General features: G+C 42.1%; 2 protein-coding genes across 13 annotated transcripts; one reads left to right on the top strand and one right to left on the bottom strand.

Moving 5' to 3' along the window:
• Nucleotides 1-4,273: 4,273 nt before the first annotated feature.
• On the bottom strand, nt 4,274-17,706 carry DCAF4 (DDB1 and CUL4 associated factor 4). Of its 5 annotated transcripts, none has more exons than XM_061376382.1 (14): nt 17,677-17,706; nt 16,937-17,021; nt 15,694-15,791; nt 14,086-14,243; nt 12,513-12,595; nt 11,758-11,860; nt 10,664-10,807; nt 9,940-9,989; nt 8,624-8,703; nt 6,954-7,049; nt 6,745-6,842; nt 5,886-6,062; nt 5,551-5,665; nt 4,274-4,600 (listed from the first exon to the last, which is right to left on the bottom strand). In XM_061376382.1, the coding sequence occupies exons 2-14, from the start codon at nt 17,017-17,019 to the stop codon at nt 4,407-4,409; spliced, it is 1,479 nt and encodes a 492-aa protein (XP_061232366.1). In that variant the 5' UTR covers nt 17,020-17,021; nt 17,677-17,706; the 3' UTR covers nt 4,274-4,406. The 5 variants fall into 5 exon arrangements, with proteins under 5 accessions (XP_061232366.1, XP_061232365.1, XP_061232363.1 ...); XM_061376381.1 differs by lacking the exon at nt 17,677-17,706 and adding an exon at nt 17,437-17,654; XM_061376379.1 differs by lacking the exon at nt 17,677-17,706 and having other exon boundaries at nt 16,937-17,654.
• Nucleotides 17,707-41,241: 23,535 nt separating this feature from the next.
• Nucleotides 41,242-212,968, top strand: DPF3 (double PHD fingers 3). 8 transcript variants are annotated; one of them, XM_061376391.1, is made up of 12 exons: nt 41,242-41,416; nt 111,126-111,286; nt 116,296-116,403; nt 140,628-140,755; nt 144,625-144,720; nt 149,381-149,459; nt 149,777-149,818; nt 161,458-161,595; nt 174,531-174,659; nt 201,767-201,879; nt 203,191-203,272; nt 204,317-212,968. In XM_061376391.1, exons 1-12 carry the CDS (start codon nt 41,301-41,303, stop codon nt 204,385-204,387), a joined length of 1,263 nt encoding a protein of 420 aa, XP_061232375.1. In that variant the 5' UTR covers nt 41,242-41,300; the 3' UTR covers nt 204,388-212,968. The 8 variants fall into 8 exon arrangements, 5 of the variants coding, with proteins under 5 accessions (XP_061232375.1, XP_061232371.1, XP_061232370.1 ...); XM_061376386.1 differs by lacking the exon at nt 149,777-149,818 and adding an exon at nt 145,744-145,782 and having other exon boundaries at nt 41,260-41,416; XR_009728923.1 differs by lacking the exons at nt 149,777-149,818; nt 203,191-203,272; nt 204,317-212,968 and adding exons at nt 145,744-145,782; nt 177,535-178,894; nt 184,689-185,289 and having other exon boundaries at nt 41,307-41,416; nt 201,767-201,880.
• Nucleotides 212,969-239,892: the final 26,924 nt, after the last annotated feature.

The following is a 239,892-nucleotide window of genomic DNA, read 5'->3' as shown; positions in this document are numbered from 1 at the left end:
TCCTAACTGTTCTATGATTCTATGATTATTTGGGTTGTTTTCCAAAATGAAAAGCTATCTGTAAGGTGTAAGTTCACTCCTGTTTTCTGTACACAAGAGCTAGTATTTGCTGTGTGAGTATGCAGAGTATAGAATGTGGTTATTAAAATGGATTAGCTATTTAAAGGTGTTGTTAGATTTATATTTTAGCAGAGCTCAGTGCTCTTTGGTATTAACACATTAGGATTCAATAGCAAAAGGACCTGAAGGCAAGGGAGTGTAAATCCTAGCAGTAGAAACCTGTGAATAGTTTTATTCCTAAACTGGTCCCCTGTCATTTTTCCTGCTCATTCATCTTCCTGCCCAGTTCCTCACAGGGGGAGTACCATTCACTGAAGTCGGCCAGCATATCTTATGTTCCTGCCTGCGTCACTTGTGAGTTGGGCCTTTGGTTGTGTTCCTGAAAACATGACAACCCTGGCTGGCTTTTGATGTCAAGAGTTTATTTGGTGAATAAACTCCATCACTGTATTGGATGTGCCTTGCATTTATGTTAGGTGTCTACCTGCTGTGGCTGTGCTGGAGCATTCACCCATGTCCCTGTGGCTTTGGGTAGCCTGGGCTTTAACGCTGCAGGACTCTGGCTTCCCACCTGCTCATACAGACACTGCTATTCATCTTCTTCCTTTCAGCATAACCAGCCCAATGAGGCTAAAGTTCTACTATCACACTATTTTGCAGCCTCTCATGTTCATGTTTCATTGTCAGCTGATGTCAGTTACTGTAACTCCATGTATTCTGGCATTGTCCTTGCATTAGGTTTATTACTGATTGCTGTAATATAATTTGGCACCAATAGATACGTCTTTGCCTGTCAGTAATTTGAGAACAGAGTTATTTGGACAAGCGATAGAACTGTCTGGTTTTTGTACTCCTGCTTTAGCTGAGCACTCTTGGTAAAGCAGTGTTGATGTGTATATTCTGTCAGTTACAGCAAATGTATGTCATAACTGTTCATAGTGTGGGCACATCAACAATGAAATCATGGCAGTGTCAAAATAAACAACTAATTAGGAGGGCTTTCAAATTCAAAAGTGTAACGTGACAAAGACAAAACAAGACTAGAATGGCAGCTAGAGAGTTATCTTAAGCCAAGACTAAAGTGTATTCCACTTTCTTACTTCATTTTTATTGGCTATAACTCAGGCAAATAATAAAGCAACGTAGATGTTATATTAATAAGTTATATATATGAAAAAAAGTCTTCATGTAGGAAATGTCTCAATTGTGGCATTACAAAAATTCTGATGTCAAGAATGCCTGGAGATGTTGAAGCACCCTCATTTCTGATACTTTGGAAACCTGGCTAAATCTGGTTCTGCTTAAAAGGCAGTATTACAGCAGCTCTGGAGAAGCAGTAGTGGATATATGACAATGTACAGATGATGACTTGTCAGGAAGGCACCAGAGTGCTTCACAGCTACTGTGGTATTAAAGGAACTGCAGACAGGGAAGAAGTTGTTTGAACAAGAAAAGCCAGGTGACCTTTATTGTAGTTTCAGACATTACCTAAAATGGTTTATCAACTTTGAGCCTTGGCTTCCATTTTTGAAACATGAAACTAATTAAGTGCTTTAAACACTCAAGTGGAGCATCTTTCACCCAGAACCCCTGTCTAGAAAGTACGTTGGGTTGGTGTTGATTGCTTGAGTCAGCTCACAGTATATGTAGCGTACATCGTATATGCAAGCAGGTATGTGCAGCTGAAGGTTTGTGCACCAAAGCTGAACTGTCCACTGCCAGGTTGTAACTTTTCTGAAAGCAGCTCCTGTAAGGAGACAGCTGGAGACTATGTGCACATTTGGGTTTGAATTCTCAGAACTTTCTGAGAAGCTGAGGCAAATAGGGAATTCTGATGTTTAGCAGAGGGGAAGGGTGCTGCAGTTCTGTACTTTTTAACAGCCTCAGGGGTCCAGCTATTGCAGCATAATGAAATAGTTTAACATACTTCAGCCACTGCCTGTGGGCTGCTCACTGTTTGTCACTGAAGCCAAATTGCTTCTCTTGCCCTGCTTGCCCTCGTCTTTCGTACTGCTCTTGCAGGCTTAATTAGAAGTGTTGGCTGTAAAAGCAGTAGTTGTGTGAATGGGTTTGCAGGGACACATGTGTGAGTTTAGCTCCTGGAAACAACAGGGAGCAAATGAGTATCTTCTATGAGGTTTGCCTAAAAGGGAACACAGAAAAGAAGCTATCTTCCATTATGTAAGATGCCTTTCTGCCACAATTCCCAGTTGGTGCTTCCCACAGTAACTGGGCACAGTTGTTGCATGCTCTTGTTCTTGCAGAACAGGCATTACTGGAGGTAAGAGCACTGAAAGGAGTTTAAATGCTAATTTAATTTTGAAATCAATTCTGATTTAAGGGAGTTCATGATCTTTGTGGTTTGCTAGCTGCAAATGTTTGAACCACACATATTTACTAGGAGGAATATCAATATGAAGTATGTTCCAACTTGAGCTGATAATCAGATGTAACATGGAGTTTGCAGGGGGAGATAGGGTTAGCTACATTTCAATTTCCTGGACAGATGCTTAGTTGCAGTATGCATTATTAACTAAGCCAATGCTAATGCCTTTGAAAGTTGTGCTGTATGCACTGATCACTGTGCATGCAACAGAAAATGTACCATATTAACATAACCAGTCAAGGCAAGTTGCAGAGTATTTTCTCAAATCAAAAAGCAATCCAGGGATCAAGGTCTCTTGGTTACCCAAGGGCAGTAGAGGAAAGGGGAAGGGAAGAATAGGGGACCCTTGCTCTTGTAAACAAGACCTGTAGGAAGAAGAGGCAGCACAGAGCATGCTGTGAGCAGCATCCACTCTGCTTTGTGTGAGCAAGGAGGCTCTACAGAGGCAGGATAGAGCCAGAGGTGTCAGAGGAGCCACGGCTGTAAGGAATTCACAGCTCCACCTGCCAGTGGGCGAAACAGGAGTTTGCAGTTAATGGATACAGGACAGACTTGGGGGGTGGGGGAGCGTGTGTCTAAGTTGACGAAGACACAGATGGTATCCCCGGCATGACCACTACGCTGGGTACTCTGAACTACAGGCCACACCTACAGTCACCAGCAATGCTTACCTTTGCGTGTGCAGCCTGTACCTCATTTCAAAGCACTTGGCATGCTGGTGCCCAGCCTAGCTCTGTCATGGCCATCTCACTGAGCAGCTGGATGCAGCCTCCAGCTTAACATGCTGCACAGTGAGGGTGGGGTTAGGACTTGTTGGTATGCTCACCTGATGACCTGGCAGAACCCCATCAGAAGCAGCACCTCTGATGACACAGTTGTACAGCTGAATGCTCCAAGTGGATCCCAGGGTGGAAAAGTGGTTCCTGCATTCCTTTTCTATGTATTCTGGAAAACTTGAGTGCAGTGTGTCTTTCCTGTGAAGCCTGGCAGTAGCCCCACCTAGTTCACAGGGGCTTTTATCCCCTGTGGGCTCCTGATAGTGTTTCCTACATACATTAGCTGCAGCCTAGTTACTGGGAAGGTGCTGGAGGTAACAAGGTTCCATGGGGTGATAACTGTTCTCAAATACAGATACAGTGTCCTCCAATTACTGTGAGCTCGTGCTACAGCTTCACAGCTGAGGGCCCAGTTGTACCTCTGTATGCAAGAACATCTACTCTGCACAGGTGATCTACTATCCCAAAGAAAATGCAGTATGCCCAGACAGGGCTTGGCTCCTGCTGCAGCTGCATGAGCAACCCTGCCATTCCGGACTGCTGATCGAAGTCCAGGTTAGGGTTGTGGACCTGGTTAGGAAACACTATGATGAATTAACAGGAATGTTCAGCCTGGCTACTGGACCAGAAAAGGAGCTTTCTTCTATACATGTTGCCTACCGCCATCTGAAAGGGACAAGGTTTAGCATAGCCCAGCCCAAAGGACCAACGAGTGAGTGGGGAAACAACTGTTGGACTGCTCCAAACACAGATGTAGCGGACACACAATGAGTGGACCCAGACCAAAGATACTCCAAGCAAAGCCCAAGAACACTTAATGTCAGCTTCTCCACACCAGCTACTTCACTGTGCTAATCCAGTCTGTTGCATCAGCCTACTTCCTAATGTAGACACAGTCACAGCTAAGTAGTTATATGAACAAACTAGGATTAAGTTAGAGCAGCCTTTTGGCAGCAAATTCAGCTAGCATGGAGACAGGCCCTTACTGAAAGGTACCAGCTTTACAAAGCTTACAGCTAGGTTTCAAAGAGGCTGAGGATTGCCCAAGAAGTTAATCAGCATTCAGCTTTTATTTACAATATACATACAGCAAGATTTGCTGAACCTGCTGAAGAAGGTGCAGAAATTGTGAAGTCATGTATAGGCTGGCAGCTTTGTAGAAGAGGTGTGAAGAGAATATTGTATCAGTCATAGGAGAAGTGGTAGAGATCCTGTTTGACAGCCATGAGTAAGCCAGGAACTCCTCGGCGACCCCCAAGTCTTGAAGAAAACACCACACTGGGAATAGCATCTTTGGAGGATGGGTGGGGAGAAGGGATGGTTCTAAGCAGATGGGCATCCTGGAGACTCCAGATTCTGGTGTAGCAATCCTGACCAACTGGATAGGACAACAGAATGCAGCATTACATAAAAAGTACTTTACATGGCTCTGTGAGATTATCACACAGAAGCAGAAGGTCTATGGGGAAAAAGCCCTGACGATTTCTACACACACTAGAGCCAAAGTGCTTATCAATACTTTGCAAAACAGATATTCCACACTGAATACTGAAAAAGTGGGGAAAATGTGTATTTCCTATTAGGCAATAAAAGGTATAATAAATCAGTATTTAGAGCACTTTCCTCATTAGCAAGGTCCTAAGCCAAAAAAGGGGAGGAAAAACTCACTGTCAAATTGACAAGAATTCTTCTCACCTATTGACAAATCCAAGAAGAGGAGGTTACTGTGTTTACAGTGACACCGTGAAACTTGGCTATACAATGAGGATTTAGGGGCTTTCCTTCATTTACTGTTACTTTTCCTCCTCCCAACCCCAATAAAAAAAAATAACCTCAGACTGTAGCCAAGTGTACTCAAAATGAACCTGCATGGTACAGTTTACAAGGAGGTTGGCTTACATGCCAGTGCTTCAGTACATCACCACATGACCCAACCTATACACGGACTTTAGTCTCTATATAAAGTTATCAAACTTAAGCAGTCAAACCAACCTATACACGGACTTTAGTCCCTGTATAAAGTTATCACCAAGTCTCCTGTTTACATTCTCTGCTCTACTCTCGAGACACACTGTGGAAAGGATAACACAGGACACAGCAGTAAACCACTACATGCTACACAGAAGTGATTACTGCATGTGTGCATCCATAACATTAGTTCTTAATTTTCATAGACATTACAGTATATCTAAGGCTACATTTCTTCAGAATTTTAAAGGTTTAACAGTTTTCCAGCTTCCAACAGCTGTAGCTAAGAAACACTCCTCAGGCATCAGAAAATCACTGCCATGCACTCTCTGAGTAGAGGGGAACAAAAAGTCAACCCACCTGCTGTTAGAAGTCCTTCCTCCTCATTTACATGCAGAGGGAGAATAGCATATTCATTGTGATGACCCTTATACTGCTTCACACACTTTGCTGTTCTCAGGTCCCACAGTTTTATCTGCAAGTTGAAGTAATTGTTTGAAAGATCATATTAAGAAAGCAGAGAGCACTTTATGGTTGACAAATAAGTAGATCTGGAAGAGGACACATATATGGAACTACCACCAGTTACGTACTATTCCAAAAGAACATGCATGCACCCTCAGGACTTGGATAAGTGCCTGTCAGTGGCCAGATACTAAAACGAATGGAATATCCCAAATGTGACAAACCCATACCTTGCCAGCCATGTCTGCTGCCATAAGGTAATGTTCAGCCTTCAGAAGGCGAATGGATGTGACTGCTGAGTCATGGAAGAGCTGAATCGCCTTCCAGCTCTGGCCCTTTCGGTTGCGCTGACGCACATCGATGCTGAAAATCTCCCCTGAGCGGCAGCCATTGTACAGCACTGGTGTCTGGAAGAGCCCAAGAGAAAGCCATGTACTATATAGCATCTAAAAAGGATCTTACAGGTTACATAGACAGCATCTACGTCAAGTTATTGAGCTCTCTGGTGCCGGCCGTCGAAAGTATGTTATTAACATGGACATTAAAACCTACATTTATTTTTCTTTTAACACACTGCAACATTTTTCAGCCAACCCGTTAGTTCCATTCAAACCTGAACTGTTTACTTTAGCTGTGAAAGTTCAGCTAGGGAAGTAGAAACTTAGCCTAACATAACAGCAGAACAGGAAGTGGAATTCTCACATTCCAGTTTCACCCTTCTCACTAAATGTTTGTGAACACTTCCAGGAGTATTTAATAGGGGCTTTCTCCTTCTTGATGGAGACAATCAAGAGTGTTAACAAAATGAGGTCATTCGCCAAAGATAGAACAATTTTAAAACACATTATCACTGTGCTCTTTGTGCTTCCTTTGTTTCCTTTTTACCTCAATACAGTTAACAAAAGTTACCCGTTGCCAGAGTTTGAAATCAGTTAATCTTTGCTATTCAATTGCACACAACTATCAGACCACATCAGCTGTACTGTGAAGTATCTACCCAACAGTAATTGTAATCACAACCTTAGGTATGGTGCGATGAGTTCAATCACAGAACATAAAGCTCTGGAAAAAGGGCATGGTGGTTCTTACCTGTGTGGCAAACTGTTGTGCCAGTACATCACTACTGGTTCTAAATGACTGTTGACGCCCTGTCACTACATTGGCCACAAGAACTCGTCGTGTCAGGCCTAAGGAAGACAGATTATGCTCGTTTAGCTGTAATTTGGGTAGCAGCTTGGCGATTAACGCAAGAAGTCTTTCCCATTGAGACAGAAGCAGTTGCTAGCCTTGTGGATCACCTGTGCTGAAGCAGGCATTTATTTGAGGATTCAGGCACCAAGCACAGGACCAGGCAGTCGATATCTTGAAGCTGCACAGCATACCAGGTCGATCTCCTAGGAGAGAGGAGCAACACATGAGGCATCCATAAAATGTTAGGACAGGGTGATATTCTAGAAAGCTTCTCTGGATTTCCATAATTCTTTCAGCATTTCCATCTGAAGCAGAGAAAGTGTTACCCAGTTACTGTCCCTGTGCTACTTGAGACAGGATACAAAAGTGAGGCTTTATGACTGTAAGCTGAAGACTTGTAGTCTACATAGACAGATGATTGTGAGAGATTGTGAAATTTACTCAGCAGTTAGAGTGCTGACAACAGCAGGAAAGAAAAGCTAACACCTGTCTTATAGCACTAAGAAAGCCATTTTTTAAAGACAAGTGGGCTAGAAACACAAAACATTTACTTCATAAGCTATAGATTAGCCAAAGCCTAACAATACCCTTGATTTGACCCTTACGTCTGTAGCTCCAGCACAAAGTCTACTAATTGATGTAAATTTTAAGTCCTCAGTTTTCACTTACTTCATGCACATGCACCATGATCATGTGTATGTCAGCCAGCACGGGACATGTCTAACACACAGTTTTAGACATGAAATTCTACTTTACTACCAGCATCTGCTTAGCAAGGCTCCCTCAAACCAACAGTTTAGGAGACTGAAGTCAGTCTAACTTGGAAATACCTGAAAACGTTAATAGGACATACTAGACAGAAGGACATGGGTAGAACTCAGGGCTTCTGCTTTTGGTGAAGGGCTTCAAATGTTCTAGAAAACAACCGAGCATGCTGGCCTTGTAGCCAGCATGAGCCACTGATGGGTCAGTGAAGAATCAGTGACTCTTCAAGTTCATGCTAAACCTACACATTTATTTTTTTTTTTAATGGCAGCATGGCATTAAGGATTTTTAATAGGCCCATAACTCTTTATCTGTCCCAGATTTTCTCTCAAACTTCACTGACTATGTCTGAATGGAAACCGGGTCAGAGGACAGTATTGTGTGACTCAAAGAAGCATGGTTCTGATATCCATCAAGAAAGTCCTACCCTCCAAAACATTAAACAAAGATAAAGACACAGCCACAGCCATCAGACTTAAGACACAGGATTCTCCAAATCAATCACATTTACACACAACTGAGCATGAGTTTGTACAAGCAGCTACGGGCTAAGAAATTTACCAGCTTTCCACCTTTGATTAATCCAGTGAGCATACCTGAGTAGCTACTATGAGAAGGGATTCTGCAATGATTCTGGACTGTCTCTACGGAAATTTGGGTAATTCTTGCATGCAGCTTCTAAGTAGCAGTTACAGGGCAAGATACTCCTGAAAAATCTTAAGTGTTTAATTTACAAGTCAGGTGTTCTCCTGCCAAACTCAAGTACTATGTCAGCAGCAGCTAAAAATAAACAAGTGCTTGGAATACTGCTTGTTAATTAATTCTTAGGCAAGTTCTCTCATTTGTTCACTTCTTAAACTGTTTCAGACTTTCTAAGTTTGCAAGATTACAGAAGTCTCACCAGCTACTGAAGACAAGCGTAGCACTGAGCTTTCTTTTATGCTCTTTTCATGCCATAACTGCTATCAAAAATTGGAGAGAAAAAAAAAAATAAATAACAGAAACATCTTACCTGAGTTACTGCTGCTGAACAACGATGCTGGAAGCAGACTGGCACAGCCTGGTGTTTCTGCAATTCCCATGAGACACAGCTTGCTGAAGTGAGTTAAGGAAAACAAAAATCTCCCCCTGCAATGGGAGAGACTACCTAACATTTATAGCTGGGAAAAGCAAGATGATCTAACACAACCACAGCTCACAATACCTTCCCTTTGAGACTTCTGATGTGCCTTACAGTTTCTAATTAAGTCTTGACTTCTCATTTCTTTCATAGGAAAAGGCTAGAAAGATCTTATCCTGGTAACGAAAATACACACGCAAGAAAGGCAACAGAATACTGAAGCATCTCTCTAGTGATAGAAAAAAAATGCATAGCCTCCATAGATCATTCTTCTCATTTTTACATTCTGATAACACTGCATTAATATAGATCCGTTTTCCATGGAGATGAGTTGGAAAGAGGCACACATATTGAGAGGCAAGGAAGACTCACTTTAGATTACGCTAAAATACTTTCTAAAGTTTATATCAGGTATAAATAGGATTTGAAAGATGCATTTCTAGTTCAGTGCTGTAAATTTGTGACATGACTAGAGGAAAGCACAAGACGACCCCCCAACTCCCAGCCAGCTGTGAGCAAGCCTGATGCACTCCTGCCACCTTCTGGAGTAGTCCTGAATTGCTTGGCTTTTCCCATCACATGTAATTTCCTGTCTTTTGGCACTTTAACATCACAACTGTTGCCTGACATCTCCCACTTTAAAATCCTTTTCTTCCTCTCTACTGGGCTCTGCACTGTCCATTATTGCTGCTTCTGCTGCATCAACCTTCCTCCTCTTCCGAGACAGATCTGTAGAACATGCCTTGAAATTATAAGAGCAAGAATTACATCCACTCTCCTCTCATCCCAACCAGTATGGGGATGGTTAACAACAGAAACCAACTCACTTTCAAAGAGGTCCACTTTAAGGAGAAAGGTAGTTCCTTTAACCCCCCCCCCCTCTCTCTCTCACTCTTTTGCCCCAGCTAATTTCTAAACATCAGATAATTTTGGATATGGCTTTTACATCATTAACAAAATGGGAAGTCTCCAGGGGAGGAAACATGCTCTCTCACCTACTATTACACTGGAACAATTCTACATATAACAGAACTGTACAACTGTCTCAGTATCTTCAACATCTCCCAGTTTTTATAACTTTCATCTGTTTTCCATAAAACAATTTCTGGGACAGCTACATGAGAGGCCTTTCCTGGAAGTTAGTTCTCTGCAGCATGATGCAGACTTGTGAAGGCTGAACTGAAATTCTGCTTTTTTAAAAAGGATATAAAACATGAGAATCTGGATGAGTCAGTGATGCCCAGCACATAGAATTCACCTTCAGACACAAGAAGACATACTGGTTTTGTGATCTGTTATTCAATTCATGAAATGGTATTCTCATGCACCAATGACAAAATTATGTACCGGGCACACTTCCTTAACCCAATAAACAGCGCAATAATGGGACATTAGCATTTTAGCCTCATACTTTTAAACGTAGAGGACAGAGAGGAATTGAGGAGCCTATCCTAACACAGACTGAGGTATCAAGCACATCCTATTATTTAAGAGATCATCTGATTATTATCTGATTATTTAAGAGAATCTGAGGATGGAGAGATTATGAAAGCTGGTTTTAAATCTGCTTCATGATAGAGAATAAACACATTTTTTCCCAAATTATTTTTTAAGGAAGAAGCATGCAAATCTTAGTAGTTTCTGGCCTTCAACATCAGTTTTGACAGGTACGGCCAAGTGCAACCTTGGAAGCTGATACTTCTACATAGTCTTCAACTGTAGCATAACATTCCTGAGAACTAACACTGGTACTGAGGACTTTCAGAGAAGAGTTTACTGAGAATCTGCATTTATCCAAGCTTCACATTGCTGGATTCTTCCACTCTCTCCTCCTAACCCCTTCCCCAACTCTCATGCATTTCTACCTGTGATTCCCAAGAGCAGCATTCTGAGAAAGCAACAAGGGAAGGAAGCAGGAACAGAACACAGTACTTTGCGATTTGTGAAGTAGAGGTTGTCATACATCTCCACAGTGGGAGACTCCTTCCCCAAACCACTGAGGTTGATGATACCGTATTTACATCCTCCATGCTCTACATCATTCACAGTGAATATCCGTTCACAAGCAACATCTGCCTGTAAAAGAAAAGTTTACTGGTCACACTTCCTGCAAACTTCCAGGAAAAAAACAGTTTGAAGGAGCTGCATTAGGTCTGAAATGAAACAACACATTAATTCTCATCCCTTTAACATCATACACTTTCCATTCATCTCCAAAAGGAAGTGGTTAACTCCTTTTTATATGCATGCACAGAAACATGAGTAAGGAAAGCATTTACTTCTTAAGTAACAGTAAGTACTCTTTCCAATCATAGCCGTTCTAGACTTTCTCTGGCGGATTAATAAGCACAAACTGATACAGGTAGGGGATTCGAAACAAAAATTTAAACCTTATCAAAGTGGAATTCTGCTGCTGCTGGATCACAGCAAATGCTACATTTCAACTTTCTGACACTAAGTTTCTGACACTTCCAGCTTCAGCTACCTACTCAGTGCTGTGTTTACAAAGCCAGGAGCTGGTCTTGCAGGGCTTCCTGCATAGACTACGAAAGATACTTGCCCCAGAGACTTCTCCTGCACATGCAGTACCATCAACTTCAGTAGAAACTGCCTTCAGATCATGAGCTGTAAAATGATTACTGATGTTTAAATAGGTTCTCTGGACCACAGACTTTGCCACTCTCAAAATTCTCTTCAAGTTTCTTCTTCCTGTTAATCCTCTGTACTCTCCCTTCCAATCCACTCAACTCCTGCTTATTTCCAAGACAACAGGCTGATCAGCTTCCAAAAAAACACCCCCAAAAATATCACTTTCATATTCAACTTTTTCATTATTTTCTTTCTAGGAAAGTCATAGACTCTTCCTACCTGTTCAATTACCAAGCACAGATCTTGAGAACTGACACAACAGGAATAATGCATTTTTGAAAGCAAAATTTGACCTATGGGGTTTAATTACAAGATCCTGAATTTTCACTGAAGATGGGCTTTCTTTATCCTAAGGGCGTAAGTTCTCATCAACGTACCACAATTATTTTAAAATTGTTGGTTCCAGCAACTGAAGAATCTGGACTGTGAATTTCAATCTTCCTCCTGTGCATGCAGTTTACTTTCAGCTCATGAACCAGCCTGTAAAAGTAGGTGGGGAGAAAGAATTCACGTAAGCCTAGGTTTAATGCCAATCAAAGAATTCTGGAGAAGATACCCAGAACTGCTTCTCAATCACAGGATATAAAATGTCAGATCAACTAGCATGCTGCAATTTAACTTATATGAGCCATGCACATGTGCATCTTCCATATTAAGGGAATGTCATTCTATTATTTTGAACACCAACACATCTTCAGTAGCAGAAACAACATCATAGCAAGTCACTAACTTGCTTTCTGTGCTGTTACTGAATCTGGGCTACCTGAGCCATTCTACTGGGATGGGGGAATGCTCATGTCAGTTGAAGAGCATTCAGTCATCCAAAGAAAAGATGCACTGTTCTCATAAACCACAATGTGGCAAACCAGCATATACTGGGGAGGGAGGGGAGAGAGGCAGGGGAAATGAAGTTTTAAACTCCATTTCTCCAAAATTGGGAAACCTATTCTGTTTGATTCCTCATCACTTCAGTAATCCGAGTATAAAAGAACGTACCTAATTTCTTATTGTAAGTACTATATTCCTCTTTATCTTAAGTGGAACAGTGGAAATACAAAAAAAACTGACAGGAACAGTTGTACTAACAGCAGAACTTTGTATTATGAACAAAAAACAAATCACACCATTGTACCTGCAGTAACTTGTGGAGCTGAGCAAACCCAACTGCCTTTTCTGTAACAGCATAGATGAATTCAGTCCAGCCCTTGTTGTTTTCTGGAAGAGAGTAACATAAAAGTGCATTCAGTTATTTGCTTGTTCACAATTCAAACACATCTGTGCATCTTAGATGTTTGGGTAACTTTTCCCTTAAGCCTATATACATGAAAATTTTAAGAACCTCTATAAAACACATTCCAGCACCAGCTCCCTGGTCTCCTACAATAAACAGACAATATATTCCTGTGAAATTATGTGGGGTGCTTCTATAAATAGAAAAACTGGCGGGGAAAATCCCAGAGAAACATAAAAACAACTAAACAACAAAGCCCATCAGCCACTAGCTTTAAATTCTTATTATAGAGCAAAATTTTCTATCACAACATTGATATTAACTACGCAGCCTTACTGCTGCACTACTTTACAATACTTCTCAATTCCTCATTTTTTAAAGTTTCATGCAAACACTTTCTGGGGAGACAAAAAGCAAGTATTTAAGAATGTTTTTATCTGGGAGCCTAATTCAGATGTCTGATTCAATAGCCAGACTTTGAGATGTATATCCACAGACTCATAGAATCAGAGAATCAACTAGGTTGGAAAAGACCTTTAAGATCGTAAGTCCAGCCTTTACCCAAAGGCTGTCAAGTCCATGGGGTGAAGGACTAAACCGTGTCACCAAGGGCCTCATCTACAGCACTGTGGCCAGCAGCTCTTTGGTATCTATGAAACCTAAACTGCTCACATAAACAGCTGGAACAACAGCAACAAAAAAGCCAAAACCAAATCAACTGTAGCATTTTCACAGTGAGGACTGAAAAAGCAGAACACCAGCTGAAGCAAGAACTTTATTACCCAAGGAGGAAAATACTGCTTGCTTCTTCCAACTGACAGCAGATTTAGGCTGTGCTGTGATTTATAAAGTTGCAAGATACAGCTTTCAGGTAATTAAAACATCCACGTTGGGCATTTTACCTAGATTACAGATAGGCAGTATCAGCATTAACTCTGCTGTAACACTTTATGATGAAAAGCACACAGGCTTTCCAGGCATAAACACACAACCTGCCTTGATCTTACCTGTAAAAAAAACAAAACCTAAATCTTCATGAAAAAGCTGTTTCCACAAAATATAATTAGTATGGTTCCTACAGGGTCCAAGAATATGATAAATACATTTATTAAATATGTGGAAACTAAATATGTGGAAAACTGAAAATCTAGATCCCACTTTGCCAGTTCAAGGCAGGGATTTGAAACCTGGCATCCAATGTCCTGACTCAACTGTAACTGTTGGACAATCTGCAATTCTAAGCACAGTTCTTGTCTCTTTATAGGTTTTCGTTTGCAATGACATGCTTTCATTCCTGTGTGGAACAGCCAAACAAAAGGCTACAAGGACTATAAACTCTCTGCAGAAAGATATTTTCCTTTCTTCAGACAGCTTAGGGAACTGTACCACAGTCAGAACTGAAAAGCTTTAGTTTATCATCTGTCCTGGGCCAGAGAATAATAAAGCCTAATTGCAATCTTTTTTCAGAATGTACCTTCTTTTGTTTTTCTTCCTCTTCTAAGAGCTTCAGCCTTTCGCATTCCATGGCCTTGTACTGAATGCTCTCCTTGGTGAGTGGGTTGTAATTATTATGTCCAGGCAGTAGGCGAAAATAGCGGTTCTTGTCTGCGTCATAGTAAAATCCTGGCAGTTCTTAGGGTTAAAAAAAAAAATAAAGTGGCAAACCCCAGGCAAAATCAGATAGATAACTAAGTTTGTTTACTGCTCTTTGACATCCCACATCTTCATGGGAATGTCAGTCATAAGGTTCAATGCTTTTGCTCTCAGCAGTTCCCAAGCATGATACGCAGACTAGGAATAGATAACTGTCGCTTAAAGGATAAAAATATTTATAGTTTTTAAATGCAGTGCCCTTATACAAGTAGAGAAGGGATGTCATCAATGATCAAGATGAAATCCAGACAGATCAGAGAAGCAGAGAGGAAAGATTTAAAAGTGACCTTTCTTCATAAATCAATCATGAGGTGACACTCTTGGTCAGAAGTCTAGGTAAGGCAGTCACAAACAAAATGACAAGAAGGTATCACCCAAACCAACATAAAGTGACTCACTTCCCAGAACAAGCCACTTTTTTTTCAACACATAGGAGAAATATAGATACAATCAAGAGTATATTTGGACAATACACAGAGGCTCATTTCAAAGATAAACAGGGATGAGAGAAACATTCAGTTTTAGCGCTTCACTGTCCAGGTAAATTCAGAGAGGGAGACAGGTAAAATATTAGATTCATAATGGGACAATGTCTCAAGACAAAGGATTTTGTTCAGAAAGGTGAGTGTTAACACTTCAAGAGTTTTTATTTAAACCTTTATTTGCTACAAGAAACTGCATTTGAAGTAACCTCTTTTTCCTGCTGCTTATAATTGAGTTCATTGTCAGCATCTTTTAGGTTTCAGCTTAGCAACAAGTAACCCAAGACTTATTCAGGTCAACAAAAACACAGGGTGAGTGAATCAGTAAGGTTCATAACAGCACACTGCAGTTAGTATACATAATCTAATTATACTGCAACAAATGTTTTGCAGGATACATCTAACATGCTCACAGTCTCTTAAACACAAAAGGGTGATATAAAAAAAATGTGTCCTTAAATGCTGTCTTTGTCACTAAGAGGTTATACAGTCAGTGGTGTTGCAGGACTCTCCTGTTGTGGAGAAAGAAATGTTCCCACAGGCTTAGCTTTTGCTAGAGTGGCTTAATGAGTCAGGAAACTGGAATGCAAATGTAACATCTTCCTCAATAGCACTGCTACTGCATCAGGTATGGTTTCACCAGTCAACTCCCTGATAATGAACAAACATTTAGCCACTATTTTTTTTTTTTTCAGTTTATATCAGTTTGGCTAAGCACACAAGTTTTCAAATATGAGAAGCACTTAGGGGTGTGAAAGTACATTTGGCCCTCCTCTCTCATTCCTCACTTACTGATCTTCTTATATCACCCAATGTTACTTTCCTCCACAAACTTTACTGCTTATATCCTTCCTGTAACACCATACTATTAACACAGCTACTACTACTTTATTTGTGTAGTCAGCATATAGGCAGTGATTTTTGACACATAAGACATGGTCTCTTACCTGGTACTACAGAGTTCTGGGTTAAACTGGATGAAGAAGGATCCTCGCTGCTGCTAGGGCCTGCATGCACTGGGGTCTGTGGTTCTTCCTGTTCCAGCCTTAAAAAAAAACAGCACTGCCTTCACAACAAGCTCACTACTGTCCTACACATCTTTCCCACAGAGAATCTAGAAAGAGACTTGCTATTTACATCAATGGAGTACAGTTTTGCAGGGCTGTGATAAAATTACATGGGCATGTTTTCTGAATTGCCTGTACAATTCTCACTTTTGGCCTTATTACATGTCCTCTTAAAAGCATTAGGCCAAAATGTTTTCCAAGAGTCATAATTTATTGAAAACAAAATGACAAATTCTAATTCCAATACCAGCTCTATTACTGTTTGATTATACAACTTTGAAAAGTTAAAGAACATAACATTGACAGAAGGAAAAATACCTCACACCAAATGCAAGCATTTCATTTCAAAGCTTTTTAATAAGATCATTTTAATTCTGTGTTCATTGAATTAGGGTCCATTTGCATTTTTAACTTTCCTTACACAAAAACAACTAATGAGGCAAACTCATGTATATGTGTCTCTTTCTCTAAACATATATTTGCTAGAAAACACTAACTAAACACTAATTAAAGCAAAGGATTGGCCTCTTTTATTCCTGGAAGAGGAACTAAAGAAAGAACACAGGAAAGAAAAAGAGGCACAAAAATAGCTCAAACACAGGCAAGTGTAAGTTCAAGTTTTAAGTGTACTTTTCTGAAGGAATCAGTTTTCAAGGCAGTGGATTATTCCTGAGACCTTGTTTTAGCTCCCTGATCTGCTATATGTGGTATTATTACCATATTACTTAACATGCTTTTAAACTTTCAGCAAGATCCTTTAATGCTAGTTTTTACACTAGTAGGCATAAAATAAACGGGCAGGTGGAATGAAATACAAACATTTTTTGTTCCCTGAACTATCTCTGCATATTGATGAAAAGTTTATGGATGACCAGGTGCACCTGAAAGGACTAGCCCATGAAACCACATCTCACTTTAAACCCAATATGCAGTTGTGCACATATGATACACTTCCAGAAATCAATGCAATTCTAGTCCAAGTAGGGATGATAGATGTACTATACTTTGCACTAGACTTTTAGATGGCATACTCTCAGTTCTAGATAGCCACTATTCTGCAAATTTAATCAGGCATAACATCTAACTGCTTAACGCATGGTAAACACAAGCTGCATATACTTGCCTCACAGTACGGTTATTGTGATTGGGAGCAATAGCTGCGCGCCGTCCACGCTTTCCTTTGCCTCTCCGGTAACATCTCTTCATTTCTACTTGTAAAACAAACACACACACAGACATCAATGCTACTTGCCTGGAACAGTCACAATAGTATCTTAACACAGCCTCTTTTCAATCAGATTCAAATAGCTTTGCAAAGGCCTAGAGACCAAAACCATTTAACAGAATAATTTACTTGAAAGCGTTTCTTTCAAGCAAAAGAAAGTCCAAGCGGCACCATATCTTAAAGAAAGACCATGACTATTGGCTGTTCGAAGGGAGGCTGAAGTAAACAGCGTGCGGGGCTGACCACCTTTCCCATGCAGCACAAGTAAACGGGCTCTTGCCAAGTCCCGCCATGCGCAGCACGGAGAAGAGCGTGTTTACAACCGCCAGCTTCCTCCCAAGCAGAGGAGCTTCCACGACACGGGGACAAGCCAAAGCGACCAACAGCGATCTCCCTACTTGCCGCGCCGGGCGCAGGTGCCGGACGAGACCTCCCCCCTATAGCAGTCAGGCTGGACAGACGGGCCAAGTCCCCCAGCCACGGGTTTGTAAACGACCAGGCCCACTGACGGCTCGCACTACGAGCACTTCCTCACGCCTGTCAACTTCCCCGTTGGGCCGAGACCAGCCCCGCGGCTCGCCCCCCCACGCTAAAGCTAAAACCCCTAACACAAAGGCCAAACGGCAACCACACCTTACCGGCACCGTACCCGGACCGTGAGGGCTCCCCGCTGCCGTCAAGACTCTGCCCACTCGACGATGGACGCTGCTGATTGGTCAGTATCAGCGCCCGCCTCTTGATCGACAGCTAGATCACCCAACAGGAGGCGGCTAAGTTGGCGCGTGCGCCCTGCGGCAGGGGTGGGCCACGGCTGCGGTCTGGCGGGCAGGGCCTAGTAGGTGTACATGGGTAGGTGTGTGTGGAGGTGTCATTTACCACGGTAGGGAGGTAATACAGAGTAGGGGAGTGATGGCTTTCAAGGGGTGGCAGTGTGTAAGGGGACCCGCGATCAGGGCTTCGGAGCGTTTAGTGTGAGGAGCAGCGCTGGGCCGAGGGGCGAGCTGGTGAATTCTTGCTGCTGCTGGTCAGTGTGTTTGGGGACAAGGGCTGGGAGAGGCTGCTGGGGTGGGTTCATGGGCAGCACGGGTAGGGCAAAGGGTGCAGGAGAGTCAGTAGTTGAGTTTTGTGAGGGGGAATGCTTATTTTTCATGAATTGGGGTTGAAGGCGGTACATTTGTAGGATGTGGTAGGGGAAGGAGGCAGAAATGTGTGTTTCTGAGCAATGGGGTCCCTGAAAGGGTCCCACTGCTTCCTTCGGTGGGTCACTCATTGGTTAAAGGCTATTGCTTGGCTTTGGGGAGCCAGAACTTGGTACAACCTCTCTAAATTACTCAAGAATTTAGGAGAGAGAGTGCTGGTTCTAAAGTGGCCCTCTCAGCTGAGGAGTCTTAATGCTTAAAATATTCTTTGAGCCTTCTTCTGGGTAGCAAGCAGATAGATGGGTGATAATGAGGCAATAGATCTAGGGCAGCTTTGGGAAGCATGCAGCAAAAGGAAAAGTTAAGAGAAAAAAGTTGGGGCTGCAGCAATCAGTAGCAGCTCCTCAGGTGGTCAAAAAAAGCTGAAAGAGCTATAAAAGGATGTAGTGGTAACTACCATCATTTTATAGTCCTTGTAAGAAACCTCTTCTTTTACTAAAGGTGGCCTTCAGCTGATAGTGTACAGTGGCCTTCTTCCTCCTCTTCCTGCTTGTACAACATTTAATTAAGAAATTAAAACCAGTGTGGTAAAAATACTCATTTTGTGGATGATGAAGGTTACAGCAAAACATGAGCTGTAGTTCACACGTGCACGCACACACACAAACACACACAAAAATGGAAAAACAGGTTTACTCTTTTTTTCTTCCAAAGGCTTGAGTTTGGTTTGTTTTTGTCACTTTAAGAATTTTAAATAATAAAATGCCAGTATTGGGAAAATAGGCAATAGGTTTTTACTTGTTTCTTTAAATATTTGGACCTTGCACAAGTTTGCTATGGGTATGTGGCAGGAGGGTAATTCTTGGGAGATAGTAATTTATTCTGCTTCCTACTTGCTTGGTCTGTGTTTAAAGTTCAAAATGCAGAGTTAGAAATAGCCAGGAACATGTGCCATTAAGCATATAAACAGCTGGAGAATTCACCTGCAGTTTGTATAACTTGTGAGCTCTATGTCTTTACGAGGCAGACTACCTGCATGATCTAATTCTAAGGCATTTTTTTGTTGATGATTAGGCCTCTTTTTCATAGTGATTTAGTGATATTAATCTTTAGCTCCCAGAAGATATTTCTGGATTTTAATACAGTAACAGGAGAAGAATGAAAGTGCTGATAGAAAGCTGCCTCAGCAGTCCTTTCCATGACCTGTTCAGTTGTTGATACTGTCACTGGTGTAGACTGGGTTCAGAACAATGGTTATACTTGATTTCTGTGTAAATGTGGTGCTGGTACAGCAATGGACAGGATTCTAGGGAATGTTTGGGTTTTTCCCTGCTGTTTGTTGGCTCAGGGGCAGTAGTAATTCAGCATGTCTAATGTTTTACAAGTGATGGTATACTCTCCTTCTCTTGGCTTTGTTTCATCGTGTTAATTTCAATGGCAGTGAGCCAGTTTCAGGTTCTGTGATGCTGTTTGTAAGCTGTTGGTTTGACTCCACTGAAATAGAATTACTATCAGAGAAGAAGTGTGTTAAATGATCTGTTTTCACACTTGTATTGCATATACTTACTATGGGAATCCATAGACAAGAATAGACTGGTAGATAATTCAGAGCTCGCTGTTTTTTTCATTTATGCATTTAAATAAAATATATAAATAAAATACATCACCCTTATGGTTGTTCCTTAGCAATTGTTTGTCTAACCTTTTCTTAAAGTCTTTTGATTTTGTTTGTTCTGATGATTTTGTTGTATCTCTCACTGAAAGATTTTTCTGATGTTTTACCTCAATGCTTATTGCTGTAATTCAAAACCATTACTGCTATTCCTTCTGCGGATATAAAAAATAATTTAAAACAATTTATTACCTTGCTTCCTGCAACCATATTCCATATTTTAAAATTGGTAATGCTGTCCCAGTTGCCTTTTTCTCTAGATTAAAGAGTGGCTAAAGAATGCCAATTCACCGTGATGTTACATATGGCAACTTTTAGCTTTGATCAGTCCTTCTTCCTTTTTGGACCCTTTTCATGGGGAGCACATATTTCCTTGAAGTGTGCTCCCCAAAACTGGATATACCACTGCTCAGCTGAAGCCTTCCTGGTGCTGAGTGTGTTTTGCAGGATGTACTCACCTTTGAGAGTCGTGTGATGTTGTACACCTGCACAACAGTGTTCGTGTTGAGGAAGCTTATGGTCAAAAGGGATGGGGAGTTCCACTTTGGGAACAGCTATGTGATCAGCTTTTTTTCAGTCTGGCTTTGTGGAACTGGCTGTGCTTGGGCTGGTTACAGTTGAATGCTGCTCTGCTCAAGCTGGTTCTTGGACTGCTGGAGGCCATTCTGACCTGCAAAATGCACTGTGCCATCAAACTGTGCCCTTCATTTACTCTGACTCTTGTATGAGGGACTGGTTTTATACCTGTTTAGTCCATTAAATAGATATGTCCAAGCTGGATTTGCTTAGTGTAGTAAGTTTGAAATATAATTCTAAATTTCATTAAAATATTCGGTAAATACCAAACTTTGGAAATAACATTAGAATTTATGGTTTGGACGTAGGCTGAGGGTTGTTGCAGTTTAGTGAGTTGCCTTTCAGCTGAGCTGCAGTACCTGTGTTCATTCTTGTCAATCACATATGATAACTAAAATTAATTTGCCTAAACTCCTTGTAAGCTTAAACTGTGCATTTTCTCATGCTTGTTAGGGGCTAAACTTGCAATTTTAAGCTTAACTTACATAAGGCAACTCATTAAACTGTGGTAAATGGGAGATGTACTTGGGCCCATGAGTTACCCTGGGCTTGCGCAGGGTAATCAAAAGCAGGATTTTATCTAACCGTAAAATTTACCCTTGTTCTAGTGCCACTGAAATCAAAGCAATTGCAGTAAGACCCTATGTAACTTTGTATGCTTGCACTTTGCATTGTGAATTGTCAAAGCTTTCAGGTGTGTTTGAATGTGAAAGTTGCTGTTTGACTTTTTATCTTAGCTTTCTGAATATTCTGCTGTCCAGTGGTGTGCTCTGCTGTTCATGATGAAAATCGCTTTTGGGTTCTGCATCAGGTGGTGCAGGAAGGAACAAAGTGCTGTAGCATTTAACTATTTCAAGTGATGAATTGTCACAGTACATATAACGATCAGTAACTTGCTGTGTTTATGGGGCATGTGGTTTACTTTTAAAGTAATTTTTTTGTTGGTTTGTTTTAAATCTCGAGATTCCCAGACGTTCCTGATGGCCCTGGAAGGTGGAACTCCTTCGTGGCCTGCCGGGTGGTGGAAACACGGGAACTAGCAGGTCTGAGCTGCCCCAGGAGGGGGCACTAGCGCACTTGCACAAAGCTGCTGTCTATCGGCTCAATTGGCTGTTTCTTTTTGATCTCTTTTGTCCCAAGTATCGAATTCCTATAAGAAGCAATTTAAAAAGCAGAAGTACACAAACGGGTCTCTTTGAAACACCACTTAAAGTGTATTTGTTTTGTATTTATAGCTCTAAGGTCCAGCAGCACTGATGTTACATATTTTAACTAGACTTCTGGGGAGGAAGACAACAAATAGAATCCCCAACTCACAACAACAGGACAAAAAACCCAAACCCTATTCGATCCGTGTAGCAAGAAACTAGTGAATGCAGAATGGCAGGTCTGGTGGCTGCTGTTGCCAGTTTGTTAGAGAAGTGCATTTATCACATTATCTGCTGTAGCCTCTATTGGTATTAGAACGCATGAATCACTAGGCTGCTATACTTGTGTATAAAATCTGTTATTGCAGGGGAGGCATGGTCTTGGATACAAAGAAAAGATGTACCTGTACTTGCTAATGTCAACAGATTGCCTCTGTTGTGTATAGTCAGAGTCAAGTGACTGAACTGATATGTCTACCAAGTTACTTTCCAGAGTGAAAACCAAACCAGCCTAAAATTGGGAATTTGAAAGATCAGGAGCTATACTGTGCAGTAGCTCACTTTGGTTGTGCATATGTGGATTTATGTTTGAAATCTTTTTCACTAGACAGACAAGCTGAAATCCAGACTCTGGTGCTAAATTTTACACAGTAACCTGCATGTATCTTAAAGTAGCTCTTCTTGACTCTGATTCTGAAGGGATGTTAAAAATATTCTGACTTTTGCTGTAAAAAGAAGGGTTTACTTTGTTGCTTTGGTTCAGACTTGCTGCTCCTGTGATGTAGGGCAGGCTTGTGTGCACCAGCTAGTTTTTTAAAGTCTGTTCCAGAAATGGCTGTGCTTTAATACTATATCTGTCTTTCAAAATAGCATACAGTCTTCTCAGCGAACTGCTAGATATCTGCAAAGCCCTTTTGAACGATTTTGATGTTTTAGCTAAATGTCTTAAATGTGATTTATGTGCAGTATTGTTATAAGAATTTCGTCTTGACCATGATCTGATTTAATTAATTTTTTATTACAATTGATTAATATTGAGAGGCAATAAGCAAGCAGCGCTGGGTGCGCCAGGGAGTCTCCGCTCCACCCAAGACGCACACCGAGATTTCTGGGGTACAGTCTCTTATACTCCTCGTCTTCGGTTTCAGCCAATCCTGTCGTCTCCTTCACCCGAATATCGACGTGGTTCCTTTTCATTGTTCTCATCCTGTTGCTGGGGTCTTATCTTTGGGTGATGAAACTTCTTAAAAAGTTGTTGAATTCCTTGGCAATACATTAACAGGGGATGTCTGTCACAAGCTTAACCACCATCTTAGCACCCTAAATTCCATTTCTTATATAGTTACTTATTCAATACACAAGTTTCACCTCATCCTGTAACAGAATGTATCCCTTGATTACCTAACCCCCTTAAGGCATTCAAGCAGTTAAACAAAGCACCTTCTGTAATTAGCAAAGCATTTGAGACATTCAAGTAGTTAAACAAAGTACCCCTTAAAGTAACAAAGACTTTGATTAGGAAGGATTATTCCTTTGTTCCTTCTTTTCTTTCATCATTGTATTGACAGGAACATCTATCTTAATCTGATCATTCATATACTTTCTACACATGATTTTCGATTCCACCCAAAGTACAATGATAAGGACTCCTAAGTTTCTGACACAAATCATTCCTATATACCTCACAGTATGAACAGTTACCTAACACTTGAAAATGTCTTTTGTAGTTTTTTGACTTCTGCCATTATGACTTCTGGGCTCAATCTACGAATTAGTAAATAAAGTAATGATATTTGCCTCTCCTGCTGGTGGTGTAGGTATATGTAAATTGTATGGGTGTATACACATAGATGAACGTATCTCAGTCTACAAACCCAGGACTTCATTACCCCATATTTATGTGTATGGGTGGAGGGAATGCTAATTTGAAGGCATGAGATTTACAAATGATTTTGACACAGAGGCGTCTGTGCTCTGACATGTTTCCTGTGGTGCTACATATCTGATGTTTGTCAGTTCAAAATCATAGAGTAGTTAGTGTTGGAAAGGACCTTAAGATCATCTAGTTCCAACAGCCCTGCCATGGGCAGGGACACCACGCACTAAACCATGTCGCCCAAGACTCCATCCAACCTGGCCTTGAACACTGCCAGGGATGGAGCATTCACAACTTCCTTGAGCAACCCATTCCAGTGCGTCACCACCCTCACAGTAAAGAACTTCTTCCTTATATCTAGCCGGAACTTCCCCTGTTTAAGTTTGAACCCATTACCCCTTGTCCAGTCACTACAGTCCCTAATGACCAATCTAAGAAAATAAAAGCTGTCCCCTTTATTAGTAATTTAGTGCTGTTGTGAAGCTTTTTTTTTTTTTTTTTTAACAAATGCCAGTGATAAAATGATCTTTCAAGCAGGAAGCGATGGTAAGGGGCTTTGCACTGGGAGAACATGAAACCGGATCTTATGTTCCTTACAGAGTGGAATATCCTGATGGTGTGCTCTTTGAAGAAACCTGTGTCTAATAATGCTGTTCTGACTCTTCCTAGGGGCAAAACTTAGGATGTTTATCGGACGGTTAAGTTCGTGGTATAAATAATGCTGTCTTTAGAGTAGTGGCAGCTGGCAGCTTTTTCATTCTTCCTCCAGACTTATTTGTTCAGCTTATGGGCCTCTAATACACAAAGTGCTTGCAGTTACAAGATTGATTTCTAGCCTCGTTTTTACAAATTGCCAGTGAAAAGAACTGGTCAGCATCTCCAAGGAAGCATTGTCTTTTAGGGTGAAAATCGTGTATGCTGCTTTATATTCTCCCTTGTCTGCTTTGGATGTAAGTTGTACTTTTATACAGAGAGAAGTGAACTGTTTTGCTTTTACACATCAATAGCAGATGTCAGGAGTCTGACAGCTGATTTCCCACTGGAAGGAAAATTGGTGACACAGACCATAGGAATCATCTTTTTAATAGACTTTTATATTAAATGTTCAAGGCTTTGAACAGATGTAGAAACCAATGGTAATGCAGGTAAAAGAATCCCCTCTCCAGAGATGTCAGTCTGGAAACCAGTGTTTCACTTGCAGAAAGCAACACTTTATTGAAGTTTATAGCGACTTAACTAAAGACACAGTGTCACAGGGCTACTAGCAACTCATTTCTCAAAGTCTATATCCTGCTTACATCCAAAGGAAAGTAATTGGTGAGACTTGTGTGCAGGAAGCATTGTAATTATGTGACTGTAGTTCTCAGAAATGCACAGTAAATGAACACAGTGTTGTCTTAGGGCATGAGCTTCCTCAGTTATTTTGTATGTGTTATGTGCTATAGATGTACTCTTTGTGAAAATACTGTTTGAATGATTCAAGAGCGATTCAACTTGCTTAGTCTTCCCTACCCATTGTCTTTGTAGGTGTGTAGTGGAATTCCTTGTTTTAAGTGTTCTTTGTTTTTCTTTTTAAGGAAAAGGGAATGAAAGTTTTATGAGATAAGAATTCTTTCTTCTGAATCCTCCTTTAGGGAGACTGCAGCAGGAGGAGTAGGAAGAAGCTAAGCCCAGTGTATGCAGAGACTAGTGTGGGAGCCTTCCTGTTATGAAGGTGTAAAAGTACCAAGAGTAAGTTTCTTTGGAGGTCTTTCAGGAGCACACCCTGAAGGAGAAAGTGTGAGAGAAGGGAAGGTTACCATGGGAAAGCAGTCTCCATATTTCAGTATATTCCATAGAGGGTACTTGTGGGTTCCTCGCCTTGTTTGATGGCAGGAGAAAGGGTTTCAAGGGAAGTTAAAGATGCCAACCTGGAGATAAGTAGTCTTGTAATAATACCTCATGTCATCAACTCATGTCTTGGTTACTATTTATATACTGTTTCATATTCTGGATACTTCCAGATGTAATCATTGTGGCCTTAGCCTTAAATTTTACTGTTAGACTACTGGGCTTTTGCATATGTATATTGATATTTATGATAGACCTTGGCATTGCCTGCCACTGGAATGCCTGTTTTACATCTTGTGGATGGCACCATAGACTCTCTGCTTCATGGAGCCTTTCTAGGGCCTGTTATACTCACTGCTTGTTTTCTGTGCACTGAATAGAAGCCAGGACAGTGAACTGTGGACAGTTATAATTACTGGCATAGACATCAGCCTGTAGATTTCAGTTCATGTGCCTAGTGCAAAAGTCCACCTATGGGAATAGCACTACAAGTTCTGTCCTGTATAGAATCATAGGATCCTAGAACAGTTACAGTTGGGAAGTACCTTAAGATCATAAAGTTCCAACCCCACTGCCGTGGGCAGGGACACCTCGTGCTAAACCATGTCACTCAAGGTTCTGTGCAACCTGGCTTTGAACACCACCAGGGATGGAGCATTCACAACTTCCTTGGCCAACTCATTTCAGTGCCTCATCACCCTCAAAGTAAAGAACTTCGTCCTTATATCCAAACTAAACTTCCCCTGCTTGAGTTTTAACCTGTTATCCCTTGTCCTATCACTACAGTCCCTAATGAAGAGTATCTCCCCAGCGTCCTTATAAGCCCCCTTCAGATACTGGAAGGCTGTATCTACAAATTAATAAAATTAACTTTCTGCACAGTTTATGATCTGTCATTTCTTTGTACCTGTGGAAAAAAGCTGTAATAAAAAGGTATTTTAGACCAAGACATAGAACACTCGCATACAAAACAGTTAACTCTTTCTGGAAAGAAATATTAGATAAATCACTAAATTAAAACAAAACTGCAGATACGGTAGTCTTATTCTTATCAGTATTTTGTAAGGTCTTCAAAAGTCTAAAGACAACTGTAACTGCTCATGTACTTTGTGGAACTGAAGCAGTAACTATAGCATATAAAATTTAATATATCCTCAAAACATCCAGCCAATACCAACCAACTGAACTTTAGCTCTCAGCTTAATTGGGTGGATATCAAAAGAAGAGGTAGGATATAGAAGATGGTTTGGGGGCTTGGTTGAGCTATCATTTCCCTGAGCAAAGCCCTTTCTAATCAGGAGCTGGAAAGCTCTGCAGGTCCCAAGGAAAGAAGAATGACTGAAGTAGCTGTCTGTAGGGTAATGCAAATGCTGTACTATAACCTTGTGGGAAATGAGGAAGGGATGAGAGAACTCTGTATGAAATGGTTAACAGCTTCCACAGGCTCTAAGGGGCTACCAGACCATGGGGTTCAAGCACTATTAATTACCCAGCAAGGTGGAATTGTGTGTGCTGTGTAGTTTAATTTTTTTATTCCATCCCTCCCCCACTGAGCGTAAGCCGACTAATAGCATTTACTTGTTTTCTTTTTAAAACATGCCTGCTTTCATAAAGCTAACAGATAGTGCAATTATGTCAGCTGGTAGGAGCATCCTCACCTTCAGTATTGAATGTATTATATCACCTTTGTTCAGAATGTCAAGTGTGAAAGAAAAGGAAAATGCAGATGATCACCAAGTGTGTGTAAGGTCAAGGTCTAGGAGAACTATGACAGAAGTGACATTAAACGGAGGGCATTGTAAAGTGATAAGTCAGTGAAGTAAAATTGCTCCTAGAAGTTCTGGATAAAATTAAAATAGCAGATTAATGTATATACAGTGTAGCTCTGCATGTATTCTGTGTCCAACAGAGAAGTACTTCTGACTTGAGGAGATTGTCCTTGTTCTTGACTGATAATAAGTAGTTCAAAAACTGAAGTTATACGTGCAAAGTTAGGATTGTTTAATGTGTCACTTTGTCACACATTTTACTTGCCATTTAATGTCTTATGAGTCAGTTTCTCAATCTCTCTCTTACTGCTTCCCTTCCCCCTCATCTTCTGAAAACCTCCAAAACAAAAAATGGGCAAGATGACTCCTGCTGAGTTCAGTTATGTGGGAAGAATAAAGTTCAGTTCCCAGGCTTCTCTGCAAGTCAATTGGAAATTGTCACCAAGAGCCACTGCCACCATACAATGACTTTTCAATAGGTGAACTGAAGGGAGCTTGCATCCCTTGGAAAAAATCCATTACTTCAAGGTTCCCATTTCTAGTTCTGATAGAACAACTTGGAATGCTCTAGAAATGTAATATGACTGATACTGCATATCACAGTATCACAGTATGCTAGAGATTGGGAGGGACCTCAAAAGATCATCTAGTCCAATCCCCCTGCTGAAGCAGGAACACCTAGATAAGTTTACACAGGAATGTGTCCAGGCGGGTTTTGAATGTCTCCATAGAATGGCTATGAATCACTATCATTCATCCTCCTGCATCCTCAAATGAGCCTTCTGCAATCTATTCATCATCTAATGTACGTGGCTTCTCACCTGCTCTGAATTACAGTAGTGCACTACAACATTTATTCACTTTTGCACTTTACTGCTCTTCACCAACTACTTCTTGTCTATTCTGCATCAATATTCTCTGCTCTGTTGATTTAGAAACATGACTCACGACTGCCTTCAACTTATCAGTGGTGAAACAGAGTAAGAAGTTCAGTGAGCAAAGGAGCTAAACACCTTAATTGAAGGTAAAAATGCTGCATCACAAGGATTGTACACCACCTCGTATACCGATTACTCTGTATTAGAGTATTTTATCCTTAATCCTGCAAAGGTTAAGAAAAAAAAAGTAAAATCTTCTTTTCTTCATAGTAGTCTACAGCCACAAACAGTTAAAATCTCAAATATTTATAAGAGTCAAATCCTACTTGCAAAATCAGTGTGAAAACACTGATTAGCTGGTATATTCTTTTGGCAAGTTAATTCTATCAAATTACCCTCATTCTTTCATTACACGGAAATCTTTTTTACCTGGGAGGTTGACATGCGGGAGGTATCTTGTCTGCCTGTTAAGTCAGATGACGAGATTTTGACTGGGGCACCACGATGCAATCTCATACTCACTTTCCTTTCTTGTTCCATACCAGATACTGGCCGAGGAGAGGTGTTGGCAGCATGTGAAGTTGGTTGCAGGCTTTCTGAATCAATGACAAATGGTTTGATGAAAAGAAAAAGTTTCACTGGAAAGACATGTCCCTGATTTCTTTCTGACTGTTGCTGGTAGTGGCAAGCAGTGCTACAGGAACTGGAGATGTTATTAAAAGTTTTGCATGCAGCACATCCACAAAGAATGTGGCTGTCCCTTAAGAGGATAAGAACTTGTCACTTGCAGGTAAAAATAAGGTATTCAGGCTTAGCTAATGCTGCAGAATGTGGGGTTCGTTATGCTGCTGGCCTGTGGTGAGCTGCAGGCTGCAAGGTGTGGTGCAGGAGAAATTTCCGATTGCTTGCTGACTGTGTGCCATAAATACATTCTATTAGTTGTGTCACAGTAGATATAATCTAAGGATATAACCAGTGACATAAAGATACTGTTTTATCTAAACTATACTAGTCTTAACACGTTGGTTGTATCCTACACATTAAGAGGAATGAACTAATGTTCCAATTTAAAGTCACCTCCATAGTATTTCTTTAAACATTAATCAGTTTGTGCTATCTTGTGAAATCAACTGTTTCCTCATTCATTTTCTAAGTTCATACACCTGACTGGCATTTATGTTGTGTTTGCATGGCAGCTTTGAGATGATGGCACCAGGGTAGCTAAGGAAGGGGTAGCTAAGTCATCATCAGCTTCTGGCTGCATAACTGGCATGGCCATATCTGCATGGAACGCTGTCAGAGACAATAAATCCTGTTTGATAGCTAAGGAGCTCCTTTCTTGTGCCATGTTATTTGCAGCTTTGTTCACCTGTCATGTTTATAGTGAGCATGATGCTTGGCCAGTGGAGTTTGTTGTGGTAACTTGCCCAGCTTGCTCTGGTGGCCAAGCAAACAAGCTGTAGACAGCTCCAGATTAGACGTGCGTCATGGTGTAGCTAAAGAGTAGGCAAGATTGGCTGTACAGGAGGAAGACACACCCTGATAGATCTGATGCAAAGCCTATTTAATTCTCTAGAATTATTTTTATGGAATGGGGATTAGGTGCTAAATCCTCAAATGGCATTTAAAGGTTTCTTAGATAAGAGCATTTAAATCTCCCAAGACATACAAAGTGTGCCTTTTCAGCTTGTTTTGCTGAACCAAAACAAACTTATTGACTTTAAAGTATCAAAATAATATGCATGGTAGAGTTTTTGGTAATTTATAGGTACTCTGGGTCAGACTTGTGACTACCTAAATTAATCTGGGGGATGAATCAGGCACTGTCTTGTTATTTTGGGGCGTAGTAACTTGACTGTCCTTTAATATTCCTGATGATGAGCAAATTACATTTATTTGTCTTTTTCACTGCATTTTGTTTCAACCTGCCACACCACAAAGGGGAGACTCTTTGCATGTCCATTCTTTTCCATGGATGGTGGTATGGGTTGGTTACAGCCACCATCGGTGGCTGGTTCTGCTGTCAAGGACTGGGAAGGCATTTGCCCTGTATCCTTGAACAGCAGAAGTGTCCAGCCTAGCTTCTAAAATGCTTGAGAGCAGTGTCAGGTGTCTTAATGCCAAAGCCAGTGATAAACTTTCACCAGGTTATCCTTTCTGCAGGGCAGTCCTTCAGGTTGTGTCCACCTCGGTAGAAGCTGGTCTAAGTGGAAGGATTTGAGATGTTGAGCTTGCTAAAGAAGTTGGTGGGGTTCTTGTTTGTTTGTGTTTGTTTTTTTCCTGAAGGCAATTGGTCGGGCTGTTTTGTTTACCCTTTGTTATTAGAAGAAGAGGTTTTTATAGTCTGGGGGTTAGTGGGGAAGGCAGCATTAACTGATGATGTTCTTTTTTTTCTGCTTTAAGGAAAAATCTATCCATAGTAAGCTTGAAGCTACTTTGATGGCTGGAAACAGTGCCTTAAAACATGGAATCTTAAAATAAGAAGTATCGGATCTTGAAACCACAAGTTTGCATTTGTCAAGGGTTTCTGCTCGCTGATATTGTGTTTTTTTGGCTTTTTTTTTTGGGGGGGAGGGGAGTGTTACAAACTGAGTAACACTTTCTATATTTATGAAAGAAATTGGTTTAAATACTGTAACTGTCTGCTTTGCGATACAAGACTTTGACTAAGTAAGTGTCTTGTAAGCTGCTTTGGCTCTATGGGCTGTGACTAGCAAGTCCCATGGTATTTGAGAGACATACATAGTAAATCCTCAGTGACCCTGTCTACAGGTTGTAAATCTTTCTTTACAGATCATTGTATGGTGAAAAAAATCAACCTTTACAGAGACGTGTATGGTTTTTCATCATTCTCTACCTGATTTGTCCTGATTAAAAATTTTGGCATGAAAATGCTACTTTCTGTGTAGGTGTTCCTCTGATCCTTCTGTTTTGTTCTTCACTTGAAGCATCATCATCAGCCCTATAAAATCAGAGTTGGCTGCTGTATGAATAATTAGTGTTACAAACAGCACTATGATTTCAAGTGAACAGAGCTGGAACAGATAAAATACTTCAAAAACTGGCTTTCAAAGGAGTATCTCTACAGTAGTAAAGCAAAGTGGAAATTAAAACTAATAATGCTGTGTCTATAACACTGATTATTTTGGTTTTTAAATTGTTTACAGCTCTAGTTTTGAGATTGTCCCAAGGCTTCCAGCCTGACTTCAAAGGTTAAATGATACTCTGCAGTCTGTGTTCATGCTTGCATGTGCATGCCCAAATGCTGGAGAGGGGCTCTGTGTGTGTGTACATGCATACAAAGAATGGTCAAAACAGAAGTCTTGAGGTGTAACCTCTTTGTCCTAGTACTTGTAGTTGGTGTTCTGGGGAAAAGCTATATAGTGATAGAAGGCTATGTATATGATATGTTAAAAAATAAAAGTGGCATTAAGGTTGCAAAGTCAAGCCTTCAAAAAAAAAAAAAATTAGATAATGCCAGAAGAAAGGTTTTCCTCAGAGGTTTAATTCGGCTCCTTTACATGCACTGCATTAAGAAACAGCTTTCAGTTGCAGGGCTGCGTCCATTTTCTCTCCCCTCTGCCCAGTGTACATCAGCAGAGGAAAACCAGAGGCTGGCAGAGTGCTGGTGGTCCCCTCCCTGCTACCTGGTGCAACAGTAACTTCTGGATGAGGAGCAAATAGGCAAGAATACAGATGGAAACTGGGGCATTTCATTGCTGCATTCCAGCAGGTTTCTGATGGTATCTTTCATGGCTTGAGAAGTTGTGGATGTTTTTTTACACAGAAAATTTGTAAAGCTACGCACTTGACACCAAATTCACTGAGTGGTTTGGATTTCAAAGTTATAGGTATGCAGTCACTCAACTGTATTATTGTTAAATGTAAGGTACCTTGTTTGCTCTCACTGTTGGAAATGCTTAAGTTGTTCAAATGCCAAAGTTTTACCAACTCCTTTACCTCATTTCTCTACCAGCCCTGTTTAAAACCAAACCACCTGCCCTAAACCCCACCAGCCTTCTCTCAGTAAAGCCTTTGGGCTGGAAGGCCCAGGGTGGAAAGACATGTGCCTGCCACTGATGGCCAGCTGGGTGAGGCTCCCACCCGTGTCACACCACACGGAAGGTGATGGATGCCCAACCCTGGGGATGTTTCCCATATATGGGAGAGCTTGGGAAGACAATTTGCTGTGGGCAAACACCTGAATGCAGAGCAATGGAGAATTATATTATTCTGAAGATATATAATGTTCTTTTGAAGTTTACAGCGTTCTTCTAAAGAATATTATACCTGGTACAGCTGAGAGGGAGCGTTGTTGTGCGGGTGTGAGGGTTTTCTACTCATTTATTTGGTTTTAACTCTGATGAAGAGCTTTAGTCGTTCATGCAGGGCCGCGGCCTACCGGCAGGGGGCGACGCAGCGCCAGGCCCCGCCACAGGTGAGCCGGGTCGGTGGAGGCTTGTGGGGGAGTGTGAAGCCGGAGGGGTTTCTGTGGCCTTAAACCATCGTCCCCATAGGTGGTCACTGTGCATAAAACACATGGAGTTCAGTTCTGACAAGCGCACTGGTGGTGTATATGTGGGGAGCCAGCACATATATGAAGCAGTTGCTGTGTAGTAGACAGAAGGATTATGTGTGTGTTACTCTTCAGGTTATCTTTTTTTATTAAGACCAGCTTTCATAAAGAAATACCACATATACAGGTGAAATTCTGCACTTATGGGTATAAAGAAATGCTAGTCCTTTTCAGGTCAGAACTTATTAACTTTTAACCCTGAGTTTAGATATTACCAGTTTATCTGCTGGGTTGGTCTTGTGAGAACAGTACATGAAAATGTGCACGGAAGATTTCAGTGGCAGCATGCATGTGTTTTAAAACCTCTGTATAAACGTAGATGATGTTTACACCGCTATAAATGCAGAATAAGTCTTACTGGAAGTATAAACTGGATTTGATTGTGACGATGTTGGACAGCCCTTTTCCCTGTTAAAGCCAGCTTTGGCAGAACCTACCCTTTGGGTTAGAATTGCATATTACAGATGGGCACAGAACCTGACTGGCAGGGTTTTCTTCTGTTTGTTTTTGACATCTGTAGCCCAAACATTCACCTTAAGGACACTAAAGCTAGGCCCCTGAATCCAATAACTCCCAGAGTTACCAGACAGGAAACACTAGACGCAGGGACCCTTATGGAATTTATGCTGTGTGAATCTAGGCTTACACAGCTATATTGCAGCACTCAAAAATATTCTATTTTGCTTTTTTAAAGTCTCTTATAGTTAAGGGCCCTTCGTCCTTAGTGACTCTGCATTAGCTATATAATCCTACTCTGATTCTAGATCCATTCTTTACAGTAACCAAGTCCCAGCATCCATTGCTTCCTAAACTGTTTTCCAGACCTGTCAGATAGCTATGTTGCTTCTCTTCCCAGTCTTGTTTCCACAAAGTATTTAATAGCAGAGCTTGTCTTTAGCAAATGAATGGTATCAATGATTAGGCATAGACAAATATTTTAGTGTCTTGCTGAACTAGGGTCTGCTTTTCTTGATATGATATTTGAAAACAGTGTAGGGTTTCCATAAGCCTTTAAGCAGAGGCGTTAGGGTATTTGTGTGAGAATATGGTCTGGAAATAAAGCTTTGCAGGTGGGTTAGAGTATATATTTGGGGGTAAATGGGGAGGGAATATGCAGGGACTGCAAAATAAATGCCTATTGTCCCAGCATTCTTGATGTTATGCTAACAAGTAGGCCAGACTTGGATGTCCCCAGCAGTCCGGTTTGGAATAGCGCCCAGCTTTGGACTATAACATGCTTACGTTTGTATCTGGAATACAAGTGGGATTCTCATGTTCAATAATCAGAAGGAGGGAGTGTGAGTGAGGGAAACAGCTGCATGTCACTGGCACTGCATGCTGACCCTTGTTGTGTAACCTCCGTGCTCCAGAAGTTTGAATCCATTTCAGGAGGTGGGCGTTTGTTTAGCTGGGAAAAGTGTTAGCTAGTGAATTATTCCAAGTATATAAATAGAGTAAGGGAATCCATCACTTGTCTGATACAGGAGTGATATTAAGCAGTAAGCACCTCTCACCCACAGCAAATGCAAGTACATTTCAAACAATTCTGTGCTATCTTTCCTCTTCCCCCAAGTGGATTTGGCCATTGCCTATGCCTAGAAGAATGGTGCGAGTGGATGGTTGTGATTGCTGGGAGAAATTATTACTGTGTGAGGAGAGAAAAGGTTTTAATAAAAAGAACTTGGAGAAAAACTAGCCAAAGGCTAGGAAAGAGTAAGAAGCTGTTGCAGGGCTAAAGAGGAGTGGAAAAGAACATGGGGCAGTTATGCTTGCTGGTACCATTTCTGAAGAGTTGTAAACTGAGTAAAGATCAATTGTAAGGCTTTATTTTGTGGCCACTGGCTGCATAAAGTTCCTGAATGTTGGCTTCCCACTGCTTCCTTTTATAGTGAGATGCTGATGCTTGCAGGAGCTAGGGAGGGAGGATCTCCCCTAAGAAAATAATTTGTTCAGCTATTCTGTTTTGTGCAAGCTGGAGCATTGCAGCAGCAGCTGCAATACTGTTCTTTGTAGACATTTTTATTCTATCAAAGTTGTTCTTACGCCTTTAAATCATATTTCATAAGGGCTTTAGCCATAGACACCAGATGGGAGGAAGCATTCTGCTGTGTGTGAGATGGGCAAACCTTTTGGGTTTTGCAAGTGAGTGCAGAATTCATCACATACAGTCACCTGTTAAGGACGGTGACTTAACAGGTAACTGGCCTTGCACTCAGTTTTATGAAGCTCTGCTTAGTTTAAAACCTGTAGTACTTGGTCACTACTAAGCATGACAGGTGCCAAAACGTGCTAAATGCTATGAAGTTTCCTCAGGTATCTTTAATGGGAGTTTTTCTGATGTTGAAGATGCCTGTGTCTTCTTTTTTGCATGTCCAGGCTGGCATGGTCCTAGCTGGCTGTTGACCTTTAAGACAAATAAAACCCATCACAAGCAGGCACTGGAAGGAATAGAGAGGTAGGGAACTTGGAATTTCTGCATGTGGCACAGTTGGCATGATGGAAGTGTGAGCTTTATGTGACAGTGTTGCATTTAGACTTGTATTCTGCTCTTGGCTCTTGGGTAGCAATCCTTTCTGTCCTGACAGCCTGAGATCTGAAGATGGGTGGTATGTGGTATGTGGTATATGAGAGTGCTGCCAGTAGCAAGGTACAGGGAAGAGTGTGTAGTTCCTGAGCATACCGACAGGAAGCTTGAGTCTCTGTGGCCTGCTTGAGCCCACTGGTAACAGGTTTTGTGGGGGGTTTGGATAAATCTACTATTTTGAGGTAAAAAACAGCAGTCTTGGGCTAAATAATAGCAGTAGCAGAGCTGAAGTCAGTAGGCTGGTACTAGTAATACACATGAAAGATGTGAATCTCCCCTATGTATATGGCTGTTAAAGACTGCCTAGTGCAGTATAATAATAAGCAGCATCAGTGGTAGTGAAAATACGGGCCTTGCATCAGACAAATTCCCATCAGCCTTTTTCTTTGCTTGGAACTTCATAATAAACTTTGACAAGTTCTTAGTTATTTTCTATTGAGGTAGCACAGTGTCAGGAAAGGCCTGTCAACTCCAGCAAAAGCCTGAGCTTTTGTAGAAGGCTTGACACAAAGGCTTAGATATGAGAAAAAGAATGGCTGGGGCAACAGTTACACAGCAGAGCTTCTTACTGGAGGGGTGGCTTCTTCATTAAAAGGAGGTGTCCTGACAGCAAGGCTGCTCCACCCTTGTTTAAAACAACAAACAAGAACACAAATGGAAACCCCCCAGCAAATAATGCACCACCCTTGGCAACGCTGTGTCTGTATAAGGGATGTTATCAGTGTGGCTACCTCTGTTAAAAAGCATCAGCAACATTATTCTGAAGGGGAGAATTCTGGCCTGAGAGCCTGTTTGGTTTGGGGAAATATGTATCAGATTATGTCCACAGGCACAACTGTTGAGGAGATTTGGGGTAAGTAAATCAGGGCTGGCTCCACTGTGACACTGACTGCAGTAACTTTTTCTAATTCCCAGGATCAATTTTGTGTTATACCAGTACTGCATGTGTCCACTGAAATTTGCAGTTGTCAAGTTTTAAAGTTAGGCTTGACCTAATTTTTTAGGCAGGTCAGTCCATACCTTTCTGTTGTTTTCTTCCTCTACCAAAGTAAAGTTGGATGGCAAATGGAAAAACAATTTCATGACACTTTTAAAACTGTTTGTTTGTTTGTATTTAGCAGGATTCAAAGCACAGCTAAACAAAAGGAGACTTATTTTCCCCTTACTTGCATTTTCCTGTGGTGTTTGGCCAATCAATGCAATAAAATGAGCTAGTGCCTTCTTATCCCCTTACTAATTCCAAACTGCTGTTTATGTGGATGTTTTGCTTTCCACCAAAACCATCTTGTCAGGTTTTATTTTCCTTAATCTGAACTTTTACAAAGTGGAAAATATTTTTAAGTTACAGATTGTTTTGAAAATAACAGAACAAAACAGAGAGAAAAAAATTAATACTAATTCTTTTGTATTTATGGAAGAGGGGGTGAAACCATTGAAGGTGTTAGTAAAATAATAAAATATTGAAAATAAAAATTAAAAATAATATTAAACTACAAAAAAGCAGGTGAGATTTTCTGGCTAAATCAAATTTTCAGTGTGGTGTAAGAAAAAAAAGATTGGTTCTGTTGTAAACTGTATAACTGTTTCGTGAACTACAAAAGTAGTCTACTTACAATAGTGTTTGTTCCAAAGACCAAAATATACTTTATAAACAAGGAAGCTCAAATACTGAAAGAAAACAAATCATTACTCTCAAGCTGTGTCTGGGCAGCTCACTTCTGCATGCTCTATTAAAAAATATTCTCCATAATGGAGTCATCAGATAGTCACAGTGAAATATTCATTTCTTTGAGGTGGTCTCATTGGTAATGAAGGAAAGCTGAAGCTGTTCAAATCCACAGCAAAATTTGAAGTTAGCACTCTCTTTGGATGAATGTGGCAGTTTATGTTTTTCTCAGCTGTTAATTTTCTCGAGTAGAGAGCTATTCATTATGTTCAACCCAAATGTTAAACCTGTCTTAGAATTGTAATTATGGTGTGTGCTTTGTGCTTATTAGAGATAAGATTGATTAGCAAGGTATTACATTCTGTTTTCTACTCATGGGCAAGAGGAAATCATGCTGCAGCACTCTTAGGCCACATTTGAAATCTGTGTTTAAAGGTGGTTAAAACTAGGTAGGGAGAATCCCCAGACTCCATCCACAGTGGTGATGAGGAACTTTTCCAGTGAGTGAAACCTGTCCAGGTAATTATGTCCTAATCTACGCAGTCTCCTCCCTCCAAGATTTAAGGCACTTTTGAAACTCCTTTTCAGGCCCACACTAGGAATAGATGGAGCTGGCACACACAGCCTTATCTCAGATGAATTAGGATACCACTCCTATATTCCATTCATGGATGTAGATGTAGAAATACTTTTTTCCTGTCTTTAATGCAGGGAACAGTGAAAAGGAGTCCTAAAGGGTTCACTTATTTCTTACTTCTTTTCCCAGCTCAGGCAGACCTGTGACTCTGGACATGTAAATCTTGTCCTTCATGATGGGAAAAAAATGTTGCTATAGCTATAGAAGGGAAATTTTGCTTAAAAATGAAACCAACCAAACAAAAACAACTAAATTTGAGGTCAGCTTTTAAGAATGTGATTCCCCAACTTGCAAAGAATGAATCGTTGGTGCCAATTTTTATGCCGTGTAGCTCCATAGTTATCTTTGTTATGCTGATCGTGTAAAATTTTTGGTGATGTGTCTGTTGAGTGGAGTCTGTAACACTGACACTCCGGTATCTTTCCCTCCCCTTTCAGCTCACCAACTATTGGTAAAGATCAAAGAAAGTGAGGAGGAGGGCTGACAAGAAACAGGGTATGAGAGATGTCTGCACAGCTTTAAATAAAAAGGGGTTAAGACTTCAAATCTGTTGCAAGGTATTTGTGCATGTGGGGCCCTGTTTTGCTGTAACAAGCTACATTACAGCACACAGAGCATGCTGTCATTTGTTAGACCTGGTCCTTGGAATAGTAATGTATTTGAAGAAAATGAAGTTGCGTATCAATGGAAATACCTGGGAATAACGAAGCTGAGAAAGACGTGGCTCCTGGTAGACTAACAGCTGTTTGTCCTGTAGGTTTCCCTCCATAGCAGAATTAGATTTGTGGCTTTCAATGTCAGTGTCTAGTTTGTTTCACTTTCCAATTTACAAGAGCTGAGGAATGTGTAAGTAAAACCTAACTTTCCCTCCTTCAAAAGAACAATTCTACATTAAAACTTAGCAATGTAAAAAGGAAAGCAGGAGACAATAAATACGGGGTAAAAAGTCTTTCACAGTGAAGGATTCTCAGCTGTGTGTTTGTAGCTGGGTGTGTTTCAGATGTGTTGGTCTTGTAGGGTGTAAAACAACGGTCACACTCTTGATCAGTGACTTACTGAAATCCGAAGAAAAATTAATCTAAAGATTTGGTTCCTAAATGATTGGTTGATGGTAGACTGGGATATATATGAGAATTGAGGTAACCATGGTGTGGCATAAAGTTTTTACTAACATAGGTTTGTGGTGGTCTTTACTTGCAAACAGTGAATAAGTTATGCAGTTCATTACAAGTGAAGTGCCACTCAGTGCTCCATGCCTCTTTTCCAGCTAAAATGGTAATCTAACTTGTGGAATTCTACATGAAGCACACTATAAGAAACTATATGGATACATGAGCAAAGCCTGGCAGATGTTTTTGTTAACCATGGGCAAGTCTTCCCACAGCTTTGTCCTTGGGCATCCTGGATGCTCCTCTGAGGGAGGCAGTGCTGTTGACTGGTTCTGGCCAGTAACTTGGGGTCTGGCTGGGAAAAGGGCTATCAACCACCCAAGGTCATCTGTGGCTGTTCTCCCTGTTTGTTTCTCTTGCTGGTAGCTGATAAAGGCCCAACGTCTGAAAAACAGGAGCAGCCAGGGAAGCACAAACAGTTTAATCCCATTTTTGCAATACAGTCCCTGCCAAGGAGTGGCAAGAGCTCTTTGCCTGCAGAACAAGAATGGGCCTATATATCCAACAAACAGGACTAGAGGGACTTATTAAACTCCTAAAAATGACCTCAATCAGGTGGGTTTTTTTTTTTTTTTTTAATTCTCCAAAAATGTCACCAGTTTGCATTAGAGTATCTCAGGGCCTTCTAGAACTTGGCTGAATTTTGGTGCCTTCTCTCAGAAGCACAAATCTGTCTCCAGTTCTGCAATGTGGCACAGTCCTAGGCTATTTTTTTTTCTTTTGTGTGGAGCAAAGTTGCTATCCCACAAGTGAATATTGCCTGTCCTAGGGTAAATGCTAAAATTTGGTTGATGTTTGTTTTTAATAGTGTGGCAGTAAGGACAGTCAAACCAGAAAACCTTGTTGTAGCGAGTTATGATACAGGTCGCTAGTTCAGGGTCACCAGTTCAGGTGCATGCAAAGACGTTTCTTTCTTTGCTGCATGAACATCAGCTGCATGCTTGTGAATATGTGGCAGTTTGTGGTTAGCTTTTCCTGTGAACAGTGAGTGAGAGCACTGAGCAAGAGGGTCTTAAGTCACACTCAATGTCACCTGGGCTACTACCATATTAAATAATATAATGTAATATGATAATGGAAACATTCTTGAAGATTGCTTCCCAGAAGCAATGTTTTGGGATAGATCTCAGTATCCTGGCAACTCTCCAGCTGACAGAAAGCTTATTTCTTCTGAGCAGTGCCTTTAACCAAATGGCTTAGATTGCTTTGATGGAAGAGCTCATTCCCTCCAGGGATACATGCTTGGCACAGTACCCACGTTGACCAAGTAGCTGGAGCAGGCAATGTTTTGGAAAGAGGGACCCTAGGCAGATCTTAGAAAGTTTAACTTCTTTCAGACTTCTGATGTATCTTTGTTGAATGGGAAGCTGCTGCATTGCTCTCCCATCTTCACTGTGGGTAATAATTTATCTTTCTGTTCTTTTTGTTTTTCTTCCCCAGTATTAGGAAGTTTTATTTTGTCAAGCAGTTGAGAGAGATGTTTTGGTTGTCTTTGCCTTTGCCTAGTTCAGCCCACTAGCTCAGGAAGACTGCTATTTCTGTTAGCACCTCAATATCTCACAAACATCATTACTTCCATTTTTTGATTCATTAAGTTGTGAATCAAGTTGGTTCTGTAGTCTGTTTTACTGTTTTGATGTCTGTGTATTTTAACTGTGTTTAGCTGATTTCTTCTGATTATATTAATGCAAAGAATGGAGGAGCAAGCTTGGTTTTGGTGATGGTTGGTGATGTGTTTTTTAAAAGGGATAGAGGATGCCTGAAGGGAGGCAAGACCTTTGAGACAGAGAGAGAAGTGTAAGATGACAAAGCTTACAGTAGTATCAGACAAGAAGAAAACTTGGTTTGATTCTGCTCTCATTAGACCTAATTTACACTGGTGTAATTTTGCGAACTTCAGTGGGTTTACTTCTGAGAGTGAGATCAGGATTGACAACCTCTTAGATCACTTGGGTCATGCTCCATAATTAATTTGCAAGTCCTTTAATGAGTTGCAGGTAAGCCTGGGCTTCTGGAGTTTGCTGCCTCCCCAGGCATGGGCTCTGCCTGCACCCTCCGCGCTCTCGGGGTCCAGCCTCCCGCTCTCCGCGGGGCTACACGTCTGGTGGAGTGCGGCTCAGGATTCACTCCTCTCTCCTTGTGCCGCAAGCCGAGGGGCCGGCTCCCGCCGCGCCAGAAGTTGCTGTGTGGCGGATCCGGTCGCTTGCCGGTCCGGCCGCCGCGCGTTATGTAAGGGCGCAGGGGCTGCGGGCAGGGATGACGGACAGGGCGAGGGAAATTCCAGGGGGAGGGGGAGCGGAGCTGCCCTGGAGCCGCTGCCAGCGCCTGCGGCTCCTGAAGACCTGGCGGGGAGCGCAGGCTCTGGAGAAAGGGAAAGCAGACAGGGGAGCACGCTGCCGTGGAGCGTGAGGAGCGAGCGGGGCAGCGTGGCTCGGTTCCTCGCGGGGCACGCCGCCTGGGGAGCCAGGGGCAGCGGTGCGCAGGGGCAAGGAGAGAGCCCGGCTTTGCCTCTCCCGGTGCGTTGCGCTACAGCGGCAGCCGCGGGGCTGCGGGACCGTCTCCCTCTGCCCGCCTTCGTCCCCCCCGGGCTCGGCGGCAGCCCCGGCTACGGGCGCTGCCCCTTTAAGACCTGCTCGCCGCCAGCTCCACGGAGAGGGAGTGACCTCTGGGCTTTGACAGCTCCCCTAATAACTAGAAGAGCCCCGGCCCCGCCCGCGGCGTCGGATTGGTCGGCGGGCCGGTATGCCGCGCTCTGATTGGCTGGCCGCTTCCCCTGAGCGAACCTTTAGAACTCCGAGACACAATATTCTGTTACATTGTAGCAAAATGGCGACTGTCATTCACAACCCCCTGAAAGCGTAAGTACGGATCAAAAATGAACATATTCCGCGTGGTTTAAATATGAAAAAAAGGCGCCTTTCCGGCGGCGGCTGCCAGCCCGAGCCGCCTGCCGCCAGCCTCCCGCGCGGCCCTCCCCCCGCCCTCCTTTCCGCCCCGGCGGCTCGCTCCGCCGCTTTCTGTGCAACACATCCCCGCGGCTCGCGCCGAGATTAACGAGCAGAAATTGTTCGGCTCGAGCCGGTTAATTAGCGCCCGGGCGGGGAGCGGAGCGGAGGGGGGGGAGGCGGCGGCGCGGGGCTGCCCGCCCGGTGCTCCCGGAGCAGCGGCTCCGTGGTGCGCGCACTTGACAGCGTCCTGCCCGCGTTCCGGAGCGGAAGGCGGCGGGGACACATACACGTACCGGGGACCGGCCCGGGGCACGGGTGAACGGTGTCGGTGCGCGGTGACTCCAAGCTCCGGCCGCGGCTTGGAGGAGCCGCCGCCGCCGCTGCTGGAGGAGTTAGGATGTCCTGACGAGCCGGGAGGGAAGCGGCCCCCTCGCTTCTAGGCGGGGAGGGGGGTGGGGGGAGGAGGGGGCACTGCCGGCGCCCCTCGGTGTTTGCAAGGAGAGAGGGAGCGAGAAGGGAGGGAGATGAAACAGACTTGGGCGAAATGAATGACTCGGGACTGCCGGTCGTGGATTTGGGCAGGAAGTCCGGAGATCTGTTTTGCATATGACAGGCTTTCGCTTTTCGAAGTGGCGAAAAGAGTTCATGGTGTTTCCATCCCGAGAGCGGGCACCAGCAGCCACGGGCTGCTCCGACGGGACCTGCCCCGCTGCTACCGAGCCCGTGAGGCGGGAGCCGGGAGTGCGCTGGGGGAAAGGGAGACAGGGGCTTCTGCGGGGGGGTCCTGTCCCGGTCCGAAATGGGGCCGGTCTAAGAGGGGGACCACGGGAGCTGGTTGTCGACTTCTGGATCGCGTCCTTTATTTTCCTTGCGGCCGGCAGCGCACGCCGCTAATCCCTGAAGGCATTAGGGAGAGTGGGATTTGGCACCGCGTGTGGGGAGAGGAGCTGTCTTAACCTTTGTAAAACGACTGCTCTGCTAACGGGGGCAGCGCTCTCGCTATTAAAGTGGGGAAGCAGAGTACCTGGCGGTGTCGCTTCGTCTGCACTTTCTGGCTGCGCTGAGTGGGTGTTTTTATACCTTTGAGTTTTCAGAGATGAAATTAAGGCTGCGAGGGTTTGGGTTTTTCTTTTTATTCTTTTTTTTTTCTTTTTTTTTTTCCTTTTTCTTTTTTTTTTTTACGCCTCGACTGGAGTCTCTCCAGCTGGAGTTGGAAAAACACTTGAAGGTTTTTCCAGGGATTCCTGCCGCTGTCTCAGCGATCCGGAGGGAAAGGAAAGCCTCGAGCTGGGAAGGGGTGCTGACATGTTTATCATTTTTCCTGCTCCATCCTAAGAGAACCTTTGCTTTCATATATCCGTCCTCTCTGTAGCACCTTATGAAAATCCGCGGGGAGAGCGGAGCGCCGTTGTCAGGAGGTTAATCAAAGAAGCCCGAGTATCCTCGGGGGGGGGGGGGGGAGAGAGGCTGAGCACACTTTGGAAGCAGCCCGTTTGACGGCAGGTTTAATACTTGTGCAGACCAGAGCAACTTCTCCCCGTGCCCCTCCCGGGCACTGCGCGGGCTCGGGCTCAGGCAGAGCACCCCGGGGACCGGGCACCGCGCACACAGCGGCCGCCGCGCACCGCTCCTCACCTGGGCCACGTACGGTTGTGCTATCCGCGGGCAATGCCGGCTTCGGGGACCCCGAGCTTGGTGGCCTCTGTGGCCGGCGGGCGGGAGGCGGGAGCGGCGGGCAGGGCACGGCGGAAGACGGGACCTCGTCTCCTCGCCTCGCACTTGGTGGCACCGCGGGGCTCCCGGAGAGGGCGAATCCTGTGGCGAAATGATCCGGGGGCCCGATCCCGCTGCCGCTGAAGTCGGGGGGGGGCGGGGGGGGGTGTGCAGGATTAGGCCATTTATAATTAGCTCCCTTCTCCTCCCCTCGCCCCTGGGGGGTGTGAGAGGAGGAAACAATAGACATCAAGTGCTGGATTCGCTTTTCTCTGCGTACCTTTTAAAGTACTAATGCTATCTGGAGGAAACAGAATTGGTGCTGGCCGTCTGGCACTCAGCATTTTTTTATTGACAACTTGTTTAATAAAACATTTTATAATTTTCACTTATTCTTGAAAGTTGCTGATCGGGAAACAATACACGTGTAAATAAATTATGCATGGGGTAAATTAGGACAAAAGCAGTAGGACACATAATAGGGGAAGGGATGCAGTGCACAGTATTTTATCCTCATGTGTCCTTCCTGACAATGAAAAGGAGCTGAATGACATTTGCATTTCCTCTGTCTGCGTTTTGATTGTATCTCAAAACCCACAAACGCCCCCTACAGAAACTGGCCACACAAAGGTTTTGCTCTGTGATGGGGACAATGTGGAGCCTGAGAAATCCTAGCTCAGGTATCAAGCAGCTCTCTGTGTGTGCTTGTGCATTTAAGTGCATCCAATATTCGGTTTATCTGGCGCTTGGACACATACATGCTAGACTAGTCTCTCGGGATAATGTATTTCAGAGTACCTGAGCATCAGTGGGAATACACTGTATAGAATAGTATATACATACAGTGTATGGAGTCCCCTATTAATGATTGACAGCTCCTCGCACTCAGCATGTGTCTGTCTCCATCTAGTGCACTCTTCTCACATTCTAGTTCTCTTGTGGTGCTTTTATCCCTTTGCTCTTCTACCCTTCTCTGCCTCTGATGAGCAAATCTACCTGGCATGACCGCCCATTATTTCTGCCATTTAATATCTTCTTGTTTACCAAGATGGTGCTACAGGCAGAGATACCAGACCCAAATTTAACAGATCTGCAGGGAGAAGGTGGCAGGTGTCTTGGTAAACACATTCTTCTTCATCTGCAGGAAAGGCAGCATTTGGGTAGCTTTGGTGCGGCAGAGGTGGATTTGAACTGCTGGATTTGTTGGGTTGGGGTTTTTTTTTCCATTAGTCTGTGTATCTATCTCCATACTTTTTTTTTTTTTTTCATGTTCTTCTTTTTTGGATATGTTAATATGGGGACATTTGAGCGGTGCAGCAGAAGAAACAAATGCAGTTAAAAAGTGTTCTGAATTACTTCAAATGTCAGTCAGAAATCTCAGTGGAGTTTGTAAACATTAATTAATTAAACCTCTCAACACCCCTGTGAAGAAACGATTATTGCCTTTGTTTTATGGATGGCTAAACTAGGACAAAGTGGTTCAGAAACTTCTTGATTTGAAGATCAAGTCTAGAATGCAGCCATTCAACTTCCAGTCTTAGGCATCTAGTCCCATTTCCTGCATTTCTGCCTTATTAGGCATGTGCATATGGTACCATAATATATTTAATGTAATTAAGACCTTGCAATTTGCAAAGTCTTGTCTAAAAGCAGAACTGGTTTCCCCTCACCTCTTTGCTGTCTTTACTCCTACAGATGACTTTTATTTCAGGTTGTCAATTAAATGTACTCACAGGCACATATGTTAAGCTATTGCCTTCTCTGCATGTGATATTCCCCCTGCCATATAATGCTCTGCTCTAATGCTCACTGGTGAAGCTGTTGCCTTCCAGTAGTTTGGCCTTGGAGTAGCAGTGCTGGTGCTCTCCCTTTCTTTTGCTCAAGACAACTTCTAGGACAAAAGAGGTTAACTCAGGCCCAGCTCCTAGGCTAAGTCACTTGCATGCAAACTGTATTGTCAGATAACTTTGATGGGCTTGGGGACACTTATTCCCTGCCAGGTGTTTGGGGACCAGATCATTGGAGACTTGCGTGTGCAGTGCTAGAGCTGACTTTATAAACCCTATCAGGCCTGTTTTGTCTCTGCGTTCCCGCTGCAAACACACAGCAGCGGTCGGTTTTCCAATTGCTGCATCTTCTCAGAGAAAATTGCCTTGACAGCCAGCTCCGACCCCTGGGCTGCCAAACGGCCGTCCTTGTACTGATGAATTCTGTGGTATGAGACACCTGTGAAGGAATGATCTGTGCTCACATCCCTGTTTCATGTTGGCAACAGACCAGCATGGGTCTTGGGGTCTTGTGCGGCAAGAGTATTTCATTAGTGATAGCTCTGGCTTGAATTCAGTCTGGGGAATCTTTACGGGAAGGTCCTGTATCACATTACACATCCCTGAAACACCCCTATGTCATGATTAAGTGCTGATGAAGACTCACTTTTTCTAGGGGGATGTTGTTGTGTAAGCATCTGGTTGCTGATTTTTAATATTGAAGTGAAAGTATAGTGTGCAGTGCTGTTTTCAGCAGGTGGAAGCAATAAAATAGACAGTTAGGTTGCCAGTTCAGTGTTTACAAGTGATGTGGAGGTGATTTTAATGTGGCTTTGCAGAAGGGAATTTTCTTCTGCTTGACAGAACAGGGTTGTTGGGCACATTAATTCGTGTACCAAAATCCCTACAGCATTTCCAGAGTGGCTCTGATGTCATTTAGAACCATAAATGAGCCCTAGTGTGGCACATCTCAAACCAAAACTGCTGTCCGCATGAAACCTGTGTTTTCTGTATCTTAGTACCATCTTTCAGAGAAAATGAGGGATGAATGTTACTGTATTTATGCAAGGAAATATAAGCATGAACCGAAGTCACTGGGGGGCAGAGAAGCCAAGTTAAGAAGACCCGGGGATATGCTGGTTTGAATATGGGTGAGTCTGATAAAAGGTACATTACTAGTTACAGTGTTATGCCTGGTTTCATAAGTCTTTTGAGCATGATTAGTTGTCGCAGTGCTTTTCTAGTTCTGTTTTGTTGTTGTTCCAGCCTTTCACAGTGCTTTTGTAGTCTTGTTCTGTTGGTGTTCCAGCCTCTAACAGTTGTCCAGTTGTGTGGATGGATGGATGGAGGTTGTATCACGGAACTGTCGCAGAAGAAAAAAGTTTTTAAAGCTTACTATTTGTGGTGTGTGAAAGCAATATTGAACCATCTGGGTTGTCCCACAAAGGCCCAAAGGTATGATTTGTTTGGAGGCTGTAATAATTTCAAGGTAAGCACATGCCCAACGGGGTGGGTGCATAATGCCTATTAGATAGGATTCTCGGTGTCCAAATGGGAATAGTTTACCCAGACCTTGCAGAAGTGCAGTACACAAAGCAAAATGGGCCTCTGTCTTCAGTCTGAGTCATGGTGAAGGTAATGTGGCTCATCCTTTGTGTAGCCTAATGAAAATTGATTTCCTCTCTGCTTTCTTAAAACTGAAAGTGTAGTATTTGGAACTTGCTCTCAAAAGCAGACTTTGTCCATCTTGCATATCTGTCTTCAGCAATTTATGGCACTTGGCTGTACCTCTGCAGTCCCAAAATGAGGCATTCCAATGCCCCCATTGGCTGTGAATAAACCATCACCATCTTTTAGGATTATAATTTGCTAAGTCTAGTGCTTTCTCACTGTGGTTTTCTTTCATGTCAGAGCTGAATTTCTTTGCTTGGTAGACCAATTTTACAATCCTGGTATTTATTCTGGACTCATCACTGTTGTCTGTATGTGATGTTGCCTTGAGCAAGAACCATCCCTGTATTGTTTATCCCCGAGGACTTGTAGGAGTGGAATGAATCTGTTTCTGGAGTTGACGTTTTTCTCCCTTGGACAGACCGACCTCTGATCTGAGGATTCCCTGTCTGGGGTGACCAAGGCAACATTGCTTAAGGCCTGTTCCAAGGGCTTCATTAGGATTGTACTGCTCTTCCGGCTTTGCCTGGCAGTTTTGCCCAGGATGCAGTGACTGAGGTGTGTTAATCACTTCCTTTGCAGGTCCCAGTTTTAGCACTGGTTTGTTTCTTTTAAGAACAGTTACCAACACAATCTAAAAAACCCTATACTTTTAAAGTCCTTTTTGTTTTTAAAAAATTTCAGATGAAAACGCTTCTTTCTTGTCTTTAACAACTTCTCTACAATTTGTGGAAAAAAATGAAATACATTGGACTAGTGCATGAGAAGCAGAAAGTGGTTTTCCTTTCTTCTTTCTTCTTTCAAAAGAACAGAATTGCCCAATTTATTTTCACTGTCTAAACTGACTGACATGTAACATAAATATCATAAGTGAGTGCTTGAATACTGAATGTTTAAAATTCATATTTATCGTTAACAGTCTAAATTATTAGAAGCATGATACTATTTTTTTAATTGTTATATATGGTTTATTTCCCAGCAGAGCATATTTTAACCACAGATTCCCAGCAGATGTCTCAGAAGAGAATAATGCAGTGTCTCAACGGCTGCTGGCAGATATTGTTCTCACACCCCCGTCCCCTCCAGTATTGGAATAGCAGGAGTATGTCAGCATGTGTCTCAGTTTTCAGGTTACCTGCCTGAGCCGGGTGCGGTCAAAGAGTTGCAATTCCAGCCACAGGGAAGGTTTTACTGGCCCTAGCACTGTCTGAGGGGAGGCTTCAGCGAGAGTCAGTGGAGCAGAGGGAGCAGGGCAGGGACGGGTACTAATAAGTGTGCGCTAGGTAGCTGTGATCAGCAGCGTGTGCTTGCCAAGTCCTGATTCATTGGTTTTGTGTTCTGCTGAGCTGTAGCCAGGAGAGAGTCCCCTGCTCAGGTGTTGATGGGGACACTGACTACATCAGTGTTATTCTTCTGGTGAGAAAGGCTGGAAGTGATATTTAATATTGCAGTCCCTTGTGACAGAACTGATCCAACCTAAGTGAGCATCATCTCTCCATTCGTATGAAACTGTGAGTTGTATTAGTCGTTGACATCTGATAATGCTTTGTTTTCTGATAATTTTAATAAATGAATATAAAATGCTAACTATAAGATGCAGTGCAATCTTAGTATGGAAAAGAAAGGAATCCCACATAACGTAGGTGCTCCCCTGTGTTTCTTCTCAGATTCCCCCTTGTGACACACGATACTTGGCCTTGGTTAAGATGTGCTTAAGTATCTACAAGCACATGGCTAAATGCTTCCTGCCTTTTAGGTCTCAAAAATCTAAATAGGATGAATAGTGCAAAGAAAATCAGGTGCAGTGCAGTGAAATAAGGCCATGCCCTGAGTTGGTTAATTCCAGTCTGCCCTACCGCATCAGCTGGCAGAGCTGATTTGATCTGATCAGATGTGGGCATGCTACTTCTGCCAAAACACAAAGTACAGTGCTTATGCTGCTTTTATGCTTTGACTTGGCTTCATGCTAGCCACAGGAAGATAGATTATGCCTGCTGGAACAGAATTTCCCTTTGAAAATGTTTTGGGTGCTTTTCACGTTTTGGAAGAGTAAGTGAACACCGGTTCAGTGCTTTGTGTCATGGGGCTGTGAAATTTTTGGTCTGGTTCTAGGAATTTTGTAGTTTCTAGTGTGATTAGTCACAAAGTTGGGAGAAAAAAATGAAATGGCTGGAGTTATAGCCCAGATAGTTCACTATCCAGAAACTTAAAATGGAGACACAAGTATTTTGGTCTCAGTATTGTCTCTCGTGAGTTTGTATTTAGTCAATGATGCGGATAAGTATATTTTATGTTTAAAAAACGTATGCAACCTGAGTAAAGAATAAAGGGAACAGCAGTTTAGAAGGCTGTTTTACTGCTAAACTCCTCTTGTCCTGACCACAAATTAAAAACTGCATCATGTTTGAAGCTGCTCTCCTCGTGGGTGTTTGATAAATCACTTACCAGTGTCCAATACTGGAAATTATGACATGAACTCACTTGCATCTACAAGCTTACCCTGATTGATTTTGTAGTTTTCTGTATTTTCTATGGATTCTTTATCCTTGGAGTTTCCAAATCATTAGCATGATGTGATATGTAGACTAAATCAGGAGCACAATTTAATTCAGAGATTAGTACCTTGTGTAGTTGGGGTACTGCAAGTTAAGAGGCATGTGGGGTGTGATGGGTGAGGGCTGGTGATGGAAAGACTCTGCAGTGAGCTCTTTCTTCACAGGTGTGGAGAAGCCCTCTGAACTGCAGCACTGAGATACTACTTCTGCTGCTTCATCCAATCTGACTGACCCTTTAATTTTTAGGAGGTGCTTCTCCGGAACGGTTATGCCCATCTGTTGGTTTTGGTGATGTTAGTCCTTACTGACCAAATGGCATGTGGATGAAAGCGACGTTAATACCTCCCCAGGTAGAATAGGGCCCCAAAGACTTCTCCTTTCTCCTCTCCCATGCTGATACATATGAATGGCAACTTGGTCAGGTTAGTTGGTGTTATGTTGATGGCAAGCAGGCATTCCTAAAGTCGAAATCTAACCAAAATATGTTGATGGTAGAAATATGTGGAAACCCCTTCTCCATTTCCTGTCACCAGATCTGGTTTGTTTTTGTCGATAGTCTCAGCTAAATGTTTTGTCTTCTCCTAGCTTTCCTCTCTCCTGCCTCCCAACCTCTTTCCCCCATTGACCTCTACAAGTGCAGTCCTAGCTGTTGATTTATCAGGGCAGGCTGGCTCAGCACTGTGTGGAGATTGCTTTTAATTAACTCTCTTCATTTTTCCAACCTTCAGGGAGCAGCAACCCTTTAATGATTTTAATATTTTATCTGGATTTATATCCACCTTATGTATTGTTTGTTGCTCTGCTTCCTCACATGTTCTTCCTGAGTCATTTCCCAAAATGAAATATTTGTTTCAGACCCCTCATACAGGATGAGAAGGAGAGATTTTAATGACTTCTGGACTGGGACAGTGGACCAGGATCTACCCTGTGTGTTGAAAGAGGATGGGAAATATGAGGTGGTGCATTTTGGTGTGCTCACTTCGGCATTCTGCCTTCATGCATGGGGAGAGGCAGCTTTGTTTCATGGTTGCAGAGTGGCAGGTCAGAGCCTACTGAATTAAATCTGACCGTTGTTGTATGGTATAGGTAAGTCATGAGCTTATTTTCACAGACAGGTATGACTCTCATGCTAGTCAGGGTCAGTAGAGGAGGCATTAATGTAATTACCTGTTGCTAAAATGTAGTTTACTTTGCACGAATACAGGTCTAAGGGAGAGTCCCTCTTTGCTTGCAGAAGACTACCTTTGTAGTCTTTGTAGCTGAGAGTAGCTCTACCAAGTGAGATTTATTCAGACTGAGCAGAAAGCAGCTATACAAAATTTGTCCCACCTGGAATTTTCCCTTTTCATATCCTTCAGTGAGGATTTTAGGAGTTTCCAGCATGAATCAGGAAAAATATATGTTACGTGTAGTGTAAAGCATGTGGCACTTTCATGCCAGAGCAGGAAAATGCTTTATAATGATGCTTAAAGTAAACATCACAGTTGCTGTCATGGGATTATTTTCTCCATTCTTTTGATGGGAGGGATGGCATGCTGACTGACTGGGTAATGGTCACACTAGGCACACCATCAACCATTGACAAAATTGGAGGTTTAGAAGCCACATTGCTTTGCTTTTTGTGTTTAGTGTTAGCATATGAGTTGTGTGTTGAAAGTTAATGGGAATCCTCCTTGGTAGCACTTTCAGGGCCAAGGTGAAATTAGGGGAACAGAAAAAGAATGGGAAACTGAGTTAAGATTGCCTGGTTCTGATGGAAGCTCACCAATAAATATCACTAAAGCATCCTTAATGGCAGTGATTTATGCCTAGAGCTGATAAAAGCACCATTTGAATGCAAGGATTTTACCACAGAAATTAACCAAGGGGTAAGTAGTTTTGCATTTCAAAACATACGTGCTGCACAAGAGACAGTCTGTCCAGTACAGTTGGTTCATAGGATTCAAAGTCACTGGTGTGAGAACAGTTTGACTTAATTTATTTTACAAGGCTACCTGTATGTGTAAGTGTATTTAAAGTTGCTTTGTTAAAATGGCAGAAGAAAGGAAGTTCGCTGATCTAGTCCCGCCTTACTCAGGAGAGGGACTCTGAGACACTAGCTGAAAGGAACACAGTTGCGGGTGCTACTTGCCAAAATACTGGCAGCAGATCACTGCATAAGATCATCTATGTCATCTGGTCTGTGGTTTCTGTTTGTGTCTTTCCTATCTTCCTCTGCAATCTGCTTTAATTAAAAAAAAAAAAAAAACACCAAACTTGTCCGGGTGTATTTTTTCCATGTTGTTGCCGTGATTCCAGAGTAACTAACTCCTGGCATTCTCATTGACCAGATTGAGACTGTATCTGGTTCAGGTATTCATTCTGCTGAGTAGATATGAAAGCAAATTCCCTCCTCTGCTATTACTAACTTTCTGGTTTTGTTTCCACAACTAACTTATCCACAAAGTCCTATGGTTAGGAGAGGCTGTCTCTCCTGACATGTCTTCCAAGTTCCTCACTGCTAAACACACACCATGCAAAGTTGAAACCTGGCTGGTCCTCAAAGGGCAGTCTATTTCCCAGGTTGCTGTTTCCATCTACCTTCTCCTCCATGCATCCCTTGGAGCGGAAGAGGAGGAACAGATGAGGGATGAGCACTCTGCCTTTGGGAAAGGCTCTGACCTGAAAGTGGATTGCAATTCCAGCCGAATGGTTCCTTCCCTTGGTAACAGAATTGCACGCCTGGGCTCTGAGCTCTTTGCATTAATTCCATCTCTACTAAACTTTCCCAGTCAATTAACCATGTCCATCTCCTGCTCTAGCAGCCACATGTGCCTTTTCTGCCGCAGCAGGGTTTTGGAACAGTGACTCCCTGCAGCCTTTGCTGCAGCAGTTTTCCTCTAGTAGCTTCCCTCAAGCACGGTTATCAATCAGGACCTGTCAGGTTTTTCCCTGCGACACATCTATTTTCAGGGCTGTAGGACTTTGACCTTTTGCTTTTGTCTTTATAAGTACTATTTTTTTCTGATAGGGACCAGTTCAAATGCTGAGCGTTAGGTCTTTACACTGATACAAAAGCAGCATGAAAATTTCAGTCTGTGAGGAGGTTCTGCTAAGCCTGGAGATTTATTTTGGTTTCTGTCATTTTGCCTCCCTTGAGTTTTAATTTTGCTTGTCAAAAAGGCCTCATTAAGCTGGCCAGTAGTTCTTGTGAGGTGTTGCAGGCAGCATCGGCAGTGCAGAGGTCTCTTCTGAGTAGCCAACAGGACTGGATGAAAGAGTAGTGAGTTCTTGGAGGCTGAAATGTCTGGGAGATGCTCACCCATGGGGTTTGATAAAGACTGCCTTTGAAGGGAATTTGCCACACACCTCTGGAAGAACAGTTTGAATGCTGGCACTAGTGGTCCCTTGGCAAAGCCTTGACAATGCCTTGAACATGATTTTTTTGCATGCACTACCATCAGACGTCAGGTTGAGCTAGAGCATCTATTAAAGCAAGAAACTGTGCTTAATATCTTGAGTGTGTGGGTAAGCCTGGTCCTGTTTCTAGTGGGTAAGTACCTGTATCTTAAAGACTGCCATCCCAGTTGGCATTAACTGGTTCCTGTGTGGGTACTTTCAGATGAGATGACAAAGACAAAATTGGCCTCAGAGGCTCAATTAATAAAAGTATAGGTTTAAAAGAGGGCTCCTAGGTCTTATGTCCAGTTCCCTGGTACCATGTCAGATAATCCCTTTCATAAACTGAAAAGTCCTTGTCTTAAATCCCCACTTAGACTGTTTGTTCCCTTTACTCCTCTTGGGAGAGTTCCAGAACCCACTGCTCTGATGGCTGGAAATAGCATTTTAATCCCTAGCCTAGCCTACTTGTGACCAGTTTATACCCATTTGTTCTGGTGCCAGCACGGAGTTGTTAGTTTAAATACTCCTGCTCCCTCCATGTCTTCCTCTCCACTGTCTTGCCTTTGTATGATGCTATTATAAGCCTTCTCAGACTTTGTTTTGATACACTAAACTGTCTGTGCTATCTTCTCCTTTCCTTTGATCGCTGGAGCATTTACTGTCTTTGCCTTCTCTGCTCCAGCTTGGATAACTCACATTCAACTTTCTTGAGTGTGAGTAGACAGAACTGTACACTGTTCCAGGTGAGGTTTTGCCCTCTAAAATAAGTGTATTTTTTACCTCTTTTGGGAGCACCTTGCTTTTGCATTTGCTTGTGGTTGTATTGTGCTGGAAGTTCGTAGTCATCTTGTTACACAATGCTTCTTCTCCCGTCCTTCCAGCTCTTGCTGTTAAGATGATCTCCAGGGTATTAAGTGAAACTTACACCTTATTAATTCCATCTGATTCTTCTTGTGTGATCTTAATTTTTTTTATGTGCCTTCAGCTTTTGTGTCTATTTTATCATCACACATACTGTTGGTGGAAATACCGATGTCAGTCTCCAGACCAATCCTTTCTAGAACTCCAGAGGTAACCTCCCATCAGCCACTTACTGTCTCTGTTAGGAGTTTACCTGTGTCCAACTCTCTTTTATGGTTTTTCAGTCACATAACCATTCTTCTATACATCCTCATTTTCTCCATGTTCACGAATTTCTCATAAAGCACTGTATGAAAGGTCTTCTGAAAGTCCAAATAGCTAACAAGATGTCTGGAATTTCAGTGTCTTATGAAAGCGGAATGACAAGATGCTCTGGCACGAAGTATGGATCTTGCATCTTAGTCTTTCCTTGTTCAAGAGTGTCTGTGATCATTTTGCACTTAAAACTGAGGGTGAGTAAACTCTGACCCAGTTAACCTTACTGCAGTAATTTGCAAGGCTTGTGTTCTAAAACAGCAAAGAGAATTTAATTTTGCTTGCAAATTACTTCAGTAATATGGTAGAAACCATGATTTGCAGTGTCTGTTTAAATAACTTGCTGGTAGATGCATGGTTTCATGTCACAGTTCTTGGGCAGAGATTATTCAGAATTGATGCTGTAACTACACAAATGTCTTTGTGGCTTCCACCTCAGTCATCCCACTGAAGCACAGTATTCTTCTACTTCTTGGCCTGTTCCTGCATTATATTTAATCTATGTACCAATCTAGCTGCAAAACAGCAGAACGAACTTTGATCACTTTATGTTTGAAGAATATTACTGTTTTTTAATAGCTTTTTCAAGTCCCAACTCTTGACTTTGGCAATTCTCCCTATACTTCCTGACCTTTAAGATCTGACTTTTTCTTCTGTTACTGCTGTTCTCTGTTCCTGAAGGGTGTCTGTTTAATTCTGATGTCCCTTTCCAAACTAATTATTCAGCTCATAACTTCTCCAGTCTTTCCATCGAGTTTCAAACAATTCTTTCATTTTAATTTTAAAGAAATTCCCCAAATTCTGTTGTATTCCACTCCTCCCATGCTTAAGGAGCAGGTTTGAAGCACTCAGGCACAGGTTTGAAGTACTTTGTGATGGTGATGGGAATTGTACAGTTTTGTACCTATTCTTGGACAGCAGAAGACTTTGGCCGCGTTGATCTAAGGCAAGCAGGGGTGATTCTGCTTAATGTTGTTTTCCTTAATTAGATCATGCCTAAATGTGGCTTTCAAAGGTTCATCAATGTAAAATAATAGTACATCTTTCACCAGAGTTGCAACCGTTAGCTTAAAGTCCAAATGAGCAACATACATTTTTTCTTAAATCACCTCGTTCTGTTTTTCTCTGATGTTATTAGTTTATTATTACTTAGCGAAAACTGTGTGTATGCACACTATTTGTATATGCATATCTGTGTGTGTGTGGCCAGTATAGGAAAGAAAGAATGTGTTTACAGATGGTGTTTAGGAAAATATGTTATTGTTTGTTAATCAAAGTCTTGCCATTTTAAACATTTCCATGTACTTCTTACTGATTTATAGCAGTATATAATTCAAGTCTTTCCTACTGCTCAGTTTTACAGACTCATATAAATAGGAAAAATACATATATACTTTTAATTTTTTTTTAAATCTTTCTAGGAGACTTTAGTAACTTTTAAAATATAAGAGCAGTCTGTGGATCAATGCATATCCCAGCAATCCCTTGCATAAGTGACCTAAAATCGTGTGATCAAACCTCTTCTCCCCTCCCCATCCCTAGAGAGATATTTGTAATTAGATAAAATGAGGACAGAATATGCATAAGTATCTGTTATGCTGGGATTCCTGCCCAGAAAAGAAACCAATGGCCTGAGCTGGCCATAATGTTTTGCACCCTGTATACTATTGACAAGTACAGAGATATGTACTGTGGCTTGAGATGTTTGGAGTTCAGGAGCAGATTTTTGCTGCTGTCTTATGGTAACCTTTCTAAATTGACTGTTTTCCAAAACAAGTGTAATCGTACAGCCTATATTTTACTCGTCATTTATTGTTGGGGACATTTTGCCTGTAAGAGAGGGCCTGATCCTTCAGTGTCATGCCTAATGCAGTGGAATTGAGTGTAAATTACTGCTTCTGTGGTCTGGAAGTGTTTCACGTTGACTCTGCCCAGATGTAAATGACCACATGAAGTGCAAGACAGTGGAGAACTGGGAGTGGAGTTGTTGGTTATTTTTTTCCATTTCATCTAGCAATTACTGCTTGTCTGGCTCTTCAGAGGAAGGGACAGTGGGGTTCTGTGGGCAGATTCATCTGTCTCTAATTAAAGTAAGAAGCCCCTTTGAAGTCTATGTGACAGGTTATCTAGCACTGCAATACTACACAATGCAAGAGGATCAGATAGGTAGTACTTCAGAAATCTGGAGGCTGTTTTATGTACTGTTGCTGTTTTCTTTCTCCCAATGTGTATAGTAGGTGTCAGCTCACCCCTCACACAACTGTCGATTTTAGTCCTCTGCTAGATTTGTGGGTTTTGTCTTGTGGCTTGGCAACAGTGAAACACAAACTGGGAACTTATGAATCTGTCAGTCTTCCTCAGATATCCCAGTGGTTGATAAATCCACTGATGAAAAGCTTTTCTTAGAGCAGGCGGGCAGCCTGCATGCACGTCTTCCTCTCTTGCTTTGCTTCAATGTCCTTGGAAGTAAATGTCAGTGAAAGTAAGAGAAGTGCTTTGATAAAGGGCGGAGTAAGGTCAGGTAAAAGCATGCCCTCATGCACGTTCCCAGGGGAGGTGTCTATCCATCATTGCCATTGCTCTGCCCAGTGTAGCCAAATCAGGAAGTAAGAGATCCAAAGCCACGCTGAAATGTGATTCTTTTTTTTTGAAATTATGTCCAGTTTGGCATCTTTTTGAGCTGAGAAAGTTTGGCTTGCTTTCCTGCCTCACTCAGTAATTTGTGGAGTGGGACATTTGGGGTGAATCTCTGTTTTCTGTGCTTACAAGGCAGCAGGAGTTTCTATGGCTGGGCTGGAATGTGTTGTTTCAACACACTGAATGTGAAAAAAAAAACTTTAGCTTTATACAGACTGTGGTTTTTGTTTGTACTCAGTCAGTGTGATTTCACTGAAGTCCAAAAAGTTATGCCAGTGTGAGAAACAAACCAAGTCTATGTTATTTCAAGACAACTGTGCTACCAGAGAAAGATTCCTTTTATTCCCCCACTTAACCTTTGAGAATCAACCTCCACCTCAGATGTTCAGTAGCGCCCGATGCCTATAATTTGGCAGCAAGTGTTGACATCAGCAGCCACGTATGAGATCCTCGCCAGAAGTCTACAGCTTAATGTGCAGGAGGGGCAGCAGATGACTTCTTAGCAACAGAGATGGGTCAGAATAAAATCCTGGATCTCAGCACTTCTTGTGAGCTTTGAAGATTGAACCTGGATCTGAAGTTAAATGTCTTTAATGGACAGGATCCAAACACCCACTTGCTTTGGCAGAGCTCAGATCCAAATTTTGTCTACCTAAAGAATCAAGGTTCTGTATTCATGTAGATTCTTTTACTAATGAGAAGCAAGGGAAGGGATAAGACAGAAAATATGACACATTGGCAAAATTGTTTTTCAATACTATGTTTTCCAAAGTTTTTCCATGAGTTGTCAGCAGCTCTTAAAAGTCATAGGGAGAGCTACAGCTGTCAATGAGCCAGAAAGGTTAAATGCTTTTAAATATTTGAGTTGGGTTATTCCTTCACCTTTCTTTCTCACAAACATGTCTGGTAAAAATCCAGTAATGAAAACACTCGCTTGGGGAGAGGGATAAAATCCTTTTCAGCAAATTATGACTGTGACATTTTAATCACATCATAACAACATGGTTAGCAATGGTTTAGGTTTGGCATTGAACATATACACAACGTTTAGTCTTTTATGCATTATTGGTATTACATAGTAAAAATAACACAATTGCAAAACTAATTTCTTACCCTTGTGCCAACTTTGTTCATCTGGCAGTTTCTGTTTGAACTTTTAAAGCAGTGTTTCATCAATATGTTAATAGTGACTGCATGATTAATTCTGTCTGCTTTTCCTGTGTCCTACAGACCTGCACGGCAGCTGCTTCCCAGTTTGAGATGCCTGCAAAACCACTTCTGTCAGATAAACTGTGCTCATCCTCAGTGGTTCCATATTTCAAGCGGGTAAAGAGCAGCCACTGCCTTTAAATTTCCCAGTACTTTCCTGCACAGAAGTTTGTTGTAGGTGCTTCACTTCACTGAGGCATTTCAGGATGGTGCTATTTGGAAATTTTCATCTTTCTAGTGAGAGATTTGGAGCTACTCTGCAGTGTTATGGATGCTGGATATTCTCTGATTAGTTGCTGTCTGTGAAGGATGCATATAATTTCTCGAGTTACTTAAATAACAGGGTTTTGACTTTAGAAATGAAAGAAACAAAAACAAGAGGGCAAAACCAAGGCTAAGAGCACCCGTAAGTGAGCATTACAAGTAGTGTTGTATAATAACAGGTGGGAAGCTGTCATGACGTCTCCACTGGATCACACTTAAACTAGTTTTGGATTAATAAAGTCAAAAAATGGTGGTATATGGGAAGTGGGAAGAACTCTCCCCAGGTGCAATGGTACTCCCTTGGCAAGTTAGTAGCTGGAAACAGGTTGGCATACAGATAGACCTGCTGCGGCATCCTCCTGGAAAGTTAGAATTCAATTGAAGAAGGCACAAGTATATTTGATTTTTAAAACTTTGAATTCTACCTTGTTCCTACTGTTACAGTAAACCCACACTTATTTTAGGAAGGTGGTTGTTGTTTTCTGCATTTACTTAACAGTTTCTTGGTTGGGGAACTTAAAATGGGTAAGAAAGAATCAATATGCAAGAGTTTGGGTGTAGACTAGAATCTGATTCCCAGAGAGGGAAATCAATGGGCTTTCACACTAGGGAGGCATCAGAAGGGGTACATTTAGAGATATCAGAGAGGAGCCAAAAGTGATGTTGGTCCTTAAGAAGTACCCCTTACCTAGGAGTTACGTGGAGAGATTTTGTTTTCTGACATGCCTGCTCAGTTTCACTCAATGTTTCCTTTTACATATTTATAAACATATAAAATGTTTATAAATGACAATGAACTTGACTGTCATGACTGATATTAGACCCAATCTTTATTTTGTTCAAAGATACCACTAAAGACTCCTGGGGCAGGTATACCTTTGCTTAGTTGGGTTGATGGGTGATAAAGGTTACTTCATAATAAAACATTGTTCAAGGCCAGGTTGGATGAGGCCTTGGGTGATATGGTTTAGAGTGAGGTGTCCCTGCCCATGGCAGGGGGATTGGAACTTGATGATCTTAAGGTCCTTTCCAACCCTAACCATTCTATTATTCTATGATTTTAAAACTGTAGCTCCACTGTAGGGAGCAGTGCTTGTGTGAGACATTTGTTTTTCTGCTTTAAGTTGGCAGCACACTTATATAGCAATAATTCTTGCAAAATCACTCTTCAGCATGTTTATGCAAGGTATCACCTCCTCTAGTTGCAGCAGTACTCCCAGGGACTGCAGATGCTTGCACTCTGAAGAGTCTTGGGGCTTCCCGGCAGTGGAGACAAAGCTGCATTTTACCTTTCCAAGGATGAGGGCCAAGGCCAGTGCTACTCCATCTATGAGGAAGGAAGAAGTAGGAAGAGCTGGAATGGAGAACGGGGGAGGACAAGGCCTGCTTCTCCTTTTCTTGATGGAAGGGTAGGAAAGGTGGGAATGGCACCTGCAGCTCTGGAGAGAGCTTTCCTTCAGCAGCAGCAACTCCCACTCAGCAGCCACTGCAACATTCAGCCTGGTTTCCTAATAGCTTTGATAATGTTTTCCTCTAGAAGCTTTTAAAGAAACTAAAGCACTTTGGGAAGTCCTCTGGGGGCACAGTTGGTTAAAAGCCTGGAAACACAGGCTAGGAAGAACTGGTTGGGTCACCTGTGGAGACCCAGTTGGATCAGTAACTGGGCCTGTGACACCTGATATTTGCAAATGATCTAGAAAAGAAAGTTGAGGGAGAGATGGCAAACTTAGCTGATCATGCTAAGTATATTCCAGGTGAGAAAAACACAAGGTTGCTGCAAAGTGTTGAAGAAGGACCTCATGAAACTGAACGATTTGGCTCACTCAAGTGGCTGATTATGTTTGCTTTAATTAAATGTAAATTAGGACATGTGGGGAAAACGGATCCCAAATGAATGTATACAGCAGCAGGGACAGAACTTGTTACTGACACTGAAGAGAGAAGTCTTGGAGTTGTAATAGATCTACCAAAATATGAGCTTTGTGCTCAATAACACTAAAGATAATAATAAAGTAATAATAAGAAGAAAGACAGACAGGAAGAGACATAGGTTGAATGATAGGAGTTGCTATGAAAGGAAAGAAAACATGTCAGTGCTGTGACAGTACATTTGACATGTTATTGATCTTAAAGGTCTTTTCGAACCTAAAGGATTCTATGATTCTGTACAAATCCAAGGTTTGCTGCTTGTTGAATACTGGGAGAAGTTTGGTCTCCTCATGAAAAGGATACAAAAAGCTCAAAGGTGCACTGTGAAGAAAACAAGGATAATCAAAAGGAACAACCTCTAAAAGAGGAATTACTAAATTGATTTGGGTTTTCGAGTCTGTAAGAAGATTTGTGATTCTGCATGAGAGAGGTTCATGAGCTCAGGGCCATCACAGAAGGGGCAAATAGGGGATGAATGTTCATTCTCTCTCTTGAAGCTGGAAGTTAGGACATCAAACAAGATTACCAAGAGGTTAGGTCAAAAGGAACAAAAGGGGATATTTTTTCACTAAATATTAAATAAAGCTGTTGAACTCTACAGTGGGATGTATGAGGTATTAAAGTTTACCTGGGTTCAGAAATCATCAGCTTCACAGAAGGAAAATCCTTCAATGGCTACTGAATACCAAGGCATCAGAACTACAGTTTGCCAGCTGTAGAGAGGATATACCAGTACATTCCCTGCAGAATATCACTTATCATGTCTGTATTTTGTGCACCTCCTTCGGGATTCCTTATTGGCTGAAGTTTGAGACAGAGTCCTGGGTTAGATGGACCTTTGGTCTGACCTGGTATAGCCGTTTTTCTGTTTCAAGGGCCCTGGCAATCACATAGTACTAAGCAGTGTTGCAAGAAAGGCCTCGAAGTTTCAAAATAAGAGACCCAGAAATGCAAGATGGAATTATGATTACTGGCTGGATAACCAGAGCTTTATTTTGTTCTTTGCAACGTTTGCTCCTTCATGTCAACCCTAGGGGGAAATCTGTGTGCCAGTTCACCCAGGTCTTGCAACAACCTGAGACAACCTGTTTATTAAACATACACTTTGGCTGCTATACAGAGGAAATGGCATGATCCAGGCTGGTAATGCAGAGACTTGCATTTAGTTTCTGCCTACACCATTGACTTTCTGTAGATTTCCAGCCAAGTCCTGTACCTTATTGTCCCTCTGTTTCCCTATGCAAAGAATAGATAAAATCCTTTGTATCTCTCCTCAAAGAGCAGTTTGAGATTAATGGTTGTAAAGTGCTAAGTAAGCGCTAAAGGTTGTGAGTAAATGCAAAGTGTTTGATGCTGATTTGTTTAATGGACATTGCAGTTAAGAGACTTGCTTTGCTATCTTCAGTGTCTGTTCATAGGCCTCTCATGCAGAATGACTAAGAAACCTATATTCAGATTCATTCTAGAGGGAAAAAAATCGGAATTACTTGTTTCTATAATTAGTTACTCATTGGTTTGGGGTGTGTATGTCAGAACTGGCAGGGTGAGCCCCTGGGAAATCTGATCTGATGAGGGGAAGCATTATTTTTTTTGTCCTTTCTGTCCTGTTGCAGTTTCTTTTTGTGTTTGTGCTCCCACTAGGTCACTGTTGATGGGATGAAGTTTCTAGTCATGTCTCAGATTCACAACCATACGTGACCTTTGCTCTTCCATGTGGCTCCCTTTCTGCTCCTCTGGTCATTTGCAGCCATGTCTTACAAGTTATTATTTATCATGGAAGGCAGCTGATGGCACTTGCACATAAGATGGTTGTCCTCTGCTCATGCTCTGTAGTAGCATCCTGACTAGAAGACAAAGAGATGCTCTTGTTCAAAATTAGAATTATCAGAGGCCCCAGAACTTGCCTTAGCGTTTGGTGCTGAGCTAGATGGTACCACATTTCACTCAGACCTGCAAAAAATTCTTGTTGTCCAGCTGTTGTGTCCCAGGTACTTGCTGTTTGCTTAAATCAGGTTTCAGCAGGGAGGTAGGTATGTAGCCATGAACATTAACAAATGCTGTTCCTAACCTTCTTTACAGATGTTGCAAAAATGGAATGGATTATTTAAGGCTTTCACCCCTTTGGACTGACTAAAATCTGTCAGGAGAGGTGACTTGAATCTGCTTGATTTCTGAATTTCTGGGGAGTGGTTTCATTCCTGGCTCTCTCTGCTGTTACATCTGATTGTTGTGGTCCTTATGCTGCTCTGGTATAGTTGGGGTATGTGGGTATTTCAGCTCTGCCTTGACTCTTTCCCTACCCACAAGCCCTTGTTTCACTCCCTTTTCTAGGGGAGGAGGCCTTCTAATCTGCTGCATTGCCACACAGGGGTTCGTCCGCGGGAGACCTGTCTTTTCACAGGAGTGGCTGCTGCAGTAGGTTGGCAACTGATAAAGAGTTGCATATGAGACACTTGATCAGGCATCTGTAGATGTTTCTAGGATACTGTACATGCTGGGTAAAAGGCATTAAAAAATCCATCTTTTCCAGTGCACTGGCTAGGTATTAACACATATATCTAGAGTCAGGAGGAAGCTCTGATGTTCTCTTACGTATCAGCATTTGAGTTCTTAGACCTGATGTTTTTGAGAAACCTTTGGAGATGAAACACAGACTTTGGCAGCACGACCCACAAGACCTACACGATTGCCTTTACTACTGGGATTTAAATACTGGGATTGCATCAGTCTTCTCCCTCGGAGCTGTTATGGGTCAGGAAGTATGGGAGAGGACCCAGGTGGTTGTGCAAACCTCCTCTAAGTTTCACTAATAAACTTCCACATACTTTTCACATGAAATAGCTGGGACTTTGACTTTCCTATGAAGAACCTTGTTGCAGCAGCAGGAGTTAGCAGCTCCTGTTATATCTGCTTGGTTCTCATATGTGGAATAGTCCTATTGGGTATGGGGATAGTCACAATGTGAATGTGAATCTCTATTGTAGATATGAAGGTAAAAGATGTGCAATTGCTTCTTGATATTATTGCATGTTTCCAATGCTTGCTAATGGGTTCACAGGGCTACTGAAGACTGCAATAGTAAGCTGTCCAGATTTAATGCAACACCCATCCCCATACATTTTATTTCATTCATGCTGCTCACCCTGGAATTCATTTCCACTTACCCTCTAAGAGACTTGTGTGCCAGTTACAGCTACTTTTTAGCTTGGAAAGAAAATGACTTGTCTCTTTCAATTTTATGTAGTTTCCTGATCCCCGCATGTAAATTCTGTGTGAAGGCCACCATGCCCTCTTGCTCTTTGCATAAGTGTAGAGAGGTTCCTAAACATGACTTAGCAAACAGTTATTCTATGCTCTGCAAACAGGAACTCTGAGCAAAGGGCATTCACCCCAGCCTATGCTGCCACTCATGATGCTCAAAGGGTGGTCTGTCTCAGGTTTTCCTTGTTAAGTTTATGTCTCATGGTCTGTGTCCATTGCACTGCTTCACCATCTGTCCAGAGACCAAAGGCATCCCTTTATGAAGTAGAACAACTGATTTAAAAAACCCAACAAAACAAACACACAAAAAACCAGTCTAGTTTAAGATATGCCGCCTTTTTAGCCAAGTACTAGGGTGTGCATTGAACAGTTGAAATGGCCATGAAAATGGAGTGAAATATATGAAACTAAAATAGAATCATGAACTCTAATTCAATATCAGTATGTCAGTTTATAGGGGTACTGTACCTTAGTTTCACTGTATACCTTTCTCTGTGTGTAATCCCAGTTACAGTTCAACATTTTCTGTACTTTCTGGGTGTCTGAAAACTGTCTTCTGGCAGATTTAAGGTAGTTGATAACACTGTGAACGTGTTAACTTTGAGAGTCCACTCCTGCACTTTAACCCTTCTTTTTGAGGGGCCCAGGAACACTCTTCTTGCTGGTTTTCCAAGATCTATCCTTTTTTTTTTTTTTTTTTTAATTTTTCCTCACCTGCTGTTATTTTTGAAGAAAATAGAAATATTTCTAGGTGCTAGGGCTTTCTATTTCTCTATTTCCTAGAAAGGCCAAAGTGAGATGGGAGAAGCTAAGGAAACCGCCAACAATGGGAAGTGATGAGTTACCGCTGTTGAAGCAGGGCAAGAAGTCAGGATTGAAGGAAGGATTGGAAAGAAAACATATGCATTTGTGTGCATACGTGTCTGTGCTGCTTTGCTTTGAGAACAAGTTTGAGGGAAGGACTGCAGGTATGAAGACATTCCATCCTTCAAAAAGTTTGCAGCATTTGGTTTGAAGAAACTGATATTCCCGTGAACAAAGGGATATGTGCTGCTTTTTCCCATCACTAAACTCTTGGCTTTGCTCTATTTGCAGTAGGGACACTTCCAAAATGTAACTTCATGAGTCAGTGCTCTCCTCATATGCTAACAAAAAGTAAGGTGGTAGTGGTTGGGGCAATCTTTCAGCTTCTGTGGAGGGTGTGAAAGCAGATATAAAGGCTGGCTACAAGGTGTGGTGACACAGTAAGAGAGCCATCGGCTGAGTTCTAAGGAAGAAGTGTTTTACTGCAGGAGGACTGATAGGGAAGGCTCTACATGGGGAAGTGACTGGCAAAAGCACATTGGGGAATAAACAGGAAGCATGGTAAGATAGGAAAAGAGGTTTTGTGGGCCAGCAGGGAAAATGAAGACACAAAAATACAGACTGTAATGCAAAATTAAAGACATTTCTTAAATTAATCCCTTCAAAAATTACTATTAACTAGAAATCAGTATTGTAAGTGGCTCCCACTAGGCTGTCATTTCATTGGACTAATTGAGCAGTTTGTGACCCAAAGAACGTACAGCTGGCAGTTACCATTGCTCCTTGTCCCTGCTAAGTAATGGAGTGGGCATATATTAGCAGATGAACAACATGAGAGCCCTTAGCTATCCACAGTGCTCCTTGGAGATGTTAGCTTGTGGGGCTTGCTGTGATATCCTAGGGTGCAATGTTGGGATTTTGGATTAGAAGGCTGGGATCTGGAAGAACAACAAGACCTCTTTTCCAGGTCCAATGTGAAAAAATGGCAAGGAAGAGTTTGGGAAGGCTTGCAATGGGAACAGTGGGAGGGCATTCTTGGCAAAGGGGAGGAAAACATGGCTTCATCAGTACGTGCCAAAGCTACTGGTTGATAATTGTATTCCTGTTCCTGAGGGGAGATGTGAGGCAGAGACCCTTCTGTGCATTTGGGTTTGAGAGACTACATGGGTACCACAGCTCAAAGAATCTGATCACTCTTCCTTCCACTGGTAATGAAAGGAGATCCCTGTTCCTCCCACTCCTGCCACTGAAGAGCAGAGGCAGGGAATATGGTGGCAGCCTTTCTGGGAAAGGCAAGAGACAGTGGCAGGGATACCTCTGCACCAGTCCATTGCAACATGGAAGAAAAATGGACTACTGTCACATTGAAGCTTTGGGGTTACTGTTCTGGGAGGAAGCAGAAGCAAGGATCCTTTGCTGCAGCTCATAGGCTTAACCCTTGAGTTGCTAAGCAGGATTTGTCATGCCAGATCAGACCTGTTATCTGCCTCATCCAGAATCTTCTTCTGGCAATAGTTTTTTAAGCTGGATTTTTAGTGTCTTCTGGGGGTCTTCAGTGAAAGCTTTATTGTGACAGCCCGATTGCTTAGGCTAAAGAGAAAGTGTATGCTGTCTTCAGAGGTACCATTTGCTTAAACAGATTCCTTCTCTGGTGCTGTTTCCACTCCGTTCTATTGGGAATCTGTGGGAACTGGGATATGTAATCCCATTATTTATATTGCTCATGGGTACAGAACGGGTTCTGTGCCTGCTGAACTTGGCAAGGAGGTCCCGAGGGGAAGCCTGTGAAAGTAACTCCCTTGGGGCCTGCCTGCATGTGGGTGTTAAACTGATCTGACCACCTCTTCTCCCTCTTACTCCTCTTGGACAAATGTTCTCCTAAACCTCCTGCAGCCTTTGTGTGGCCTGAAATCATTTAGTCATAAGTGTCCAACAACAGCTGTCAACATACAGCATCTCCAAATACAACAGAGGCAGTTTCCCACCCTTACCATCAATCTGTGCTAGAGTCATCTGATTTGTTCCCTATTTTGTGCCTTTTTTCCCTCTGACTTGATCAGTATAAATGAGGAATTGTTAAGTGAGTTTCAGCCTCTGTTGTTTTCCTGATATGGTGGTTTGTCCACCAAGGGCATGTAAAATACTTCAGTGTGAAACTTGTCACATTTTGACCAGGTGTCAACAACAATGCAAGGTGTGCCAAGGTGGGTGAGATGGGCCTCAGGCTCTGTTAGTATATAAAATTGGCTTAAGAATCAACTCTCTTCTGTCCCAAATGACTGTTTCACCTTTACAGTCTCATTTTTGAGGCAGTGAGTAGCACACACAAACATATTATTTCCTTTCATATCATAGATATGAGACAAAGGGATACAAAGTCCAGCCCAAGACTCACACATAAAGGTGGAGTGATGGCATCATGCCGTTCATCTTCAGAAGACGAATAAAAACAGTTCAGTGTCAGGGAGGGTTTTCTGGAAGGTTGGCATTTGCAAAAGATGTTGAAGTGGTCCTAAAGACACCCTCTTCCAGTTATGGCTTGGAGTGGTGCTTGTCTATTGCATGGAAAAAAACATGCAAGAAAGTGCTACGTAGTTTCTTGTATAAATTTGGTGGATGTCTTTATTGCCTTCCTTTGTTCTGTCCTCTGTCCAGGACAGGGATTCAAAACTGGCACTGGACATTGTGCTGATGGCCAGGGCAGTTCTACAACAGGAACCTCTCCATCCCGTGCCATGTGCTTCAGAGACTCCTTTCTCTTCCCTAACATACTTCCTTGAGAAAGGAGCCACAACCTGCCCTATATTTGCTTCTGTTTATTACAGACTCAATGGTAGGGAGACACACCTCCTTACACTCACTGCTTAAATGCTACTGGGAGTTGCACTACATGCACTCAGAACTACTGGTGGGATTGTAGTTTCATGTAGTTTCTATTTTCAACAACTGTGCAGCCAGTAAAGATACTTCCCAGGCTTTATACTGAATCCAGTGTGTGCTGGGCAGGATTTTGCATGCTTAATCATTGCTGTGTGACTGTGTGTGTAGTGCAGAAATAGTCTAAAAAGTGTGTAATTATGATACACCTCATTGTCCACTTTTCATGACTTGAATTAAGGAGCTCAGAGTAGCAGATCACACCTTCAAAGCACCGCATCAGTTCTAATACCAGAGATTCCTGTGACTAGGCCAAGTGATGTTATTCCCAATTCTAAAATTAGGGAATTGAAAGAGTAGAGAGGGAAGAGAAGGAGGGGGAGAGAGGTGGAGTCAAAAGCTTGGGACTGTAGAAAGATTTAGTAACATTTAGAAGTTTCTTGCCCCTATGCTTGTCCTGAGCATGACAAAACATGCCTCTGTCTGGATATTATTTATATAATGTTATATGTGTATTACAATTCCTTATGAGTGTCAGTCATCTTGGAGCCATGGCTTCTTAAGTGCCATACTGAAGTGTTCTGATACAGGTTCACCTGCTTGCATCATTTCATCAGACCCTCTCTGTGACCCTTGTCAGAGCTGTCTGCTCTTCCCTTATGTGCAAGCTAGGAAACAAATACAAGAGCGTACTAAATTTTGAAAGGTGACATTATTGATGTTCCATCTCTTCAGTTTCTTTCACATAACAATGCTGAACATGAGAATTAAAATAACTTTTTCTTAATATTCTGAGAAATTGCAATCTAATGTCATTAGATTGGAGAGATGAAGAAGACCTTTTCCTGTGAGGAGTGGCTGAGGGAACTGGGCAAGTTCAGGCTGGAGAAGAGACATCTTTGCGGGAACCTAACAGCAGCCATCCAGTACTCACAGAGAGGTCATCAGGGAGATGGAGCCAGGCTCTTCACAAAGCTGTGTGGTGGGAGGATGAAAAACAATGAGCATAAGTTGAAATAAGCAATTCAGAATGCATGAAAGGAAAAGCTCTTTCACCCTGAGGACAGTCAAGCAGTGAGAGAGGCTGCCCAGAGAGGTTGTGCAACCTCTATCCTTTGAGTTTTTCAAGACTGAACTGGAAAAAGCTCTGAGAAACTTGGTCTGACCTCACTGATGACCCTTGTTTGAGCAGGAGGTTGGAGTGGAGACTTTTGGAGATCAATTCCAACCTGAATAATCCTTAGATTGTTATACAGTACCTTGCTTTGTGTGCTACAAACTAGTGTTCATACCAAATTTCCAGAAGGCTGTGATGGTAGAATAAAATGCTTCCCATTTCTGAAAAGTTTCTGGGTCTCTTTTGTTGTAATGGAGGTACTTGAACACAAGAATTTGATGGAGAGACTTGGTGACAGTCTTGTGCCTTGCAACTAGCAGAGTGAAGAGCTCCTTTAAGCTTTCTGCAGCTATAAAGTAGTAATCTGTTTCAGATGGTGCATATAATTCCTGCAAACATTAAAGGTCTGTAGCTCATTCTTTCCCCTTCTCTCTCCTTCCCACCAGAAGCATTGCCTTGGGGTGACTCTTTTACAGTTGATGGCTGTGAGAAGAGGTGGAGGAAAGTCCTCTCAGCTCTTTTCTCTGGGTGGAGCACAGCAGTGTTTACTTACAACCCCTGTTACCTCCAGTGACCATTGTTTGTGGTGTATGACATACACATTTTCAAGGAATAATTTCTTTCCTAAATTGTATTTTTGACTAGGTAAATGAAGACTGTCTAGGCCACAAGTGTTTGCTTTGGAGAATTTATATATACACTCTGGAGAGAGATTTAATGAAAAAAAAGTAGTTTTTGCAAATACTACATTTTGGGAACAGACTAATATTAATCACTTAATACCCTTTCCTTAGAAAGAAGAACGCAGGCAGTATGTTTAATTTGGTTAGCTTTCCTATGTTCAAAACTGTTGATTTATTTGCACTATACTATGTCAATAGAGCTACTTTAAGTGAGTGCTGGAAGCAGTAGGTTTTGCGTGGGATAGGATGCTGTATTTTTCATTTTTGATCATGTATTCTGAAGTGCCAAGACTTGAGTTCAAAACAGTTATCCTGCATGGTGTGGAGAAATAACAAGTCATCATCAAAGAAGAACATAGTGCCAGACAAAAAAGGTACAGCTATGGAATAATCATTGTTGAGCTGGATACACTGTAGGTAGCAATGCAATGATCATGGCTTCTGCCTGGAGCTCCTGATCTGAAAAGGGCTCTGTGAAGTCTTTGCCACACTTTACCTTTACTGCATTTGGTGCCGCTTTTTAGACATGTTGCCTAACTGTTCCTACTTTCTGTGAAAGCCAGGCTTTTACATTGAAATAGAACCTCTGAGTCTCTCACCTGACACCCGATATAGGTAGATACCATGAGACTCTCCACTTATCATTGAACATCTGAAGCTGTAAGAGGACACCTCTCCTTTGCTACTCTGAGGCTCCAAAAAACTTAGTAACCTGTTTCTCTTTTCTCTTGAACTCTAACAATACCATTAGGATAGGAAAATTGAAGCTAATATAAGTATAAAAAAGAAGAGGCTTATTCCTCCTCTCTCTAGCCAAGTTGGGCAGGAAAATCCCTTTGACAGTTCAGATTATGTGTTTCCTGAAAATGTTAACGAACTCTGCAAGCTGCCTGGAGAAACTAGCATGAGAAGCATGCCTAGCAGTTAGATTTCAAGCACAATGAGTCAGAACACCCAACTTGTGTTTGTTGCATCCTTAGTATCCTTGGACAGGTTGTTTAACTACTCAGCGACTCAGTTTCGCTTCCTTTATAAGGAGAACAATAAACCTCACATGCACTAAAGAAGTGTTTAAGAGTTAGTTGATGCATGCTTGTAAAAAGCCTTAAAAGGGCATATTGAGAGGCAAACTGTAATTATCATGTGCATCATGATTACTTGAGACTGCTTCTATGTGTGTACATGTACATGTAGGCAGACAATTGATTCACGTATACAGTCTGCTGAGGGCACCTGATCAGTAGCAGATTAAAAAAGGGGTTCTTAGCCTTGAAAGGTGGAGAACTCTTCTGCTGAAGTGAAATTACTCGCTTCAGTGGGAGTTGACATTTACTGAAGTATTAAATTTAGGCAAGGAGGGGGTGATGAAGCAGGAAAATAAGTACTCCCTATATTTTGGTGGTTACCGGTTCTTTCCTTTATCTACAGCAGGCTTGCAGGCAAGATCTTACAAGGCTCCTTCATCTTGCCTTAAAAAGATCAAGGGATCCTTCATTCAAAGGAATGAGAAGATATTTTATGCTCCACAACCCTTTTAAGCCTATGGCTTCTCTCCAAGGGAGGTAATTCTAATGGTGTTTCTAGTGATGTGCCTGCTTGTCCACAGGAAATTAAATCGAACTACTTCTCCCCCCCGAGTTCACAAAGCCATGCACACCATACATGTAAGGGTAGGTCACTACCAGAAAGAGATTTGTGGAAAAGGCAAAGATTAATTTTGGTGACTGTGCTTTTATAATAGATGTTATAGAGAAGTGTTGATCTTGGGTGGGAGAGACAAGAAGTACAAAGAAATGAAAGGTGTGGTTGAAGGTGGAGTCTTTTAGTAGGGCAGCTCTTCCTCCTCTTGATTTCCCATGTATTTTTAGTTTTCTTGCTTCTGAGACCTTGAAAAGAAATAGAAGCCTTCAAAGAAATACTGCTTTATTTTTTTAACCAAAATCTTTAGATATTCACAATCAAGGAATGCCTAAGACCCAAATAAGGCAGGACTGGCCCTCCTAGTTGAGGGTGCTACCTGAACTCTCTTTGAGTTGTTGCTCAAGAGCAGAATGCCGTGTGCTCAGCTTGTGATGGGTAGAGAGAGCAGGGAGTTTCTGGAGCAGTACTCTGAAAACTAGAGAAGGCTGGGCAATTTTTTCACTGACTGTTTTGAAGTATGCCAATTCATCAAAACCAGTCTGCTTCACAGACCACAGCTGATTTTTGATTCATTTCCTAAATCAAAGAATTAAAGTTGTTTTTCAGAAAAGTTTTAGAACATGTAGAAACATTTCATTTTGATGTTTTCTGATTTACTTCTTTTAAAGTGGAAATTACTTAATAATTTAAAAGGCCCTAAAGGTTAAAATCAAAGTGAAGCGCTGTAATTGACTTAAAGACTTTTTTAATGTATTGGCAGTTTATGCACTTTTCTGAGATTTTAAATTTTTGTGCTGTTGTTGGAGAGAGCAATAAATCTCCTCCAGACCACCAAAGGTGAGAAAATAATGTCACAATCAGATTTAGCAAATGAGAAGTGAGTCCAAGAACTTCTAATCATAGTACTCTGAATGTCTGTGCTGTGTTGAATGAATTGGTAGCGTACATTAACTGGGACTACTGTTGCTTAGTTCCAATGTGTAGGGTTGCAGTACTGCTAATGTGAAAACTGCGACACAGACAGATGCTTTTCTCTTTATTCCTAAAATTATGGGTTTTGAGTATTTAAGGTGCAAGTCCAAGGTACTCTGTGCAAATCCAAGAGTTGGAAACACTTTTATACCTGTGAAAGCTATGATTGTGTAAATCATATGGTTCTGGAGTTGAACTTTGAGGAACAAAGCCGCATTACACAAAATGTGAAATCAGTCCATGGGAACTGGTAAGAGTTGCTTTATACTTTTTGTGATATTGCAAGTGAGCTGTGAACTGGTGGCAGCTTCTGAGAGCCGAGCTAGGAACTTGACTATTCCTGATCCCTCTTTATGGGCTGACTGACTACAGAGCAGGCATGTGGAAATGAATTCTTGTTTATAAAGTTCCCTGAAGCTGCAAAGAGAATGTGATTTGTGCTGATTTTATTAGCTTTTTTTTTTTTTCCTGTGATGACAAACTATTTCAAACTGGAACAAAGTGAGGCTCTTTCTTGTTTGCCAGAATATATTTAACTTTCCATAACTTATTCACCTGGTTTGGAATCTAGCTTGTTTGTTTTTTCAGGAGAGGTGCCTGCTTTTGCCCCACTATGATGGGTAAACAAAAATGCAAAGAAGATGAGTGGCTGATACAAGGTCACCCACTGAATTATCTGCTTAGCTGATTTTAGCGCTGTAGACCAGTCCGACTCATGGTCAGGCCTGAGGACCAGAAGTATTTATCCTCTTCTTCCTCTGTTTCCAATTCCTCACATGCAAATCAGTCCTCTCCATAGTCAGGGATGGCTTGCTTAGATTTGGATGTTTTGTCCAAAAGGTGCCAGAATGGGGCATTAATTCGTGGGGTGTTTCCTAACATTTGTGGCAGGCTGTTCTGGGTTCAGCAGTAGCAGTCGTTTTTCTCCTTCTTAGTAGCTGGTGCAGTGCTGTGTTTTTGACTTTCAGCCTGGGAACAGCGCTGATAACACCGATGTTTTTAGTTGCTGCTCAGTAATGTTTACTCTGACCAAAGACTTTCTGAGTCTCATGCTCTGCCAGGCAGGAGGGGAAGCCAGGAGGAAGCAGAGACAGGACACCTGACCCAAACTAGCCAAAGAGGTATTCCATACCACAGCATGTCATGCCCACTATATAAACTGGGGCAGTTACCTGGAAGGGTTAGATCACTGCTCGGGTTGGGCTAGGTATCGGCTGGCGGGTGGTGAACAGTTGTATTCTCTTCCCTTGTTATTTCCCTTATCATTATTATGATTGGTGGTAGCAGCAGTGGTTTGTGTTATACCTTAGTTACTGGGCTGTTCTTATCTCAACCTGTGGTAGTTACATTCTTTCGATTCTCCTCCCCAACCCTCCAGGAGCTGGGGGAGGAAGGCGGGGGAGTGAGTGAGCGGCTGAGTTGTTTTCTGGGTTGCCGGCTGGGCTTAAACCACGACACAGGCCTACCTCCAAACTCAAACAGGTTCTTTTTAAAGCATGTATACTCCATTGTGTGCAACTTGGTTTCCAGAGTGGCTGTTAAAGATTAGGCTCGCTATAGAGGCTGAGGTGAGGAACTGCTGTTGATGCAGGGTGAATAATGTCCTTGTGCCCTTTGGAGGAGCAGTTTCAATCTCCTCACTTGGCGCTTTTGCAGTGTGCTGTTGGAATGGCATCTGCCTTGCTGCTGCTGTCCTAGCCTGATCCCTGCTCCTTCAGCTAGGTCACCCTTTCAGCTGGTGTTTTCTGTTGGGCAGATCAAACAGTATCCTGTTTTATCTGCTGTGCTTTATCTCCTGTCATGAAAATCAATTCTCCCATCCCTGTCTGAGAATAGACTATTCCCCTGTGAAATGTCTCATGTCTTTCTCCCTCAAACTCTTACTTTAACTTGTTCATGGTTTGACCAGGTAGTTTTTTATATTACCACATGCGGTTTATACAGCTGGGCCTCTGAGAGGGAAAGAACACCCCTCAAACCTGCAACTTACATCTTTTTCTCCACCTCCTTTTCCTTCTCTCCTCCCTGCCTCCACACCAGAAAAAAAATTCAACTAATCAACCGTTGCATCTATTAAAATATTAGTCTGTGGGATACTACATGCAAGAGCAAATCCTACAGAAACTTCTTGCACCTGCAGGGGAAATGTTCCATATATGGTATGGAGGCTGGCAGACTCTTGATTCAGAATAAAATCTAAATGATTCTGGTCGTTTTGCCACATCCTGTTTCTCTCATTTATGCATGCACTATTTTGATAACCAGCAAATAGTTCTCAGTTTGCTGGAGCTAAAGATAGCCTTGCATCGTAGCAGTAGTATCCTGCTCCTTCAGAAGTGCTTAGGTTCTCTCCCCTTGGGGCCAGCATTAAAAACTGGGGCAAGCCTGAAGTTTCCTTTCTGGCCTTTCTTTAGGTATAGCACAATTTCATAACTGTTTTTGAAGTGTTTCAGAGTAACCCAGAGCTGCAGAGTTTCATTCTCTGGTTAGTCAAATGACCAGTATCATCTCTCTCTTTGTTTCTTGTAATCCTTTGTTTTGTGTGAGATATGAAGTAGCAGGAGAAAAGCAGTTGGTATGCTTCAATTTCCTGACTCTGCCTGAGGGCCTTCCCTTGTTAACTCTGTTTCTAGCAGTAGGGCTTTTTTGGCACGTAAACCGTTCTGTAGATCCCTTGTCTGATTTTGGCACATCTTGTTTTTACATCCTGTTTTATTCCTCTCAGACCATAGGTGTTTTAATACCAGAGAGAAAATTTGATCTTAAGAACACCGTCAAAGGCCACAGGAGAAATCTTGATGTGGACCCCCTGACTAACATGGCAGCTATGCCACTTTAGCAGTTTACTGCTGCTATCCCTTAGTACTGCATCTCCCCTGTAAAAACCCATGGTGGTTCAGGGTGCTCCTTCAGTCTTCAGCTATGTTTGAATGGCCATGTTGTCTCCTCACCTCTTCTGCAGACTCAAACAGTAGTTGGATTTAGAATTCAAAAAGCCAAGCCATGTATGTAGGATTGGATAGATCCACCTACATCTTTCAAATTTGCAATGAAGAAGGGACATGTCAAGAAGACGCATCAAGGCCCATTGCTTGCATGTACTTTTATTTATTTAACTTCCAAAATTGTTTGGCCTATTTTGTATTGAAACCTTTTTCAAAACAAAATAGACCAAAAAATTTTGAAGTTTTTGGAAATCATGCAGTCTTTGGAAAAAGCAATGGTGCTGTTGGAAAGAGTGATGCAGTTTTACCTTCAGTTAGTAAACCCATACAGAGCCCAAATATGAGGGAAAATCTTTATGAAAATGTGTGTTTTTCTAGCCCGTTAGCTGTTCAAGTGAAGCGGAGAGTAGAACTTAGAAAGTACCTTGATCTGTTAATGTGTTTTTAGTGTAAATGCTTTGTCTTGGAATAGTGTTTTCGTAATGAAGAAAAGAGGTAGATTACAGAAGTTAAATATCTGTCAGGGATTAAAGTGGGAATTTGGTAGTTTAATGGTGCCCCCCTGCTGGAAAATCCCAGTATGGGCTCCACACACCATGCAGTTGGTGTGTGTGCTCAGGAGCTTACATGTGCTGTTGGATCCAGCCTTTGTGAATATAGACCTTCCCTTGAAACTGAAATGTAGTCAAAATCAGTATTTGGTTACTCTCAAATCTGAAGGATGAGCAGGCTGATATTCTGTGCAGTTCCATCACACTTTTAGAAAACAAAGTTTGTCCTGATATTTCTCACTTTCTGGACTTTTCACTTAGTGTATGTTAAACTGAATCAGGCTTCTGTGCAGGCTGTTGTGCTTCCTCAGAGAGGTAGAAAAGATGTATATTTTAACCAGGTATTTATGGAAGATTTCAGAGGACAAAAGTGGTAAGCAGCTCCTTCTACAGGCTTATTAACTTCTTCATGTTTCTTTTCCTTGATCTGTTTGGAGATGCTAACTCAATACACTCCAGTCATTTAAAGCTGCATACAAAAATACTTGGCTGTCCAGTGCCCAATAGCGAGAACGCTGCAGCTCCCATGTGGCACGTGGGAGCCAGCACAGGGCACATGAACCATTGTCATCAGTTATTTGCTATTTGTAGGTAAGTAGCATCCAATATAAGGATGAAGTCAGTGAGACCTCTCAGGTGAGCAAGACTCGTATTTTGAGGTGCCTCATGCTCATCAGCAACCCTGGAACTACTCAGCTGTGCGAGGCTAGTAACATTTCACCGTATGTGCAGGGAGTTGTATTCTTTCCATTAAAAAAAACGTGACCTCTACAGGTTCTCCTTTTCTGGTGTAAACATGATGTCTACACCATCTGGGGAACCTCTGTACTAGTGCTGCAGATTCCAAATAAAGTAATGGTGACAGGACCCTACCCAGAAACTTACTCTGCCAAATTCATAATGCAGCAGTACAAGAGGATGAACTCATTGGACCAGATCCTTACAACTGTGTAAATCTCAGTCACCTTATGGACTTTGCTGGAAGTGTGCCAGTGTGCACAAGGAAACAAATGGGATCATTCTCCTTAAGAGAATTCCCTACCACCACCATGTATATTTTATTTTACTTTTAATACTTGTATGTGACTGATGCTCTTTCTTGCAGGAAGTCCTTTGCTTGCTTACTGTTTTCTTCAGTGGTACAGATGTGGTTTGTTACCAAGTTTCAGTGTGTGTTGCCCACCGCTTCCCCTTTTGCCTCCTTTGCTGCATTTTGGAGCAGATGGTGCTAATTCCCTTGGTGGCTCTTGGTGCAGCTGAGGTCTCTTTCCTTTTGCCTCTACTGTATCATGGAAACTCCCTATGGTCTTTTTGAAGAAGAGAACACACAGCTGATTGTTGTCTTTTGTTTATGACTTTTAAAATACTATTAGTATATTTCTCTATGCTATTCTCTTCTACCTCGCCTTCCAACCTGTCCTGAAGTTCTTCTGTGTGAAACTCACTACAGCTTGGGGAATATTGCTTTTCATTGCTGTTGTTTGTTATTTTGCATTCTTACAGACACCCATCCACCACATGTGTACCTTTGTAAGCATTTTCCCTTTTTGATTGTATTTACACTTATTTTCAAGCAGAAATGCTGAGTCTTTACATATAACAAAGGTCATTCTAATGTTTTGCGTTTCAATCTAGAGGCTGAAAATCCACTAATTGCCATTTTTAATTAGCCCTTTCTTTAGTGACCCTTTTCTCATCCTTTGGGACTCTCCCTCTCTTGTATTATACAACAGGATGAGTGCTAAAACCCATCTTCTTCTCCACTGGGCTGCCAATGTATTCTGCCCACACATCTTGGACTCCTTGCTATGTTTTTTGGTTTCCTTATCCTATTCTAATACCACATCCCTGTCTTCAGCGCATGGCATTGCTCTCTTCAGACCTTTCTGATTCTTTTAAACTATATTCTTTCTTCTCTGTAATTAAGTCAGTGGTTTTATATTGGTGAAACGAAGAATAGAACTTCACCTTGTGTATCTGATTGCTTTATTTCTTGTGCAGCTTCTCCTAATTCAGCTTGCTGCTGCTCCAGCATTTTCCTGCCATGTCTCTGTGCATTTTCACATATCATATAATAATGCCTCCCTGACTCTGTGCATTGTGCTACTCAACTTTCCTTCAAACCACCTACAGAATCCACTTCGTTTAAGCTGGCCTTCCCTTGCTGTTCTCCACCCTTGCCTTTTATGCCAGATATGAAGCCAAATCCTGACGCTACTGAAGTCATTTGAAATGGTGCCATTTGCTTCACTGAGATGACGACTGAGTTCAGTGTCTGCAGATTTAAATATTATGAATGAGGGGAAGTGGGGAATGAAGTGACACAAGAAAAAGAATCATCAAGTTTGTTACACCCGCTGAACAGATCCTGTGAGCTCTCACTGTGGTGCTATGTGTCCTCCTGTGCTGCTGTTTTTTGTCACCCTTGCTGTGCTATGCTTAGTTTAGACTCTAAATTCCTCGCATCAGACTTTCTGTTCCATTTCTCCTTAATGTGGCATGCCCATCTATGGCACTGTACCAATGTAGTAACACAAGGAGAAGATGGAGTCTGCTGAGAATTTTTCCCACTTTAAGCAATTAAAAAAAAATAAAATAAATCAATCACCTTCTCATAGTACCAAACAGGAAACCTCTGAGCAGTGGTCAGGATCTCAGTGGAAAGTCTAGCTTCACTGTGTGACAGGACATGCAGTGACCACACTAAGGGGCAGGGGAGAGGCCTGTGGTGGAACATTTTGTTCATCAGCTTTGTATCTGTGGCAGGCTGAGCGGTATTAATCCTTAAAATTCTTTGTATGGGCAGACGTACTCTTCTTTTGAAAATACGCTCACAGAAATTACCTTGTTAGAGTCCTCAGCAAGTATTCATTCTGGTGCTACAGTGATACTGTGTTTTCTCTTATGGCACTGTGTATGATCTGCTAAACCCCATCAGCCTTTCAGGTGAATCCTTAAAGGCCTGAGCAGTCCCAGTGACAGAATGTTTTAGAGTAGCTGTTGTATTGTAGAGACCATTGGGTTTGGCCCAGGCGGTGCTAATGATGTGCTGAGTGGAGGTCATGTCCAAAAAGCAGGCAAGAAGTGCTCTGTACAGCTGGAGCTCAGACTGGCAGTGGGGGAGCGAAGCAAACTGTTTTTGGGGAGCTGCATGACTCTGCTGGTCACCCCCTTGTTCATTAGTAAGTGGCCCAAGGCCTTTGTGAGATACAGAGCCATGTATTTCAGTTAGATAGAACTCTGATACTGCCTAATAGCCAATGGCACAATGGATTTGACTTTATTTTGCAGATGTCAAAAGCTAATTTCATTCTTACTGAAGTCACTGGCTAAACAAAGCCAACATTCCTCTCTGATGTGTATGAGATTACTTTCCCCCCCCTCCTTCTTCTTTCTCCGCTTAAAGTACACTTTAAAACACAGAAGACCTGATTCTTCTCTTGCTCCAGGATTTCACTGGTTTAATTCCTACAGCTTGCACTGCTCTTGGTTTACAGAGCTGATAAAAGAAAACCAGAGTATCTTTTATGTCATGTGACAAGCCAGTGGTGGCTTGGTGCACTGGGAGAGCTGCTCTGAGCATCAGCTAACAGTGAGGGTCTGTCTGTCTTGCTGCATCTGTTTCTTTGATGTTTGAATAGGACTCTTTTGAGGCCCTGTCAGTCCTTAATTAACCTGTTACTCTGGGAAGCAGAAAAAACCTCAACAGAAAAAACCTGGGATGGGAATCTAATCTGGCTTTCCTGAATGACAGGGCACAGCACCAAGGCTGGCCAAAGGAATACGTATTTAAACAAAATGCTTCACGTTTACATGTTAAACCTCGAGTGTCTTGAGTTCCTCAAGAATCTACTTTGTAATTGACTAATTTCCCATATTTTGCTAAGGAAAGTGAAAGAGCATATATGGGAGAGTACAATCATTCATCTGTTTCTGCAATTATTCCTTCTATCCTGTCTTTTCTGCGCTAGAAATCCTCCTCTATCCCACTCCCAGACAAGTATCTCAGAGTAGAAACCTTCTGTTCTGACCATTCTTAGTGTCCTGTAGTCTAAGAAGTAATGGTGGGAAATGGTTTCAGGCAGGAATCTCAGAACATCCCCTGTAAGCATAAAGATGCTCATGAGAATAGTGGGGAAGGGAGACTGTGGTCAGAGATCTACAGCAGGAAGACCCTCTGCCTTACACTGTCCTCTAAGGATGATGACAGTGGAAGCTTTGATGACTGATTTGGAATTCACGTTTCTCCATACAATGGGCTCACATGTATCTGAGAAACAGCTTCACTCACTGTCCTTAGGATCTCCACTAGAGCAAAAGATATCACAGGAGTAAGTGAAGATTTTAAACCAGGCTGGGATGTCCTGCTGTGTGCGAGATCAGTTTTAGTGAGAGCCAGTTACAAGCTCCAGAACATGTTTGAGCCAAGGATAAGAAAGGCCGCTGTGGGAGTTACAGTAAATGCAAAACACAGGCTTGCTCATTGTTTCAGTCACTTATGAACAGTGAGTAGTCCATTCATTTAACTCTCTTAACAGGTGTCTCTTTTCTAGCAAGAGATGAGAATTCATGTTTTCAAGTATGTAGCTCTCTTACAGTGCTTTCAGCTAGTATTTTAGCTAATACAAGTACAACTACTCTCATACTCTGCAAAACATGTGATGCAGTCTGGTACCTTGATTTTTTTCCTAAGGTCATCTGCCACTTTAATTTCTCTACAACTTTATTTTTCCTGCTAGAAAAATTACCTAACAGTTTCACTGTGTGAAACCTCTTTGTTTTATTGCTACAAAACGGTATTTTCTCCAAACTGTATTTAACCAGGGTGTTCATCTTCGGCGTAACTCTGACTCCACTGGAATTACATCAGAAACAAATTTTGTCTCTAGAAACCAAATAATGGATCAAAGATTTATAGTTGTATCTTGTACCCTGTGGTCCTGTAAAAGTTTTCCACATCAGAGGCAAGGTCTTCATTAGGATAAATGTGATAATACACTTCAGGCTTGTAGTAGCCATGTAGGCTTTTCTGTCTCCTCATTTAAACACATTTAAGTGAAGTCAGTTCTTGCTGCTGGATTTTCAGATCGTTGACTTAAATCTCCTTCCTGATGAGCCTGTCCAATATTGTCAGTAGGAATGGAAACTTCCCATGGGCTGTCCTGCTAATCTGCACCAATATTAGGCCTTGAACATGTGAGGTAACTGAATCCTTCTTATTCTTTCAGTTAGAAAGTAAAATGGTAAGCAGTTAGCTTAAGGTAAAGCAATGTATTACCTATCTAAAGCAAAATAAAGCCATATAGAATGACACTGTGTTAAACACATACATGTTTTAACCAGTGCAGTTAGTTTAGAAATGGACAACTTTTGATGAGTGACGTTGAAATTACAAGCTGTTTGTGACTTCCTTGCTCCCAGAAATTACTGCTGTCCCAGCCTCCTAGGAGAGCAGTTTGTGTGCAACAGCTTTCATCTTACATGAAAACAGTTGGTTTGGTTCTGACCGCAAATTTAAACTATTTAAGCTAACCTGGTTTCTTTTGCTTGATGCAAATGAGGAACCTCCTTCAACAAAACTGAGTCAGTAACCTCTGATATGGTGGTGCTGTAACCATTGCAGCTGGAGCCAGATGAGGACTTCTGTGCACAGCAGAAATTGGTACAATTTCCTTGGGTAACTTGTTCTTCAGAAATGCTTCAGGCCACATGTGGTCCTGAAGAAATAAGGTCATTGTGGTACAGGTGCTCATAGTATCGTTATCTGACCACTACTAACTGATTCTAGACTCCCGAGACACTATGTGAGGATGCAAGTTTCCCCAAATCCCTTTTATTTCAAAATGTGGCTGATGAACACCACAAATTTTGTTAATCTTCAATACAGATCTAAATATCTCAGAATCTGGGCTTTTCACATGTCACAAGGAGGGTATTACTTGCTAGTAACCCTTTTTGTTGTTGGATCTTTATAGTTATCTATGAACTATATCAAGAAAAATATGATGCTCAGGGTTGACCTGCACCAGCTGATGGTACTCTAGCATCTAACAGATAAAGTGTAACTCTGTGTTCTCTCCTCACTTATCCTGCCATTATAAAGAACAAACATAGAGAGGCAGTTGGGGAAATTATCATTTTTGTACTCTACGTCAGGAGAAGACTTAGTAAGAACAGTGCAAACAAGTTCAGATTTAATAAGAAGCAACTTGAGCTTTTACCAGAATAGACCCATCTTGGATGACAAAATTCTGAAAAGTAAAAATTTCCTCCTCTATTGCTTTCACATTCCAGCTTGCAAAAAGGAGTAGAAAAGCCAAAATAGAGTGAAAGTACTCTGTGGGTTAGTGAGCCTGCCAGGAAGGGAGACATTTCTTCTGTCCCAGAGGAAGGCTGTGCTCAAGTGGAATCTTAGCTCAGTTGTGCCAGACCAGGCAGTTTGTGTCCAAATCACAACTGAACTGGTTTGCTAGTGAGATTCCAAGGTGGTTGGCTAGAGAAATGTAGTAAAGCTTCCCAAAGCAAGGCATCAGTCCTGAAACAATTAACCAGCTTTGTGTGTCTGCCGCAAATGCAGGTGTTTGAGAGGAGGCTGTTTATTTTAGTTCACAGAGGTATCTATAGACTAAAATTTAGTTATGGATATCCTATATAGGGCTTATTCAAGTATGAGTGTATGTACATGATGAAATATTTATAAGGATGGTTACAACATGGAAACATGTTGTCTGTTTCTGTCTGTACAAGTTTTGGAGGAAGATGGAAAACTACTCTGAATTGGAGGAATTAAAGGGACTACTAACATGAAACTCAAATTTAGAAGACTCGGACATTAAATTTGCCTTATACTTGTTTTTAATTGTTTTTCTGTTTTTTATGTACTTTTTTTCTCATCTGCTCTGCATGAGAGATGTGAAAAATGGCGATATCCGTATATAAGCAAGGCATTGTCAAAACTGCAGAGTAGGCAAATGGAGGAGCATTAGCTTTTCTTTTTTTTCCCCTAATATCTTCCTTACAGTGACCTTCAATATGACTTATGTTAACAGGAGGTTAAAAGCCTTCTAGTAGGAATGAGACTTTGAAATTGGCCATGTTCCTTTTACTGAAGTCTTTGTTACAAGAGACCCTCAGCCTTCCTGCCCCACTGTTGAGAGGCCTGGCACTGCTGTGAGGTTTTTCTTGTGGATGGAACAGAAGGTGAGTGCTTTCCCCAGGAGAGTTCACAGCCCATTGTGAGTATTACAAAATCACTACACTAGTCCTCTTCCTTCTCCCCATAGGAATAAATTTGTCTTCTGTGTTCAGAAGGTCAAAGTCACTGCTGAGTTTTAGTGGAGCGTGGTCTGTCTTAGTATGCATTTGACTTCTATGTTAAAGTCTTTAGGATCTCCAGAAATCGTGGTGTGTCAGGATCTACACCCCTGCTGATTTGGGCATCTGCTCAGTGTTCCATTAACATTAAGTTTGGGCTTTGATTCAGTAGTGATTCACTGATTACAGAGCATTGCTTCATGAAGTACCAGCTATGCACTCTGTACTGCCTGAGGTTTCAAACCAACCCATAGAAACACTGCTTTTGTTTGAAATGCGTGCCCAAGCAGTTCATAATACAGTGATGTAAGGAGGGTAAATATTGGGGACCAGTATCCATACTGGTGAGAAATCTTTTATAATTGCAGACCATCCCAGGACATTCTGATTTTTTCTGGAGCCAATATGGCTTCGGCAGTTAGGGGCTAGTTCTGAGAACCCCCTCCTACCAGTGACATACTTGAGACATCACTCGCGGTTCTTTGTGGTTGTATTGGATGTAGTGTGAAATGATCCAGAAGAAGCAAAGGTTCAGTCTATTTGTTTTAATGTATCAGAGAAGATTGTTGAGGCTACCAAGAGCATTGGAGAGGAATATTTATTTATTTATAGACACACTGTTTACATATCATAACTTGATGAAAGGCTGAACTCATTACACTTGAACTGAACATGTGACTGTAGTTATCTGCATCACACCACTGGATGGCTGTAGGCCAAGTCAATACACGTATGTACTATGAGCTGCAGTTGTGCAGCTGTCTTTGCCTCTCTGCTGAAAGTTAACACCCGCTTGGTGTGCCACCTAAGCTTCCCCTTTTAGATATCTCTTTAAAAGATAATTTAGTTTAGCATGAATAATTTAAGCAGTAGATCTGTTTACTTGGGTTTATCTCAACTGGTGAAGGTTAGGGTATGCTTGCACAAGCCGTTTGACTAGCAACAAGGGTGGTAATTTCTGGCTGAGGCCTTGGGGATTAAGTGGGGAGCAGCAGACTCTCCATGTATTATGGTGGCACTTAGAGACATGTGACAAAGGCATTTCCCTTCATAGTTCTTTATTTAAATCCTGCTTTGCCTAAGTAGTCTCCACTGGCAGCAACAGTAATTGAAATGGAATACACTGTTCATAAAGGTTTCTTTCTGAATCACCACTGTGATTTAGTATAATGGCTTTCTGTAGTATGCAGTGGAGGAGAGAGTGGGTAAAAAGACAAAGTAGATGCATTTCTGCTTCTAAGCAGAGTGAAGATCCACCATATTCTGATATGATACATCCAGCTTGAGTAATACCACAGGGGTTATGGCTGCTTCTTATGAACAGGCTTTTTTGAAAGAGAGACACTTTATTGTGGATACATTATGTTGACAAATGCACAAGAGTAACTGTGCTTCCTGTTGACAGGGTAGCTTCTGAGTAGCTCATAGACTACCTATTCGGGAAGAATTTCTGTGCAGTCTCACTAAACACTACCTCTTCCTTCTTTGGAGGCTTTCCTATGGTGTGCCTTCACAATATCATCTAAATGAGCAGGGAACCACATTTGGGCCCGTGTAATCTGTTAATGAGAGGTCTAGCCATGTTTTTTATTATCTTTGCACTTGCATACCAAGCAGAGAAACTGGACAGAGTGGATAGAAAGATATATGGTTGACAGCACAGTATGGGAGAAGAAAGTGGGCTGTAAGAAGAAATAGCACGAAAGTTGAACTTTGCAGTCTCATGGAAAGCCCAAGGTGGCAGGCACAATAATACTGAGTAGCCTGTTCCTCAGAAAACTGTCTTGTCCACTTCAGTGGGTCTGTATGATCACACTTCATTTGCAACATGGATGGCAGAAATTTTGAAGGTGCTAAGAGAGTAAAATGGGACTGAAATAACAAATTCATGACTTCTGAGGGTGAGTGTGAAGATCCTTCAGGTATGCTGAAAGAACAGAGACAATTTCTATAGCCTTCTTGCTCCCATCTTTTTTAAATGTAAAAAAAAATATTACTGGATCAGTAATTTGAAGGATGTGTAAGACTTGCTGACTGAAGGTGTAGGTTCATAATTGGTTTAAGCCAGTGCTGCAGTCTGTCCTTCTGCTGTCCCTGACTATATGTCCCAACCCCAACACTACTTTTTCTTGTATCAGCTGTGGACTAGTTCAAGCCAGAGAATCAATTGCACTTAAAACATATAATTTCTTTTTACATCATTGCTTTGCATTTAGTAATTATGCAAGAGCTTGTGCTGACATAATGGGGAAAGCAGTGGGAACACTGGCAAGAGAAGGGTAGAGGACATTTATTTTGAGGTCAGTGCTAGCTATTGCTGGCTTAAACTGATTGTGGAACTATGGCATAGAGTGGTCATGTAGTAGGCAGGGAAGGAGATAAAGAATGCCTGGTTGATTAAAATAGTGCAGGTGTTAAAGCTAATGTAGCAGGTCCTGTGCTTGGAGACGGTTCATGTCCTCCCTGTGCCTTTAGTTCCTCTATCAGCAAAAGTGCAGATAACTCCCTCAAGGGGCTCCTGTGGGGTTTAATGCACTAAAGCCCTCAGGAAGGGAGGTTTATAGAGATAGGCAGTGTTTGTAGATTGTAACCAGGTGCCTGTGCTGGCCAAGAAAGTTTGCAGCATTTACAGTGTTTTGGGAGCGTGCAAGTTTCTCAGGCCTGGCTGGTGCAGACTTTCCTTCAGAAATGGGGATATCAGCTTCGTAATGCTGATGTTGTGCTGCATATTCTGGCCTACAGCTTTCAGTGGTGAGAAACAGGGCTAAAGCAGTGTATGTTCGCAGGGACAATGCTTGCAGGGAAGGAAGTGCCACCTTGTCCTTGGTGATGTTTGCTGATTGCAAATTTGTCCCTAGGTAAGTAGCAGAGCATTGACTTTCACTGAGACTCTACCCTTAAGCAGGTTATATTGGGTAGCACCTGCATGATAGAGGAAATGGTACAAAGCAATTGAGCTAGCAGCCTCTCAGCTGGGAGAACAAGAGCAGGATATTGTTTGAAAGGTCTTTATTAGTGAAATTTGCTTCCTTTTGATATATTGTCCTAGCTCTGTCTTATCTCCAGACCCTCAAGAAAGGGAAGAATAAGCCACAGTGGCAGCATGGAAAATTTGTTGATGACGCTGAAGAGTATGAAGAGGTGGTGTTTAGTTTTATTTTGAATGGGGACTATTGTAACGCTAATGAAAGTGCACAGAGGTCTGGAGAAGGAGCCTACCTGCTTTTCACTTGATTTCTTGTCACTCTTCTAAGCAGACATCTTTTTGGTTACTCTTGTTTTTCCCCACTAAAAGGTCACATGTGCAATAATTTAGTTTAAATCTGTTTCTGTCAAAGAGGGCAAAGAAAGAGACATCATTAAGTCCCATAGAACCTGCTAGGTTTAGAGCAAAATCTGAGGTCTAGGTTTTACAAGAAGATTGAGTCCTCAGTTTGCTTCTGTGTATTTCCAACACTTCTGCTCATTTATATGTCTCAACTCATATATCATTTACTATTTAACATAGTCTCAGGTCAAACACTGCTTTTGAATGTAATATTGACTGTCATAGAGTCATAGAATCATTTAGGTTGGAAAAGACCTCTAAGAATGAGTCCACCATAAACCTAACACTGCTAAGTCCACCACTAAACTGTATCCCAAAGCATAATGTCTACACGCCTTTTAAATACCTCCAAGGATGGTTACTCAACCACTTCCCTGGGCATCTTGTTCCAGTATTTGACAATTCTTTAAATTCACCTCTTCAGTGAAGAAATTCTTCCTAATATCCAATCTAAACCTCCCCTGGTGCAACTTGAGGTCATTTCCACTTTGCTATTACTTGTTACTTGGGAGAAGAGACCAACACCATAAACTTGCTTCCTCATGGAAGGTTCCTCTTCTCTCCTTTTACCTATCTGTCATATAACAAATGCACTTTTACCTTCCCTTGGTCAAGTAGATGGGCCACAATATTGTAAGCATGAAATTGTGTTACTTTGCCCAAATGTCCTGCTCTCTGCATAACTTGAGGGGGCTCTGGTTTTGTATCTGCAGCTCTTTTGTGCTGGAGATGTTGCCATCTTCCAGCAATACGAATGTATGAGTGGAGGGGATGTCAAATATCATAGTATTTGGTGTACTTTTGTATCTGGCTGTTCACAGTATCACAGTATCACAGTATGTTAGAGATTGGAATGGACCTCAAAAGATCATCTAGACCAATCCCCCTGCCGGAGCAGGAACACCTAGATAAGGTTACACAGGAACGTGTCAAGGTGGGTTTTGAATGTCTCCAAAGAAGGAGACTCCACAACCTCCCGTTCTTTGACTCTACCTTCTACTACCTTTTCCTTAATGTTCTGATTCCTAGAAGAACATCAACTCAAGTCATAATTTGGTCTCAGAACAGTTTGTTACCCCTATTTTAAAGTATCTCCCAAGATGGCCTCAGGAAAAACTATTTTAGTTTTTTTTTCCCCAAAAGTGGTTAATCTAACAGCCCTTAACAGCACTTACTGAGTGTGTGCAAGAACAGCGGGTGAGAAGCAAAGATACAAAAGTTCTTGCAAGAGGCGATGGCATGGAAAGTGTGGAGCATCCTGCATGAGGAGCCTGCCTGGGCTCTGCTGGACTTCCCATGCCTTACTGTGCTTCTCAGCCAAGCCTGCCTGGGCCCCCAGTTCAGTGGGAATGATGAGCAGTTGGTCAGCACTTTCATCCCTCAAGGTTTTCCACATGAGAAAGCCTGTGGTGCTTCTGGGTTGGCTTCCTCCCTGGTTCTCATCTGAGTTAAGTCAAAAAAGGATATAGGGACAGAGTGATTTCTGCTGAAAAAATGGAAAGCATGAGAATTAACCTACCAGACATTGCTTTGGCCAAAGCCAGAATAGGGGAAAGAGGAAGGGAAACGACTACTTCTTCTAGGAAATCAGAAGACATTCATCAAAAGGCAGTCCTGTGTAGCCACCTGGCAGGAACACATAAGTTTATTTTTGTCCTGGGAAGCTGGTTTTGGATCTTTGAAATATAACCCTTGTTATGGCAAGTTTGAGAAGTTTGCAGAGTGTCGGACTGCTGAGGAATTTGCTTTGTTACATTTTTGTCTCCTTCCTTCTGCTCCTCCCCAAGGAAGATAACTTTTCAAGCTTCTGCCCCCTCCCAAATACCGTAGTAACCACCAACTTTGCCAGAAAATGCTTAGCACATTAGCGGGTTTAAGTGTCATAGTTGTAATCATTCAGAAGGCCGCAGAGCTGCATAGATTTCGTTCCAGTATCCTTTCCAGCTTTTTGACAACACCCGGTGGGCAGAGTTACAAACTCATGAAGCCTGTGGTACAGATGAAATACGAGTTGCTGCACTGCACAGGGAGGGTAGTCGTATATGTGTGGATGTGGCAGAGGGAGGAGTGTTATGAGATCAGCTGGGTGTCTGTAAGTGAGAGAAGTGTGAATGGGAAGGGTAAGTTTTCCATTGCAGAGTGTCCAAATAAAAATGGTTGTTATTATTGAGGTTATCTGTTCTAGAGTTAAACAAAAAGGGTCAGCAATGCCCTATCCAGCATTCTCTGTAAACAAGCTGTATTTATGCCCTATTGTTTGAGAGCTCTTTGGCTCTCTTGGATAATCCTTGCCTCCTGTAATTTACTTCTACAATTGCCTTTGTGCCAGATTCTGCTCACAGCTTCAGGAGCATCACATCAGGAACATTTTTTCAGAGTTTTTTTTTTGTTTTGTTTTAACCCGGTGCAACTGAGAGCACTTCTTGGTCACTGTCTGTATTAATACCTGTTAGCAAGAACAGAGAGGGCCCCATGCTGCTGAATGGAGCCAGACAGCTGCTTATCTCTCTTGCAGATGTTCCTCCCTTTTTGTCTGCTCAGTGTGAGAAGGGATGATGGAGCGCAGGAATGTGTCATATCCTTTCCATTCCCCTCCCTGCTGGTTTGGGGCAGCCAAAAATGAGAGGGGACTAGGGATCCATTAGCAAAGTGAGTGAGTGAATGTTTAATAAGTCTATTTTCTTGAACATGGGATTTGACTTTTTGGCTGCAGGCAGGGCTGCAAGTGGGGATATGTACAAAGAGGATGTGTACCTCTACATTCTTTTCCCCACATTAAGATACTGCAGGGTTTTGGTGTGCTTTCAGACTGTCTGCTGGGTTCAGGCAAAGCCCTGCTCTCACATCCCCTGCAGGACCTTGCAGCAGGCTGGCTTAGCATTGCAGAGTGCTGCTGTTCGCACATCTGATGGGCAGAACCTCACTTCTTCAGAGCCAGTGGTCCTGTCCCAAGTTCTTTCCAGCCTGGGAGCTCCTCCCTTGACCAGGGCAAACTGAACTTTTGCTTCCATGCAAAACAGTCTCTTCCAGTTCCCTTTGCCTTTTGAGCTCCGATGGAACCTGGTTTCCTTCTTCCACAAAGGTGAGATATTGCTGATCATTCTTGCACTCAAGAGTGCCACACATTTCTTCCTAAGTTCAGCACTCACCCCAGCCTGTATCAGCTGTTTCTGGGCCTACACAAATTTAGCAACAGCTCTGTACTCTTCCGCAGAGGTCAAATGCTACCAGAGGTGTCCTGCTTTGTGTAAAGCAGAGGCTTCTGGATTCCCTTTCCAACTCTGAAGACTAGATGAGGTCTGAATCCCATTAGGGAACAGAACTCTGAGTGCTAGGCTGCAACAAAATCTGTTCACTACTGGGCCATAAATACCTTTAATAACTTTTCATTTTGGCATTTCATAGCTGCAGAGCACAACCAGCTCAGTACCTCTGACGATGGGTGTCTGGCCTGGCAGGGAAAGCAGAGAAACTTTACTAAGAACACTCAGCTGAACACAAGTGACATGGCAAGGTCCCACAAGGGCTGATCTTTGTTTTGTTAGGAGCTAGGTGCAGTGTTTTGGAGGGAACAGGTCTCAATCTGTCATGTTTGTAGGGAGGAGCAGAGTCCACCTGGAAAGAGCAAAAGAAGAGGTGTTTATCCTAGTCTGCTTTTTTGCATGCTCCTACATGGTCCTACCTGTGGAGCAAGTGATAGAGTTGCTTACACCAGGTTGTCATAGTTACCCACTTTCTATACATTAAAAATAAAAAAAATCAAGGAGGAACATCAAGATTTTTCAGAAATGATAGGCCACTCCAGTTTTTTTCTGTTACTCTGGGACAAGAGCAGTGTCTATCACAATATGCCATCTCTTAAAACAAAGAGCAGAAGCAAAACCCCACAATTCCAAATCTTTCTTCCAGTATTTCCCCAATATTGCATAACACTACAAATGTGTGTGTTAAACAGGTGTAGAGGTGTGCCTCACTGCTTCCTGTATTTCAGTACCTGCTATCTGATTGGAACGAGAGTGCAGGTATAGAATGCCTGTGTGCCCTGTGTCTTGGTAACACTTGATTATGCATTCACTGAATCACCAGCCCCTTGCTTTTCTTTGTCCAGAGCTGGAGTACATTTTGGAGTACATCTCCATCCACCTTTCTCGTCTCCCACTGCTTATACACATGGTGCAGTCATGCATTGGGCAGAGCTCCTGCTTGTGCCAAATCCACCCTGCTGTTGAAGGAGGATGTTACAGTGCTGGAACCAATTGCAGCATAAAGAAGCCAAGAAATGCATGAAAAAGGGAATTGTGTTTAAATCATCACATCAAATAAAAGAAAAACCCAAATAAATGTGAAGAGAACATGAAATTTCCTCTTTGATGTTCTGTGCTGGGAAGGTTTTTAAAGCTCCACCTCCACTCCCTTTCTTCTTATGGGATTGTATCCAATATTCCAATGTTCATGTAATGCCTTGACTTTGCTATCATTCTTCTTGGGATAATTATAGGTTAGTATAATGTACCTATTGTTCTGTTCCACAAAGCAGCACTGTCATACGGATGGCAGGGGTGGGGTGGGGGGGATCTCTGTGTGTTCCCCTGCATCCACACTGTGTCTTTAATTAGTGTTCTTCCTTCTCTTTCCTTTTTTATTTTAAACATTTTTCCTTCCCGTGGTGAATGCCAAGCACTTCCTTTCTCTGCCTGTTGGTCTCATTTTCCAGTTACGCTGGTGCCCTGTTTTTTGGTTTTGGCTGAGTTCATTCTCATCATAACAGGTTTGCCTTTCAGATGAAAATGACATGAAACCCAAGTAATGCGCTATTGATATTTACAGAGAAAGCAGATAAATGATTCTTTCCTAAACCTTATTAGTTGAGTCTCGTATATTATCTTGCTTGATTTTTCCTAAGTTCAGGAAGAAAAAGAAACCTACCTTGTGCCCAAGGGCTCCACTCCGCATTTGGGCCCTGCTGCACAAGGCACTGCATAAACATGTACTAACATAGTCCCTGACTATGAGTGCTCACACGATTTTCTATAACAGCATTTGTCTTTGCCCTCCAGGTGCAGGTGTGGGAGACTGCTGTTGAGTGCTGTAAAGTGTTTCTGGGTGCTGAGGCTTTGCTTGTGTTCACTAGGGAAGGTGCTGAGTATATTACTGGTTGCTTAAGATATATGAAGGCTGAAGAACCCAGTTAAATCTCCGCTGTTGTCCACAGGAGATAAAAGTTGGTTCATAACTGGTGGAGAAGCTGTGTAATCAGTTGCTCGCTTTCTATTGTTGCCACCTCCAAGATAAACAATATCCAGGGCTCGTGCTGTGTTTTAGCCAGTAAGCCCATGTAAGCAAATAAGTTCATCTTGATGAGCTGCTGTTTATTTCACTGTAAACTACTTTTTGCCTTTGAGTCAAACAAGTGGTCTGGAGAGATGGTTCCTGACTAGTTCATCAAAAGAGAGCAGTAGTGGGGTTTTTTTTTAGTTTTCAGGAGTTCACACAACTTCCTCCACTTTGAATGTGGGTTTACCAGAATGATGAAATGGGAAACCTCCAAACCATTGCATTTTTAAAACCTATTGTTTTAAAGGAGGAGTTACAGATTTTGGGAGAATTTGGATTAAAACCTTTCTGCTAGCAATGAACATGCCTCAAGTGCAACTTTTCTGCTACAGAAGTAGACAGAAGTGTGTTCAGAGGTCAGAACTCTGTCTCCTCTTCTCTTGAATATCTCTTGTAAAATGCCCTACATGAATCTTGGAAAGATAGGAAGGTTCATCCAACACTGTCATTGCTAGGCTGTTCTGTCACAAGGAATGACTTCTAGTGTGAAGCCTTTAAATTTGTCAAAGCCTCTGTACACCTTTGCAGATATACAAATCTGAAAAAGTTTAGTGTCCATCTGTGAGTATGTGGAATGGAGAAAAAGGGACTTGGGGGATGGAAGTGAACTTCTTCTTGTGCCCCGAGAATGTGATCTTTCTCAAACAAAAAACTAATCTCTTTCATAATGGTAATTTATAGAATTGTGTCTCCAAAACAAAAGAACCAACACAGATGCACAATTTGGCAAGCTGCAAATATTAAACAGCCGACCTCTTTCTCCCTGGTGTAATTCCATGGACTTCAAGGGAATTACACCAGTGGCAGTGAATCTGGCCTAAAATGCCTTTGACTAAAATTTGTTAGCTGTTTTTCCTGAGTAATGCTGAATGAGATTTGATGTTTTAGAAATGGGTGAAAGCTCATGTGTTCGGTGCAGCATGCTGAGAAGCACACCCCGTGTGAGCACACACATGTCCATGCATGTGTACACATGTGATTGCTTTCTGTGGATGTTCCCAGAACTAGCCAGGACGCACTAGCCAGGTGTGTTTGCAAGTCAGCTCTGGTCCTGTTGCGTGTGTTGGAGATGCACAAGGATGCTCTTTACAACTGCTGCTTGGCTTGTGCTTATTGTATTTCTCCTTTGCATCCTGAAGTGGAAACCGTAGGTTAATCCCAGTCAAATCCTGTAAATGATTGCCCCTGTTGGACCAGACACAGAAAAATTCCTTCTCCTGGCTTAAGCGTATTTACATACCACAGGTCATTACAAGTTGGCGCTCACCTTTGTATTCATTCCCACGTGTCAAAGAACAGATACTGGTTCCTTTTTCTTTTTTCTCTCCAATATATTTTCTATTTTCTAGGTTACCTTTTTTTGAAGGAATAAGAAAGCCCAAGGCGTGATCCCCACGGGTCCTGACATCTGCTGCAGTTCATTCTTACTGACTCAAAGGAGACCTAGGGAAGGAGAGGGAGCAGTCTGGCTGCAGTCTCTTATTGTTTCTCTTTCGTGGGCCCCCACCCTGCACCCTCCTGGGCTTGCAATCCACTAACTAGCTCCTCCTGACTCCAGCTGTCATTTTTCCTTTTTATCTACTCTTCTCTCAAAGAACCAAATGTCATCTCTTGTTGTTCCCTTACTGGGGTCAGAGACTCCTTTATGTGCTTTGCGCTGATCAAGGGTTTTAAACTGGGAATGAGAGCGGTAATCAACTGCATGGCTGGGGAAGGAGAGAGATTAAATCTGAGAATTGCCAGTGATTGCCCCACATGAAAAACAGCAGCTAGCAAAACACATGCTATCATTATGCTCTTATGATTATTTTATTCCCTTAGTGACAGTAAAATGCTATCTGTAGCAGAAAGGTAGGACAAAGTCCATCCTTGCTTAGCCCTGTGGTATTCAGTGGATTTTCAGTGGGGTAGAATTGGCAAAATTTTAGGTTTTACAGTGAGGAGTGACCGTATTTTCAGACCCTCTCCCTGAGAGATTTTAAGAAAGGGAGAATGCAAATCAAAGACATATTTGTGTTCTGAACTGAGGACCCACTTTTGTTGAAAAAAGGGCAGCCATTTTTATTTTCAGTCTTGACTCTACAGCTACAGGGAAGTCACTGGAAGGTGTAGTGGAATGTGACTTCTGCTGTGTCCTGACACTCCCACTTCATCAGCCAGTTTTGGGGCATGCTGGCTTGAATAAATGTGGGGACAGGAAGGGTTCCTGGCACTGCTTCAGTCTCTGCCCACGGTTTATTTTTCTGGTTTATTCAAGACAAAAATCTAGTTCCAGGGACCACAAGAGATTGCAAAATGTAAGTTGCATAGTCAAACCTAGAAAGGCAAAACAGTTAACAAATGGGCAAACTGATGAGAATTATCTTTGGATTGATTAATTGCTTTAATTTTAGTAGCCTAACCTCTTTCACTCAATAGTCTCTTTTTAAAGTCTTGCCAGTCCCTCTAAAATGTCTTCTGTTGTTACAGAGCTATAGGAAGAATAGTACAAAGTGTCCTGATTCTCCTTTTGCACTGATGGAAGTCAAAAGTACTCTGAAGTATGCAGGAACTGAGTCAGCCATCTTCCAGAAAAGCGTTTTCTGCACAAGAGAAAATCAGGCTGTATTTAGAGTTTGTTTAATTAAAGGAGACCTGGCTGGTGGAGGAAGAGGCTTCACTGAACTCAGATTGGCAACTTTTGACAAGAAGTGGTAGGGACTAACACTCTAGTATCATTCTTTGTTTATTCTCTAGGCATTTGACAGTGATTTTTGTTAATGCTTTCAAAATCTGTTACTTTCTTAGCAACACCAGCTCCTAGAACTGATAAAAAATTTCAGTTTTATAGCTGAAATTTCTGGTTCTGCTTGCTGTAGAAATATCTACATCTAAAAAAATCTACCAGTTCAGGAACGGGACCCAGCTCATGATACTTTGAGTGGTTTGATTTGGAAATACCATAAGTACCAGGTGCAGGTGGCAGCTGGAATACAGGGGAAAAAAAGGGAATATCATGGTAAAAAAATGCTTCTTTGCTGGAAGTCCAGAGCTAAGCTTCTTGAACTTGGGCTTCACCCCCTTCCTGTCTGTTTGTCCAGTTAAAACAGGAGATGTGCCTGAATCTCAGGTTTAAGATGGAATCTATTGGTAAAATTTCAGTCAAATGCTACATTTTAAATCTCCCAAATCCAGGCAGATGTGGAGTTGTGTCTGACCTGACTTTTCATCCATCCCTCTACCAAAACGTTTCAGCTATAGCATTTGGAATGGGCCTTTATATATGGTTTTGAGGCCTGATGACTCCTTGTATGCACTGTGATATGAAAAGAAGGATGGATGAGAGGAGTCCACAGCCCTAGAGATGCTTGTCAACTGTATTCTTGGTCTCCTCCTTTGCCTTTCTCTGTAGCATGGGATATGAATCACCTCCTAGAACCTTCTAAGCACATACATCCCATGAATGCCTTGGAATTGTGCATAGCCTAGAACACTAATGATGCCCTTTTTTGTCTTTTTGGGGCAGATTGTAGTACTTGAGAGTGCTGGTCTTTTTTACTATAGACTTTAAGGCTTTTTTAGAATACTTTGAATTTGTACCCAGTTTTTTGTAGGCCTCTCTGTGCCAAATACCTTGCACATTATTTTCTGGAGTTGCTGGAGACTGGTCTCCATCTTTCAGTTTGTAATTTCCAGTCCTTTGTTGTTCAAAGACACACAAGTCCCTGCTGTGTGCTGTTCCATTTACTGCTCCCTTTTCAGTCTTTCCTTGCCATCATTCCTTCCTAATTCAAATTTGTCATTCCCAGTGGTATTGCTGTTTTGTTCAGTGGGAGCCATGATTAACAGTTTCCCCATTGAACGGATTTGGATTGACACCTGTCTTTACAGCCTAGCAGTCTTTGAACAAATCCCTCAGTACACAGGCAAAAGCCAGCACCAAAGCTGCGTCCTCGTTCTTCTATCTTGTGCAGTCTCCTTACCTCAGCAAAGTGGGTATAAAATAATAGGAGAAATAAGGATGGAGAGCTCAGTCTATGCAAGCTTTAATAGCAGCCAAGTGTACAATTGCATGGGGAAATGATGTTTCTGAAGTTCAGATTCAGACCTTGTATCCAGAGTGAGGTTAAAACATAATTTGTTGTAATTTACCTGCAATGTTAAATGTTTTAGAAAGTGAAGTTCTATTCTTTCTGCTTCCATTTTTTTTTTCCCTGTGCTGTTGCTGTACTCAAATGTACTGTCAGTTGTAATCATATGGAAAGATTCTACTATAGTAGCCAAGTTTGGTTCTTCATTGACATATCATAAACATGTTTCTCAAGTGACTACAGGTCATACAACCCTGAAGCAAGCAAGTAACTGCAGAAACAACATACAATATTTTTACCGCCATTCTTTGAACACTAACAACTCTCAAAGAAGTGGATATTGCTAGAATTTGGTCCTCTTCCTTCTGCAGAACCACGTGTTCTGGGATTCTTCTCCAGTATTTTATCAAGATTTTCTCTTTTCTGTAGGTAGAATTAACAGAAAACAGAGAATCAAACAAACCAAAGAAGTGGTAAATGCTCCATCCCTGGCAGTGTTCAAGGCCAGGTTGCCCAGAACCTTGGATGACATGGTCTAGTGTGAGGTGTCCCCGCCTGTGAGAGGGGTTGGGACTTTGGAACTAGATGATCTTAAGGTCTTTTCCAAGCCAAACCATTCTATGATTCTGTGATAAAAGCATGCAGCATAAAGATTCTGAAAAGTGTCCGTTTCTGTATTTAAAAACAATCTCAGAAACAAGCCAGCCTATAGTAAATTATAACCATACGTGCTAACACCTCGAATCCTCTAGGAATTTTTGCCACAGATGCTTGCCAGATGCTGCAGCAGTTTCCATCTGTTTCTCCGCTTTGGATGCACCAGGCAAAACTGGGAAACCTCACCAGCTGATGGACAAACTTATGGAGGGTAAAGTGAAGTAGGAGCTGCTTAGTAGGAACAGACAGAATTTAATCTAAAATGATGCTGACTGAAGACATAAATGCCAGCTGTTTATCAACTGGCTTCATACTAGAAGTTCATTTAACTTTAGCATGCTCTGTACTTGTACTTTCCCTCCTTCCTTCAGTCTTTTGCTTTGCTAAGAGTATAAGAGAGTGAGATATGAAGTTATTCATATAAGTGTATAATTTGCTTATAATTGAACTACTTTCTGTCAAGAAGTCACATGGAAAGCAAGAGAAGAGATGCCTCAGCTCTTCATTACCCCTGCAGCAAGAATGACCTGGAAGGGATTGTATCTAAACACATAAAATCTCAAATAAATCCCAGTTATTCTTTGTATTCAAAAGCCAAGCATAAATTCCTACAGCTCCTTCAGAGTAAAATGTTAAGTCATTCATGGCAGCCTTAAAAGCAAGAATCAGTGTGGCAGTGATTCATTTTTAAGTATATGCAATCTGTCTGTGTATAGGCAACACTATAGATCTGTGATAGTCAAACCTGAAAAGTTTGATTTTTGAATGGACCAAGAGGAAGCACTATAATCAGCAGGGTGTGGTGACCTGACGCTGTGCTTGCTGACTTTGATGATTTGTCATCATTGTTACGTATTGACGGTAACCTGTGAGCAGATGCCTTGGTGCAGTGTCAGATCATCACACCGTGATTAGGTTGTAGAACTCTGCAATTGTGTTTTCTTCCTGATTGTTGGTTAAAAGTGTTGCTTCCCATCTCTCCATCTTCCTGTCTCTCTTTGACTACATCAAAGAGTGAAGAACAATCTCTAGTGCTTTGAAATATTAACCAAGCCTTCTTGTTTGTTGAGCAAAGAGAGGTTCTGATTAAGCTTACAGTTTCCTCCAGAATCCATGTGCGATGGCTTAAGGAATTCAAGTTGAGCATTGTTGATTATATTACATAGATCACAATCTATGTAATACATTAGATTATTTACTGACTTCTGCAAAAATGTCCCATATTTCACTTAGTGACATGGCGCTATGTACTAGTCTTTCTCTTTATCCTGAGAACGATGCAATGTGTAGCTGTTTAGTGTATGTTACACAGAAACTCCAAAGAAAGACTGTCTGCATGGCTTTTCTCGTACCTCTAACCAAACGATGAGAGTTTTTACTATTCAGTGCATATGGCTTGTAGTTCTTTTTGGAGAGAAGTGGGGAGAGTGTACGTTTGGAGAGAGGAGATATTCTGTTGTGCATGTGATAAAGCCATCAATGTTGCTGTCAAATACTAGTGATTCCTAATGTAACTACAATGGAGAACCTCTGGTTGAGGACAGAGGGGACATTATGTCTGCTTTGTGCTCAGTGGCAGTTACACCAAGATGATTTATCTGTGTATGATGGTCCTCAGAAGGAGAAGGCTCCTGTGCCCTCCTTGTGTTGTGACCTTTTTGCAAATCCTTCCATTTTCTTCCCTTCCCAGCTCCTGCCCATGGAGACACTCTTCCCTTCCCCCTTGCATTGCCTTGGAGCTGTTTTGCTTCTCCTGATGAATGTCAAGTGCTTTGGGCTTGCAGCCCTAATGGGTGGGGGTTAAGACTTGGATCTACCCCTGAGACAGAGTGGAGCCAGCAAAGACGGGTTACTTTAAATTGTGTGGTGACAAGCCTTTTTTTTCCCTCCCTTTTTGTTCCCAGAGGATAGCTGGGGAAGTTTGTTGTGCCAAATGCTTGGAATGTGGTTTTTCTCCTCTTCTTCCCCTTCAAAACAGAAAGAGAAAACTTTATGCTGTGAATTGTGTTAATTGGGGAACATAAATCCAAACTGTAGTGCAGCATTGCTGGGCCTAGGCACCTACTGAAATTTAATGAGGGAAGAGCAGCTTTGTCTTGCCCTCTGCTCTTATGCTCTCCCCACATCAAACTCTTTCTTGCTCAGATGGGAGCATGGGAATGCCAGGGACAGCATGTACATTGGTCCAAAGTTCTCACAGGTCTGAATGCAGTATGTGACTCCTTTAAAATAATACAGACAGAGTAAGGCATGGATGTTCTTCCAGGCCAAAGTTAGTTGTGTAGCCAGTGTAGGAAAAAAGAAAGAGAGATTCACCTGGGTGCGTGATTGAAGTGTCTGCAAGCCCATGTAAGGCTCATCCATGCCACAACAGAGATTTGATGCTGTGTGTGCCCTGACCATACATTTCTGGACTGATAACAGGGTCTATGTAGCATGTGACATGACTGATAGTTTCTCAGAATTTTATGTTGAAGTATTTTTCTCATGGTTACTGACTGGCCGAAGAGACATCTCGTTACATCCACAATGGAAAATAAGAATCCTTCTTCCTATCCCAGCCACAGTACTGGGAATAACTTGGTGCCCATCAGCTTATACAGGATGTAATGGAGTCTTATGCAAAAAGCCAGCCTAGAAGGGCCTTGATCAGAGCATGAATTTGAGTATAATTACACAGAGTGTATTAATGTATACTTTAACAGAGATGCACAAGTCCATCTGAAATGGCTCTGGAGCAAATGCCGAAAGAGAAAGTTTCCCTTTGACATCAACGTTTCAAGAAGAAAAACAATTCATAAATGGAAGAAAGGTAGATTGGGAGGGTAACAGAAAGAGAGCTTAAATAGAGAAGAAATAGAAAAGAAACTTCTTCTCAGTGAGGGTTGACAGAACACTGGAATAGGCTGCCCAGGGAGGTTGTGGAGTCTCCTTCTCTGGAGACATTCAAAACCCGCCTGGACATGTTCCTGTGTAACCTTATCTAGGTGTTCCTGCTCCAGCAGGGGAATTGGACTAGATGATCTTTTGAGGTCCCTTCCAATCTCTAACATACTGTGATACTGTGATAGAGGGCCCTGGTAGTCCCAAAATTTAGTAAACCCAATACTGACTGGCTCTGAGGTCTGCTGCAACAAAACAGTAAATTTTGATCTCAGGTAAAAATGCTTCTTATGTTGGTGCAAGACCAGTATTCATCCCTCAATTCTGGATAGTATAATGTTACTGCAGGTGGTATTTTACCTGCTGGTAATATTGTACTGCTTTTGCCCACAAGCTCATCAATGTTTGTGTAGTATTAAGCATTAAAAGTCTTATTTTCATCAGCTTCACCAGCCCTTGCTGATGCAGCACTGGAGGTCTGGGAAGAACTGCTTGCTTTTGCTTTGAGGGATGGGATGAAAGGTTAGAGGGGGTGGATGGTGATTGCATGAGCAATGCAGGTCAGGTTACTGGTGGATTCCTCTTGCAAGATAAGTGAGAGCTCTCTGAAAGGTAATTATTGGAAAGCATAAATTCCTGAGATAACCTGTCCAAGAAGAAATACTGACAGGAGCAGAGGCCATGTGCTAAAGGCTAGCCATTACTCCAGGGCAATGGGCTAACCTCTCTCTCTTGTTTTTTCTGTAACCTCTCCTTGCTCTAACAGTTGACTCCCTCAGTTCTTTTCCTTCGGTTACTTGTCAGTCTTTTCCTGGTCTTTATTATGGACCACTGTGATATTTCTATTCTGTATTAATTGGGGTGCAGACAAGTGAAGCCTCAGTATGCAGTTTAGTTCCAAGTCCAAATTCTTGTTTAGTCATTGTCTTTGCTTGTCATTATCACTGCAGCGTTCAGGTAGCTTTTACAGCATATCTAGAAAAAAAGAAAGGTTGTTTTGTATTTCTTTTTCTGATTTTTGTATAGAAGAGCTTCAACTAGCTTTCAGGGATGACATGGAGTCAGCTTTGCTTCTGAATGAAGAAAATTGCTGGATTGCAGTTGGAGAAAGATGTTTTGAAGACAGAAAAATTTCAGAACAAAAGACAGCAAAACTGGGAAATAAAAAAAGAGCCTTCTCTTTCTCTATGGCTGTGTTATGTAAACTCTCTGTGTTTTGTCTGTAATGTAGAGATAATGATATTTATCCAGCTCCTTTTTCCACTGGTTGATTGATTATTGACTGTCTCATGATCCCTAGATTACACTTTTGTGACCTACAGCTTTAACTAGTGCAGCGTATTAGATCCCAGAAAGAAATGGAAGCAATGCATTAGCTGTGGCTAGTTCCAGCTGGGAAAACATGATAAACTGACCTGAACAGGCTTGCCTACGTGTACCTGCTCCTAAAACCTCATTCTAAAAGTGCACTGAAGCATATGCTGTCTGTTCAGCTGCCATCTCTGTTCAGCAAAGCATTCAAGTATCTGCCTAACTTTGAATTGAAGTGGACCTGCACACTCAGTGAGGTGCTTTGCTAAACTGGGACCTAATGCTTGGTCACAGCCAGGGTTTCATCTTGAGTCTTTGAAGACCTCAGTGAACAAAGAAGACCAAAGATGGATCTGAGATCTCCTCTAACATAATTGGGTTATGCATTAAACAACTGGAGTCCTTAAGAATAGTGACACTTGACAAAAGGGTAAGTTGTCTGAGCAGAAGAGAGGATCTTTATTGTGCAGTGGTAATTGCAGGAACACACTTCTGCAAGCTTTGCTAATCGCTAAGTGAATTACAAGGCTTTTCTATTTTCTTTAATTCTACAGTAATCACTACCTCAATCTGATACTTGAGTTAAGGTGGTGCTGAGAACACGAGGCAAGCTGGAAGAAGAGCATATGCAAGGAAAGTTGGTGTATAGGGGAACAACCATCAGATATTTGACTTTCTGAAAGCTAGTTGTGGCAAGTGCTTTTTCTTGACTTAAATAAAGAGTTCCTCTTATATGCTGCATAAGTATCTAAAGAAACAAAGGCACAGATTTTTGAAACATGCCCCCTCAGAGTTAAAGCAGTGTGTGTATTTGCAATGATAGTTTTCTGTGCTCCAATTGGATGTGCTCCAGGTGCAGAAGATCCTGTACCTAGTCGTTTGACTTAGTTCAAGTGTGCTCTTAAGGCAGGACATTCTTTATTCTGAGGGAACTGTGAGATGATGTGTTGGAAGACACAGTGCATCTGTTTCACCTCTTCTTTCACTGTTCCTTTTTGAGGAGCAATAACAGTAGTTCAGCAGAGGAATGCCCGTAATCTGCCCTACTTGCATTTGTGGGTGGAGCTGGGGGAAGGAGGTGAGAAAAGGAAATCTAATTCACAGTCCTCTTGGGAATTCCCCTATGTAGGATGAGTCAAGTATATCCCTGCTGTACGTCTGCTGAGGTCAGTAGATTTATACAAGTGATTGTTCCTGTGTATTCAAGAGAAATAATAACTCAGAGAAACATAACCTTAATTATGTAGGCTTAAGATGACTTTGGAGAGAACAGAAAGTATGATTTCCCATTGTGTTTTGTGTGGTTAATAATTATTGACTGGGTAGAGTAGACTTCTGTGTTTTCTTACATGTGTATTCTATTTGTCTTACGTATCTTGACCGAGGAACTGAAAGTGCTACCCATTCAAGACTGGTAACTTTAAAGTATTTGTTATAGCTGATCATTTTTTTCCAAGCCTGACCTCAGAGGCAAAGTAAACGCTAATAATTATTATTCTAGATCTATATAAATCTCTGCTTTGCTTGTGTGATCATTTTGACCTGAGCAAAATGGATTGTTTCCTGTAGTGGGATTTCTGTTGCAGCAGGAGATACAAAGTTCCTGCAAAGGAGGAAAATCAGCAGAAAAATGTGAGCTCACTAACTCTTTCTAGTGAAAGGATAAGAATTACATAAGATATTAATGTTAGTACAGTTCTGTGTGATGGGGAAGCTTGTCTGTCATTTAGGAACATTTCTATTGCTCTTCTATTTGCATGTTTATTTTGATCTCTTCTAAATTCTGCCATCTGGATTGAATGGCACTGTGTACTTTTCTACTCAATAACTACACAAGGTACACAGGAAATCCCAGACTGGGAATTTCCAAGAGGGCTAACAGATATCATTTCAGACCAGGACTGTGAGGTAGAGCTTGGACAGTTGTGACTCTGACATGGGTAAAAGCATGCAAAACCCTCATGCTCTCTCCTGGCACCTCACTGCCTGTTGAGATCTGATGGAGATTCATGGCTTCATGAAAGATGAGATACATATCAGCACATGAAAAGGAATGCTCTTGTCAGCTTAGCTGATGTCATTTTGGCCAATGATGTAACTGTGGTGGGAGGGAAAAACTCCTTCCATTTATATATGCTGTGTCTCCCAGGATGGCTGTGCTGAGTGAGTGACATAGCTGTCACCACTGGCAGCATGGACAGTCTTTTTCCCATTACAACCAAACAAGTGTACTACATGAAGACTAACCCTACCTGTACTGCTGGAGACTACCTTTGGTGGCAGAAGGGGGTTTGTGAATTCACCCTCAGCTCCCCCAGGCAATGTCAGCTGGGTTTGCTCAAACAGATCAAATGGCCTTTCCTGAAGTAGATCGGGGAGCACTCATGCAAGTGTTGCTACTGGCAGGAGGTGTGGGAACAGTAAGCTTTAGGAGACCAGCAGTTAAACATGACAGAATAGGAGGAAAGGGGTGACATTTTTAGCCAGCACAACTAGGATTGGGAGAACACATCCGTTTATGATCTGAGCATCTTTTTGCATAGATAGTGCCTAAAGTAATGCACATGGTTTATTAGCGAGGTAAATGTAGGATGTTACATGTTGTCTGCAGGGGAACTGTTAAAGCTACAAAGGAAGTTATGGCAGAGTAATGTGTAGAACTCTGGTTTGCTGGCTTCCCAGTGCCAGCTTGATTAATAAATTAGTTTTTACTAATCTACCTTTCTCCTGGATGTGGGCGTGCAAAAGATAGGTCCACTCTGGGAAATCAGGACTGAGGGAGTTGCATGAATAGGTTTTGTCTTTGACTACATCTGGCCCCTAAGGTAATGGCTGCACTAAACCAAAGACTTCTGGTGGCCCCAAACCCCAGCAGCTTGAGATGCTTCTTTAAAAACACATACAAAAAAAAAATCTCTTGAACGTTGTCCTGTCCAATCTAATATTGTTGCTGAAGTTTTCATTAGTTCATTCCTTTAGTAATTTGAGAGATTTTTTTTGACCTTTTTGTGGAGGTTAGGACCAAGCTGAATTCTGACTGCTGTCTTCAGATGCAGAAGAGGTCTAGGTTATTACCTTTCGCACCTGTTGTTCATTTAATTGGATGATGCTGCATCTCTTTAAAACAGAAACTCTGGCCTGAGAAAAAAGAGGTGCTCTGAGATATCCCCAAGGAGTCTGCCTCTGAGATTAACCTAATTGGTCACTGTGCCGAGTCTAATAGAGATTGTATGCAAGTCTGTCTCTGGAAACAGCTTAGATAGCCCAGTGTATGGCATGGAAACTGCTGCTGTTACTTCTCCATGGAAATGGAAGAAAAGAGGAGAAGTGGACAAATTACTACAAGCACAAGCACTGTAGTATAGTTGTTCACAGTCCACTATATCTGAATGGGCCTGAGCAATTAATCTTCTAAAATACCCCAGCTAAGTACACCTCATCTTGTACTATACAGAGATACCCCTTGTATCTAGCCATTAACTCTGCATATTAACTGCTCAGTAAGATGGGCATACTCAGAAGTTATAAGCAATCCCACTTTTTTGGCTTTGGGAGCTGGGAATGTTGATGCAGACTTTGCGTGAGGCCATGCATAACTGCAGGATCACCTCCAGCTCTGGTCCTTCCTGCACAAAGATGCAGCATCTCTTGACCCTGAAAGCCAGATTCGGCCTGCAGGCTGCTGTCAGCAAAATGCCCTGATGCACAACACTTCTTGGCAGTATTAACTTGTGCTGCTGTTTCTTTTCTTTAAATGGAAGTGCTGGCAGAGCTGTCATACTTTCACAATACTTGTGAGGATGGGGGTAGTCAGATCCATTTTCCCCCAATGTAAGCTGTGCCTACCTTTTGTCGTTTTTCTTCACAGATGGGTTTTCATTCTTTTTGCATGAGATGATACCTGTAGTTTCACACTGGATTAATTTACAGTCTAAGACTGTTTCCAGGGTAGTGAATTTAGCTCATTCTGTATGGTTGGGTTCTGTTATGATTTAGCATCACAACAAAATTCAAGCAATGATAAGCCTGTTGATTCTGCCACAAATAGCCAGTAGGGTTTTACAACCTACTGAGGGAAGTCTGCTGATAAATGCCTGGCAAAAGAGGATCCCTCTGCCCTTCTGCACATAGGGTATAGGATAATACTAGGTGCTCAGAGGAGGGTACTGGAAAATCTCACATTACTCTTTCACTGATGTAGGATTCAACCTAGAATCGTAGCTCAGAGCACCTTCTTGACTGTTGTAAAGTCTGGGCTGTGCCAGCGGTGACCCAGGAACTTGTCATCAGTTCTCTGATGGCTCCTGATCTCTTGCACCACATACAGACTACGCACCTGGCACAGTACTTTTGAACAAGTGCTTGAAAGCTTGTTTGTTTTGACCTGGCTGTATGAGTTCTCCTGAGGAAAGGCATTAAACTCTCCTTGCAAGCCTTTCCTTTCATTTACCCTTCAATCACTGGTGCTCCAGCAACACTTTGTCTGCTTGCAGCTGTGTACTGCTTTGTTGTCTAATATGCGTACTCTGTCTACTACTGAAATAGTTCTAGCCATGTTTTTCCTCCGACTCCCATGGTGGGGAAAGTTGTACAGGCCTCTTTTTTTTGTCCATCAGGTGAAATTATTCAATCTGTATAGAAATGAAATAGATGTCTCAATGATTCTGGCTCTTGAAGAGTCTGGGATAGACATGTGTTTGTGGGTCTTTACAAAGCTGCCAAGTTTATGTTAAAAACCTGAAAGCCCAGAATGTTTGAGTCATCCTGTAGCACATCTGGAAATCCTGTTTTGCCTTCGCTTATATTCACACCCTTTACATCATTAGAAGATGTCATGCAGGGACAGATGCAACTGACCATTATGAGAAAACTGAATCTGCACATTCCTGCACTTTCTGCTTTGCCCTCAGAGTTTGTAGTAGATTCTGAGCAATCTGTTACACTTCACCTAGTATCAGGAAAGTCATTCTGTATTTCTGTTGAGTCTCGGTGTCCTGCCTATCTGTGGTTGCAAAGGGTGCATGATTGTAGCATTCAGGAGCTGTCTACAGGCTAGAAGTTCAGCCAGAGGAGGGGGCAAGCCTGGCTTTGGTGGTCTAATACTCTTGAATATGTCATATTTTCTTTAACTTGAATCTTTTCATGAATGTGGTGTTAGCATCTTGCAATGTAATGTGAGGATGAACAGAGCAGAATACTTCAGCTCTTCTGGGAAGATGCTCTGGACCTGGGGGTCTGCTGTCCAAAAGTGCTGCAGGAGTCTGGTGATACTGGGCTCTACTAAGCACAGGTTTCCAGTTGCAGCTGCTCTTCTGAGTCTAGAAAGAAGAAGCAGCTGTTGAAGCAGTTTGAACTTAGTCCGCTGTGCCCTTTGTGAAAACCAGTGCTCAGAGCATATGAGGAAAATGCATGAGGACAGGCTGGGGACTACTCATCTCTTTGGCCTGCTCTGCGATAGCTTAGGTACCACAGTTTTGCAACTAGCTCTGTCTTCATTGCTTGTCTGCTTTAAGGTAGAGAATCATAGTAGGCCAGCCCAGATGTGAAAAACACACATGAGCATAACCAGACCACTGCATGAAACAGAATTATGCTGACTGGGGGGAAGACCCTTTTAATAATTGTGTCTATTAGATTGTCCACATTAGGGTCTGTCTCTGAATCATAAGCAATGTTAGCTCATAGTTTGTAACATTTCCCACTTCCAGGCAGCCTCACTGGTACCTCTTCTGACTCTGAGAGCTATGCTACCCTTGCTTTCAACACAGAGGAATCTGGGAGACAGCAGTCTGCATGAAGCAGGGGCAAAGATACACAAAACTGTGTGTTATCAACATAATGGCTGGCATTGCTGCCTATATTCTTCATCATAGTCCCTAGAGGTTTTGCATAGATATTAGATAGAAGTGGTGGAAGAATTGGGCCCTGTGGCATTCTTCAAGTTCATGGAGAGGAGGAGCAATCTCCTGTCAGGGGCCTCCTGGGATCTGGTGGAAGGAGCAAGCGTAGCCAGCTCAGCGCAGCTCTATCAGCACTTGCCAAGACGTGTGGTTGGTCAAGTTATCCCTTTTGGTCTGCAGTGTTGCGGGCAGCTGATAGCTCAAGCAGTGTCTGCATGATATCTTAGTCTCTGTCCATCTGTGAGAAGGCCCCATTGGTGCTTCATTTCCAGACTCACTCATGGATGTCTCCAAAAGGAGAGTGCAGAGTACTTTCTGAAGCTGCATTGCATCACTTTTTTCCTACCACTTCTAAGGCCTTGCCCAGTTTGAAACTGAATGGCAGTACTGCTGAAGAACAAAGTCTGATTTAAAATGTCTTTTTCGGTCGTCCTCAGTGTTCCTCACAGTATCACATGATCTAAAATATAAGACTAGAGGCTAAAAGTATAGTAAATGAAAACTACATGGTCTTGAGGAGAGCAAGTCCCATAGTTTTGATCATGGTTGAGGACCATTGCAAACTGTGGAAGGAAAAGTCTGTTGCTTTCTGTTACATGATTAGTCATTTCTTTCTGTGCTATCAGCTTTTTACTTGCCTAGTCATGTAGTGAGCATGGTTTTAGAGGGAAATGACTAGAAAGGGGCCTGGCCTCAGGAACTGGAGACAATCTGGATTCATACTTAAAGAATATGTTGAAAATTTAAGGGCTGCAGTTAAGGAGGACTGCTTCTTTGTTATACAAGTTCTCCGGGGGTGATGTGGGCCAGTAATCATTGCTGAGCTTGGCTGGTTTTATGTCTTCAGTGAGTGCTCTCCTCTGGATCCTAACCTGAAACATGAAACTTGGATAGCTGGGGCTTTGTGGGATAGGCAGGAAAGCAGTGGTGGAGAGCTGCTTTGCTGCTTTCAGGGCCCATCAGGATCCCTTGTCAGCAGAGAAATAAACGTCCTGGAGCAGCTGGAGTGAAGCCAGTCTCTTGGGCCTTGTTGCTCACTTACAGGTTTATAAACCAGGCCAGTTCTTACTGTTTTTTGGGTTTTTTTGTTTAAGGCATGCCTAGACAGAGTACAGGAGGTACTGCACAGAACGGTGGTAAGACAGTTTGATCAGAAAACTTCTTGTCTACTTAGAGCAGGCAGGCAAAGGTCGAGAAGGGAAGGGTTGTTCTTTGCCGACTTTGTTATTAGGTGACCTGATTCCATCACAGAAAACCTCAGTTTCTCAATGCTTAAAAGGACAATGACCTCATGAAAGTCATAGGGGACAACCCTCCATCCTGGTGCATGCTCCCATGCCAGTGATAACCTGTAAGGCTGCATGGAATTGCCCAGTCTCACATCCCTGTCCCAGGACCTTTGGGGATGATGGTGTTTTCAGAGTGCTCACCTGCCTGTACACACTACACTTCTGGTGCTCCAAGCCTGCTGTTTAGTTTCAGTGCCCTCCTTTTTCACATAAAAAGAGCCACTAACTCCTAGTAGACTTATACCTCCCCCATGCAGTCTTGCAGAGATTCTGGGTGTACAGGTTGTTCTTTCCAAGCTAGGGAGCTTTTCATAGTCATCCAGAACCGGGTTATTTTAGTGTCCTTGGGCTGGAATGTCAATGCAAAGCCTGTGTGTGTGCCAGCGGTGTCACCCTCCCACCTGCCTCAAGCATCTGGGATTTCACCTGTGGCCTTGCACTGAAGGGCTCTGTGCTTTTAGCAGTATGCTGATAACTGTACTCTGCATTTCCAGTTGTGCTGCTTTCAGGATGATTTGCCTTCCTAGACCTGCAGTTGTTCATGTCTGCTCCTTCATTTTGTTTTCCTCAGCGTCTTCGAAATCTATGCATATGCTGATGATTTTGTGTCATTAATATAAATCTAGGCAAGTCTGTGTGACCTTTCACTCCCACGTCCAAAAGGAAGGATCGACCCTTGCAGTCAATCACAGCACAGCACTGACTCATACATACTTTTCATAAAAATAATGTGGAAATTCCCCATAGTTTTTAGATATTTTTTTCAGGAGATGAAGTGTAAGTGTTCCATAGCAACACAGCTTGGGAAAACTATGAAGCATATAATGTCAGATAATTAATCTTTCTGACATATCATACACTTTTTTACTATTCATGTTGTCTGTTTATTTTTCTTTTTTGTTTTGCGTATCTTGCTTGCTCAAACTCAGTTGATCTGTTGAGCTCTTGTACTCTCAAGTCTTATTCCCGCCCTTGCTCTCCAGCCCCGTTGTAAGCCTCCTGGGAGGGCACTGGTATTTGTCCCACCTCCAGGAATTCACAATAATGAGCACAATTGGACTGTACTTTCCCTCTTTTAACCCAATTCTAATAATACTTTCTGCTTTTCCTGTGTAAGACCAAATATACTGTGTTTAGATATGTAGCATGGAAAGCGAAGAAAACAAATCTTGAAGTTTAAAGTCCCTTAAAAACAAAACCTAACTGAAATTTGGAATGAGTGAGAGTCACTCCAGTGAAGTCTAATGGTAAAACAAAACAACCAGCCACCCAGAAGTAATTTCAGAGAAGCTGTTTTCCACTGAGGTATGACTGTCATAAGGAAATATTGTTCCTTTATTTTCCTATATTTGAGTATTTGTCACTTTTTAAAAATTCCAGTCAGGGCAAATCCTCAAGGTCACGGTATCTGAATACGTTTCCAGTGAATACTACAGGTCTGGGGGTTTTGATCATGCTTGCTGTACTGGAGCCAAAGCAAGCTTTCTTAAAGTATGGAGATAACTAAATGCTTCTCCTAAACTATTTTTCTTTAAGTTAAAAGATGCATATTTAATATCTTTAACATAAATGTAATGAAACAGCTAGATTACAAGATTGTGTCAAGACTGAATGTGACCTGTTAACTGGACAGTTTCTCTGCCATTAGGGTTAAAAAAAAATCCTTTCTCTCTCTAAAAAAAATCTGAAATTTAATTCTACAGCCCACTTGAGTGTGCCATTTAAAGCCAAATATTTAATATTCTAAGATCTACAGTTATTTTCAGTCTTAGAAGAAGGTGGAAGCTGAGGTCATCTCCAGCCAGATCCTGTATCTGGGCTGCTGAGACATACTGGTTTTGTTAATATGGATGCTTTGTAGAGCAGTTACATTCTGATGAGTGGAGTGAGTTTTAGCATAAAGAACACCTCTGCAGGGGTGGCATTTTATTGTCCCACAGCAGTGCTCATCCTTCCAGTAAACTCCTTGGAGTTAGTGAGCATCTCTGGCCTATTATAGGGTGAATATGACATAGCTCTGTGGAAGCTCAAGTGTTTCTGGAAAGAGCTGTTAATCTTTGATCAACTGGAGTCTCCTTGTTACTGACTTTGATTACACAAGTGTACAACTTTAATTACAGCTTTTAATAAGCTTTCATTTCTTCCTAGTCACATTCTTTGTATAGTAGGGCAGCTTATCTTTTCCTTTCTCCTATACTCCCCTTCCACCCCCCCTGTGTTTTTATGGAAAAAGGGGTTTGAGGTCATTGTGGGGATTCAGTGTCCAGAGGGATCCCACTGTTCTCACCCATGGCTCTGCCCTCTGCATGTTAGACCAGAGAGCTTTTTCCTTCACCTGCCCTGCAAAGATCCCCCCACTGGCTGCTCCCCGGGAGCTGGTGGTCAGTAGCAGGGGGACAAGTCTGTGAGGCACCACATGCACACAGATGTTCACTGCTGCACAAACCCACTGAACAACCCTTAAGTCTCTGTAGCCAAGGGACATACTGACTCCTGAGTGTGATTCCTGCTCCCTTCTCTCCCTTGATGACACTTTGAAATGCAGCGACTGAAGTCAGAGTGGCAGAGGGCAGCAGGATGCTGATGGCTTTTGCATGCAGACATGGTATTTGTTCCACATCCAGAGGCTCAGTGTGTTGGATACCCTCTGCTCATTAGAGAAATGACCTGGTGGAAGCTTTGTGAGAGACTTATGGGCTTGTAATTATAAATAATTGAGATACGGCTTCACATAAGCATAAGAAAGTGGTTTTTTCACATGAATCATTTCAGCTGTGGAACTCATCACCCCACAACATTTTAGGTATGCAAAAGATAAGTGGTTTGAAGAGCTGGTTGGATAAATTCAAGGACAAAAGCATCATCAAAATATTAAACATAATATTCCCACCATTGGGTAACCTGAGACTTCAGGAAGCTAAGTTCTGATCATCAGACATGAGAAGGGGGAACTAGAGGTGCTTCCCTCTGTATTTGCCCTGGTCTTGCACTCTTCCCTGAGCCACTGCTGTTGGCCCCTGTCAGCAAGAGGGTATTGGGCTAGTACAGCCCAAGGGGAAAAGAGGATGGCTTCCACGGAAGTCAAAAGGTGAAACCAAGGAGTGACTTAGAAGGTGTGAGTCAGAAAAAAGACACAGATGGTAAAACAGAGCAAGTTGCTGTGATTTGACATTCAGAGGTGTGCAAAGGGAGTATACTTTTAAAATACCAATTGTGCCTGTGGAAGAGGATAGTGGGGAAAACAACTAATAAGCCAGGAAAGGGAGCCTCTTTTATCTCTGTGCATGCATCCCTTTGGCTCCTTTGCTGTGCATGCTATACTCTTTTTGCACACTAATGAATATCAGAGTCAGAGCAAGTTATGCTATGTATCACTCTACTCCTATTTTCTAATGAACTTGCCCCTAATGGCTACCTTTCCTAGCTATTCATGTCACGACTGAATTTCACCTTGACAATAGATCAAGAATGAGGTTCAGTAGTGTGGCCCACCTACTTTGCAATACTCCAGCATGACAGCTGCTTTGCGTCCTCGGGGTAGCTTTACTTTGATGCTTTTCCCTGTTTAGAAACATTTGGAGGGAGGATTTTGGTAATCTCCAGCAAGCAGAGTTTTTAAACCTTCCTCAAAGGAAGATGAAGATTCTATGGAATTTTTGAACAAATAGTTATTTACGAAATAAGTGACATTGTCTTTAGAACTGTTCCTCCCACTGGGCCTCAGAGGAAAGCAGCAGTTGCCATGCTGGATCTTACTGGTCAGTATTGTAGCCTGCTGCTGCTGGTGCCTCAGGCTTGAGTGTGGCAAACTCTGGAAGGGTTATGACCAAATGTCTAGTCTGACCACTGCAGACATGGCCCTAGTTGTTTTCATACCTCAGAAGCACTCAGTATGAGGACTATGCCCTTTCCTTTTATGGGCTCTCTGACACCAGAAATGCTGGAGTAAAGTTCTAAGCTTGGCTGGCTTTCTGGTAGCTCAAAATATAGTGCAGGAGTTGCTGTAACATAGGGTTGAAATGACTGGTTTGCTGCATTGGCTGGACAAAGCACGGGGGAAGAGAAACAATAGAATGAATTCCCTGTGGTGTATACGTTGCCTGGCCCAGGGTCATGGGCCAGTGTGGTTGCATCATTGGCTCATTTGGTAGCTGTGCCACTTCTGAAAAGATTTGTGTCCAGTTCCAGAGTGTCTGATCTTTTGTTGGCACGTTCTGCATGATCTGCTCCTCCAGTGTCTTGTGTCAGCAAGCTTTGCATGTTATCAGAGAAAGTTTTTCTGCTTGTGCACTTATAAACCAACCTGATGTCCTTTTTTTCGTCTTCTTGTTTGAGGGGACAGTGCAGTCTCTCTTACTCTCTGCCCTATCTCTTTTGGCAGACTCGGGGACCAGTTCTACAAAGAAGCAATTGAGCACTGTCGCAGCTACAACTCTCGGCTGTGTGCTGAGCGTAGCGTCCGCCTTCCCTTCCTGGATTCGCAAACGGGGGTAGCTCAGAACAACTGCTACATCTGGATGGAGAAGAGACACAGGGGACCAGGTCGGTAGCATTGTGTGTGTGTATGCATGTGTGTATGGAGGGCTGGCCACCAAGCCCTCATGGGGTTTAATTAATAGAAGCTCAAACCTGCTGCAGGCCACACAGAAGAGAAGCTGCCTAAACCTCTGTGCCTGCAGGGGATTTCCTTTGGTAACTGCAGAGAGCTCATCCTGATTATTCTCTCTCTACCCAAAGAAGTGCCTGGCATGGTAGTTTCTAAGGCTTCATCGTCACTCTTTTCATGCTATTGATCCCAGTCTGTAGCAGAAGACACAATGCTTTGCTCTAGGTCAGACTGGAATTATCTTCAGGGTGGAGAAATGGAGGTGGGAGTTTCTCAGTGCTGAAAACAAGGAATTATATAGGGAAGGATATAAGGCTGAGGTAAAACAGAGGAGAGTTCAGTTACTGGAATGAATGCTGTTTTGATGGTTACAAACATATCTGTAACTCCTGTTTTATGTATGTCCTTAAAGAGCTTTGGCTAATGCCTGTTCCAAAGCTCAGTGAAGCCCAAGGGAAAAGACCACTGTTAGTTTTAGACTTTGGTCAGTCTTTCCTATGTTAGAGTAAATTCTTCTGAAATCCTTGTTTGAAAGGCAAAGGACAGTCACCAGTTCAAAGGCTGTAGGTGTTACTTAGTCGGAAGTCCTCATGAGCCCCAGGGGAATTTTTGTAGAGTATGGCTCAGTGTCTGACACACCATTAGCTTGAGAAACAGATTTTTTGACAACACCAAACTGGGGTTCTATTTTTTGTTTGGTTTTTTTTTCAGTGCAGACCAGAGAATGCAGGCAGGGAGGGTGGTAGGGTGCATGGGCACTGGAAGTATGCTTGCACATATGCACATATACATATGCCAGTTCCTATAAACCATACTGAAAAAAATCCCGAAACTCCAGATCTGAAATTACGGGAAGGTACAACCTGCTCTTACCTCTTCCACTGGACAGTTTGCAGGAAGTGCAATGTCAGGAATACATAGGATATTTCCCACCCCTCCTGGGGCTCAGAAAGCAATTGCTGCTTCTGAAGAGTGTTTAGCTGAAACTTTCCCTCTCCCTTTCCTAGGACATACTGAGGGAACAATCCTTGCACTGCTTCGATTACTGAAATAGCCAAAGTAGGTTTAGTATTGCCTTGCAGTATTACCAGAAAGCAGCCAGTTCTGGTGCACAAGATAACAGGTGTTTTACCAGTGTTAAAAATACCCGAAACATGTCTCAGCTGCCAAACCAACTGGGGTAATCTGGGACTGCTGAATGTGGTTTACAAACTGGGAGTTGTCTGAGGTTCTGGGCTAACCCTTCATTTGTAGGTTGCTTCATGACCACAGCTGGGTTTTTATTTCAGCTGAAAATTCCCCATTCCTAAGAGGTTATACTTTGGCAAAACTAGCTTTCCTTTTTTTTTTTTTTTTTTTTTAATTTGCTAATCCATTTACTCAGGGAATTTCTGTTCTTTTAGCACCTCATTGAGTAAGGGGCTGCTATTTTTACCCTTTTGAGCACAGTCATAACTAGGTATACATCCACTGTATCCACAAAGTAATGTTTTGGCAAGAGCATCTGCTAAAATGTAGGTGTAGATAGACTTATATGGGTCTCACTGATGTCTCCACACTTACAGAAGAAATCTTCATAACAGCATTATAGCATCACATCACGAACCAAGAGGTCTTAACACTTTGCCTTTCTCAGCCACAAGCTGTCTGGACTACCTTGAGAAAATTCACTGTGCAGAACTTTCATTCCTCACTTCTGATAGTGAGCTATCAGAGTTTACCCTGCAAAAGGGGATCATTGGCATTTCTCCTGCAGGAGACAATGATGGAACACTCTTCACAGAGAGTCAGTGTGAAACATGCCTTCCACATCTGCATTGGCTACCAGATCTGTGCCTCTGTTATTTAGAATTAGAATAATCAGTGCGAAATGAAGCAGCCCTCCTCCCCCATGTACACTTTCCTCTTTCTTGATTTTTATTAGCCCATTTAGTGCTCCCTTGGGTGTCTTTGCATCATCTATTTCTTTCAATATTGTGGTGGGTCAAAGCATCATCCCTCTACAGCTTTAGCATGCCTGTTTCCAGGCTGTACAAAGGCACTTTATACCCATACTGAAGGGCTCTGGAAAGTCTCTGCCAACCACCCTGTATGTACCTGTCTTGTGTATTGTGTTCAATGCCATTTATTATCCCTAACCTGAAAAACTGTACAAAGACAAATGGTAAAACTCCAGGACCTCTTTTCACTTAGGCTTGAAAAACAGAGAGAAGAGTCGGGATCTCAGCATATTAACCTGGGTTCTTGCTGCCCTCTTTGTTAAAGGAGTCAGAAAACTGCATTTCATGATAAAGAGTTCAGGGTTAATTTCACACAATACTGCACATAACTCCCTCCTGTTCCCCTCCTCCCCCAGCCTTTCACACCAGCTTTGAGTTATGACTCTCCTACACTAATGAGATAAACAACATAGCTCACTGCAGGTTCTGCTATTCCGTCTATAAGCAAATGGCTGGAACCTTCTTTGGTTGCCCTATAAGGCACCAGAGGGAGAGACAACTGAACCAGTACTGAAGACAGTAAGACCCGTATATGTGTCATTTCCATATGCACTGCAAGATCAACTGTGGATGGGCTAGATTCAAAGCATTCAGAACTGACCTTTTCCTCGTTGATCCTCCTTTGTGTAAACAATCACAGATCCACACTTCATGTGAGCCAGCACAGTGGAGGTCAAGGTGGAAAAATGAAGGTAGCATTTTATGGGTTTGGATCAAGCAAAAGTCAGATATGTTTTTAAGTCCACTGAGTAGCTGTGTATTAATGAGCAAGGGTATTGTGAATAGAAACAGAGATCTTGCCTCAAGGGGTGCAGAAATGGATGTTGGATCATCCATCTCTTAGTGATCTATCTGCCACCTGGAGTAGGCTGTAGGTCCTCTAGGGAAGAGGCTTTCCCACCTCTGCTTTTTCAAGGCTACTTGCTTTGTTTCTTGTTGGGCTTTCAGCATTTGTGGTTGACTTTCACTGCCCTGGCTGAATCCAAACTGCTCTTTTATGTATGAGCACTCACTCAGTAATTGAACATGAACAGATACTTCCCCAAAACTGCATAGATCCTCGTTCCTTCCTCTCTGGGACTAATGCTCAATGCTGTGGTGCTTATTTCATTCAGATGACTTCTCTGTGGAGGCTTGTGCAATGGAGAGCTGGTTCTCTGTCCTATTCTTTGGTCTAGCAACTGCCATTTCAATGTTGTGAGCAAGTTTTTGCAGAGGACCTGCTGTGAAAGGGTGAGGCTTCTTGCCTCCACCTCTTTAATGACTCACATCAGAGCCAGGCACAGTTCACCTCATCATAATAGCAATTGTTTGCAGTGGTTAATGTTTGCAAAGTGCCATGAAGAAGTGTGTCTAAACACTGCAGAAGTGCTAGTTATCCACAATTTTTATTTCCCAGACCAGTCCTAAGTGCCCTGCTCTGAAATATATCTGTCTTTCTTAGGGTGGACATAATGCCCAGCAAGCTGTGCAGCAATGAAAGAAGGGTGTGAAACCCCACCATTTGGTAGCATTGTGTGTCCTGGAACAGCCAAGGTCTCTGCGAATACTCCATCGTTTGGCCATACCCAGGCAGTGTCCTGTAGATGCTTAGTTTATGCACCGCGGCTTTAGAAGTAGGTGGGAAGTGCTGGGGTCTGAACTGGTATTTCCAACAGTTGAAATAGTTCAAACCAGGAGCTTAGGCTTCACTTGCAGAATTTGATTGGCCCATTCTCTTGAGGTGAATAATTTTGTTGTGTGTTTTCCCCAAGTAACAGGATATTGTTGTTCTCATTATCCTTAATTGGTTTGGTGGGTCAGTTTTGTTCTCAATCTGGTCCACTCTCCTGACTGCTTCAGAAGAATGAGAGAACACTTCAGCCAGCATGCTGCCCTTGAGCTGTTCTACTTCACTGGTACCCAGCTGTTCATTGTTGGTGCAGTTTAGAAACGTAGCACCAATCCTGTCCTTTCTTATGCGATTTTACCTGTTTTCTATGGGCAATGAGTCTGAAATTGCAGTCACACTCTGTAGCCCCTTCAAGACAAACAGCAACAGGAGAAGGACAGAAGAGCCAAAGCAGAATTGGTGGATGGAAAGGGTAGGCGGAGCAGGGAGAGAATTAAATTTTTCCAACTTTTCTGTGTCTTGCTGGGTATTTCTCTGTGTCATGAGTATCTGGGGCAGTTGAGGACACTTTGAAGCACTTGGCAGTGTGCTTCTGTGTCCCTAGTAGCATTCACGAAGCCCTGCTGTGTTCTGAATACAAGAGAGCAAAGCATAGCTTGAATGTTGGCTAAGGGGTGTCTGTCAGGAGAGCCAGGGCAGCTCAGAAGCCAGTGATGCCAAATGTGATTCAATGGAGCATGCAGTAATATAAACATTACTGCTGTATCTCCTCCCACATCCAGGATGTTGGCATGAGGAGGTAATAACTAGAATGAGGAATCTGTCTTCAAACAGAAATCCAGAATTCAAGGAAAAATACAGAGTCCAAATAGCCAGACCTCATGGATATTGATTTGCTCCCACTTGGAAGACGAAAATTTCCTGAGCTGCTCTGTGCATCAGGGCCTTATGATTTGCATGTCAGAACTTCATCTCTTCTTTCCCAAGGGGCTTTCTCTGCCCGTGGAGGAAGCATCGCCCCTGTGACCCAGGAGAGTCTGAAATTCTATTTACCCTCAAGAAATCACAAATTATTTATGTGCAGCTCTGGTTTCAGTGAGCTGAGTGAAGTGTCTAAGTGAGACCTAGATTCTCTGTAGGCCTGATCCCAAGAGGTGCTGAGGAGCCTCAGGAGCACTGGATGCCTTGAGTGTGTAGTTCTGCCTCATGATGTGCAGGATTGAACCCTTCAACAAAGGAGATGCTGGAAGGGCAAAAACAAAGATGCTGGAGACAGTGCTTGTGGTTTGCAAACTGAGATGTGATTATATTTATTTTTTGCTTTTACCTTCAGGCCTGGCCCCAGGTCAGCTCTACACGTACCCGGCACGTTGCTGGCGCAAAAAGAGGCGTTTGCATCCCCCTGAGGATTCCAGGCTGAAGCTGCTGGAAATTAAACCTGGTAAGTATTTGTTTGCCTCTCTCCCTCTCTCTCCTCTGCTGCAGAGCAGCTGGTATACGTGCAAACCTGGCATTTAGACCTTGGACTGTATCTTTTTTGCCCCTCTCCAACCATTTCTCTGTACATCTGTTGCATGTTACTTGATTTGCTGTAACAATATCTACTAAACTCTCTGCATGGAACTCATCCCTTACAGAAATGTGTGCAACTAGTACTGAATGCACTGGGAGCTGAATTTACCTTCCACAGGGGTGAATCCTGGCCTTTATTAGCAAATTCATAAGGATGTAAAGGATCAATGTATTACTAATTATTTCCTCAGTGCGTTATTAATACAAAATCTCAGTCTGGCATCTGCTGCCTCATCTCTGTGAAAAAGACTGCTGTGTGTGTGGAATACTCTGGTAAGATTTTTCATAATGGGGCTGGGGACCAGGGGTGTGACCAGATTATAAACAGAAAACAATAAAAACTATTGAGCATATGCCACATTTGTATATGTGTATGGCTGTATGTGTACCTTAGTCCATTCTTCTTTAATTCTTATTGTTCTTAGTACTCTTCTACAATTAAACTACGTGAAGTGATGAGTCTCAATGCTGAATGAGTGACTGTAAAGCAGATGTGAAGGAGGTGCAGCTGTGTCAGAGCATAGTGTTGTGCATTCTTCCCTGCAGTTAGTAATAAAGGCTTGCTGTCATTGGGGTCAGCTATTACAAGAAAGAGAGAACGCACATACAGCTGTATGTGGTTTTTAAGAGATGAGACACTGCCAGTATGGAAAGTATGGGATAAAAAAAACCCCAAAATACAAATTAAGAATATTTAAAAAAACTGTTTGACAGAAGAAGGTGTCTGGGAATGGAGCAATGCTCAGCAATACTGATGGCTTTGCTTCTATGCAGTAGTTGGTGAAGAGAAAGGAAGGCAAGTTCTAAACCCAGATAGAGGCAAGTACTAAACCCAGTAAAGTTAGAGGCAAAATTCATCTTGATTTTGGCAGAAACAGTGCCAAGGCTTTCTACCTTCAATATAGAAGATGTCAGCAGGGAAATGGACAGGGAAATGGACAGGGAAATGTCATCAGGGAAATGGGCTGCATCAAAAGGAGCGTGACCAGCAGGTCGAAGGAGGTGATCCTGCCCCTTTACTCTGCTCTTGTGAGACGTCACCTGGAGTATTGTGTGCAGTTCTGGTGTCCTCAACATAAAAAGGACATGGAACTGTTGGAACAAGTCCAGAGGAGGGCCACGAGGATTACCAGGGACTGGAGCACCTCCCGTATGAAGATAGGCTGAGAAAGTTGGGGCTCTTTAGCGTGGAGAACAGAAGGCTGCATGGAGACCTCATAGCAGCCTTCCAGTATCTGAAGGGGGCCTATAGGGATGCTGGGGAGAGACTCTTCATTAGGGACTGTAGTGATAGGAAAAGGGGTAATGGGTTAAAACTTCAACAGGGGAAGTTTAGATTGGATATAAGGAGGAAATTATTTCCTGTTAGGGTGGTGAGGCACTGGAATAGGTTGTCCAGGAAGGTTGTGAATGCTTCATCCCTGGCAGTGTTCAAGGCCAGGTTGGACGAGGCCTTGGGTGACATGGTTTAGTGTGAGGTGTCATAGAATCATAGAATAGTTAGGGTTGGAAAGGACCTTAAGATCATCAAGTTCCAACCACCCTGCCATGGGCCTGCCATGGGTGTTGGAACTTGATGATCTTAAGGTCCTTTCCAACCCTAACTATTCCATGATTCTAAGAGGAAGAAATGCCTGTAACTGGCCAGCAGAGCCCCTCAGAAAGAACTGGTGAAATCAGTCAGGTACACTGATGGAAATGGGACTGGACTCTAGGAAGAGGATGATATTGTACCATAGAAATGTCTACCTTGGACTTTGTGATAATGCAAATGCTGCTGTGTCTTGGCAGTTTAGTAAAGGGGTAGTGTAGAGTGTGACTCTTCTTTGTTTGCATTATGCTTCTTTGCTGTATTCACTGAATGCCAAATTAGTGCATCCTACATGCCACGGGCCACGAAAGGCAATTACCACGAAGTTATCAGATAAAGAGACCTCAGCATGTCTGTGTTGTTTTCCCTGCTATAAACATCTCTTCTGCATCTCAGGAGTGCTACTTCTGTTGCAGTGCCAGTGGCAGCAGAATAAGGCAAGTTCTATTGCTCTGCCATTTAAATCTATTTTCCAACCAATTTCTATCTAGTGATTAACTTTCCTTATCAGTTACACCACAAAATAATTTCATTCCATTTGTGCATATCCAGAATAGACTCACTAGCCAAAAAATGTGATTTTTCCGTTCTCTGATTTGAAAGTGTAAAACCTATGGGAAACATTGGATCTCCATTTAAAGATATCTTTTGACAATTTGAGAATAAAATAGTTTAATTTATTTTCAACATGGACAACAGAAATACTATTTGTTTCAGAGGGGGACATTGTGGGAAAACCTAATGGTGAGCTTAGGAAGCTACCTTGTGCTAGCCTCTTTAGTCCTCAGTCAAATGTTAGATGACTGTGGGGCAAAGATTTCACAATTTAAGATCCCCTAAAAAGCACAGAGATGAGAACTGTAGGACATTTAAAATAAATTTGGAAGAAGTCTAATCAAAATGTTCCAGTTTCACTCCTCCTTTGTCTTGGATATCCTAGTCATGGCCTAGAGCTGTTCTCAGCAACTAGAGAGGGCTTGTGCTCGGTTTTGTGTAGGAGGCTGTTGAATTGGTTGCATACTATATGACATACACAAGCAGTGCAATTCTACATCAAACTAGGGCTAAACCTCACTTCTATTATCTTTTACATTTATTAATTGTTTAGTACTTCTCATAAGGCTGCTGCTGTAACAAACACAGAATGGGATCTTAGTTCCAGAAGTTGCCAATCCAGCAGTCAGTGGGGTCAGCACTGGGGGGGTGAACACTTGCTTGGACTGCATCTGGGCTTTTGAAGGAGGCTTATTGTAGTAGTAAGCTGTATCCAGAATGTCAAGACTTCTGCATGCTTCAGGAGATATGTAGACCTAGGTTTTTTGTTTTGATAAGTCATGGCTACTCATCAGCTGGTCAGAAACTAGAAGCAAACCATTATCTTGCTAGCAGCTCAAGGGTATCATATATCACTTATTAATTATATAGTATTTATATTTACAGCTTTTGTAGTCTCGGTACCTTACAGGTTTAGGTAGTACATGAGATAGCTTAGTGAGTGAGAGTTTCATATTTGGTAATACCAAAACCTGAGGAAGAAAATAATCAGGCTCAAATGGTCTCCTGATTTTTTCTAAAATGCAAGTGCACTATAATGTTTTTCTTGGGGTCAGTTGCTACATGCTTCTTAACAGAACATGGTGTTTTTATTGTCCTGGTCAGTTGCTTTTATTTGGTTTCAAGTGGAAGTGTTCGGTTTTAAGAATAGTTAACAGCCAGGTTTGTAAAGATCAGAACACTGGAATAGGTGCTACTGATGCAGCCTTTAGATATCTGTTTTCCTCTGCCACTGTACTCAGAATTACGTGTGTGGATTGCCCTAGTAGAGTTATTTGATCAAATGTCTAGCAATGTTCATGTTAACGCTATTTATAAGGATGATCCATTCCACACAGTAACCTATCCAACAGATAGGCAGTAGAAATAAAGTATTGCCAAAACTTACTTAAGATAACTGCTTCAGTGACAATACAGTCAATATTATTACCAGACCTTTAGGAATTACACAAAGTATTCCTGACATTTACTTTCATATGGGCTGGTCTTCATCTTTCAGTGGTATATTCATATCATCAGAACCAAGTGTTATGGCTCTAATGCAGCCAGGTTTTCGTTGTTGTAATGGATATGATCTGCTATGTTAGTCATTATAGCATAGCAGTCAAGACTCCTATGAACAGTGGTATATATTTGAAACAAATCCCCAGGCATGGCAATATTGACATGCCGCTAATATTGTGATTTTCTAGTAGAGTCCTAAAGTTATTTGATGTTAATACTCTCATAATACTCATGATACTAGATTTCTGTTCAACCAGGTATTAGCAAATCTGATTCTCTGCAGAAAAGGCACTTTCCGATTTCCAGCTTTCTTCCCACCACCTTGAACTGCAAATGCTGTGAAGGCAAATAATAGAGTTCTGGCCCTCATTAATGTCAGAATGGCAAGAAAGATGAGGGTTAGAAATGGAAGAGATCACTAGCTACCCTCAAGGACTCTTGAAATCTTAATTGGTCTTTGTCCTGTATGCTTAATGGTTTTGTGGTGCTGGGTGCTATCACAATTCTGTGTTGGGTTACATACTAATATTGTGGAAGTGGTATTACCTACAGTAAACCCTGCTGACAACCAGGTATTACCCAAGCTTTGCAGCTATGCGGATGACAACAGATAGGGTGTGTATGGCCAAAAACTCTGGTGGAATTTAAATTGGTAGTATCCTACTTCAGTTTTACATGATGGCTAAATATAGATGTGTACATACATGCACAGCAGAGCTTTTATTTTGCATGCTCTGTAAGTGTAAAGAAAGTGACTGGGAAGCTTTTGTCTCAATTCACTGCCATCCTTTGGTTTTGTACTGAAAGCCAACAGTGAGGTCTCACAGCAGGCAGCCTTCCCGCCCACTTGGAGAGTATGGAGTAGAGTTGGTGTGTGTTGCTACCATGGTGAGAATGAGCTGGTGTCCTGTGCTAGTGTCTGTCCTATTACTCATCTCTGGGCAATCTAGTGTTCAGTTGAACTACAGAGATGGCTTTTTTTCATTACCAGCTGTTGAGGAAGTGACAGTAAACAAAAGTATTTTGCATTTGCTATTATGAGCCATGGTAGAGTAGTTTGAGGTGAGTACTGATAAGAGATTTTTAGATGCCACTTAAGCAATACCTGATCTCTTTTTAATCTGACATGGAATATACCTATGTGAGTGTGCTTGTGAACGAATGAATGAATGAATGGAATGCTTACAGATTAGCTATTATCTCTGTCAACCATCTCAATTTACCCTGTAAAGCCTGTGTCTGTTTGCACAAGACACTTCGTTTCTCCTGGGAAGTGATGAGTGCCCTCAACTCTTACGGGAGATGCTCAGCATGTCTGTGGAGGCCCATGCTCTTTAAGATGGAGCACTTCACCAGGACAAAGTTAAGATTAAATAAAAAAGCAAAGGACAGAATTTGCATTACTGTCACTTATGTGATAGTTTTAGAGACTCAAGCAGCGTGTTAGATCATCATCCTGGGAGTTGTCGTAAAACTTCTTATAGTCTTTGCTATAGTCACTTACTAAAGTAGATTTTAGCAAAATACACAAAATTTAGTAAAGGAAGTACTTCGATGAGCAACATCGAAGAGAGATGAGCAACAAAGCCGATAAACTACTTTGAAGATTTAACTTTAGGTTTGTGTCAGAGCTGGAAATCAAACACAGAAAAAGCTCAGCTCTCTTGAGTTCCCCATTCTTTTTTCTTTCCCTGTTTCCTATGTCCACTATCAACAATATTAGAGCCTATAAAAGAATTCAAAACACTAATGAGAATTTCCTCGTATAATTTTTCTCAGATAGGCCAATTAATATTGACTAGTTTCACTTTTAATTTCAGCAATTTGCACACATGTCGGTTCTTGTTCAGTGCTACAAGGCATCAGTGCTGTTTCGCTATGAACACTGTGAGGAGTGGTGCATCCTAACAAAAAGTTTTGCTTCTATTTAATATAGGGGGAAACTTCTCTGGGATTAAAGGTTAGGTTCCTGTTATATTATAAAACTTGCCTGTAGCTCTTCTTTAAATCTATTAAGACTGTGTTAGGATCAAATCTGGCAGAATAATAGTGCTGCCAAATAGAACACATCTGTAAAATTCAGATGAGTTGGATATGCTACTCCTGAAGGGGGCTAATAGTATCAATGTACTTATTGTTCAGACTTCTGACAGGTGTCTGCACATGTGAATTTACCAAAGATACTTTTGTGTAGAGGTTATTTTTTAATTGTTCCAGGCTTTTATAAACACTTGCTGCCATGAAGCCTAAATTTGGGGCAGAGATAATATGATGACAGAGAGAAGCAACTTTTATCCTTTGGTGACTTGGTCTAGGTTCCTCATGTAAGATCGATTATAACAGCCTGTTATCACCTTCTGTGACTTTTGCTGTCTGCCCTCCAAAATCTTGAAATTATATTATTATTATTATTATTATTATTAGGGAAGTTGTGAATGCTCCATCCCTGGTGGTGTTCAAGGCCAGGTTGGACAGAGCCTTGGGTGACATGGTTTAGTGTGAGGTGTCCCTGCCCATGGCAGGGGGGTTGGAACCAGATGATCTTGAGTTCCTTTCCAACCCTAACTATTCTATGATTCTATGATTCTTTGATTCTATGCTTACTAGTTTTAAATATGCTTTTTATTCAATTGCTCCTGCATTCTGAAGTATTTTAAAGGTTTTTAAAATAACTCTCCTCATTCTTTAACAACGTATTCTTCCCTATTTTAAAATATCACTGATTTTAGGATTTTATTTTCCCTTTATCCTCGTTTTTCCCGGTTTTCCCACGCCCGGTTCCAGCGTTTGGCTGCAGTGGGATCGGCGGTGGGCAGCCGGGGAGCTGCGGCCAGCAGAGGGCGCAGCGGACGGCGCGCGCGCGCGCTCGGCGGGGGCAAGGCCCGTCCCCGGGGCACCGCAGCGGGGTCAGTCACGAGTTGCTGCGGGAATGGCGCAGTGGAAGCGGGGATGGGACGGAGCGACCTGGTTAACGCAGCGCCTTCCTATTCCTGCTAGAGCAGGAACAGCCTCCTTTAGAGTTATTATGTGTTAGAGACTGGCCTTGATTTTGGTAGGTGGTGCCAGAGCAGCAATCCTGCAGTGCGTTCAGGTCAAGTGTTTGGTCAGACATCACATCAGTGGACAATGATGAGCTTCATGATTGAAGAATCTGAGTGACCCACGTCAAAGAATCTTACTGAGCAATTCCACATGTATCCTGTACTTTCCGGTTGAGCTAGAGCAGATCTTATTTTCACCCATTCCCAAGAAGCTTTATATTTGGCACCTCACATAGAAGAAAACAAAAGAAATCCTTAGCTTTTTGTGACAGGGAGAGTGGATAATTTTCACTTCTCATTTGGTGATTTGATCATCATTTGATGTGTTCCAGTGCACATCTGCACGCTGTCCGTGCTGAATCCTGACATTGGTCTATCATGTACCTGTGTGTGTGTCACATTTTTGTAGCACTTTGAAATAACGTGAAGCTTTATACTGTGAATCCAAGACTGGGAGCCACAATGCTGGGTGGTGGTTTTGGTTTGGTTTCTTGTTTGTTTGGGGTTTTTTTAGATCTAGATAAGAAATTTCAATGTATGAGAAAAAGGAAACATTCATAATGGCTGCAGGAATTCCTAAGCACCCCAACTGTCTTTTTCCTATTGTTTTGTTAGTAAATTTGGAACCTCTCATGCAGATGGGGGGGGGGGGGGGAATTAATTTTTACCAACTCTAGCTTTTATTTAAACCAAACATAATACTGATTTCTCCTAGGCCTTCTCTTCTGGGCTTCTTATTCAGTGAAGTACCTAAATATTGTCCTAGATTTAGGTAGGTGTTTATTCATCAGCTAAGTCTGCAGCTTACAGATGAGTCCATCAGTGCTACTGAATTAAAACAGTAGGCTCCAATTCCCCACTAATCTTGCCTTTGCAGCAGGATGTGGCACCACAGGCAGGAGCTGCTGCTCTACGGCCCTTATACATCTAGCTATGGCTCGGGTTAGAAAAAGTGACTTTCTGTCACTGAGAGAGAACTCGTAAGTGTGTGACCTCCTTGCAAGGCAGCTTCTTTTTACACATATTTAACCAGACTCCATGCCATCTCATCTGCCACCTTTAAATTCTTCCTACAGTGGGGACCTTTGCTGGCCCAAATCTTTGGCCAGATAAAGTCTGCTTTCCTTACGTGGCACTAAGAATACCAGAGAGCGTGTCTCTGCATGTATTCACTGACACTGAATCATGATGTCGAAGTTCTGCAGTGAAATATCTTTGTCGCATTGCCAGTCTGCAGTAGAGGTGCCAACCTCTGCCTTTAATGTCCTGCCCCACTATCACATGCTTGCATCACCTGCATCCCATACAGGAGTACACAGCACCAGGGACACTGGGGTATCTCTTCTCTCAGCTTCTTGGAGTATAACACGGAGGTGCTGAAACATTGACCTCATTGGTCTATCTCAGAGAAGTGCCTAACAGATAGTTAATAGTTGGGAGGGGTACGGAGAACTTTAAATAAAAAGGAATGTATGAATAAAGCATGCCACTTGCCAAGCCTTTTAAGTGCCAGTGTTAAATGTTTTAACCATCAGCATGAAGCCTTGCAAAACTGGTATGAAAGTGTACCAGCTCTGGTGCAAAACCTGGGCTTCTGTGTACAGGGACGGTGATGAAAAGAGCAATTTGCTACACACCCTTAAATACAAATAAAGAGACTCACCATAGACAAATTGTTGAGTCAGTTTATGCGAGGCTGGCTGTGCAGGGTAAATGTTAGAAAGATACCTCAAGCTTTGCACAGTGTAACTCTTCTTGCTTCAGTTTGGCCACTGATAAACTGGCCTTCTACATGTCACAGCTGACAGGCCTGTGATTACTTCTTCAAATCACGCACTGTTCTTCCTGGGTATTGTTACATGGTAAGCTGCAAATTCTCAGACTAGTTCAGCTCAGTGAGTGTGAGTGAATACGTGTTTTTCCCCAAATGGGATTTCATGATTTTGCAGGTATGGCAATAAAAGACACTCATTTCTAGAAAAGCAAATACTATTCCATAAATAGTTCAGTCAAAAAAACAAAAACATTGTTGCTGCTGCTTAGCTCTACAGTCACGCTGCTAGAATTTACAGGCTTAACTTCGTGTAAATAGTTTCTCTTTCATTTGTGGGATCTGGAACAGGTCACTACAAGTATTTTATATGCACAGTTTTACCAAGAGAACTGTGTTAGCCAGCTAAGATTGCTCATATGAATCACCTGAGATTACTCCCGGTTCTGGTGTGGCTGAGCTGGTTTGCCACACTGCCAGAAAGCTGTGTGAAGGAGCCATTGGGCTTTGGAACCTCTCTGGGCTTTTATCAAAAGCCCATTGAATCCAGACCCCTCTGGCCCTGGTCATCAGGCTAAGGCAGAAGTAGCAACTGAACAAGATAAGGCAATTTTGGAAACTTAAATCTCTGAGTTCTCTGGGTCTCATCTCTGAGAGTGGGAATGTAGGCTGCATGTGCAGCAACCCGCAGACACAAGGCTGTTGTTATTTCAGAAACAGCACAGCCACTTAGCAGTGATTTTCCCACCTGTGTGTAGGCTCAGCTGTATTAGGTGTATTTGTGAAAGTAGAGTTATGATGACTTTGGGGCTAGGCTGTTTTGATCACTACAGTAGGCCATTAAAGCTGAAGGAATGGGTTGTGCTGATGAACTCCTCAGAGCCTCTGCAGTGTGACTGCAGGTCATCTCAGGGCTCAGTGTGTGGAAAGCTTGGACAGCTCAGACAGCTGAGATGGCATTGGCTTGAAATACCTAGGCTGCTTGAGAGGGACCTTACTTGTAGTGCTGCCACCCTTTCTGTGTTATCCAGCCCATTGTTTTGCTTGTTTGCTTTTCTTGGCTACTGTGTGTTTGACCTACATCTGGCTGCTAGCATGCATCTTTGGAAAGAGGTTTTACAGCATGTGCCTCTTGAGCTGCCAAGGCCTGATCGTGAATGCTGTGTCTCTAAGATACATGTTATTCCTCCTGTAGAGGGAAAATGCTGTGGGATTTATCTCCTTACTATGAAGTTAACATTGATGTTTGTTAGTAACTATAAGGATTATTTATTTCTGAAATAAACAGATTTAACCTTAAAAAGAGGGGAGTGCAGTTAGGCTGAGAATGAGATTCTCTTCTTAGATAAAAGGTGGCTTTGGAAGAATGTTTCAGAATTCCCTTGGTAGGGCCTTGGAGTGGGTTGCCCAAGCAGATCCCTAGAGGCTTCTCAGAAGGAAGGGGTGTGGGAATCCCTGGGGAAGCGCCAGGGTATAGCACCTGGGGAGGTGCTGGAACGTGGCAGATTTGTTTCCCTCAGGCTCAAATCATCAGCTCTCCAGCACAGGGGAGGGGTGGCTGGAAAGCCATCTGCCCTGTAGGAGTCTTGCAGCTAAAGCTGAACCTGAACAGCTTTGCTGGCAAACCTCCTTGCCACTGTTCTTAGTACAGCTGATACCAATGCCTGGAAAAGAATAAGTGGCACCTGAAAAAGGATTTTTGTGAAGCAGAGAATAATTTAGATGCACATACTGGACACAAGATCCTAGGCCATGGGTATCTTCTATATAATTCACTGCATCTATTTTATATGTCCTTGTGAGTAATTATAGGAGCTCTCTGGTAATCACATGAAAAAAGGTTTATAGGATCAAGTCCTCTGGGTTTAGTCTTATAAGATGCCAAGTTGTCTAACCCCAGACAAGGGAAGCACCTGAGCTTGGGCTTTAAGAACATGAGTGATCTTTTTGGAATTAATGGCACTTGCCACATGCTTAAAATTAAATCCACATGTAAAGTACCAGGTTGGACCAGACTTGCAGGTTTGGTACTTGGCATCCTGCAAGGCAGAGCCCAGTAAAGGCACTGGGCTACTAGATCAACTGTAAAGTAGCACTTGTGCACTATTCTATTTTATAGAAAAAAATGTTAACAAAAATAACAGAGATATAATGGAATATCATTACATTAAAAATATTATTTAAAAAAATCTTTGATTCAGTTTTATTGTTTTCCTGACACATAGAGAATGAAATTGTTTTATAGTACAAAATATACAATTTATAGCAGGTGGTATTTTTTCTGGTGTGTAATATAAAGGAATGTGCAGTAAATGTTAATGTAAAGTCCAGTTTGAAATCTTACAAGACAAGCTTTAGAGATCTGTTGAGAATACAATAGTGAGTGTGATGGCTTCCCATCCCACATCCCACCACCTCCCTTGGTGTAAGCCTTCAGTCTGTCATTCCATTCTCTGGAGTAAACATTTTGCAACCTCATGATCATCTTGCACCTGAGAGATACTAAGTATGTTTTTATTAAGTTACAATTAATGTCAATATTCCCTACATTTTCTATTTGATTGCCCAATAGTTTATTACAGGTATTTTACGCTTCAGGACTCTGACACCATTGGTGTTTGTCATGGCATCCATTCCCTATAAGGAACTCCATGGGGGAAGGAGGGTTGATGCAATGTATGTTTGGAGAGGAATTAAGAATGGTGTAGATGGATATGGCTTTTCTGTGTAATGTCTTTCAGACCAGAGATCTCACTTAGGATGCACTTTGAACATGGTCCCTCCTAAACAAACAAGGTAATTTAGGGTCAGGACCTTAGCTGTTGTAGGTAGGTACAGTTCTGTTAAAAACTACAGGGAGCAATGATTTTCATCAGCTAAAGCTATGGTTCTTGATGTAGGAGAAAGGAAGAAAACTTTACTCCTCTTGATGGAAATGATGCACTTCTGAATGCATGTGATTACCCTCGGGAAGTATGGGGTTGATGTCTTAGGAACACATATGGTCATGATTAATATCCTGTGCATGTCCTACAGAGCTGTAGTGAAAATCCCTTTGTTGTTGGCCTAAAATAAACAGCATTGCATGATGAGAATAAAGCTGGCTCAGACAGAATGCTAAAGCTACGTTTACACACTTCAAATAAGTGACTCACTTCTTTGGTTTTTTGAGAGATAGTGAATACTTCTATCTTCTTGTGATTTCCTTGGTGCAATGTCTGTCAATGACATGGTTACAGATCCGTGCTACTCTGACAAAGCGAGGTTCATAGCTGTAGGAATTTCTGGAGTGCTGCTGTATTTGTAAGTGATGCTATGGATACATCTGCCATGTAATGCTCATTGCCTATGTGAGGTAGCAGTACGGCAGAACTGGAAACACAGAGGTTGTGTTTGTGAGCAATGCTATACACCAGGACAGTATCAGCAAACAAAGACACTATTAGCTAAATACAAAGGAGTCAGGATTAAGTGCTTTGTGCCTCTGAAGCTGCTATACCAGGATTTGCACTATAAAAATATTTGTAGTATATTCTTCCAGGGAGCTTTTTGTTACTATCTGGATGGTCAAAATAAAAAAAAAAATAACCTCAATCTGCTAAAGATGATGCCCCAAGTATATCTGAACTCAGCAAGTTGTACAGATGGAACCAGAGTGCATCCAACTTTTTTGTTTTGCCTTTCAATCCTGAATCTTAATTAGTTCCCTACTGCTTTAGTACATGCACAACATTTTAATAGTCATAAGGACTTACTCCAATCCACGTTGCCATTTTCACAATTCACTCTTTCATACCAGTAGCAATGCTCCCCCCCTGCCCTGCATTAAGGAATAGTGTAAAGAAAACTAAATAGCCAAGCGCATAGCTGTAGATTGATGAGGTTGTCACACCATTCTCTTCACCGTTTTCTTCCAACCTGCACTGTGCTCTAATAGACGGATGATTGCTGGGGGAGGGAGAGAGTTAGCAAATCCCACAGCCAGATGTTCAGGGATGGACAGAGCGACCTTCTCAAGGAAGCCAGAGGACTGTAACTGTGTCCTTCTGTGGGAGAAGGACACTCAGGTGCCTCCGGCTGCCTGTGTTTATCTCTCTTTTCAAGAGGAGCACAAATGGGCTCAGCATGGCTGCAAGGATGGATGTTTCTCAGTGCATCGCGGGAAATGACCAGTCATCCGTCTCTTCTCTGTGGAGTCTGCCTGCAGCCATCAATCTTGTAGCCCAGCACGGCAGCTCCTTTGGCTTAGTTTGGCTCAACATTAGATGAACAAAGGGAAATGAAAGCTGAGCAGGGGGAAAGGAGAGAAGAGCAACTGTTCTCTATTTCACTTTGTTTTCCCCTTGCATGGCTATCTCTCCCTCTTACCCATTATCATCTATTTTCACTGTGTTTTGTAAGGTGTGGAAAGGGCCCAGAATGTATATTTTCAAGATCAGTTTACAGCTTTCCTCTGATAGCAGAGAGGAGAAAGGGGAGAGATACTGCAAAGGCATAATTCAAGGTCCAGAGCTTTCATTTTTCAGACTTTTCTGTGGCAGTTTTCAGAACAAGCCTGGCATGGTTTAGTTGCAGTAGGCAAGGAGAAGGAATATCGTAGGTTTCCTCCATCTTTCTGTTTTTCCCTCTTGTTCATCCTGATTCCTTCCTCAATGCTTTAGTGTTTTCAGGTGTGTACGTCATCTCTTCATTCCTCTTCTATTCAGGAAACCATCAACAGAGCCACATGATGGGGTTTCCTGGAGAAAGATATGTACTGATGTCCAGAGCCATGATAGCAGCTCCTGTCAGCAATCACAAGCTCACTTGAGCCAAACCTGCTTGATGCAGCAGTGCTGGGGCTGCACAGGCTTTGCACAAGGTGCTTGAACTCATCCAGCACCTGTGATTCCCACTGTGAAAGTGGGTGGTCAGTATCTTCATTGCAGTTGATATGCAGCCCATCAGAATAAAAACTATTTGGATATGTCTGCTCGTACACTTAGCATGGAATTAACTGATTCCAGCATTGAATTCAGATTGGCCAGCTTTTGCCTGAAATACTCAGACTTTATGTACTTTGAGCCAGGCTGGAAGGAAGAGAGCTATGTAAGTTTACTACGTGCTGGACTCCCATAGCTGGGGTCTGCTGTTTTTCATAATGAGCAGCAGTGTGGCTGCTTATTCTATTTTCCCCTAAAATTCTTGCTTCTGGGCATTATAGCAGAACATGTTTGGTTTATTTTGTACAAGGGTTATTTGAAGATAGCATTGCTCCCCTTAGCACTGCCCCACTGTGGTGCTTGACTGATGTATTTAAAAAAATGCATGACTGCAGTTGCTTCTTAATTTTCCTCAATGATCTAAGCATCAAGTCTGAAAGAGCCAGGCTTCCCTGCAGGACTTTTGTAGGAGATTTCTCTCCCCCACGTTTTACTCTAGGCAAAGAACTGAACTTCTGGTCCTTTCCAACCCTAACTATTCTATGATCTCCTAGGCACTTTTTGGGATATTCAAGATCCAACTAAGCACTGAGATGGAGCAAGGGAACTCTGTAAAGGCAGATATTGGACATAGAGATGTCTGAGGAGTCTTCACCTGCTTTCAATCCAAATGTGCCATCTGGAGTGAATAGACTTATGCCAAGATAGGGAAAATTTACACCATCATCAGTTAGAAGAGCTGCTTTGCAGTTTGTGCTGAGTTTGGTTTTTTTCCCCCCTTCTTTTTACCATAAACCTGAAGCATAACCCCGCAACGAAAGCATTTGTTTTCTCTTCCCCCACACGTCGCGTGAGCAGGCTTTACAAGTGGGCACAAGATGGGGATGTTCAGGAAATGTGGGGATGTTCAGGGGATTCTTTCATATTTTCCTTAGTGGGCATGTTCAGGGAATTCTTTCATATTTTCCTTGCAAAATAGGCAGCATGCTTTTCCAGCCTGTGCATTTAGTTGTGCCCCTTTTGCGTGAATGGTCATATTTCCTGCTGCAACCGATATTGCCTCCCTGCAAATTCTGAAGAAGACAAATCTCGTTCATGTTGTCATGAGACAGCCTACCCCAGATGGCACATCTGTGTCTCAGGATGCCCTCTGGCTGGCCTGTTGGCAGGCATTCCCGTGGTTTTGAAGGTCACCTTGTTTACACCTTGCCTTTCCCCCCCCTCCCTATTCAGTGTCTTGCTGAGCCTGCAGGCTGGGCTTCACCATCTGCATTTTCTCTGGTGCCATTAATCTTCCTGTTTACCATTCTGTTATTAATTCTAGAGTTCACCTTTTTGTCTAAACACTTTATAGGCCTCTTGGAGTTTCTTGCCTTTTTGTGGCAGGAGATCTGAGCAACTCAGTAGATGATTTGCTTTGTTCTTTCCCATTTCTGAAAGGATACCTACTAGCATGTCATGCCATTTTTCTATTACAAGTCTTCCTTCTTATAATAACATTTTTCAATTATATAGCTTCATCTGTCAGATGCATCTTGCCATATGAGTAAATATTATCCTCATTCCTTGAAATTTGTGAATTGGCCACTGAAATCTGTTATCTGTGGAAATAGTCTTGTTTTTCAGTGTTGTTCTTGGCTGTTAGAAAAATGTGTTTAAACCTGGCTTTGTGAGAGCCTGTAAGAACACCTTGCATTTTTGGGGCATTTTATTTGAATGCCTATGAATATTAAACAAGCCCTACCAAACCCCAGACGGTGGATGAAGACTATCTCCATTTGACAGATGATGGAAAAGCAGAGGGTACCTTTGTTAGAGTTTGGCCCAAGATCACACGCGGAGGCAGCAGCGATGCCAAGAGCAGCATCTAGTCTGATTGTTCCCTATCCCATCCTAAAATCGTTGCCACTTTGCTGTGGTCTTTCTGTTCTTCAGTGGTTTATGTAGGTTTGGTATTTACTGGGCCAGGGATGCTGAACCAGCTCTTCTTGGCGTGGCTGACTTTTTCAGACAGGGCACCATATGAATGTGGCTGTCCTGCTTCCCAAGCCTGGCTGGCTTGCAGAGCACTGTCTTCCTGCAAGTGAGAGCTCTGCAGGCAAGATGCAGGATCAGGACTGGGAGACCTGTAATCTGGCTAGGTGGTGCTAATAAACTCTGGTGCATCCTTGCTGATGCCTTCAGAGCTGACAGGGTGTCTCTGCCTGCTCCCCAGCACTTCAGGTTTTAGAAGGGCCTCATTAGTGGAGCTGCTGCATCACATGGATATGTGGAGTGAGCCAGAGCCGAGCGCAGTGTTTCCGCAAATAACCCCCTCAGTCCAGAGCATGAAGAGGCGCAGAGCAGGCTCCCCAGGAATCACTGCAGGACTCAGATTGGCTTTGGCAGGTTTATCAGCTCTGGCTTAGTGCCGGCTCTGCTAGGCCCAGACTGAATTAATTGGGATGCTTGTGCACTGCAGTTGAGAGATAACTGCATTACAGAGATTTATCTGTTACTAAAGGTATCCCCTCCACTGTCCTCGATAAGGAAGACGAGAAGCTATTCAACATCTCACAGAATTTGCAGTAAGGTTACAGCATGGCTGGTTTTATGCATGGTTTATGTATGAGTTTACCTACAGCATGAGTGGTTTTATTCAGTGTTGTCACATATGGAATTAGTACAGTTGATTGCAGTGGAGGTCCCCACTCCCTGTTACCATTTGCAGAGTGTGCAGTGTGGGGGCGCCTGGTGTTTGCTGGTAGCTGTGTGGTTACTGGACAATAAACAGATTCTGGTTATTCTGGTGGATCAAAAGGCCAGCCCATCTATCTCTCTGAGTGTATCTATGTGGCCACTTGTAGATAGGTAGGCCAAGTTATTCTGTTACTCCAAACAGGCCAGAAGCCCTATTAGGGTAGGGCAAACCCCAGAGGAATAGAGTTTGTATTCAGGAATTTTCTCTAAATCATAGCAGTTACCTAGCCTCTGTCCCTTGATATTGCCTACAGTGTTGCCTGATGCTGCAAAAGTCCTGGTACAGTGTGAGTCCATCTAGAACGCTAATGCAAGAGTGACCAGAACACAAACGAGTGCTAGAATAATGTTATTGATGGAGATATTTCTTTATGATTTGAGCCCTGAGGGCAGTTACCCAATCCAGCATTTAGCCTGATATTGTAATTTGGCAGTCTTTGAGAAGCAGGTACAGTATATTATATGTGACAATGATTTATATCTATGCTGAGAAATAAATCTTTAAAGAACTTCCAAGAGACAACTGAAAGGAGGGCTGGTATTTTTTTACTGAGAGATTTTATAGAGGCATTCTAGTCTGCCAAAGAAATACAGCTGCTTATAAAGTCCACATTTTGATGGTGGGCTAAACTAAACAATGTATAACCTTATGTTTGAGGGCCTCTGCTGTTTTCTGCAGCCTTATTTCTCCCTCCTGTTGTGTTGTAGCCTCTGGGACATATTTTATCTACAGGCTGATAGCAGCTTTCCATTGGATCCTGGTCTTAAAACTGAAACTTGTATTCTGATTTTTCTGCAGTTGACATCCAGGCTGAAGAGTGAAAGAGTACAATCCCTCCATGTCATAGCTTCCTCTGTCTTCTTCCATCTCTTCACCTTCTCCCCCTGATCCCCCCAGCCTCACTATGAGACTAGCAGCTTTGCAGGAAGAGGTGTTATGGAGAAATGGGGATATTCCAGTCTCCCAGTGCTCCCTAGAGCAAACCTCAGTAGTGCCTAAAACTTGGAACAAGTGTTTACTGAGATTCATTTTTGAGCTTTACAGGGCAGCAAGGCTCCATCCTGCAGAGTTTTCACTTAATGGCAGATCGTCCTTTCAACTATTCTTTCCACATAAAATGGTTTGTTTCTGAGGAAGCAAATGCTCTTTTGTTCACTCTCTTGTCTTGCTTCTAAAACCAGTTTATCATTCTCTTTGACTGAATTCTTGTTCTCGGCATGGCCCTCTTTACCTTGAGAATACTATTGTATGTAGATGAGGTTTGAGGGTGAAATTGGCAGTGGAAAACAAAGAGTTACTGGTGTAACCTTACAATCTCCAGTACAGCCATGGCTTTATTGTGTCTGGCTTGGATTAAAAATAAAGTGAGTTGGATGTTTACTAGTCTCTAGGGGCATTTGTTTGGCTTTATGGACTCATTGTGAGAGTCTGTGTTATCAACAGTCTAATCTCAGGGGAGGCCCAGGGCTGGGCTGGCCAGAGGTCCTATGGACCAGGGTTGGAGAGGATTGTTACGTGTAGAACTGGCACTGGCAAATTTGCTACAGATGGGTGCTGAATTGAAGTAGTGTTGGGAGAGCAGGCTGGGTTAACAGGGACTGAGGAACATCAGGATTAAAACATAACAGTAATAACATGAGCATTTGCTCCTGGGATAGCAGGAGATGGTGCAATGAAAGTAAGGTTTCGGAGATCCAGATCTGCAGGAGCAGTGAAGATCCATGCTGCCCTGGGCTGGCAGAGGCATACTTATGAAAAAAAGCTTACAGAGCCCTGCCTTTAGTACACCTTGTTCTGGTCGCTGCTGTGAGTGCATCAATTCTGAGGATGCTAACCAATCACTGTATTGGTCATGAATGTAACAGGCAAGTGGGCAAAGAAGCGAAGGAGAGTCTGGTTGCACACACACAGCAAAGCTACAAAATCCAGCTATTCACGTAAGGCATTGTCTTGTCTTTCTTTCTTAAGGGATTCCATTCCCCCTGCCCCCACCCTTTGCACTCTAACGCTGTATTTGTGCCTTGGAGATGTGGAGATGAGCGTATGATGGATGGATGGATGCTGCTTGTCTGGGTTTTTCACCACCATTTCCCCTGGGGCACTCTGTCTGCTGGCAGAGAGCACCATCCCAAAAGATGGTATCTTTTGCAAACTCGACAGCTAACAGACAGCTTCTCTCTCTGCATATTTCCCCAAAGAAGAGCAGGCTTAATCTGGTTTTTATATGGCATATTTCATTATAATCTTTTTGACTTCCCATGTTCCCAATACACTATCATAAATAAAACGCTGGGGGTGGGAACAGCAGAGATGCTGAGGCTTCACACTCTTGTGACACTGATAGATTCTCATTTTAAACTGTCATGGGATTTAATTGCTTGCTGAGCCACTGCACTGCACTTTCAGACACATCCTGCCACATCCTCTTAATGAGCTTAGTGGCTGCATTCACTCAGCAGTGGTTCTGTTTGCTGTGAATTAGGTGGCTTTTTCAGACCACCTATACGATTTTAAAGAGGTAGTGGTTATTTAGTTAATATCCTTGGATTTATCAATCTTAAACAGCAGTTCATGGACTTGTAATATATAGTTTCCTCTGACACTTTTTATGTTCCAAAAAACCAGAACCAAGAAACAAAAATGCAAGAATCTATGTGCAAAGTCAGTGTTTGTCTAAAAGGGGTTTTGGAAGCCGGATTGCTTTGGTTTGCATAGTAGCTGTCTCTGGCGTGATAGATCATGCTGGAACTCACCCAATAAGTATCTCTGTTCCCAATTAGAACTGGAAATGGAGCTGCTTACGAGTGCACAGAGATGATGGCTTGGGTGGCAGCTGCTACTGTGGAGATGGAAATGATCCATTGTAAAACAAATACATTGCACTGTATAGAAAAAGAGATGGTTGTTTTTAATTTATGTTTCAAAGAGACACTGAAAAGTTGCTTAGCCCCCAATGCGTTGTAAACCAAATGTAGCATATTTAAGGACAGGATTTTGCAGCTATTTTGGTGAATCAAAACTTGAAAAAGCCACTTTTTGGAGTGGGATTTTGTAGGATTTGAAAATGTGCTTCTTTTGGAGGCAGCAGTTCAATAGAAACCAGATACAGGAATGATGCTGGCATGGGTGCTTGTTCAGATTCTACCACTGCGCTCTAAGGACCTTGATAAATAGAGAGGTTGCTGCTCTGAGCTGGTAAGCAGAAATAACCATGTTAATTTAATCACTATGAAAAGGACTCTGCCAAGTTAAGAAACATAAATTTTAATTATATGCAGAATATGTTTGAATTATAATATACGCACAATATTTAGCTGTGACACCAATAATACTGTGATTTATAAACCCGGAAGAATTCTTAAATTACATTTTATTTTTGTTGATTTGATACTTCCATTCTGTATGGTTTTGACTGTTTCCTGTATCTCCTACACCAACCAGGTGCTACTACATTTGCAATACTAATCAAAAGGAATTTCACCTACAGACCTTCTTAAAATTTTTATACAAAGAGTAGGCTTTGAGTTATAGTGCTTTTACTAGGTGTTATTACTTGTAATAAAGATTATCCTCTCTGAAATTACAATGTCTGAAGAAGAGCTTGTGATACAAACTAGGAGTTCAATAGAAAGAATTTAAAACAATTAGTGGGTAGGAAATGTTATTACCTATATTTAAAAAGGATTTGGATGTGACTCAAGGATTTAAAGACCCATAAATTCTATATGAACATTTGAGAAATTGATTGAAGCAGTAATTAGGTGTAAGCAGTAAAGCACCTGAGAAATTATGATATAAGAGGTTCTGACCAAGGAAAAACACATCACTACTTTCTTAAAATTCTTTGTATGATCTGTAAAGGACTAATCAATAACAGGGTTAACAATTAACTTTGACTTTCTGAACACCTTTGGTACGTTATAGACATCCAAAGAGAAACAAACCATTGGATAAAAACTTTTAGAATAGAATATGAAGCAAAGAACAAAATGAAACTAAGAACTTTCATTATAGAAAACAGCTAACAGCCAGTGCTTGAAGGTTTGGTGTTTGGTCCCGTGCTGTGTAATATAGTAATGATCAAGCCAGAGAGATGGAGTATCTTGTAAACTATAAAGGTTTGCACATAGTACAAAACAATGTAGAGCCGTCATGGCCACAGCAGTCTGCAGGCCTCCTTAGGAGGTCTGAATGTGCTTGGTGAATGGGTGGTGTAATGGACATTTTAACTGATCTGTGTGCTTGAATGTATGACTTATGGGAAGTCATCTCCCTATTACAAGGTTTCTAATTCTGCTTAGTATGCAGCTTGGACACTGCCTGAGGACCAATATAACAAATACTGTAGTGCATTTATTTAAATACAAGATGTGGTTTCATCTGAAAATATTGTGTGCAGTATAGGTCCATGTTGGGAAGATTATTGAGGAATAAGAGGAAGTTCAGAGAACTGTAACAGGACCAAGCCATATGGAAAACTTCCCACAGCAGAGTAATAGAAATGATTGTGGCTGTTTATCCTTGAAAGGAGTGGAATAAAAAGAAATGACAAAAAAGTTTGGTCAGGAACTTCTATTTTACAGAACTCATAGCAAGAACAAGGGGGCAGGAAATAAATAAGGTGAAACACCCCTCTTTTCAAACCATAGTTTAATTAACTGTTGAATGTACTTAGGTAGGAAAATATTTAATATATCAAAATTCAAAAAGGGCTGGGCTATTCTGTGTATTTCCAGAAAAACTAGGTTTAGGATAACAGGAAATGCTGCTGCATTAGTCCTTCAGGATTGACCTGTTAGAGATCAGAATTGGGGTACATGATTTTCTTTGCATTTCTCCCCTGACAGACACTCATACCTTCTTTTGCAGCATCCAATGTGACTGCATAATGTAGCACAACAAATATTAAAGCAAACAGAGGCAAGTGTGGGGTCATGGTTTCTCAAGCGTATAATAGTCCCTCTCTGGCCTTGTTTGAAGCTTCTGACACTGGCTGGTACTTTCATAAGCAGGACAGTGGGTGGAATGGACCCCACATTGCTTCCAAACAGCAGTTCCTAAAGCCTGGGGGAAGCATGTTCTTCCACGTGAAAACTACATTTCAGGTGTTGAGTTGGCTTATCAGTTTTCTTCAGGGCACAAGAATAAGAGACAAATACACTTTTCTAGCTTTTATGAGAAATCATGGAGAGTTAAAAAGAAAGGAGGAAATTAGGGATTTAGTAAAATGGATTTAATGACCCCTAGTAGTGTTTAACTATTTCTCTAGGTTAACTGAACTATCTTTTAGATTTTTTGAAGATTTTTATCTCTGAGGATTCAAAAAGTGGTTTGGAAACATAATTTCCTTCTTCATTACTGTATCCTTTACAGACTAGCCACCTTCGGGGAAGGATCGAATTCTTTACAAAGATTGAATTCATTACTAAGAGGTTGTCTTTGGGCCTGTGAAGATTTTTATACTGTAAACTTCACATTCCAGATAAGATAAAGTCTGCCATTTACCACTTTCAGAGCTCCTTGGGCATGAAAATGGACTCCTAGAAGCTACTAGAGGAGAAGAAAATGGAGTTGAATAGGACTCAGCTTGTTGGGCAGCTGGGAGACAGCTGTCCCGAGTTTCTTTTCACCAGATTTCCTGCTCACTAGGTTAAGATTTTGGTGACTCAATCTGCCCATCAGTGAGATGGGAACAGAAGTATTACCTCACACTGCCTTGCCAGTGGGATGTTAAATTTAATAATTAAAAAATGCTGTAAGAGCACTGGATGAAAAGCCTCCTGGAGTGTTGCTGGTGGGAATTAGTAGCGCCACACAAAACAAACATGCCTATTAAAGACAGCTGCTGGTTTTGACCTTAAAGCCTACCTTTTCCTCTGACTTAATGTTCAGTATCTCTGGAACAAACAGGGGGTAGTTTTACTTTCATATATGTTCTACTTTTCCCTCACTCCTTCCTTACTAATTCCCTTTCCTAATGCATTCATTTGCTGAGTGTATTGGCATCCAGAGGCAGACATAGCGCATCACAGTGCAGACATGTTTGTTTCCGATGCCCTTGAGCTTGCTTAAAGCTTCTCTTGCTGAATGTAGGATGACCCCTTGGCTTTTGCAGTCCCACAGGGTTCTAAATACAGAGCAAATGCCCTTTTGCACCTAAGCATAGGACTTCGAAACCAAGCCAAGCCCACAGCCAGAGATGATTACAGAGGTTCCTCAATGACTTTAGATTCAAGTGTTGGGATTTGCATGTAAATCAATTCTAAAATCCCCTCTTTCTATTGAAATGTCTGGATTTAACATCCAGAGCAAGGAGTTCATACAGGGAAATTCAATCTGTATGACTGTTGATTTTTCTGTCATTTTTATAGCTCAAGTAAGGAAGAAGTTGGGGAAGGTGGCATAATAGGGTGGGTAGGCAGAGTTTAATGCTGAAAACAGAAGCCTGATTGAATAGACCTCCTTGTGATGAGAAAGGGGTTCAATTCACAGTTGACCCCATCCCATTGTGTGGGTTGTCCTGGGAGTTTCCTTTGAAAATCCCAGTGGTCTTGGTTTTCTGCATGGTTTGTACTCAGCTTTTCCCTCCATGAATAGAATAGCTTTTTCTGGAATTCTTGCTGGATTTTCTGTGGTTGTTGGCTGAGCAATGCTCTCTCACTTCAGAAGCAAGCAAGTTATGGAAGCACTGATTAGGGACCCTGAATCATTTGTTGGCTTAGAGTTTTTCATATATACAATAAACATATTCCTGGGACACAATTGGCCTCCGGAAACAAATTATACTTTACTGTCCCAAGTGGAAGTGTTCATTCATTATTTGGATTGCAGGAGTGATTTGGGGCTTCATAAACACATGAATTTCTGCCCTGCAGTGTTTACAGCTCATGGTGGGTGATAGAAACGCGGGGAGCTTCAGGAACGCAACACGATCCTAAAAGATGAGAAGTGAACTGAGCTCTGAAATAAGGACACCAGGTGCTGATTTGTGAGCATCAGTCCTGTACATTACTACTTTATAAATATATTGGCCTAGATGAAAGAATTAATTTCAGAAGGGAGGGAGTGCTTGAACCACTGCACGAGTGGAGTAGAGGCAAGGATCTATGAGGAAAACAATTCTTCCCTAGGTGTATTTTAACATCTTGCTAAAATTAACATGCTGTATTTTCCTGTCTGCACCACCTCATAATCTAGTAGCAGCATTTGGAATGGGAATAGGGCTTTTTTTCCTCCACTTGTGTGGCAAGTTGTATCAAGCTTCCTCATAAACCTGCACTGTTTTTGGAGTTCCATGCCAGCTTTTGACTCTTACTGCAGTGACTGGGGGTTGTCCTGTTTTACGGGCTATATTCTGTACTCATAGCTGTGCTGACTGGTTTCTTTATTGGTATAGACCCATTTAAATGAAACTGAAGATTTTGTCTAGTCAATATTACATAAAAATTCAAGACACATCCCTTTGTTTTTTCAGTTTAAGTTCTCAGCACTGGCCCCACACTTTAGTTTTCTGCTTCCCAACATGTGGAATATGCTCTGGTGTAGGAGAATGCTGCTTGAAGCTGTGCTGTATAAACTATGCCAGATGCTAAATTACATTAAACTACTTTTCTGCTTCAGGAGATCAGATTTTCATATTTGTTATTTCAGTATCTTAGAAAGTGCTGGTTTTATTCTTTATTTGAAGCATAGGGACTTTACATATGAGAAGCAATTTTATTTCCTCTTCATACAATACAGACAGCCTTTTTTTCCTGTAAGCAAACACAGTGATTTAAAAGATACCAGGTTTTCAGTAAGATAGAAATGAATCCTATATGGAGATCCTTAGTGGTTAGAAGAAGATCTTGAAGAACTCTCCTTCGAGAAAGAAACAAACTTGAAGATCTGTCATTCTGCAGCTTGTCATCTCTGTCCTGCTTGTTCGCTGTCTGGGGAGACACATACAGTTGGTGTGTTTTCTTTTTCAGAAGTTGATCTGCCTCTGAAAAAGGATGGGTTCACCTCAGAAAGTACAACTCTGGAAGCCTTGCTGCGTGGAGAGGGAATAGAGAAAAAAACAGACACTAAGGAGGAAGATACTATACAAGAAATCCAGGTAAAGGAGATCCCCATGCCCTGACAGCAGGGCTGGATGTCACAATTTGTCTCTAAGCCTAGCAGATTTTTGTCCTGTGGCAGAACAGTGCATCTGTTGATAGTTGTGTCATTTGACTGTCAAAATGTTATCAAACCTTTTTGCTACACTGTGATGCTCAAAATGAACTCGGGATCTCACACACTTCTCCTGTCACAAGAATCTTGGTCGCTTGGCTGTGTTCTGCCCAGATCCTGTGTTAGAATTTGTTTTGCAGCACTATGAGAGATTATACATAAAACTGGCAAGCAGAGATGGGTCCCAACCATAAATTGAATTTTAGTGCCTCATAGTTAAAGTGAATTTGGACATGGATTTGAATTTGGACTCACAGCTGCTGACTATAGACAAAAATGTGTCATTACCTTGCCTGACTTTTTTTATACTGAGAAGCCTTTACAAAGTATACAAAAGAAGTATATAAGTAAAATAATTAAAAATATTCTAATCTTAATTATCTCAATTATTATTAGTGATGCAGGTATGATAAATATTACTTCACATGTATTATGGTTTGAAAGTTTTCAGAATTCTATTTAATCCTGAAATACATTTAATTTAACAATTAAAAGTAGAAACACATTTGTGGGTCTTCCGTGGAACGAATTCAGCTAGTATGAAGGGTTCTTATAGAAAAGCATATCACTTTATAAAAGCATCTTAAATTGTTAGGAAAGGGGGCCTCTCTTACAGCAGCACATCTTTGGTGATGCTAAAACACCATTGTGCTGTGAGTGTATTAGTGATTTTTAGTGGGAGCCGTAGGCAGCATGTCAAATTTGGTAACTTTGGCTGAGATGCAACATGTTGCATCTATATGTACAGCTAGTAAAACTCTGAGTGGGCAGTCTCATGCCAAATGAAACAGAAGAGTGTGGGCATCAAATCTGTATTACTTGGAGTTCAGTTCTATTTGTCTGCTAGAAATTTCACACGTTAGGGCAGAAAAATTAGGTCTGCTATTCCCAGTTACACAGATAAAGGAGCCCCATCAAAGATGAAGCATCCCATGTTCTTGAAGTGGGGAAAAGCTTGTCATAAGGCCCTATCTGTTCTTCCTTCTTTAGTAGTGTATCTGAGTCTATTAAGCTGAGAACCCTAAAACTTTGTTTATACCTGCTTCCAAAGTCACAAGAAGTTGTGGTGCTGCATCCTTAGGAGATCAACAAGTGCTTTTGGATGTTGCTGTGCAATCTGAGCTCCCAAATTATCCTCATCAGCTGTTCAAGGAGAGAGACTTCAGAGATAATGGAAATGACACAAATCTGGGCATTGCAGAGCAGGGAGGGGGTGCAAAAATATACAGAAATTTTTCAGCTGAACTGCTGTAGCTGTGACCTGTCACCTGGATGCTAGTTTCACTGGAAAAGGCATGTCTTGCTGTTGTTTCTTAAGCAAACACAGCTTATCTGGATTCAGTCTATACAACAATGATTGCTGAAGCCTTTAGTAGTAGCCAGCTTTCAGTGTGTACTTCAGCACCTGGCAGCTAGGCTGTACCAGATCAAAATCTTGATCGGTGCTTTTTATCCCTATGGCAAATAAGAGAATGCAAATCTCTCTTTTGTTCCTTTGCATGCTCCTCTATGTTGTAAGTTGAAAGGGCCCAGCCTCAGTGCAGGGCAGAGTGAGCAGGTGGGATGGTCATAATTGTAATTCCCACCTCAGTCCCAGCCACTTTAACACCCTCCCTAACTCAGAGTATCTGACAGGAAGACAAGACTTGGTGCTTAGCTGCACTGAAATACATCAGGCTGGGAAACTCTTTGAAAGACAGAATATAAAAGAAAAGTTACTTTACTAGAAAGGGTAAGAGTTCCCCCTGCTAAATAGATGCAGTCATTGGGATCTGCTGTACAGCTGGTATTTAACAGGGTTGAGGATTTTGCCCTACAATAAATTGGTATTGAATGTGTGTCAGAGAAGGCTTAGAATAGCCTTTTGATCATGCATCAGAAAGGCTATGCCCCTTCTATCAAGGACTAAAGTCATTACCCTGGCAGTGTCACCAAATTCCCACTTGGTTGCTTATTATCTTTTTTCTAAATTGGTGCTGCAATTTTAAAGGAAGTTGTTTGTATCATTTCTCTTAACTGCTCTTATGTAGTACTATTGCCATAAACTAGCTCCTTTCCCATATATGATATGGTTGCAGCCTTCTCTGTTTTTTGAAGATACATTCAAATACGAAGCAATGTGAAAATATAAACTCATATCAGTAAGTTTGCTTATTTTCTTACATGCCACTAGTATGTAACATTTTCCAAGTGTTTCAGTTTCCTAAGATCAAGTCAATTAATATGCAACTGCATGAATTTTGAGGAAACATTTTACATAAGCAGAACTGGAACTTGCTTAACTTTTACACCCTCTAGTATTGAGTACTCTAGTGTTATGTGAAATTACATTTCATGATGGTCTCACCTCCTTAATAGACTCCTGAGGTTAAAAAATAGAAGGAAAAAGAACCAGATGAAGATTTGATTCTCTACCACATTCTGAAAGTTCTTTGTACTTTTTAAAAGGGACACTGTCCAATATTAGTCTTAAATATTTAGCTGATAAAATAAAAATAAACTTGTGTAGTTCTTCCAAATCCAGGCTGTTTTAAAAGTGAAATTTTTGATGTATTCTTTCCCACAAATTCAGAATTTGGTGCTTGAGGTATGAAGGAAGGAGAGAAACAGCTGTGATTTGCTCCTGTTCTGCGTCTGCTGGCTCTCAGTTAGCTGTTAAATAGAAATTACAGGGAAGAAAAAAATACAGAAAGACTGAAAAACCTTCCCATCAGTTTAATGTCACTGATTTGAATCTGTATCGTGGTTTCATATTGTAATTTAAATGTATGGTGGCATGGCAAACATAAGGTAGTTATTCCAGATTAGCCCCTTGTGAAATGGCACCACCCCATGAATGGCAGGAGAGACTGGAGACCATTTCTGCATTTCTAGCAGACATGCCGAGGGTCGAGGGGACTTCAGGGGGAATTCTTTCCACATCATTGTAGTGATGATTTATCTTACCTTTGTCTGTGCAATGTCCGACTTGTGCATGTTTCCAGGGTGGCCAGCCTGTGTTTGATTCTATAGAGGTTACCTTCCAAAAGATCAATATTAAAGGATTTAAATTCCCTGGCCTGGGAATCTCACAGTTACGTGAGATTATAAATTATTGCTCCTATTAACTGATTGAAGGAACTATTGCTATTTTTCCTATTAACCTCAGTGATATCTGTACTTCCTCAGCATTCTCATGCAGCAAGATCCCTACTTACAGTTTACAGAGTTGTATGCGTGGTGTAAACTCCAAAAGATGTTACTTTCTAGATGCACTTAACATGCTGGAATACATGGAGGAATTCTCTCTATTTTTGCTAAACAAAGAAAACTGTGAGGAGAACCACTGATTTCTGTCATCTTCAAGTGCATTGTCAATATTAGAGGAAAGCAAAACAAGTAAAGGTGCAAGAAACCAAAACAAAAAACATCATGCAAGCAATATCCCAAACATGGCCTGCAGTTGTGCATACTAACACTTGTGTTGTCTTGGGATGTCGGTGCTCAGTGGTGCCACTTTTATTTCTTAGGAACTTTTTTTATAGTTGACTGATATCAGTGGTATTTTTAAAATAAGAACTCCTTGGAGAACCGAGGGTGGAAGGGAAAGCAAATTTTGCTTTAGTGGAATGAAGTAGGGGTTCTGGGATCTGATTTGGCATTAAACCATTAATCAACTGTAATTTAATAACCTGTAGTCTCTGTGGTAAAGAGCAGAAGTTGGTTGATTGTGTCATCTTCTTCTAACCATTCTTGTTTATTGTTCAACCACAGAGGGTTTTAGAAAATGATGAAAATGCAGATGAAGTGAATGAGGAAGAGGATTTGGAAGAAGATATTCCAAAACGAAAGAACAGGCCTAGAGGACGGGTAGGTGGAGAATTTACTGGAAGGAAAGGAAGGAAGCAAACATCTGCTTTCTCATGTATATGTCATGTATATTGTATATGCAAAGTGTATACCCATGGATACATGATAGTAATAACACTATAGGTAATTTTCACTCATATGGTCAAAGATTTGAAATACTTTTTTCAGTTTATTTTTGTGACTATTTGGAGAGTAAAAAGTTGGGATAAATTTATTATAGTCTTGTGTTTACAATTGTAACGTAAAGTCTAATACTTATGATGACATCCTGCTGTTACAATGATCTTATTTTAAAACAACATTTACTAATTACAGGAAAGCAACAAATTCAGTCATGACAGACCAAAAAATATTCACTATTCATAAAAGTAACTTGAACTGTGTTAATACATTTTGCAGCTTTCCCCAAGGTAGCACTTTGTGGCTGACAGTGGCCCTCTTGAGACCCTGGCAAATCTTCCATTTGCTTAAAATGGGCAGTATTTTATCCTTAGGGGAGTCTGTGTCCCTTCTCTTACCTAAGATGTCTTTTCACAATTTCAGCAGGGCACCAGTTAAGTAATAAGGCCAACATTTTAAAACTTGGAATCAACATTTCCAATTGTGGCCCTGCAAGCTAGGCATCTAAATAAGTGTGAGCACAACTCTCACAAGTTTTGAGCATTTTCATCTCTCTTTGGCTCCAGTGGATGCTGCTGGGGCACAGGAGCTCTAGAAGTACTTTTTGACGTGTTTGTAGGAGTCAAGCAAGAAGGGCCACATTTTAGGCCAAATGAGCAGGATATAATAGCTTTTGAATAAGAGAGAGACATGAAACTACATTGAATACTTGCAATGTACTTATGCATCAGACCGTCTCTTTTAGTTTCTTCTGTTATTGTGTTTCAGTTTTCTGCTCCTCTATTTTGGAGCTTAAATCCTTTAATGTAAGATCAAAGCACTTTAATAATTGGATAAGTATTATTTCACCTTCCTTATTCTCAAAATCACCTGAACCAGTTTCTTTCTTTCTTTCTTTCTTAGCCAAAGACCCCCACCTGGAAAAAAATTTTCCAGAAAAATGTAAGTTTCAGAAAATTTGTATGAACCAATAACCAAAACCAGGAGTTAGAGTCGATACATGCACATAGGCTTGACTGTAGCAACCAACTAATATTCCAGGCTAATAACTCTTTTCTAATAAGTTGCTGTCACATAAATTACACATGCTGGTCAGGGTGATTGAAAAGGAGTGAAGAGCTAAAAGAGAAACACTGCTCAGGAGAAGGGGATTTCCTATATTCATATATCCTAGGCCTACATAAAGTCCTGAAGTTACTGTTATGTGTAAAGTTTTACTCCCCTGATCAGGAAACTGTTCCAGAATAACTCTTACTACTTTTTTTCTGCTACTGCAGGGAAAGGAGTTGCAGTACATGTCCCATTCATTTTTAAAGCATAGATTTATGTCATATTTTCTGCCCTAGAACTGGCCCCCTATTAAGTACAGGAGCAGCAGGATCTCTTGCTTTTTTCTGGTAACTAACCCCTGCTCTGCTAGTGCCCTGGCTTCATTCAGTGCAAAAAAAGAGAAGTCTGAAGACTGCCAAATACTTTGAGCAATTTTTGGTTTTATTTGATGGCATCAATAACCAAAGCAAAATGTGGTATAAATTAGGATTTAAAAATTTGGGCCAGATTCTCTTGCTGTTGAAAACTGTTAAGCCTGAATTGTGTCTGGTCATGAGTGTTTTGTTACTGTTCAAGCAGCCCTTTTCTAATGTGAGCCTGATCCAGTGTAGGGAATTGAGGCTAAGGATTTGTAATTAGAGGACATGAAACCTGGGCAGCACTTTTTTTTCTGGGAAGGAATCAGTTAGGGTATTTTTAGAGGACAGAAGAGAGGAAGGACATGCATAGGAAACTAGATCCACCAGAGTGTGGCCTTTGGGGACTCAGAGAAGAAGTGAGAAGGGCTGACAGTCTTGATGCAGGATTAAAGTGACAGAATTACTGCTCTGGACTTTCCAAATTGCACATGCCCCTTCCTTTCCCTACAGCATGGTTTTTTTTAATCCTGGACTCTCCATCTGTCCTTCTGGCTACTCTCTCTGGCTGCTTCAGTGCTGCTTGAAGGCTGCTATGCCTTGGTTTCCAGGCCTCACACATCAAGTCTTATAGACTCTGCTGCATCCCTTCAGGAGAATGAAAGTGGTTGTGAATGACTGAATTCAACAGACCTGAGTGCCAACAGTAAGCATGAGGCACTCAGTTTAGTGCCTCTGGGGCAGCTGTTCAGTTTACTAACCCCTCAAGGCTGGCCCGGAAATTGTGGGAGCATTAGGAAGGACACTGGAGGTCAAAGAGACGGATTGTCTGAAGGAGTTGTGGAATATCTTTGGTGGACAGGGAGAATGTGATAGGATCTGGGAAGGACAGTTTGCTAGGAGATAAGAGAGGAATGAAGCTGCACCTGTACAGATTGTTTGCTCGTCAGCTGGATATCCCGTGGGACAATTTCAAAGGAACTAGACACTTCTAGGAGCTCAACTTCCATTGAAAGTTATTGACTTGAAAAATCTCACCCTGTGTGTTCAGTGTATGAAAAAGTATACCTGACATTTGGTCACGACATGAACGCTGTACCTTTGCGTTTCTGTAGAAAACAGTTTGAAGGGAAACAGCTGGCTGTAAGACTAGTGAAACTCTGAGCAACAGACCTGAAATTACCATCCTCTTCTGAAAGGTGCCTATATAAAAATAGTACCTTCTTACTCAACAGACTCATTCTCAGTGTGCAAAAAGTCAGACCTACTGACTAGTGAAAGGAAAAGAGTTTACAGGTTTTTTTTCACAGCCATGAAAAGCCAATGCAGCTGGGAGGATAGAGAAATTAGGTCCTAATCCAGGTACCAGCAGAAATATTAATGTAGGGCCAATCACTTGTCTCTTTGAGGACTCTCTGATGAGCTGAGGGTTGTATGGGAGCTGCCATGGACTAAAATTCAGATTGCAGCACATTTTGCAGTAGTGAGGGAAGAAAGGAAGTAGCCTGGGATTGATTTCATAGCGCAGAGGGAGTTTACAGAGCTGGCAGTCAGAATGAAGATATTGCAGGCTAGTAAGATGTTTTTATGTGATATGGCCAGTAAAGTAGCTTCCACCAAACAATTGTTGCTGGACCCTTTGCCAGGGTGAAACTGCTCTTCAGTCCACCCTTACAAATCTCACTCTGCACATGTGTGCTGATCTGCACAAGTCTTTGCAGAAGGCAGAGCTATACTTGTCATACCTAATAGTATTTACCCCATCCAGACAGCTGCAAATCCATGTCCTTCAGGACTGTGTTAAGAGTTAGACCTGAGCAATCCCAGGGAAATAATGCGTGAAGGTTTTGCATATCCCTGTTTTGACAGATTTTGACAGGCCAACGTAAAACTGTTCCTTGTTCCTTCTCTTTAGATGTCCCATGGAATGCAGCTTGAATAGTGCTAGTTCAGTCCTAACTCCACAGAAGAGGGGCAGAGGTCCTATGACCCCTTTGTGTCTGGGGTACTAATAATTTCAGATTTTCTACATCTACTTGACAAAGCTCTGTCCATTTCTTATTTTTACATACAAAAGCTTGAAGGACTTGAGTCAGGCAGCCTTGTCTAGTGTGAGAAACATGAATGGTTTAATAAGAGGAGCAGCAGAAACAATTTTGTTGCTTTTACACAGGAATAGAGTAGTTGGCACAACTAATAAAGGACTATCTAGCCATCCACCTGCAGATCACTTCCTCTAATAAAGATCAAGTCTAAAATTATTGTCATCTACACACTGTACATTAGTGAACAGGAAAGAATTGAAAACCTTGGCTCAGTTCCCAGTTACACCTCACAGCCTCTGCTTCTGGACAGATATGAGCTGTCCCCTTGTTGGCATCTCAGCTGAGAAGTGTCAAGACCAAATAGCTTTGATGCTGGAATTCCACTCTTACCACTGGAACTCAGGACAGAGCAGTCTGTGCTGGGGAGAAACAAGAGCTTTTCCATTTCCAGGGCAGCCAACTTGGTATGTTGTAGGAACACAGAACAGCGAGACTTTCTGGGTAATTCCCATTCTCTGTTATTGCAGGTAGCTATGTTTCCTGATCTTCTCCACTAACTGACCAAAGCTCCATTTTAGAATTAGCCATGGTATCTTTGTCACAGAAGGCCATTTCAAAACACTGCTTTTCAGCTAGAAAACAGAACAAAACAAACAACCTCCCATTTGAAAATATTAAAGGAAATAATTTTACCTCTGTTCTATTTGGGGCCTATTTTCTGGCTGATTGAATAGCTGCATTTGTCCTCTAACACCTGTTCATCTATTTATTCATATTCAGTTAAGCAAGGTATTTGAACATCTTCAGAAATGAATGTGTGATGATACTCGACTGAATATGTGCTGGCAATAACCTATTGCTATGGATGAACAATTTGGGTTATCTGTGAAGGGGACCTCCACTGCATTACAAGGTCCACTAACATAGTGCATATCTTAGGAGGTGAAGGGTCAAGCCCACCCTTGACAGCCCTATATGGCAGCTGAGGAATTGTTTAGTTTATATTGCACATTTTTCATAGTAGGGTGAGGGGCACAAGGATACCCGAGGGGCGATGGAATAATGTTAACATTCCTCTTGTCCTTGCAGGCTCGGGGATCTGGAGGAGGCAGGAGACGGAATGATGCTGCCTCCCAGGATGATCATGACAAACCCTATGTTTGTGACAGTAAGTAGCACCAAGACAGCTGATTCTGCTTCCAGCTTGGTCCTACCAGCTTGGTGTACTCAGGGCTTTGTCTTTTCTCTTACAGCAAAATATTCTGCTGCTCTCTGACTTGCATGTTTGCCACCTGCTGCTGCTTCATGCTCTTGGTGTTTTTGCATGAAGGAAATAAAATTAAGTCCTCGGCAAGACTCCAGTTCCCTTTGCCCTGCAATAAATCATCCCTTATGTTTTCTTTCTCTTCTCTTTTTCTGGCTTCTCTGCCTTTTGTCTTCCTTCCCCCATGTAAGATTCACCCTCTATTTCTTTCTCTGTTTCAGATAGTTACAAACAAAAGCATAACTCAAAAATCTCCGACAAAGGTACTTCACCCTTGTTGTATCTCTTCATATATTTGGTGATTCTCTTTCCTTCAAATCTCACTGGGCTGAATTTTGAAGGTCTTATTCTCATCCATCACTCAGAAAGTACTCTTGTGGCATCATCAGAAGTTGAGCCCTCCTAAGAAACAAACACAACCAGAATGCTTTGTTTTGAAACATTCCCTTTGAATATGGCCATGCTGTTTGACATGTTGCAGTGGGACTGCAGGTGAAGTAAGGCTTTATCCTACTGAGAAATTATACCAGAGCCCAAAGCTCAAACTGAAGAAGGATACCAGAGTCCTACTATGAGGGAAGAGTACAATATTTGATACACAATATATTTTTTTATGGCCTAGTCCTTGGTGCTCTCCTTCTTCTTTTGATACTCTTTTTTGCTTCACTATGTCATTTCTGTGAAGGGCAGTTATTTTACCCACATGCTTTTGAGGTCTTCCATCTTAAGGCTTACTGTTGTGTACATGCAATGGTAATTTGTGCTACTGGCTGCTTTTTATCCTATAAACCAACAACCTAACAAAAGTTAATAGGAAGAATAGTGGGAGGTCTTCACTTCTGTGATCCAAAAATGTTTGGTGGCTTTAAGGATGATTACAAACCCCCTTTCTCCACTATTTACCTATCTTGCAATGTTACTGACCTTAAAAGACCAACTGTTCAGATGTCCATCTATGGGATACTTTTAAAAACATAAGAATATATGTTATATATTTTTATATATAATATATATAAGAACTACATTCCATGTGATCAAATATTCTTTTATGGTGAGACCAGGTGACTCTGAACAGTACAGTCATGGACATGTTGAGTATTTTGCTTCAGCAAGGTGAATATTCTAAGGGCAATGAGCAGAAATGGAAAGACTTGCACATGAATGGGACTGTCTGAACACATGATCAAGGAGGAAGAGCTCTTTACTATATGAAGAGTCAGGAGATTTCTACTGTGGTTAAATAGCTGTCCTTGTGTGTTAGAAGAATAGAAATGTGACTTCTAAAACTTCTCTGGGAGCCCAGTATGTATCTTGCTGAAATCCACATCTGTCTTCTATTGGTATATGCATAACTGTCTTTAACCCTTTTCTGGAACATCCTTCTAAATCCAAGAACACTTGTCAGTGCTAGTCATTTTTAACATAATGTCACAAATTGTCTGATACTGCTTTCCTTTTGTATTTTTCAGAGAAATCACAACATGCATAGTAGTGATTTGCACAGAGTAGATAAAACATACAAGATATCAAAGTAGGCAGCAGAAATATGGACTCAAGTCAAGGCTTTAGCACATTGTTGTACTGATGGAATTTTGCCTTGATTTACATTTTGGAGCATAAATTTCCTCTTTGGTTTTGGAAATATAAACTTTCCTATTTCATTTGGCTGATACCTTTCATTTTTAGGAAACTTATAGTTAGAGGCGAGTCATAAGGAATCTTGGAATCCAAAATTTACACAGTGATGACTCTTTTTCCATTGTAGTTAGCTGAGGAAGGGGTTATGTGGCAGCAAAACTCTTTTACCTGACTGTGGAGCAGAAGGAAAGAACTGTCCCAATTGATATTCCATTGTCCTGAAATAATATCCTACCCTTGTTAAACTTCTGTAGAAATATTACATGAAATTCATTGTGAATAATTGGCTTAAATTGAGGCCTCTTTCCTGCTTGGGTGGATTAATTGAATCAGTTTTTTCTCTGAAATATTTGCTAAATATTTTTTATAAATAAACCTCAATCTAGTTGTTGTAGGTTTGAAATTGGTTTGCAGGACTCCACATGCATATGTTTTGGGCAGATAGATTTGTTTTACATGGAAACATGCAAGTCAAAACCAGTGAAGCTGTTTCCCATTTGGGAAAACATGATTCCCACAATCACATTATTGGTATAAATAATAATGGTAAACACTTTACCTTTTCTGTACATTATTGCTTTTTCTGCAAGTGTTCTGGTATTTGAGTTTGGAATATGACCACAAAGAAGAAAGTATAAGCATATCTAAACCAAATTAATTTTCTTCGAATCATAGAATAGTTAGGGTTGGAAAGGACCTTAAGATCATCAAGTTCCAACCCCCCTGCCATGGGCAGGGACACCTCCCACTAAACCATGCCACCCAAGGTTCTGTCCAGCCTGGTCTTGAATCCCCCATGCCAGGGATGGAGCATTTACAACTACCTTGGGCAACCCATTCCAATGCCTCACCTCCCTCACAGTAAAGAACGTCTTCCTTATACCCAATCTAAACTTCCCCTGTTTAAGTTTTAACCCGTTACCCCTTGTCCTATCACTACAGTTCCTAATGAAGAGTCCCTCCCCAGCACCCTTATAAAGCCCCCTTCAGATACTGGAAGGCTGATATGAGGTCTCTACGCAGCCTTCTCTTCTCCAAGCTGAACAGCCCCAACTTTTTCAGCCTGTCTTCATACAGGAGGTACTTCAGTCCCCTGATCATCCTCATGGCCCTTCTCTGGACTTGTTTCAACAGCTCCATGTCCTTTTTATGTTGAGGACACCAGAACTGCACACAATACTCCAACTGAGGTATCACGAGAGCAGAGTAGAGGAGCAGGATCACCTCTTTCAACCTGCTGGTCATGCTTCTTTTGATGCAGCCCAGGATACGGTTGGCTTTCTGGGCTGCGAGTGCACACTGAAGCCGGCTCATGTTACATTTCTCATCGACTAACAACCCCAAGTACTTCTCCACAGGGCTGCTCTGAATCTCTTCTCTGCCCAACCTGTAGCTGTGCCTGGGATTGCTCCAATCCAGGTGTAGGATCTTGCACCTGTCATGGTTAAGCTTCATAAGGTTGGTATCTGCCCACCTCACAAGCGTGTCAAGCTCCCTCTGGATGGCATTCCTTCCCTCCAGCGTATCAACCAAACCACACAGCTTGGTGACATCGGCAAACTTGCTGAGGGTGCACTCAATCACTCCATGTCCATGTCACCGACAAAGATGCTGACAAGACTGGTTCCAACACCGATCCCTGAGGGACACCACTCATTACCGGTCTTCAGCTGGACATTGAACCATTGACCAGAACTCTTTACATGCAGCCATCCAGATAGTTCTTTATCCACCAAGTGGTCCATCCATCAAATTGATGTCTCTCCAATTTAGAGACAAGGATGTCGTGTGGGACAGTGTCAAACGCTTTGCACAGATCCAGGTAGATGACATCAATTGCTCTACCCCTGTCCATCAGTTCTGTAGCCCCATCATAGAAGGTCACCAAATTGGTCAGGCAGGATTTCCCCTTAGTGAAGCCATGCTGGCTGTCACCAACCACCTTGTTGTTTTTCATGTGCCTTAGCATGCCTTCCAGGAGAATATGCTCCGAGATTTTGTCAGGCACAGATGTGAGACTGACTGATCTGTAGTTCTCTGGGTCATCCATTTTCCCCTTCTTGAAAATGGGGGTTATATTTCCCTTTTTCCACTCGTTGGGAATTTCACCTGACTGCCGTGATTTTTCAAATATGATGGACAAAAATATTTTTCAAATATGATGAACTGCATGGATACTACTACTTTGCTCTTTTTTCATAGTTACACATTCATATTTATGGGAAACAAGAATGTATTACCAGCTCTCATCAGTAATAAACATGTTATGGGAGAAAAGTAGTTTGTGAGCCAGTAAGATGAAGTACCCAGCTGTCACTGCCCCTTGTGTTTGGAGGTAGCAATGTTATTGCTGAATAGGCCTGCTTGTTTGGAAGAGACATTCAGCTATACACCAATATTAAAACTGATCATAAATACAGAATTTCTGTCTGAAATGCAGTTTTCAAATCTAAAATATTTCATATTCCCGTGTTTTTAGGTAAAGGTGGTTGGTTGCTTGTTTTGCGGAATGAAATATTCTGAAATACTTGCGTTGACTTTATTGAGCATATACTGGATCAGAAGTTCAGAATGAAAGGTTTGACCATTCTAAGCATCGATAAAATTGCTAACATAATCATGAAATGTCTTGTTTCATCAAATCAGGAAGCTTATCAAATCTGGAAACTTGTATTCTGGCTTAAAAGTTGCCATCAATTGTAGCAACTGAGTCTTATGACTCCTGATTCCCTAGCCAGAGTGATTAATTTGTGCTGAATCTCTGAAGATATTAACTTTCCTGCTGTCCATCCTTATTGGTCTGCTCTCATTCTTTTCATGTTCCCATGGAGACTTACCTGAGTACATACTTCCATCTTTGTTTTCTGTCATTCTATCTATTGAAGATTTCCCTTGCCCGTCTCTAAAAGGAGGTTTTTTTCTTTCTTTTCCTTTTACCAATATGTCCTTGTTTCCTTTTAGTTTAATTCATGTATAAACTGCTATTTTAGCATAACAACTTACGTTTGTATCGTGTCCTTTATTCATAGCCCCATCTAAGGCTGAGATATGCATTCAGATTCATTCCTTGTGCAAAATGAGAATTGACTGAAACCTTCCTATGATCTCTGCTGGATCAGTGGCTAATGCAACCTTGCATGTATCCAGAGACACTGATCCTGTAGTGTTTTGTAGAAGCTGATTCTTTGTCCAAAATGTCATTTACAGGTTTTTTTGTTATTTAACTTGAATTTTCTCTGTTGCAGTCTAAAATCAGCAATCCTTCCTTTGTTCATAGTGGATAACAGTGTCTTTGTTCTGTTTCTGTAAACAGTTATTTGGGCTTCTTTCAGCTGTGTTTTCTTCAGCAATTTAACTAAACTTGTTTCCTTTCTCTGAAAAATCTCTGAAGGGTCTTATTTAAGTAGCAGTGGCCAGAATGAAGTTGAATGTGCTGTTCTGAGGATAGAATTAGTTCAGAAAATGAATGGTTGATGCATTTACATGTAACTTAAATTTACTTCTAGAACTTTGATTTATGCAACTTGCTCTGTTATGTATCTGTGAGAGGTTCAGAGATGGCTGACCTAACAGGTTGCTTAGTAAGCCCTTTTCCAGGGCAAGACACTCCTCTCCAATGCTGCATCATGTTTCAGTGGCAAAGGAGTTCTCATCCTTGTCCACCATGTGAGTTCATATTTAATATAGCATTTTCTATAGCTTCTTGATCCTTCCCTCTTTGACCTGTTTCTACTCAGACATTATCTACCATCTTTAGTTTCTTTATACTGCTTTGTCCTGCTTATACTGTGTTTTATGTATGGATAGTAGATTTCATATTAATATTTACTAATTAGACTATGAAAATAATTCTTACATTCATGAAACTCATATATTTTTATTATTATTCCAATATTTTTGCCAACAATTGGTTCTCTGTATGTTTAACACTTTCACTTTCCATTCCACCCTGCAAAATAATGATAAAAACAGGCGCAAGCACTGGGCCCAGGTGCCTTGTGAAGTTTACAATCAGATTAGGCTCCTAGTCCACACTGATTTCAACTGAAGGTAGGCTCCTAAACTGTAGATTTAGATTAAACATTAGGCAGAAATTCTTTCTATGAGGTGGTGAGGCACTGGCACAGGTCACTCAGAGAAGCTGGGGATGCCCCATTCCTGGCAGTGCTCAAGGCCAAATTAGATGGGGATGGGGCTTGGAGCAACCTGGTCTAGTGGAAGGTGTCCGTTCTATGATTCTGTGAGTATCCCACTAAGTGCGTATCTCTTTGTATTGTTCCCACAGATCATATAAGGCTTGGTCCCTAAGTGGACACTTTGAACTTGATTTTAAACTACCAGTATTTATTCAGAACATGGTATTGTTTTTTAAATTATTTCACCCTACATCCAAATCCTCCTCCTTTTTCTGTAAATTCAGCAGCAGAAGGCTATTGAAATTTCATTATTTTGAGGTTAAATTTTTCCTGCCCTCTTCCCTTTCTTCACTAAACATATTGTAGGTGCTGCCAACAAAAGGCTGGAGGCTTCAGGTAGTTTAAGTGACATAAGACGAACAGATTCCACTGAGTTTCAATGGGTACCAAGGATCTCTGTCTTAGTTTCCTTAGAAAATTCCAGTTAAATGTCATATTTCTCCAGCATGACTTGCCAAATGCAATTCCTTGAGGCCTATTCTTTAGGAAGTATTTGATTGTTCACAAAGTGATGGCTCTAATAATTACCTTACTAACTTCACCTGCCTTCTTTCTCATCTCCTTGAAATGGACCTGTTCCTGTCATACTCGTTTTAACAAACATCTCATTGACTCCCTGGAAGGTTTGCTGTAATGCAAAAAATCTACAAGATAAATCATGATTTAGCTTTATTTTTACCGGTTCTCTGGCACTTTTCTGTTGTCTTAATTCTCACAGATAGTATGGATGGGTCCAGCACTACTAACTGCTGCTTCTCAGGACAGACCTTTGCTTAAATAGCACAGTGACAAGCAGATTTGAAAAAGCTTTGATTATAAGCATTGTTTTTATATGCTTCTCATCAATCTCCATCATGACTTCAGCTTCCCTGTAAAGAATTAGTAGTTCAAGCCCTAAATCATCTTCTGGTATTATCCTTTCTGGTGAATCCTTAAGTAGTTAATAGACAGGAAGATCTAAAATGATTGTTCAGTTGAAGCCAACAAATAACTCTCCCACCATAGCTGCTGTACTGGACATTCATTGACTCATTATTGGCAAAATCCCCAAGATTATAGAGGCAAGGACACTTTTTTTTTTTTTTCTTTAATATTGAATAATATAGGTCTAGAGTAGAACCTGTGGTAAGAGGAGAATAGAGGTGACTCATAGGCTACCTGTTTTCTCCTTTGCCCCCGATAGCAGTTCATTTGTTGAAATGTGGACATATATATTGTTGGTCTGTGCATGTTTTGTGCTGGAGTTCAACATTCTGTGATCTTAATACAGCAGGTAGACTTGTCCTCTGAGGGCACTGGAACAAGAGCAATTTACTATCACAGAAACTCCCCAGTGAAATGGGTTACTAAATAGCTGCTCTAATACTAGACGTGAATAGTATGACAGTACTGATGAGAAGGATGAACGTAATGCCTTCCCACCAGTGGAGGTCAAAATGCATACACTTGTTAGCATGTGAGATCTCTAGATGTGCCAGAGTGTGGACATAACTGTAACAGGGGAGATTATATTACCAAATCAGTGCAAAACAAAGAATGTTTTTTTGGAGTGGAGTGAATGGTGGGACAGGAAGGTAACTTTGAGGAATGACTGCTTGCCAGCAGTTAACTTAAGGTTTAGTGTTTGACAGCCCAGCTGAGAAGAAAAAACAGGAGGCAAGGGAGAAACGCAAAGAAAGATAATGAGGAGGGCAAGATACAGTGACAAAAAAAAAAAAAAAAGGCAAAAAAAAGCATGCATTCCCCCAGTTTCCTGTTTCCACTAAAAACATGGATTGTTTCCTTCTGTCTCATACTGGTGACAGATTGTGCAAAATGTATGTGGAGAACTGGCTGGAACATAGCTCACAGCCTGCCAAGGACCAAATGTGTAACAATTTCAAAATGACAGCAACACAGCCATTAAATATTTGATGAGGAAGTCTTTTAAGTCATAGATTTCAAATTCCCTTTTAAAGCAGGGGAAGTATTTTGTATTAATTTTAGTTATTGAGAAATGTAAACAGGGTGAGAATTTGCTTATCCAAAGAGTTGCAGGCTGCTACAGGTCAGAATTTAGAACTGAGCTCTCTTTTATGAAAATCTTAATGCTTGTGATTAAACTCTCTGCAGATTGTGTTTTTTGCCCATAACTCAGTTGTGTAATGTCTTCATTTCAGTCTTGAAATTGGAGGGAAAGTGAGGTTCATCATAGAGTGTCTAGTGGCCAAATAAAATCTCTCCCTCTTCCCCATTTGTGGCATTTGATCTGCATTGCTGTATTACTGCTTACTTACCCAACCTGTTCCTAAGACGGCATTCACATCAGGGTATAGCAAAAATATATCTTTTGAATGCAGGAGGAATTGGAATGGGTTACAGTCTTCAAACTCCTGCTGTTTTCATTGGGCTTGGCTACCTAATTAAAGATCCAGTCAACTTCCCAGTGTTGAGATTCAGGATGAAATCTACCACATGCAAGGATGATGAGCCTATCCAGCAAGGAAAATTAAAGATGATAAAAGTCAAAGCTGCTGAAAGAAAGGCAAGGCCACCTGGCAAAGTTTATGAAAGGCACACTCTCACTTGCTATGTGTGAGCTGCATAGCTTTAAAAACTAATCAGCAGCATACATTTCAGACTGGGAGAACCAGTTCTCATTATGGTTTTGTCAGCTTGGAGAATGAGAAAGATGTGGTGTAAGCACTGGTGTGGATGCTGGAACTCATGAATTCCAGTCCTGGTAATGACAAAAGATCACCGTGTGGGCAAGTCACTTAACCCCTCTGTGGTTCTCTTTTTTCAGAAGTGAAATGAGAATAGTATTTCCCACTCAGAAATTCAGAGGAAGATTAATTAGTGTTTGAAAAGCCAGTCTTGCGGTGGGAAGAGTTATATAAGAGCTAAGTGTTTATTAATGATCACCCTTTTATAGAAACTACTTCCTAGCACAGTGATATGGTAGATTAATAAAATGTGCTCTGTCTGGAAAATAAGAGATATGGTGAATTCAGGAAGATTCAGTCTGTTGGAGAAACCATGAATTTCTGACTTAGCTTTTATTCTAGCAGTCTCGACTGAAGCCAATGGTTCTTTTGCTCAACTAATATCATGATACCATTTTCCCCCTGCAGAAGTCTGATTTGCTTGGGGAATAGGAAATCTCTGCTGTTTCAACTCATGGTATCACTTCAGACTTTTTCTGTGACACAACATGAATTTGAAAGGCATAGAAGTCTAGACACCAAGAAAAAAAATGCTACTGGAAGCTGCATGTCTTTGGTCCTACAAAGGATCTTCAGGGCCTGTGTAAACTCCTTTGCCTGCACTCTGGTTATAAAGTCCTCCAACTTTCTTTTTAGCTAGGCATGTCTCAGCTTGTTGCCACCCTCAAAGGCCATCTGAAAGTTCTGGCATTGGGAAGGGCTCAGCTGCAGAATTACTACTGCCTCAGCTTATATTGACACGTGCTTCTTTTTTACTGGTGAACTGATTTTTTGCTGCAGAAGGGCAAGTCTGCAGATCCATCTTATGCCATCCTGAACTCTGCAGCTAAAATCCCTGCAGGATCCTGTAGGGAAATGAGGCAAGGCAACTGCCTTGGGACTTCATGCAGGGAATGCAAGCTTTCTACTGTGCACTGAGGGAGAAAGATCCATGGAAGCTACATTCAAGGACATGGTGCTCTTGTATGGTAACAAGAGTAGAGTTAGAACCTTGGATATGTTTTCAGGTAGAGCTTAGTGAAATGAAGTCTGGCAGAATTTCTAGAAATATTTTTATTTTGAAATTTTAAATGCCCTCTAATAGCTAAATGGGACTGGGGTTTAGACTGTATCAGATTTTACATCTAGGTTAGCGCTGACACAAGATCAAGCTATATAAGAGCAAAATAGAGTTGGAATGCAAATCTGTCTCTCTGTTCTAAGAAATGCTGTAATATTTGGGTAATTAGAGGAGTTATCTTTCTGAAATAATTTAAAGAGTGAGTATTTTGTTGGTCTCTCCAGGTTGATGGTTACTTTTGTGTTTTGCTGTTCAAAAAGTGGAGACAAAGTCATACAGAAGTGTGGATATCTTGTTGTTTGATTCTGTCAGCATCTGTTCCACTGCTCGTCCTTTGCTCTGTAGAACTGCAGAGGAGGAGAGGGAGTAGTTTCCGTCTCCAGAACACATTAGAAGAATACATGGTTGGTACTAGGAGAAGAGAGACTGAACTGATGTTCTCTGGAGAGCATGCATGTAGCAGCAGTCTAGTTGTTCAAAATGTTCATCAGAAGACTTAGGTTTACATATGAAACAAAGACAGATGCTTCAAAGAATGGATGTGCATATATATCTGGGCATTTTATTTCTCCCCCTGCTCCCTCCTGCATGAGGTATAATTTCTAAATCAAGAGCATTCAAAGTCCTTAAAAATCTGTCGCTAAGGACACATTACCTTTGGAAAAAACTTTAGTCCTATTATGATGACTCTGTGATCATCACCTTGCAGAATGGAGAAAACTTGGATAAAAGGACCTAATATTCCAAATCACTCACCTTATTCATATCATGAGGTTGTTTTACATGTTTCTAATAAGAAAAAATATTTTCCTTGAGGGAGTTTGCAAATCAGCTGCAAGAGATGCAGAATGGATTAGGTTATCATGCTAGGCTTTGATTTACAATTTTCTGTCATCTGTTCCGGAATGTGGACCATCAATTGGCTCTTTCTGTGAGTAGTACCATTAAAGTATAATAATGGAAATTTTACTTATATGTAAATGAATAATTGGGTGGTGGATCTTTTTTGTTTGTTTTGTCTGATTCATGGAGCCTTGTGACATTCCCAGTTTTAGGTGTCTGGGGAATAGGAATTAAGTATCTATATACATTTCAGGATACATTTTCAGTCTCAGGGCTGAATGAAGTTTTTAAGAGTGAATGCTGACTTCCCCCTTGGAGTGTTTTTCAAGGGGTCTAAAATCAAGACAGAGAACTAGACACTGCTGGGTTCCATTCTCTCTTCTTGCACCACTTCCTTTGCCTTCCTAAGCAATATATGCAGGATAAACTACTAGGCATGACATTTATTCCTCTGTGAAATCCTTAAGGTTAATGAAGCTAATGAAGTGCCTAGAAATGTGGCTGGGAGTAAAAACGTACAAGAAGGGCACTAAGCTTCTTTGCCTTTGTTTCCTAATCTTTGAAAATGGTAGTAGTTGTATTTGGTAGACAAAATAGTTGTATAAAAGAAAATGGACATTCAGAGACTGCTTTAAAGGTGAAAAAAGATAACTTTTAGAGACAATAACATGAACTAAAACCTTTATAGAAGCTGAATTTGTATGTAATGAATCTTACAATGAAGCCTACCCTTGTGGTGAGCTCACTGTGAAAATGTAGACCTTTCAACATCCTGAATTGTTTGATCTTGTTCTCCATATCTATTGACTTTGTCCTAAAATAAAAAAAAAGTTCAGAAGGATCATCCTCTGTCACATGTTGTATTACTTACTGGGATTCTGAATATGAAGTTTACCTGGGAAAATAAGTGTCACTTATATGTGTTCTTCTAGCAAGAAACTGTGGATGATTTCCATGCCCTTGTCTTGACTAGGAACCTGGGAAAGCTGTTTGTTACCCTTTAACACAAAGTCTTCTCTTAAAAAACAAAACAGAAAACTGTTTCCTTTTCTCAGAGATCATTAATGAAGAAAATAATGTCCTTTCTTCCCAGTTCAGTTCTCATTGCTGTGCGTTGTGCAGCACCAATATCAGAATATTTCATTTAATTTTATGTGCAGTCTTCTTAGGAGAGGATTAGAGCTGTATGAGTTGCAGAGCTTCCTACAGCCCAGGCTGTAGGAAGGACCCCTGGCAGCACCATGGGAAGAAATCTTGTCCAGGGACCTGCAGCTTCATGGCTGCCCTTCTGTCACCTTTCAACCTCTTGTTTGGAAGCGTTTTGGGCAGGCGTTGGAGTGTGCAGTGCTGCTCGTGGTGGGGAGAATGGAGCGTTATTTGAGAGGTTGCTGCCCTTGTTGCAGATTACACTGATGTTTCTGTTCTCTCTTCCCCTCCCTTGTTATCTCCTTTCCTTCCAGTCTGTGGCAAGCGTTACAAGAACAGGCCTGGGCTGAGCTACCACTATGCTCACACCCATCTTGCCAGTGAAGAGGGTGATGAAGCCCGTGAGCAGGAGACCCGCTCTTCCCCTGTCCACAGAAATGAAAACCATAAGCGTGAGTAGTTTTTTCCCTTTGCCTTTGAGATCCTCTTCAGGGATGTTGCCTCCACTTTGTCTTTCCCTTGTGGAGGCTGGCATGATTGCCTGGCTCCATTGTGAGTGATTGGGACCTGGATGCTTGGGGCTAATCAGCTACAGCTCACCCGGGTGCTGGCTCAGCTAGTCAGAAATTCATTTCAAACCCAGCATTATCTCTGCAGCAAGTCACTTTTCCATTACTGCTCCTGAGAGGAGGAGGTGGCAAGGAGAGAGGGGGAAAAGAAGAGATACCCAACCTGCCCATCATCAAGCAGCCTCTGTGTGGCTGTTAGCAGGGATGTCAAGGGAATATGCACCCAGTAGTTTGAGCGGGCTGCCTTTGTTTTGCTTTTGAATAAAAGACATTTATTCATGTCTTAATATTTCAGGTATGAAATTCATAGCACCTGCTCCCTCATCCTTGTATCTCCTCCCCAGACAGCTTGCCCTCAACTTTACCAAAAGCCACTTATTAGTTAAAGTTTGGGAAAATCTGTGAAAAGCATCAGTACTGATCTGCAAGCAGGAGAGCTGGAACACGAGAGAAGAGTTATGTGCCTCAATTCCCCACAGTGGAACAGGGCTGACAGAAATCTTAGTGGCATGGATGGCCCTACTTGGCTTCCTCTGATTCTTTCACACAGAACTGCGAGTCAAAGAGACTGTTTTATTGCTGATTGTTTTGATTGCAAGTCTCTGAGCCACTATTTCTCAGTTTTCCAGTGTGCAATACTATGTGGTGTTTGCTTTCACCTTGGGGTTTGTGTTGATAGCTTCGTTCACTTTCAGAAAGTTCTTTCAGATCAATGTAATGAACAATGTGGGCAAAGCGATAAAAATGCTTATGGAGAAAAATATCCAGGCAAACACTTTCTAATACATTAAGAAGAACTGAAAGAAATATGGAAGTAGGAAAACATTGTCTTTCTAAGCAGGATAATTGATACTTGTCCCCAGGGAGTTGTGGGAGGGGGTTTCATTCCTCCAAAGCATCTGTTACTAGCCACTGTCTGAGCTTGAAGGGCCGTTTAGTGTGATCCCATTTGGCAGTCCCTATGTTTCTGTCACTTTTATGCTCTACCTTTTAGTTATTAACATGTTTTGTAGATTCACAGCAAAAGTAGTTTTGACTCCTCCAGCTGTTGATAAACTCGAGCTGTCAATGCACTAAGAGCGACTGCTTGAGTAGGCTGGAGAATGTCAGTGTTAGCCAATAGCTTTTGTTTACTTAGCATTTACATCATCTCTGTTGTTTTTTTTTTTTTCTCTGTGCTTTTACTAGTCAGTAATAGTTGCATATCTGAGAGGTATATTGTAAATCTATTTTGAATTAATATTGATAATGGCCTGGTACAGGTGCCCAAACAAAGAAGGGTAGTGTCCCCTGCCTTTCAGCTTATCACAGAGGCCAAAGACAGTTTCAGTCCTTACGTTTCTGGTGCTTAGGAAATGACACAAGTTAGAAAGAAGGGGAGCTAGAAAAGCTGTGGTAAGGTTAGGAGCAGCCAGCCTTAGCCTATGGAAAGAAAGGTGCATTCTACTCTATGGGAAAAGATAAGAGTGGGAGCTGCTCAGGCTTACGTTCCCGCAGAGTTCCTGTGTGATACTTGTGGCAGAGGGAAGCTGCTGATGCACAGCTCCCCAAACAGGCAGAAGTATAAAACCAGTGGGGTAAACCGCTCTGAGATCCAGATTCCTGAGCAGAAAAAATCTGCTTAACAACCAGTCACCAGCTAGTGAGGTATGGGCAGCAGCCATGTGAATGTGAAGATAACCCCTGGGAAAAGTCCCAGCCACCAGAAGGTAACTCTCCCAAATGGCTTAGCTGTTGCAGTGGCTGTTTGTTCCTGTTTGCCTGTTTGTTTACAGCCTTGAGCTCAGATCTTGCATCTTTGCTCTTTCACTTGGTGATATTTAATTTATGCTGCCATTTATCTTCCATGTGAATGCTAATTGTCCACATTGCTAATGTGCAGTCATTAAATGGTCCCTTTGTACAGGGGATGGTGGGGAGCCAGGGCATCAGATCCTTCCTCTCCCTTAAGAACTGCTAGGCATGTGTTATGAATTAGATTTGACAGGTCTGCAGCATTGCAGGGCTTGGGCTTCAAGAATCCTCTCTGCATGGGCTTGGGGGGCAGGAGGGAGGGATGAATGGAGGGAGGGAGGAAAGGAAGGCAGGGGGGATGTTAATCCAAACAGCTAATCCTCAACCTATTGAACAGGAGGAACAGAGATACGGTATAGAGCAGGGTCTGGTTATTTGCTTAGCAGTGTGTCAGAGAGATATGAGCAGCCTGATTTAGAAAAGGCAAGGAAAATTCAAACCAGCCATTTGGAATTTGCTGTGCTGTGGGAGGTGAGCACTGGGTCAGCAAAGTTCAGGCGGGGGGCTGCAGTATGAACTTCCTTCCTTTGTACCCATGTCTCTGCAGCTTCCACTCCTCACAGTACTTGTGGTAACAGCAGCTGTGCTGATGCAGGAGGGAGCTTTCTGGAGCAGCGCTTCTGCTGGATTCAGCTATTGATGCCCTGGCTGGTGCCAGCTCAGCAGCTGAGGTCCCCTTGTCTTTCTACACACCCAGTCCCCTTTATCTTTACTCATGCACAGAACAATTGGGGTAGTTCAGTAAATTATCCAGGGACTGGAAAATTGCTGTAGATAGGAGGAACCTACCTGAAACCGAGAACCACTGAACAGATGTGTATCAAAGAACAGGGACTGGCCCAAGCCCCAAGCCTCGCCTTCTTGGCACATGTCACTGTCCTTGACTGTCATAGAAAGTTTGTTTACTTACATCTCTCCTTCTGTCCTTCTTCCTCATCTGTACCTTACTTTTTGCGATGTGGAAGATAGTTCAACAGTCTTCCTTGGCCTTTGTCTTTCCTACAGCATCTTAGCCTGTGCTTTGTTCAAGCTTTAGTTGCTTTGTTTGTTATGTCTTATCTAGCCCTTTGACACAGATAAATAGACCTTCCTCAGTGCCTAGTCTTGCCTCTGCCTACACATGCATTTATTTTTGACCTACTCCAATTTTTCTTACGGGAGTATGGAACTGTGAAAAGGATGTTATAGAAAACCCTTACAAAAGTCAATTTCCCCCTTCCCCAGCTCCACTGATAAAAAGAAATGATCCCCCCTCCCCCTCCCCCCCCCCCATCCTCAGTGTTTTTTCTGCTTGCTTTTCCTCCACATGTTGGCACCGAGAACGTGAGATTTGTGAGCCCAGAGTGCATCCAAGCCTGCCACAAAACACCTGCTGTTTTATTCCATCTCACTCCATGGGTACTGGCCAGCTATTGGGGCAGCTGGTGCTCACAAATTTTGAGACACTTCTGATACAGGAATTACGTTAGACTTCCATCTATTGAATGTGTGTGTGAATGAGTGTACTGGTATAAATGCTCTTCCTTAATTCCTGGGAGAATAGGATAGTGTGTCTACATGGAGAAAAAGCTTCCTCTCCTTTAAAGGAGAATACTTTTCAGTGGCATTTTGATGTGTGAAACGTTGGTTACAGGCAGCTGTGCAGTAAACAGCAACTGAACAGATCTTATGCCCACAAGCACTTTGGCCAAAGACAATCCTAAATAAAGGACACTGTGAGGGCTGTCACTGGCCAAGCTACTGTGTGCAGGTTGATCCATGCAATTAACAAGAATGCAGTCCTGTGCCCTCCTGTAACTCTGCTAGCTTACACATCTGACCTGAAACCCCCCCTGTGTATGTTATTTCATGGCATCAGCCAGTTGTGCCCAGTTCCATCACAGATTCTATTATGTGGATAAATCTCTAGTGGAGAGACCAGCCAAATTTGTTTGTGTACTCTAAGCATAATTGGATACCCAGTCTCCAGAGATAAAAAATTAATGTGCTAACCTCAGTGTGCCTCCAAGCTGTCCTCCAGCTCCCCCACACAGTCATCTCTGAAACATTTTTATTTCCATCCAGGCAGGGGGCTGGCCATGAATAAATGACAAGAGTCAGCCCCTCAGTTGGAGACGAGCTGTTTGTTCCTCTCCACAAGCAGCATCAATTTGAAAAGCTACATCAGGCCTACTTTTTCTGTGCCTAGTGCTGATCCTCACTGGGGCCATGATGGGAGCTACTTCTGAATGCAAGGATGCATCAGTGCCCACCTTGCGACAAGATACCCTGCAGCAGGTGCCTTTTCAGTGAAAATATGTACATTACCATGAGTTGACTTCTCATTAGTTTAATCTGGCTGTGTTCTTTTTGTTTTCCAGAGTTTGTTTTCATAAGGAAAAAGAGAACAGTAAAAGAAATAGTAACAAATGCAGAGCTTGGAGCTGTATGATTTCCACTCAAACCCTGTTTGCAGCTGTGAATTCTCAGACTTTTGTGCCTGTGTTTTGGGGTGCTGAGTCAAAAATAGATCAGTTTGAAAAGCTACATCGGGGTAGTTTTGGAATAGCAGAAAATCCCAAGCTCATTTCCTATGTACAGGAACCCCCAGGGGACTTTTTATTGTCTTTGTTTAGAGTTGTGGGTTGGGTTTTTTTTGGTAGTTTGGGGTTTTGTTTTTTCATATTGCCTGGCCAGGACCTGAAATGGTGTTGTCAATATGCAGCTACATTGAAGGGAAGCACCTAATGCTTCTTAGTAGTTTATGGTAAAACATTTCCAATTTAACTAATTGTTTTTTTATAACCCTGTGTTGCTTCAATGTCAGCCATTGACATTATAGTGAGACATTGGGACATCAGAGTGTCATTTATGTATTTGTATTTATTTTTCCTTTCTTGCTATCTCCTTGCTTTTCTTCCCTGTGTAGAATTTGAAGGAAGTAAACCCCAAAGTTTTGCCTGAATTTAAACTTAGATGCTTGCCTTCTCATACTCCTCCAGTGAGTAATTTCCAGACCTGAAGTCTACATACTGCAGAGACCCATTTCATGACACTGGCTGTTCTTACCTGAACACTAAGGGATGTTGCCAGATGAGGCTATATACTGGGCACTATAATCCCTCCATGAGTTCCCTGAGCTGATGGGAATGATGCATTTCAGTGGCTGATGCATTTCAGTGGCCAGATGCCAAGTCCCAGGACAGGTACCTCTCAAAATCAGGAAAAGTGTATGTTAACATGTTTGTTTGCCTTTCTATTTTTTATCTTCTTTTTTTATTGTCACGAGGCACTAGACAGTCACAATGATTTACTGTGGGATTTTGGCTCATGCTTTACATGTTCCTGCAGAAGACTATAAGATCAGCCCACGGACATTTATACGAAGTGCTATCTTATGATGCAAGAATGCTGGCTCTCCAAATCTACAATATCTGATCAGTTAATGCTGTATTTTCCTAGCTGTACCTTCCACTGCCCACCTCCCAGATCATTCATTAGCTGTTAAACCCAAGGGCTGTATTGATTCCTGTAAAAGACATGATCAAATGTTTTTCCTTTCTCTACATTCAAAGGCTTCCTCTGACTAGTACAAATGTATCTCCTTCTCATAGCACTTCCTGTAGCTTGTAGTGCTCCTTGGCCGTGCCTGAGCAGAGCCTGTAAGAAAGGCAGACTTGTCAGACCTGCTAAAAACTGTGCACAGGCAACAACTCCTTCTATCCCCACAGTACCAACTAACTCAGAGAGGAGATAAAATCCAGTTACTAGGGAGAACTGGCAACACTCTGAGTGGGTGGTTTTCAGCACCTTTTGGTAGCATAGCCTGCTTCTCTGGCTGCCAGCAAAGGGCATGGCCATGCTGTGAGGGGGAGTGCAGCATGGAGAGCCTGAGCTAGCAATGGCCCATGGGGCTGCACTGTCTGATTAGGTTGGCTTGGGAATAGAACAGCAGCCGTTTCCCAGTGCTACACCCAAATTCACAGCTTATTTAGTTCAATACTGTGCCACAGCCACACAAATGTGTCGCTACCAACCTAAGCTGTGCTTAGAGCCTGACAGAGGGTTTCTGTATCAAGTGCCTCAACACTTCCCAGTTTGGGGCTAGCCAAGGTGCTTATCTCTGGTGTTAACGACAGAGTAAACATGCCCAGAGAGACCAGCCATTTCCTCTCATTCAGTTTGATTTACATTTCTTCCTGGAAAACTGCAATGAAAAAACCCTGCAGTTAATTCATGGTGAGGGGGCTGCAGAAATGGCTATGCACATCTTTGCCTGGCTGCACATGTGTGAAACACCAAGAACCTTGAATTCATTTCAGCTATACCAGGCCTGTTCCTCACGAGGACCTACAGATATGATGTTCCTTTATTGTTCCTTTCCAGGACAGGGTCTAGCCTGAGCTCTCTGACCCCCCCCCCCCCCACTCATTACACCCAGGCAATGACTGGGGCCCAACCAGGCATCTCCCTCCTCTTCCTTCAAGAAAAGCCATAGTCCTAGTGCTGCTTTTCTCCACAAAGCCATTTTTGCATTTAATTCTCACATTATAATGTCTTGCACGAGCCTGTCTATCCTCCGCTGATGTATTCTGAGTAGCAAATGAAGGAGCTTATTCCTTATTCCTTACACTTGAAAGATGAAGCACTAACAGGTGGCAAGGCCGGAGGCAGCCCCAGCCAGGCACTGTGGTCGCCATGGAGACAGGCCAGGCCTGCCATGGATGAGCGCTGGTGGGGGGATAAGTGAAGGCACATGGGGGAGCTTTGGCTGTAGGTTGGGATTATACATCATCAAGTCCTCCAAGGGGCTTGACAATCCACGATGGGCTCTGGATCTTGGCTGGTGTTTTGCTGCATAGGCAGCCAAATATTGGGCTTGCACTTTAACAGTGAGAAAAAGGGAGGAGTCAGGAAGGAAAACCTGCCCCATGTAACACAAAGAGTCTTGTAGTTTAAAAAAAAAATCCACCCAAACAAAAAAACTCAACAAAAAAGCAAATCCAACCCTTTTCTACCTTGCAAAGTGCATTGACTGTATTCAGATCTACAAGCAGGTTACAGCGATCTCTATTGTGCTCTGCAAATTTTTGTTACAAACAGAGTAAATGGCCTGATTCAAAGCCTTTCAAATTGAATTGAAAACCTTCTGTGGACTTTATTGGTTTTGGACCAAGCTCAGAAGAAACAGGTAGGAGCTGGACAAAATGTGCTCAGAAAAATCCCTTTGGGAGGGCATATATGTCCAACTGTAACCAATTTACTGTAATCATTTAAAGACAAGACGCACCACGCCACAATTCAACCGCAAGGCACGGACTCTACTCCTCGTTCTCTACTGCCTTTCTAGTAGTGTGGATATGACCAACATAGGGATAAAATGCTACCAAACCCAAATGCACAGATTAAATTATGATTAAGTATTATGCTGTATTACCTGCAGGCTGAAGAAATGTATGTGACTGTGATTCGGTACCGAAGAATAGGGGAACCAGTTTTTCTGTTAAGCACCGATTCCAGCTCCAGGTTTTTAAATTATTATATTTATATTTTAAATCATAATCCAAATAATCAAAATAGCTTCATTTAGAAATCAGAAAATTGAGGAACTACAAGGTTCTATTTATTTGATGTTTTGCTTGTATGTATTTAAGGAAAACTATTTAAAATATCTGTATTTTGAATTTTCTGATTAAAACCAGGGACAAGAATTGCTTCTTCTGAACTTGCCTTTCATTCAAGGTGCTCTCTGCAGCTATGAAAGCTAGAAAACTGAGATTCTTGTTGAGTCATGTGGCTTAAGGAAATGTTGTTCAACATCTTTGTTGGTGACATGGACATGGAGGGATTAAGAGCACCCTCAGCAAGTTTGCCGATGACACCAAGCTGTGTGGTTCGGTTGATACGCTGGAGGGAAGGAATGCCATCCAGAGGGACCTTGACACGCTTGTGAGGTGGGCTGATGCCAACCTTGTGAAGTTTAACTATGGCAAGTGCAAGGTGCTACACCTGGGTCGAAGCAATCCTAGGCAGAGTTACAGGCTGGGCAGAGAAGAGATTCAGAGCAGCCCTGTGGAGAAGGACTTGGGGTTGTTGGTCAATGAGAAAATGAACATGAGCCAGCTTCAGTGTGCGCTTGCAGCCCAGAAAGCCAAACGTATTCTGGGCTGCATCAAAAGGAGTGTGAGCAGCAGGTCGAAGGAGGTGATCCTGCCCCTTTACTCTGCTCTCGTGAGACCTCACTTGGAGTATTGTGTGCAGTTCTGGTGTCCTCAACATAAAAAGGACATTTTAGTGTGAGGTGTCCCTGCCCATGGCAGGGGTGTTGGAACTAGATGATCTTAAGGTCCTTTCCAACCGTAACTATTCTGATTCTATGACATGGATCTGTTGGAACAAGTCCAGAGGAGGACACGAGGATGATCAGGGGGCTGGAGCACCTCCCATATGAAGACAGGCTGGAGAAGAGAAGGCTGCATGGAGACCTCATAGCAGCCTTCCAGTATTTGAAGGGGGCCTATAAGGATGCTAGGGAGGGACTAATCATCAGGCACTGCAATGATAGGACAAGGGGTAAAGGCTTCAAACTTAAACAGGGGAAGTTTAGATTTGATATAAGGAGGAAGTTCTTTACTGTAAGGGTGGTGAGGCACTGGAATGGGTTGCCCAAGGAAGTTGTGAATGCTCCATCCCTGGCAGTGTTCAAGGCCAGCTTGGGCAGAGCCTTGGGTGACATGGTTTAGTGTGAGGTGTCCCTGCCCATGACAGGGGGGTTGGAACTAGATGACCTTAAGGTCCTTTCCAACACTAACTATTCTATGAATCTATGATTCTATAAAAAATCTGGAAGTTCTTTTCCTCATGGCTTCAGTTTAATAAGAAAAAAAAAGCTGTTTCTAGAGAAATAACATCAAGACGTGAGGACTTTTTTTTCTACATAGAATCATAGAACAGTTAGGGTTGGAAAGGACCTTAAGATCATCAAATTCTAACTCCCCTGTCATGGGCAGGGACACCTCACATCCTAATAATTGATTACTTGGGGATGGGAGAAGGGAAGGTAGAACTCTCTTTAGAGCCCCTGCCTTCAAAATCAAGAAGGCGTAGAAGTTATTTTAAATCTATAAGCTCAGTCAGTTACAGTTTGTTACAGAACAAAGTTACTGAGTGATATACTACAGAATTTATTTAATATAAAGTACTTTTCAAGTAGACTCTTGTGAATTATGGCACTATATTTTAACTAAGGCTTTATTCTGCTTAGCTTGTTACAGTTAGAAACTAACTTGATTAGGCTAAGAAGAAAACAAATGTCTGAATAAGCGTATATCTAAGTTATTTGGAAATACTGACTTCATTTTCAGTCTGCATCCTGTCTTCACATGAATCAGCTTTCTGGTACAGAGAAATTAGCAATTGAACTGTGCAGATCTGTGGCTCTTCTTAATCTATTTTTAAAAGTATTCTATAAAATTGCATACTCTATTTATTTTGGAGCAGATGTAGATGAATACAGGACCTTTAAAACTAGGAAGCAAGACTGAGTTGACAAGGCAAGAGGGACTGATCTAAATCCACCCCCTCTGAGCACACCTTAGCTCAGGCAGCACTCCTCAAAGCTCCTCAAAGCTTTTGATCTGTTGTTGTAGTTTGTAATGTACAAGAAAATCAGAGAAGTTTTGAGTAAGTTAGGATGAGACCATGGTTGGTTTTCAAGGCTTTGCTTTAGAGCAGTTTCTGATTCTGGGTGAACTTTTTTTAGAAAAAATCCTCAATTGTAGTCACACGATCCAAATGATTGAGCTCACTACTACTGAGTTACTTCTCATTAGCTGAGGTATTGTCTGACTTAAGATAGTGCCTTCTGCTTTGTGATTAACGTGTGCAAAATTGTATACCTAGTTAATTAATATATATATAATAAGCAGCAGCACATTAGTCCCTTGCATTTTAATTGCTTTCACTTGTGCATTCCCATACTTACTTTACTGAATAATTTTATTGATTAAGGGGTGGGATTAGGGTTGGGCTTTTGTTACGTGATACCCTTCTCATGAATATTGCACATTATATTTTGCTATTGTTGCTTTGTTCCTGAATTCCCTCATCATTTGTGGACTACAGTAAAATAGAACTAAAAACTAGAAGGACATCCAGAAAAAAAAAAAAAAAAATCCTTTGAAAGTAAGAACTCTGCTTACTATCATCTGGAAATCTCTTTATTCTCAAACCTTCTGTGTTTTAGCCTGGGGCTTAATTCACTGTACAGTAGTGATCAAGAAAATAAGCTTGAGTCAGGTTTGATTCTAGTTTTTACACCTGTTAGAACAAAAAAAAACATTGATGAGAATAACATTGCCTGGCTGATTTGGCTCTAGAGATGCATCACTTAAGACATCTTTGATGTAACTTCAGGAACGTCTCATCTGTGTATGACTTTTCAGGCCTAATATCTCTATTACACTCAACTGAGCCAGGTACATATTTATGAGTGCCGAGCAATAAATGAGCACATAGGCACTGACATTAAAAATTAAATTAATTTGGAAGCAAAAGAAAAAGAAGAGGAAGAGAGAAGAAAAAGGAGGTGATCAAACCCCATGCTTTTTCCCTTGCTAGTAGTCTAGGAGAATCTCTTTGGCTTTATTGCAGTCAGTAAATACCCTCCATCTGTCTCAGACACCACAGACCAGTTGATCAAGTATACCTATTTTCACAGGGTCCTCCGTCCCATTTCCAGTTTGACAGTGGATCTTACTTAAATGTCATAAGCTGCACTGGAAAAAATTAAGTCAGTATATGCAGAGTATTAAATCAATGATACTGTTCTGAGTGGTTGTAGAAGTGGAGTTCTTTCTTAAGACTGTTGTCTGGCACCTTGAATGCTTGTTTTGATTTGTGGCCTCACCACGGAATTGTTGTGTGTTTGTGAGTAAGCCAGTTCATCACTCTACCATCAAATCTTTCCACTGTAAAATGCAATGTGGCCTCCTTACCATGAGACTTAATCAGGGCCCAGCAACACTCCAGTTAGAGTTGATGGCAGAAGAGGCTTCTGACCTCACTAAAGGCTAATACTAGGATCTTGCTATCTGTAAGGCTCTTTAAGAAACTCAGATGAAAGGTGAAGTATAATAAGGGACAAAAGAAATTAAAAATGACTGAACACTGAGCTTTCTGAGTTTGCATTGTACATGGCCTGTCTGTAGATGCAGCACAATATAAAGAAGTAATTACTTAACTTTTTCAGAATAGGGCCGTAGTGGGAAAATAAATGCTAGGGAGTTCTGCTTTTTATACACAAAATATATACAAGTAGCAACTTTATGATCATTTTGTTACAGCTCTTAAAATGACCCAGTGTGCTAGTCTTCCACCTGGTTCCTGTTCTTTTTTTGCTTATTGTGCAGGCAAGTATTAAATGCCTCACAGTGAAGAGGCAAAATGTTAACCTAACACTGGTTAGGTGTTGACTGGCTGGAAGTTCCTCTCTAGTTTTGGGAAAATGGGGTATCTGCTAACCAGGACCATTTCACAGCAAATTCTATTGTTCAGTAGATACTATCAGGGACTTGGCGACCATGCAGGAAGATACTGATGTATTTGCAGCCTTATGGGTTTTCATTTTTTTTTAATGTCACTTTACTGCAATCTTTCAGTTCCCAATTTCCAAAAAACTCAACTAATCAACAGCTGGAAGTAAATGAATAGCTAGATGCACCCAAACCAGAAAAGCAGATTGAACTCAGAGGAAATTTTAATTTTAAGTGTATGTCTTGGACTGCTACCAGAAGCCCTTTAGAATGTCATTGTTCTTTGGGGAAATTTGGATGTGGACAAAAAGACCATTAATAAAGGCTGTCAAAACATCTGTTAAAAATCTGCAAGTTACAAAATATGCATTAAAAAGATAATTAAATATAGATGGTGCTGTTTAATGGTCTTCATTTTCCGGTTTGTAGACATCTTCATGGGGGAGTCTTAGGTCAGGTATACCACTGGAATTTTTAAGTTAAAAAAGGGTAAACAAAGATGAAGACCAGCTATTCCCTCTCCCTTCTCCCTTTCCCAGTTCGTACTAAGAGTGTACAGGAACAAGAAGTTTCCCTCTCTGGAGAGCAGAGGAGGAAAATGGTAGTTGTGAGTGAGGGAAAAAGAGCACATTGCTCTTCTGCTCAACTAAGAGGAATGCAGAAGACCTCTGCCCTTCTCTTCTTTCTGGGGGAACTGCCTCCTCCTCTGCTGAAGGCCCAGTGTGTGTCTGGTGTGCTTCTGCTTTCCAACTATTCCTGGCTGGAAAATAAGAATGTAATTTCCCTCCTTTTTTCTTGGCTTAAAATAGTTTGTATCTCTGCCGGCTGGGACATCTGTTCCAGGATGTGCACCTGTGCTGGGTGCTCACGTAGACCTGCTTCCCTCCCCAATGCCCCTGGGGACATGCACTTAGCTTAAACAGGGTGAACCACCTACAAATGGCTTTACCTGTGAATATTCATGGCCATTTGTATCAGATTCTTGACTAAGTACACCCTGCCCCTTGACATGTAATTCCCCAAAAAGCTACTTGAAAGAAAACCAGTTAAGTTACCTATCCCTTCCATGTCCCTGCTGCTGGCTTTTGAGTTTTGGGGAATGTATTGTTCCTTACTGAACTTGTGTTTTGTGCTTTTACAACTGTGACTGCTATCTGGAAAAACAGGCTTGGCTTACTGACAGCGTAGGCCAGATTCTGCATTAGGGATTGTTTCTATTTTGGTCTGTGTTACCAAGTCCCTGAACTGTACAAGGATATCTGGCAGCAGCTCCTTGTGAGGGACCAGTCTGGCTGGCTTTATAAAGGAAATGGTGAAGTGCATTTCAAGCAAAATAGATACAATGCAGGGTGTACTTAAAATGGAGTGATTTATACAGTTCACTTTTTGTTCTGATTGACAATATGTTGGGAAGACTGTAGCCTGAGGACTCAGAGCTATCATGTAAGGAGAAGGGGCACATGTCCACACTGAATGCTCTTTAAGTAAATCTGATTTCTAACCCAACTGCAGCCCAGAAAGGACCAGACGGGGTCATCATTCCCAATAACTACTGTGACTTCTGCCTTGGAGGCTCCAATATGAACAAAAAGAGTGGTCGGCCAGAGGAACTTGTATCATGCTCAGACTGTGGGCGCTCTGGTAGGTGGCTCCTTCTTGCATCTTTCTTGTACAAAGGCATTTGTGTGATTTGTTTTTTGCTCCTTCTGAAGATTTTGAAGATAGACATCACATATGGGAGGGGATAGAAGATGAAGTCATACCTCCTGTGTGTGTTTGTGGGAAAGGGTGACTGGGAAATTTTCTATCATAAAACCCATTGTTGGATTCAGATTTTTAAGCTAATGGGGTCTTGCAAGATAATGAAGGTTTAATATATTTATTGGCTTCTGTGAACATTGGTACATGTACTACTTGTTCTTCAAATGGAGGAGAAAATCCTATGACAATGTTAAAAAATGGTCTCTGTCTTCAAATGGTGCAATTACAACTATAAATTACTTACAAGATTTATTAAAGTTGCATGACAAGCATTTCCATTGATTGCACATTTCATGCATTTCTTCATCCAAAAAAGAAAGGAGGAAATTACAGGGTAGGGATGGGGGTAGCTGTCAAGGATTATCCTCTTACAAGATGACTATCATTAATTTTGTTTAAAGAGGTTTTTTATTTCTCCATTTTCTTCCCTTCTCTCTATTTAAATGTAGGCAATTGTGTCTTTCCCATTCTCAGTTGTCTCTATTTCTGGACTTTTGTTTTCTTCCTTCCTTTTTTTTTTTTTTTTTTTTTACTTTTTTCCTTGTTTCTTTTTTTCTTTTTCTTTTTTTTTTTTTGTTTTGTTTTGTTTTCTTAAATTTTATCCCAGCTGAGCAGTTATTTATACCTTACAAGGAAGCTGGTGGTGGGAATGAGACGTTTAACAACTGCATATTCCAGTTTTGCTCTAAGCTTCCAGTTGTGATATTTCTAGGCAATGGTGATATGAGTGGTGGTAAGACCATCAGGTGGAAATCTGAAAAACAAAGAGACCTTGACATTCAGTATTGCTGCTGCTCCTTCTATACTGTAGTCACTGAAAGATGTCTGTTGCTTGATGGCTGAAATGTGATGTGGAGTGTTCTTGTGCCAAGAGAATGACCTTTTTACGCTCCTGCTGAAATTCATAGTAAGCCTCTTACCACATTCAGTGGGAGCAGGGCAAGACTCTCACTGACAAATTGCCTTCTGCAGTTGTTGTGACCTCTGAAGATACTCTGAAACGATACTGACTTGCCACCAGAGGACTGATGGCAACCTCTTTGGTATTCTTCAGGGGGGTCCTTATTAATGGTGTGCAGTCAGGGGCACGAACCTTTTAGTATATATGTGTTTGCTTCTTAATAACTGAAGGGGGATACTCACGGGGTCTGTGGTGCCATCTTGGAAGGTCATTGCCCTTCCTTTTGATTGATATAATTCAATATAACTCATTTCAGCATTGTCCTGATACAGCACTATAAGATGGATCCATTTTACTTTTTTTCTGTTGTTTAAACATTGCCATGGTGATTATATCCAAATGAAACACAAATACATTAATTTCCTTGCTTCCTTAGTGTGATAGAACAAGAAGCATGTAACCTAAATTGTGCAAAACCAGTTCCATTAAATGCTATCCTTGTACAAATTCTGACCTGTCTGGGTCATTCATAGGGGTCTGCAATGATGTGACTGATGTGTGATGAAAGTGATAAAGGTACAACCACACTAATCTCTAAACTAATGCAATGAAACCTTTTTGTTGACTGCCATCTTTCTCTTTCTTGATAATGGAGAACATTTTCATTATACTGAAAGAGAGGTTGTGGAAATATTGTTTCTTCTGTTCACAGTCAGTAAAATCACATCTCTACAAGGTAGTTCATCTGCCGATCATTTTGTTATATCCTTTTTCTTTTTGTAAGCAGGGTTTAATTATTTGTGTCTCAAGCAACGCAGTGTACTTCTTATATGACTGATTCCTGTAGCTGGAGTGGGGACCAAACAGTTGGTTGCTTAATACCATGCTACTGTTTCTGAATGCTAAAATAGCTGTTCCCTAAAATCTCACACTCTCATTTTGCTGGGGTGCAAGAGACATCTTTTTCTCTTCCTTTCCTGAAGAAGGAATTTGAAGGCTGTACTATTAATCACATAACATGTTTGTTTGAGGGAGAAAATAAGCCTCAGTTTCATGTATTTCAGTATATGGCTTCTCTTTTTAATAGTTGTCTTGTTATTGTGTTGTGGGTGCTATGGATGTCCTGTGTGGAGAATTTCCTGTTCCATATTGAAAGTTGGATTGACTCACACACATTTGAACTTTTCAGTGTTCCCCAAGATAGGTCACTTCGCATCTTAGTTGTTCTAGTCGTTGAAATCTATATATTTGTTTCGGGTTTTGTTTTTTATTTTTTAAGGAGATGTCATGAAATTAGAATAAAAGCATTTCTTTAGGTTACTTTCGCTTAGTCTTCAAATTGTATTTCATTTTGTCGATAGAGGATGCTCTTTAGAATCAGGTGAAGGACAGGGACAAAAAATAGTCCTGAGGTTGATGAGCTATCTAATGGGTTACATTTCTATAGCGGCAAATTTGTGATAGTTGATGCCAGTCTGAAGGACAGCCATTGTGCTTAGAGCTAACAGTGTCTAATTACTTTTATGGTGTATAAGTCTTTTAAAATTGATCTAAGTAATCACAAGGAAATATATTAATGTCTATTGAAGAGAGGAAAACATAATTAACCCTTTCGCTGCCATAGCCGTGGGCACCTGTTGTTTGTAGACTTTTTTCCTTTGAAACTGATCCTTTTTTATTTTACTTACTGGAGTTCTACTGAGCTATGTTGTTGAGATGTGTGGGCACAGACAAGCACACATCTATGAGCTCAATAGTCTGTACTGTTTAATAGTAATGATGATTAAAAGAATTATGATGATGATGATGCCTATTGCTTAACCCATGTGCTGATATATTCATCATACATGTCAGCTCATTTGGGAAGAGAAGGCAGGAGGGACGAAGCAGCGCCAGCACGCACTACGGAGGACTTGTTCGGTTCCACGTCAGAAAGCGACACCTCGACCTTTCATGGCTTTGACGAGGATGATGCAGAAGAGCCTCTCTCAAACCGAGGAGGTGGCTGTGGTGGCAGCTCTCCCTCTGCAGACAAAAAGGGCGGCTGCTAAAATAACTAAAAAGACACACAAACTTTGAAAGATTTGCTGTCCTTTTTACTACTAGGATTATTATCACCTTTTATTTTTATTTTAATTTTAGGTCCTTGGTTTTTTTTTTTTTTTTTGTTATTTTTGTTGTTTTCCCTGTGGGGTGTACACTGAAAGCACAAGCGTTTAAAGCTCTTGACAACTACTTTGAAGAGACAGAAGGTTTTGATTTTCCTGTTATGTTTTTCATTTTAATTTGTTTTTCTCCCACCTCCCCCCTTCTCTTTCTCTCTGGAAATGTAAAAGGTGGATTTAATATTTTTTTTTAATAGTGAGCAGAGTTGATTTTCGTGTCTTTTAATATATATATCGGCAAACCACAAAAAATACAGATGGGTTGGGGAGCAGAAAGCAAACCCAAATAGTTTTTTTTAATTATTATTATTATTTATATATTCTATATATTATTAGAAAACCTACTTTTTAAATAAAAATAGAAAAAAACCCACAAAAACAAAAAAGCAATGGATGTCTACTTGATAATAGAACTGTTCCTAGAGAACCAATGTGGGCGGACTCTATCGGGGACAAAGAAACCCTTGATGTGATGGCTTCTGCATTTTGAGATTTTGCACTTACTGTAGCATGTGGAGTTTGGCTACACTTGTCTTTAACAGTCTGAAAACATAAGCAGCACCACTGAAGACCATGACCTTGGGGAACACATTTCCATCCTTCCTTTGGACACCTTTGCACTCAATAGATCTCTTCCTCCCTGCACCCCTTCATGTCTTCCTCACTCCGTTCTACTTTTTACTTTTTCCTTTTCCTCCACCTTTCACTTCATGGACAGCAATTTCCAAGCATAGGGGTGGAATATGAATGGCAAATCGTAAACATCAAAGACAAAACAGATGGAGGAGCAGAATCATGGAAGAAATTACATGGAAAAATACCTCACCTGTACTTTTCTTTCCATTTTTAAATTTCAATTCACGGCATTTTTTCTTGTGTCGCCCAGTTTTTTCTCTCTTGTAGTGTCTTGTGGGACACTTTGCTTTTCAATAGCTTCTTTGAAATAAACCAAAGCAATACTAATTAAAGTTCCAAGGGCAATGGAGAAGAGTGGCTCCCTTCCCAGCGACTTTCCCAGAAAGGAGGAAACATGCAGCAGGATTTGAAAGGTATGTCCAAGCTGAAATGTCTTTCACTGAATTGTGAAATCTCTGTGCCCTGGATTTTCAACAGATCTGTGACTGGGCTTTGTTGTAGGACTAAATCCCACGGATTAAATTGTGTTACGAGTATGTGCCACATTCACACCTCTTGTGAAGTTAATTGAAGTTCTGTGGGAGCAGGATCCAGCCTGATTGTACAGTCAGAAGGGATTCAAAATGGGTTAGTATGCAGGTTGCATTTTGCTGTCCTAATGCAGTCAAAAATCTCCCTGAAGTGGGGGCAAGATTAGGTTCTAAGGATATATTTTTACTAATGTGTAGAATAAAAAACAGGGTGAAATCATGACTTTATTTAAACTGAAGGCATCTATCTGGACAATGCCTAATCCTTTATCTGGAGCTGTGCAGTTTTAATACCAGAATAAAAATCTCAGCCTTGCAATGAAGACTTTGAGTATATATTGTTTTAATGCATGAATGATGCCTATCCAAATGGATTAAATTTCTTCTGTTTCTTTTGCTGGGGTAGCACAATACTGTCTGTGAGAGCTCTTTTAATACTCACCCCCGTAACCTTACAAAAAAGAGAAAGGATCTAGTCTCTTAATTTTTTATTGTTCACTTAGGACATGGAATAAACAGTGGCCAGATTCTGCTTTTAGGTACATGGCTGTAAATCCAGAATACAAGCTAAGTGATGTCTAGATTATGCTAATAATCTGCCTTCAGAATGCTGTTGCAAATGGTTATAAAATACCTCTGTGTGTTTATACCTTAGGACAGGGCAAGCCAAAGCCATGCACACCTGCTGGGAAAAAGCGTTGTTTAAGCTTTCCTCATATTGATAATCCTATTCTGCTGCTATTCTGTTCCCGCTGGTGTATTATAATTGATCAGGTGTCAAATCAATGATATTTTGACCCAATGCTGTCAACGAGAAGTGTACTTTAACTGATAAAAACATTAATTCATTCCACAACCAGTCCTTTTTCCTCAAAAATAACGCAAGATGAATTCATAATATCCTGCCACTCTTCTGTATTTCCTAAAGCTTCAAAGTTAAGATGGTTTCCAGGGTTGAGGCACAGGTATATAGGCATCAGCTTTTGCAAAATCCTTGAAACAGCTAGGGCTTAGTTTGCATATCTGTATCACTTTATATATGTTTGTGTTTGTGTAGGTAACCATATATCAGAAATGTATGTACACAGACACATACACACATATAGGTAATGCACACATTAAAATAAAGAGGAACAGAAGTCAAGATGGAAGACACTTCTGAAACAAGAATGGGTGGAACCAGCTCTTTCATGAGGCACTGTGGGCTCACTTGTTCCATCCTGACCCTACTGTAATTGAAGAGTATCAGTAAAGTCCAGTGGATTTTTCCTTTATTTATGCTAATGTAACTGAGAGCAGAATCTGGCCCAGAATTAGAGTTACTCCCAGATCTGAAAGAAATACCACAAACCTGAAATGTTACAGATTTAAAAAATGCAGTTCAATTTGATCTCTTGCTACTCCTGCCCTGCAATCCCTGCACTTATATTTGTGGCATTAGTATTGTATATTCTCCCTTTAAAAAGAAAAAAAATATGTTTTTTCTTTCACTTGCCACTCTACGACATCTCCATGTGAACAACAGGGAATATAGAATGGGAGCAAGTACCTAGAAATGCTCCAAATCCACAGTAAGCAAATGACATGATTTCATGCACCCATCCTGCATCTACCTCTTCTATCCATATACTGCTCATGTCACATAGATTAGAAGGTTAAGAAAAGAGTTTAAATTTTATCCAGTGGTTTTCAAAATACTCTGAGTATACTTTCAAGGGGAAAGGCTCAGAGGGATAATGGAGGCTTGAATTATCAAGGACTTGAAGAGACCTCAGTTTTCATTTGTCTACCTTTTACTGCCTCACAGGTGTAGGCTTGACACACTGGAAACAGAGATTTGCAACTGGCCATGGTGCAGGGATAGCAGCACACAACTCAGCATTTACTAGGCACTGCTTCTTGCATGCTGCTGCAGCTCATCTTGATCTCCATGCTGCTGTGCTGAGTGTTGTCCTCACAGTACCTGAGCTAGCTAGCTGAAGCCTCCTCAGGTACATCTGGCTGAAGAACTCCACTCACTGCATAAACTGCAAAATAGGCATATTCTTAACTCTATTTTTTTCAAAGTGGAGTTCTTAACTATTGTCTTTAGTGAAACATGTCTAACACATTCTGGGCTCTTCTGGAATACAAACAATAATCAGATGTCCATAATTCATTAAGTCTTGGTTTAGTTTCACAAACGCAGTTACAATAACAATGCATACAGACTTAATCCTTTCGCAACCTAACCACCCATCTTTGTGACAACTGAGTAGCACAGTACCCTCAGAAAAAAGCCACAACAGCTCACAGAGTGCATAAAAGAATTGCCAGCTGACATTTGTTACAGATAGCATAGAAAAATATCCATCGCTGTTATTTATACCATTAATGTGTAATGAACAGTCACTAGTTCAGCCTAGTCCTGAGAGAAGAAGGAAGGTAAAATAAATTCATTGTTTTGGAGATCAGAGTAATTCTTGAATTTCTCAAGATGTCTTAATTAGACTGAGATAACCAACATGAATTTAGTTCAGCAGGCTGAGAAGTATGGTACTGACCATAGGAGGGCATTGATCATAGAGAGGAAATTAAAATGTAGAGGTGGAAGCTAAAAGAATGCTTGTTTAAGATAGGCTGTGAAGTACTGTTGATGGTGAATACTGAATGGAGTGTTGATATGGAAATGAAATATTCTCAGGGCAGGTATTACGAGAGTGAAGGCTGGGAACAGGGAAAGAAGGTTGGTATCTCGTAAGTTAAAGGTGAAAGCAAAGCAAAGGGGCTGCTACATGAGACCCTCTCTGACTGTCAACGGGAAGATTATGATGTCAAAGAGGCAGAAAATATACAGAAGGAGATTTCATCGATTAAAAAAAACCCAAAAAAACAACAAACCCAAACCCAACAGAAAAAGAAAATCCTGGCACTAGCATAGCCAGGTCAAAAATGAGGGAACCACACAGTATCAATTGTATCATCAAAGACACATAAGTCCCGAAGCAAACTAAGAAGGCATGAAGAGAGTTTTCAGTGTGAATTCTGGGTTGTACCTGAAAAACAGAGTCATCTTTGAAATCAGAAAGAAATGTGGTGCTCTGTATTCCTCAGTGATTTCAGCAGTTCAATAAGACCTGCTGTTCTGAGCTTCATAGGAAGATCACTGAAGGTGTAGTCCTTCAACTTATCATAAGCCTAGCTCTTCCAGTCCTCCTCCAAAGATGTCCTTCTTATTAGAGGAAGGTTAGCATAAGGCTGTTCAAAGATGCTCCTGAAACATATGCTCCCACACAAACCATGTACCAAAATGACAGTGTCAATGTGAAATGTGAATAAAGGGATGTTTCATTTCAGGCCCTAAATTCAGACTTTTCTCTGTTTAATCATGGGAGTTGTCTGCTCAGGCACTTTTCTACTGCTCCATACTAAAAGACCTTAGAAAAGACACATAATTTCCTGAGCCATCCTATGCAAGCTCTTATTCACAGATGAGAGCAGGAGAAATAAGGAAGTGATGTGTTGCTTGAGCAGATGATTAGGGAGAGAGAAGAAAGGCTATGTAGAGTGTGCACTGATCCTTACCATATTCCCTTTTGTGGCACTTAATTAGTTGACATTTTAGCAGGGACAGACCTCAGCTCCTGCATGAAAACAGGATAAAATTTTACGCATGATAATATATATTGACAAACTTTGGAGAAAATGTGGGATTTTGGTTAACATTTTAAAAGTAAAAGGAGACCACGAAGCACGTTGCAGAACAGGGATGGAAATGAAGTCTGGTTTGCCTTACTTTGCACCTCTTCCCTCCACCTGGGCACCCCCCTTTTTTCTGGCTTGGGTGTTTATTTCTTTTACATGTAATGGTGCCTGAAATAACATTGTATATATGTGGCAAGGTTATAAATGATGAGCCTAACCTGCTGAAACAAGGGCCAGAGAGAACTTTGCCACTGGCTTCAGAAGGATTAGCTCTGGGCTTTCTTAGCTGTTGCTTTTATTGAATGAAACCTCACTGTTAATACGCTTGCTAGTATGGTGTAGACAAGCTCTGAGATGGCCATTTGTTTCAGCAGAATGTGTTATTAGAATCCCCTCCCCACATTGTTTTGCCTTTGAGCTTTTACATTAGTTATTCATTTTGAGTTTGCCATTTTACAGACCTCAGCTTAGGCTCTTGATTGAAGACAGGGACTCAGTTTGCTGCCTGCTGATGCACGGAGCAAATGAGAACTGCATCCGGGGAGTCACTGAGTCTGGACTGTGCCGGGGCACTGCTGTGTTCTCTCCTGCTTGCTTTGCATTTCTTTGGTTAATTCTTGCATTGATATTTTGAGATGGGCCCTAAAATTATAATTCAAATACCAGCAAACTATGGAGCTTTCAAAGCCTGGCTCCTCATGCAACTTGCCTCTTCCCTGTGGCAAGCAGTTTTACCAAACCAATTCCTCAAGCAAACATTGTATTGACCCCACTGGGAGTTGTCTTATAAAACCGGCAAATTCTGCCCAATGTGCTTTGTGCTGCAACATACGTAGATGTTTCCAATAAACAACCATTTCTTATTCTCTGTGATTTTTTCCTATTTCTATAAAATTTGTAGCTACGAGCATATGTAGAATATGAGGCACATGCATTTGTTCATGCTGGCATGGGGTTGTTTTGACAAACCCTTACAGTGAAGGAATGTACCCAGGCTGAATTTTTCCTGACTGAGCCATTAGAATAAAATCTACCAACCTTTGTTCTGTTTGTTAGATATCTACCAGGGCTGAAAAAAACCCAACCTCTATACATGCCATAGAATACTGAAATTGGGTCAGAACTATTGTCATGTCCCTGTCTGTATTTCCACAAGTATTAAGTTACCAGTTTCAGAGCAGGCACGTTGTAATAACATTTAGGAAAAAAAAACAACCCAGTTGTGATTTCAAGTTCCGGTAGCCCTGTTAAGGGGATGCCACCAGTTCATATCTTTGAGTTATTCTTTTGGGCAATGGCAGCTCCTAAGTTTTTGAACCTTTGTGTCATCCAGAACTGATATGAGAGGTGTGGGGAAGACCTTGCATGTTGTGGAAATAAAGAGATTATTTTATCTCATCCTGCTCAGGACCTTACCAGCATGTAACTTAGTTAGTTAATGGATTAATTGCAATGCAATATGCAGTCTTTTTTTTATTTCCAGAAGTTACCATGTTGCTGCCACCCTATGCATATCATTCAGACTTCTAAAGATGTCTTTTGTGCAGCACTGCATACACTTGCATCTCTATACAAATAATTAGTAATATAGCAAGGTAATTAGAGCAGGATTTCATAAGCAAAGGCCTTAACTTACAGTGAAGAGCCAGTTACCTAAGCTGAATGATGAAGGTTATTTAATGATGTTCACAGTAAAAAACCTGACAGCGTTTGGTGCCTTTCTTTTGGATATACTCCTTCATATCCTGTTGTTTGCTTTGCATTCACTTGTGGCTCCCACAGTCAGTTAAAACTGAGTCTGTCAAGCTATATTTTCAGAGAAGCAGAATGCAAGCAGTGTTGGAAGGTAGTTTTGTGCTGCTTCTGTTTTGTTTTGGTTTGATTTGGTTTTGGGTCATTTTGTTGTTTTGTTTTGTTTTTTTCTGTGAACACTTGCTTTTCTTGTCTGTTTGAGTTTGTTTAGTTTTACTTTGTGTTGCCTTTCCCTCTGCAGTCAGCCGGGCCCTTGTGGACTGCAGCATCCTTCAAGCAAGACATTTCAGAAGAAGGCCGAGAGAAGCCAAGATGCTTTGATACTTCTCCTCTCCTTGCCCTGACCTTCCATACCCGTGTTTCATTTGGCACAGGAGCCTGGACTGTGGGAAGTTGGCTGCAAACAGCTGAGAGAAGTTCTGGGGATGCCCTAAGCTGGTGCAATACAAAGAAGTTTTTTAAAGTCTTGATTTCACTTTCTTTTAAGTGTGTGTATAAACCCAGGTCAAACTGGAATTGATCTACAGTAGAACTGACTGAAAAACAAACAAACTGAAAAAAAGACTTAGCTATTTTATTTATTTCGATATTTAAGAAAGAAAAGAAGTGCTGAAGTTGCACAGTATTTTTGTTTTAAATACATTTTACTTCAAATTTTAGATGCAATTTTGTGAAGACATGAAATTTTAAAAAGCACTTAATGTAAAATAAAGACTGAATATTTACTTTAAGGAAAAAACTTTAAAAAAATGAAAATAAAGATCAACTCTGCTCTCTCTCTTACTTTAAAGAAGCCATTCATACATGTGCTGGGTATCTTTGTTTTTTGCAAATTGGATGTGGTAAGTGATGATTGTTCTGGTTTACTTTCTCCTTAATCATAATATCCTGTTAGATGCTTTAAACTTACTTTCCTGTACTGTGTGAGGCACAAATCTGAAAAAAACACCTGTTGAAATAGCAAAGATCAGGCTCAGTGGCTGGATTTTTTGTTAACAGATTTTGTGCTCCTTTTTAAGGACTGTCTTCTCCCAGTAGGATTGATGTATCTCATTTGCACAGTAAGAGAGGTTTGCTCTTCAGCAACTTTGAAATACTTCTTTTGAAAGTGGGGTTTAAAAAGGGAGAATAACTCTGCTAATTTTAGGTTTGCTTTCTTCTTTTGTGGTAATTCCACAGCTGATTGTGAGTTGGTTATAAGGAAAGTATCTAAATGTTCAGGTGCTCTTGGCATGGATCTTCCTATTGGAGTCAAGGATGATGCCATCTGTAGAAGCTTTTTGTATTTTAGCTCTTTCTGAATTGGTAGTGGACTTCGAAAAGTGTACAGGTGCACCCATATGTCAGCAGTGAGCAACAGGATGACTGTTACTCAGCAGAATGTGAGTTCCCATAGCTACAATCCTAAATTGTCCTGTGAGGAAGTGGTGAGGGATGTTCTCATCCCAGATCCTAAATTGTTAGCCATCTTCTCAGTGAAATAAGGTGTTCTGTTTCTTACAAGACCTGGATTATTTTGTTGGCTGCCAAGTCTTCTCACAGTGGAAAGCACAGGACCGTTCACTGTCATGTGTGATACAGTCTCGTAAGACTGCAGGATAGCCTTGTGTTCTAGGAGAAGGGTATTGTACTTAGCTCTGAGATTAGCTTCTCCTCTGTTAACAGGGGTGCCAGACATACCTACTGGTATACACCCAGGGTATAGGTACAAAAAGTGGTTTTGTTAATGTGGCTTGTGTTGGGGTTTGGAATGAAAAAAAACTGTCTAATAAAAAATGCATCCTGACTAGGTGAAGCTGCCAGAGAACCTCATTCTGCATTGTGTTTCTTGCACACCTGAAATTCATGATCACCTTGAGAGGTTTCCATGTGTCAGTAGCAACAGATTTTGTCCTCTTTTCCCTTCCCCTTCTCCTTCTTCTTCCCAGATTAACACATAGGGCCAGAAATAACTGTGTAAGAAGTTTGGTAGACCAGAGTCCCGCTCCCACTAATTTAAATGACAAAATTTATGTCCTAATCGGGCTCTTTGGCAGGATTATTTTGTTTTGTCATTTGCTGGTTTCTAAACTTGCAGTGGTGAACTGCCTCCAGAGAAAAAAAGAAATCAAATTTTATCTCGTCAAAATATAACAAGACGCACAACTGTAATGAAGACTTGCAAACTGTAGGGTCTTGTGTTCATTTTCTGTAATATTCCTTCCAAATAAAAGTTCTGCTTCCAACGTCCCTACTGTATATTCCTTTGTAAATATTACTTATCAAACCAATTCCACAAGGTCTTTTTTAGTACAAATAATCTTTTTTAAAAAGACATTGTTGAATAACCTACTTGTACATATACTTTTCTAAGGCCTCCATTGTTTATAATACTCTCTTTGAGCATAAAATAAAACTTCCTCCTCTATTGGTTTTGTTTTCCTTTTCCATTTTGTAAATTATGACTTTTATCCCTGGATTTTGTTTTGTATTTCTTAATGAAGCATGACGTTAACCAATAATTCCTTTCTTCTTTCTTTTTTACTTTCTCTTCTCCATTCATTGGACTACAGAAACTGGTCCTGTTGCTTGCTATAGTGGAAGGCAGGCAGGAAATAAAATACCGTTTTTCTGTAGGACTCATTTTAAGAGTGTGATAATAGAGGATGTCCCTAAGCGTGTTTGTATTTTAGTAACTTTTTCCATGAGATTCATAGAGTTGCATTAAGCTAATTTTGATTTAAAGGTGGAGTTTAAATTATGTGAGAGCTTTTTGTATAGATTTTAGTGACATTGCCTTAAATTCTGACCATTTCTAATCCAGTCTCTGGACTAACTGAAAGTGGTGGTTCCTTTGTTGCATTTCACAGTACAGGCACAAACCCTCCCTTTCCCTTTTGTAATCACATTAGCTTAGTAGTGTGGTTGTACAGGATGGAAAGAGAAAATACTCTTGGGATAGATGCCATCTTACTAGGAAACTGCCCTCTTCCCTAATAGACCTGATGTCATTTTTATGAAGCTCTGTTGCCTTTCCTCTGCCTTCCCATTAATTTTTCTGCTAGCAGTAGAGACTATAGATGGCCCTTTTTATTTTGGCAGCTGCATTCAAAAATAGCAGCTGAGGTGTTTTTAGATGATCTTCTGATGTGGGCACAAATATTTTAGATTAGTGAACTGCCCCCTTCCTCCCCCCCCCCCCGCACATTAAATGGCAAAACTGTCCTAAAGAACACATCAGAAAATAATCCAGTCAGACAATATAAGAATTGTACAGAATTGTACAAATGGGCTCCTACCTGCCTAATTTTTAACAGTTGTGTGTCTGTGAGTTTGCAGCAGAGAATGAACTATTCTTGCTCTTCTGTCGTCTTCTTTCTCTATAGTTTTATTTTTCCTTAAAGTTTTATTTTTCACATGTGTATTTTTGATTTCCATTAGTGTTTCGTTTTTCCATTCTTTCTTCAGATGAATATGACTTGACAACTTCGTTGCTTGACTTCAGCCCTTATCTTTACCTGTGCATGGCCTTTGGCCAGTTCATTGGAGGAAGGAGGAAACCAAAAGGCAGTTTCAGCTACCTCTGCTGTCCTCAGTCCCTGTGGCTCTTGGGAGCCTGTTTGGTGTCTGATACAGCAGCTCGTGGAGTCCTTCAGGATTATGTCCTCAGCTGTTCTGTGGCTAAATATTGTCTCTCCTTCCTTTTCACCTGCTGGGCACTGGGGACCAGAGGCAGCTGAAAAGGTGAGGTAAGGTGCTAATTATTTCTGGGCTGTACTGAGAAGGTAGGTATGAAGCTCTCCTTAGAGCACATACTGAGTGACAGGATTGCTGGTTTTAAAGCCCCTCCTACCAACTTCCAACTTCTTTTCTGTGATTTGCTCTCAGATATTCTTACAGCAGTCTGAATTGCAGGGCTGCAAAACCACTTTTCCACAGGGATTTCTCAGGGGGCAAATAATCTTCTTTTCCTGCCCTGTAACAGAGAGGAAGGAGGATATGTGACAACAGATCCAAAGCCCCTGGCCATCACTGCTTTTGTTGTTCTTCTCCTAGCTCCTCTTGAGCTTTCTGCTGTGCTGCATAGCATAGAGACTCAGATAGAGGTTGGACCGAGGGCAAAGCTGAATGCTGACAAATCAAAGAAAGGGAAGTTGAAGAAAGGAAGGAAAGAATCTGCTTGTGGCATCAGTGCACTTTTCTTTTTCAATAGGTCGCCTCCCATTCTAACTCAGTTGTCATTTTCATTGTCCCAGGTGTGATGGATGCAGAGAGCAGAGCTAGACATTTCTGTTAAGGTAACCAGGAGTGAAAGTGTATGTTGAAATTGACCTTTATGGATGTCTGTCAACACCCTGTTTAGATGAAGGGGATCCTTCCTACCACAGCAGAGCTATTGTTACAGTCTGTCAGACTCAAGAGAACAACTCTGCATAAGTCTTCCTTTGAACGTTTTTGTGCCTTTTTTTATTGTTGTTTTGGTTTAGGTTTTTTGCTTGGGTTTGCTTTTGGTTTTGTTTTTTGTTTTCTGTTTTGTTTTTTTTTTGTTTTGTTTTGAGGTTTTTTTTTTTGTGATTTTTTTTTTAGGACATAATAATGTTCTAAAGGAAAGTTTTAATTTTGCAGAAATTATCTAAACAGGAAAAAAATCCCACTGTTTCCTAAGTCCCAGAGCAGATTTCTGTAGGAAGGTGTCTTGTTTTCCTGTCTGGAGAATTGCTCTTGCTTGTGAGAGTTGGACATGGTAGGAGGAGGAAGTACAAACGTCTACCAGCATTGTGGCACCTAACAGGTGCCCCCAAAGCCAGGTTTCCTTAGGCTGAGTCTGAGTTGAACGATGGCAAAGCTGAGGGTTGGAGTAGGACCTCAACTACATAAAGCACCCATAGGAGAGCATATAGGCAGCAACTATCCTCTTAGCTTTGGCTTGGCTTATCCAAATTTGGCTTGGTGTATTTAACATCTCTATTGTCCCTTGGAAATTACTGTAAAATTGTATTTCCTTTGCTGCACCAAAGCTGGACATTTGCCACAGTTTAGTCCTGTCTTTGGCTTTAGTGATTTAAGATGATGTCCATCCATCTGTTTCATTTAATTTCACCACTATGTGTTTTAGGACGTGAATGCATGTTTTGCTGTTTCAACAAATGCTCTTGCTGTGTGAGTTAGAAACTTCTACTGTTCAACTGTCTGTTGTTTGATGACACTTCGTTTTTGCAATGTGTAATTCTTCATGATTCCAAGGTGTGTGCACCATGATGGGAGAAGGATGACATTGACCTTTAAAAAAGCACACATTTCTGGATCATGGTGCTGTGGGTATTATTGCCTTCCAGGATATAATTACAAGCAGTTTTGTTTAATGTTGTCTAGGAGAGCTGTGACACCTCAGAAAGGCCTACAAACCAACTATGGCACTGCTATAGAAAAGGCAATACTCTTTGAATGTTGAAGCTGGGTGGCAGGCTGAAGCTCGTGGAACTACTGCTGTCTGCCTGAGAGAGGCTGCTATTGTGTGGAACTTGGAGAGGGGTATTCCTTCTTTGGATTCACAGCTGATGGATGGAAACTCTTGAGCAGAAACAGATGTAGCCACCCTTCAATGTCTTACTCTGTGTGGGGTTTTTTTTGGAGTAGAGTTTCATTTCTCAGTGCTGATCATCTTCCATAACTGATTCTCAGTAAGACCTTCTAGTTTAGCTCTAGTTTTGCACAGGTATTAAGGGTCATTTTTTGCTTGGACCAAAGTCCCTTCTCATTATGATTTTTGTCTTTGCTGTTAGTGTCCCTGTGTCAGTGGCTTCATTGTGGACTGCAGGAAGAGAACGAATATGATCAAATCTTTCAGATACAGCCTTATTTTCTTGGAGCAGATTAGAGATGTTAAATAATGATGGAGAGAGTTTTGTCAAGTGTTGCTGAAGACTTAGCTTATTAATTTGGATTTCTTTCATTAGCCAACAACCATTAACTTCTTCATATAATGATTTCAGGAGTCAGTATTGAGGCCAGCTCTTCAAGGTGAGAGTAAGTCATTGGATGGAAAATAGTTGAAAGCTGTGCTGTAACTAAAGAGGTAGTTTTATTTTAGTGTCACATAGCCAATTAGACATAGCTTTCATGTTCATGTAGCACTTTGTATGGTAGAGTTTACATGGGGTGGTTTTAAGCCTATGTTTGAGAAATCAGTTCTCCACTATTGGTACAAACGATAGTTGCTTCACATCAGTGCTCTGCTGGGAGTGACTTAAGTGTGTTATACAATGCCAAAGTCTTTCCAGCTCTTTGCTCAGGCTCAACAACTTGATTTATGGTGCAGTGGATCCTGCAGCTGGATCTTGGCTCAGAAGTCTCATCCATTGCTGGGGTATCTGGGTTTGGGCTTTATAAAGAAGGTTACAGCTCTTCTTAGGTCTTTCCACACCAACTGTGTCTCTGAATGTATCCATCAGCCTGGAGGCTTAAGAGAGTTTTTAACTATTCACAAACTCTCTCTAAATTGGATTCATATTTCTATTGTACTTTTCAGACATCCATATGGTCCAGAGCTAGGTATTCCTTCACTTGGAAAAAAGAACCTTCTGCGGGTTAGGGAGTTTCATTTCCCTTGCCAGGCCAAGTCAGCCTCTTCATTAATTTGCTCTCCAAGACCTCTTCCTCATTTCCCAGATACAAGATTTCACATCTGCAACCATTAGATTCCTCTGTGACTGTTTGCATATCTACATGTCTGGCATTATGTGAAGAATAATCAGTCCCCATAAGACTCAGTGCAGCCATCATTGAGAATTGCCAAACGTCTCATGGGTGATGGGATCCCACCTAACAGCAAACATTGCAGGTGATGAATTTCCTCAACAGCTGTTAAAGGTGAGAGAACTTCAAGTGCCCAGAACCTGATCAGACCAGCGTGTAGGGGAGGACTTTCCAAACTCTGCCATTAACAGACCCACTGAGCAACACTCCCACTAACCAGTGTAGAGCCACCTAAGCGCAGGGTCAGAAGACTACAGTTCCCTGTAGTACTGTGGAATATCATTTTCTGGCATTAAATATGATAATATTCTACTTTTGTATAGGTTCTGTTGAGCAATTCCTCTGGTACTGAAAAATAGAAGGACTAGCAAACTGTTCAATGAGGGACGTTGTCCGTTGCTGGGGAACTAGTTAATTTCTTGTTTCATCTGATGTGATGTTTGGCAGCTATGAAGTATTGCTTATGTAGGTTAAAGCATCCAAATTGATAACGCTACTCAACTGTTACAGATTAAAGAATAGCCTGCACTTCGACTTGGGTAATCTTAGGTGAAAGTTCTGGTGAGCTCTGGGAAACTAGATCACAGATTTAAATCTGGTGTTTTTCCAGTGAAAAACGAACAAAAAAATCCTACTGTTATGGTGTCTCTGGCATCATTTTGTTGGACAGTTACTCAGAAAGGCTGTTCAAATAATTGAACTGAAAAATACCATGGTGAAGAGAAAAGATTTGGGTTTGATTTGAAACAAAACACATTCTCTTTTTCTCAATGAAATGACCCTTTCTTACTGCCAAGTGTGTGCAGGCTTGAATGAAAAAATTAATCTGTGAGTATTTCTTCCTTCTCTTAAAAACAATTCCATCAAGCTCACTTCTGAAGCAAGGTACTTCTCCAAACTGAAATTCCAACTTCTTTGTGAAACACTGGCACAAAATGTCTTAATTCTTCCTGAAAAATCAGTTTCTCCCAGAAAGCCACCTCCTAACCCTTTCTCCCTTCCTGCTAGTTTTTAACTGAATGTTTCATTCAAATTTACTCCTTCACTCAGATGCTTAGATCACCCTGAAATTGCATTTTTTTTACAGAGTAAACTGAGCCGTTTCACTCCTCCCTATGGAGCTTGTGCTGATGCTCTGCAGAGTGCAGTTATGGCTCTTACATCCCTCTAGATATTGATGCTGCTGCAGCTTTGATGGAGAAGTGAAAACTGGCTGCCTTATTGATGAAATCTCGATTGGCAGTTAGAAATTCCAAACCAAACAGGGAGTTTAACTAACGGAGAAGGGAAAAAATCGGTAGACAATGGGATTTTTCCAGCTTCTGGCACTGCATTACAAACAATGGAGAGTGTGCATGGAGAACACTGCCCATTCGGCAGCTGAAAAGGGTTTTTTTTAAATCAATGAGGGATTGAAGTTACTTGCTCCAAATTGCTTTTGTTTGTGTTTAGTTGAGAGAGGCACTTCTACTTATGTCTGAATATACAGTCACATTAGCAACAGTGTAAATTATGCTTGCGTGGGAAAGTCAGACCCCTTGCATTTAGAGTGTGTTTGCATCGGTTATCAACCATTTACCCATCATGTGCTGAATTTCTTTATCTCAGGGGCACGTGGTTACCTCATGTAACAGCAATGAGGTCACTGTCTATGCAATAGCATTGTGTCTTCTGCATAGTTCAGTTTATTTAGTATTAAAATGATGACATTTAAATAATTTCTCTGGAGTTTGCCATTTGATTTGAAATTGATGATACCTTGCTTGCAGGGAATTAGTTTAGAGTCATTCCTTAATCTTTCTAGAAAGTAAGTTTGTCCCGAGATTTGTAATACTCTCTCATTTTTCACTTTCCTGTCCCCTAATTCATCAGCGTAACCCCAGCCTACCCTGTTTTCAATTACTTTCATGTTGGCTGTTTCTCGGCTAGTGGGTGAAAACAGCTCTCAAATTCTCCCTGCAGCCCTCAGTGCTTGAGGAGGACCGCAGTGGTGGTTGTCTTGATGCTCACTGAACTGACTGGGTGAACATGGCCTGGTTTTAGTGAAGAGGTGTCCATGTCATGAAGCATCACCTCCGTCACGCTCTCCCATGTAATCCCAATGGAGAAGCCCTGGTCGGAGTGCCCTGGGGAAACAACAGTGCTGTTGTCAGCTTAGGTTAGATGTGAAAACGCTGGAGCTGGTCTTTTTGATCACTACCTTGATAACATGGGTATGCTGGGCAGTGCTGGGTGTCCCTGCAGGCATACTGCCATCTGTCCGGCTATGTTAGTGGGGCTGTTTCACACTAGGAATACGGGGGAAGGGCCAGGTATGCTGACAAGCAGCCATGGATTCAAGCAGGTAGTAGAGCTGTTGTTCAGGTTAAAGGGAAGGAAGGAAGGACAGAACTGGAATCTTGGTTTATAGAGGCTTTTAACAAGGGTAATGCTCCCATGGAAAACTATACAGGCTGCCATTTCCCCAGCATTTTAAATACCACCCCACTCCTCTCATTATAGCTGGGGATTTTGGCTCTCCCAGGGGGGAGGAGATGTTCTAAATGGGCTGCCACGGAGGTGGATTTAATGCACTAGGAAGAACTGGCTTCACCAAGTTAAAAAGCAAAACAAAACCCAATCCTCCATTCCTATTTTTAGTGTTTATGACCAAGTATTTTTGCTTGGTTGCTCATTTTGAAAGGGTTTAGTGAGCCTGCCAGTTGATTGAAAGCTCTGTGGTGTGTGAGCTGGCCTCGCTGGGGAGCCTGCAGTGCATAGCGACGAGGTTGGAGCTGCGCTGGGGGTTTTTTTCCACTGCAGTTTGTTGAAGGGTAACAAAAATGTCCCCCGGGCAAAGGGGATGTTGGCTTTCCAGGTTGTGGTGATTCATCTTGTCTGGATAAGCAGTCTTCCTCCCACTGCCGCATTTTCATCTCTCCCTCACCCCTACTTCACTGTCCAACCAAATGCAAAACCTGCCCTGCACTGCACGGATGGAATTGCTTGGGAGGTTTTTACAGAGCCGACCCCTGTGAGGGGTACCTGATGGGCAGCATTAGCATTCGGTGTCCGTCCTGGCCAGTTCCTGCTCTATAAATGGGTTTATTCTCGTTATTAGGAGCTATGTCCCTGGCATATGGAGTCTGTGTGGTGCCTGCAGGCAGGTTTCCTTCCTGTTGGTGTTGGTAAGCAGCCCAAGTGCCTCCTGGCAATTAGCAGATCGTTACCCATAATGCTATGCACAGGGATGCAGCCTGGTGGGTATTCTCGAGGTCAGTCTGACCTAATTCACCCCCAGGAATTGTACAGTGCTGGCATGGCTCGCCAGTGCATTAACAAGCTGATGCTTTAGTGAGAGGTCATTTGACTGCTTCCACAGTATTTTTCTTAGGCAAGAAATAGCCATTTTGTCTAGCAGCCAACAGCGGCTAACATGGGCTGGTCTGGGAGGGGAGGGAGCAGAGTTCTGGCTGGTTTTGAGATGGGACATCATGGGCATATGGCATTTCCTTGGATTTAAAGCTGGGGGTCATTTCTGATCCCCCAGGTTGCACATGTGCTGAGCTCAGCTTGTCACCTTTGCACTATCACAGCATCTTTGCAGTGAACTGAGTGGCATGTGTCAGGCTTGTGCCTGAATCCCCACTGGTCAGCCTCAGAGGGGGGGACAGAGGAGCAGGACTGTGCCCCAGACCTGCCCTAGCCTAAATGTGTGGGAGATATGAAATGGGGGTACAGGTATCAGCTTGTTCCAGCTAGGTTTGGAGGGGTAGGTGTGCCTGGGCAGAGAGGGACACCCACAGAAGAGTGGGCATCCACAGGCCTTCTCCCTCTGGCAAACCTGAGCCCAGCATCACCAACCCAAATCAGGGTGCTTTCCCAGAGTGGTGATTTGTATGTGCCAAAATTAGTTGTCAGCAGTTTTTAGAGGCTTTTAAGATCTGTAACTTCTGTTTTCCATTTCTCCCTGTTAAGGTATGTGTGGCTGGACTCTGCATGCTGATGAAGGGGGGCTGTGCAGGGAAAGGCACACGCAACCCTATTGCAGTAAAACTGTTTTAAAACATTTCTCAAGTAGTTTTCCTGTAAGACTTGTGGTGTCTGCTACCAAGGGAATGGTGTGTGGGGAGGGGGTGATCTGACTGACAAACCATTAGGCTGCCCAGAATAACCTGCTCCTGGCTTCTCTCCTTGCGTGCTCTGGAGGTCACCCCTGAATCCCACCCGGCTCCTCCCGCCACCCTGTGCCAGACGGAGTTACTCTGCCTTGTCTGCAGCTAATCCCTCTGGGTGCACGTGAGTCTGTGTGTGCACAGATCCTTCATTTTGTTTATGCACGTGAGCAGCCTTTGAGCCAAGCTTTGGTTTTGATGTGCCCTCTGTAGCCCTCACTCTTTGTCCTAGCTGATGCTTTTGATGCTTAAAAACATTTCAGAGGAAATTATGCAGCGTTGTAGAGTCAAAGCTGTGACCCAGTTGAGCTGGTGGGCAGACTTTCCTCAGGCAACAAGATTTTCCAAGGAGTGCCTTGAGATGAAGGTTATTTTGGTAGGAGCTCGCTCCCCTCCTGTGCCCTTTGGTGTTTGCATGGCTGACTCAACAGAGAGGGTCACCTTCCACACAACACCATGTTATGGCTTCCTTCAGATCTTTGTTGTTAATTGCTTTCAAACACAGATCTGTCCTGCCTTCAGTTCCCATTGACTCCAATTACACCTGCCTAACTGCAACTGGGACTGAACCACTATCTTTTGCACCGGGGTTTTATTTGTCCCTTGGGTAATGAGCTGCAGCAGGGTCTTTTCTACTGGTGCCGAATATTTGAGCAATTGCTTGTGATTTATGTCTCTTTTTCCACTGGAACTGGCAGTACTGAGGAGCAGACCAGCACCTCCGGAGTGCAGCTGGCTGCCAGACCCGGGTGCTAATGCAGCAGAGCGTCTCTTCCCTTTCTGTGGGCTTGGTTTAAACTCTGTCCATGCTGTCCAGAATGACTATAGGGCCAGGAAATGAAATAATAGGAACTATAAGCTCTTCTACAGCTGAATGGTTTCAGAGGTCCATCAATTGTTAAAGGTGTTAATTCTTCAACAATTACTGGCACACTGTGGCATATGACATTAGAGGAAGTTGGTCTCTGACCAAATCAGACTAACCAGCTTGTTCGCCGAGGCTCCCAAGTCCTTTCAGACTCACTTCTGTAGCAGAGTTGGTGGTGCTGGAACACAGTGCCTTGGACACTGGGAAAAACATCCAAGTTTTCTTATTCTTTAAGGTCCTTTCCAACCCAAACCATACTATGATCCAATGATTTTCATCAGCATATAGAAAATCACACTGGTATTATTTCCTTTCCTTCTCTTCTGTCTAGTAGCAGTAAAACCCAGTGGTGCCTATGAGTAAGACTTCCTTCTTTGTTTGTTTTTCTTAAGAAGTTGGGTTCAGCAGGGCTCTGTGCCAAAGGGGGTGAGAAAAGAGCTGTTCACCTGCAGCCTCTCACCCTTACCCCTCCCGTGGCCACAAGAAAAGCTTCTGATTATTCTATAATGAAATACATCTGCTTCCCTGTACCACAGAGGTACTATGGCAGGTGGTGACTTGGATCCTTACCTCACAAACACTTTTGAAGGCTTCTGTTTATGAGTATCTCCATTTGAGTGGGCAGGCATATGTCCTTGCATTGTGATACCTTAACGCTGCAAGATGGGAAGGGCCAGGAAAATGCCAAGACCACCCCATCCTCATGCCTTAGTAATGTTTGGTCTTTTCCTGAGAGTTGCAGCTCCTCAAGCCCTGGGATTATGGCAGAGCCAAGCCTTTTGGTGTGCTTGGATGGTTTCCATTTTAAGGGCCCATTCTAACCCACATGTTGTATACATGTCTATAAGGATGCCTTCTTAGACAGACAAATGAGGGCTAAACTTTTATACCATAACCATAAAGTCATATCCTATATTAGAACTGTAAGTTACTTTTCCCTTATTTTGTGCTAATAATGCTAATAATTTTGTCTAATAATGACAGTGGTCCTTATTCAATCTTAGCAGAAGGAAATTTTACAGCTTCTTTGCATGCAAAGCTTCCATTATTTGTATGGGGTTCTTGTGACATAGATCGTTATATCTGTAATATGTGTTTATAGTTTTTTAAAACCTGAATAGTTTATGGAATAAATTCTGATGTGACATAACCAGGAGCCCTGTGGGTGTTCATTATGCTATTGATTAAAAAGCCCACCACTATACAGTGAAGATAGGGAAAAGAATTGGAAAGTGAGTAAAAATTCCTTTTACTCTGTGTAAATAATTTCACATTTATTTAAAAAAGAAGAAGTCTTTGCTTATTTTTTTCCTCAAGATAATCTCTGCCTTTGTTTGAAAAAGGTTATTGATTGGATTGTTAACTTAAATAGTCTGTGGCCGGTGTGACAGAGCACATGGCTGCAATTAATCTTGCGATGCAGAATCCATTATTGAAAAAGCACTAATGAGCCATTCTAAGGCCTTCACTGGTCACAGAGCGCCTGGGAGCAGCAGATTGCTCCTGCCCTGTAATGTCAGTTTTGGTCTTTAGTGTACAGCTGGTGTAAGCAGAAGAGATTTTTGGATAGGTTTTCTTTTTAGGGTATTTATGTTAAAATTCCCCTTACCATCAGTCTGCCATTACAGTGGGTGTGGGAGACAAGAGTGTGTTTGCCCCCCACTCCTCTGACCAGATGTCTGGTGGACATAGCGTACAATTAAAGCCAGTGGCATGTGAAAAATGGATGTCACTATAAAATATGGTCTCAGTTGCAGGGTTCAGATCCAGAGGAGAGTTTTGACAGATATGAGGGAGCTTTCAAGACCTGATCTATACTTTAAAATATTGCTTTAAGACAAAGGGATGAGCTGTTGGAAACCTTCTCACTGCAAGTTTTATTGTCTATGTTGTTTATAGCTATTGCAGCAGAGCAAAAGTTTAGGTAGAGAATAGTTATGGTAGATTAGAAACTGTCGATGTTAACATATTACCTTCTCCTTCAACAGAATTGCTGCTGGGGTGTATTTTAGAGGTCTGTCTATTGACTTCGGTGACACCATAAATATGTGTTACTTCTCCCTGCTAGATCTGCTGAGCTGATACAGATGTGTGAGAGTGATCCAGGCTTTGCCAGGGCTGAGCCACCAGCTGAATTCTTAACTAAGTTCCAGCTGCAGGCTCTTTGATGCACACCTTTGCCATAGCAAATGCTGTTTATCACAAGATGAGCAAAATAAGACTGTTTCTTCATCTTGACCACATTAAGTGATGCCATTAAGCAAGAAAGACTTTCAGGTCTCTGGCTCATATACTACCACAGTGCCTATAACTTGAACCACATTTTGGACTGTTCTTTGTGTAAAACAAAATTGTTTGTGAGCTGAACTTTAAAAAGAAAGGCAATTTTCAATCTACCTGCCATACACAGCTACAGGGCTTTGTTTTCAAGTACTCTGCCAGAAAGGGTGTGCCAAGAAGTGCTGTGATATGGAGATGGGTGATGTTCACTGACACTGCACCAGGGAGTCTTGGAGATGTGAATTTTCTCATTGTTTATGAAAACCACTGGCTTTTGAACCAAAGTAGCAGGAAAATAGAGAGATTGTGAAGAAGGAGAGCTGGGAGGGCAGGAAAAAGAATTTCAGTGTTTTGATTATCTATTGGTATGCTTGCCGGGCGCTACAGTGCTTCATCATGCTGCTGGCATAAGTAAAAATAGCCTTTCCAGCAACATTAGGTTGGGGTCACGGTACCACAAGGCACGCTGTTCCATGTGAAAGAGGATCTGCCTTAGAGGCTGAAGAAAGACATGTCCACAAGATATTTTTTTTTCCCTTAGACATGCTGTAAGCCCTGGGCTAACAGAGAGCAATCTGCAGCCATGCAGATATGGCTGTGAGCATTTGTTGGACTCTTTTGTAGTCACAGAACCCAATGAACTGAACAAGTTGATATATTTCTGCAAAATATTTCTACACTGCTACGGAAAAGAAGCCACCATGACCCTTACTCCACTATTAATATTTCCTAAGCAAAACTCAGCTCACAAGAACCGGTTGCTTTTAGGTTTGTGGTGGGTTTTGTTCTTGAGAAGGGCCCTGTAAAATAGGGTGGATCACTTAAAGGATGAGGCACCGTCAATACGAGATGCAGCACAGAAAACCTGCAGAGGTGTTTTTGAGGCAAATGAGGAATGAGACAGTCAAGACTGATAGCTGGAAGAGAGCAGGAATGGCTGTGGAGGGACAGAGATAAAGTAGTGAACAGAACCTGACCTTCATGTCATTTGAGAAAGGGAGTCTTTAGCTGGAGTCTCTGCAATGAGCAATGTGTGTACGCAGACAAGTGAGCACGTGAATTCGTGTATGCATTTAGCTGTGATTTATTTCTGCAAGTTTGATTCCATTCTTTCTGTTTCTTTTCAAATGTGACTGAAGCTATTTAACTGTCTGATTAACTCACCTCCCTGTATGAGTTGCTTTCTGTGATATATTCCAGCACTGTACAACCTTTCTGGAAGCTGACACTCTGCTGTTGGGATGAATTCCTCCCTGATGCGTAGTGTGGCACATTTGTTCTATTTACTGGTGCTGGAATGAGGTTCTGCACTTGCTGTAAATCAGATCTGGAGGAACATTTCAGTGTCATGTCAGGTTCTGCTAGTTTGGTAGTATCAGAAATTATATGAGGTCTTTTCAGCAGGAAAAGGTATCATGTCACATCTACTTCTGCACAGTTGCAGTTTCAAGGACCCTAGAACTTTAGATTGAACTTGGTTCACTGTACATCTCACTAAAATCTGACTCTTGTTTTGTGCTGACATTTCAAGGGCTCCAAAACCCATATGAGCTCATCAGTACTGTCAAAACATTTCTTTGTTCAAAGGCTTAAGAGTGATATGAACAATGTCACTGATCCCTCCTTCCTTAAATATCGCCTTTATTGTCTATTCTATTTCCATAATAACTTAGGTACACACATTTCCTTGTTGGACAGTCTTAGTTTTCGTATCATAACCATGCGAATTTAACCAGAGAACAAAAATCCTTATTACAGCATTTGGCAGTATCATGGGCACATAAAGGAAATAGATTCCTTACAGTATTATTGCCTCACCCAGCAATTCTCAGGAACTGTTTACTTCACTATCTAGAAAATATAGAAGCTTCTTGTAGGGTGGTAATGAGTGATGTGACGACATGGCAAAACACCGCTGATAGGTCTAGTAATGAAGATAACACTTCCGTGCCCACATCTACAGTTAGCTGTGCCTTATTTTCATATTGGAGAAGAAGCCTTTCGTTCTTCTCTCTTAAAAGGATACTTAGGCTGGCAGAGGTGGAAAGCTTGTTTTCCTACCCTCTGGCTGCATTCTAAGAACAACACACCAGCTGCAGGAGAAAAAGCCCTGTGCACGTGATGGTGCAAGTTTCTAGCAGTAGCATGCAGTAGTGTTGGGTGTGTGTACCAGTAGTTCTAGTTTTTGTATAGATGAGCAACTGTTTATCCCTGTCCCATGCCCCTCAGCCTTGACTATACATAGTGTTAATGCTTAATGTGTGTCAGAGAGGGATGCTAAATATGGGGCTTTCCAAGAAGGCAAGTGGTAGCTTATTGCGGGTGATTTAGGGACTGCCCCAGCCTGATAGGGGTGGTTTGGGAGTACAGTGCTTTGTTTCAGCGGTGTGTTTTTCTTGTTTTGTTTTGCAGAAGGAACACTGATCCTACCTTTGGTTTGTTTGTTTTGCTTGTATTTTCCCCTCCAGAAAGCCCATTGCTGACCCCGCTACTGTGATACCGCTGTTTTGCAAAGCTGGAGTCGACACGCATGTAGGGGCGGGGGTTGTAACTCTGGCAATTTGTCCTTCCCGATTAGATGTGACTGTTCTGCTAGCTTTCCCTTCTTTATTCTTTTCATTTAGTTCATTGTGGGAGTTGGCTTGGGTTTTTTTCCTTTTGGTTTCTTGTTTTGATCCTGGAAAGTTAGCTGTGCAATTTGGTTTCTTCTGTGCCAATCAACTTTAGTGGCAGAGCTCTTAAAAAACTTAAAAGCTGTGTCCCCCCATTCTGTCTTGCTTCTTCTCTGTATTCTGCTGCTGCTTCCATTTGAGCAAAGTTTACAGAATTGCTCCACTTATTTGGAAGGGAAGCTCTGAAATGGAGAATAACCTCATTTCCACCAGGTCCTTCAGTCCGGTCGAAGTGCTAATTGAAACTGTAGTCCAATTTCTATTCAGATGGATGGGCTGTCTCTGAAATTTGGTTTGTGTCTGATTTCATTCCTTCTTTTGTTTTCTTCCCCAGAAAAGCCCACAAAAACCAAAGCCAAAGCCAAACCATTTTTAAGAGCTCTGAATAAAACTGCTTTGCCAATGGGGAATGAGTGGGGATGACTCTGATTTTCTCTTGTGCCCGGCAGCGAAAGGGTTAATGCCTGCTTTCCTCTTCAATATCTGTTAGTTGCAGCCCATGTTGTGATCAGTCCATGTCCATGTACGTTTTGTTCCCAAATTTAATACCAGTTAATTAACAACCTATAAGTGAGCCTTAACAATGACAGTTGTTTCCAATCTTCCTCAGGACACCCGACCTGCCTGCAGTTCACCACAAACATGACTGAGGCTGTTAAAACCTATCAGTGGCAGTGCATTGAGTGCAAATCCTGCAGCCTTTGTGGGACCTCTGAGAATGATGTGAGTTCCTTTACCTTTTCATGCAAATAAATGTCACTGGAAGATACTGTCACACCTGCCCTTGAGGAGCATGTAGCAATGGTGTGGGTCATAGCCTAATTGCTGCTTCCATACATCTCCAAGGAAGAGCTACTCCTGAGAGTAGAGATGGGTTTCTCCCTAGTGCCCCTGTTCTTCTGAAATTACCACTGGCATCATATAGGGCCACTTAAGATGGTGGTACTTGTGGTTTGTATGCTTGCCCAGTAGAAGTTAGCTGGAGCCCATAAACATGTGTTGCGGGGAGCTGCAAGAGAGTAGTATTTTCAATATAGTTTTCAGGAGCAGATGGGTGATAACCTGAGAGATGGCAGGTGGGTTTCTTCTGTCCCTGATTTTGCTTACTTTCTTGGCATGACTTTGTAGTCTTAATTACAAGACTTGGGAAGCATGAAAGCATTTGAACTGGGATGGTGAGGCTTCTCTCTAGACACTTAATCACCTATCCCAGTGATTTCCAAATTGTGTTCCAGATCCTGCAGCTGGACAGTGCCCCCTCTGAGGGGTTTTCACTTAAAATCTAATGCTAAAGGTCCTTGGCAGTCTGTGAGAAACTTGGAGAATTGACAGTTGCTGGGCAATTTTGGAGGTGATTAGCTAACATTCTATTCCCTATATCAGAATAAAATTGAAGCCTGGGATTTTGTTTTGCTTTAGCAATAAATAAGGAAATCTGTGTTAGGAACCTTGGGATACTTCAGAGCAGCCTTTTTCCCCCCAAGATATATGAAAGGCTGCATACCCCACGGTGGGATCATGTCATTTCCATCTGCTTCACAGAGCATTTACTTAGTTTAGTTTTGGAGAACTTGCTAAGTCCAGGCTTTTGATGAGGAAGGTTTACTCTGAAGGGATGAGATCCAGCCTGAGGTCACACTGGAGCCCAGTAAAGCCTGTCCTCTTCTCTCAGTACAGCATATCCCCAGCTTAACAGCTGTTACTCCTGCATCATGAAGCTACCTTAGAGAGGAAGTCCTCCACCCCCCATAGAGATTTTTCAGCTAGACACTGAACTGCCTTTGTGATGAGAAGGGCTCTCTGCAGCCTCTCAGGAATATGGTGGTTCATTGTGGATGCACAGAGGTGATGCCTATAGCCTTTTACATTATCAGCATTTGTCTCTTATGTTGCAGGTTTGTGTTCCTGGCTAGGAGCTTCTAGTTGCTATGTTTTTATGTTTTCATCTTGGCAAGAGACTAATTTACACCATTTTCTCTCTTCTCCCCTCCTTCTCTCCATTTCCCTACTGTCTTCCCAACAACCCTGCCTCAGGACCAGCTGCTCTTCTGTGATGACTGTGACCGTGGCTATCACATGTATTGCTTGAATCCACCAGTCTTTGAGCCTCCAGAAGGTAACATATATTGGAGTCTGCTTTGAAAGTCTTTATGGAAAAGGGAGGAATTTCAGAAAGGTGGAAAGGCTGTGCAGGATTAAGAAGGCTGTAGCAAAGCAGAGGCAGATAACTTTGGAAATAAAATGAGTAGACATGGAGGTCTAGTGTGATCTGAGATGTCCTGTTCAATCTTGCCTGGTCTCTACCTCCTCTTCCAGGACATGGCCCTTTTGAAGGTCATGGGTACCTGTGGATGTCCCACTTGGCACTGGACACCTCAGTTTAGACAATTGATCTGAGCTCCGTGAATTGTGACTTTGGAATTCCTAAAAAGTCAAAGTCCCAGAGAGAAAGCTCCATACAGGAGAGTCCTCTCTGGAATAGCTGAGACTGTTGTCATTAGGAGCTTGGATTAAGAGGAATGGCCTTCCTTGTTCTTTGGTCTGTCTGTGCCTCACAAGGGTGAGAGTTTTACTGTCTGTGTTAGATTCAGTATGTAGTTATGTCCTCGCAGGGTATTCAATGTGACTATACTACAAACGGTTGTAGTTTGTCCCTTGGTTGTGGAGCAGAGTCACTACTACCTTGCCATTATTGATTCTCTGACTAAATCTGCAGAAAGCAGTAGAACTGGAGAAGGAGACGTGGGTGTGAATGACTGCAGTTTACATGAGGGGTGAGACAAGAATAATTACAAATCAATCATGCGTTCAGGAGCTAAATGTTTGTAACTCTGATAAAGGCAAAGCTAAATCAGGAGGGGAAAACTTTGAAATACAACTAATAATTAGCTAAAGCTTTCTGTTTGACTGGGAAGTGGTATGTTGAAAGTATGAAACTATAAAACACATAGTGGCAATGCACACCCCAACTGTGTTGTAACTTGGGTAACTTGGGTAGAAAGCCTGCACACACAATACCAAGGGCAGCAGAGACTGCTTCAGAAAAATACAGGCAATTCCAATGTAAAGAATATTTGCTATCCCATTCAGGCAGATCTTGACATAAACTCAGTGCCTAGATTTGATGTCATTCCTATCAGAAGGATTTCTTCATTTGCAGGGAGCTGGAGTTGTCATTTGTGCCGGGAGCTGCTCAGAGAGAGAGCATCAGCTTTCGGCTTCCAGGCCTGAGGAGCTCCAGCAGTCAAGACACACTTTGCTCCTGATGTTGCCATACCAGCACAAAATTCCCATCCAGAACATAAAGACACAACCCACATCAAAATGAATGGACACTTAAATACAGGAAGAGGTATCTGTGGTATTCACTGTCATTAAGGCCGTACCTCCTGGGCTCTACTAGAAGGATCATGTACTTTCCCGATGCTCTGGATGAAATCTCTTCACTGCTATGCATGGTTGCTGCTTCCTGTTACGGGCTCACATGCATTTTACAAGGGGAGGGTTGCTATATCCACAGAGGAGTCAATTTTGTGTGGCCTTGTGCTTTCTGTTTAGTCTTCTGTTGAAAGAAGTAGTAAGATACCTCCCAAGGAATTACTGGTGAGTACTTCGGCTGGGAGCAGCACCAGTTGCTTCTCTTCCCAGACTTGACTGGAAATCTCTTTACTCTGTATTTGTGGGGGTGCTTTGAGAGTTGCATTAGTTCAATACTTCCCAGGTCATGAACAAGATATTGTCACTGAAAGAAGCACTGATCAAAAATTTTTGGGGTGACACTTTTTCCCTTGGATCAAATGCTTTGATTTGGCAGATCTTCATAAATCTGGTTTTAGTATCCCTGAAGGAAGAACAGTACTGGTATGTACACACACAAATGCTTAGGAAATCCCACTGCCTTTGGTATTTCAGTGTATTCAAGCACTCTGCCCCACTGCAGTGCCAGCATACAGTCCAGACTCTTCATTTAATTTTGTACAGGAAGTTGTGAATGGTCATGTATGTAACCGACTTGCTGTTTAGCTCAGAAAACAAAACAAAACCAGCATCTTAAGTTGATCATAGAAAGTAAAACTGTAAGTTTTCTGAGCAAAGTAAGCTGCAAAAAGGAACAACCTTGGCTTATGATCAAATGAAGCACTTTTATTATTTTTTTTTTTTAATTTCTAAACGAAAATGTTCCACAACTTGAAGTTGCATTTTATTCCAGGAATTGCCTAATCAAGACTTCCAACATTTCCAGACTTACTGTTTTTTAGCGAAGTAATTATCAAGATCTAGCTGAATTTCCAAATAATTTTGCCCCCAAATTCTCCCCCAAACTGCATTTTTGGCAAATGTGATAATTTGTCAAAAAGCTTTTCCCAGCTCTAAAGTAGGGAATAATTTACTGAATTTAATAAGAAAAGAAAAATTCCAACTTTAACATTTAAATAGAAAGAGTTGTTCTTTATTTATGCAAACCTCTACATGTGAAATGAAGAAACATTAAGCAAGAGCATCACTTGAAAAAATATTAGTTCAGTTGAGTCTCTTTGAATAAAGGTATCACTAGGAGGACAAGTGAGTACATTGAAGAATTTCTACCAGATACATTTTAAGGTTAAAAACCTGCAACTCCCTGAACTGTCAAGTAGCCCAGAATGACCATTTTCTTGGGCATGATGTATATTAATTTCTATGCATAGATTTAAGTGGGTTTATAATATACATTTATGAGAGTCTCAAGCAGCATGTGACTCAGGTTGCTTGTACAAGTAGGTAAGGACACTGAAGATTATATTTGGCGTATTCATATTGGTTGAAACTTTTCCACAAAACTAAATGTTCCCAAACACTTGAAAGAACATTGTTAACGAATATCGGTGAGCTAATTTTTCTTCCTTCTCTTGCTAATTACACATAGTTAGAATGAGTTATACTGACCTAATGCACTTTCCCTCATTATTTAGGTAGTTTCTTCACCTTTTGCTAGAATTAAGAGTGTCAGCTGCTGGATTCTCTCATGTACTGTCACAGCCTCTTCTCAGGCTGCAGCAGGAGTATTTTAACCTGTTAGAAAGAAGATCTAGGAAGTATTTATCCTGGTTGTATTGGACCAAGTCTATCCTGGAGCAGGTGCACTGGCTGCCTAGGGAATTCATTCAGTACCTTAGGCTTTTCATGTGATGACCCCTCAGACGAGCCAAAAGTGCCAAGAGTACAAGGAAATTTGAGCATCGGCTGTGGGGAGGATAAAGTGGGAGCTCATGGACCTGTGTTAGGTCTCTGGTACCTGCTGGGATAAAGCTCTAGAAAAAATGTAAAATGAAGGATTTTCTTCCTAGTCTGCATCTACCCTGATCCTGGGAAGCACCTGGGGGCCACAGCTCATCCACATGAGCATTTGCACCCATCTTTGGTGTGATCAAACCCTGCTGACCAGGCACTTTGGGACCATTGCAGGGTTTAGGCACAAACAAAGTCCTGTTGCTTCTGTGACCAGGACCACAAGTATGTATTCTCCAGGAAACCCCTGAGCTCTTTCATGGGTAGTGCATGGTCTGGCTAGAGGGACTGGAGCTGAGAAGTGTGTGTGCTGGAGGAAAGTTTTATGGTGGTGCTGGTGGTAGGAACAGCAGAGGTGGGTTAGTGTTTGGGCTGGTGTTCAGCTACCAGGCCTGCTGCGCTTCGGGATCTCCATCATAAAAATGGCCATTGCCTCCCAGTTTCCTCATATTTGCATTGACCCTGGGAGAGGAGTGGGGCAATGTCTGCTTTATCAAATGGAGAGTGAAATACATACAGTTTAGGCCTGTGTTTTACACAGACAGTGGGCAGTTCATTATGTAAGTCTCAGGTAGCCCTGTTTTGGGGACTGGCTGATGCAGAAAATCAGTGCTCTCCATCCCTGTGACAGACATTGCTAAATGAGCTGTGCTTGGCACACACACCTGCTTTCCTGCTTTGTGGTTTTGATCCACAGTGCTGGCTGTTTTCTCCTCCCACAAGCATTCTGCAGTGAACAGTGTCTTTCATGTTTGGAAATATTCCTTTGTGGCCTTGCTGAAGTATCACCACTAATGAGGTATGATGGCAGGAAAGACTGCTAGATCTTCAATGGTAAAATATTATTTGCCATTTGAGATCAGTGTCATAGGGTACTTACCCGCAGTGGTCTGTCTGCATTTCATCTCTCCAGCTTTGTGCTGTGCAGCCAAGCAGCTCCAGGTAGCTTTGGCAGCAGATAAGATGCAAGCTCTCCCATGCTGAGAACTTCTTCCAGCTACAGCCTCCCTTCTTCACTAGCTTGGTCTAAGATAAGGGGCTGTGATGGATCTCTCAGTGATGTTTTTATCATGCATTCAGAGCCATATGTCTTGGCACACTTCAGAAATATTAATTGATCCACCAAGTGAACAATGCTGTAACTTCTCTACTAAGATGTGGAGAGGTTGTGGTACACCCTTGGAGGTGAGGAAGAGGAGTTCAGAAACTCTGATAATTGACTCCCTGTCATGTGGTACCCTTTGGGGACAGCATTCCTGCATGACTGCTGGGATGAGCAACTTGGGTGGCATCATCCATGGTCAGGCAGGTCTTGAGACCACTCATAACAGTGATCTGTTCTGGGCAGTAAACAATGTGAGGACACTGGCTCTGTCTGCTTCTGTCTCTCTTTCTATGGCAGGACATGCAGGTTTGTTGGCAGTCTCTGAAGTGATCAGACTCTGGCGTATTTCAGAACTCTTCTGTATAGGCAAGGCAAGCAGTATTTTAGCACAAATCAGGGGAACTACCATGGGAGATGGTAGATCCTGCATCTCTTGAAGTCTCCGAATCAAGAATGGGCAGCTTCCCAGAAGATGTATTTTATTTAAATGCAATCTTAGTTAATCACAGGAATGTCTGACTAAAAAAGGCTGGTGTTATAGAGGAAGTCAGGCTGGATGATGTAATTGTTCTTCCTGTCCTTATTATAAAAACAGATGTTTACTGTGGCAGAGGATGTATTTAAATACAAGCTGTGTCTACATAATGGCCTTAAAGTACATTAGTCAAACATATTCATATAATTCTTCTGATTTTTAACCTCTTTTGGGTAACCTAAGAAAGGTCAGTTAAAGAAAATCAGCCTTATAGATGCAGTTAATTTTGTATTACATTGTTCATGTGCATGATAGCAGCTACATTAGTGTTAGCTACCTCAGAGCTTGATAATTATGACTATATTGTGTGAAACCACGGCTTGGTTCTGGCTATCCCTCCATTACATTTGTGTTCTGTGTTGCCCAGTTTTCTGCCCGATGGTGGGAAAACTGGCTGGGGACGGGAGCTGCTGCAGTGGCAGCCTCAGAAACCAGGGCAGTATTTTCAATATGGTAGTCAGGAATAGATGTGATGGGTGATAACCTGAGAGATGTCAGGAGTGTTTCTTCTGTCCCTGATTTTGCTTACTTTCTTGGGTGACTTTGTAATCTGAATTACAACACTTGGGAAGCATGAATATTTAAACTTTAATGGTGAGACTTCTCTCTAGACACCTAATCACCTATCCCAGCAATTTTCAGACTGTGATCCAGAGCCTGCAGCTGGACAGTATCCTCTGTGCAAGGTTTTCAGTTAAATCTGATGCTAAGGGTGGAGAAATAAAAAAAGGGGTTCATCCAAGTCATACCTCTGAGGAGGTGAGCTCATGTTACTTTACCATCACAGAGCCTCCGGTCTAACTTGGAAAAGGCAATCTATTTAAGGAACATGAGATGGGTTCCATTCTGCCTCCAAACGGTACTTCCATAGAGATGTCTGTGACCGAGTTTATAGCATTTCTATAAACATACTTTAGGTCAGTTCTTGCACTAGGAAAGCTACCGTTAAGTGTGTTCTGAAGCAAACACTGCTGTAGATAGCTTTGAAATCATAATTTCTCAGCTTTCTGTAAAAGGGACTTAGTAAATTCTGCCCCAAAGGAGGACTTGCACGCTGTGCAGTGTTATGGGGCTGTTGCATGTTCTTCACGCCTACAGCATGTGTTTTGACACTGGTCATTTGGGAAGTGAGGAGTGGATGGGGTTAGACAGGTATATTAATCAGTGTTGTCACTGCCGGAGGGATAATGTGTGCTGTGCGCAAGGAAATTCCAGGTAGAGCTGGGCATGATTTTTCTGTGTGGAATTACTAATTTCAAAAAATGTGCTTTTGAGAGAATCACGATTATTCACTTATTCAAGTTCAATCTGGCAAATTATTTCATACAAAAAAAATAGAGAATATCAGAACAGTTGAAAATGATTGTTTCAATCTTTCTAGAATGAATCACTTCAGTATTTGAATTTCAAAGTTAATTTAATGTCAAAATAAAGAAATACTTTTCATTTGACACAAAACTTTTAATGTGGGGCTCAAAAATATTTCAGGTCTATCTGAATTGAAATTTTCCAAATGTTCTTATTTAGCATCATAGCCACCACTCTGTATCTGGTTAATTCAGTTCCACCATGTCAAGAAATTGCACTACAGAAAACTCTACAGTATCTACTTGAAAGGAAAAAAAAGCAAGCTACGGAGGAATAGGGATCTTTAACACGATTCAACTGGTTCATCCAAAAATAAAAGCTAATTATTAAAATTGAGAGAAAAAGGTAATTTTGAATGCTAGGAGCACTTTCTTAGAGTGAGACATCTTGGTTGATCTTACTTGTCTGTCTATCTAATCAGCTGGAAATGCCAACTGTTAGTCTATAAAGCTGTCTTTCAGAGCAGAAGGGGGAAATGCTTTATGTTTTCCCAATACATTAAAAAAAATGGACACAGCACAAGAGAATGTATTGGGAAAAATTTGGCACCATGTCTGGGAGGGCAGAAAATGCAAATCTTATGGAGGAGATGTTTAGAAGATGGATTGTCTTGTCAATTTTTTTATGGGAGGCTGCAGGTTGGACAGGAGGTGATCTTCACCTGAGATTTTAGCAGTCAACCAGATCTATGAGAGAGCTTTTTGAGTCACTATCCCTGTCCCTGGAGGTATTTAAAAGACATATAGATGTGGTGCTTAGTGACATGGTTTAGTTGTGGACTTGGCAGGACTGGGTTAACAGTTGAACTCAATGATCTTAAAGGTCTTTTCAAGCCTGAACGATTCTCTGGTTCTATATATTTTATGGAAATATGTTGTGTGGAGAAGAGCAGGCAGACAGTACAAGAAAGCACTCTTCTCTAGCCTGTTTTAGGTTTATGATCTTAGCGTAGCTCAGTTTTTGTAAATCACTTAAAGCCTGCTAACTGCATGCAAGCAGAGTGCTGCCATTTACTACAGTGATGCAGAGCCAGGCTGTGGCAGGGCAAGCAGAGCCAATTCTCTTGTGCTGCTCCTCATACCATTTATTCCTGGCCTGGGAGGTGGGAGCAGGTGACAAGCCAGGAGCTGGATGCTGAAGGTCCAAAACCCTGTGGAGGAAATGAAAAGCTCTAGTTACTATGGCTGTGCTTCTCTTCTGGTCAAAGAGGGCAGGAGCGGGGACTGGCAGGCAGCCAGATCCATCTGCAATGGTGATTTAATTACTAACAACGACCTCCAGCCCTGGCAATAGTTAAATACCTTTTGAGGGCAGGCACCAAACCTGGTCTGGTTTACATAAGATAAACTCAGTTTTGCTGGAGGGAAAGGGAAAGGAGGGGGTGTCTCTGGTCTGAAGGGAACTGATTTATAAGTGCAGCTTCCCAGCCCGCTTCCAGTCGCATTCCACGGCAGTGCAGGCTCCAGTAGCCTCCTCTGTGCCAGTGCTGCTGCCATTGAGCAGGGCCAGAACACCGAGTCCCTGCTCCTTAGTTTTTGCAGAGAGAACTGGCGCTGTCCCAGCTCTATCCCCTGAGGTGCTGGCTGGGTCTCACTGCACTGCAGGCAAGGACAGGAGTGACCGATGCTGCCAGCCAGTGTTGGTGGCCCCTGGGGGACAATGGTTCTCTTGAAGGATGTGCAAGTAGAATTCATCTGTCCTGATGGCTGAGCCTTAGCATGGGGCAGAGGAGAGCTGTTACCCTCCTGTCTCTCCAGCTGTACCACTGGGGTGTTTGCTGAGTGCCACCACCACTGCGCATTGAGGCACTTAACCAGGGAAGGGAGGAGAGAAAGGTAAACAACAGCAATTACTTCTGGGAGACACAAGGGGTTTTAGGGCTTACCTTCTTATTGCAGAAATGTCAGTGAGAATGCCAGGCATTTTGCAGCCTGGGAGTCAAGCCAATAGCTTATTAATGTTTGGTCTGTGTTTCTGCCATGCTGGATTAAAATGTAAAGTATTATTCTAGTGTTCACCTGTGCAATTAAAATATACGCTGTTACTGCTGTTTTGAAATGAGGAAACCACTATTTCCAGATCAGCTTACGTCCCTTTGCTTGCATGAAGTTAACAGTAAAACACTTCATAGCTAAAAGCTGCTGATTTTTCAGGTATTGATATTTTCCTTCAGACTGCCATCAGTCTAGTCATCCAATTCAGTTCAATGTAACAAACTATAGGTTTGACCTCCACAGTAACTTAGGAAATGTTCCCTCTCTCCCCACTTTTCAGAAGACAAGGAGAGCGAAGGTCAGGTTTTATTATTTGTATTCTGAAAGAGTGATAAAGAATGACAAGTCCATTTCGTGTTCATCTCCTTTCCATGTCTTGAATGATTGAATAGGTTGGCTGGAAGAGCTCTCCTTTTTGTAGAAGTCTGAAGCCTCTTTTCTAGCATATCTCACCTGGGCGTGAGATACCACAGCCTGGAGTTTTGTCTCTTTGCGTAGGACTTTTCCTACTATTGCCATATAAGACCTTGAAACTGGTAAGCCACATCAAGGAGCCATGTGCCTGCAGACCTGAAAATCGAGATAAGGATTTCCCTTAGGTTTCTCAAGATCTTCTGCCTGAAAGGCCAAACACCCTGCTGCCCATGAACTCTGCTGGAGCATAGATCTGTTTCCAGCCCAGACATCTGTTGCTGCTGGATTCAGGACTGCATTTTTATGTCTGCTATGCATGGCCAGTGCAAACTGCCAACAACATTAAAAGGGAAGTATCTGCTGAAAATAGAAGGATGAGACGTGAATATTATGCCTAATGTGCTCTTCCTTTGTAGCTCTCCTAGGAGTAGTACACACGAGGTGTGCCTCTGCATCCTTTTGGGAAAGCCACAGTACATGAGGGAATTCCAAGTGTCATCTCCTTTGAGCTTCATTACAGAATATCCATTCTCATATTTTTTTCTTCTTTTACAAAACACTCTTGGATTTCACGGACACTGTGTATCACAGCTGATTGGAAGGGTCTAAAACAATTTGGAAAAAGAGAGAGGTCCAAACTGAACCATCAGCTTTTATTTTCCCCTTAGATGTGTTCAGCAAGCCCTTGATCATTGCAGGAAATCAAACTCCTGGGCTGACTTAATCCCAGCTCAGCACTAGGGTCACACAATAGTTCATATAGACTCTTTTGTAGTCATAAAATGTTCTTTAAAAATGCAGGGAGAAATGTTTCCTCTTTACCTTTTTGGCTTTCCATTTTTTTGTGCTGCAGCAGAGATCAACAGTCCTCCTGTTTATTCTGACTTTCTTCTAGCACCTTAGTTTGGGTCAGAAGTGATGGTGACAGGTGGGGGAACAACTTATTTCACTGAGTTGCAGATGTAAAGAAGGCTCAAGAGTGTTCAAGTAAATTGCCATTTGTGTTAGTCAGATCTCCTAAGAACCAGAAGTTTGTGTACGTGTTAAGTCACTGCTTCAATTTTTCTTCATATGCTATTTCAGACTGAGTGTACCATTGTTATACTTTTTTTCACTAGACGTGGTTGAAAGAAAACCATCAACAACAAAAATTGGGAAGTGGTGGGATGGAAAAGGAGAGGAGAGAAGATAGATACTTTATTTGACTTTGGGACAACATTGTCCCCATTATTCAAAATGGGAATAGATGGAGGATAAATCTGTGAGTGCTAGTGGACCACTTGGATAAAAACTGTGGCATCATCAGGTTCTAAGGGCACTTTTAAAGTTTTCAAGTAATGATCCCAAAATAGTGACATTCCCATAAATACTTTGGTAGAGCCTTACTGTGTGATGCTGTAGCATTGAATTTTAATTAGAAGGAAACCCAGATATGTATACAAATATAGATGTATTTGTGTATCATATTAATTTTATTTACTGTAAATATTGCTCACCTAGCAGGAGTACATCTAGTGTCCTATAATAAGTGTTATTCGCCTTGATTGAGAAGGAGGAGGAGGGAGACAATCTTACTTGTTTTGCAGAGTTATGTCAGCATTTTAACAATGTAAGGCAAAACATTATCCTTTGCAACTTAATCTCAATTCTATTTGGAGCATGATTTATTGGCACTTGAAAGAGCACCAGTACTTTAAAACATAGGTCAGATTCTCAGCTGCTGTCAATCAACAGCAGCTCCTCCACTGTCAATTCTTCCACTGACTTGAAGCCAAGAGGTTGGCCTGGTCTTAAAAAGGCCCAGTCTAAGTGGTCTTGAACTTCAGTCTTCATTAAAAGATGTATGCTGCTTAATAGTTGAGCACACCCAACACATGTAAGAAAACAGGTATTTCTGAACCATTCTAGTTCAACCTGGTTCTGGTGATGCTCTCTCACAGGCTCCAAAGGAAAGTGAAAACTCTCAGAAAAGACAATGATGGAGCAGACAGCAACCTGGGCAAATTTCTAACTCCATGGAGTTTGGACTTGATTAATCAGTTTTCAGTGTATTGCCTTTTGATTTTCTGTAAACAACCCTTTACTGCCATATCAGAAAACTGAACAGCAGTGCATGATTTTCATCTCTGTATCAGACCTCCCTTCACTCAGCTGTAACCTCCCCTCTCTTACCCATTTCTAATCTGTTCTAGTCTTTTTGATCTCTCTCTCTCCTTATGGGGAGATCTTTTCCAGCTTCTATCATTTTTAGCATCTGTCCCTGGAGTCAGTCCTCTTCAGCATCATTTGTTCTAAAACAGGCTGAAGGGATAGTTTGCATGACCAGGATTTGTGATAGGTTTGCTGAGTGATGCTTAAACCTTCTAAGCTTTATATGTCCCAAGAGCATCTGCTTTTTAGCCACCCTAGAAAGAGCCCATGAACACCTCTGGGATGTTTTTCCTCTGTGGTTACAGCTCATCTCAAAGGAATCTGTTTTACAGCCAATGAAAAGCCATGCAGCCTTGCTGCCGGCACACACTCGCCCTCCTTTCCCCGGTGCCAGCTGGGGATGTGGTCAGGCTGCTGGCGCATGAGATCACATCCAGCACGGCTACTCCCTGGAAGCCAAAGTGTTGCTTAGTAACCTACTCATGGAAGTACCAGAAGCATTTTTCAATCTGTCACGTTGGCAAAAAACAGTGGCTTCTTGATTTAGAGGCATTCTGCTGTGCGTAGCAGGGCTGTGCTCCATTACCTTGTATCCAGCACTCTCTGCAAGAGAAGAAAAGAACCTCCCTGTTTAATGGAGGGGCTATGGGGAGCAGGAGGATGAGGCACAGAAAATATTTGCCCAGGATTGCATGTGAAGCCTTTAGCTGGTTCTTCTGGCATCTAGTCTGTATCTTAACTCCCATCCTGTGGGAGATATTTCCTCCTTATGAAAGTACACTCCAGGGTCCTATAGCAATTGGCCAAACAGGACCCTGCAGCACCTTCATCTATTATGAGACATTACTGCAATAAAACATGGTGTGGCATTCAGAAACTGGATGAGGTATTGCAATATTTATGTTGTAAGCCTCAGTGTCATGGACAATTGCTACAGAATAATGTATGTCTTTTTTTAATGCAGTGGAGTCACAGCAGCTTCACAAATGCACACAGAACAGAGACCATCTGGGATTACATGGTTTCCTCAGTTATTTTCAAATTACTTTGTTACAGAGAGTTAAATGAAAAACATCCTCTCATGTAAAAATGGACTGTAAAGGCTTTTAGCTTACTCCCTTCCCCTTTTAAGAATAATTCGATTTAGGAGCAAAAATTTAAAGAACTGTGTTCTGACTTTGGAGCCTCGCACCTTTATCTGGAAGTGGTTTATCCTAAAAAATGGCTTCAAAAAGTAAATTCAGGTCTTTTATTTGAGGCACCTTCTTGATTTACTATCAAATCTCCTCAGTTGGGAAGTGAAAAGGTATTTTAAGAAATGTCTAGGTCTGAGCTCTGGGTCCAGCTGGGCTCTTCCCATCCTACTTCTTGTCATCAGAGAGAGTAGAGCTGTAATTTGTGTCTAGCCACAGTATCAGCCATTTCTTGTTGTCAGACTGTGTCATGGAAGACCTCTGCAAAAAGATGAAGGGATTTTATAAGAGTCATGGAAGGTCCAGACAGGCCTGAAGACAAGGATGTTAGACAAGTGTTCCAGAGAGGCCCTTCTGGTCTCCAGAGTCTTTTACCTGGGACAATGCTCAATGCCATGGTGATGAAATCAGCAGAGTTTGTTTCTTGTGCAAAGCCTTTTCAGTGCAAGGTCAGTGACACACAAAACAGTTGTGAGCTAAAGCTTGACTCAGCATAAAGATGTAAAAACATCCAAAAACTTGAGAAGCTCCCCACTTGATTTCTGAGGACTTTCTGAGGAAGTGAGTACATTTCTGTAGTCCCAGTCTAATAGATAAATTTGAGTATGGGACAAAGAGTCTTTCAATTTTATTGCATGTAGTTGCATTTTTATTGCAAATGGTGTAAGAACTACCGAAAGCCATCAAAATACGTTCCTGAAGACTGGTGTGTGGCCAGCATAAGAGCAAGTGATGACCCGCTGTGGGTCCAAGTGCAGAAGTGTCTACATTGCACTCAGACAGGGAGCACAATCAGAGATCATATTTGGTAGGGAAGACAAAGGCTGTAGAGGCCTAATCTACATTTTAATTCTTAGAACTAGCTGTGCCAGCTCAGCTGATGGAAATCTTGCCCCTGTGTTGCTTTGCTCTGTGGAAAGAAGACTCAGAGAAGCACTAAGTTTACAATGGATCATTTGTTTTAGAAGTAGCAGGGTATCTATTTCCAGTCTTCTAATACATTAACCTTGAAGTTTGTAATTAAATAGTCTTGTCTTACCAGTTAGCCATTGGAGCAAAAGAACTGTTGTTGCAAAGAGAATGGTCTAGGGAAGAGCAGTTGGGCTGGGTAACTTCTGGGCAACACTGAGCATCCACTCCCTGCAGTCACAGGGGAGAAGCACCTCTTTCCTTGCACATTCTGTGTGATAAAATTATTTGAGCTGAAAGAGATTTTAGAGGAACTTAGTAACAAAGCAGGGCTATCTTAATGTTGATTCTTGTTTAGTTTTTGAGGTTTCTATCTGCTCATATACTCACAGTTTTCTTTTTGACATTGGGAATGCTCTAGGTTATCTCTGTCTCACCTGACCAGGATCTGCTTGCCCTTATGGAAACAGCAAAATGTGGGTTGGATGCTGCCCCACTTCCTGGCTGTACACACCCCTTCCTATACATGGTATATGTGTATGTTGAGTGACTGCATCATAGGGACTTTTGTAACGCAATAACTGTGGTGTCAAGACAATGTGGTTGGAAAAAAAAAAGAAGAAAGGAATGCTTAAAACTTAACATGAGTAGGAAATCAGTCAATGAATAGACAATGCAGATGAAATTTTCATACTCTGAACCACCACCATGTTTTCTACAATATGCCAAGTTCTGTATCCTCTAAATAGCCTTTTATCTTCTTTGCAGCAGAAGAGAACTTGACTTTTGTGTCTTTACTTCGAGCTGGAGCCATTGGTGTTCAGTCTTTTCATAATGTGCTGATGATTTAAAAATGATGAATTAAAAAACTAACCCTGTCATGGGTTTGCCAACTTCCATAGCTTCCCATCAAAATAATCTAGTACCAGTCAGTGAGTAGCCTGGCAGAGTTTGGGTGCCATAGTGATAAGGAGGCAATAGTGATAAGGAGGTTTTATATGGATGCTTGTGAGGAAAAACCAGCAGTCTCAGAAGAAACCAATTATCCTATTAGCCACTTGGTAAGTACAGAGGCGAGCCAGAACAACTGAGTGAGAAAAAAAGTTAAGGACTCCTGCCTGAAGAATACCCTGGATATCACTCTGACTTTAGAGGAGAAACCCTTCTATGACCAAAACTAGTGTGACAAGTAGGTGGGCTCACAAGGCTGGAGAGACGTATCCCTATAGCGTGTTTGTCACCATGTCTTCAATTATGTAAACATACCAGAATAGGAGAAAAATGCCTGTCATTTCTTTCAAATTCCTTTTCAGCTATGTACACTATCTCCAGGTTGCCAGTTGCTACCCCCTGTGAGGTCTCACTGAAGTTTACACTGTGCTGCTTGGTATTCATTTAGTTTTGGTGGCCACAAACTAAGGTTAGAGGTTGGGAACCAGTACATGATTATAAGGACAGCTTCTTGTGTTATTTTATTTCCCTTTCCCTCCTCTGTAACATGTGAACCTTTCTTTTGAACTCCGAAGTGACTGTATTGTTACAATGTGTGTTTGTAGAGATTTGTTTTGACATGGCTAGTGTGGGGGACCTTTGCTTCTCTTACTCATACTTGGTTTTATTAAGTGCTTGATAGCTTTGCCAGCCTTTTGTGGGGGAGGAGAGGTGATGGGGTGGGTTCTTACACTTCAAAACTTGGTGTTTTTGAGGGAAATTTGCACAGCTTTCCATAGAGCGGTATGAGAATCCAGGGTGCTCCCAACTGTTCTTCTGTCATCCTGATCTGACTTTTTCCAGGATAAAGAAATCAGTCTTGAAACCCTCAGAAAAATATGTTGCTTAATGCTAGAAGCCAGCACTGACCAAGGTTGCCCATCAGTTTGATGTGCATGGAAACTTCCATGATGTTTCACCCCTCTCTGAAGGTGTCTATCTGAGCACAGAGTGAATTGCACCCTTCCCTCATGACAAGTGATATTGCTCCGTGGATGCTAGTGGAGCTACCACAGCTTGCACCAACCAAGGATCAGCCCTTCTGTGCTTTTGTGGTTAGGAAACCTGTGAGTGAAATCCTACTGGGATTTGAGAGAAGAGGGCAATGTGTGTTGAAAGCCTCTCAACTTTGCAGGGTTTCTTTGGTATTCATACACATTTTCAAGAATGTATTCCAAGCATCTTGTACTGTTATTAGTAACTTGTACTGTAGTTTGTTAGCAGTGTTGACTGCCTACGTAGCTAATATTCTGTTGCAACTTAGAAAAAGTGTAAATGATTGCAGAAAACAGGAGTTTAGAACTTGTATGTACTTTTTTTTTTTATAGATATATATTAAAGCACTTCAATTAAAGGTACAAGGAAAAATGCTCCTGTAGCCTTTGTTGTACAACCAAACAAATGTGTGGAAAGAGGAGGGAGAGCTCTCTTCCTGAGATCTTCCCTGTTAGCTTTTGTAATACCAAAAAGAGGTGGTCAAACTCTGGGGAAGGACTCTGAGTGTTAAAGTTTATTTGGCAAGCAGAAGGCATCAGCAACGTATTCCAACATATATTATGAACTAATGGAGTTCCTGCAACCAAAGCCGAAGCATCTGAGGGATCACCGAGCCATTACTAAGTGGTGAGTCACACAGACGTGAGTTGGTACAAAAGGAGTGGTAACTGGGAAGGAGTTAATGAATGAGTCTACTGTGTAATATGTTAGATTTCCTTTATTTTTATCATGAAGTAAATCAGAGGTCACTGGGAGTCTGTTAATGCAAAAGTGGAGGTAAAGCATCTATAGTTATGGATTATTTCAGGAGTACTAGAGAGTTATGGGTTTGGGTACCAAAGGAAGGGTATTGGAAAACAGCAGCACATGGAGGCAGCTAATGATCCTTACCACACATCCAAGAAGTGGTTTTTCTCCCCCCTCTCCCTGCCCCTGAACCGTGCATATCCAAATACTTTTCTGGATCACATCACTGTGGGATCAGTGTGCGTAAACAGGCATCTCCAAAGCGGCTTGTGATTTGGTGATCTCAGCCCAGCTCTTAGTAGCCAGATGCCCGCAATATGAAAACAACCATCAGAACTGTCTCTTTTGCTGGCACTGTTTAATCAAAGGGACAATGGGAGAGAATGGCAGTCTTATTTCTACAAAGAGCCCTTCAATGTCAAATTTGCCATACAGTAGAGTAGCATTCACCTCTGTGGCACAGACCACAGCCACTCTGGAGAGGAACAAAAGCTCTCAGACAGCACGCAATTAATCCAGCATCTATTAACCCAAGCACGCGTAATTTTGAAGGAACGTAACAGATTTCTGCTTCAAATTATTCCAAGAACTTTTTTTTTGTTTTGTTTAACTCTACATGGTACACACGGCTCAAAGTACAAAACAGAAGGCTGTGTTTCTGGCAGCTGTTATCTTCCTGGTAGCTGTTTTACATCCCCAGCATCTCATAATCCTGAGACAAAAATCAAGTAAAGCACAGCAGAGGAACTACATTAAAATGCCGCTGGCTTTCCTGCTGCCCACAGCCATGATCAGGTGCCCAAAGCAGGAGCAAACAATTAGTTCCATGACCAAGAGAACTAATGAAATCCGGTTTCCTATGGATTTATGACAATATGCTGCCTTGGTGCCAGAGATTTGAGGAGTTAGTCTTTCTGCTAGTATCTTGAATCCAGATGAGGGTTTTTATCAGCTATAGTCTCTCGAATGGCTTAATGAACTTTGAAGTGGTGATACATTTTGAAAAAAAGGATGCATTACATGCTGCATACAGCGAGAGATGAGGTTTAGTGGTGGGAATTTACAAGATAACTTAAAATCACGGATCAAAACAAATATAGCTTGTCTGCTAGGTCCTAAAACTGGGACTGATGCTGGTTCTATTTCTGTAATGTCTGTCTGCACTTTTTCCAGTGCAACTCCATTGAATAATGGTGTGATTGCCAAGGGGGTGGTTCCAAAAAAGACACAGAGTAGTTGCAGCAGTAGAGTATAAAGGTGTAAATAAACAATATGTTTTCTCAGAGGAGGAAAATTACCCAGAGATCTAAGCTGGATGTCTATTTTTTTAATCTATTCACAAGTGATTTGGAAAAAAAAAGATGAAAAGTGAGGTGAGAAGTTTACTGAGAATGAAAAACTGTTCTGGGCAGTCAAAACAAGAGTTGACTGTGAAGAGTTGCAGAAGTTTTTCATGATAATGAGGGACTGGGCTGTAAAATGACAGATGAAATCTACTGTCGATAAATGCACAGTAATGCTTCTGGGGGAAAAAAACCCACCCTAATTATACATGCCTAATGAGGGGCTCTAAATCAGCCATCACTGCACAGGAAAATGATCTCGGCGGCGTTGCTAATTCTGAGAAAATGACAGGTCAAGGCTGAGCAGGTGTCAAAAAAGCGAGTAAAATGTTAGGAATTACCAGGAGGGGAGAAAAAGAGGAGAAAACAGAAAACATCATTATGTCTCTGCATAAATCTGTGGCGTGGTTCTGTGCTGGGTAGCATTTGCAGCTTCTCTGTGCCTCCACCCTCACATCCCCACAGCCCAGCACACATCTGAGAAGCCTGCAAGGAGAGCCAGCGGAGACACAGGGGACAGCCAGAAAGCATTGGTGTTACAGGGCAGCTTCCATGTGAGGAGAGAACAAATGCGCTGGGACTCGCTGGCTGTCAAGAGAGATGGCAAAAGAGAGACAGGTTTGCAGATTTGCCAGGAACCAGCCGCTGCAGCAAATGAGCTGCACGTCAAGCCCCAGATATCCCAAAGCATCTGGCTTCCTGCAGCAAGGTGAACACAGCCCAGCTGTGGGGTCCACGCTCTATATGCACCTTGCTTCTCGTATTTTTGGCCCCCAGGCTTCCTTTAGAGGTCATTGTTAGGGAAGGTTATTTCCCCAGCCAGGCTGGTGCTTTGGTTGCCACATTTTATATTAGTGGAGTTAATTTCTGTTCCTAGATATGTTTTCCTTCCACTTCAGTATGAGTCCATACTGGGGGAGGAAAGTCTAATTTGACAATTTAACTGTAGTCCTTCTCAAGCAAGTTGCATTGTATGTGCTTATTTCATTCAGTGCAGTTGATAAAAGGTTATCAAAAAGCTTGTGGTTGAAGCTTTCAGCATTTTTCTGGTACAAAACCTGTATGAAGCAGTAAGTTCAAAGCCAGTAAGCCAAAGATAAAGTCAAGCAGCACAGCTCTAGCACCACGCAAGCAGAGGGTGAACCTACCATCCTCTTCTGCGGGCCCAGGATTTCATCTCTAAGTGTAGGAGCTTCCAACAAAGTTACAACAATGATCACAAAGACTGAAGGTGGCCTTTTGCAACAGTAGAAATCAATTGAATGGCTTTTTATTATGTGCTCCCAAAAGGCCCTCGTGCAGCTACCTGTTTTGATCCCACAATAGCTCACTGCCATGCAGCCTCTGTTTAGTGCTTTCTTTAACATGCCTACCTAATTCCTGGGGAATAAGAATCCATAGGAATTGAAAGAGCCTCCTCCCAAGGCAGGCCTGACTGTGCTGAACGGAAGAAAGACCCATCAGTCTTGAGGAAGAGCTATGGAGAGCAAACGTACCTCCGCGGCAGCCTGACCTTGGCAAGGAGAAAGGGCCCTCAACATTCCCGACAGGCGGCAGATCCCGTTAATAAATATTTCACAGCAGAGAATGGCAGACTTGGGGAGAAAATGGAGGGCAGGGTTCAGCCTGTGACGCAAGGTGATGTGACCGGACCTTGTCTAGCAGGGCTGGAGGCCACCTAATTGGCATTCCTGCGCCATGCTTATGAAGCATCATTCTGTAGTCCTCTGGGAATGCAAAAATAATTAAAAGGCCCCTCAGCACGCAGAGTTGCTAATGGGCTATTGCCTGCCATGTGATGTTTTTGTGCTCAATTAGAGCTGAGCAACACAGACTGCTAAAAATTCATGTCGCCCTCCGAGAGACACCTGGGTGGACCAAGCCTCCTCTTCTGCTGCATGATGTCCCTTGTTGCACATTGCCCTGCAGCGTTGTTGATAAGGAGCTGAAGGCAGAGGTGACAGCTGAGCTTCGTGCAGCAGAGTACACATCACTCTATTTACTGTGCTGCAAACTGAGCTCTGGGGCTGGGAGCCTGAGCGAGTGAAGCTGGTGGGTTCAGATCAGTCCTCCCAGCACACCCAGGCACCTCCACAGTGACCTTGAGCTGCAGAATGACTGTGCATATGGTGTGAAGCAAAGGCCCTGGATCTCTTCCAGGCAAGAGCTTGCTCGCGCGTTATATGTCTGTGTGGACTTCTGGCTTCTCCTAGCGCAGTGCAAGGCTTAGTTGGTGCCAGCTGCGGCTGCCTGGCAGAAGAATTCCTCCAATACCCCCCCCTTTTCTCTGCACAGATCCTGTATGAGATGATGCTGAGAGACCTATCAACACCTTTCGCATTTTCTCAGGAGGGATTTGGCCACCTCAAGGCAATTTCTCTCTGCAATCTCAGATTTGCCTTCTGCCCAGGCACCTCTTGTATTTTACCAGCTCTGCTGCGAAGGCTGCCTTGCCAGGTCTGTGCCTCATGCCCGGTGTCTGATGCTCTCACAAGCCTCGATTCACTTTGCAAGCCATCGGTGCTTCGTTTGGGCCAAAACAATAATTCATCTCCAAGGTACGGTCGGTTGAGTATTCATGGGCTAAACTTTAGGTAATTAGCATTGTTAATGTTCTCTGTGTGATATTACAGCTGTGGGCCTCATTAAAATGTTCTCCTGGGAGAAGTCAGGTGAAGAGTCAGGTGTCAGCTTTGCTTCGTGTGGAAAAGCATGCCTGTTATTCTGAGAAAATTATTTGTTTAAACACAGGATTTACACATGATGGTGTATTTAATCCCCAGTGCTTCCAGCATTCTGAGAGGTGGGCTCAGTTGCTGGGCAGCATCTGGTATAGCTCAGATGGCCAGACCCTGGCAGGCTTACTTCCAAAAGGATACCTGTTCAGAGGGAGGACTTTGGCAGTGAGAATCTCCATTTCTTCTGCACAGGAAAGCTTCGGGCCCCTGGGTTCCTCTCCAAAACACAGGCAGCAGACAGAGCCTGCAGGCTGGCCTCCCCCAGTGCCCATTGTCTCACCCCACCAGACAACCCTGCCAGGTCCTACCCACTGCCTGGCCAGCCCTAGCCCCCGCAGCTCCACTGAGCAGTGGGAGAGTAATGAGTGCTTTTAAAAGAAAGGAGGAAGACAGAAGGCTGCAGAGGAGATCAAGCTGATGAGAACCAGGGCAGTTCAGATGGTGAGAAAAGGAGAGGTAGCGTTTTCGTCCCCAGGGGAGATTTCCTGTTCTTGCTACCCGGGAGGCTCCAATGTGGAGATGGAAGAAGGTGGTGGGGGTTCCTTCCACCATGGACTAACCTCCCTCAGCGTACGTCTCCTTACAAGTCACCTTTGAGGCAAGTGCCATGCTGTCCTTCAGCATCTTCCTGGGGCAGCACCAGTCCCTGCTCCTCAGGGCAGCCTTCCTTTGGCACCACCAGGAGCAGTGTTGATCATCCCAGCCTGCCTCTATACTTTATATAAGGAATAGGAGAGGTGAGCATGTTTAACAACCCTTGGACACGGAAATATGCCCCAGTAAGAGACCTGGAGGAGTTAATATGCCCCAGATACTGGGCATGACACATCTGTGTTATGCAGGAGGCTCTGCATTTGCTCTATGACCTTCCTGAGTCCTTTTCCCCAGGCCTGGCAGCAGCTGGTCAGGCAATTATTTATGAACGCAAGTTGAGCTGCTTCATCTGAAGGTGGTAGCTGTGGACAGATGTCAGTGCAACACATGGGCTCATACCAGCTGTTTGCAGGCTCTGAGCACAGGCACTCAGAGATGCCCATTACCAGAGGCAGAGATGTGCAGAGATGCATGCTGGCTCCAGACCTGGCCTGCAGTAACTGAACAGAATTTAAAGCATAAATGCTGGTGCTGTTCTTATTTCATTTATTTCATTATTTTTAAAGTTTCACCCAGTATGGCCCCAGCATCACTTACTGGTGTGCCTTCAGGGGAGCTGTGCTTGTGCCTGGGGAGAGCAGCCACCTATGTGGCTAGCTTGAGTGCTCAGGCAAATCCTTGTGTTTTGAGATGCCACATGTAACTGTCATCTTGCCACCTTCTGAAACAAGTGGCTTCAGCTTCTAGGTAAGTTTCTCCAGCAACACATTTTTTGCTGCTATTTCCCTTGGGAGGTTTGGTAGGCAGCTCAGATGGGTAATGACCGTGCCTGGAAGTCTCTTCCTTCCTTTCCATTTTAGCTAGTTAAATGTCCTCACTTCCCATGTATCTTCTTGCTGTCAGTGGGAGTGGTAGGTAGGTGGATGGAAGATCAGAGAGATGGAGAGATGTAAGGGAGATATCAGGTTCCTGGTGTGAAGACAAGCTGAGGGCCTGGGTGGGAATGAGGGATGGTGATGGGTGAGTAGGAGGAAGCCTAACAGGATGGAAAGTGGGAGAGAAGAGACACAGGGTGGGGATGAAGATTACCTGACTGCAGGGAGAGGATTTGTACAGTGGGATGCTGCTTTGCATCAGTTATGCAAATTGCCTCTATGTCTTGTGCAATGTTTTCTTGGTTTTGCTGTTTTGGTAGAGGAAGGCTGGCTGCTCCCCGTGCTGCCAATGCAGCCACCATTAAAGGAGACTGTACTTCCTACAGCTCTGCTGACAACACCAGCAATCTCTGAGGCAAAGGAACAGAGTTCCTTGATGTCTGCTGGGTTTAAAAAGTCATGATAAAAAAACAACAAACCAAAACCCCACAAAAAGAAACCCCTAAGGGGGAAGAGGAAATGGGGCTTTGTCTGGTGAAGACCTGTGGTTCAAAATCTTTCCCCAGCACCACAGACAGTCCAGAAACTCACCCTTTAAACACATCATTTTCATGTTCCTATGGCAGGGCAGAGTAAAGGCAAAGACCCCCATCTCTCTGGAAGCAAATGTGGTGATGGGGGTGTTAACGGCCATCTGTCTGTCTTACCAGTGCTATTTAATAACTTCTGTTCCATTTCCTGCCTTGTTTTAGCACAGCTTCCAAAGGATAGAAGACTAGTGCTGCCATGAAATCATCTTCAAGATAATGCTTTCTAAACTCCTTTCAGCCAAGTATGATAAAACCATGTAGCTGTTAGTGTCTTCTAAATCCTACGGAAACATGCTGATGAGCAGGGGAGGGAGGGACAGGCAGTGTGAAACATCTTGTTAGTCCCTTCTGAAGGAAAGGACACAGCATGACATTATACCATATTAAACACTAGGGAATGAGAGAGAAAGATTATGAATGCCCCAGCTGAATGGAAAATTGCAATTGGAGCCTTCGTCTTAAAGGCATTGGGGAATCCCATGCAAAGCAATAGAAAACAATGTGTCATTTCTTCTCTACTCGTGGAGCATCATCTCTTACACTGTGTTTGAAAGATAAAAATGTCTGTTGGAAATTTCAGAGTGAACAGCACCAGGCCAGGAGCACAGGAGGGTGAATGTAATTGCCTTGGTCAGCTCTTCTGGTAAACACCTCAGCTGGGTTTTGCTGGAGTACCTCCACTGGGTCTGCTGTGCTGTTTTACACCTGCAGAAAATCTGACCCATCACATTTTGTGCTGAAGAACGTCTTTAGTTCTTCTTTCACTAATAAAAGTGCAAAACGTCAGCAAAATCACCTCTTATACAAGGCTACACTTGTTCTTTTAGAAACATTTCACTAGAGCTAAATCCAGTCAATGTCCCTGTTGTTCTGGACCTTTTCAGAACTGGGAGGAGCCTCCTGGAATTCCTGGGCTAGAGGGACGATGCAATGTAAAACTTAAGAGTATCCAGGTTTTTTCTTGGGCCTGTCCAAATATCCGTAGTCCATCCATACCAAAGCCTTCAGTGTTTCCAGAGGTGTCCTGCATTTCAGCAACAGGACTTGTGGAAAGGGATGTCATTCCTCAGGAAGGGAGTTCTGCACAACACTACCTGCCCTTGCTCCCCAAGAATGGCTCTTGGGAAAATGTGACCCTTTCTGTGGCCAGGGTGTGCAGCCAAAACAACCGCAAAATATGGGTCCACGCTTTGGCCAATGTCACTTAAGGGCAGTCAGAGTAGACCTTTGTTTTGCCTCACGGGCTGCAGGCAAATAGCAGAATTCAAAGGCAGGAGCATTTGCTGCAAAGCCTGTGACGTACCTTCAGACACATGGAGCAGAAGACACGGACAGAAGTTCTATGTAAGAATGGGAATCAAGTAAGAAAACCAATTTTGTTTCAGGAGAATTCAGAGCAGGTTTTTATCTGGTGTAGAGGCCGGAACAGTGCGATATCTTTAACATCTTTACTAATAACACTAACTTTAGAGAATCTCTGGGCACAGGGATTTTATCCCATTTAAATGAAGCTCTCCTGTGTTTCCTTTGCTGTGAACTTGCACAGATGAAAGGAGGAATAACTCTCTCGCAGATAAGCAGTTCCACGTACCAGAGATTAGCAGAGGCACCGGCGAGGCGCAGGGCTCCTGCCGGGTGCTGACAATCCCGCGGCGCTGAGCAGAGCCTGCATTCAAATTACTCTGAGGAGAGCCGGGTCTTCTGCAGGGGCAGCACAAGGAATGCGCCAGGGATCAGGCAAACGGGTGCTCATTACTCACATCTCACCAAGCGCAGGGGTACCCACTTGTTATCTGCCCAACAGACTGCTGTGTTCTTCCTTTCCTCATGCTCTGGTGCATGTGTGCCTTGCTGTGTGCATCTGTGTATCTGTTCCAGGGCTGACATGTTCATCTAAAGGTACATATTTAAATAGTATAAATAATTGACATGTGATAAGGAAATGTGCTTTATCAAATGAAGTGAGACCAGGCAAGGCCCAGCTTCAATTCATATTCATATGCTGTGCATTTCCTCCCTGTTTAATCTGTGTTTTAAAGGAACCTGTCCCTACTGGGAATTCCACTGCCAGCCCTCACCGGCCTCGTTTTGTGCATAGTATGCCTTCAAAACTAATCCATCCTCAAAGCCAGAGGCTCATGTCAGCTTCATTTTGAGAGTGAACATTTAATTTCTGCTTGCTCCTGTCCTTTAGAAAAAAACCCCAACATTTAAGATAATAAAGGGGAAAGAGCAAGGAGCGAGTAGAGAAACAGGAACCTGACTTTCCGTCAATCCATCCATCACAGCTAAAGGCAGCATTTTATTATGAAGACAGATTTCTCCTTGCCCTCTCTGCATCTTGCATTGACATTAGGAGTCTGTGTAAGGCTCTTGAAGCCTGTTTCTCCTGGGTTTAAATTCAATGCCCCTGCACTTCATTCTCTTGCCTTTAAAAGTTTATTCTCCCTTCCACTTATTTTGTACTGGCAGCATAAAGTTCTGAATGACCAAACAGGGACTTCAGTCCGTAGTGCCTGGTGATCCTGGTGACAAGCACGGGCTGAGCAGTACAAATCTTCCCTAAATCCAGCTCGCCTTTGATCCAGCCGTGCGTGTACCCTTTTCAGCCTCTGTGCCCCCAAACGTTTGCAGTGCTCCTTCTTTGTTTTTGGGAATGTGTGGAGTGTCGCTTTTATTAATTGTGCGCCACAGCCTGTGAACAAATTAGCATGTGTGCACAAAGGTGCTTTCCTGGCCACCCTATCCATGCAGCTATGCTTAATTGGTGTGAGCATGGCAAGGGAAAAGCCGTCAGGCAGGCAGGCACTGCATTTGGCATCACTCTTTCTTCCCCTCTCACTCAGGAATTCATCTACATTAGTTTTGAATCGGAGTCTCCAGGCATCCTGTTTAATTTATGCTGCAACTTTCTTATCAGCCCCTAAATGCAATTGGAAAGAAAAAATCCATGCAGAGGATCTTTAGGAGAGGACGAGTGAAGCTGCTGATGGTGATTATGCAGTGAGACAATCAGCATGAGGAGCATCTACTGCCTCTGAACAAACAAGTTATTGGTAAAAAATGGCAGCTTTAATCAATCTGTGTTTTCATTTGCTCCATGCGAGGCTGTAACCCTTTAACTTCAAGTTCAGCTGTTAAACTCAGGCTGCTCTTCCCTAGAAAAGAACTTCCATGGAAAAACATTCTCTTCCTCTCCATATCCCTGTTTCAGACATTTAGGATTAGCACAGCATCATCAAGCTTATGCCTGGTGTTTCTTCACCTGGGTTTTTGTCTTTGGCCTGTACTGCTTTGTCCTCTTTTCACTCACACACAGACCATGAAGAACTTGCACATCTTCAGTATTTTTTGTGGGGGGCGATGAATGCACTGCTGGCTGGGGAATATGCCTGAGGAAACTGGCTGGAGCAAGACCAGAGCTCTTCAAAACAGTGTGAGGGAGCATTTCTGTGCACTTTGCCTTGGGCATTCGCAAAGCTGCAATCTGGAGGGAGAGCTGCTGCCACTGTGCTGGGAATGTCGCCCTGGCCTCTGCCTCCTGTGGGGGTCTGGAGAGAGAAGTCTGCAGCCATCCCTCAGCCAGGGCATCCCCCAGCACGTCCACAGCTGGAAATCCTGCCACAGCTGGTGGGCCTGTCACCCAGCCCCTTGCAGGGGGCAGCTGGTGGTGGCACAGCACCATCCTTTCCGATTAGCACTGCTTGACAATCAATGGCTCAGCTCAGCAGCACTCAGTGATGGTCTGTAGGGCTGCAGGAGAAAGGAGAAATTAGCATGCATGTCTCTGTGCCACTTGGGCCCACAGCATCCAGGTCTCATAACTCTCCATTTCTCTGTGCTGTCCTGATGCCTCTATTGTTTCTCATCAGCTCTCATTATGTTGATTTACCATCTTCTGCCTTCCTGGGGCAGAAAGAGCACTCATCCTTCCCCTGCATCTTCAAGACAACGTTGTGCAGCTATGAAGAGTCCTTGAGAGTGCATTAGTGGTGGCTCTGACCCAGAGCCATCTCTTATACTCCAGACATAAGATTGAATTACCTAGTCCTACAGACCATAATGAAAAAATGAATGGAAGACCAGGGTCATTACCTGGTAAAGCAGAACTGTCATGCTCTCTGAAGAGGCACTGATTCAGCTCCCACTTGACGTTCCCACTCAGGTATGTTAACAGCAGGAGGATTGCTGGTTTTGGTACTGTCAGAACAGGGCCAGTTACCTGTTTGGACCAGAAGTAAAGGAGCAGGATCTCCACAGGGCACAGAATCCTGGGAGGTGCAATGTTTGGCTTCTGTATACTGCCTGCTTTTCGACAGCTGCATGTGTGCAAGGTGAGGTGTACTGCCCAGGCACTCGGGGAAGAGACAAGCTGAGGCACACTACAGTGGGCCTCAAGGCAAGGTGCAGGAGCAGCAGGTTTAGACTGTGCTGAAATGCTGCAAACATGCACCATCTCAAGGCCATTAACTGTAATGGAGAATTCATTCAACACAAAGCTTTGGCTCACTTGAAGTGAAGGACTTGCTGGGAAACACTGTCCCCAAAGTCACTCAAAGGTATTGCTGGACTCAACACCTCCTGTAGAGTAGTTCATAAGGTAACAACAAGCTTACTTGAAATGTGGCCTGAAGCTTCCTTGGAACCAGCTGCAGGCTGAGAAGTCTGCTTTGCCTACTGACACCCTGGGCCAGTGCAGATTGCAGCCTGCCTCCACATGAGCTTACTTGCTTGTAGGGCAGCCCCAGGCTCCCTGCAAACCCAGCACCCCTGTGAAACATTCACCAGCCCTAGAGAGCCTGCAGCTGAGCCCAAGCTTAGCTTTGTGTCTTGCAGGAACTGAAAAGACAAATAGACTTTCCTTGGTCTCACAGCACCTCCTGTTCTTAGTCTTTGCCTCTCATATGCAATGCCACTGCTGTTTATTTTCTTTGAGGGATGAGTCAGATGGGCAGCACCATCTTGTCCTGCCATTTCTGACCCCCCAAAGTCTTCAGTAGTTTTTTACAGAGACGATTCCAGCTCCTTTGGTTTGTGGTTTTGTGCATCTGCTTCCCCTTCCCTCTCCTGATTCCGGGCAGCCTTAGCCAGGAGGGACAATTCTGTGTGGAACTGGGAAGCTGATGGGGAACCCAGTGTAGGAGATGGAAGCTGGCTGTTTCTGTAAGTGCTGGGCAGCTGGGCACTCTGGCCTCAGATGAAGGCCACCTTGGTTGCTTGCCAGCAGCTCTGCCTCATCCCTCCCCTTTGGGTATCTGCCTGCTGGAGGAGGCAGGTAAGTTGTGATCTTAAAGAACTGGCATGGGCACAGATCCAGGGGAGACCAAAGGCAAGCAGATGATGATGGGAGGCGTCACGAGAGTAGGTCAAAGAGAGGAGAAAAGAGAAAAGAGTGAGGACATTTCAGACTAACCCTTCTGCTGCAGTTTCCAGGGAAGACAACCGTGTTTTCAGCAATGAAAAGGTTAATTCCCTTGACAACTTCTCCCCCTCCTTACAAAGGTCTATCTCAGAAATAATCAAAGTATTTAATTAATATTGCACTAGTCCAAATAAGTACAGTCATCTTCCAGGAGTATTTACATGTTGGGCTATAATTAGCAGCCTCCTTGGCACCAGCCCACATGAGTTGACAGGTCACCGTTTCCATTACATACTACATTTTTCCGTATCATTGCTCAGTCTTGAGTGATTATGAAATGAATAATTTCATGAGTTAAGCAGACTCAGCAAAGATGAGGGATTGAGTGAGCCATGGTGGAGAGCAGAAGAGGAGCAAGTGATTTTTCTCACCAGGATCTTCCTGAGAATCATCACCACCTCAGTTAAGTGACTACCTCTGAAACTGTATGTTTTTAAAGTATGGTTTTCAAATAATCTGAGTAGTGGAATTTCATGATTTCTGTGATTCCTAGTGATGATGAAACATTTCTTCCCTGACTAAACTTCTTCCTCCTATTGAGGTAGAGGGTAGGGCTATGTCCAAACTAGTAGAAGATGTCTCAGATGGTACTTAAAAACTCAAAGATGTTCTTGAATGCCTTTTCTTCCTAGACCTTGCTGTTAGCTGCTCAGATATGACAGGACATCTAAGGAAGCACAGTGAAGCTTCAGACCGAAAATGAACAGACTGTGAAGGAAAGTGACTTAGGATCAGAGACTCAGGAGGATGAGTCCTTAGAATTGGTTTCCCCCACTGCATTTGCTGAGACTTTCCAGTCTTCCCCCGCACATTGCAGCCATGTCCCATACATTCCAGTCAGACAACGGCTGGACTATGCTAATGCTGCAACTGAGATGCAAAGGTAGAAATGAAGCCTTACATAACTTTAATACCAACACTCCCCTTGGCCTGACCCCATAAAACGAGGCTCAATTAACTTAAATAAATAACTTAAATTAACTTAATTAAATTCTGCAACTATAGTCAAGACCAGCTTCACAACGTTCACAATACTGGTTTTTTCCCCTCAGGAAAGACATCACAAGTTTTACAGTGAAACTGGGTTAGGATTTTATTTATCTTTTCAATAATCTATTGTGCTTTTTTTAATATTTCTGGTTTTCTCCCATATTTAAAAGAAACTGTTGCTATAGATAATCTATATATATTCAAAGAAGTAACTAACAGCTTTTATGGAAATGCCTCGTTACAGATTGAAAAGCAGTGCAAATCATTAGAATAAAGTCAAAATTTTCAGTGAGGAAGTGAGATAAATGGACATTTCCCTGTGGAAAGGGATCTTTTTCCTGTCAGAAAATGCTAATTCATCTAATTTGAAATGTTCCACAGAAAGCTGACAACACAGTTGATCACAAATTCTTGTGAAACAAACCAGCAAACAAACAAACAAAACCCGTGATTAAAAAAAACATTTCAACTTGAAAGGTTCAATTTTGATCATCTTTAATGTCACACTTCAAACGGCTTTCTCTTAATTATGCTAATGTCAAATTTAATTGTATAATAAAAAAGGAAATGTAGAAAGGAATAATTTTCTTTCACCTAAGTCCAACACTTGAATCAAAATGAAAGTAATTTGTTTTCCTAACTTAATTCAGAATTACTCGGCATTTCTGTTTCATTGCATTCTGCAGCAGAAGAATGTTTAAATCACCAAAGTCCCACCCTCAAGTGAAAATATTCATTTGCTACATAGCTCCTGGGAGCAAGGATAACACCTAAAAGATTTCTTGTGAAAGCATGAGATCTTTGCCTTGTCTCTAGAGGCACCCAACTGACATTTGATTGGTTTGTGATGCTGGAGTAAAAGATAGGGGAAATGAAGGTTTGATGATGGAATAACATGCAGTATAGAAACACAGGCTTTATTATTATTTTTTGTTATTTTATTCATAAATGTTCAAAATAGAGGTATGCATAAATCTAGAAAAAATAACAATGAGGACATTCTCACCTTTTCTCTTTCAAAACTGTTACCATCCTTACTTTGTCACTCAGATATGCAGGTTGCCTATTTGCAAGAGCAGCTGGGTGGGCAGAGGGCCAGTGAGATGGGCACCCACACCAGAGTCCTCCGGTCTCCCTGGATGGTTTTTTACCTTCTAGCTGGAAAACCAGCTCTACATAATATAATGGTTTTGCAAAAATGATGGCTCTTGGTTTGGTACCATGCTGACTCCTCATTTAACTGGGTTTCTGCTTGGATGCGAGCTGCAAAAACTCCTATTTTGCATTGCTTCTCACTAGCCCCCTCAGAAGAAGATCCATGCTGCAGTTTGGGTGGGATTGTAAAAGCAGTATTGAAGGGGGAGGAGGGAAATGAAGGATAAAGCATTTAAGGTGCACACAGATTTCAAGCTGATGTCCTGCCTGGCTGCTGTGAGGAGAAAGGAACATTAATGCTGGCCCATGCCTACAGGCTGTCTTGCAGTTGCAACTGGACAAAGATGCCAAGAAGGAGAATCACCTCCTTCAGCCAGGAGAAAGCAATGAAAAGCTAGCTGCTGCAACAGGTAAGGAAGCAAGTCAGATGTTTTTACACTGAAGTTTTCCTGCGGAACCTCTTCTCTGGGCACCAATGCCTCACACATGGCTGCTGCTTGTCCCCCATGCTGGTGGCAGTGAACTGCCCTTCACACCTTGGAGCTCACAGGGCTCTATTAGGCACTCGCATGCCTCACTCAAAATTGGCACCATCTGCACCACCACCTGAATGTCATTTTTCCCTGCACAGCTTCTCACATGATTTGCCAGCTTGTGTTTGTGATTTGGAGGGGGAGAGTGTGAAAGGTGCTGAGATCTGGCACAGTTTTTTTGCATAAGCAGTGCCGCTGACAGAACTTTTCTTTAGGATTTACTTGATCTCTGCACCTCTTTGGAAACCTGTACTACGTGTTTAGAGGAGCTCCCTTAATCTGTGTCCCTCAGCCTCCAACAAGGAGCAAGTGGAGTGCTGTGATCCCTCTAAAAGAACAAACCCATTGATCAGCCTAAGGACAACCTCAGCAATAATAAGCAGCTTTTAATTTCCAGTGCTGTTACAGGGGAAGGAAAGCATGATGGGACAGGGCCTGGAGAGGCCAGCATGTGGTGGGTGGGTGGCTGGTGTTACAGGAACCCACTCAGCATCCTGTGGATCAGCTCTCACTAACAACCTGCTCCAAGATGCTCAGGTGATACAGATATTGCTCCGTCATCTACAGTGCAGTTGCACCTCTGTTTATACAAAACTGGGTCTCTATAACTACCTGAAAGGAGGATGGAAAGAGGAGGTGACTGGTCTCTTTTCCCTGGTAACAAGTGGTAGGACAAGAGAAAAATGCCTCAAGCTGTGCCGATGAGGTTTAGATTGGATAATAGGAAACATTTCTTTCCTGAAGGTGTGGTCAGGCATTGAAACAGGCTGCCCAGGAAAGTGGTGTAATCACCATTCCTGGAAGTGTTCACACACAATGTAGACAAGGCCCTTAATGACACGGTTTAGTGGTGGTCTTGGCAGCCCTGGGATAAAGGTTGGAACTGTGGCAAGTCCTTCAACACTCCTGCGGTAAGGAGAACTTCAGAAAGATATATTGCCTCCACTGGTAAGGGAAATTCTTTACCATTCTTCATTCACCATTAACTTCATCATTTTATTTGCTGCTTAGCTTCATTTTTTCTATGTGAAGGTATCACACTGCTGCCTCTCCACCTGCCCAGGTCCATCTCGAGAGAGGGGTCTGCTTATGTGCTCCTTTGGTTTTGGGGAACTGGTCATGGTAGGTCTGCTGGCTCTGCTCCCCCCATTTTTCCAGCCAGTGAGGCTGTATCATCAGATGTACTATCTGCATCCTCCTTATTTACAAACAAGCCAAATCCACCATGTGACAGCATGTAGCCCGGTGGCCTTTTGGTGGAGACTCTGTGAAAGCTCTCCTAGTTTGCAGATAGTGTACATATTTTAGAGACCAAGACAAAGAACATATCCATTCCTAATTACAGGGAGGAGAAAGGGATACACTGGGCCACTCACAGTTGACCATAGATAAGTGGGGTAGGGCTGTAGGTCTGTACTAACCAAAGGATTTTCCATGGCCTTCTGGGAACCAAGCAGGTCTAGGTCATCCAATAGAGGGTCTGCATGGAAGGGCCATGGGTCTCGGCCTTTTATTTGAAACTTCAGTTCATTGCCGTGTCAAAAGCTCAGCTGCTGCTTCAAGACAACTCTAATTAAAACTGTGTCTTATGCCCCTTTAGTGAATGGTGTGACAAATGGGAATAGGGACTGATGCATACCAGAAGTCAGTTAGTTCTGGCTGCCTCTCCAGAAAAAACATGAGCAGTACTTGCACATAGCTTCAAAATAGCTCTTAGCCTAACACACAAATGGATCGAGACATGAGCACTCACAGAATTAACTCCAAAGAAACTTAAGGAAAAACATGCTTTTGATCAAGATGCTGGGAGAAGAGATCCTTTTACTTCCTAAGTGCTTGTCCTAAGTTTTAGTAGACGGTGGATGGATAGATGGATGGAGGGAGGGAGGCAAAAGAAATGATTGAACTTTCTGTCATATTACTTGTTTTTAACAGAAAGAATGGGTTGTTCAGGGTATTTTTTAAGTAATCAACCACATCTTCCATGAAGTCCAGGGGGCAACAATTGCTCTTTTTCTCCTAAAAATTGAGTTGTGAAGTGGTGCCAACTCTCAGAGAAATAAAATGCTACCCAGTGGCAAGAAAATGCAGTTTGATTTATTGTTACCTTTAAAGTGAGTGGTAGGCCTTTTCTATGTACATTAAAACCAGCAGCCTTTTAATTATGGATTGGTTATTTCTAGTAGCCTTAAGATACAATTATTATCTGTCCAAATAAAAAAAAACAGCTGGGTGGCAAGGCTGGAATACAGGCTCTCTGGTTTTGCCTGAACAAGGAGATTTTAACAACATTCATGGAAGTTTTAGCTGCATATATACTGCAGGCACCTACCCTGCGGTTGGATACAACCCTGCACATCATCTGTGTCCAGAGCACAGAGAATGACACTGACCACAGTTTTTCAGCAAATAAACAATGATCTAGGTTTGACTGTGTTCACACCCCTTTTCTTTCCAGGAATGTTCTGGGTTAGAACTTGACTTAGAGGAATCATTATGGAAACAGTCAAATTAAAACTAGTATCAGAGAGAGGTTGAGCAGACCCCACTGTAACAGTTGTATCCATATTTTTGGATGGCAGAGACAATACCGGGTAACCTGCATGTCTGAGCAAAACTAAACAAAGCTCCCTGAATTTCAGCTATCCAATGCGAGCACAAACTGCTTTGTGAATAAGCTGCAGATCAAGAAGTTCTCCAGGAATAACTCTCTGGCAAGCAAATATTTAGCAACTATATTCAAATAGTGAATAAATCTTGGAGACACCGCAATCTACTTGCAGGCAATTTGTTAACACAAAAAGAGATGGAATCCATCAAAGACATCTTTTGCCCAGGAATGACAGGCTCATAGGCTAATAGAAATTAGGTTTCCTTCTCTAATATTGGGAACTACTTCTGCCTGTTGTCACAGAACTTGATACTTCTTTGACGTGATGTTGAAAACAGCCAGTTGCAATTTGTATTTGCTTTTAAATTTACAGTTTAGCCGAGGGGTAGAGAGATGCTTCCTGTTGGGAGCAAATTCACCCCTCCAGTGGGCCCACATCGAGTCTGCACCATGCTTTGAAGTGCCCTGTAAAACCGTGTAAGCAGTATATGGCCACCCCTGGCCCTGGAGGGAAGTGTGTCACCTGGTATGTGACCTCCCAGGATGTGGCTGAGGCAGACACAGGTTGCCTTCAGCATGTTTGAGGTTAACACCTTGTGTTCTGCCCGCATTTTCAAGTCTCCCATCATCACTGCTGTGTAGTGGTAATGAGCCCAGTATATGATGGTATCCCACGCCATGATAATCATAAATTGCATCCCTGATATAAGTGCTATCTGAAATAAATGATCCTGTACCCCAGACCAGTTTCCAAGCATGCTGGAGAGGCAGGATTTGATGGCCAAGATTATACATACAGGAGCTCATCAGCCTCAGGAGAGATGAGAAGGCCAGGAAGATCAAAGGACTGTCTGAGTCACCAGCTCATCCACTTGGTCCTTGCCTCCAAGGATGGGGATGGAGTGAGTGTGAAGGGGACTTGCTGGGAACTCTTTCTCAACCTCCTCTACTGCAGGGGTTTTTCATCAGCCTAAATGGGTCACCTACCTCTGCCCTGCTGAGATGAAGCCCACTGAACCAGGTCAAGCTCTGCTCCCCACTGCAGCAGGTGCTCCTATGGTGTTTCAGGGGAACAGTAAAACTGGATCATTTCAAGTACACTCCCACACAAATGCTCAGCTAGGCTGAGTCACGGGGAGCAGGCTGGTAATCTCAGCAGGGTCTCATGCCTGGCTGCAGTGCCAGTACAGCCCTGAGGGGAGCACACATTATCTCCAGAGAATTGCTCCTGGAGGGTATACTGTAGGAAAAAACACTTTTGACTCATTTTATGAGGAACTTGTGCATAGAAAGCCCTACTTGACTTTGGAAATACCTGATTGTATGTGTAATGTTGGTACAGTGTTGCATAAAGCTTTCTCTAACATGATTGCAGGACGGTTGTATTACATGCAAACAAAAACACTCTGTGGATATTATACGATATGGATATTATATATTTTCTGTGGAAAAAACAATTCCAGGACTGATCTAGGTGGCTTTAACACAGTTTTTGGAACTGTTTTCAAAAAGACCCTCACTCACTGCAGCCAGCTGTTTTAGTTTCTGTGAGGACAAATGTACAGGGTTTTGAGAATGTCATGCATGTTGATAATGGATTTATTTTCTGATCCTACAGACATTGCCGTTTTAAAGCCTTTGAGGATCTGCTCTTCCTGGGCTGGACACAACTGCTGATTCCTCTTGCAGTGTCGGGCAAAACCCCTTTCTGATGGAAGTCAGCTCCCCTTTTCAGCTACAGTGACAGAATTGAAAATGTGCCCAACAGGAAAGCTGGAACGGGTCTAGTATTGACTCTGTCTCCCCTTGGCACTCTTGCTAGGGTAAATCTGCAACTGAAATTCCAGATTTGGCAAGAAAAAGAGGAACCATTTTCCTGGCAGCCCTCCCTAGGTACTCAGGAGAGTAGATGGGGGGTGGTAGCCACAGAACAGATGGCAGCGTGGGTTGAAGGTAGGTAAAGTGGTCAAAGATGTGCAATAAATAGATTTAACAAATATGTTACACCACAACATGTGTGACACATGCATGTAGTTTGCCACGAAGAGCAGGATGCCAGGGTGATACCTCACTTACGCAAATGACTGGGTATTTGTGCCGTATGGATGAGCACAGCCCTTCTGTCTTCACGTTATTATGTTTTTCAAGAGTGCTATTTTAAAGAAAGAGAAAGGCAGCAAAATTGATAACAACCTTTGAGAAACCGGCTTATGCGAAGAGCCTCAGCCAATGTAGTCTGAGATGGGGATAAGGCTGAAAAGAGAGATGAATGTCCACAACTATCAAAACTGTGTCATGATGTAGAGCGGGTGTTGATGCAAAGTGCAATAAAATCAAGACAATACATAAAAAATACATAAAGGGAAATACTTGGGTAAAAAAATGCACAGTGCTGAACACCTCTGCTATCTCTGGCCTACAGATGGCTCTCACTGTTTTTAAACTTACTCAGAGATGGCTTTTTATGTTATATATCAGAAGTTTGGTTTTGTTTTCCTTGCAGTAAGAAAGCTTCAAGTATGGAAAAATGTGTTCCTGAGGGCATCTGCTGAGGTCCCATCCCTGGAGATTTCAGAGGCATGCTAGATAAAGTAGCCTTGGTGAATATTCAGCAGGGAAAATCCTGCTGACTACAGGGAGCAATGGAAGATGAGCTGCCAGGTCTTTTATTATCTGTGACTCCCTGACTATTGGTGGTGAAGAGAGTTCTTGCACAAAAGCTTTATGTATATCAAGGCTGCTACCAGGAAGGGGGAATTCATCATGATAGAGATGAATGCAAACACGGAGCTTCTGCTCTTGCCCTCCCTCTCTTTTTGGGCTGTCCTTCTCTCTGACACAGATACTGTGGTGCTCTGTGTATAGTTTGCAACTTGATTTGCTTAAGACTCCCCAGAAACAAAGAGATGCTGAAGGCCGGATCACCCTAATATAACAACTAGACTGTTTTCTGGGAACTGCTGGCTTGGTTAGAAGAGAAAGTCAGGGAAGGAAGCCCCTGAGAGTGGGCTGCAGCAATGCCCTGATGGCAAAGCAGGGAGCCAAGAGAAGGATGCTGATCCAGGTCCCTTCACCTGCAGCCAGGGCACATCATTCCTGTGACCCATTAGAGCTCTCAAAGACCCGGCAGATGATTCAAAAGGTCATACCCAAACAACTGTTACAGTGTAGAAACTTGGTGCCAGATTCATCAGGTCAATAATAACCAAAGTGAGAAAGAAAAAGCCTACACAACCAATTTCATTTCCTTTTTGGTGCCAGTAGCTCTAACACTGCCTCTTGCTGTTTCTTCCACATTTCAGAAGCCTGTGGCTTGCTGCTTTCCATAAGGCTCTGACAACTCTCAAAGTATGGCAGAAGGCAGCTAAGCTCTGCCTAGCTTTGGCTGTGAGGGCTGTTTTGCAGAGGGGAAAGCAGCGTGCAGCAGAGAAGTCTGGCATCATGGTAGGGCGCCTCAGTGTCCAGAGGCAGGTCACCACAGGAGCATTTTGGGTAGGGTAGCTACCTAATCAAAATGCATGACATGCAGAAGATCAGGAGTTTGGCTACAAGACGGGGCCTGCAGTTTGCAGGTGGCCCATAGCAGATGATCCACCACACTAAGCACATAAAGATGTTCTTTTTTTCCCCATGTGTTGGATGTGTGTGTGTACGAGCAGGGCTGGCTGAGGGTCCTGGCAAGATAAGCCTTTTCTAGACTGTGGAAAGCTCTACTTATCTTGAATTGGCCAGATTTAGCCCAAAATCTGTCTGTCCCCCTGTATGGAAGATCTAACATACGGTATCAGCCATCAACTGAGGGAAGGATTGAGTCCCTCCCTACTGCTGTCTGTATAAACAAGTACGCAGCTGCACTGACAGACACACATATAGAAAATGGTGTCAGAGATTCCAGCTGTCCCAGGGGTGACAGAATGGCCAAGCAGCCCTGAACACAGTGTACAGGCAAATGCTGCAGACTTGTTTTTGCCAGGGTGCTGCCACTGCCTGTGCTTGGGATGTGCCAGTCCTGCTCGCAAGCCAAATTGCACTGTGAGGCTGAGATTCAAAGAGGGGTGGGTCCAAACCCATGTACACATCCCCCTCTCCCTGGCTTTGTAATTGAAGAACAGATACAGAGCTCAGTAGCCTTGCACGTGGCCGCCCTAAAGGAGCATTTCTTTCAGCAAAGAGACTGATTCTTGAGACAGCTTAAGCAGGGAAATGTCAGTTTGA

The sequence above is a fragment of the Neopsephotus bourkii genome, unplaced genomic scaffold (assembly GCF_033783945.1).
Source record: "Neopsephotus bourkii isolate Nb327-2 ecotype Australia unplaced genomic scaffold, CSIRO-AGI_Nbou_v1 NB_1707, whole genome shotgun sequence".
Lineage (NCBI taxonomy): Eukaryota > Metazoa > Chordata > Aves > Psittaciformes > Psittacidae > Neopsephotus > Neopsephotus bourkii.
Note: the sequence above shows the minus strand (reverse complement) of the source record. Positions and strands in the feature narration are given on the sequence as shown.

Coding starts and splice junctions, on each gene's coding strand:
- DCAF4 (XM_061376379.1), bottom strand. CDS start 17,052: ATGTCTGTGTGTGTGTTTGTTTTACAAGTAGAAATGAAGAGATGTTAC. Junction 10,808..11,757: donor ACAATTTTAAAATAATTGTG/GTACGTTGATGA, acceptor TTTCTTTTACAG/GCAGATGTTGCTTGTGAACG. Junction 8,704..9,939: donor CATCCAGATTCTCATGTTTT/ATATCCTTTTTA, acceptor TCACTTCAGCAA/GCTGTGTCTCATGGGAATTG.
- DPF3 (XM_061376391.1), top strand. CDS start 41,301: ATGCCGCGCTCTGATTGGCTGGCCGCTTCCCCTGAGCGAACCTTTAGA. Junction 161,596..174,530: donor CAGAAATGAAAACCATAAGC/GTGAGTAGTTTT, acceptor ACCCAACTGCAG/CCCAGAAAGGACCAGACGGG. Junction 203,273..204,316: donor AGTCTTTGAGCCTCCAGAAG/GTAACATATATT, acceptor CTTCATTTGCAG/GGAGCTGGAGTTGTCATTTG.